Source organism: Sturnira hondurensis, unplaced genomic scaffold (assembly GCF_014824575.4).
Source record: "Sturnira hondurensis isolate 20B ecotype Veracruz unplaced genomic scaffold, ASM1482457v3 Scaffold0005220, whole genome shotgun sequence".
In the NCBI taxonomy this organism is placed as follows: Eukaryota; Metazoa; Chordata; class Mammalia; order Chiroptera; family Phyllostomidae; genus Sturnira; species Sturnira hondurensis.
This window is the reverse complement of record NW_028077851.1, coordinates 1,661,642-1,905,434: the sequence shown is the minus strand read 5'-3', so window position 1 is coordinate 1,905,434 and position 243,793 is coordinate 1,661,642. Positions and strand designations below refer to the sequence as shown.

At 41.4% G+C, this 243,793-nt stretch overlaps 4 protein-coding genes and 2 pseudogenes across 7 annotated transcripts in view; 5 read left to right on the top strand and 1 right to left on the bottom strand.

Annotated features, from left to right (window-relative positions):
- Positions 1-973: 973 nt before the first annotated feature.
- MBTPS2 (membrane bound transcription factor peptidase, site 2) lies at positions 974-47,802 on the top strand. The gene is made up of 11 exons (XM_037046234.1): positions 974-1,196; positions 12,427-12,575; positions 14,240-14,462; positions 22,769-22,872; positions 24,439-24,566; positions 31,986-32,104; positions 33,004-33,184; positions 40,802-40,896; positions 41,248-41,443; positions 43,806-43,881; positions 45,348-47,802. Exons 1-11 carry the CDS (start codon positions 1,122-1,124, stop codon positions 45,568-45,570), a joined length of 1,569 nt encoding a protein of 522 aa, XP_036902129.1. The 5' UTR covers positions 974-1,121; the 3' UTR covers positions 45,571-47,802.
- On the top strand, positions 26,250-28,335 carry YY2 (YY2 transcription factor). The gene has a single exon (XM_037046233.1). The coding sequence runs from the start codon at positions 26,566-26,568 to the stop codon at positions 28,165-28,167; it is 1,602 nt and encodes a 533-aa protein (XP_036902128.1). The 5' UTR covers positions 26,250-26,565; the 3' UTR covers positions 28,168-28,335.
- Positions 47,803-60,109: 12,307 nt separating the features above from the next.
- On the top strand, positions 60,110-146,920 carry SMS (spermine synthase). 2 transcript variants are annotated; one of them, XM_037046231.1, is made up of 12 exons: positions 60,110-60,287; positions 65,385-65,455; positions 121,602-121,722; positions 125,051-125,141; positions 125,885-125,949; positions 130,457-130,632; positions 131,495-131,649; positions 132,365-132,454; positions 139,177-139,291; positions 140,293-140,372; positions 144,596-144,711; positions 146,398-146,920. In XM_037046231.1, exons 2-12 carry the CDS (start codon positions 65,401-65,403, stop codon positions 146,435-146,437), a joined length of 1,104 nt encoding a protein of 367 aa, XP_036902126.1. In that variant the 5' UTR covers positions 60,110-60,287; positions 65,385-65,400; the 3' UTR covers positions 146,438-146,920. The 2 variants fall into 2 exon arrangements, with proteins under 2 accessions (XP_036902126.1, XP_036902127.1); XM_037046232.1 differs by lacking the exons at positions 60,110-60,287; positions 65,385-65,455 and adding an exon at positions 97,328-97,602.
- On the bottom strand, positions 83,087-83,688 carry LOC118987256 (60S ribosomal protein L31-like; annotated as a pseudogene).
- Positions 140,578-143,931, top strand: LOC118987255 (60S ribosomal protein L13-like; annotated as a pseudogene).
- Positions 146,921-176,421: 29,501 nt separating the features above from the next.
- PHEX (phosphate regulating endopeptidase X-linked) overlaps positions 176,422-243,793 on the top strand; it is a 189,429-nt gene continuing 122,057 nt past the window's right edge. The window contains exons 1-10 of one of the 3 annotated variants that reach the window (XM_037046228.1): positions 176,422-177,624; positions 187,376-187,444; positions 194,935-195,096; positions 222,342-222,428; positions 223,473-223,699; positions 228,230-228,298; positions 230,769-230,885; positions 234,485-234,568; positions 235,748-235,893; positions 242,603-242,696. In XM_037046228.1, the coding sequence (XP_036902123.1) occupies positions 177,507-177,624; positions 187,376-187,444; positions 194,935-195,096; positions 222,342-222,428; positions 223,473-223,699; positions 228,230-228,298; positions 230,769-230,885; positions 234,485-234,568; positions 235,748-235,893; positions 242,603-242,696 (1,173 nt within the window). In that variant the 5' untranslated portion in view covers positions 176,422-177,506. Of the gene's footprint in view, positions 177,625-187,375; positions 187,445-194,934; positions 195,097-221,419; positions 221,507-222,049; positions 222,139-222,341; positions 222,429-223,472; positions 223,700-228,229; positions 228,299-230,768; positions 230,886-234,484; positions 234,569-235,747; positions 235,894-242,602; positions 242,697-243,793 lie in introns of those variants that run through there. The other 2 variants (XM_037046229.1, XM_037046230.1) reach the window with 2 other exon arrangements.

Below are 243,793 nucleotides of genomic sequence, written 5' to 3'. Positions count from 1 at the left end.
CCCAAGAAAACTAAGTCCCCCAAATAGCTGGAGCCACCACCTTAAACACCACCTCCAACTGAAAACAAAAGATGTTGGACATGAAGAGGAGGCCAGTTATGGAAGGCACAGTAAAGGGTAAGGTTGTTATGCAGATTTAAGTCTTTACCTTCTCCACTGATAAGGGTTTCTAGAGATGTATTCATCCTACTCTTCCTGACACCAGAGCGAGATGCTTTTGCAAATGAAGATGCGCTTTATAAATGTAAATGTCTCTTACAAAAGGGTAATTTCTACTTGGTGTTCAGAGCTCCTCTTGTTTATTTTTTTAATAGTTTAAAATCATATGCCAAAAAAATCGTATTTTGGAGTCGCAACTTCTGTTCCCCTACAGTTCTAAAATACAGGCTTGAGCAAAAGTAGTTTACAGTTGTGAGTACGTGAAAGTTTATTCTTGCATTACTTATTAATTATTGTATTATTTTCCATACGAACAACTGTAGAATAAGCAAAATAAGGCAGACACAAAAAGAGTACCCATTGTATGATGCTATTTACATAAAGAAGGGGGGATTGACCAGGAGGAAAATTAATGAGATTGTAATTTTCTTTATTTTGATTAGCGTACACAGATAGTTATTACAGAAATGAACGGTTGAGATCTGTATTGTGATTTCGCTATATGTAAATTACACTTCAATAAAAAGAATAAAAGAAATTAACTTAAACCTGGATGCCTATTACAACGTATGGGAGGTGCAGACATTTATCTTCACTAGATTATAAAAGGAACAGAAAATCCCCAGCCAGAATCGAAGAGAAAGGAGAGCAGACAGCAGGGAGGGACAAAGCCTAAGAAATCGCTAGAGGGCTGGCAGCTGCAGCCGAACTGCTGCGGGAACCACGGCGAATCAGTGCCCCACAAAAATAAGCCCCCGCCTCCTGTTCCGGCGCGTACACATTCGTCTGTCTTGAGCCGGAAACGTCCGGTAAGAAACGGCACCATCACGAGAAAGGAGCCGAAACAAGTTTGTTCCTGCGCAGATGGTGAGATTGTAGGCACCGGGCAGTCGGCTTGTTGCTCGGCTCGCTGGAAGGAGGAAGCCGTGGCTCGTCTTTCTTCCGCTGCCTCCGCTGCTACCATGATTCCGGTGTCGTTGGTGGTAGTGGTGGTGGGCGGCTGGACTGCCATCTACCTGACCGACTTGGTGCTGAAGGTGAGAGCGTCGGGTTGACGGCCAGAGCCCCGCGGTACCCAGGGCTGGGGCTCAAGGCAGGCCCTTTCTCTTCTACCTCGCGCCTACCGGGCTGGAAGCCGTGCAGCCGGTGCCCACGTGCGGCCGTCCGCGTGGCGCGCGGGCCCTAGGAGTAATTTTGGCAGGCCGCGGGAGGGGTGTGGCGGTCTGTGCCTGAGCCGCAGTCGCTTTGCGGGGCGGTGCACGGTCCGTTGCCTTCGGGTCTGGTCCGGGAGGCCACGGTAGTGGTCTTGGGAGGGACTGGGCCCTGCCATAATCCGCGACGATGCCCCAGGGAGGGAAATAAAATGTCCGCCTGGGAAGGGCATTGTTTCCCCTCCATTGTCTTTAACGCCATGACCCTGTAGAGGCTCTGGCAGTGAATCGAAATCAAGTTGTAATTTACATCAGTGGTCTCAAACTTTAAAGTACACATGACCATATGGGGTTGCGGTTAAAAGGTACCTTCTCTGATTCATCGGATCAGGAGCGGAGCCTAAGATACTTTGTTTCTAACCGGTTCCTAAGTGCCCCCAATGCTGTTTGCTAGTAAATACTCAGTGGCAAAGATTTGGATAACTTGTTTCTGACTTCTCGAATTCTAACTTGCACCCGGAAGTTAGGATGCTCCTTTTTCACATTAGCCATCTAATGTAAAAAACATTAGATCTGCTCCCTTTTCACATTAACTCCCCTCACCCACACACACACTCTGGGTGCACGATACACTCTCCAGTTATTTGAGAAAGGTAGAAAAAACTATGAACGTTCGACCACATGCTTCACGCAACCTTTTGGAATTGAATATTGGAGGGTGAGGGTAACTGTGGAATAAAGTCATACACATTCTCAAATGCTGAATAAAAACTTCAATTATGAGTAAGTAGAACCATGTTATGAATACTGCTTTAACTACTTTAATTTGTGTGTTTTAGGCTTAATAGGAAAATGAAATGATCCTTGTTGCATTTGAACTTGTAAAGTAAGGATACACACTGGAGTCCTTAGAGCAAGGGCTGGTCTCTTCCCACTTCCTAGTGGTTGTGACCTTGGGCAAATTACTCTCTTGTGCCTTAGTTTCTTTGTCTTTAATATAGGAGTAATAATAGCAAGGATTTCCTGATATTGTAGAGAACATTACATAAGTTCATTCATATAAAGCCTTGCTATTCAACCTGAGGTTCAAGGACTAGCAGCACTTGCATCATCTGGACGCTTCTCAGAAATGTAGAATCTCAGTCCTCATTCCTGGACTACATAATCAGAATCTTGGATCTTCACAAGATTCCTCACGTGCTTCCTCTGCACTTGGCATAGTGCTTAGCATGCCATAAGCAATACAGGCCACTACTTGAAACAGTGCTGATTTTGTTTGGAAAACACAAAGCCACGTGATTTCTTCATGTTGCATGTGTGACAAAAGTCCACAATAAAAAGGGTTTTTTTTAAAACTTCTGTAGTCTCTAGTCAAGTGTGTGAGCTTACAAGGACAGCACTTTAGTTTCAGTAACAGCCCTTGGCTCCCTAAGATTGCAGTATTGCTTGAGTGAAAACCCTAATTCTGTTTCAGTCTGCCTGGGGAATGCAGAAACATCAAAGTTTTCAGAGCCTGCACCTTCACCTCCTCTGTTTCCTACATGGTCTGCGGTTCTGCTCTTGGGGTATCAAACTCATTTTCACAGGGGGCCACATTAGCCTTGTGGTTGCTTTCAAAGGGCCAAATATAATTTCAACTCCTTAACAGTTAAGGAGTAGTTACATTTATACAGTCCTAAAATTATTTCAGCCCTTTGCAGGCAACCACGAGGCTGATGTGGCCCCCAGTGAAAATGACTTTGACACCCCTGTTCTAGGATTTCCTCTGTAGACATCTGCTGAATGGGTTTGTCACTCTCATTTTCCAAGTCTTAGAAACCAAGCAGGTTTCAAAAACATCACCTGAAATTTGAGAGCAGAGAACATTACAGGTCCAAAGGCAAACGGATACCTGTATTGACTCAAGTCATTTTTTAGGACTGTGATGGGGGTGAAATATTCTTCTAGAGATGGATAAGTTTCTCAAATGGATGGACATTGATACGACAAAATACTTATTGTACTTCTGTAACTGAGGTAATTGGGGTCAATATCAGTGTATATTAAACAACCTTACGTTTACTCGAAATTTTTACTCAAAGACTTAAAACTTCCCTAAAGGTAAAACTCTTGTGAGTCTGTATATAAGTACTATTCCTTCAACCCTGAAGAATGTAAGAGAAGTTACTGAGACCAGGATGATTTTAGATAAGTATTGTACTTTTACATGATTTAAGTCGGCCTAGTTTCATAGGGTTGTTGCTCAGAAAAGAATAGGAAGCACTGATTCCAACTAACCTGTCCCCTCTGTTGGATTGGTTTGGGTCTTTTAAAATTATAACACAGCCCTGGCTGGTGTAGCTCAGTGGTTTGAGCACAGGCCTGTGAACCAAAGGGTCGCTGGTTCGATTCCCAGTCAGGGCACATGCCTGAGTTGTAGGCCAGGTCCCCAATTGGGGACATGTGAGGGGCAACCACACGCTGATATTTCTCTCTCTCTTTCTCCTCTCTAAATAAATAAATAAAATCTTTTAAAAAGGGGATATTTGTTTAAAAAAATTATAACCCAAAACCTTTTTCTATGGTAACAAGGCTTCTAGACCTCTCTGTCCAATGTGGTATCCACTAACTTCATGTGGCTGTCAAGTATTTGAAATAGGGCTAGTCTGAATTGAGATGGGCTGTAAGTATAAAGTTCATACTGGATTTCAAAGACTTAGTGCATAAATAAATCAATAGAATTGCAAATTTTGTTTTTATTTTTATTAAATTTATTGGGCTGACATTGGTTAATAAGACTATATAGGTTTCAAGTGTAAATTTCTGATACATGATCTGTATATTGCATTGTGTGCCCACCACTCAAAGTCAAATCATCTTCCATCACCATATATTTGGTCCCTTACAGTTTACTGCTCCCCCACCCCCTTCCCTCCAGTAACCACCATACTGTTTTCTGTGTCTGTGAGTTTCAGTTTTATATCCTACTTATGAGTGAAGTCATATGGTTCTTAGCTTTCTCTGCCTGACTTACTTTACTTAGCATAATATTCTCAAGATCCATCCATGTTATTGCAAAAGTTAGTATTTCATCTTTTCTTATGGCTGAGTAGCATCTCATAGTATACGAGGTCTGTCTGGGAAAAGTCCAGCCATTGTTAATGTAATGAGAACAGTGCATGATATTCATGTAAGGTGATAGCCAAGGAGAGTGGGCTAGAAGGTGCACATGTGAACAATGATGACTTCACTGTAGCAGTCAGTGGGGGCTGTAGATGCTGTTGAGTGAGCATGTGCACTGTGTAGCCATCACATTCAAAATGACTGAGCGAGCAGAGTAATGATTCTGCAGCAAATGTTGCATTAAGCTTTAACATTCCTCTGTGGAAACTATTCATATGATTCAATCATACATGGCCACATGTGTAGAAGGCCACAGCTGTGGGTAACTGGTGCTTGGCAGCTTCATCACAACAATGAGCAAATTTATTCATCACGCAGAGTCTCATTTAGAGTGTTTTGGTGAAACATCAAATCCAATCCCCCAGGTGAGTTAGTCTCCCTACAGCCCAGATTTGGTGCCCTGGTGACTTCTGGCTTTTCCCAAAACTAAAATCACCTTTGAAAGGTGATTTTAGACCTTTGGTGAGATTCAGGAAAATACGATGGGGCAGCTGATGGTGATGGGAGACCTGTGTGAGGTCCCAAGGTACCTGGTTTGAAGGGGACTGAAGCGTCGTTGTCCCATGTATGATATTTCTTGTATCTTCAATAAATGTCTATTTTTCATATCATGTGACTGGATACCTTCTGGACAGACCTCGTATGTGTTACCACATCTTTATTCATCTACTGAAGAACACTTTAGTTGCTTCAATATCTTGGCCACTGCGAATAGTGCTGCAATGAACACGGGTGAAAGTATCTTTGCAAGTAAATGTTTTCAAGTTTTTCAGGTAGATACCCAGAAGATGGATTGTTGGTCATATGGTAATGCTACCCTTAGTTTTTGGAGGAACCTCCATACTGTTTTCCGTAGTGGCTGTACCAGTTTACATTTCTACCAGCAATGAATGAGAGTTTCTTTTTCTATACAACTTCTGCAACACTTATTACTTGTCTTGTTGATAATGGCCATTCTAATAGGTGTGAGGTGGTATCTCATTGTAGCTTTGATTTGCATTTCCCTAATAGCTAGTGAAGTTCAGCATCTTTTAATATATCCGTTGGCCATTTGTACATCTTCTAGGGAGAAGGGTCTGTTCAGGTCCTCTGCTCATTTTTTAATTGGATGTTTTGTTTGGTGTTGAGTTGTATGAGTTCTTTATATATTTTGGATATGAATCGGAGCTATTGTTTGCAAATACCATCTTCCATTCATTCGGTTGCCTTTTTGTTTTGTTGGCAGTTTCTTTTGCTGTGCAGAAACTTTTTAGTTTGCTATAATCCCATTAATTTATTTTTGCCTTTACTTCCCTTGCCTTTGGTGTCAAATTCATAAAATCTACTCTAAGACCAGGTCCATGAGTTTAGTATCTTATGTTTTCTTCCATGTAATTTATTGTTTCAGATCTTACATTTAGGTCTTTGATCTATTTTGAATTAATTTTTGTACATGGGGACAAGCTGTAGTCTACTTTCACTCTTTTGCATGTGACTGTCCAATTTTCCCAGTGCCATTTTTTGAAAAGGCTTTCTTCATTGTGTTTTTGGCTCCTTTATCAAAACTTAATCTGCCCATATAACTGGTTTTGTTTCTGGGCTCTCAATTCTGTTCCATTGGTCTGTATGTCTTTTTCTGCCAATGCCATGCTGTTTTGATTATGATTGCTCTGTAGTATAATTTGAAGTCAGGTAGTATGATACCTTCGGCTTTGTTCTTTTTTCTCAGGATTGCTTCAGCTATTCAAGGTCTTTTCAGCTGTTTTTTTTTTTTCTTTAAGCAAGATCTCAATCTTTTTTTAAAGATTTTATTTATTTATCTTTAGAGAGGAGAGAGGGAGAGAAATATCAGTGTATGGTTGCCTCTCATGCGTCCCCTGCCAGGAACTGGCCGCAACCCAGGCATGCGCTCTGACTGGGAATTGAACCGTGATCCTTTGGTTCGCAGGCCTGCACTCAGTCCACTGAGCTACACCAGCCAGGGCCTGTTCAAGGTCTTTTGTCATTCCATAAACATCTGATGATTTTTTGTTTTATTTCTTTAAAAAATGACATTGGGATTTTGATGGGGATTGCATTAAATTTGTATATTGCTTTGGGTATTATAGCCATTTTAACTATGTTATTTCTTCCAATCTATGAACACAGAATATCTTTCCATTTCATTGACTCTTTTTTAATCTTTTTAGATAATGCTTTGTAGTTTTCGGTATATAGGTTCTTCAGATCCTTTGTTAAGTTTATTACTAGATATTCTTTTTGTTGTAATTACAAAGGAATTGTTTTTAATTTCTCTTTCTGAAAATTACTTGTTAGTATAGGAATTCAGTGGATTTTTGTATATTGCAACTTTAGTGTATTTTATTGTTTTTAATAGTTTTTTGGTGGAGTCTTTAGGATATTGTATAGAATATATATATAATCCCATTATCTGTAAAAAGTGACACTTTTATTACTTCTTCATTCCCGATTTGGATACCTTTTATTTCTGTTTCCTGACTGATTGCTCTGGCTAGGACTTCCAGTACTATGTTGAGTAAGAGTAGTGAGTGTGGACAGTCTTGTATTTTTCCTGATTTTAGGGGAAAAGCTTTCAGTTTTTCACCATTGAATATATTAGATGAGGGTTTGTCATATATGGACTTTATTTTATTGAAGTACTTTCCTTCTATACCCATTTTATTGAGTTTTTTCATCAAATCCATCTTGTATTTTATCTAGTGTTTTTTCTGCATTTATTGATAAGGTCATACAACTCTTATCCTTTGGTTTGTTAATGTGATGTATACAATGGTTCATTTGCATATATTGAACCACCCTTGTGCCCCCAGAATGAACCCCACTTGATTGTGGTATATTTTTTTTAAATGTATTGTATTCAATTTGCTAGTATTTTGTTAGGACTTTTGCATCCGTATTCATCAGAGATACTTGTTTGTAGTTTTCTTTTTGTGTGTTATCCTTGCCAGGTTTTGCTATGAGGGTTATGTTGACCTCATAAAATGTGTTAGGATGCATTGCCCCTTCTTCAATTTTTTTGGAAGAGTTTAAGAAGGATGGGTGTCAAATCTATGAGTGTTTGGTAGAATTCGCTACTGAAGCCTACTGCCCCTGCACTTTTATTTTGGGGGAGGTTTTTGATAGTTGTTTCAATTTCCTTACTGTTGATTGGCCTATTAGATCTTCCAATTCTTCATGATTCAGTTTAGGAAGGTTATGTATTTCTAGGAACATATCCATTTCTTCTAACTTATTGAATTTGATGGCATATAGTCTTTCGTGATATTCTAATATAATTCTTTGTATAGTTGTGCAGTCTGTAGTAATTTCTTTCATTTCCAGTTTTGTTTTTATGAGTCTTTTCTCTTTTTTCCTTAGCAAGTCTAGCCAGGGGTTTGTCAGTTTTATGTCTTTAATTTTTAAAAATTTGAGATAGAAACATTGATTTGTTGTTCCACTTATCCATGCATTCATTAGTTGCTTCTTGCATATGCCATGACCTGAGAAGGAACCTGCAACCTTGGCATATCAGGACAGTGCTCGAACCAACTGCGCTACCTGGCCAGGGCCTTTGGCAATTTTATTAATCTTTTCAAAGAACCAACTCTTTGTTGTATTAATTTCTTATAGTCTTTTTGTTCTCCATTTCATTCAGTTCTGCTTTAATTTTTATTATTTCTTCTGCTGACTCTGGGTTGTTTTTGTTCTATTTCTAGTTCTTTAAGCTGTGATATTAGATTGTTTACTTGAAATTCCTATTGTTTTGTGAGACAGGCCTCTAATGATATAAATGTCCCTCTTATTACTGCTTTTGCTGCATCCCAGAAGTTTTGATATGTCGTATCATCATTCTCACTTGTCGCTATATGTCCATCAATCTCACCTTTTATTTCTTTGACCCCAGTCAGTTTTTAGTAACACATTGTTTAAACTCCACATATTTGTAGGTCTCTTTACTTCCTTTTTGTGGTTGATCTCTAATTTGAAAGCATCATGGTCAGAGAATATGGTTGGTATGGTTTCAGTCATAAATTTGTTGAGGCTAGTTTTGTGTTGAGAATGTGCTGTGTGCACTGCATAAGAATATATAATTTGATTGGGATGAAAGGTTCTGTAAATGGCAATTTGTTCATTTGGTCTAATGTGTCATTTAAGGCTGATATTTCTTTATTGATTTTCTGTTTGGATGATCTGTCTGTAACTGTCAATGGGGTATTTACATCCTCTACTGTGATTGTGGTTTTGTCAGTTTCTCCCTTTACTTCCGTTAGTAGTTGCTTTATATATATTTCAGTGTTCCCAGAATGAGTGAATATATACATACATATACATATATATAGAGAGAGAGAGAGAAGTGTTAATGTCTTCATGATGTAGTGTCCTTTTTATCATTATAACATGTCCGCCTTTGTCTCTTTGTTATTTTGAAATCTATTTTGTCATATATGAGTATGGCTACACCTGCTTTTTGCACTTCTTTGGCTTTTCAGATCTCTGCAGGGAGGTAGGAAATGGCCTGTGTTTCCTAGGAAGGTGGGTGGCTAACCTGTGATTGGTCACCCAGGTCCCAGGGGACCAGCCCTGCAGGGGAGCTCAGTGGGCAATGCGACTCCAAATGTGTGAAATCCCAGTGTTGTCCAGCAGCCAGGTGCAGCTGGCAGTAGAGCTGTGGTGTGTGGGGGTGGGGTGAGCTGGGGGAACCAGCCTTCTCTTTTGCTGCTTTGTCTTCCTAGCAGTGGCAATCAGTGGACCTTTGTGGTGTCCCCCATGTGCCTCCATCTGAACCTGAGATTAGTCACAGAGTGAGCCTGTCACTCAGGAAAAATGTGATTCTTAGTACCAGTTCTTGTGTTTGCAGATAATGTGCTCTGCAAACCCCCACAAAGGGTGAGGGGAAGCAAGCTCTGGCAGGTTAAGGGGAAGCCAGGCTCCATGGCTTTGTTTCTCTGCGGAATGCTGATTGCTAGATAACAGTGGCCGCACCTTGGTGCTTTTGTCTCTGCCCAGGTTACTGGCCTCTGCTGCAGCTCATACTGCCCACTCCTGTAGAAATGCTCATTAAATCTCTGCTACTCCTGGCTGAAGGGAGTGCCAGGCACAGCCTGATTCCTTCTCTCTCTGGCTGAAAAATCATACTGGGCTCCCAGCTGCAGAGCTGCATCTGTGGCTCATCTTAGCTTTTCACCCTTCTTGCTTCGCTGGTTTGTTCCCACTTGCCCATCTTTACATGTTGCAATTTGCAGATCTCTCAGTGCTTTTAGTGCATTGATCAGGGAGTCTTTTGTTGAATTGTAGCTGTTCAAATTGTTAAAACTTCAAGGGGAGAAACCAAGGGGATCTCTTCATGCCCCGGTTCCTCTGATGTCACCCATTACAATATTTTTGTATTTTTTCATCTTTTTTTGAAAATATATATTATTGATTATGCCATTACAGTTGTCCTATTTCCCCCCTTCAGTCCCCTCCATCCTGCACACCCCCTCCCGCACCATTCCCCCCTTTAGTTTATGTCCATGTGTCACAAGTTCTTTAGATTCTATATTTTCCATACTACTCTTGCCCTCCCCCTGTCTATTTTCTACCTACTGTCTATGCTACTTATTCTCTGTATCTTCTCCCCCCTTCTCTTCCTCCCACTCCCCTGTTGCTAACCCTGCATGTGATCTTCGTTTCTATGGTTCCGCTCCTGATCTAGCTGTCCTCTTTAGTTTGCTGTTGTTTTTAGGTGTGGTTGTTAATAACTGTGAATTTGGTGTCCTTTCACTGTTTCTATTTTTTATCTTCTTTTTCTTAGATAAGTCCCTTTAAGGATGTGCCTTGGTGTGTTCCTTCTTGGGCCCAACTTCTTTGGGACTCTCTGAGCTTCCTGGATTTCCTGGTAGTCTATTTCCTTTGCCAGATTGGGGAATTTCTCCTTTATTATTTGTTGAAATAAGTTTTCCACTTGTTAGTCTTCCTCTTTCCCTGCTGGTACCCCTATAATTCGGATCTTGGAATGTTTAAAAATGTCCTGGAGGTTCCTAAGCCTCTTCTCATTTTTTTGAATTCTTTTTAAAAAATATTTATTTTTAGAGAGAGGGAAGGGGAAGGAGAAAGTGGGAGAAACATCAATGTGTGGTTGCCTCTCATGTGTCCCCTACTGGGGACCTGGCCTGCAACCCAGGCATGTGCCCTGACTGGGAATCGAACCAGTGACTCTTTGCTTCACAGGCTCGTGCTCAATCCACTGAGCTACACCAGCCAGGGCTGAATTCTTGTTTCTTCATTCTTTTCTGTTTGGTCATTTTTTTCCTCCTTCTGGTCCACTCCCTTGATTTGAGTCCCAGTTTCCTTTCCATCACTCTTGGTTCCCTGTGCATTTCCCTTCATTTCAATTAGTTTATCCTTCATTTGTTCCTTTAATTTGTGGCTAAAATCAACCAGTTTTGTGAGCATCCTGATCACCAGTATTTTGAACTGTGCATCTGGTAGGTTGGCTATCTCTTGGTCACTTAGAATTATTGGCTCTGGGGCTTTGAGCTGTTCTTGATGTTTTGGCCTGTTCGCACCTGTTATGTATGAGGGGCGGAGCCTTAGGTGTTCTCCAGGGTGGGGCCACGCAGTCGCTGGGTTCTGACGCTATATGTGAGGGCGGAGTCAGAGAAGGTCAGTGGCATTTGTTCCACTCTCTCTCAGATTTCAGTCCCCTCTGCTGCTTCCCGCAAGCAAACTGGGCCCCCCTAGTGCCGCTCCCAGGAGTGTGGGCCTGTGCACCCTCCAGGACCCTGTGGGTCTCTCCAACAAACTCTCTGTGAGCCTGGGAGCTTCTCCCAGCACCTCGACCCCGAAAGTTTTTCCAATTGGTGCTTTTAGGCTTAATTCCCGTCGCTAGGGTCCTAGCCTGCGTGGTATGTCTCACTGCTTGATCCTTCGAGTGGTTTATCTACGTGTGAATGTGTGACCATGGTCAGCCAGCCGCCTTGCGCCCCCACTGGGTGCGCCCGTTCCCACTTGCACCTGGGATCTGCCAACCGCTGCCTGGGCGCCTGGGTCAGGCCTGCGGCGTCTGCCTGCCCAACCCCGTTCCACCAACCGCTGACTCCGCCCCTCTTACTGGTCTGGCTGAATGGTTTGTTGTTGTTGGACTTCTGTACAGTTCAATTTTCTGTGTTTTGGTTGCGTTTTTGTTACTAAAACTTTGTTGTCTTTAAACTCAGTTGTGTGAGGAGGCACAGTGTTTCCACCTATGCCTCCATCTTGGCCGGAAGTCCCAGTATTTTTGTATTGATTTGAGTTGAAAATATATTTAAATTAATCTGTTTCTGTTTGCTTTTTAAAATTTGACTACTAAAAATTTAAACTTAAGTGGCTGGCATTTGTGGTTCATATTTCTTTTGGACAATGCCATTCTAAGCAGAGGTCAGCAAACTTCTCTGTAAAGGGTGAGATATTTTAGGCTTTGTGGGCCACACAGTGTCTGTCACATATTCTTGTTTTTCTATTGTCTTTCTGCAGTCTCTTAAAAATGAAAACCATCCTTAGTTCATAGGCAGTACAGAAATAAGCTGTAGACTGAATTTGGCCCATGGGCCATTGTTTGCCAGACCCTAACTTCAGCAGCGCAGCTAGTCTGAGGCCTTGACTTTAATATACTGAGGAATGAACATAGAGCAGGGGTGTCAAACTTATTTTCACTGGGGGCCACATCAGCCTCATGGTTGCCTTCAAAGGGCCAAAATAATTTTAGGAGTATATAAATGTACCTGCTCCTTAACTGTTAAGGAGTTGAAATTACCTTTGGCCCTTTGAAGGCAACTGCGAGGCTGTGTGGCCCCCGGTGAAAATGAGTTTGACACCCCTGACACAAAGTTTAAAATTATGAGCATTCAGGCAGTCAGTATCATGCTTTCCTACAGAAAAGGCTATTTTTTTAATTTTCTTAAACATTATAAATTGTTCAAAATTGAGTGGTATGAAACTTTCCTTTCTCTCGTAGTCATCTGTGTATTTTAAGCACTCTTATGAAGACTGGCTAGAAAACAATGGATTGAGCATCTCCCCTTTCCACATAAGATGGCAAACTGCTGTTTTCAATCGTGCCTTTTACAGTTGGGGACGGCGGAAAGCAAGGATGCTTTATCAATGGTATGCTTCATTTTCTCTTTTTGGTTTAAATTAGTCATTGTGATCATGAGAAATGCTTGTTAACTGAACCGTTTCCATCCTTTTCCAATGTACTGAGTTTTAAAATGTTGACAGTATAGAAACTTTCTGGATTTATGTAAGCTTATGGGATTGTGTCATTGTGCTTTTGCACACATTAAAAATCAAGGTTCTGTATCTTCATATGGGTGATAGACACATGGGTGCACATTTGTAGAAATTCAGTGAGCTGCACACTTCAGACATGTGTACTTTATTCTCTGTGTTATATACGAGTAGAAAACTAAAACAAATATGGAACATTTTCATCAAGAAAATAGCCTTGGAGAATTCTCTCCCCCATCATTGCACATAGGAACAATGTTCTGGGAGTCAAAGGGTGCCCCCAAATCTGCAGGATTTTACTTATATTTCTTTTGGATACTCCTCCAGGTGAAGGAGTTTTTAAATATTTAACAACCAGTAAGGCATACGTGCAAACCAAGTGGGAAAACGGCCAGCCAGATTGCAGTGCCAGGGTTCTGGAGGTTGTATAGTTGAGAGGATTTCTAATGTGGGAGTACGGGGCTCCTTTTGGTCAAAAATTGAGCTCCACATGAATTAGAGCTAAATGTAAGGAGTCAGATCATCAAAAAGCAGTAAGTACACCTGCAGATCAAAGCAAAAAAATAATAATAAAGAGCCGAAATCAGCGAAATAGAAAGTACATAGTAGAGAAAATCAGCAAAGCCAAAAGTTGGTTCTTTGACAGTATTAATAAATTGATAAACCCCTACTTTGATGGACCGAGAAGAAAGAAAATACACATAACTAAAGATCAGAATTGAAAAAGGTAACATTAATACAGATTCTACAGGCATTTTAAAAAATGAAACTATTTGAACAGTTCTGTGCCTGTAAATTCAATAATTTAGATGAAATGGACAAGTTCCTTGGAAAACACAACTTATCAAAAAGTTAGAAAATGTAATAGATAGAAGGGTTAACTTCTAATTATTAAAACAGTAAAAGAAAAAACTCATTAAATTTTACCATGTTAGCCATGACTGGCGTGGCTCAGTGGGTTGGGCATCATTCCACAAAGCAAAAGGTTGCTGGTTCAATTCCTGTTCAGGGTATATGCCTGGGTTGTGGGCCAGGTACCAGATTGGGGGCGTATGAGAGGCAACCAGTTGATGTTTCTCTCCCTGTCTCCCTCCCTTCTTCTCTCTAAAAATAAATAAATCTTTAACAAAATTTACCATGTTAGTATTTAAACTCATCATAAAATAAGATACAAATAGAATTGGTAGATGAAAAAGAGTGGATGTGGATGTCTATAATGTCAAAAGAACATTACTTTTGTAAGGATGAGAACAAGATCAAAACAATACTACATAAATGAGAAAAAAAGCAGAGGAAGCAAACTTTTTATTGGGAAGCATATTCAGCCTCCAGTTATGAGAGAATTTTAAGTTATTAGAATGGCTTAAAGAAACTAATGCCCTTTGCTTCAGTCACAGATCCAAAGTTCAGGTAGGAGAAAAAACACAGGGTTATTGAAATTTTTATACATTTTAAAGCTATGAAATGTGGCTGGTTGATGAATTGTTTTAGTGCATGAATTGTGAGGAATTGTACATTTGTGCAATTTTTTCTCTTAACAGGTTCAATTTTGGAATGGTGTTTGGCGTAATTGCCATGTTTAGCTCTTTTTTTCTCCTGGGGAAAACGCTGATGCAGACTTTAGCACAAATGATGGCTGACTCTTCTGCTTCTTATTCTTCCTCCTCTTCTTCTTCCTCCTCCTCTTCATCCTCTTCTTCCTCTTCCTCCTCCTCTTCTTCCTCCTCCTCCTCTCTTCACAATGAACAGGTGCTACAAGTTGTGGTAAGTGCCTTCTTTTTGCTTTTAAGTAACTGTTGAACCATAGATATAAGGTATTTCTTTTGGATAGCATAACTCCTATCTATAATATAAATATGAAAATACATGAAAGGTCACGTGATTTCTCAAATTACCTGCTTAAACAAAAATATTAGTTAAGAATATAGCAAGGAATTGTTGCAATATGTAGTAGTAGCAGTAGCAATAATAGTGGTAATAGAAGAAATGGATCATAATTAAGACTTGATAATTATATGGATTTTGATTTAATACGCGTTGTCTTGAGAGGTTAAATGGTTGTTACTATAAAAGAATAAGCATGATTTAAGATCTCTATAATGTATAAATAAATTTTTTTATCCTATGCATAGTGTTCCCTTCCCCTTTCCTCTTCATGGCTTTCATCCTCTAACCAATAATATTCTTTTAATTAAAGACCTAAGACCTTTTTGAACGGTCCTTGTGATTTTTTAATGTGAAGAGTAATATACTGAGTTGTACTCTTTTGACTATGAGCTATTTATAATAATTCTCACTTTAAGACACATGTGTAGACCCATACCTTATCAAATCATGTCTCCAGGGTTTGGAGGGGGCCTTTACTATTGGCTTTTATTTCTTATTTTTTACAACTTATAATTTTAATTTCTATGAATCATGGATGTTATATCTTTAATCATATTCTTATTAATGGAATAGATTATTTAAGAGTTAGTGACAAGCCTGGCCAGTGTGGCTAGGTTGGTTAGAGTGTCATCCTGTAAAGCAAAAGGTCATGGATTCGATTTCTGGTAGGGGCACACTCCTAGGTTGCAGGTTCAGTCCCCAGTCCAGGCTGCATGCAAGAGGCAACTGATTGGTGTTTCTCTCCTTCTCTCTCCCCCTCCCACCCCCTCTTTCTAAAATCAATAAGCATGCCCTTGGATGAGGGTTAAAAACTAAAAAAAAGTTAGTGACAGATCTTTCTTCTAGCTCCTCTCTTTGTGGCTTTTACTATGTGATGGGTAACTAAGGAAAAATTTAGGAGTCATTTGTGGAGAATGGTAAAGAATCTCTCCTATGGTAATAGCTCTTTCTTAGAGGTTAAAAGGATTCTCCAGGGGAGGCCTCAAGAAGAGTTGACTGTTTCTTCAGCAAACATTTAATGAATGTATTCTGTGTATTGGCCCTGTGTGAAGGCCTTATACAGTGAAATCCAATTGTGGCAATCATGGCACTTTTAGTCAAGAGGGAGAGCTGCTGTGATAGTACTACAGGTGGACAGAGCATAGATGCTGTGGGAACGGGGAGAGAGAAGGTGTGCTGAGATGAGCCTGGCATTGGGGAGAAGAAAGTAGAGGGACATTTCAAGGGGGGGTGCAGGGAATCTGCGTAGCCTGAGAAAGGAAAATGGCAACTGAGCATCCCTCTCACAGAGGGGACCATATAAAGTGGAAATGCAGGGGAAATAATAATAATTATTATTATAATATAAAACCTAGTTAATATACAGTGCTCTGAGGTTTTTGTGACTGTTTTATTTTATTCTGACAACAATCTGGAGGTAAGATTGACAAATGGGAAAACCAAGGCACAGAAATGTTAAATCATTTGCCTGTGGTCACAGCTAGTAAATGGGGTGACAGAGGAGGTCCATCACTCATCCACCACTGACTTCAGAGCCATTATGGTCTAGTCCCTTAAAAAAGACCAATAATTCTTCAACTATAAAGTGGTGTAACTTTGGCCCATGTCTAGGAGGTATATGGTACAGGAGATAAGATGGTAGATATAGGTAGGGTCTGGTAGATATATATCTACCAGGTAGATATACCTACTTCATGGGTAGATATAGCTACTTCCTAGGTGGATATATGAAGGGCCATTCTAAGAAGTTCTGGTTTTACCTGCCAGTAGCAGGTCTGTGTGTACAAAGTGAACCAGAGTAGGGTTACATGTAAGATGGGGAGACCATTTAAGAGGGCAGTTGTAATAATTTATTTTAGAAGTGATAAAAGGTCTAAACGAAATTAGTGGTAAGAAGAATAAAGGGGGTAAATTCAAGGGATCTTTTGGATTGGAGTTCTCAGGCCCTGAAAATTAATTGAATGTGAGGTTGGGGGAAGAAGGAAAAGTCTAGGATAACTCTCAGGCTATTCAGTTAGTTATTGTTTGCTAAGAAAAAGGACAGTAGAGACAGGAGCAGATTTGGAGGAAATATGATTCATGTCCTGTATGCCTGCTAGGATTGGAGTGGCAAAATGTAGTGCTACAAAGAAAGTATTTATTCTTTTTGCTTCTCACTTTCTTCATAGAGCTCACAAAAATACTGACTCTCTTAGGAGAGGGAGTCATGTTTTGGAACCATCAAGTAGTCAGCTGCCCTCTGTAGACCATCCACTGTGTATGTTTATGTATATGTTTAAAAATATTATTACCCTGGCCAGTGTGGCACAGTTGCTTGGAACATCGTCCCATAGACAGAAAGGTCATGAGTTTGATTCCCAGTCAGTGCACATACCCAGGTTACAAGTACAATCCCTGTTAAGGGTGTGTACGAGAAGGCAGCCAATCAATGTTTTTTTCTTTCTCCCGCTTTCCTGTCCCTCCCTCCCTCCCTCCCTCCCTCTATCTCTCAAAGCAATGAAAAAAATGTTCTCAGGTGAGGATGAAAAAAAAAAGAATGTTATTATCTCCTGACCTTGATATGAGCTCTCGTAGCTTGGAGAATGTACTTTTATTTATTTATTTATTATTTTATTATTTTATTTTATTTATTTATCTTAGAGTGGAAGGGAAGGAGAGAGAGAGAGAGAAGTGTCAATGTATGGTTGCCTCTTGTGTGTCCCCTGCCAGGGGCCGGGAACTGGCCTGCAACCCAGGCATGTGCCCTGACTGGGAATCGAACCACGATCGTGTGGTTTGCAGGCCCGCGCTCAATCCACTGAGCTACACCAGCCAGGGCTGAGAATGTACTTTTTATTTACTCTATAATTCCCTACAGTCTGATTCAGTATTAATTCCCCAAAACTTGGCACTCTGTTGTTGAGAGATTAGTATTTTGGTACATCTAATACCCTGTGTGATTATGTCCAAGACAGATGGGCACTCACATACTGCTGCCAGCAAATGAGGCTATCTGTTGATATAGTCACATCTTTAAATCCTTACCTTGTCTCATTATTACATCTATAAAATACTAAAGAGAAACAGTATCCCTTTGCAGCAATTTTCAACTCTTTTCATCCCATAGCACACAAACTAATTACTAAAATTCTGCAGCACACCAAAAATATATTTTTTGCCCATCTGACAAAAAAGTATACTTTTAATTGATTTACAAAGAAAATCATAATAGTAATTACCTATACTTTTTGCTCCAAAGTTGACTCTTTAAAATTCAGGTGCTGCCCTGGCTTGGGTGGCTTAGTAGATTGAGTGCCGGAATGTGAACCAAAGGGTCGCCAGTTCAATTCCCACTCAGGGCACATGCCTGGGTTGCAGGCCAGGTCCCTGGTGGGGGGTGCTCGAGAGACAACCACACATTGATGTTTCTCCCTTACTTTCTCCCTCCCTTCCCCTCTCTAAAAATAAATAAATAAAATCTTTTTTGAAAAATTAGGTGCCCGTACTTACGTATAAGAATTTCTGGTACCAAGAATTAACCAATAAAATGCAACTTCATTGTGCAACATGACTGATAAAATGCAACTTTGTTATGACCTATATATTTACGGTTCATGAAAGGACATTCATACCAGATGGCTGTTGTTGTGTTGGCTGTTGTCATGTCTCCTCTGACAGTCTGAGGGGAAAGATGTCAGTGCCCCTGACTAAATATCAGGTATTGCATGTTTTAAAATTTCTTGTGGTGCACCAGTTGAAAATCACTGTCCTGTTGTAACGAGCCTGTTGATTTATTGACATAAAAGTAAAGTAACCAGGATACCTTGTGATACAGAATGAATGTATGAGAATTAATCTTGAGTACGTAAATTCAGAGAGGGGTCAGAGAAAAGGAAACTCCTAATCTGAACAGAAAGATGCCTTGCCACTTGGTAATGGAGTATGGTGAAAAAGATATGATGTTCTTAAAAAGAGTTGCTTAGAGAGTTCCAGCCAGGATGGAGGTGTAGGTAGAAACACTTAGCTTCCTTGAACAACTAAAAAGGATAACAACTGATCTAAAAATGATGAACAACCAGAAGTGCCAGAAAATCAAACTGCATGGAATTCCGACAACCAAAGAATTAAAGAAATATTCACCCTGACCAGTGCACCAAGAAATATGGCCCAAACGAAAGAACAGATCAAAACTCCAGAAAAAGAGCTAAGCATTGAGGAGATAGCCGACCTGTCTGATGCAGAGTTCAAAATACTGGTAATCAGGATACAGAACTGATTGAGCTCAGTGCAAAATGAACGAACAAATGAAGGCTGCCTAAGTGAAATAAAGCAAAATATACAGAGAAGCAACAGTGAAGGGAAGGGAATCAGGACTCAAATCAACAATTTTGAACAAAAGGAAAAAATAAACATCCAACTGGAACAGAATGAAGAAACAAGAATTCAAAAAGATGAGAAGCTTAGGAAACCCGGGGACAACTTTAAACACTCTTAACATCAGAATCATAGGGGTGTCAGAAGGAGAAGAACAAGAGCAAGAAGTTGAAAACTTATTTGAACAACTAAAGAAGGAAAATTTCCCCCAATCTGGCAAAGGAAATAGACTTCTAGGAAGTCCAGGAAACCCAGAGAGTCCCAAAGAGGAACACACCAAGGCACATCATCATTAAGTTACCCAACCTTAAAGATAAAGAGAGAATCTTAAAAGCAGCAAGAGGAAAGGAGAGAGTTACCTACAAGGGAGTGCCCATAAGGCTGTCAGCTGATTTCTCAAAAGAAACCTTGCAGGCAAGAAAAGGCTGGAAAGAAGTATTTGAAGTCATGAAAGGCAAGGACCTACATCTAAGATGACTCTATCCAGCAAAGCCATCATTTAGAATGAAGGGGCATATAAACTGCTTCCCAGATAAGGTCAAGTTCAAGGAGTGCATCATCACCAAGCCCTTATTATATGAAATGTTAAAGGGACTTATCTAAGAAAAAGATGATCAAAAATATGAATGGTAAAATGACAACAAACTCACAATTATCAACGGCTAAACCTAAAAAATGAAAACAAAAACTAAGCAAACAACTAGAACCGGAACAGAACCAGAGAAATGAACATCACATAGAGGGTTTTCAGTGGGGAGGGGAGGGGAAGAATGGGGGAAGTACAGGGAATAAGCATAATTGGTAAGCATAAAATAGATGGAGAGCAGTTAAGAATGGTATAGGAAACAGAGGACTCAAAGAACTTACATGTACAACCCATGGACATGAATGAACTAGGGGGAATGCTGGAGGGTTGAGGGTTACAGGGTGGAGCGGGGATAAGGGAGGGGGAAATTGGGAAGACTGTAATAGCATAATCAATAAAATATACTTAAAGAGTTGCTTAGTTGAGTGTGGGTAAAAAGAATTTCACATAATGAGCATCATAAAAGTGTCTCAAATATAGTAAAGAAATGGTATTAGTCAAGCTCTTTTCCCTAACATTATTGTTATAAAGAATTAGAAACAATCACAGTGGGCAGTTTATAAGTGGCTAAATTATGGGATTGTCATTCAATGAAATATGTCTAAATTAAAAAAATGATTATGAAAACTAGGGAAAGGACACTTGGAATTACTAATGAATTTAGAAAGCTGCCCAAGCGGCACAGTTTGAATCTCTTCTCCAATTACTAAACAGGGCTTAAAAGTGAAATTCCTCTATTGTGTATAAAAATAAATTCCAGTTGAATTAAAGTTAAAACATGGAATCATAATAGACTTCGAAAGGAAAAAAAAAAAACCAGGTTTCTGTTTATATGAACACAGAATGAGGAAGACATAAGCCCTGGCTGGTGTGTTTCAGTGGATTGAGCACCATCCTGCCCAACCAAAGGGTCGCCGGTTCGATTCCCAGTCAGGGCACATGCAGAGTTGCAGGCCAGGTCCCCATAGGGGGACATGCCAGTGGCAACCACACACTGATGTTTCTTCCTCTCTTTCTCCCTGCCTTCCCCCCTCTCTAAAAATAAATAAAGTCTTTTTTTAAAAAGATTTTATTTATCTTTAGAGGGGAAGGGAAGGAGAGAGGGAGAGAAATATTAATGTATGGTTGCCTCTCGTGTGTCCCCCACTGGGAACTGGCCTGAAACCCAGGTATGTGCCCTGACTGGGAATCAAACCGCAATCCTTTGGTTCGCAGGCCTGCGCTCAATCCACTGAGCTACACCAGCCAGGGCTAAAGTCCTTTTTTTTTTTTTAAAGGAAGGCATAAGCATAAAATGGCAGAAACCATGAATAGTGATATATTTGACTACATAAAATTTTAAGTATCAAAAAAACTAACAAAAAATAAAAGGCAGTGAAACTTGGAAATACATCTGTGACATGTATTACAGAGGACTGACCATCGATATTTGAAGTGATCTCACAGATCAATAAGGAAAATATGGACACTCTAGGAGAAAAAAAAATAGACAAGTCATGAGTACACTACTCTCAAAGGACCCATCAGTGGTCAAAAGTATGGAGAAAGTTCAGCTTTAATAGTGATCAAAGAAATATAAATCAAATAATGAGTTTCTTTTTATTTCTCCTAAATTGCAGATTTGAATAAAACAAGCTTTCTTGAGGTTGTGGAAGTGTGTGCTGTGAGAGAGCAGTTTGATGTGTGTTAAAGTCCTTTAAATTTTGTGCAATAATAGCATTTGTTACTCTCTCTGTAAGGCATATTAAACATTGGACAAAGATTATCATATTATTGCACAATAATTAATCCTAAAAATTACCCTTTTATATGACTGTGGTTGTTTCCATTTTAATGATGAGGAAATTGAAGTATTGGGGGGAATAATTGAACTTCCTCCAGGGCACTTAACTCTAGTTAGTTATGGCACCAGACTGTCAAACTCAAGTGATATTTCTCTGGAGCCTGAACCAACCATGCTTGTCTAAAAATTTATCCCTCTAAAATATTTGGAGTTTATGAGTCCAAATATGTTTATTGCAGTAGTTACAAGAGCAGAAACTTTTAAAATAATTAAATGCCTATCAATCGATTCCATAGAGTATAATACAGCCATTACAAAACATACTGAATCAGAAAACATTCATGGGGAAATGTTTGTGAAAGTACTAAGTGAAAGGGTCAGATTTCAAAACCATATTCATAATAAAAGCATAAATTTTTAAATGTCTACATGAAAAGACTAGAAGGACATGCATTAAAACATTGAGAATGTTTTTTTGTTTGTTTGTTTTATAACAGAAAAAGGGATTTTCTCCAGAAGGATACCTTTAGGGTCCCAACTTTTAGACCATGAGAAATAGATGCTCAGTATTTAAATAGTACTGATGCCCGGGGTGCCCCACTTAGCCTAATGTATAGACTCTTTCCTTAACAGATGACATAACTTGAAGGGATTACAATCAGATTCTTAGGTGTCTAAAAACAGTTTATCACACAATCCTTAAATAGCAAGGTTCCCTTGTGTATGCAATGATGTATACATACACACAACATCTTAGGAGCACATGATTGCAAGACAACTCTTCATTCTTCACAGGTTCTGAATATGAATGTATGTTCCAAATGTACCTTCTGCATTAAATTTCAATTTTAATACAATATTTATGTATCACTTTGCTACTACCAGTATACTAGACAAACTGATGAAGTCAAAGAAATGGAAGACATGGTGTTCCCACACTAACAAGGTGTTTTGTTACACTACTTTTAATTAACTTATATAACTTGAGAATACTAAAGGGAAATTCATTGATGGGGTTTGGGATATTCTATATTACTCACATAAGTACTTGGAACCTTGCAATAACATGAGAGGAAGAACTAGGAATTGTAGCAAGAATTCCCAAATCAGGCCTCCAGCTGATTCCTTCAGTATCGCTTCATGTTCCCTGGTCCTTGGTGCTTGGCTAGGCCCTCTAATTCTTTCCCGTGGTGAAGATTTCAGGAAGCTAAAATTTCAACTTTTTGACCTGGTGTTTCCTGTTCTCTTTATATTGGTGTTGTCCTTAGTTCAAAAGCTGCCAAAAAAACCTGATGAGTGTTTTTACTTTTATTGTGATAGAAATGAAAAAAGTGAACCATCAATATTCACATTACTTTTAGTTTACAGAACTTTCAGCTTGGAAGTTTAAGCTTTAATACAGAGTGAACATCATGGACTCTTGGTGCCCAAATGTATATTTATCATTGTGTCTATGAACAGGTTCCTGGTATAAATTTACCTGTCAACCAACTGACATATTTCTTCGCTGCAGTCCTCATTAGTGGTGTCGTACATGAAATTGGACATGGGATAGCAGCTATTAGGTAATGATACTTACCTTTTTTTTTCCTACTACATACAAAGAAGCTTTCATTTAGGAGATTTTATTACTAAAATCTTCTACATTTGTTATTTTTCTTTCTGTGGATATTACCCAGTGCTTATCCTTTGTTATTATTTTTAGGCACCTTCTCTTTTGCTGAGGAGATTTACATATTGATAAATATGTTCAATGAACCATGTACATACTGTTTTTATAATGTGGATCTTTCTATCTTTTGCCCTCTGCCAGCAAGGTTATATTTTCATGTTGCTTCAAGATTTTCATCCAATCCTGAAGCTTAATCTTTCTATTCATCATTGAGCCAGAATGATAACCTCTGCACTGCTTCTTAGTACTTTCTTTGGCTTATTAGCTGAAATACTTTCCTGCTTCTACTTATTGCCTCTGCTAGCTAGAGTAAGAACACTGAAAGCTCTGGGTTTGTTAACAAATATAGCCTGTGACCATTTCAAAGGCTCCTAAAACCTGTAATACCATGATGGGGGAGAAGATAAGTCACAACTCCCCTTCACTCCCACTGATAATTACTGCCATAAGGAACACATACTGATGGGAATGTTCTATCTTTTCAGTATGTGGACCAGATAAAAGGTTTTTGATGAAAAGATTTAATCACTTACTACTTTCCAGTTACTTATGAACAAGAGTCTATATAGACTAGCAATAAACCTTCATCTCGACTGATGTACAGTGTAGTGGTTTAAGTGAGTGGCCACTTTTAAAAAAAATCTCTCACTTTTGCTTCCGCATTTTTAGCATTGCAGCCCTTAAAGTTTTACATATAAAAGCATTATTATTAACAGTTTAATGATTCATGGTATGCTGCGAATAACTTGTTAATAAAATCACAACTGCCAAGAAAAAGTGAATTTTACAAGTCATATACTTAGTACTAAGTGATAGCACCATATATTAAGATGTATTGCTAATTTATTTTAGAGTAACTGTTCAGTTTTACGAGGCTATTAAGTATAATTCCATGTTTAGAGACTGAATTAATAAATAGTTCTCATAAGGACAGTCTGAGCATTATGCATTTTTTATTGTACTTAGTTTAGCATTAATTCAACAGGAACATACTTTATTTAGGTGGATAAACCTCCACCTTTATTTATAATAGCTAGGAAGGACAAATATAAATATTTAGATAATTTACTTGAATTATATTTCTACTGTGCCCCTGAAAAATAATATACAGTAAACGATAAATATGCTTTTCATTTAGGTTCTCATAGAATAGTAAACTTTTCTTTGTGTGTGTGACTAATTTCAAGTTATTTGTTCAGCATACTAGTTTCTAAAAATTTTGAAGTTGTACGTCTATTTCAGAATGCCTTGTTTTATAAAATGCAATTTCACAGATGACCAAATCTGTATAGTAAAATTGTTATAGAAATATATAGATACATAAACTTTTTGCCTGTCTAGAGACTTGCTTTTTAAGCAAGAATTTGAAATGCAGTGGGAAGTTTTAAGATTACATACATTATTAATTTGATAAATGCAATACTAGTATTAAATTCCTTTTTCTTATGTGATTTCTTAGGGAACAAGTTCGATTTAATGGCTTTGGGATTTTTCTCTTCATTATTTATCCTGGAGCATTTGTTGATCTGTTCACTACTCATTTGCAACTTATATCACCAGTCCAGCAGCTAAGGATATTTTGTGCAGGTAACAGACTTAAATTTTTTTATTCATCTATGTGTTATTAGTAGTTTTATGGAAAGTTTTACTTGTATCACAAATGAAAACATCTCATATTATGGTTGATAAAGTCAGTTTATAAGAATCTCAGTCAAAAGTAGTAGAGCAAAATAATTTACATTCCAGTTTCTTCATGAAAAACAACTAAAACAAGCATAATTTTTAAAAAATTAAAATGAGCAAAACATACCATGTTAATAGAAAACATGACTAAAGCATTAAATGAGACGAAGGGGCACTTAATCATATGGAATATAATCTACAATGAAAATGTAATTACTGTGAATCTTACTGTATCAAGTAACAAACCATCAAAACAAAAATGGAAAAAGCAAAAACAGGCGTCATAAAAGAGACTCATGTCTCTCAACACATGGCATGTCGGTATGAAAAAATCAGATCACTGAAGCTCTAATAAGGTAAAAATAGATATGTCAAACTCTACACCACAATTTCAAGTGCTCATGAAACAAAAATTGCCCAGTTTCATTCAAAACCATAATTGCAGTATATTTAAAGATGATGATGAAATATTGTGTGAAGTTCGGCTAAAAGGAAAATTAACTGCCTTAGGCAGTTTTTATGAAAAGAAATGTAAGTATCAGTTAATCATTCAACTGGAGGAGTGAGGAAAAAATATAAAATACTTGAGAAATGATGTAATTAGTAAGGGTATATAGACAGAAAAGAAATTGGAAAAAAGAAATATATAGCTGTTAATTCTAAGAGTTAGTTATTTGAAGAAAAAGATTAAACAATGGGAGAAAGCTTCTATAGACAGAATAAGAAGTCAGAATGGGGAATGACAAGTGATATAGAGAAAATTAAAACAATTATAAAACTGTTTTTTGTTCACCTCTGCAAAAAATTTTAAAGCCCTTAATGATTATAAAAAAAGTAAACAGCCTAAATAAATCCTAGAGAAGATAGAAAAATATATGTATACATGGGCTAATTACAATACAAGAAATTAAGAAAGTTGATGAAGAATGCCCCTGAAAGTTTCTTGGGTGGGATTCTTTCAGATCTTGAAGGAAAAGATTTTTCTTTTTAATTCTAATTTAGTATATAGTCTCCAGATCATATAGAGAAGGAAACTAAGATTTTTTTAAGCCAATATAACAGACACATCTTTTAAAGCAGCAAGAAACTCTATAGACACATGGTGTATCTAAATAAAGCAAGGTTGGTTTAACATTAGGTAGTCTTTTTGAATGTGGTAAACATTATTAACCATTGGGGGGGAAATCCTCGTTTCAGTGGATATTGAAACAGATATTTAACAAAATCCACCATCTATTAATGGCTAAAAAATAAAAATCCTTAGTAAAAGTAGAAATAGCTGGGTATTTCCTAACGGTGTAACACTTAGAAGCATTCCTATTAAAGGACAAGGCAAGCAATCCCACTATCTCCTGTCACTGGTACTATTAAATAGTCTGTAAATGCCGGTCAGCGCAATTAAATAAGAGGGAAAATGAAAGCGTAAATATTAGAAGAAAGTCTTTTTGCCCCCAGATGCTATTATACACCTTGCGGGGCGGGGGGCGTGGTATATGAAATATAGAAAAAAATAAGAGCCCCGTTCCCAAATCAGTATTCAAAAGGCAACATTTTGGCGGGTGGGCAGAGCGAAGAAGCAGGAAGAGCCCCGTTCCCAAATCAATATTCAAAAGGCAACATTTTGGCGGGTGGGCTGAGCGAAGAAGCAGGAAGTGTAGCGCTCGAAACTTTATGGGTGCGTCCGTGGGTATGAGCTTGGATGTGCGCATGCGTTGGGTACAGGATGCCCAGAATCCCCCGCGTCCAACGCCTAAAATACTGAAGCGCGCGCGGTTCTCTGACATTCGCGCCAATCTTCAAAGCTCGAGCTGGACCGCACGGTCCTGTCCTGAGCTTTGCTTTTCCGCAACCTTGCGATACTACGCACTGCCTAGTAGCAAAATCCTCTTCCGAGCCTTCAGCTATGGCTTCAAACATCATCTACATCGCAACAGAAAACTCGGAGGTGCCTACCGAGTTTGTGGAAGTGCACGAGGTCCATCTGGAGACCGTCCCTCTGGAATCTATCCCTGTGGGGACTGTTCCTGTGGAGGATATCCCTATAGAGACTTACGCTCTGGGGACTGTTCCTTTGGAGAATATCCCCGTGGAGACTTTCGCTCTGGAGACTGTTCCCGTGGAGGATAACCCTGTGGAGACTTTCGCTCTGGGGACTGTTCCTGTAGAAACTTTCGCTCTGGGGTCTGTTCCCGTGGAGGATATCCCTGTGGAGACTTTCGCTCTGGGGACTGTTCCCGTGGAGGATATCCCCGTGGAGACTTTCGCTCTGGGGACTGTTCCCGTGGAGGATATCCCCGTGGAGACTTTCGCTCTGGGGACTGTTCCTGTGGAGGATATTCCTGTGGAGACCACCCCCGTGGAGACCACCCCCGTGGAGCCAGTAACTATGGAAACCTTTGCATATGAGGATATTGGTGACAGTTGGGTGCAGGGTGTGGACTACAGTCCGTCTCTGGATTCGCTACACCCGCTCTTTATTAGCCAAAACAAACGGGACGGTGATGAAGAAATGGTAATTGTACAAACCCAGGAAGAGGTGGTGGGTTACAGCGAGTCAGGCGGCGTGTCCGGTGACAACTCCCAGGAGCAGCAAATGGTCGCCTCCGAGGAGGAAGACATCTACTTCCAGCAGGTCCTGGCTTCCCTGGAAGCCTCCGTGTCAACGACCCAGAGCTACACTAGGAAGCGCAAACGCAGCAAAAAGCCCAGCATCAGCAAAAAGCCCGGCATCGGTAAGCAGAGCTCCACCAGCAGCACAGCCGCGGCAGGAATGGCGGTTAGGGTGGCGGCTGGGACAGTGGCGGGGTCTGTGGCAGGAGCAGGGACGGCAGCAGCGACAGCCGGAAGCTGCAGGAAGTGGGAGCAGAAGGAGGTGTTTATCAAAACCCTGGAGGGCGAGTTTCCCGTCACCATGTGGTCCCCATGCAATGAAAGAAACCAGGAACCTGAAGAACCGGTTATGGAGGAGGACTCACCACCCGATTATTCAGAGTACCTGATGGGAAAGAAAATTCCTCCTGAAGGAATACCTGGCATAGACCTGTCAGATCCCAAACAGCTGGCAGAATTTACTAAAACAAGGCCAAGAAAACTTAAAGATGATGCTCCAAGAATAGTAGCTTGCCTTTATACGGGCTGCGGGAAGATGTTCAAAGATATCGGATCTATGAGAAAGCATCTGAACACCCACGGCCCAAAAGCCCACATATGTGCAGAATGTGGCAAAGGTTTTGTTGAGAGTTCAAAACTGAAACGGCATCACCTGGTGCATTCTGGAGAGAAGCCCTTTCAGTGCACATTTGAAGGCTGTGGAAAACGCTTTTCCCTAGATTTCAATTTGCGTACGCATGTACGAATCCATACTGGTGACAAGCCTTATGTGTGCCCCTTTGAAGGTTGTGATAGGAAGTTTGCTCAGTCAACTAACCTGAAATCTCATATCTTCACACATGCTAATAAAAACAAAGATAGTAAAGAGGAGAAAAAACCCATTTGTGATTCCTAAGGGTCATGTTTTGATAAATTAGTAAAAAAAATTTTTTAAGATTCCTTAAGAGGTTAAAAATACTAAGATTACATTGTGAAAATGTCATGTTTTGATAGAGTAGTAAAAAATGAAAAAGTTTAAAATGTATATATGAATACATTGTTAAGATGCTTTATCTTGTTCTGTAATAATTATTTGAAAAATATGTTTTTTTATAAAGTTTGATCCCAATAGGAGGATAATTCATGAACCTCATATCAAAAGACTTTTTGATGCAACTGTACTAAAAATGGGACTCTTCAGATTCAATTTCACCTGTTTACACATGTTTCACTTTTTACACATGTTTAAAGTTCTGTTTTCCAAATAGTTATGTTTATACTTTTAGAAGTATGTTTAATAATTAATGATATGTGTGGGAGGTTTTGGAGGTTGATAACTTTGCTGTAGATTTTGAGAATGAATAGTTATATGCATACATATATTTCCACTTTTAAAAAGGTTAAATAAGTTTTGCTTGATATCTTAATATTGGTCATATTCTTTGATATTAACACATTTTGCATAACTGTCTTTTAGCTGCATTGAATTGTATATGTAGCATTGAATATTAGGTGGGATTTAATAGTATTAGTAAATTTAAACCTATCTTAGTCATTGTATTTCCCCCAAACACTGCCAAGTAGTGTTATTTAATGTAATTTCTTTGCCCCTTTATTTAGAGTGGTGCTAAGTTGTAGTTGTATTGTTTATTACTGACTTTTTTAAGCACTTGATGTGTATACCTTATATAGTAGAAAAGGCAAACGTAAAACACCTATTCTAAAAAAAAATAATAAATTTGCCTATATAAATACTGTAACTACAAAATAGAGAAAAAGGGGGAGATTGCCACTGGCATCTGGGGAGTAGAAGCCAAAGATGTTGCTGAACATCCTGCAATGTATGAGTCAGTCCTCCACAACAAGAAATTATCTGCCCCAAAATGCCGATGAGAGAAACCCTGCTGTGAGGAATGTAAAAGTTGTAGTGAATTTTTTTTTGTGCTTATAAACATTAATGGATAGAAGTTGTTTAAATAAAGGAAATGCATGTTTTCAACCACCCTGGTTGCTTCTTAGCCATCATGGGGAAATTGGGAATCTGCAGGGGATGGTCTGGTAGGTCTGGTACCAGCTGTATCCTGTCAAGACATAGGAGTTTGCCCAGATAGTCAAGGAGTCACTGCTGCTGTGTGCTACCCTGACTGTTGTTTGGATGGGAGAGTTAGTGAGGATGCAAGCATCTAGGCAGTTCTGGTGGACTGTTTCATCCTGGTGGGGATGGAGGGAGCTGAATTTAGGACATGGTAATGGTGACAAATCTAATCAGTGAGGATGAATTATTTTGTGGAATTGTGTTGGGGCCAGCAACTTGGTGAGGAAGGTGGGGAGTGGCAGGGTTATACCTGTATTCCAAAATTAGTGTCAGTAGCATAAATTCCAGTGTGCCAAAGAATTAGTGTGGGGTTTTTGTATGTGTTTTATTTTAATTTTGTTTTTTAAATGAAGCTATGAAAGCAGTACCAGAAAACAGGTTATCTTCTATAGTATTGAACTGGAAAAGATTTGATACAAAGGAATACTTTGAACATACCAAAATTTAAAATGTGTGAATAGACAAGACTATAAACCAAGCCAAACACCACACTGGAGGAAATGACTAAATAACTCTTACAAAAGACCAAATTCCTCAATGTATATATTGCACACAACAATATCTGCAAATTACTAAAACAAAAAACAACCCAGTCAAAAATGTAAACAGGGAAGGGATAGAACTAGTTCTCTAGGAAATAGAAATAGCCTTTTAATAGAATAAACATGAAAATTGTACAAGTTCACTCATAATTAAAGAAATAGAGCTTAAGACATTTTACTTTTCATCTAGCAGAAATCAAACTGAAATTGTGGTAGCATCCATCCAGTGTTTAGAAAAAAGGTGGGAAAATATGCCAATTATGAGAACATAAATTAATACAAACTCATTGGAGGTCCATTTTAATACAAATATTTTTGATACACCAATTCCTTTTCTATGTAATTTTCCATACCCTTACAGATGCATAACAATATGAGCAGAGCTATTTGTTGCAGCATTGTATGCTACAACAAAGTTAACACAGCCTAAATGATCATTAGCAGGGAAATGAATTTTAAGTCAATATGTTTTTTAAGAATGGGTTACTCTGTAGTGGATATAAGAAATGGGATGAATGTGCAGAGAAGGGAAAAGGCCAAAACAGATAAATGAAAAAGCAAAATACAGTTTCTGATGGTTTGATACATTTGGTGTTTTTTAAAAAATGTTATAGAACAGAGAAGATTATTTACCTATATGTCCCGGATTAGATTTGCTCTGGATATTTTTCGAATTTAACAACTTAAAACACCCAAAAAGGGGAAGGGTTACATCCTTACAATGTGAATATGGTGTGTGGAACATCTATTAGCTAAGTATCTGGCTATTGTAATAGCTAAAAATAACAGGCTTAAACTCTCATAAATGTAAGTAGCTCAGTGCTATATGATAATTCTATGATTTGAGGGACTCTGGCCTTTTCTGTCTAGTTAGCTCTGCTATTTCCAACATGCAGCTTTTATGTTATGGACTCAGATTCAGCTCCCTCATTTCAGCCAGTAGGACAGGAATATTCCCATCACTTCCACTTGCATCTTTTTGTTCAAAACAGTCATATGACCATTCCTGAGAATCTGGGAAATGTCTGTAGGTTACTTTGTTCTCACTATAGAACATTGGTTATCAGCCACTGATGCTCTCAACCCATACATTCCTGGGAATGTGTGCAATGTGTGGAGTGGGAGCCATTCTATGGTTGTCTGACAGGAGAGCACTAATGATATTTAGTGGATGGAGCCAGGAATGCTAAATATCCTGCAATGTAAGGGACAGACTTGCACAACTACGAATTGCACTGCTCATAGTATTAGTAGTGCCCTCACCCTTCCCCATGGCAAAAACTAGTATAAGGGAAGGATAGGTATGAAGGGAGGGGTTATATAGTGGTGTGCTGGTGTATGTTTTAACCCATGACTGTGAAGGGGGGGCGGGGAGCTCTGATATGTAGCATTTTCTGGTTTCTGTCTTGTAAATGTGTGGTCCACCATGGCCAATTTCAAGGTGCAAGCTTGGAGTCCCTGAAAGAAGAACTGGGAAGGGATGCACACAGTTGGCTATGGCATGCTGGTAGGAGCAGGCTCCAGCACACCACTCTATATATGATGGAGGTAGTTATAGTCTGTGACATGACGTTAGATACATATTCTATTCAGCCCACCAATAGTATTCTCCATAATAGTTCAATTCTTAAAATAATTTCTTTTTTCAAATACCATTTGGATTTCCATACTCCAGTTCAGCAAGAATGTTTATTTCATCTCAGCTTTTATTTGAATAGCTCTGACACTCCTTTCAAAGATCACAAGTGTGTTTATATTAATTATGTGTACATTTTCTGAAAAAAGGATATAGTAAATAGAAGATATTAATTCTATTTGTGATATATACATATATCAGGTATATAGAATATAATGCAGATTTTATTAGTGTTATATTACCATGTGGTATTAACATGCTTATTTTACATTTTAATATCTGAAATGAAATAGGCCTCTAATTGAACATCTGTCTGTTGTACTAATAAGTAGCTCTATGTGCTTCACAGCTTCTTCTGGTTACTTTCCTAATTTGTAAGAATGTCCAGGTGTTATGAGATCCAAATACCTATGTAATTCCTGCCCCTGGTTGAGCTTATTCCTTTTTTTCCCTCTTTTCAGGTATCTGGCATAATTTTGTCCTTGCACTCCTGGGTATTTTAGCTCTTGTCCTCCTCCCTGTGATTCTCCTCCCCTTTTACTACACTGGAGTTGGGGTGCTTATCACTGAAGTTGCTGAGGTAAGTGATGGATTACTTAGGCATTCTTTTATCGGATTTTGTGTTGTAACACTTAGCATTTTATATCAGGGACTTCTGTTCAAGTTCTCATAGACAGAATGCTCAGTTTCTCCTGAAGGAATTATTGGCAGCCCTTTCAAATCAAGTAGTTTGGTGAAACACACTGTCTTTAAAAAGACTAAAAATTGCTTCTGTTCTTAGTTACAAAAATAGTATCAAGAGATTCTACTTGTAGTTTGTTGGTAAAATGCATCATTTACTTTTACTGTTTATTTTTATAACTCTGCTTTTGAGTCAAATATCTTTACTCGCAAAAAGTAAGAAATAGGAAACCTAGGCTAGCCAGCCAGAACATTTCATGGGAGCTTATGTCTTCAACTCTGTATTTCGCCCCCTTAGTCAGTAACTACTGAGATGGCATCAAGTTTTCTATTCAGACTTGGGGAAGAGAAAAATTACCTTTGTGAGCAAGTGGCTCACATATTCACTGTGCCGACAGTATCACCTGCATATTTGGGACTGTATCTAGATAAGGACTTGCTTACATTTTATCCACTGAGGATATAGAAAAATGAAGGCCTTCTGATAACTACTTTCACAAAAAATTTAGTAGCAGTTTATTTTAAAAAGCTATCGTTTCAATCTTAACAGCTGGCAAGTGGGTTTTTGTTTTCTCAGCTGCAAAAAAAATTTTAAATCTTGGAGAAGTAGTAAAAGTAACTAATTGTTGGGTTTTGTTTTCATTTTCTAAGGTTATATATCTTGGATTCAAAGCAGGATTGTTTTCTGTATTACTCAAAATAATCTACTTAATCAACTCAGTGTCTTTAATTATTTGCTGAAATTAATAATAGCTTGTTTACACACATTATCTGATTTGTTTTTGCCTTGTTTCCAAGGACTCACCTGCAGTTGGACCCAGAGGCCTTTTTGTGGGGGACCTTGTTACTCATCTACAGGATTGTCCTGTTACTAATGTTCAAGATTGGAATGAATGTCTAGATACCATTGCCTATGAACCCCAAATTGGTTACTGCATAAGTGCATCAACTTTACAGCAGTTAAGCTTCCCAGTTAGAGGTATGTTTATTTCCCTCAGTATAATACTTCAAGCAGCAATTGCTGACATTTGCCATTCACCAATCTTAGATTATATCTATAGATTTATTTTATTCTAATTTCTTTTTTTAAAGATTTTATTTATTTATCTTTAGAGGGGAAGGGAAGGAGAGAAGGAGAGAAATATCAGTGTATGGTTGCCTCTCATGAGTCCCCTGCTGGGAACTGGCCTGCAACCTAGGCATGTGCCCTGACTGGGAATCGAACGCGATCGTGTGGTTCACAGGCCCACACTCAATCCACTGAGCTACACCAGCCAGGGCTTATTCTAATTTCTTTAAACCAGATGGGAAAAGTGACCCTGGCTGCTATGGCTCAGCAGATTGAACTGGCTTACAAATCAGGGAGTCACCAGTTCGATTCCCAGTCAGGATGCATTCAAGGGGCAGCCACACATTGATGTTTCTCTCTCTCTCTTTCTCCCCCCCGCCTTCCCCTTTCTCTAAAAATAAATAGATAAAATCTTTTTTTAAAGTAAAATAAATCAGAAAAGTAACAATAGGCCCAAACTAGTAAACATTCTTGGTAAATTGGGTACTAGTATGTATGTTACCTTTATTATACATTATTGTGGAACTCCTAATTTTATAACATCATATTTGAGTTTCAGGACTCTTATATCTAATTACTTATGCATTTAAAAAACACTTGTGTACTCTGCCGGACAGGGGGTGGGCACCATGGAGACCTGCTGCCACTGTGAGAATGCTCCAGCTTGGCCTCTGGGGAGGGGGTTGCACCAGCCATGCCTCCACGCCCCACACCCCTCCCCGCCATGCTTCCTCCCAATGCTGTCCTGGCCTGCATTTGGTCCTTGGTGCCTCAGAGACCACGGTGCTGGCTGCCAAACCCGAGGCCAACCAGGGCACTGTGTTGGCACTCACAGAAAATAACTTAGATGACATCATTGTGGAAGGAATAACCTTCACCAAGTTTTATGCCCCGTGGTATGGTCATTGTAAGAATCTGGCTCCTGTTTGTTAAGAACTCTCTAAAAAGGAATTCTGTGGTATGGCAGAGGTCCAGACCCCTGAAGTGGACTGTACTGCTGAACAGAATACAGAGGTGGGCAAAGATAGGCTGACAGTTGTAAGTACATGCAAAGCAGTTTATTCTTTTATTATTATTTATTAGGTATATTATTTTCCATATGAACAACCGTAAACCTCCTTTTGCCCTCCCCTGCATCTGCAGCAGGTAGGAAGCTATCTATCTCCCATTGATGCTTTTCTGCAGAGGAAAAAAAGTCAGTGAGCACAGTGGAAGCAGAGACCTTGAATTATTGCACCACTTTATTGTGTGCCAGGTGAATGAAAAAAAACTGTGAAAATGCAGGTGCAAGTTGCCTCTCCTGCCTGGCCTTCTGGACCCAGTGTCAAGGAGCTAAGTCATGTGGATGTTGCTGAGTTTCAGTGGTGGTTATTCAGAAAGGTGGATGTACTAAGCTTGTGGTATCTTGTGTGTGTTTTTTAAGCCAACATACTGTACAGATTTTTTATTAAATTTCTTTAAGTACACGTGTAACTCACGATCCCTTTGTAAACTGTTTTCAGTGGCGTATGTACCATGATCCCTTTCAACCTTTTATTAATGAAATCTAAATGGTTTCCTTTGAGTCAGAAATACAGTTGAGGAAAATCAAATTGCTGGATTATTTTTGGCTCCTGCATTTTATTAGTGAAAGCATCATCCAAAGCATGGTTTTTGAACTGCCCACGAATTATGGAAAGTGGCCATGTGGCAGTATTGATGTTCCTCTGATCTGAAGGTCACGATTGACTTACTGATAATGTGATTGGTCTGTAACTTGGAGCAAATTTAAAAACAAAAGCCCCACACCTCTGGAGGTTACCTTCATGGCCACTGCTGGATTTTGTTTCTGTTAATGCTTCTCTCATTGCAAGAGGTTTGCCGTGTTGAAAGCAGTAGTACTTTGAAATGTGCATGAGTAAGATAACATTTATGCCATAATCTTAGGTGTGTGTGGATATTTGTCAAATCAGTTATTATTGTTCAAGGGATACTTCTGTTTGTTTCTCATGGGTGAAAGGTTTCATTAGTTATGTTAATATTAAGTCAGAGTCCATGTGAAGATCTTTAAGATTCAAAATCTATGTTTTGAGTCCACATTTAATTAAGACTTGATGTCTCCCATGGAAAATGTGGGCATGGAAAGTTCCATAAGGCTTTTCCTGACTGTTCTATTCACTCATAGAAAGATTCTGGTTATATCTGCCACTCGGGGCAAGAGGACTAGCTGAGCTTTTCTGGGTCCAGACATCGGGGACCAAGGGAGCTTTGTAGCTTTGCTCCAGAACCCTAACTGGTAGTGGTTCCAATTCTGCTTCTAGTTAGTCCTTTTAGAGACTCATTGTACGCCCTCTGCCTTTGCAGAGGTTGCACCTCTGCTGTGTGAAGAGTGGGATTAACTTGATTTAAAAACCAAAGAATGAAGTAGGCAGGGTTGAGTCAGAGCTGATACAGATTGTGCTACCATCAGTGCCATTCTGGTTATTAAACATTTTTTTAAGATTTTATTTATTTATCTTTAGAGGGGAAGGGAAGGAGACAGGGAGAGAAACATCAATGTATGGTTGCCTCTCGTGAGTCCCCTGCTGGGAACTGGCCTGCAACCCAGGTATGTGTCCTGACTGGGAATCGAACCACGATTCTCTGGTTTGCAGGCCCGAGCTCAATCCACTGAGCCACACCAGCCAGGGCTGGTTATTAAACATTTTTACTATCACCCTTGGACATAAGCAACCATAGCACTAGGCTCCCCTAAGATAGGTACATGTATGTTCTTTGCCATCAATTTGTTTATACTTTGGTACTTTCTAAATAAACTTTGTTAAAAATTGGGTTAAGTCAGATTTTACGCTCAATCATAACCAATTAAATTCCAGTAATTAGATGTCCCTGTGCTATGTGGATGATAGCATGTCCAAAGCTATTTGGGGTTGTTATTTTATGTGGCAGACATTCAGTGGAATTAATCTTGTTTTCCCAAAGTAGCTCCTGAAGTCGGGTCTGTTGTTTCAGGGAGCAGGTGGCAGGGTGAAGCAAGTTTGTTCTCAGAAGCTGCCAAATTTGAGTTCTTTCAGCTCTGAAAAATCAGTCTCCCAACTCTTTATATAAAATTATGGGATACCAAATTGTTGGAAGTGTTGGAAAACACAAATTATGCTCATAAACTATATCTTTAAGTCAAGAAATGCCCTGGATACTTGTCCACATTTACTGGGGTTAGGAAATATGATTAATAATCAAAAATAACCTTATTGAAGTGCTGTATGCAACAATGATAAAGTAAGAACTGATTTTTTAAAGCTTTTTCAAATGTAATTTTGCATATATAACCATTTTTTAGAACTTTGTATTATAAAAATTTTTGAAATTTACATAAAAATCAGTAGAGTAGTATAAATAAACTAACTCATGCATCCTTCTTCCAACTTCAGCAGTTATCAACATCTTGCCAATGTTTTTCATCCAATCACCTCACTTTGGGGGTAGTATTTAAACTACATCCTAGGTATCCAGTCACTTCATCCATAAACTTTAGCATGTCTTTAACAGATGGTGACCTTTTAAACATGACCACAATACTGTTATCAAACCTAACATAATTAACAATAATTCCTATTATCCTGTTGGGTTTCCCTGTTTTGTTTTTCCTCTTGGCTTATTTCAGTTGGATGGTATGTCTTTTAAGTGTCTTTTAACTTGTAACAATTCTCCTTGGCTTGCTTTGCTCCCCCCACCCCCGCCCTTTTCTTCTTTGGAGATATTGTCTGTTTGTTGAAGAAAACTGAATCATATGCTTTGTTGGATTTCCCGTATTCTGGATTTGTCTAATTATATCTTATCCTGGTGATGTCATTAATATGTTCAGATGTCCTCCAAGTTTCTTATAAACAGTGATTAGGTCTACAGGCTTTATTATACTCAGGATCCATTAGAGGCGGTGGCAAAAATACTCCTGGGTAGCACTCAGTACTTCCCTTCACATCATGTCAGGAGGCAATATCCAATTGTCTCCTTTGTGGATTAAGTGGGCTAACCTGATTTTTTAAAAAATATTTTATTTATTTATCTTTAGAGAGGAAGGGAAGGAGAGGAGAGAAAGATCAATGTATGGTTGCCTCTTGTGAGTCCCCTGCTGGGAACTGGTCTGCAACCCAGGCATGTGCCCTGACTGGGAATCGAACCGAATCATGTGGTTCGCAGGCCCAAGCTCAATCCACTGAGCTACACCAGCCAGGGCTTAACCTGATTTTTTTTTAAGATTGAAATATTTGTAAATTTTTCCTCTTCTCCAGAGCCAGTTACCATCTTCCAAAACTTTTCATTTGGCAGAAGGTTGGTATATAACCCACAATGTGCTCTTCTCTAAGAGAAATATTGTATTATTTCATACTTTTTAATGTGACCCAGTACAGTTCTAAAATAAAATATTTTTAGACCTAATGTTTCTTAAATTGATAAATAGAAATATCAAGTTTACTTCTCACACAGTAACAAGGTATTTAACTTTCCTTTCTTTTTTTCCCCCTTTTTTTGGAAAATTCTGTCAATTCTTAATCTTGTCAAGACATTCACAGCCATGACTTTATGTTTGGGTTGGAAAAACTCACCATAGGAAGAAGCCATTACCCAGAGGTAGAAAATTGGTGGAAGCCTAGAGGCCAAATCCAGCCTTGGCAAATGTACTTGGTTTGGCCTGCATTGTATTTTTAAAATTTTTAAGTGGCTGCTAATATTTAAAATTCAACAGGGTTCAGATGAAGGTCCAGCTTTCTGATTTCTCTTGAAATCAGATGGATGAACTGTCGAGAATCTGGGCCCCAAGTTGAGTGGCCTGGATGCTAACTCCTTAGAATAGGGTATATGTTTTCTAATTTATTACAGTCTCTACCACTTTCTGCTTTTCTGCACTATCCACTTCATTTATTTTGTTGGTATTTGCTTGACCCTTTTAAGCATTGGTGTTACCACATGCTGTATTAACAGTAATAGCAAATTCTTGACACTCATTCTATATTGTATACAATCCTCCAAGAAAAGTTAGTCATCAAGCATCCGGTATAATTTTGTTTGTCTGTCTGTTTGTTTGTTTGTTTAGAGGAGTATGGGGAGAGAAAGAGGGAGGGGAGACATCAACGTGAGAAACATTGATTGGTTGCCTTATGTATGCACCCTGACCAGGAGTGGAACCGGTGATCTTTTGGCTTGCAGGACAGCACTCAACGAACTGAGGTGTACCAGCCAAGGCATGATGTAATTTTTTAAAAATAATTACTAATACAAAGGCAAGTAATACAGAACATCGTTTAAGTGTTCAATGCATATCGGATTATCTATTCTATATAAGATGCTGAGAAACCTTCAAGGAGCTTTTAGTCAAAGAAACAGACCATGGCTACGTTATTATATAGTACAGGGTTACATGTAAAAGTAATGACTAGAAACAGTGGGACTGGTGGGAGCAATGACGGTCAGTCTTAACTGAGGAGATGGGGGAAAAATTTTTATCAGCAGCCCTTTGAGTTGGTCCTAACAGTGAGTTTAATTTCAGGAGGCCAAGATAGAAATGAACCTTGGCACCGTGACTAGAAGATGTTCAAAGACCTACTAGTAATTTGGTTCAGCAAAAGAATAGTATGAGATAACATGATAAAAAATGAAAGTCTTTAAGTTTTTAGGCTATGAAATTTAGACTTTATTTGGGAGCAGTGCAGGGTCTTTGGAAACGTTAGATTGGAGGAGTTATGTTCTTACAGTTCTACACTGGCTGGTTAATTTTAAGTATTCAGTACGTGGGACAGGTTTGTATGTGCCAGCTTGGTGGTGAGTAAACAAGACTCATTAGGGCTTTATTCAGACGGGTCAGGTGAGAAGGAATTAGAGTCTGTACTCAAGTGGGAACAGGTAAGGAGAAAAATGATGAGGAAGTAAATATTGGTGAGGCTTGGCAACTGACCAAAGAGAACACTGAGGGTTTTAGCCGGGATTGATTTTTTTAAAAAATTCTACACAGCCCTGGCTGGTGCGGCTCATTGGATTGAGTGCCGGCCTGTGAACCAAAGGGTCGCCATTTCAATTCCCAGTCAGGGCACATGCCTGGGTTGCAAGTCAAGTCCCCAGCTGGAGGTGTGCAAGAGGCAACCAACCACACATTGATGTTTCTTTCTCCTTCCCTTCTCTAAAAATAAATCTTGGAATAAAATAAATAAAATTCTAAACAGCTTTTTACCTTAAGCTTTATCGTTCAGCTGATGAGTGACTGCGGGCCCAGGTTCGTCAGTGACATTAGGTATTCCAGTTTGCTTTCGCATTTTAAAAATGATTTGTCACCCAAAATCTAAGTATCTATTCAGTTACACTAAGAAAACAAAACTACCCATATATCCAACTACCACACAAGAGAAATTGATGCATTGGTTAGTTTGCTTTACCTCTTTTGTTCTCCATTTTGTGTTGGCCAAGGAGGGAGCAGTGGTGGTGAGGCAACATCCAGTGTAGCCAATACAAGGTATCTTCTTTAAATAACCTAGTTTAAAAAAAGAAAACTGTTTATACACAAACAAAAAGTGCTAATGAAAGTGATAGAGCATTGCATATCAACTAACATTTTCATGCTAGTTTTTCTGAAGACACTCTTATAAAAACCTTTTTTTTAAAACTGGAAAATGTACTTTTTTTGTAATACTGTGGTAACTTTGTTCTTGAGCCTGTCTTCCTCAGCACATCTGAGTATGGTAGTATGAATAGAAGATTCTGAATTGAACTGGTCCTTTTCATACATCAATTTATGCTTTACAAGTTTGATCTGCTAAATGTAGGGTGCCTTCCAAACTGAAGACATGGAAATCATTTTTTCGTGCCATCTGCATTAGCGATTTAGCTTCCTTATTCTGCCCCAGGTATCAATGAAGCAGTCTGCCAAAGAACTTTTAAAAAAATAAATTAATACTGAGAATAAATAGTTGTTTCTGTTGTCTTCCAAAAATGGTAACTGGATTATTGGTATGCAAGCAAATGCGTACACATCTGTGGGGTCGAATTGGGCTGCCCTGATTTGGGGAGGAAAGCCCCAAAGTAAGACTGGACTTGAGATAGGTGTTTGATGTGATAAGTATTTCCTTAGGAATGAGAGTCTCTCGGGTATCCTTTGGCCTACTCTGTTCGCTAACACCACAGCACAGGAGTTCAGTAGTGCTATTGGGTCAGTGGCATTAGGGCAGCTAATACTGGCTCATTAAATACTTGTGCTTGACCAGCTGGAATTATTGCAAAACCCACTGAGACCCTGGAGCTCCAGCTTTATGAGCGGGTAAGTTTATATGAAGACGGCTAGCCCAGGGTAAGTGCTGCTTCTTGATTTCAGATTGAACATATATCTTTTTTTTTGTAATGTAAAGTCAAACTACAGTGAGTAGCCATTAAGCTGAGCTCTTGAGTTATCCAGTTGTTTTTTAATTCATATGCATTTTACTTACTGTTTTTGTCTGGAAAGCAAAATTTTCTTATAGTGTACTTTTATATAACAGATTCTCATAAACTATTTCTCTTCAGCATACAAACGGCTAGATGGTTCAACTGAATGCTGTAACAATCAAAGCCTCACAGATGTGTGCTTTTCCTACAGAAATAATTTTAATAAGCGTTTGGTAAGTTGTCCTTGAGCTGTCTTGCTTGCCTGATATAAATAAGCAGATAGAGCTAAAATGGAATATATGAAGACTTCTCCCTTTCGCTTTGTATCATTTTACTAAAATCTCTACATTTCACATGTCACTTTTCATCTGAGAATCTTTAAAATTTTATTGTGGTAATATCTTCTTTGGACAAAGTAGTAGAAGACTTGAGTCTAATTTATAGTACGTGCACATAAATGGCATTTCTTTTACACGAACTTCTTTCCTAATATGCTAGGTGACATGAAAGATATTGAAGGACTGTGACTTGATGTTTTTCTTTTAATAAATCATTTTTAGTATTGACTAATATTTTATTCATAGCATACATGCCTACCTGCCCGGAAAGCAGTTGAAGCCACCCAAGTTTGTAGAACCAATAAAGATTGCAAAAAAAGCTCAAGTTCAAGTTTCTGCATAATACCTTCTTTGGAAACTCACACTCGCTTAATAAAAGTAAAACATCCACCTCAAATTGATATGTTATATGTAGGACATCCATTGCACCTGCACTACACAGGTGAGTATTTTGGTGGTCGACCCTGAGAAAATCATAAAGATGTCATATATTCTCAGAGGTAGAAGCTCAGTACAAATCCTTGCATTAGTTTTATTGATTATAAATTTGATCAGTTTTCAAAGCCCTGTTAACTTGCACTTTTTTAATTTTTTATTTTTTTTTTACTTTTCAGTTACAGTTGATGTACAATAGTATAATAGTTTTGGGTGTTCCTAATTTATTCCTAAGCATTAAATAAAATTTAGGCAGTAGAAAAGTAATCTGGATTTATAAAACAAGATAGAGTTGAATCCCCTGTCTGCCTTTGAAGAGCAATATATTTTTCATTCTCCACCATTTATGCCCAAATCACAGAGCTGATCTCTCAGATATTCTGTGAAAATTTATTAAATTCATCCAAGCTCCCAAATCACTGACAAGAGCAGCATACCCCAGACGATACTAGGAATCATAGGGATATGACAATAAAGTAATTTGTGTGTGACACATGAATTTTATGTAAATGTAATTTCAAAACTGGGCCAGCATAAGTATTTGAACAAGTAGCAACACGACTGGGCTAAATATACAGCTTTTCTTTCTTTTTTTTTTAATATAATTTTTAATTTAATTCTTGTTCAAGTACAGGTTTCTGTCTTATATTCCCAACCCTGCCCGCCCCCCGCCCCATGCTCCCCGCCTCCCTCCCCTTTCTGCCCCCCACCCTTAGTTATTGTCCATGTGTCCCTTATACTTGTTCAGGTGAATCCATTCCCTTTTCCCCTATGATTTAAATATACAGCTTTTCCATATGGCTGAAGATCATACAGTCTTAACTCATTTTGTGTAAGGTTTTTTTAAAGATTTTATTTATTTATTTTTACAGAGAGGGAAAGGAGGGAGAAAGAAGCATCAATGTGTGGTTGCCTCCCGTGCACTCCCCAGTGGGGACCTGCCCCACAACCAGCAACCCCTGGCTCGCAGTCCACTGAGCCACACCAGCCAGGGCTTATATGAGATTTTTATGTTCTTATTTATTTGTGTGTGTGTGTGTGTGTGTGTGTGTATTTATTTATTTGTTTGTTTGTTTATTTATAGAGGGGAAGGTGGGGAGAAAGAATGGAAGAGAAACATTAATGTGTGGTTGCCTCTCATGTGTCCCCTACTGGGGACCTGGCCTGCAACCCAGGCATGTGCCCTGGCTGGGGATCCAACCAGCGACTCTTTGCTTCACAGGCCCGTGCTCAATCCACTGAGCTATACCAGCCAGGGCTGTTCTTTTTTAAATAACTTACTGAAATATAATTCAGTTACCACATAATTCATGCTTTTAAAGTATACAGTTCAGTAGTTTTTAATATATCAGAGTTGCGCAGCCATTACCAAAATCTAGTTCCAGAATATTTTCACCTCAGAAAGAAACCCCATTCCTCCTATTAAGCAATCATTCCTCATTTCTCCACAACAGCCCCCAGCCTTTGGCATCCACTAGACTACTCTCTGCTTCTATAAATTTGCCTGTTTGTCACATTTCACATAAATGGGATATTTTGTGACCAGCTTCTTTCACTTAGCATAATGTTTTCAAGGTTCGTTTGTGTTGTAGCCTGTTCTAGTACATCATTTTTATGGGTGAATAATATTCCATTGTATTGGCAAAGCACATTTTCTTTATTGTCAGTCGGTTTTATGTTACTCTTTTAAAAGACTCATTGCTTCGTACTCAGATCCTGAACTACACCCTGGGTCATGCTTATTGCTTGATTTTTACACTAAGTGAGTCTAGAAGATAAATATTAAATACATCCTAAACAAATGAGAAAAGGCCCCCTTTTAGGGTAATTCAAAAGAGTGTACTGTTGGTTCTACTTAATTACAAGAATGTTTTTGAATATTTTGAACAAAACAGGATTATGGAATCCACAGAATGGAAGAGGCCTTAAAAATTCCCTAGTCTTAATCCTTATTTTAGGAATGAAGAAAAAAATGAGACCAGAAAGGTTAAGCGACATAATAGTTGTAGTGAATGTGATTTTAAGGTTTATACCTCTTCGGAAGGTTAAGGACTCTTGATGTAAACTCTATATTTATTAAGTCAGTCTCTGTATTTTATATTAGTATTGGGTATATAGTCAATTTTATCTTATTCTTACCTCAAAATATAAGTATACTCTAGGACATGAATTTCTGTATTTCACTATTTTTATTAGATGTTGTTAGAATAATTGGTTGTTTTGATATGAAGGGCATACATAACCTGCTACATATGTTTGGGAAGGACTTTCTCCACCAATTTAATTGGCTAGCCCAATTTTTGACTGGATGGTAAAATTCATAATGCTATTGTCTGTGAATAATATGCACTATTCCTTTTCTTTTTTAGTGAGCATCACCAGTTTTATCCCACGTTTTAACTTTCTAAGCATAGATCTGCCTGTGGTTGTGGAGACATTTGTCAAGTATCCTTTCTGGTGTGAAATGGTTTTAAAAGTTTTATTTCGAATTGGATCAGTCTTAACCCTGAATAGACCACGTGTGTACCTTGCAAGTATCAATTAATTACTAACAACTAAAAGACAGACTTGAAAGTTGAAAAAGATCAGGTAGTACCCAGGAAGGAGGAAGGTGGAAGATTAAGGGTATGGAAGGGAAGGAACACAGAATACAAATTGAGAATTAAATGGAAAGGATAAAAACTCCAGTTTCTAGTGAGGTGATGAATTCTGCCTCTTCTGAGCCTGTAAGCGCTGAGCAAATGGAAGAATGCATACAGGAGAGCAAACTGGTTTCCACTACTAAAATAACAATTCAGAGGACAAAATCTCTTGTGTTCTTTAGTATATTATTATGTTTGCATATATAAGATGAATTTTTTTAAAAAACTGATAATTATGTAGAATTCGAATAAACGACAGTTTGGAGAGTTTCTTTTTGCCACTTTTAAATCTTTTAAATGTCCACAGTGATTTGCAAAAAAAAGAAAAAGAAAAAAATGGAAAACAAATGAGCAGTTACCAAAAAGTATGTACAATGTTGTATCTTGTAGATTGCAGGTTTGTCTCAGACATTTGCATTATAACATCATAGATGATAGGAAAATAGAGTTATATTTACACTGTAACTTTATAAATGATTGAAAATCATTTTGGTCCTGAAAATTAGAGGTCATGGGACCAAAATGCCTTAGAAGGATCAAAAATAATTCTCTTTTATTTCTTTTTAAAGATTTTATTTATTTATTTTTAGATAGAGGGGAGAAGATGGAGAGAACCATGAATCAGTTGCTTCTCATACATGCCCCGACTGGGCACTAAACAAACCTGCAACCCAGCCATGTGCCCTGAGCAGGAATTGAACCAGCAACCCATCGCTTTGCGGGATGACACTCAACCAACTGAGCCACACTGGTTAGGGCTCTTTTATTTCTTATTCCTTCCACATTCCTTTCTTTGTTGTATCATTAAAGACTTAAAAAGACTTTCCTGGCTAGTGTGGTTCAGTGGATTGAGTGCCAGCCTATGAACCAAAGGGTCATCAGTTCAATTCCCAGTCTAGGGCACAATCCTGGGTTGCAGGCCAAGTCCCTGGTTGGGGGGTATGTGAGAGGCAACCACAGATTGGCGTTTCTCTCCCTCTCTCTCTGCCTCCCTTCCCCTCTCTAAAAATAAATAAATGAAATCTTTTTTAAAAAAAATTAAAAAGAGTCTAAAAGTCCATTATAGATTACCTTAGTTTATAAATGGTTGGCCTTTTTTTTTTTTTTTTAGTCAGGGTTTTTGAACTTTGAAATAATATGTCCTTTGTTTTAAATAGTAGATATCTAAGAAGGAATGGCCTGTACTGGTGGGCAGAAATATCTTCTGACTCCTGGAAGTGTGGTTTCCACTCAGACCTCGCTGTTGGCTCCTTAATTGATTTTAACCAGGTACCTAATTTCTCTCTCAGGAGCTCTGGCTATTGTGAATGCGGTGCCCTGCTTTGCTTTGGACGGACAATGGATTTTAAACTCTTTCCTTGATGCTACCCTTACCTCAGTGATTGGAGACAATGATGTGAAAGATCTGATAGGATTTTTCATCTTGCTGGGTGGCAGCGTGCTTTTGGCTGCCAACGTGACCCTGGGACTCTGGATGGTCACAGCACGGTAATATGTGCGCTCATCTGACAGAACCTCCGAGTTACCACATGCAATACCGAAAACCATATGGTTTACTTGGTATGAAATATAAAGTATTCCCTTAAAATTACATTCTAGCCAACAACTTGTAAGCTCCTTCTATATCCAGAGTATCCCAACTCTGATGGGAATAAACAGAAGAAATGCAAGGTATAGTTCTTGACTACATTTTAGTTTTAAAGACTGAACTTACAATGCTCATGAACTTACAACTGCAGATGCTCATGGAACAATTTCTAAACAAGTACAGATTCTTATTAAACCATATTGTGTGACTACAAATCCTGTTGCAGTAATTTAAAGGAGAATGGAATGTGGTGGAATTAATTGGGGGAAACGTCTTGGAAAAGCATCATTAATCCAGATTTGAAGGAGACCAGACTTTGGCCAAGTGGTAGGGTGAGCATTTTCTTGGCCTATATCTCTTGCCCTTTGTCTTGTTTGAAAAGTATTCTAAAACTTAATGGTGTATTGTTTTGTCCTCTTGATAATTGAGGTTCAATTACAGTTAAATTAACAAAATTCTATCAAAGAATCTCTGACAGGAGAGGGAAAATCTTTGTCAAATGATACCAAATAAGTGAACAAAGTGGAAATAGAGCCCACAATATCTTGGAGACATTTTTATGCCCCACGAGAGTTACCTCTTTGAGACTGTGTTTCCCGTTCCCTTGAAGTAGCACTTAGCCTTGACATTTAGAGTGAGCTGAGGAAGTGTCTCCTACTTGCAGCATGTGGGCTGAGGCAGTTAGGGTTTAACCTCAGAACTGAGCTAGGTCTTCCAGCGGATCGCAAGACACATCACAGGACCTCAGCAATCCTGGTTAACATTGTCTACAGAGCTTGGAAGTTTGGAACCCTTCCAGGGTAGATATTTTCTCCTGCTGCTGGGGCTATCTGGGTCCTAGCTCCTGGGTTCCTGTCTTCAAGAAGCAACTACCTTAAGCTCAGCTATGCTCTGTCCTCACCAGCAGCTCCCCATGTTTCTCTGTGTTGGGTAATAAAACATGTAGTCCTGGCTTTCCACCTTTCTCCTAAGCTACCTCAGTGGGTCCACAGAAGACTTGGTAGTACAATGAGAATGGCTATACATGAGCGTAAACGTGAATTGGCCAGAGCCTGGGAACCAACTTTTGTGCCTGAAAAACTCAATGTATAATTCCCAGGGAGATGCAGCCCTAGGAGATGTGGAAAGTCAGCAGGCCACTGCAGTCTTAGAAGCGTATGGGCATGCTTTTCTTGGTTGACAAGTGCGTGCTTCTCTCATACACTCAAGAACACCATGTAGCCAACTTCTTCACTAAGTGAAGTCTTCCATGGGGTTCACCTTTTGCAGATCACTGAGTTGCTGTTTAGGCACTAAAACTTTTTAATCATTTGTAATTAACAAACTCTTTAGATTGTACTACACATTTGCCTGCCTTCTTAAACAAATTATGTATTGAGTATGATTTTAATTAATGAATGACGAGGTGGTCAGTTATTACCACTACTAAAACCATACAGATTATTGGTTTATCCCGGGAAAAGGGCATTTGTTCTATTTAGAGGCAGACAGTCATTCAGGATCAAAGTGTATTAGCAGGATAGTGTTCAGACCTGTTCAGGTAGAACTTGGGGAATACCATGAAATACTTGCATAATAAATTCAGTTACATGAACTGAGCGGTTTACTAATGAAAATGTATATGTGCAGGTCAGTTTTATAAAAACTGAGAAAAATGTAGTAGAGAAAATCCTTCGCATTAATTTTCTTTTCTGGGTGGAAAACAACCCCAAACACATCTTTCTTTAGCTCCATAGGGTCAAGATTTGGGAACCATTCTATTAGGATACTGAGCAGATCAGCCCCATTTGTGTAGAAATGTCCTCATCGTGTGAGGAAGGAAGGAAATGTTATGCGTTATCTCTTCAGCTTGATTGTGGGCACTTCTGGAGCAAGGACCGTGGCATACTCATCTTTGCATCCCCGACACAGTGCATGAGACATCATAACTACTTAATAAATGTGGTTGAATGGATGACGATTAGTGTTATTTATGGATTAGGAAAGCATGTATCTATTTAAGCTATAAAAACAAGTATTTACTATAAATATATGTTCACATAAAAAATAATTCAGAAGGTCTGTGTGTCCCCGGAATAGTATCATCTTTATGAAAAGAACCCACTTTGCTTTCTGTTGAGCAATTAGAAAAATGGGGGGGAAAGAAGTATCTTGAGAATTTGAAGAAGGCGTTCTGTGTTGTCACTCTGTTCAACAACATTTTATTTTCATTGTTCCTGCTCTGCATTGTTTACATTTTTGAGGATTTTAAAAAATCACCTACAGTCTATAAAGAATGTATATATTCTCTTCAGCATCTCAGTTTCGAAAGATACACAGTTGAACTCGACCTTTTGATAATCACTCTTGTAGGTCATTGTCTGTTCTAACCATAAATTGTAAACATGTGCGTCATGGGTATGTGGCTCCCAGTCATCGGTTTGTCCTATGGTATTTATTGAATGTCCATGTACTAATGGTGCACAGAGATTTTTTTCTCTAAATCTTTTGACTGTTCTGTAATTCATTCTTAAGGTTTAACTTGAAAATACCAGAGTTGCTGGCATTTGATGTATAGCAATAAAAAAATAAATGAGTACCAGCATTCTATGTTTTATCATCAACTATGTGTTGTCTTTTTGAAAAATGTTTGTATTCTCTATCAAAATTATTCCTTTTACATAAAGCATGATCTTAGTTGTTTTCAAATTCTTGATTTAAAAACAGCCTTCAGTTTCCACTCAAGCAGTGCATATGTCAAAGTTGTTGCAGGCTATGGCAAGAGGTCTTTAATAGAAATCCTGTGTTCGTGCTCCTGTTTTCGAAATGGCGTGTTTGTGGATGAAGGGAAGGGGCTGTCATTTCCTTTTATTAGTGTCTGACAGAAGTCTTTAAGATTTTATTTATTCATTTTTAGAGAGGGGGAGGGAGAGAAACATCAATGTGTAGTTGCCTCTCGAGCTCCCGGCTGGGGACTTGGCCTGCAAACCAGGCATGTGCCCCGACCCGGAATCAAACTGACAACCCTTTGGTTTGAAGGCCGCCACTCAATCCACTGAGCAAACCAGCCAGGGCCAGAAATCTTTAAGTCTATGTTTATAGGAATTGGTGAAAGAAAAGTGTTTCAGTGGTAACATTTGGTTCTTCTTGACCTTTTGCCCTAGTGCTTCCTCCCTTGTTCACAGAGTATACCTGTCTCCCATAAGCACATGTGCACACATGCACACATTCTCTTTCTAGGTCACTAAGGGCCAGATAAAATAGGCTGGAAATGTAGCCCAGGTCCTGGTTGGCTACCCTCACTGCGCTCCTCCTTGCCTCTGATCCCACTGCACTACAGTTAAGAGCCATGAGACTAGGTGACTATCTAAATCACCTTTTTTTAAAAAAGATTTTATTTGTTTATCTTTAGAGGGGAAGGGAAGGAGAGAGGGAGAGAAATATCAATGGATGGTTGCCTCTTGTGAGTCCCCTGCTGGGAACTGGCCTGCAACCCAGGCATGTGCCCTGACTGGGAATCGAACCGTGATCGTGTGGTTCGCAGGCCCGCACTCAATCCACTGAGCTACACCAGCCAGGGCTCTAAATCACCTTTTTTTAATTAGCAGCTTTATTGAGATAGAACTAAATACCATAATGTTCACCTGTTTAAAGTGTACAGTTCAATGTAAACCATTTTTCCTTTAATGACTCATCAAGCAGTAGTATACATAGGCTTTCATATAATCAAAACTTTAAATGAACATGTGATAAGGGATGGGGAAGAAAAACATTTCCGTGATGTCACAGCTATTTCAACTCTAAAGTGGTTTTAAAGATTGGAATAAAGTGGAATAACAAGTTTACCTTTAAGGTAAAATAATGTGATATACTGTCTTTGAGACAACAAGCCTTTTTAATCCGTGCATTTGCAAACTACTCTTAACTGTGTTTAGGCCACACGAATTTGAATAATCCATTGTATATTTTATCAGACCGTGGCAAATGAATTCTAAAAAGAATGCCTTTATTTCAGAACTTAATGCTACAACAGATTATACTCAGTCTGGAGGCAGAAAAGAATGGCTGACGGAAGTTGCAGTTCTAATTGCCAAGCAAATTATATTGTTTGTGTAATTTAATTTCCCATTAAGTAGACAGAAAAACACTCTTATACCTTAATTTTATTTAGCTAAAGATTGATGGATAGTCAGCAATTGTCCCTGCTTATCAGGGTTTCTGCCACTGTAGAGGAGGGAAAACGCGGAAGGATCTAAGAGTAGAGCCCTGTAATTGGCTGTCCGTCCTGTACAATTGAAGTCTCACTTTATTTCCTGTGAATTTTGCATACCATTAACCAGGCTCCTTAAAGCCAGGTCTCTTAAAGATATCAAACTCTAAGTTGTAAAAGCATTAGATACTAAGAGTATTAAGATTGTCTTCATGTCTAAAACACATTGGTAGAAAGTAGTGTATAACATTTGGTTTATAAACTAGTGACAGTCCTTGATGGTGTTTTTATTATTGAAATGAGAAAATTAAGCTAAAGGAGCTTGTCTCCAGTTACAAAATAAAAAAAAGTGCTGTGTTTTGCTCTGAGGTTGCCTGCTGCCCTTTATCAAAGAGCTCTCCTGTGTTTGGAGTACGGGATGACATACCTCATTTCACTTAGCACTTCCAGATGGCTCTCCAGAATGGCTCTCTGATGAGATGGGGCTCGTTCGGGGTGGTATGGCCGTAGACTCCAGAATGGCTCTAACAGACACTCATCGGCAAGGCATGAGGGTGCCGTGTTTTCCTGCACCCTTACCTCCACTTAGTTATCTGACTTTCATGTCCTGACAGATCCATGTGGTGAAAACTGGAATTTCCTTTTAATTTGCATTTCTCAGAATATTAATCAAGTTGCACATCCATATACTTGTGTAGCCATTTGGGTCTTTTATCCTGCCAATTGCTCATTGATACCTTTGCCCTGGTTTTCCATTGAGTGTTCCAAATTGTTCTTATTGATTCATAGGAATTTCTTGTATATTCTACATTAGGGGTTGACAGACTACAGTCTGCAGGCCAAATCCTGCTCACCACCTATTTTTGCAAAGAAGGTTTTATTGGAACACAGGCACATCCATTCATCTATGTCACAGATGGCAAACACAAGGCCTGCGGGCCGAATCTGGCCCTCCACCTTGTTTTATCTGCCTGGTAATTTGTTTCTGCTTGGTGGCAGCCCTGAGCTCTGGCTTAACTGTTAAGGAGCAGTTACATTTCTATAGTCCTTAAGTTACATATGGCCCTTTGAAGGCAACCGCGAGGCTGACGTGGCCCCCCGCTGAAAATGGGTTTGACACCCCTGATCTATGTGCTGTCTGTGACTGCTTTCATTCTACAATGGCAGAGTGAGCAGTGGCGACAGAGAACATACAGTCCGCAAAACCTAAAATATTTACTAATTAATTGTTTACAGAACAACCCTTGTTCTCAATATCTACCTCTTGTCCATTTTAAATGTTGCAAGTCATTTTTCAAGTCCATCTCCCATCTACAAATTGTATTTTTTATGAGGTCCTTTGTTGAATAAGGATATTTAGTTTGATGTAGTCCAATCCGTTTCTTTCTTGATTCTTTGGGTTTTGTGAGTCTTAGTAAAAAAGTCCTACCCTGTCCCGAAATCATAATAATAGTATATGCTTTGTTTCTATTTGCTTTAGAATTGTACCTTCACAATTAAATCTTTAATTGTAGACTACGGGTGGGGCAAGAGTAGGTTTATATTTGTTTGTATGTAAAATAATACAATAATTAATAATGCAAGAATAAAGTGTCATGCATACTCACAACTATAAACCTACTTTTTGCCCACCCAGTAAATGGTGGGAGGCAGGAAATTCAGGTTTATTTTTTTGTGTATGTAGAGTAAGCAAGTTCTTCATATGATGCCTGGAATGCTCTAATTATTATGTACTGAAGTCACTGCTTTTCAGATTTGTTTTTCTGTGTAATCAAGTTCATATGGTACCTGGAATGCTCCAGTTATTATATACTTAAGTTACTTATTTTCATAATGCAGAATTATGACAAATTTGCCCTGACATGCCAGTCTACACTGGTGTTAGATCTTGCCTCCTTTTGGTATGCCGCCTTGGCTTCCCATACCTTAAAATAAGGTTTTTAACATGTTTATTTTAATTTGCATTTTTTAGTTAGAAAAGAAACTAAACTTTTTTAATGTATTCTTTTGTAGATTTTTTTTTCTATCAGCATCCTTCGCCCATACTTCACTGTAGTAATAATCATCTTCATTCTACTCTTCATTGTCCAGGACTCACAATTTTACAAAGGGTTTCCAAACATATTTGTCTATACCATAGCTTCTTTTAGAGATCCCCGACTTTCAGACTTTATTCCTAGCATTATTTTCTTCCCTTTCAACCATTTTGTTTCAATCTCTAATAGCTTCTCATTTTCTTTCTAGGCTTTGTGTATCATCAGAAATCTACAGTGGGAGGTAACACTTTGCAGTTTATGGAACGTTAACTTCTCCAGTTCAGGGCATTCCTTTTCTGTTACGGAAATACCTAGGAAAAAGAGGTTGGTAATCAGGAGTTTGCTTGGGAAGTATAGAACTGAAACAGAAGGCTGTAGATAATGTGATGTTTTGGCCTTTATAAGAAAACAATTCTTACTGGAAAACAAATACATTTTTATTATAGAAAACATGTTAAAGCAAATTGTAGGTAAACTGGTAGCTGCTTTTTAAACTTGACGATTATCACAAGCATTTTCAATGTTATTAATATTTTAGTATTATTTTAATGACTGTGGTATTGCAGTGTTAAATTTGCCAAATTTAAACAACCCCTGCCCTGGCTGGTGTAGCTCAGTGGATTGACTGCTGGCCTGCCAACCAAAGGGTTGCTGGTTCGATTCCCAGTCAGAGCACATTCCTGGATTACTGGCCAGGTCCCCAGTAAGGGGCGCATGAAAGGCAACCACACATTGATGTTTCTCTCCCTCTCTATCTCCTTCCCTTTCCCCTCTCTCTATGTGTGTGTGTGTGTGTGTGTGTGTGTGTAATCTTTATAAATAAATAATAACTCTTATCTCTCTGTTTTTATATATCATGGTCATGCTCTGTCAAACTTTGCCTTATGTTTGCCTTTGGTGATTTTTTTTTCAAAATGGTATTTTTTAAAGATTTTATTTATCTTTTTAGAGGGAAGGGAGGAAGAAAGAGAGGGAGAGATATCAATCAGTTGCCTCTCGTGCATTCCCAACTGGGGACCTGGGCTGCAACCCAGGCGTGTGCCTTGACTGGGTATCAAGCTGGTGACCTTCTGGTTTGTGGGACAACGCCCGACACACTGAGCCATACCAGTCAGCTGGTGATATGTTTTGAAAGTCTCAAGATTTTATAAATATTCACAAACAGTTTTATGATACATTTATGATTTCATTTTTTCAAACATTCAAATCTTTAATCTACATGCAATGTATTTTGATGTTGGTGCACAGTAGGGATATAACCTTGTGTTTTGTTAGCCCCAAATGATTAACCCAGTCATGATATTTCATACCAGCCAGGAAAAGGCATAGATTTACATCCTTTGGAGAGAATAGATATTAAGTGAACTTTCTCTCATTTGATAAATTATCATTTATATGAGGCAACTGTTATTTTACTTTTCCAATTCAGTAACACAATGAATTGACAGTATATCTGTGTTTAAATTGAATAGAGTGCTTAAATTATTTTTCTTCTTTTAGGTGTTTTTATTGCTATCCAAATAGTATTTTTCATTCCTAAACAATATAGACTAGCAATCTGGATATTATCCTTAATATATATCATTATCCGTAGGTACTACTTTTAGCAACTTCTTAATTAAAGTATCTTTTTGGTTCTTAGATTTTCAAGCTTTAATTTTCTCTGTGGATTGTTTAATATTAGTCTTTAAAGGTTAGAAAAAGGTGTCTTTGGAATAGATATCCTGATTTTAAAGTGAGTATCTTCATCTGTTTTAGTTATATAATGATTTAAGTATGGAACATTCCATTCCATGATTGCTTGTTTAAATATGTGCATTAATTTTTACTCATAATCTAAAATGAAAAATAAGAGGTAATGAGGAGACTATGAACTTGTATTTTATTTCTTGTAAAATTTTAACAGCTTTTTCTATTCATAATAAATGAGCAGTTTCAAAGAAGTTGGTTGAGTGTGCTTTTCTCCCACCATTTAAAATGCTTTTTTTTTTCTGAGATCATTGTGGTTGGTTTTAAAACTTGGCGAATTTTAGAGTATGACTTTTGTAAATATGCTACTGTAAGAGATGCCAATTGGATTAAAGAAGTTCTATTTTCTTGTTCATCCCCATTCTACAGTCACTGGAACTGATAAATATATTTCTTGTCTTAATATTTTATTTTTATGCCATTACAATTGCCCCAATTTCCCCCCACTTTGCTGCCCTCCACCCACCCACCCCCACTCTCACTGTCAGTCAGTTTATGTACATCAGTCATGCAGATATGTTCCTTTTTTTTAAAGATTTTATTTATTTATCTTTAGAGAAGAAAGGAAGGAGAGAAATATCAATGTACGGTTGCCTCTCGCTAGTCCCCTGCTGGGAACTGGCCTGCAACCCAGGCATGTGCCCTGACTGGGAATCGAACCTCGATCGTGTGGTTCGCAGCAGATATGTTCTGACTAATCCTTTCACCTTTACATCTAGTCTCCCCTCTCTCCTCCCCTCTTATAACTGTTCCATGTTTCTATACCTCTGATTCTATTTTGCTTGTTAGTTTATTTTGTTCAATAAATTCCACATATAAGTGAGATCAGATGGTATTTGTCTCACCACCTGACCTATTTTACTTAGTGTAATAGCCTCCATGTCGATCCATGCTGTCACAAAAGGTAAGAGTTTGGGGGGTTTTTTTTCCTGCCGTGTGAAGCTTTTTTTATCCACTCCTCTATTATATTTTTTAAGAAATATTTGTCGCACGCCTACTATATTCTGGGCTCTGAGGACACAGAAGTAAGATAGTTTTTCTCTTTTGTATTTTTTAAAAAGCATTTATTTTTTAAACAATGAATATATACTGAATACTATTAAGTGTTGCAGGCCCAGGATGGCAAAAGATGAAGGTTAGCAGAGGCCAGGTCTTAGGAATATGTTAAAGGGAGTGTGGACTTCAGCCAAATCACAAATAAGTCATTGACACTTTCCCGCAAGAGAGGGCTACAATCTGTTTTGCATTTTGGGTAGATCATCTTGATGGAGGATAAACGGTGGATTAGAGAGAAGCGAGTCCGGAGGCGATGAACTTGGTTACAATACTTTCAGTTCTCTTGGCAAGAGATGTTGGTGATATTGAATAGGACAGTGACCGTAGAGATCGAAAGAGAGTAGAGGAAAAACTCAGAAGTAGAACCCACTGTTCTTGATGGGTTACATGTCATTTAGATTCACGAAGGAGTCAAGAAGACTTCAGGTCTCTGCTTGAACAATGAAATGATGGCAGTGCCATTAATGGGATATCAGAAAAGGAGCAGTTCAATTTGGAACTCTTAAGTTTGAATGCCCGGGAGGACTTCAAGTGGGCCATTAGGTGTATAGGTCTGGAACTTAGGAGAAATTAGTTGGTAATACCGTGTATTGTGTGAGCTGATGCACCCCAACTGTGTACTTGAACCCGTGGGAGTGGATAGCTAGTCAAGGGAGAATGTAGAACAATGAAAAGGAAAGAGAAAGTATCCTAGGATAGAGTTCTGAGGAACACCAGCATTTAGGTAAAAAGAAAAAAAAGTACAAGGAAGAAGAAACAGAAGGAAGCTTCAGAGAATTAAGAAAACCTATCTCCCACCTGCCTATTTCAAGGACCCACTTTCCGAAAAGTTGTATGTTTTCCATAAGTTCCCTTTCTTTCCAGTCCTCTCAGAAATCATTTGTTCTAGAAGTACCCCATATGTCTCCCTATCCCCAATTTAGATGCTGGATAAGCCCCAAATTCTAAAGGACTTCTTGAGTCACATCTCTTTCTGAACTTCTGTGCTCAGTGTGTAATTTGCTTTTTCCCTTGCTGATCTGCCTTTTGTCAGTTTAATTTGCAGGTCCCAAATCATTAACCCAAGGAGGGCAGAGGAAAAGTTGTTTTCTCTCTGGCAGAGTAAAGAAAGGCGCATGATCTTTGAAACTTGGATGGTTTAGAGAGGGGCAGAGGGGGGGGAGGGGGGGGAGGGAGGGAGGGAGGGAGAAAATAAAGCAAATACGGCAAATTTAACAACTGTTGGATCTGGATGGAGTTCTTTGTACTCTTGAAACTTCTATTTCAAATAATTGTAAAATAAATGATTTTTTTAAAAAAACAGCTACATTTATTGATCATGTGTACTGTTTTATTTCCTATTCTACTTTCAGTTTCAACACTATTTCACAGCTTCCTGTGAGGGAAAAGAATGAGGTATTTGAAAGACAGCTGCTTTTTTAAGGGTTTAAGCAAATTATATCTGTCTCAATTTCATCTTTGCAGGGATAATACCCTGAAACCTTTGCTATATAAATTGAGAGAAGCACATAGTAGGCACTCAATAAATGTTACTCCCTAATGTATTTGCATGTTCATTTTACAATGGACACTTCTCATCACTCCCATGATAACAACTTGTTCTGTATTGCACCATACATTTAGCTAATTTGATTTTTCATATATTACCTCTTAATTCTGTCAACCTTAAAATTAATCATTTTCTCTGCCTTTTAGGTTAGGACATTTACTGTATTTTGGGGGCTATAAGGTGCACTCTCCCGTCCCTCAATTTGGAACGGAAAGAGATTTCATCTTATATTCCGAATGTAGATTACCTGGCTCATGGGGGCTGGGGGGCTATGTTATTTATGTTATTAAATATTTTACCACATTTTTTGCTTCAAATATTTTTCCTATTTTCCTCTAACACCTAGGTCAGGACAAATGCAAGGATAAGAACTTGTGGGTTTTTTTTTAAGCCCATGTCTTATGTTCTTTATCTAACACCATAATTTGATATTTTTCCTCAAGTTTGTTTTTTTAAGTGTAGCAAACTACACGAAACAAAATTTACCATTTCAGCCGATTTCAATGTATGGTCTAGTGGTGCTGAGCACATTCACATTGTGCTACCTTCACTACCATCCATTTCCAGAACTCCATCTCGCAGAACTTAAAACTTCATGCCCGTTAAACAGTAACCCCCCTTTCCCTCACACCCGCAGCTTCTGGCAGCGGTCATTTTACTTTCTGAGTTGGACTATACTCTAGCAGCCTCATATAAGTGGAAGCACACAGTTTTTGTCCTTTTGTACTGTCTTAGCACAGTGTTTTCAAGGTGTATCCGTGTAGCATGTGCCTACTCAAGTTTTAAAAAAACATTTGTGCCCATGAAATTCAACTCTGACCTCATGTGCTCTATTTCCTTTCCTGGTTTATAAGCTTTTTGAGGGCCACACCCTGTGCTTACTCTTGGTGTGGCCACCCTCAAAAATGTCTAGTTCCTAACAGTACTCAATGAGCTCTTTTGTGGATGGGTGCGGGCCACTCCAAAGTAGAAAAGGATCCCTCCTTATGTTTGTACATTCCAATTTCACTCCTGTTCTCAGCTATTAGAGACCAGGAGATGGGTGAGCATCCTTGTTCTTCATACTATTGTAACGGGAGCCAGACACAAGTTTCCGCAGGTTGCAAAATTTTAGGCAATGTAGAGTTAGCTCCCCACTCCTGTAAAAAATGAGTATGCAGTGTTTTTGTTTGAGAGAAAAAGGTCTTACCTTTTAGTGAGAGTTTAGGGATTCTTGTCTTCCCCTGAGAAAACTAGAAGTGACTCATCTCATTACAGTAAGAATGAACTTTTCAGATGATTGGTCATCAATCTTTGGTGTCGTCTGAGTGCACTGGAAGTGGATGTGCCTCGTCATGCTCTATTTGATTACTACAGAATTCGTGCAGACCTTAAAGGATAAAAATAGGACAAATGGAACAAGAAATATCTGGGGTCCAGATTTTAGCTCTGCTGCCCATTTTGACTTCAGAAGGTGAAGCCTTGAACTTATTCTCACTAGCATGTCCACGCCTTCCACCTCTATGAGGCAGGGGAGCTTCAAGTGCAAACCTGGCTTTGGAGGCCAGCAGGGAGTGTGGCCAAGTCAGGAGCAGCCCCAGGAAACTCAAAGGTGGTCCTCTCTTTGGTAAGATCTGCTGCACTACATGCCGTGGGCCCCATTTCTGAAGCAAAACACTCAATGAGTGCCCAAAAAGCAGAGGTCACTTCTCCCAAGAAGAAAGGCTATGCCTCAACTGACCTAAGTCTACTTCAGTCAAACGAGGGCATCTCTTCTAGATGCCACTCGAGGGATTCACCCAAGTGTTTGAGCCACGACCTCTAATGTAACAGTGCAGAGTGGGGGGGGGTCCCCTGAAAATAGAAAATCCCCAAACCTTCAGTTGGAGGATGGGGAAAGTGGATGACACAGCGTTTAAGATACTTTGCGTAGCAATGGCAACTTAATAGCTGTGCCCTTTTTTTTGAAGGGAGAAAGCTGCCACCCAGGGCAGAAGGTGTGTAAAACTTCAAGAGCATATAGTGACTTGTGACATAGCCACGGGAGCCGAATACCCTTGTATCGTGGGGAACTTCTGCCCTGACTGATGATGGCAGCTGAAAGAAGGTAAAAGATGGGGAAACAGGCAAAAGTAGCTCATCATAGGAGGGGCCAGATACAAGGTCACATAGGAAGTTCTGGGACAAGTATTTAAAATGAGAACAGGCTGAGCCTTGGCTGGCGTAGCTCAGTGGATTGAGCGTGGGCTGCGAACCAAAGGGTCATGGTTCAATTCCCAGTCAGGGCACATGCCTGGGTTGTGACCCTGTCCCCAGTAGGGGCCATGTGAGAAGCAACCACACATTGATGTTTCTCTCCCTCTCTTTCTCCTTCCCCTCTCTAAAAATAAAAAAAAATAAAATAAATTTTAAAAAAATGAGGACAGGCTGAAAGAGAAGAGAGAGTCCACCAGGAGAAGTATCCACTAGGGCTGAAGGGTATAGGACAGGGTGCGGTCCACCATGAGGTCTAGTGTATAAGGAGATGCCATGCGGTCTGAAAGAGTGTAAGGTGACAGCTAATGGAGCTGTGCAGGGACCTGCCTCACCAAGCACAGATTCGTGGGAGGTGCTTGGAGCTGAACTGGGACTGGGAATGCTGATCTGCGGGCTCTTGCTTTTCTGAAGGACATTCAGAGAAGTCACTCTCTTGGGACTGTGCCTCCCTGGACTGCACCATGACCCAGTGTAACACGGCACATGTTTCCCTGAACCACTGCACGGAGGCTGAGAACAGCGCACCCCAGATCCCGAAGGAAAGAGCTGCTGCGAGGGGATGGCAACTCTGAGACCCAAAGGAGCACCTTCCAGAGGGGATGGAGCCCTGTTTGCACAGCCAGGTTAAGAACAGATAAGGACACAGGGAACTTCTGGGCACAGTTTTGGTTTATAGCCTGGTGGGGAGCAAGGGAAGTGCTGGGTCTCATGGGAGAACAGGGCTCTGAGCAGGAATGCTCTCGGCCACCCCCCAACCCACCCCAAGGTCGAGACCCTGTTAATAAAAATCTGTTTCAACACAAACTGTTGGATCATGCATCAATCAAGTCACCACATGGACGATGCCCAGTGCTCCCAGCCCCCTACCCTGAGGTTGGAACCCTGTTAATAGAAACCTGTTTCCTTCAACATTAATTGTTGGGTCATGTGTCAAGGTGGCACGTTGTCGAGCCCTAGTTTGGTCAGTTACACTAACACACTTTGGAAAGTGATCGTATGAAATAACTGGATGCAACCTGAAAAGACAAGTTGTTGCACATACTAAATGATTTCTCTTACGTTGTCTGCAAAAATACTACTGGGACATCTTTTTTAACGTTGCCCTGTGGAGATAGAGCAACACGCTGAATTTCCAAAGATTGCCCTTAGTAACGGGAAATCAAGCTGGCTTCTATTTTAGCAACCTACTTATAAGCTTAACCTACTTGTGGTTGTTTTATGTAGTATAAAATATTTCTCTGACTGAATTGGGTTTCTTGAGCCCTTTTTAAATTTTCAAATCAAACCAGGAAATAGGGAAGAGGCAGCTATTTAGAATGCTCTTAGAAAGTTTGTAATATCACAGGTTTTTAGACTGAGAAGCATTCTCCTAAAATATGACTTGGCATACACTTTTGGTTGCTTACGCAAAAGCCATTCCTCTCTCTTCCTTTCTGGCAGGGTCTGCTCCCCATAAAAGGGGCTGAAAATGCCAGACACTCTCTCTCCCACTCTCCTTTGCAGGTAATGCTGGCCATGTGCCCAGGCCTGGTCAATGAGCCTTTCAGCAGCGCTCTTTCTAGAGGTTTCTTCTAGAAAGATTTTTCCACCCCGATGAAAGCAACCTATTCAAGAACTTTCTTTCCCATCTCTTCTTCCTGCCATTTCTTAAACTATGGTAGCTGTGGAGGCCTTATTGCAGCCATTCAGCAGTAGACAAAAGTGAGTGTGCTGAGGCTGGCAACACAGAAGGATGGAAAGAGCACACTGCTCACCGATAACACTGGTTAGCCTGGTGTGACTGCCTGCCTCTCAACTTCTTCGTTAGGTAAGACCATATAACTCCCTGTTTTCAGTTGGGTATTGTTTTTCACAGCTGAAAGCATCTTAACTGACCTAAGGAGATTTTAAAACACAGCCCAAAAGAAAACTATTTTATGCCAAATGCTCACTAAATTTCCCTCAGATATTGGGAGGGCATGTGACTGAGCATAAGCATATGGGAAAACCCTTATAACGTTGGAATAAGCAGAAGCTCCAAGGACAGAGCCCCCCCGGGTTACCCCAGCAGTGCCTCGGGTATTGCAGGATTTGGAAGAGTTATTTGTCATATACAAAGAAAAACATGCTACAACAGTGAAGATGGATATTGGGGGGAAATTGGCTAAATTTATTGATGCAGTTATTAGAATGCAATCCAAAAACAACTGGCTTCAATGTTAAGGGCAACGACAAGAATACCCATCTTTATTAGTCAAGGTTTTCCTTAAGGATTCTTATTCAAATGTGGCATTTATTCTGATTTTAATGAGGGTCTTAAATCGTCCTATTTGAAATGCCACATGAATCTTCCAGATTGAAAGTAGAATTCATAAGCAATGTAGCTTTGAAATTGTTTCCTGTAATTCCTTAGAAAACCCAGATATCTGGCCTTATTTTTTACTTAATAAAACAGAAAAGTCCATTTGGCAATAAAATACAGTTATTCATAGGAAACTACACAATGAACAGGTCCATTTTGCTAAAAACACTATCTTCATTAAACATTTAGATTTACTGTAATTTATGTGGAACTCACATTTATTTGGTTTAGAGATTTGGAACACTACACTTAGCCATTGTCCATTTTACTTTCCAATTTATTTGCTAAGATAAGGCACTTTTCTCAAAATGTTATAATTTTATTGGAAAATGAAATTAATATGACAGTATCTGTTAAAGGATGTTAGTGCCCAAGCGCTCCATGTTTCCCATCTGTTACTCATTTGGCCATAACCAGAGCTTATTAAATACTATTAAACATATCATGTGAACCACACCAGTGGTTCTCAACTGGGATGATTGTGTCCCCAGGGGACATCTGGCAATGTCTGGAGATACTTGTGACTGTCACAACAGGGGAGAGGGTGGGTTGCCACTGACATTTAATAACTAGAGGCCAAGAATGCTCCTAGGCATCCCACAGTGCACGGGACAGCCCCCCAGAACAAAGAATGATCCCATAAAAATGGGATCATTTTTTAATGTTAATAGTGCCAGAGTTGAAAAACTGCTCTACACCAAGCATCTCAATATTTAAAATATAACACAAACTGGTTCTTTGTTCATTAGAATTCATGAGAAGGAAATAATATATCATTATCATTTTAAAGTCATCTGAACAGTTTCTCAGGGAAAACCCTGATTCTTATAAACTGCAAAATATTAGGCTGAAGTCTAGGTTGTGTGTATTGTTTTGTAGTAGAAATTCCTTCTTTTGACAGGAAGGAATTTCTATCCTTTCTATCCTTTCTTCCTTCTTATAATATTTTCTTTCATGCAAAGATAGAACTTAAATGGAGCCTTCTTTCCCGGAACTCTCTCTTTAAAAAAATTGTTGTTTATCTGGTCTGTCTGGAGGTGAAGGGCTTCACAACATGCCTCTCCAACATGTATCACTGTGACATGTGAATTTGTTTGATCTGAAGGGAATGGAGACCATCTGGGCTCAAGAGAAACTTTTACCTCTCCCTTAAAGAATTTAAATTGGGCCTTGACCTGTGTATCTCAGTTGATTGAATGCCGTCCCACAAAGCAAAGGGTCGCCAGTTCGATTCCCAGTCGGCATATGCCTGGGTTGCAGATTTGGTCCCCTATGAGGCAACTGATTGATGTTTGTCTCCCTCTCTCTTCCCGGCCCTTCCCCTCCTTCTAAAAACAAACACAATCTTTTTAAAAAGATTTTTCATTGAGCCCTTACCCATAATAAGCATTGCCATCAGAAATAACTTTTTATGACCTATCTGTAGAGTAGGGCAAACTTTTAATTACCGAACATCTAGTCTTATCATCCTGATAATTACCCTCCTCCCCTTTGAAGCGTGCATACACTTGACTTCATCCTTAGCACAGAATGTCATATATACCTCATTTTCCCTTTCTATCTCTGAATCTGTCATGTATGTGGGGTTCCCTCTATGTGCATATGTAGTTAAATTTGGTAATTTTCTCTTGCTAATCTGTTTCATGTATATTTGATGTTTAGATCAGCCCGAAGAAACTAAAAGGGTAGAGGAAAATTTGTTCCTACCCCATGGGTGAGTCTGAACTTTACTAACATTGCAAATAGTTCTTCCCAAGAACTATTTTGGGCTGTAGATGTGAGTTCAGTATAAATTATATGGCTATAAGAAAGTCACTTCAGAAACTTTTTTGTGCCTCAATACTTTCCTGTTTGTAGAATAGCCACTTACCTTGCTTATGGAGAGAATGTCAAAACATTTCACTCGGAAAGAAAGTCACCATCCAAATCTAAGATAGAAGGTAAAGAAAACCATGTCTGTGTTAACCTTTCCGTTATTTGTAATTTCAATATCTACTTTTTAATTTAGAGTTGGCAAACCTTTCTTACGTCTTTGAAAGTCTGACTTGGAACACAGAGAAGGAAATTTAAAGATCTCTAAGGAAGATTATTCTGCAGTCCCTGAGGCTGTTACAATATAGCCTATAATTTGTCATGATAAGACATGACACATCACAATGTAGATTGATAGAACTAGTTTGGAAAGTAGTTTAGCAGTATTTATCAACTAACCTAAAAAATGTCATGGTCTTTGAAGCAATCATTTCTTTTCTGGGACTTTATCCTAAAGTAATCATCTTAAATATATACTAGGATTTCTACAAAGAGGTGTTCCTAAAAATGTATCGCCCCGTTGACTAACTGGGAGCTGCCTTACTGCGCAACAAACAAAATAATGGAATGGATAGATGAAACTGACTAACTCGACTCAGCTTTATGTCCACTTAAAGATATTAAAAGTTATATTTATGGTATGCATGATAACATGGGAAAATATTTTTTGTTAAAAAATGAAACTATAAAATTTTGTTCACTGCATGATTATAACAGCACAAGAAATCAAGCAAAATCTTATAAATTGGCATAATCAAAGGTGTTTACCCAGAAATCCCACTTCTAAAAGATAATCCATGAGAAATATTGACTAGAAGGAAATTAATCATCATGCAAAAAAGTAGAACAGCCTTAATGATTTTTAGGAAAAAAGTGGGAACAAGTCAAATGTTCAACAACTCAAATATAGGAGATTAGTAAAATTAATTATGCTGCATCTATAAAATAGAAAAATGAACAGCCAATAAAATAATGTAGAAACATGTTTATTGACTTGACCACATGTTCACAATATGTATATTAAGTGAAATGCCTGTTAAAAGGGGTGCATACATTAAAAATTCCTTAAAAGAATAGGAAGAGGAAAGAATATGCATAAATATAAGTCTGAAGGGGTAGTCTCCCCCCAAATAGCTATCTATCCTTGAATGGTAGGATTATAGGGTGGTTTTTCTTCATTTTTCTTAAGTGTATTTTTTTTCATATTCCTATAGTAAGAATGGATTACCTATGTTTAAAAAGAAACAAAGGGGCCCTGGCTGCTTGTGGCTCAGTGGATTCAGTGCTGGCCTGCAAACTGAAGGGTCGCCAGTTCAATTTTCAGTCAGGGCACCTGCCTGGGCTGCAGCCTGGGTTCCCAGTTGGGAGGGCACTAGAGGCAACCACACATTGCTGCTTAATTAAAAAAAGAAAGAAAGAAAGAAACAGCCCTGGCTGGTGTAGCTCAGTGGATTGGGCGCAGGCCTGCAAACCAAGGGATAGCGGTTCAGTTCCCAGTCAGGGCACATGCCTGGGTTGTGGGCCAGTTCCCAGCAGGGGATGCACGAGAGGCAACCATACATTGATACTTCTCTCCCTCTCTCCTTCCCTTCTCCTCTAAAGATAAATAAATAAATTTTAAAAAGAAAAAAATAAAGAGCCCTAGCTGGTGTAGCTCAGTGGATTGAGCGCGGGCCTGTGAACCAGAGGATCGCAGTTCGATTCCCAGTCAGGGCACATGCCTGGGTTGCAGGCCAGTTCCTGGCAGGGGACTCATGTGAGGCAACCATACATTGATATTTCTCTCCTTCTCTCCTTCCCTTCCTCTCTAAAATAAACAAATAAATAAAATATTTAAAAAAAACAATATTGATTATTTTAGGTTGGTTATTTTTAAAAAATGAAAGACTCAAGGTGTTCATAACTGTCAAGCACCTTGGCTCTCTAATGCCAACCAGTGCAGCCTCTAGCTCTCCAAGCTCCAGCCAAAGGAGAAGGGGGTAAGTAAGGAGGTCTCTATACCATGGCTCCTAGAAAGCCAACTGCCCCTAAATCAACCGGTGGTAAACTGCAGAGAAAGCAACTGGCTACCAAAAGCCTCTGACTAGAGTGCACCCTCTACTGGAGGGGTGAATCCTCATCTATACGGGCCTGGTACTGTGTCACCCAGTGAAATTAGCCATGATCAGGAGTCCACTGAACTTTTGATTCACAAACTTCCCTTCCAGCATCTGGTACTAGAAATCGCTCAGGACTTCAAAACAGGTCTGCGCTTCCCAAGTGCAGCTATTGGTGCTTTGCAGGGGCAAGTGAGGCCCATCTGGTTGCCCTTTTCGAAGATACCAACCAGTGCACTGTCCATGCCAATATGCAACAATTGTGCCAAAAGACATCCAGCTAGCCCGCCACATACGTGGAGAATGTGCTTTATGTTCCTGCATTTGTATTGAAAATTGTGTGCCAATTTTTAATAATATAAATATAATATAAATGGATTATTATTCCAGTCAGAAGAACTTAGATGGTAGGAAGAAGAAAAATTATTTCCTACTCATTAGTTTGTCTGCACCTATAGAAATTTCTTCGTTAACACCCACAGACATCTCTTCCTTCTATTCCCCTTCTCTTTCTCATAAATATCCCTCACCTTTTGCTTCCAGGATAGTTGTTTGTTTTTTTTATCTCAAATAAACAATTGTTGCCTCTCACCTTGATGCTTTTATTTTTAGCTTAACACCTAATTGTCTTTACTTTTTTGCTATGAAAAAAACCATCCTCCTATAAAGAGATGAGCCATTTGAAGAAAGCACCATGCGGTGTCACCTTTAGAAGAAATATCTTGGGTGAGTCATTTCCTGTCATTAAAGCACCTCTGTCGTCTAGAAGAGGCAAAGTTCTATTGTAACAAACAATCCCAAAGAACACGATGTATTTCCGACTCATGCTACATGTCCATCGCAAGTCATCTGGGGGTTCTGCTCCTCATAGTGACTCAGAAGCCACCATTTCAAGCTTTGCCAGTTGCCACATCAGAGGGAAAAAGAGCTCCGCAAAGCCACACATTGGCAGCAAAATGCTCCACAAATAGTCACATGGTCCTAATGCAACGCAAAGGGCGCCAGGAAGTAGATAGAACAGGTTATATTTGCTGAATGGTGTCTAAAATATAGTGAGAAAATATTGAAAGAACTCTGAGGAGACATCCAAATAGTTGTACTCTGGTACCTGCTACTGGAATATGTAGCCAACTTGATCTTGTGAGATACAAGCGTTGTACACAGATGTGCCAGGTGAAGACCAGAAATCACAGGAAGTAGGACAATGCTCTCTGAAATCAAAAAGTAACAAGGCATTTGTTGACTGTGTATGGCAAAAAGGGGACAGAGGAGCATCCGATACATCCATAGGTGGTACCCTTTCCAATTTACTCATGATATACTCAGCTAGGCTAAAAAATGTAGCTTGCTTATTTCTCTAAGGCTGCTCTGATCTGCCTTATAAGCTCCCACTTTTTAGGTAGAAGTTGGGGGAGGGGGCAAAATCAAGTCCAATTTATTAACCTCAGTTAAATCCCACACTTGAAAATATCTTTGTAGTTAAACAGTTTCCACTTGTATGACTCCGTTAAGGGTTCAACAGGTAAGAGTTCTGCTTCTGCCTCTGCTGCTCCCCCAGGTGGCACCTGGATGTTTGAGGGAGGGATGTGGTTTTGTGACCTCATAGTAACAAAGGGCTGATGTTAATCCTCCCAAAGAGCAGCGGGATCCAGACCTGCCCACTACTTTCCCCTACTTTCCCAGCATGTAGTCAACATATTTCCTGCCCTAGTACTTTGACCTGGAAGGAGGAGATCAGGACAATTGTGTCTTGAGACCTCCCTCCCAGACTCCATTCGCCCATTATTTCCCCTACAGCTGAGTACAGAAGTGGGGGGAGCATTTCCCCCTCTCTTCTTTACAGCCTGGGGGGCCTCCTTCGATTCCACACACAGGGCCTATGTATTAAAAAGAAAGCTTTATTATTTAGAAATCCCTCTCTCCAAAAAGCCTGGGTTTTATGTACACTGGCTTACTAAAAAGAGGTCAAGAAAATCAACTTTGACTGATGAATGGCCCTTCTGTTCTGGTTAGCACCTGCCTGTCTTTTCTTCCCTGGGACAATAAGCTTGATGGCTCTGTCAGAAGGCGACCAGGAAATAGGATTTAAAGGGTAGAATCAAAATGCATTGGTGTAATTCTTATAAAATGTGTTTCCCAGAGAAGTGAAATTGGATGAACTAAAGTAATGAGATTCATTTTCTCTGGTATCTTGTGAGATCCATGTCTTTTCTTCATAGAGACACAGTGTAAATTTCAAAGCACAGCCCTAATGCAAATACAGAATGAATACATGTCACAGGTTTTATGCATTAGTGAGGGCACCAGCAGGATGGTAAATCTGGTACAAAGGAGGATTCCAAAGTCAGAAATTTATGTTCAAAGAGGAGAAACATGCCGAAATAAGTTTGCTAAATTAGAAGCAAAACGGGTCAAAAAATACCCCATAACCTTTGGGGTTATCACGTCCCTTGCACAGAATTCTTTTGCATCTCCACTGGACAAAAATCTTCAAGTCAACATGTCTGAGCCTTAATCAAACAACACTGCGTTGCCCTAGAGAACTGAATAATCTTTCGGGTGGGCCTGTCAGATAAAGGCCTTTAAGTAAAGTTTAGTGCAACATTTAAAGGACAAGTTGTCATCCTTTTGCCTTGTTTTCAAGTGTTACCTAATTTTTCTTAACATAGTCAAACATCGCATGTATCCTACCCATCTTAACAGACATAAAACCCAGACTGGTGAGAGCCATGAATAAATTTATCAAGAGCCTAGGAAATAAAGGAGAGGGGGTTCAAGCAAGCCCAGGTTTCTGCCTTAGAGTAGGTATCTTTAAAAACCTAAAATTGTGATGTAGTTGCAAACATACAGATTTTAGAGATTCTTTGTAAATTTTATTTTAATAGTTGTTCAAGTACAGTTTTGTCTTTTACTCCCATCCCAGCCCACCCAGATTTTAGAGATACTTTGTTACTCACAAATTACCGGTTCCTTAGAATCATAATCTAGATAGATTTGATCAGGCCTAAATGATTCCATCACTAAAGCAAATGAATCTGGTTAAATGAAACCATAGAGGCATGCCATAATTATTTTTCAATCGTCATAGGTTACGTAGGTTACCATAGCCCATGAAACGTATACTAGCCTATTAGGTTACTGAAGTGGCAAACATTTTTTTACGGATAAGGCATGTTCAGAGTTGGCTTACGTTTAAGCTATTTGGCACAGTTTACGTGTAAACCACTTTCCAACTGATAGTGGTTCCCAAAAAAGATCTAATTTTTAAAAATCGCATAACAGCTCACTTGTAATACCATCCTCCCTATTCAGGTGGTCTTTGAAGTATCCTCTTGGTTAGAGAGAAATTTAAAAAAACAAATATTATAAAGGAACAAAGCCTGCTGTTATGAGTGGTTTCCCCATGGAATTTCATTTTCTGTGTAGAAAGTAAGATCATCTGATTAAAAAGCTCAAATTTTATGAACCTTTTTATTGAAGTCTACTCTGTGTAACATGAGCATGTTTCCATATTAAAGTTATTCAGCTGTGGAAAACACCAGAACTCACACAAATCTTTTCCTTTAAATGTTGAAGAAATCTAAGACACTGCACACTGGTGCAGAATGAGAAATCTAAAGGTGTTGCTCACAGACTGCTTGGCTATACATTTTTTTTTTTCTGTTTTCTTGTAAGAAAGTAAAGAAAAACATTTGGGAAAGCATTGTCACTCAAAAGCATGGGCAGGCTAAGAAATGTAAGTAACTGTGTCACAGAAACATGGGAACATAGATTCGGTTGGCTAATCCAAATAGGTAATTAATCATGTTCCTGACAGTGTGGAATGTAGATTAGCCGGCTATTTGCAAAATAACACTCGGGCTGAATTTCTTGAGTACTGGAGTCTAGAATGGCTTGAGTTTGCTTGTTTGCTTGTTTGTTTTTAAGATTTTACTCATTTTTAGAGAGGAGAAAAGGGAGGGAGAAAGAGGGGGGCAGAAAAGATTGATGTGTGAGAGAAACATTAATCAGCTGCCCTCCACACACTCCCAACTAGGGATCTGGCCTGCAGCCCAGGCGTGTGCTCTGACCGGGAATTGAACCAGTGATCTTTTGGTTGTTGGGATGATGCCCAATCCACTGAGCCACACCAGTCGGGGCTTTAGTAGTTGTTAAGTCAGTGATTCTGACTTAATTTCTTAGACCAATAAAATTTCAAAATACTGTTGAAGACTAACCTAGTGTTAATATCTGTATTTGGCCAAACAATGATATTGGGGGTGGGGAACCTTACTATTTATAATTGCCAACATTTCGTAAAGGATACAGCAGCTTCATGGATTCTTATGCTTTTTAGACTAGTTCATAGATTTACCAATGGATTTGGGGTCAAGATCCTAACTTCTTTATCAAACCTTTCCTTAGTACCTGCCGTCCATGACTGATCAAAACGAACACTGCCCCTGAGACAGGTGAACGTAACAGGACTAGACTTTGGCTTTAGATAGGGGTTTGCTTCTTGAGATTTTTTCGTTAGGAACATCTTGTCTTAAGGGGGATATTTTTTCAAATGGAGAGGAGATTTAAACAGTGACGAAATTCTGACGGAAGCATATGTTCTGATTTCTTCTGCCCTTTCAGGTGACCTTTAAAAAAGAATCAAATCAAAATTCTTTCAATACCAGCATGGATGGAACTGGAGGGCATTATGCTGAGTGAAATAAGCCAGGCGGTGAAGGACAAATACCATATGATCTCACCTTTAACAGGAAGCTGAACAACAAAACAACAAACAAGCAAAATATAACCAAAGACACTGAAATAGAGAACAGGGGGACAGTGACCAGAGGGAAGAGGGGAGGGGATTTCAGGGGAAAAGGGTGGAGGGTTTGCAGGAACAAGTATAAAGGACACATGGACAAAAACAAGGGTAGGTGGAAACGGGAGGGAGGTGGGGAGACCTGGAGGGGTGGGCTGGGATGGGGGTAAAAGTCAGAAAACTGTACTTGAACAGCAATTAAAATTAGAAAAAAAAAAGAATGACATGTTCCACAAGGTAAAAAAAAATCCTTTAATACCTATTCTTAAGAGTTCTGGGCTAGGCTTTGGAGAAATTTCCTCAAACTTCAGTCTTCATAATCATCGGATGAGAAACTATAAACAGTGCATATTTCTGGGTTTTAGCACCATGAGTTCTGAATGAAGTCTGAGATGGCAGCCCTGGAATCTCAAGTTTCAACAAGCATGACGTGATTTTTCATGCAGGTGGCCCAGGAACCTAATCTTTTGAAACATTGTTCTAGGAACTACAAAGAAGTAACACTTCCAATTTTAGTATTGGCACACTAGCTAATTCAGATCAACCTTCCTGCTGAACATAATGTATTAAACATCTTTTTAAAAGCATTAAAAACTAACAAAATACAGATAAATTACTGGGGGGAGATCCAGCAGAGAACGGAAATCCAGAGGGGATGAGTCTGGCACTCCGGACTGTTTTTGCCTTGGAGTCATTAGCTGATTCTGAAGAGACCATGGGCAGGGTGGGCTGTCTTTGTAGCAACCTCATGGAATTAGGGGGACAAGAGTGAGATCAGGACCTGACAAGGGTGGAGACCTGGTAAACCATTCCTCATTCCATGTGCACGCATACATTAGGAGTAAGGGTGAACTGGAAATGGCTCCTTTAGAAAGTTTCACATCTTGAATTTGGACTAATGTGATTCTGGAAAAAGCAAAAGAATGTTTCTAGAGGAAGATTACATCAACCTGGGCATTGAATTATTTCTACAAATAATTTTTTATATATCATGTCCAGCATACAATCAAAGATAAACAAGCCTTAATAAGAGACAGACAACTATGAGCAAGAACCACGAGAGAAACAACATAGAGACTTTACACTCAAAGAGACTCCAGATACTGGGTAACCCTCCCTTGAAGGCAGGTGTGGTCATATGACCAAGTTTGGCCCAATGAGATGTGAATGGAATTGATGTGTATTTATCTCCCTAAAGATGAAGCTACTTGCCCTGATTTTCCCCCACACCAACCGGGAAATGGCAATAATTGGAACAATTCCTTGGACCCTAATAGGGATGCTGAGGATGGCAGAGATGCCCATCAACCAAGGCTCCTATGTGTCCTCATGGAACAGAGGTGCCCTATAAGCCCTAGGCTGTTATATAAGAAAGAAAGAAACCCCTATCTTATATAAGCTAGCATACTCTGGGGTTCCTTTGCAACAACAATTTTCCCTGTACCCTAAGTAATGCATAGATGTGTTATGGAGTGACGTAAAGGTTGGATGGAAAGGTGGGAGTGAGGAAGAAGCAGTTGTCGTGAGCCTTAATAGCAAAGTCAAGTGTGAGGATCTGAGGGGCTTGGTAAGCTGAAGCAATGCAGGGAGATTGGGCGGATGGGTGGTGGTGCCATTGGTGGTGATGGGGAAGCTGATGAAATGGCTTCAGTCACCTTGTGTCATGTTTGTAGTTCTTTATCCCCAGGTATATCTTTCTCCACAGTCACATGCCCGTATTTCCAAAGGCTGGCCAGGATTTCTGTCTGGGGGTCAAACAGGCTCCTCAAACTCAACACTTCAAAACTTACTTTTCTTCACCAGAGAAACTTTTCTTTTTCTTGTATTTCCTGTTCTAATTAATAGCCGTACACCCTTCGTTATCACTCTTCACCCAATTGTCCTCACTGAAAACTGGGGTCCCCACTGATTCCTCCTTCATCACCACACCCAATTGTTCATAAACATTGTCTCCTGCCATTTTTTCATTCGTTTTTCCATTTCCATTGCCCACACCTCCATTCATGTCTCCATTCTCTGTCATCGCAAATGTCGCAGCATCTTCCTTTCTAATGAATCCCTCTGATTTCAGTGTTTCCCAGGGCTGTTTTTTCCAAAACACAAACGTGACTATCTCACTTGACCTGTTTATACACTTCCTCCCATTTCCCATAAGCCAAGGCGCCCGGGCTCAGTACATCTGGCCCCTTTTGAGCCTGTATCAAGCCCTGAGCACACTGGGCCCTGGCAGTGTCCTCTCTGCCTGGAATGTCCTTGTCCTCTCCTCACTTAATTAACTTCTACTCAGCCTTGCAAACCTTTCCAATATGATTCCTTGGAAAATTTTCTCAGAACCTTCTAGCATAGTCGCTTAGTTATTCCCACCTCAACATCTGATGAACGAATGAATGAATAAAGGAACTAAGAACTGAATCCCAAAGAACGCACCCAGCAGAAGAGCAGAAAATTTGAGAAATATAAAATTTTACAACATGAAAGGGAACTCAGAGATTTTCACAAGTGTCTAAATGTGTTTATAGATGAGGTTCAGAGAAGTTAAATGATTTTCCCAGGACTGGAAAGCAAAACTGGAGTAAGACATGGGTTTGCTGGTTCAGTTTCTGGTGCTTTTTCCTACATTTTTCTGTGACAGTACTAAAGAATAGTTTTTAGAGAAATGTTTGTTAGGAAGATTGAGCTTAACTTTTTGGCCGGTTCAGCTTGTGGACCAGGTGTCAGCACTTTGAGGCCAATGAGGAATGATCGAAATGTCAGTGTGACATTGTAACAGAGATAATTATCTAAATTGTGAGCTATTTCCCCAGAGGGATGGAAAGAACTCTTGTGTGCATACCAAGATGGGCTTTGAAAACCCAAAACTGTTCAGTCCAAGAGCTTGAAATTTTTTTATGATTACATTTTCTTTTTTAAATATATTTTGTTGATTATGCTATTATAGTTGTCCCATTTCCCACCCCTTTATTCCCCTCCACCCTGCACACCCCCTCCCATTCACATTTTCCCACTTTAGTTCATGTCCATGGGTGATACATATAAGTTCTTTAGCTTCTACATTTCCTATATTATTCTTAACCTCCCCCTGTCTATGTTCTACCTACCATCTATGCCACTTATTCTCTGTACCTTTCCCCCTCTCTCCCTCTCCCTCTCCCCCAATGATAACCCTCCATGTGATCTCCATTTCTGTGATTCTGTTTGCTTAGCTTTTGTTTTTGTTTTAGGGGTGGTTGTTAATAATTGTGAGTTTGTTGTCATTCTACTGTTCCTATTTTTTACCTTCTTTTTCTTAGATAAGTCCCTTCAACATTTTATATACTAAGGGCTGGGTGATGATGAACTCCTTTAACTTGACCTTACCTGAGAAGTACTTTATCTGCCCTTCCATTCTAAATGAAAGCTTTGCTGGGTAGAGTGATCTTGGATGTAGATCCTTGCCTTTTGTGACTTGAAATACTCCTTCCCAGCCCCTTCTTGCCTATAAGGTTTCTTTTGAAAAATCAGCTGACAGTCTGATGGGAGCTCCTTTGTAGGTAACTGTCTCCTTCTCTCTTGCTACTTTTAAGATTCTCTCCTTATCTTTAATCTTGGGTAATGTAATTATGATGTACCTTCGTGTGTTCCTCCTTGGGTCCAACTTCTTTGGGACTCTGAGCTTCCTGGACTTCCTGGAAGTCTATTTCCTTTGCCAGATCGGGGAAGTTCTCCTTCATTACTTGTTCAAGTAAGTTTGCAATGTCTTGCTCTTCCTCTTCTCCTTCTGGTACCCCTATGATTCGGATGTTGGGACGTTTAAAGATATCTTGGAGGTTCCTGAGCCTCTCCTCATTTTTTTTTGATTTTTTAAAAATTATTTTATTTATTTATCTTTAGAGGGGAAGGGAAGGAGAGAGGAAGAGAAACATCAATGTATGGTTGCTTCTCGTGCATCCCCTGCTGGGAACTGGCCCCTGCCGGGAACTGGCCTGCAACCCAGGCATGTGCCCTGACTGGGAATCGAACCGTTATCGTCTGGTTCACAGGCCTGCACTCAATCCACTTGGCTACACCAGCCAGAGCTTTTTTTGAATTCTTGTTTCTTCATTCTGTTCTGGTTGAATGTTTCTTCCTTCCTTCAGGTCCACACTGTTGATCTGAGTCCTGGTTTCCTTCCCTTCGTTGTTGGTTCTCTGTACGTTTTCCTTTATTTCACTTAGGATATCCTTCATTTTTTCATCTAATTTACAACCATATTCAACCAGTTCTGTGAGCATCCTGATCACCAGTGCTTTGAAGTGTGCATCTGATAGGTTGGATATCTCTTTGTCTCTTAGTTGTATTTTTTTTCTGGAGCTTTGATCTGTTCTTTCATTTGGGCCTTTTTTTTTTTTTTTTTTGGCCTTGGCGCACCTGTTACGTAGTGAGGAGTGGAGCCTTAGGTGTTTACTGGGGCGGGGCAACTCACAGGGCAATGGTGTGACTCTGCATGTGGGGGAGGGATTCGAGAGGGAACAATGTCGCTTGCTCTGTTCTCTGCTGGTTTTCAGTCACTTCCTCTGCTACCCACAATCAAATTGGGCCCTTCTGGTGCTGATTCCTGGGTGAGTGGGTTTGTGTATGTTTGAGGACCCTGTGGGTCTCTCCTAAGAACTCTCCTGAGGTTGGGAGTTTCTCCTGCTGCCGCCTCAACCCCCACAGGAGTTTTCAGTCAGAGGTTTACGGCTTCATTTCTCCGAGCTGGAGCCCTTTGTTGCATGGTCTGTTTCGCTTTCCAGTTGTTCCTCCCAGTTTATCTGCACACAAATGTGGGACTGCCCACTCCGCCATCCACTGCCTTGCTGGGTCCACCAGCCGCCACACTGCCACAAGTCCTCTCCGCCCAGCTGCCTATCTCTGCCCCTCCTACTGGTATGGATGATGTATCTTCTTTAGCTCCTTGGTTGTCGGACTTCCATACAGTTTGATTTTTCTGCCAGTTCTGGTTGGGTTTTTTGTTTTGTTTTGTTTTTAAATTTGTTGTTGCCCTTCTTTTGATTGTGCAAGGAGGCACAGTGTGTCTACCTATGCCTCCATCTTGGCTGGGAGTCTTATTAACTTTTTTGAAAAAAAGGCCCTGGCTGGTATAGCTCAGTGGATTGAGTGCGGGCCTGGGAACCACACGACCGCGGTTCGATTCCCAGTCAAGGGCACATGCCTGGGTTGCAGGCCAGTTCCTGGTTCCCGGCAGGGGACGCACGAGAAGCAACCATACATTGATATTTCTCTACCTCTCTCCTTCCCTTCCCCTCTAAAGATAAATAGATAAAATCTTTTAAAAAAAGTTTTTAAGGGCCCAGGAGACATTTCATTTTGGCTTTTCAAAATAATGTTTTTGAATGCATAAAACATCATATATAGGAATGCAAAGAAAACAAATCACATTAAAAATATGCTTATCAAGGTATCAAATATTATAAATGTGTGATATATGTACTTCTTTATTTAATCTATTAAGTAACAAAATCTAGCAGCAGTTTAATAACTACCATGATTTTTAAGTGGCAATGAGTGTAAATGACATTTCAAGAAATCTACAACTGTCATGTGACATGAAAATACTTATGATTTCTTAGCAGGCACAGGTGCTGCTAACATGACCGTGGTTTGATACTTATATTTGCAGTTGGAGGAAACACTTCTGCTAGAGATCAGTGGAAATGAAGAGGAAATGTTCTCAAGTTCACTGATCTCCTAAACCCCAGGTTGAGAATCCCTGGGTTAATTTAATCTCTTTATTTTATTTTATTTTTTAAAATCTTTATTTATTTATTTATTTGAGAGAGAGGGGAAGGGAAGGAGAAAGAGTGGGAGAGAAACATCAATGTGTGGTTGCCTCTCATGGGTCCCCTACTGGGGACCTGGCCTGCAACCCAGGCATGTGCCCTGACTGGGAATCGAACTGGCAGCCTGGAATCAAACTGGAATCAAACTGAAATCAAACTGGAACCAAACCTTTGGTTCTCAGGCCTGTGCTCAATCTACTGAGCTACACCAGCCAGGGCTAATCTCTTTATTGTAAACGCGAGGAATCATTAACCTGATATATGTACAATGAGTTCAAAGAAAACCATTGATGGAATTTATGGAGTTGGCGTCTATCGACACAGCCAAATTCCCCTAGGGAGCTTGGACTTAAAAACAAACAATGACTTGGAAAAGGGAGGTTGCTTTATTATTATTTATTCTATTACAGTTGTCCTGATTTTTCCCTCTTTGCCCTCCTCCACCAGCCCACACTCTATTCCTACAGTCCAACCCCACCGCATTGTCCATGTTCAAGAATCATTTACACGTGTTCTTTGTCTAGTCCCTTCCCCTCCTTTCCGCCACTCCCCTGCCCCCTCCCCTCTGGCAGCCATCAGTCTGTTCCATGTATCCACGTCTCTGGTTCTGTTTTGCTCATTAGTTTATTTTATTCATTAGATTCCTCTTATAAATAAGATTTTATGATATTTGTCTTTTACCAACTAGCTTATTTCACTTAGCATAACAGCCTCCAGTTCCATCCATGCTGTCGCAAAAGGTAGGAATTCCTTCTTTCTTTTTTTGTTAAGATTTTATTTATTTATCTTTAGAGGGGAAGGGAAGGAGAGAAGGAGAGAAATATCAGTGTATGGTTGCTTGTGAGTCCCCTGCTGGGAACTGGCCTGCAACCCAGGCATGTGCCCTGACTGGGAATTGAACCACAGTCCTGTGGTTCACAGGCCCGTGCTCAATCCACTGAGCTACACCAGCCAGGGCTCCTTCTTTCTTTATGCTGTGTAGTATTCCCTTGTAAATGTACCACAGTTTTTTAAAATCCACTCATGTACTGACTTAGGCTTTTCCCAATACTTGTCTATTGTAAACAACACTGCTATGGACATAAGGATGCATAACTTCTTTTAAATTGGTGTTTTGGAATTCTTAAGCTATATTCCCAGCAGTGGAATCCCTAGGTTGAAAGACAGTTCCATTTTTAATTTTTTTTTCAAGGGAAGCAACTGTTCCCTTGAAACATATTTGCCGAGGACACATAGGACATATGACTCAACACCAGGAAGATAAACAATCCAGTTAAAAAATGGGCAAAGGACCTGATTGGGCACCTCTCCAAGGAGGACATACAGAGGGCCCAGAACCATGAAAGATGCTCAGTATCACTATCCATCAGAGGGACAAAAATTAAAACCACAATGAGATATCATCTCACTCCTGTCAGAATGGCCATCATCAATAAATCAACAAACAACAGTGCTGGCAAGGATGTAGAGAAAAGGGAACCCTAGTGCACTGTTGGTGGGAATGCAGACTGGAAGGTTGCTTTTAAACCACTTTTTTTTTTCTAAGCAGTATCCCTGGTCCCTAAGTCCTGCTTGGTGTAAAAGCCCTTGGGGAATTGAGCTATAAGAACAAAATGCAAATTAGTTTCTGAATAAACTATCCTGCACCATACTGAGAACAAGATAAAAGGCACCATGGTTAATTTTTGAATAAACGCCAACAATAAGAAGTTTCCAAGTAATGTATACAAGCATCAAATCATTATGTTGAACTCTGCAACCAATACAATTTTATAGGTCAATTAGATCGCAATTAAAAAAAGAATAATGTTGACTCTTGGTTTGTGGTACAAATTGTATTCTGATTATTTTTAATTTGACTTTTAAAAAAATGTGCATTTCCCCCCAACTTGTGTAGCGAGGTAGATTGAGCACCGTCCAGCACACTGAAAGGCCGCTGGTTAAGTTCCCACTCAGGGCACATGCCTGGGTTGGGGGCCAGGTCCCTCTGGCTGGAAGCGTGAGAGAGGCAACCAGTAGCGCATAAGTGTTTCTATCCCCACCTTGCTCCCTCCCCTTCCCTCTCTCTGAAAATAAATAAATAAAATCTTTTAAAATACATACATTTTATAGGGCGAGGAGTCAAGCTCTAAAATATTTATTAAACTGCCCTGGCTGGCGTAGCTCAGTGGATTGAGTGCGGGCCTGCGAACCAGACGATCGCGGTTTGATTCCCAGTCAGGGCAGATGCCTGGGTTGCAGGCCGGTTCCTTGCAGGCCAACTCCCAGCAGGGGATGCACGAAAGGCAACCATACATTGATGTTTCTCTCCCTCTCTCCTTCCCCTCTAAAGATAAATAAATAAATAAAATCTTTTAAAAAAAATAAATAAAATAAAATATTTTTTCCCCAATTTTTTTATTTAATTATTTTTCAAGTACAGTTTTCTGTCTATTACTCCCATCCCGTCCCCCAAACAATTGACTAAATATGGCAAAACAATGTACTGAATTCATGTCTCCACCGTTAATTTATTATGCTTCCTTTGTCATTTATTAGATTATTAAACATACTAGTGTGTACTTCTTAAATATATAATTCTTCAGTTGTTTTTTAAGATTTTATTTATTTTTAGGGAGAAGAAGGGAGGGAGGAAGTGAGGAAGAGAAACATCAGTGTATGGTTGCCTCTCGCATGCCCCCCTACTGGGAACTGGCCTGCAACCCAGGCATGTGCCCTAACTGGGAATCAAACCAGCAACCCTTTGATTTGCAGTCCGGTGCTTAATCCACTGAGCCACACCAGCCAGGGCCTTACTTCTTTAGTTCTTGTGCCTCTCTATTCATGTACTATACTGAGATTCACTTAATGATATCTCTGAAATTTGGGTTATTTGAATAATAATAACAACAAAATTTTATATACGTATAAAATCCAAAAGTGCCCTGGTGAAGAACAGAATCCCCAGCCTTGAATTGAAATGAAATTGTTGAAGGTCCTGGGCAGTGGAATCGTTTCAACCTTTTTGAGCATGACGCATGGGAAACATTTTTTTCATTGGAACTCACACATGCATGGATACATGTCGATGTTATTTAAACAAAAGTTTCCCCAAACAGACGTCTCTTAATAAGTCATGGGGCCCACTGATATTTCTTTTGTTCTATGCCATTCCATTCCATCTGAAGAAATGCCGGCCAGCTACCTGCTATTTATGACCAAGGACTGAGTTACAGTCTATAATTTGATAAACCCCGGGCTGGATGAACTCTGAGGACTTAGATTCTAAGATTCTATGATGTATGTGGGGATGATGTAAAAACTACAGTATTTGAGGGGGGGGGAAATATTTTCAAGAAATGCTCTTTTTTTTTTATTTTGATCTCCAATTCTTTCTTTTGAAAAATTTCAAAATTACAGAAAAGCTGGAGGAATAGTACATAAAAAGCTCTATACTATTCATCAATATTGACAATCATTTACCACATTTGCTTCTTCCAAACATAAACACATACACATGTATTTAAGTTTATTCTTCTTATATTTCCTGAACCACTTGAAAATAAATTGCGGATATTATGATACTCTGTCTTAATATCTCTTAATTGTATTTCTTGAGAATATCCCTATTCTCAAGAGATACAATACTTTAGCTTGTATCTCTTGAGAATAGGGATATTCTCCTTCAAAGTCACCTTATCATGTCCAAGAAATGTAACATTAATGTAGCAATGTTATCTAGTGTACAGATAACACTCACATTTCTCCAGTTGGCCCCTAGATGTTCTTTGTAATATTTTTTTCCAACCTGGAATCCAGTTGAGGACCATGCAGCGACTCTTCCATATGAGACTGGAAACAAGAAGTACTCATCTGAGTGCAGTCAACTCACAGACCAATGACAGGTAATTTATGTGGAAAGGCTGACGTCATGTCAGACTTAGAGGAAAGTTGTACAATAATAGACTGAATTCCCAGGTACCCAGAATCCCAAAATATGAATACAGTACTTTATTGTATTTGTTTTATTCTTCTTTCAGTCTCTGTCATCTGTCTCTATCTGGACGTCCCTTGTTTTTCTCTGAACTGTTTGAGTAAATAGTAGTATGATGTTCTTTTACCCTTAAATATTTGTCTGTAGTTCCTAAAAATGAGAAATTATCTTATGTAACCATATACAAATGATAAAAACAATTAACTGATATAATACTAAAGCCTGATCTGTATACATGATTAAGATTTTACCAATGGTCCCAATGATGTCTTTTGTAGCAAAAAACAGAACAGAAAATCCAAGATGTGTGTTGCCTTCAATTATCATGTCTCTTTTTTAAAAAAAATTTTCATTTACTTATTTTTAAAATTTTTTTAAAGATTTTATTCATTTATCTTTAGAGGGGAAGGGGAGGGAGAGAAATATCAATGTATGGTTGCCTCTCATGTGTCCCCTGATGGGAACTGGCCTGCAACCCAGGCACGTGCCCTGACTGGGAATCGAACCGCGATCCTCTGCTTCGCAGGCCCATGCTCAATCCACTGAGCTACACCAGCCAGGGGTCATTTACTTATTTTTAGAGAGAGGGAAAGGGAAGGAGAAAGAGAGAGAGTGAAACATCAATATGTGGTTGCCTCTCACATGTCCCCAACTGGGGACCTGGCCTGCAATCCAGGCATGTGCCCTGACTGGGAATCGAACTGGCAACCCTTTGGTTCACAGGCCAGCACTCAATCCACTGAGCCACACCAGCCAGGGTTATCATGTCTCTTTAAGAAGTCTTCTTTAATCTGAAATACTTTCTTTGAATTTCATGACACTGATATTTTTTGAAGAGTGCAGGCCTATTATTTTGTAAAGTGTCCTTAACTTGAAGTTTAACGTTCCTCATAACTAGACTTAGACCATGAGTGTTGGGAAGGGATACTGCAGAAGTGATGCTGATCTTTTCTCAGTGCATCATGCCAGCAGGCACATCCTGTCAATTAGATCTGTTATTGATCTTAGCTTTGATCATTTGTTAAGCTGGTATTTGTCAGTAACTATAAAGTTACTGCTTTACCCTTTGCAATTAGTAGATGTTTTCTGGAGAGATACTCTGATGCTCAGTAAATATCTTACTACCCAGACTTTCACCTACTTGTTTTAGCACACACTGACATATTTGTCTGAATGATGGTGATGATGATGATGACGATGATAGTGACCAAAGGGTGATTTTTGTTATTCCTTCTGCATTTGTTATTGGGCTTTCACTGTAAGGAAGGTCTTTTCATTATTATTTGCTTGCTTGTTCATTCATTTAAGCGTGAACTCACGGATTCTTACTTTATTCAATAAATTATAAGCTTTCATGTTATTATTTACATTTATGCTCAAATTATTCCACAGTGGGCCAGTGGGAGTTCTTCAGATTGCCTTCTGTGACCTTTTAACACATCCCTTGAAGACTCCCTTACTTTCTAACACCAGGATGGTCCAGGCTTATCTTTATTTCCCTTGTTCCAGTCCTAAAATCAGTCATTTCTTCAAGGATCCTTGTAGTGAAGAATGTTATCTAGAAACCATGATCTGGGTGCTGGGTATGTTTATCATTACTGGGGTGTCATTATTTCTAGACTGGAGACAAAGCTGGGAAATAGATATCTAACTGTACACATACATATCTGTGTGTATTTACATACTTACACACAAATGTATTCACTAAATATACACACACATATCTGTATGTATTTCTGTATCTATCTATCAATCAGTATCTATTTTAAGAAATAGATTATTTATTTATTTATTCTTAGAGAGAGGGGAAGGGAGGGAGAAAGAGAGAAAGAGAAACATCAGAGTGTGGTTGCCTTTTGCATACCCCCAACCAGGGACCTAGCCTACAACCCAGGCATGTACCATGACTGGGAACGGAACTGGCAACCCTTTGGTCCGCAGTCCGGACCTCAGTCCACTGAGCCACACTAGCCAGGGCTCTATCCATGCATCTATTTATCTATATTAAAACTGATGCCTCCAGTTCCAGTTCAATATGGAAGTCTTCGATCTATTCTGCCCCCTTTTCATGATTGTGACTACTTCTCCACCAGTGGAAAACATGGATCCTATTATTCACAATATATTTACTTATTTGCTTAATCGTAGAATGCAAAGACAGTAGTTTCAGAATTGTGAACCCATGCTTATCCAAAGCAAGCTTTCTTACTAGAGGTCAATATTTCTTTATTCTTGGAGTTCTTTTTCCTTGTAGCCTAAGTGCATGTGGTCCAAATTATGCTTATTGAAATACTTGGATTAATGCTGGCTTCCCAGTGTGTGTTATTTTAAAACCACTTCAATTCATTTGTTTGTTTGTGTTCAATTTTAAGGTCCCTTCAATTGCCATTTATTTTAAGTCACTAAATTCTGTGGTGATTCATTGTGCAGCAATGGATAACTCAGCCACCATGACATAACATCACAAGGCACTTGATGTCAGTGTGCCCTATTATCAGTGACGAAAAGTTGGATCATTTTGATGAAGGTCTTGTATACCAGACCGCTCCTGTGGGGTGTCTCATCTTGTTTCTTTCGTAATTCTTGCTACATGAACTTAAGTTCCGTGAAGCAACTCTATGGAACTTAGAGTTCCATTTTCTGTGTGGAACTAACTGCCTTAATGCCACAGGAATACAGAGAGAAGGAGAGCACCTATTGACTGATTACCCAGCAGGAGGGCCCCACAGATGCCAGAGAAGGTAGAAATCCAGCTGTGATGAAAACATTTGATTGTATTTGTAGTTTAACAGCATCTGTGCTTAAATCAGAATGCTGCAAACTCTGGGTAGGTTTGCCAACTGTGATTCTGATCCCCAAATCACAAGATTTGGAGAAAGGAAAAAAGCGAAGAGCAGGTTTTTGCGTTTTTTTGTTTTGTTTTGTTTTGTTTTAATTTCAAGCCTTTCATGTGAAGTTAGCATCAGGGCCCTGAGAAAGAAGTCTATAGGAGCCCTGGCTGGTGTCGCTCAGTGGATTGAGCACGGGCCTGCGAACCAGAGGATTTCGGTTTAATTCCCAGTCAGGGCACATGCCTGGGTTGCAGGCCAGTTCCCGGCAGGGGATGCAGTTCCCGGCAGGGGGCGCACCAGAGGCAACCATACATTGATATTTCTCTCCCTCTCTCCTTCCCTTCCCCTATAAAGATAAATAAATAAAATCTAAAAAAAAAAAAAAAAAAGAAGAAGTCTATAGGACACTGCTTGTCACGTTCACAGTAATGCCTTTGTTTCATAGTTAGGATGAATGCCCCACTATATAAAACGTGTCAGGTCTATGTTGTCTTCTTGGTTCTATGCCTTTTAATTTTTGCTTTTAAATGTATTATCATATTCAAACAAATAGATCCTTCTCCTCTTATATCCCAAACCTATAGATATTCTAGGATAGATGCCACATAGTAGGGCCTGAGTGTATACATGCGTGAAAAACAATGAATACATTGGATTCCCATTCTTTCACTCCTCTCTCATGGGTTTATACATGCCGGCTCTCTTGTCATATGCCAGGACTTATCCTAGGTGTTGAGCCTCAGAGGTTAATAAAACAGCCCCTGGTTCTAGGGCTCACATTCGAAGGGGAAAAGAGAGAACGATAAACAGTGAATTATATAACTCAGGATAGCGGCAAGCATTGATATAGATATGTGCTAGGTTTATTTTTGTCCTCATTGTTGTATTTCTAAGGCATTGTCAGTTGGATTTTGGGGTGGGGTTTTTCTTTTGCATTTTTATAACTTTATTCAACAATCAGCAGTTAGTTCTCATCCGCATGAACTGTAGATTTTTGAAAGGGATGACAGGTACGTAGGTGCCCAGCGTATAGAGCTTGTTTGGTGAATCTTGATCCTCATTACATTTTCTGGACAACTGTACCGGGATACGGTGTGGGACATTCCTTATTCCTTTGGCCCAGACAGTTCTGTTGAGCCTGGTGTCGATGTGATACGTACATCTACAGTTCCCATCTCCTTCATAGCCAATTCTCGGATCTCTGTGAGTGCCCGAGAAGCAGGCTCCTTGAAACCCATGCCATGGATGCACTTGTGAATGTTGGTGGCGTATTCTCGGGTCACTACCTCACTGATGGCAGAATAACCCTTTTTCTTCTCACCGCCCTTTTTAGCAGGAGCCATTCTACCAAGACCAAGTTGGAAAGAAAAAGGTGTTGTCAGTTTATTCACAATTTAGACACATCAAAATATTATTCACAGGAAACTGCGAGAAAAAAAAGTACAACATCTCAGTGAACATCTAAAAGAACACAGCATAGATATACAAAAGACATGATTATTTTAGGTTATAGAAAAAAATGACTATTTCAGGAAGAGGACTCCAGGCTTCTATACATATTTATCAATGCTATCATCATCATCATCATTTTTTAAAGGTACCTCTTGAGTTCTGTGATGAGTACCTGGGACCACCAGTGGTGCTAAATTGTTTCAGAGTAACACACTGGATTTTATAGGAACGGAGGAAAGGGAGGCGGCAAAAGGCCTCGTGGAGTTAACCTGAGTTAAAGTTAAAACATATTTTTATGCAAATTTTCTTAGTACCAACTGTAGTTTTAAAAATAAAGACAGTCAGAAAAAGAAAATTATTTTAAAATAATGCAACCCTGGCTGGTGTGGCTCAGTGGATTGTGCACGGACCTATAAACCAAGGGCTGCCAGTTCGATTCCCAGTCAGGGCACATGCCTGGGTCTCAGACCAGGTCCCCAGCAGGGGGTATGTGAGAGGCAACCACACATTGATGTTTCTCTCCCTCTCTTTCTCCTTCCCTTCCCCTCTCTCTAAGAATAGATAAATAAAATCTTTTTAAAAAATCTTTTGAAAAAATAATGCATAAGTTTATACATAGGTGATGGTAAACATATGTACTATATTTTTTGGACTATGAGATACACATTTCCCCCCCATATTTGGGAGGAATAATGGTTATTAATGCTGCTGTTGAGTTCTGCTTACATTTACATTGGTGAAATATTATGTTAGTTATGTTATTAAATATTTACCACATTTTTTGCTTCAAAAAATTCTTCCCTATTTTTCTCCTCTAAAACCTAGGTGTGTCTTATGGTCCAAAAATATGCTGTCTTCTTCCTATTTTTCTAGAACATTTATACTTTAACTCTTGTGTCTCATAGATATTGCTGTACTCTACTGTACTGTGTTGAGTTGTCTCTAGTATTATACATAAACCCATTATCTCTCTAGTTAGTGTCACTTCAAATTTTCCTACACACTAATTTAACATTGAAATATGTTTTTAAAAAGTTTTTATTTAGTTTTAGAGAGAGGGGAAGGGAGGGAGATTAAGTCACTTCAAATTTTTCCTACACACTAATTTAACATTGAAATATGTTTTTAAAAAGTTTTTATTTAGTTTTAGAGAGAGGGGAAGGGAGGGAGAGAGGGACAGAAACATCAATATGTGGTTGCCTCTCACGCAACCCCTACTGGGGACCTGGCCTGCAACCCAGGCATGTGCCCTGTCCAGGAATTGAACTGGTGACCCTTTGTTTTGAAGGCCAGTGCTCAATCCATTGAGCCACACCAGCCAGGGCTGAAATGTCTTATTATTTGAATATTTTATACAGATAGCACCATTTACCACCATACCTATGTAAATCGTAATTGGTAACTAAAATGAAATACTTTCTATACTTTAAATTATAATGAAATTAAACCAGTGAAGCTCAGTTGGAGTGTCATCCCTTAAACTGAGGGGTCATGGGTTTGATTCCCAGTCAGGACACGTACCCAGATTGTGGGTTTGATCCTCAAACTGGGACACGTACAGGAGGCAACCAGTCGATGTTTCTCTCACATCAATGTTTCTCCCCACCCCACCTTCCTCTAAAAATCAATGGAAAAATTTCCTCAGGTGAGGATTAAAACATAAGTTAATTTAAAAAATAAAAAATAAGCCCTGGCTGGTGTAGCTCAGTGGATTGAGCGCGGGCTTATGAACCAGAGGATCGCGGTTCGATTCCCAGTCAGGGCACATGCCTGGGTTGCAGGCAGGTTCCCTGCAAGCCAACTCCCAGCGGGGGACGCACAGAAGGCAACCATACATTGATGTTTCCCTCCCTCTCTCCTTCCCCTCTAAAGATAAATAAATAAATAAAATCTTTTTAAAAAGTTAAAAAAAATAAGTATAGTCTAACTTTTTAAATTTAAATAGAGGGCATAGTACTGAGGCAGAATTGGGTGGAGACATGGATATTAGTACTAAACCAGAAGAAGAAAAAAAAAACATTACAAGAACTATGTTGTAAATTTGCTGCAGCAAACCAAAACAAAAAAGTTGTATAAAAATTGTTTAAATGTGATAAAGTGGAGAAAAATAAGGAACATTTTTCAGCAAATAGAGAGTGAATTTGATGAGAAGAGTAAAACACAATAACATTAGCCGCCTGCATTCAAAATTGAATGTCCTGTGGAAATTGTTTAAAATGTGACAGCAAGCTCTGAACTTGTAACTTTGGCCAACTTTCAAATTGCTTGAATACCTGCATGTAATAGAAAACCAGTTTTAGATGGCAATAGTAAAAGAAATTATTATTTCAGTTATGGACATTTCATTTAAAAATATACGGAAAAGACTAAAAATGTTATTTTACAAAAAAGAAAGATCTTCAATTAAACCACAAAATAACTATCTGTAGACTACCAGACCTTTCTCACAGTATCTAAGATTAATTGATTAAAGATTGAAAAATTGCAAGTACTTTTCTTTAGCTCTGTGTGATTCATGTAATATAGGACATTGTCTAATTAGTATTTTCGGTATGTTTTGTTTCAAAGGACTGCCATACTTGCAATGAAATGACCATTCATAGCCTAAAAAACTATGGCATAGATATTTTAAAATCTTTTATATCTTTGATAGAAAAACTTTAGTTAGATATAAAAAAAATATATCATGACAGCTGGTGCTCCAACTGTTAGGTCAAGCCGTTGGATTTGCTGGAATTTTAAAACAAAAGACTGATGTTTTTCTGGTGACTTCATATCACTTATGATACATGCTGAAAATATTTGTGCTCAGTTTTCCCAAACAGATTCTATGAAAAGCGTCATGGAAACGGTTGTTAAAATTGTTGAGCATATACATGCAAATTCTATGACTCATCACCAGTTTGTGGAACCGCTGAAAGGAGAAGTCGATGAACTTAATGATCTTATGTTTGTTGCCAGTGCTTGTTGGTTGAGCCACAAAGAGTTTTACAAAGTTTTACTGTGCTGTTAACTGCAATTCGGGACCTTCTCCGAACAAAAGGAATGCTTGCCAAATATTCACTAATCAAAAAAATGGTAATGTGATTTACATGTTTGCATATGAACCAGATAAATTTGAAGTTCCGCAGAAAGAAAAGGCTTATTTGTGATTTAGCTAGGCAGGTATAAGTTTATATTGAAATGGAAACTTTGCGTGATTTAAATCAATGATAATGATTTTATACATTTTGCTAACATGGAACAATATGCAGATGGTTTTAATTGAAATAGACAGCATCAGGTAAGATGGCTGTGAAATTATAAGGAAACTTTGAAGAATGCTTTGTTTATATTGATAAATCTAGAATTGCTTCTCAAATAGCACAATACCCCTTTGATTTTAACATTAAAAAGACTGAGTTGACACAAATTACCGAATTTACTTAACTTGTACAGATGTGGTTTTGAAACAGATATGTTCTGCTTCAGAGTCAGATCAATTCTTCTAAAAAATATACTAGTTTTGGCAACGTGGATGTAAATATTAAAGAAAAATGGTTTTTGGTACCCAATTCAGTTATGGGAAAAATTTCAGGTATGTTAAAACAACTTGGCTATGTAAGCTTATCTCTTTTCAACTGTAAATTGTATGGAATCTAAATACAGATTAAATATTTTCCATGAAAATAAAGCATCCAATGCTACAAGTTGCAAAAAGCACACAAGGAACTCTCGTACACCGTTTCCCAGATTCAGCCATTGTTGACATTTTGCCCCATTTGCCTTGTCAGTCTCTTTCTCTTTTTTTATTTATACATGTATATATATATATTTTTTCCCAAGCCACAGATTAGTTAGAGATATTCTGCTCCTTCACCAAACATGCTGCAGGGTATAATTTTTAAAAAAATTTAAAGATGTTATTTATTTGTTTTTTAGAGGAGAAGGGAGGGAGAAACAGAGATACATCAATGTGTGGTTGCCTCTTGCACACCCCCCACTGGGGACTTGGTGCACGACCCAGGCATGTGCAGTGACTGGGAATCGAACCCACAACCCTTTGGTTCACAGGCCAGCACTCAATCCACTGAGTCACACCAGCCAGGACGCAGGCTATAATTCTTAAGAACAAGGACATTCTCTTTGTGAAATGCACTGATCAAAGTCAGGAAATTTGTGCACTGATCAAAGTCAGGAAATTTGACATTGCTACAAAGCTATTGTTTAATACACAATCCCTGTTCCACTGTTGTCGATTGTCCCCATAATATCTCTTCCTATGGCTATTTTTCTTTCCTGCTTTAGGATCCAATCCAGAATCACACTTCTGGTTTAGTTGTAATATCTGCTTAGTTTCTTTTCACCTGAAACGGTTCCTCAACTGTTTTTGTATTTGTTAACCTTGACTTTTTTTTGAAGAATATAGGATACTTATTTTGTGGAAGGTCCCTTAGTTTGAGTTTGTCTGATGTTTCTTCATGATTAGGTACAGGTTGTGTTATTTTTGGCAGGAATACTACGGAAGGGATGTTGGGTCCCTCTCAGTACATCACAGCAGGAGGCACATGACATGAGTTTGGCCCGACTGGAAATCTTACCAGTTGTACAGAAATGGAATGTTCTTTAGCACGATTTTCCTCATTTGGCAGACATCTTGCATCGCAGTACAATTTTCTTTTTGGGGCTCAAATATATTTACTGCAAAGTTTCTAAATTTTGTTTGATTAATTGCAAATAGCCAAAGTGCGATAACATGGTGGTTTTTTTTTAAAGAAGCAAATTTAAAATAACATACATTCACTTTTCACTTACGGAGTTTTAATGTCAATAGGTATAATGAGAGTGAAACAATGTCTACTGTCTATTTCAGACAAAAATAAATAAACTATTTATTTGTAAATAATTTGGAAAAGGGGGGATTTAAGATTATCAAAGGACAAACTTCCTGACGAAATGAACATTTTTTATTACTTTATTATTTTTGAAGATCTAATTGGTTTTATTTAGTGAATCATGAATTGGGCACCTCATCTAGCAACTAGAGGGGTGCTCCCCAAGGAATATATGTTTAAACTATCAATATTCATAGATCCTTAAAGGGCAAGAAAGTCCCTTATGATTAACGTGGTAATCACATGCCAATTTACTATAAAAGCAGATGAAACATATGGCTTAGTGGGGAGGACTGAATTATCATTTGCAGTGTTGATATTTTTTTAGGAGTCACTCTCCTCTAGGATTCTTTTTTTAAAAAAGATTTTAAAAAACTTTTTTATTTATTCATCTTTAGAGGGGGAAAGGAAGGAAAGGAGAGAGGGAGAGAAACATCAGTATATGGTTGCCTCTCGTGCATTCCCTGCTGGGAACTGGCCCGCAACCCAGGCATGTGCCCTGACTGGGAATTGAACTGCAACCCCTTGGTTTGCAGGCCCGCGCTCAATCCACCAGCCAGGGCTGCAGTGTTGATATTAACAGTAACTACTGTATAACGACCTAGGGCAGATTCTCACAGACTGAAAGAAGAGAGTCATAAGACTGGTTGTGTCAAGAGGAAATAAGGTGAAAACTGAGCCAAAGAAGAGTTTAAAATAAGAGCTGTGTCAACATGCATAAATCCACATGCTTTGAATGCAACAGGGGAAATTTGTAACAGTGGGACATTGCAATCCATTCCTGCTCCCAGAGATTTGCTGATCTTCAACTGTGGAGCCCAGATGACATGAAGCCGGGATAAATGTGAAGCCAGGACAACTAAACCAGGGTGACACACACCAGACCATCACTTGCCTTATTAGAATGGGCTGTGCTCATCTGCACATAGAGAGCTTTGCAACTCCCTCCCTTGATCTCTTTGTTCTATTTCCTTCTCCCTCCTTATACGAACCTCTGCCTCCACTGAGGGGTGGAGATGGGCTTTGTGACATGATTCCCCTATCTTCTAGGAGATGCGCTTTGTGACATGAGTCCTCCATCTTCCAGATGGCCTGCACCTGCAGATAAACCACTTTCCTTTACATCAGCACCTGCCTCTCAAGTATTGGCTTTCATAGCAACAGGCAGGCAGGCCTGCGTTTCAGTTACACGAAGAAGCTGCCCTGAGATCCAGGAACAGGAAAAAAAAATTATTGTTTTGCTTTTGCATGCCCAAATGTAATCTCCCTTTCTTCTACCTTTTCCTTGAAACAACAGTTGCCTGCGTGTAGAATGAGCATGTTTTAAATGCCACATTCAGAGCTTTTTCTCTGCTCTCATTTCCAGTACTGAGTGGCAACTTGATAGATGAGAAATTATCCTACCTTTGAAATCCGACTGACCCACGCTCCAAGCCTTGCTCCTCCACAGACTGGTTTGTGGCCTTGAGCAGGTCACCTGGCCTCAGTCTCTATGTCTTTAAACAAGGAATAAACCTTGCTGGAGGAAGGAGGTATTTCAGGTGAGGACAGAGACCCAAGTGCCTGGCAAGTGTAAGGCATGGTGCCATCATTCAGTGCAAAATGGCGGCTCACATCCAATCCCACTGCAGTCAGCTTCTGGGACTCCCTCTTGGTGACTTATGTCTATCAAATACATTTTAAGATAGGTGGACCCTATGTGGGCTTCGGGAAACTTTCAGCTCTACTGTAGGTAGGCAGATGGCAGCCAGAGTGGGAGTTGCCCTCTAAACCCCTAGGTACCCACCTTTTGGACCGAGGCGAAGGAACTATCAGTCTTAACTCATTAGTAATAACTAATTCTTCCATGGGGATTTCTACAGGCCAGGCACTAAGTGCTATACTTCTGTTAGTACTGAAGCCTCAGAACAATTGTATGAAGAGGTGCTGTTATTTTATGATACCTTCTTCACTGAAAAGAAACTTAGAAAGATTAGATCATTTGTCAAAGGTTACCTGCAAACAAATGGAATAATCAAGATAAGGACCCAGACTGGCTAACAAAGGGCCCTGATCCAAATCATTCTGTGAACTGCCTCTCCAGAGACTACAAAAGAAAGGAATCAACCTTACAGAAAAATACACATTTAAAGTAGAATGTATAGTTGAGAATTTAGTCACATCTCCAAATATCAGCAACAGTAAATGCTGCATTGAAACAACAATCCGGAGAATTATCTTTTAGACCTAAGCACCCTCCGTTATTTGCCTTGGTAACACTTCGGATTGTGTCGTTACTTGGGTCCTTTGGGTAATACATTGTAACAATTAAGTCTTCCTTCCCCACAATGCACCATTCTTTGCTAGAAATGAGAGGAAAAAGGGAAGTGCAGCCTTTCACGTAGACGGGTTCCTCTTAAGGAGTTCCCCTTAAGAAAGGCCGGCCTGGTGTGCTTTCTTAGGGCTGAGTGCCTCACACTTCAAATCTTCCTGGTAGGTCAGGCTTTCTCAAACAGGCTGAACCTCTGGGGTGTGTGAACACGTCTCAGGGCACTGAGAGGTTGCAGGGTGAGGAGAGTGTCTGCAGGGTAACAGTGGGAAGCGACTTGTCATGCTTTCTGGTCTGCATGCTAGTTGTCAAAGGGCCAGCGGGGACACAACAGAGGATGACTGGCACTCAGGGTGCTGTCTTAAAATGTCTTAAGGGAAGCCTTTTTGTCATTTACTTTTCTTTTTTTTGTTATTGTTGTTTTTAAATCTTTTATTTATTTATTTTTAGAGAGAGGGGATGGGAAGGAGATAGAGTGGGAGAGAAACATCAGTGTGTGGTTGCCTCATGCGCCCCCCACTGGGGACCCGGCCTGCAACCCAGGCATGCGCCCTGACTGGGAATCGAATCGGTGACCCTTTGCTTCACAGGCCCATGCTCAATCCACTGAGCCACACCAGCCAGGGCTGTCATTTACTTTTCTTAAATATTCCTTCAGAAAGTTCTACGGGTGAACTCTATTAAAGACCTTCTGAATGGGCTGTGAACTGCCTGGCACCCTGGGGATAAGGAATAGGAGTCGAATGATGTGGAACAGAGTGGGAAGTCACATGGGCTGGCTGTCACCATCCCTTCCCTTCTCCAACACCTGGCCTCAGAGAACTTGGTCTCTGCTTGGGGTCCTTTGGGGTGTTGAGAATAATGTTCTACCCCTCACTCCATTTCCAACGGCACAGGTCTTGAAGGCCTGCCCTGCGGCACGCCAGGCACAGTGCCGAGCACTGGGAGAACAAGGGTGAAAAGTCAGGAGTCCTGAAGGAGCGTGGTGCCTGGAGTAGGGCATGCCTTGATAATACTTTCAATATTCTCATTTTCATCCTGTAGCTACCTGCCACTTACCGAATCTGTGTCACATGGCAGATAGTACCCTGTGCTTCTCATATATTTATTCATGTAATCCCCACAACAGCTCTATGGGGTGGGTAATGGTACTAGCTTCATTTTACAGAGAGGTTGATGAGCCTGTCCACCGTCACCCAGCTGGGTAAGAAGTGGGGTAGGAATTCACCCCAGGAATTGGTGAAGACAGGCAATGGCTCTAGAGAGGAAAGAGGCAGGACACTCTCTCCAAGGTCACACTCCCTGATGGGGCGGGGGTGCCTGCTGGTGGGAGGCAGGCAGACTCACACACTTTGGGTTTATGGAGTTGCAAGAAAAGTGGGACAGTGTGAGACAACAGCCAGGGCAATCAGATGCTGCACCAGGAAGGGGTGAATGGCCTGACTTAGGAGTCACCTGCCCGGGTTCAAGTCCTGACTCTACCATTTTCTCGCTACCTAACCTCTTTGTACCTCAGTTAGCTAGTTGGTAAAATGGGGACAATTGTACCTACCTGTTTTGGCTATCGTAAGGAGTAAATAAGTTAGAGTTTGAGGCTGAAGGATGCTTTTCTTTGGGAAAACTGCAATCATGAGGCTGGTTTCCCAATAGCCTTTGATTTTCCTTTTATTTTTTCAAACACCTCACTTTGACTTTCTCTCATTAGGCATGTATTTGAAATTTGCCTCAGGTGATTAACTGCACTTAAAAACAATTCTTTACAGCCCTGACTGGTGTGGCTTAGTGGGTTGGGCATCATCCCGCAAACCAAAAGATCCCCTGTTCAATTCCTGGTCAGGGCATGTATGTGCCTGGGTTGTAGCTCAATTCCCAGGCCAGGTCCCTGGTTGAGGGTGTGCAAAAGTCAACCAATTGATGTTTTTCTCACACATTGATCCTTCTCCCCCTCTCTTTCTCCCTCCCTCCCTTCTCTCTAAAAATAAATAAATAAAATCTAAACTAAATTTCTGTACAGCTTTACCTATAAGGTTTTTTTAAAAAAATTGAGGTAAAATTCACATAATATAGAATTAGCTACTTTACAGTGAAAAATTCACTGGCATTTAGTACATTTACAATGTTGGGCAACCACCTCCTGTACCTACTTCTAAGGCATTTTCATCACCCCAAAAAGAAACCACATTCTTATCAAGCAGTCACCTCCCTTCGCTACTCCCCAGCCACTGGCAACCACTGACCCAACACTTCTGTCTGCTTGGAGTTACCTGTTCTGGACATTTCAAATGGAATCACACCCTATTTGTCCTTTGGCGACTGGCTTCTTTCGCATAACATATTTTCAAGGCTCATCTGTGTTGTGGCATGGGTCAGAACTTCAACTTCATTCCTTTTTATGGCTGAATACTGTTCTGCTTATCCGCTCAATTATTGATGGACATTGGGTTGTTTCTACCTTTTGACAGTTGTATATAGTGCTGTTGTAGACACTTGTGTACAAGCTTTTCTATGAACACCTGTTTACTGTTCTCTTCTGCATATGCCCTAGTGGAACTGTTGGGTCATATGTAACTCTAGCATTTTGAGGAACCTCCATAGTGTTTGCCATAGCAGCTATATCACTTGACATTCCCACCAACAATGCACGTGTGTACGGAGGGTCCCGATTTCTCCACATGCTCGCCAAATCACCAACGATGGTTATTTTCTTGTTTTAACGATTTATTTACTTATATTAAAGCCACCCTTGTGGGAGTGGAGTCATATCTATTGTGGTTCACACTGCGTCTTGATTTGGCCGTGGCACCCTTGGCTTTACATTGGCATCTCTTGGTTTTGTTTTTTTATAATTTATTTTTTAAGATTTTATTTATTTATCTTCAGAGAGAGGGAGAGCAGAAGGGAAAGAGAAAGAGAGGGAGGGAAACATCAGTGTGTGGTTGCCTCTCACGTGGCCCCCACTGTGGGATCTGGCCCACAACCCAGGCATGTGCCCTGACTGGGAATCAAACCGGCAACCCTTTGGTTCGCAAGCCAGCACTCAATCCACTGAGCCACACCAGCCAGGGCTATTTATTTATTCTTTTTAAAGTATTTTATTTATTTATTTTTTGAGAGGGAGGAAGGGAAGGGGAAAGAGTGGGAGAGAAACATCAATGTGTGGTTGCCTCTCATGTGTCCTCTACTGGGGACCTGGCATGCAACCCAGGCATGTGCCCTGACTGGGAATCGAACCAGCGACCCTTTGCTTCACAGGCCCGTGCTCAATCCTCTGCGCCACACCAGCCGGGGCCTATTTATTTATTCTTAACACGCCCAATGCCCAGACTGGGCTTTGCGGGCTGGGACTCAGTCGGGTGTAGGTTTTAAAGCTCCCCAGGTGATCCAGTGTACAGTTAACTTGAGAAACAGTGTCAAAGATTCCAGGCCCCTCTCGGTTACATACTTTTTTTAATCAGAAATTTAATCGTGTTTCACTAGCTGGGCCAGGCCTACATTCATCTGCAAAATGACAGGGGAGTTATCCAGATTTCTGTCAGCCATTCTAACCCTAATAACTAAGGTCGGGTTTTTAAAGAAAGGAAGTGATTTCATCACAGCTGCACACAGAAGACTGGGAGGTGGAATGTCTCCAAGGGTTCCCAAGCGGATTGGTGAAAAGGCAAAAAAATAAAGCAGTAAAACAAAAGGTACTGGCTTTGGTGGCAGGTGCTGCTGATAAGGGCTGCCAGCCCCTACCTCTGGTCACAAGGAAGGTTGGGGACAGCAGCACAATGATAGCCTGCAGAGGTGTCCAGTTAGTACCTTGCTTCCCAGTCACTGCCACCATATCTTTCTTCTTCTTTCTTCTCTTTTCTGTTTTGACTTCCTTCTTCCCAGGTGGTAGTTACTGTTGCTAACTGTGCAGGAAAGTGTGGCTCTTTCTCAGAGTTTATAAAAACTCTGTCCAGATGTTTAAGTTGGCCTGGCTGTAAATAAGTAGGTGGGTCCACGTGAATGTGAGCTTTCGATAAGAGTAATGCCTGGCGGTAGATAGCACTTTTGCTAGGAGGGTAACCTAAGCATTTTCACCATGTTGATGTCACCTTATTGTCACTGTTGCCACTGACCTCCAGACACACACCTGGAGTGGAACAAGCAGGTTTTCTTCTCCTTGCAGTGAGGGAGATCGCACACCGTGGGGCATCGCAGCAAGAGGGTGTCAGGAAGGACCATGTATTGGGCTGGGCCCATATCAGGTGCTTATGGGGAGTGTTTAAGGAAGCCAGGTGTTGCTCTGGACTGGGGGCGGCGCAGTCTCATGACTGGGTGTCTTTAAATGTCTTCTGGAAGCAGGGAAGACTAGACACGGCTGTGATGGGTAAAGAAGCAGCAGTCCCTCATTAACCAGGATTGGGGGATATTTGGTGGCGTTTGTGGTTTGGATAAGGTTCACATGTTCCACATGCTCAGACATGATTATGGAGTGGTCTTTATCTTGTCCCACCCTGGTCATGGGATAGCCTTGTCTGATATTCATGTTCTGGGGTATTGCTTAGTTTCAACAGCAAACTGCCCAGCCTGCTCCAGGACATCAGGAGCTGCCTTTCTGTCCCTGTTGGCTAAGAGCAGATGAGGTCCATCCAGAGGATATCAATCCATGATACCCACATTTTTGCCATTGCCAAGATGATGTTGATTAGGAGGTTGCTTCCAGAATGCAGGTTATAGCTGAGCCTCTTGCCTTTTTGTTGCAGGATTTTATCAATTTCCAGAAACCATAATACAAGCACTTCCCACAAACAAAGGAATTATTCATCCTGTAATCTAAACCAGGGGTGTAGATTATAAACCCAGGCAATGACAGCATGTTCCAGAATCCAAATAGGTACTCATAGCTCAGTTGGGGATTTAAAGAAGCCTCAAGCCCTTGGCTCCTGTCTATGTCCTACCCTTCACAATCTTGGCAGGATTGTGTCATGGGTAGGTGACACATGCATTGAGAACATCCTTACAACAATAACTCCTAAAGTTGCCCCCAACAATGTCAATTCCATATCGAGGCCCAGCCATCTCTGATGTTCTGCACGTCATGAAGCATTTTTGTTGTGGCTGTCTGATTAGTTCATGGCAAAGCAGCTCAAGGATTTTCACATCCGTTGACTTTGCATCTTGCAGAAGCAAGGTGAGGCACCAGCACTGGCCTTTGTCTCCTGTGGGGCAGGACACAAGCTGCTGAGCAGGACGGTTACATAATTTACAGGCCCAATGTGCAAAACAAAGATACAGGGCTTCTTGTTCAAAAACTAGTAAGAATTTCAAGACAGTGACAGCAGAGCATTAAACCAAGTGCAGGCTCTTCGGAGCCCTTGACTCTGTGCCACTGCACACGTTCACATGCCCCAGAGGCCCACCCTGCGGCTGAGTGGGAGGAGGCACGCTTGAGACCTTTGCTCTGCAATGTGGCAGAGGATGGCAACTTGCTCCCCCAATGACCTGACTCCAGAGGGATGGCAAGAACCGGAGAATATCGCAGGCAGAAAGGAGCTGCGGTTTGAAGTACAGAGACTGAAAGCTGAGACAGCAGACTAGCTATGGGACACATTGAGAACCTGGGAACCACAGAAGAAAGGAAAACATGCAGAGCAGCAAACAGGTGGTTGTGGGTAAGAAAACATTAATGTAGGTGCTAAGAAAGCAGTACAGTTCTTAACGGGGTGGCGAGTTGAAGAAAACTCGTGAAAGCATTGCCCAGTTTTTGTAGAAAGGACTCAGCAAAACAGCACTAGGGGATGCCTGCGGGAGAGATGAGTTTAATACCTAGGTTCTGCTTTTGTGGAGGTATGCGGCATCACTGACCTAAAATTTGTGGAGCCAGTACAGCAATTCACGTGGAGTTTCCGAGCGCCAAGAGAGGCACAAAAGACTGATGATGGCATGATGGAGGCATTTGCCCAGTGATATAGTCGGTGTGATTAAGGAGGGCTTTAATGCACAGCCACTGATGTTCTTTCCTTTACCACATTCTTGTTGAACACCAGCCAGAATCCTCAAGTCAAAGATCAGTGCAGAGCGGAAAGGTTCACTGCCACGGAGAGGCATCAATGATGGAGGCGCATTTTTATAATCTGTAATTTCCTAGGTGAATATCGACAACATTATCCCCTCATTGGCTTCTCCCCCATTCCCATTTTGCATGAAAATGTAGGTAAATTAAATGCCCTAGAGCTTTTATATTCTGTCCTGAAATGCAAAGCCAACCCTTGCTAATAATAATGGTTATCATTACCATTAGCATTTGAAGAGTTAAGAAAAAGGCGGCAGTACAGTAGTTTTAGACTACAGGGTGGATCCTAGCATTTTATTTTCTTGGCCGGGAAATAAGGGGCCTTGGGTTGGGGGCTGGTCTGGGGGAAATACAGGGGGTGGGCCCCCCGGAAGTCGTGCTGCACTGTTTAAACCTAAGGTGACCTAACGGATGGCCGTATCGCCCGCCTGATCCTGGGCGCGGGGCGCGGCCATTGGTGACGCACACGAGGGAGCACGGCGCCCACGTTTCCACCATTGCTTTAGCGAGGCCTCAACCCCCCTGCGCTGTAAGTTCGGGGCTACAGGCGTCTGCGCTTCCTCCCTCCCGGAGGCGGGCCCGACCCCGCCCCTGCGCTCCGGGTGGCTCCCGGCGGCCCCTCCCACCTCTTACCCTCGGCCTCCCCGGCGCGGCACAGTCCCCGCTGGCCGCAGGCTGACCCGCGGTGCGGTCCCCTGTTTTCCCGCGGCTGCCTCCCCCAGGCATGGCCCAGGGCCTCGCCTCACTATGGCAGCAGCACGGCACAGCACGCTCGACTTCATGCTCGGCGCCGAAGGTGAGGACATGCGGCCGCCACCTGCCCCGTCGCCCCTGTCGCTGGGAGGGTTGGGGCCGGGCGAAGCGCACGCAGCGGGCCGAACAATGCATGCTGCGGGACCATGTGCACCGGCGGGTGGGTGGAGGCCGCGCTCGGACTCGCCCTGCGCTCGGTCCTAGCTGCAGTTCGGGGTTTGCAGGGGCCGCGCCGGGTCCCCCAGCCCAGTCGCCCCTCGTCGGGGCCCGGGTCGCCTAGAGCCCCCTGGGCGGGACACCCTGGGGTGGCTGTGCAGGGGCGGTGGCAAAATGAGGCGTGGATGGCGCGGGGCCACCCGCGTGACCTTTTCCTGTTTCTGGGGCGGGTAAATTTCCCCCCTGGGGACGGGGACTCCCCTCACGGGAGCTCAGGCTGGGGAAAGGACCACGCTGCGCTTGCAAAATTCTTGGGCGACTGCGTAGGAGATGGATCCCCCGGAAAGGGACCAGGGACGGGAAAAGGAAACGATTATTATATGTGGGGGGGGGGGGAATGAGGTCTGGGCGAGGGAGCCCAAACTCCCCAAATTGGGGACCCTAAGAAGCCTAAGAGGCGACTAGAATAGAGGGCTGGGGAAGTCGGAACTGTGTGCAGGAACTATGAGGGGGGAGGGGTATTTTGCAGGCTTTGCTCTGGGTGCTTATATCATGGGGGGAGGGGTAGGACTGCGGGTCTTGTTTTCTGGTGGCTTTTAAACCTATGAGAGCTGTAGAGTTCAATCTGCGCTTTCTGTACGTCTCACTTGGAGCATTGGGGCATCTCGTCAATATCCTGCTCTTGCAGTATTTTTCTTTAATTGGATGGATCCACCTTTTTTGTTACCATTTGCAACACTGACTTTCTCGCTTTCTCTTCCCGTTTTTTGAGCTTCTAAGGGTACTTAACTTTACATTTTCTCCCCCAAGGTTAAAGGGTCTCTGGAGGCACAAGACTTAATAAAATGACTGAGGACTGGAGCAAGATCTAGGTTTGCGCCCTGGCCTTCATGATTGGCTCCGCATGTGACTTTGGTCTTGTTTTTCATCTTCCCTGTGATAAAAAAGGGGATGAATAGTGAGCACTTAAGAGGGCTTTTAATGTTAAGGGAGTTGCTGGAAAACGCTACACTGTTGTTAGGTAATCTCATTGTATTTGGGTGGTCTGGAAGTGCCTTGGAGAAAACAAAGCGTTTTTTAGTTCCCACATTTCTTAGGTGAGGATGGAGGGAAAGGAGACTGCTGGGAAGAATCCGAATATAAAATAGTGATTAGGGCGGCTGCTAGTAGGGTGTGAGATAGCGAAGGTTTTGTTGAATAATTGCCCTGCTAGCTAAAGCTGTTAGTGGTTGGCGAAAGTTCTAGCATACTCAATTTGGAGGTCAGAAGGGTGAGAGGCTTGAGGAATACTGGCTCAAGGTCACCTAGCTGCAAGGAGGGGAGTCTAGGAGGTGATCCTGGTGGTAAGCAAGCACCTCTGAGCACTCCCATGAACTAGCAGGAGTTTCTAGGCTCTAAGAAGGGTAATCTCTAGCTGAGGCCTGAAGATTCTGGTACTTCCCTCAGTTTGTGCCACTGTCTGAATCCTAAACAGCCTTTCAGCTTAATTTAGGTGTTGCCTGTGGAAATGGTGGCTGCTTCCCTGTTCTCTTGTAAAAGTGAGGGAAAATCTTCACATAATTGTGTAAAGAAAAAGTGAGAAAACTTGGAACACTTCATTCGGGCAGACATGGCCAGGGAGGGAGAGAGAACCATGGGCACTCACTTTGGAAAGGAGTAGGAGAAACTGGCGGAATCAGAGTTGGAAAGGTGTGGAAGTGACATCAAAGTCATTTAGTCGGGCAAACAGAAAATAAAGTAAAAAAAAGATTAAGGAATATTGCCAGCCAGTTATTCTTAATTCCCAGCCTGTTAATCTTGTGTGTGTGTGTGTGTGTGTGTGTGTGTGTGTGTGTGTGTTTTAAACATCATATATTAATTAATTTATTTGGGTTTAACATTTTTATTTATTATTTTTTTTTCAATTTTTTTTATTTAATTATTTTTCAAGTACAGTTTTCAGTCTATTACTCCCATCCCATCCCCCAGCCTGTTAATCTTAAAGCTGAGAAAGTTTTGGTGGCAAGGTGAGGAGCATCCTACAAAGAAATAATATCGAGGGGGTTGTGTGCATACGTCTGTGTTAGATCTTGAGTCCCTGCAAGAGTGTTTGGGGAGTTAAGAGAAGTCTGATTCTTACTGCATTCCCCCCATCATTTGGTATGGGCAGGCGGGTAGGGAGGCATGTTAACCCTCACTTGTCAGTAGGTTATCCACATTTGTGAAATAAGGGGATCTGGCTAGACTAGGCTTTTCTAAGTTCTTTTGGTTTTCATTAAGGGGCACTTTGTGAGAGAGATCTACAACCTGTGAGGTCTCCAACAACATTTATTTTAATTGATAATAATGAGTCAAAAAACACTGCTCTTCACTTGAGTATTGGATGTAACTCAAGGGTGAGTCAAATGGCTGCGGAGCCTGCATTCATGTTCTTTTTCCCGTTTGTCAGTAATTTTTCCTAATGTTGCAGTTCAGTGATGTGATTTTAATGGAATTAAGCTTGAAACATTTCGTTGTGTGACTGTGATTCCATATAACCTGGTTATCAATGCAAGCCAGCTAGTACATAGCAGCCACTGGGCCACTAAGGGCAATTTTAAGTTGGACCTGGTGAGACCTGTTTAGTGCACAGGTTGATGAGGTAACCCAGTGAATTTTAATGTTTGCTTAAAAAAAATCTCATCTTTGGTCATCTTGTAAGTGATGCCCATATGGACTCTCGTGCCCATAAAACATTTTGTGATTTCTCAACCTGAGAGGCTAACAAGACTAATAAATAAAACATGTCTCGTGTTTGTATAGTTGAAGCATCTCTGGGCTGGTGAAGGACCCTTGGTTTGTTTCTAGTTCTATATGCTAGGCAGTGAGCCTGTGGGGTGTACAGAGGTGGGTGAGATACCCATGGCCTCTGCTTGCCCTGTTAGAGCACAGTTTCTAGCTGGCCAGTTTGCCCTGGGAAGGTCTAGCAATCCTTTTGGTGTTCGTATCTTCCCCTGGGCTGGGAGCATCTTTGAAGGCAGATCTCCACGGACTGTGCCCTAGAAACAGTTCTGGAACATTGTAGGTGTTTGATAAGTGCTGGTTAAATTGACTCGATTGATGTTACGTTGATAGTGGAAAGCTGCTATTAAGTCTACTAGGGAAAAAAGGGCACACATTTACTTTTAGAATTGAGGATGAATCCTGGGGAAACCAGGCGCCTGGCTGATGCTGTTATGTTTGTCTTTTGGACTAGACTTACCTATGCGTTATATAGTAGGGGGAGAAAGGCCATGTCACTCAAGTTCATGCATTAATTTCACAATAAAAACCTTGTTTCTATCAAATTAAGAACAACATTTAGGCTGGGGGTTCTTCACTTCTTGTGCCTTTGACCCTCATCAGGGGGATTTGTGGGGCTGTTCCGAGAATAAGAATTTCAAACGTATAAAATAAGCCAATTATTTGAAATGCAATTTTCAAATTAAACCCAAATATGTGGTGTAGTAATATGTGCTCCTTTAGTAACATACAAAATAACATGGCCTACTAATGTCCACAATTCTGAAGTAGAGAGGAGGAAATCTGCATGAAAGTTGTGATGTGATAAGAAGAGCTGTGATTTTATTGGTTAAGAATATGTATTTTTTCCCATCCAGCTTCACAGACCCTCTGAATTATATCCACTGACCCTTTGGGAGCCCATGGACCCTGACGGTCAGACCCCTTAGGAGCTAGAGAGAGAACCGGACTGCCATTTCTGTATGTTGTTTCTAGGAGGAGGTTTCCAAGGCCAGAGCTATAAGCAGATGTCCGTCCTCTTTCTTCAGAACAACTCCTTGAAAATGTAAAAGCTTCTATTTATTAAATGCCTCCTTGGCTAGTCATTACATTACACATTATTTTACGGAATCCTCACTATGACCTTTTGGTTGGTCCTTTATCCCCATTTTAAGATGAATACATGGGCCCATTGAAGTTTTCACCTTATTGGTGGGGTTGGTAAGCTGGGCTTCAAAGCCATGTCTATTGGATTCCAAAGCCTTTGCTAATTCAACAACTGGGAAGCCCCTCAGGTTTGAGGCAGTGATTTTCAACCTTCCAGTCTCTCTTCATCTCCCCCCTCCCCCCGGGACATTTGGTGGTATCTGGAGACATTTTTGGTTGTCAAAACTGGGAAAATGCTACTAGAAAGAATCTAGTAGACCAGGGATGCTGCTAAACATATAATACAGTGCACAGGACCCCTCCACCGCGTTGACAGCCCACAGTGTCAGTAGTGCTGGAGTAGAGAAACCCCAGTGCAAGTTCTCACTAGGCTGTTGTAGTGAATGGGATGAGACATCATCAGCAAACTTTCTCGGTGGTTTTTGGAAGTCTCCATTACGCACGAATCAGTAGGCACATGGGGAGGGTGTCTTCCTCCAAGGTTTGCGTTGGGGTTGGTTGGAAGTGGTTGGAGATGACCACCACTTCCTACCCAACTGAACCTGTGGCTTCAGGTGACGCTCCCTAATTTCCTAAACCTTCAGCCCGTCTACCAGGCTTCCACTCTCCCGTGCATTTGTTGAGCTCCTTTCTGATAGAAGCATACCACGTTTCCAGTGTTTTAAATAGCTGTAAGTTAAAACCTCAACAATTCACTTTTAAGTGCATCAAGTGTTGGAGAGTAGATTTCCCCTTCTCTCAGCATTATCATTACCCCTTGTCCACCATTGTGATAACACACCCATCCTTCTCACTGTGACCATGAAGCCTGGGGAGCCATGACTGGAAGTGGGAAGTGTCTGCTTGGGCCCCTCTCTAGACTGACTGAAGCACGGCTTGGGAGGGGACAGAGTTCCCGGAATTTGCATTTTTTTTTAAAGATTTTATTTATTTATTTACCTTTAGAGGGGAAGGAGAGGGAGAGAAACATCAATGTATGGTTGCCTTTCGTGCGTCCCCTGCTGGGAGTTGGCCTGCAGGGAACCTGCCTGCAACCCAGGCAATGTGCCCTGACTGGGAATCGAACCTCGATCCTCTGGTTCGCAGGCCCGTGCTCAATCCACTGAGCTACACCAGCCAGGGCCGGAATTTGCATTTTTTAACCAGTTTTCTCCCAGTAATTCTGATGTTAAGTATAGAGAATACTATAAAAAGACCCTCATTTAAACACAAACAAACAAAACTCATCAGAAGCCTTTGAGGAACACACCCACTACAGCCCCAATCAGCAAGTCATGAAGTCCGCACTATATAGTCTCCCAAATTCCTCGCTCACTTTTTTCCTGGCTCTGGTTCTGGGCCATAGTCTCCTTATTTGTCTTCAGTGTGGGCAAGGCTTGATCATCCGGAACTCAGCAGACCGTTTTCCCTTCCAGGAATATGCAACCTTTTGGCATCTCTGGGCCTCACTGGAAGAAGAGTCGTCATGGGCCACACAGTACATACACAAACACTAGCCCTGGCTGGTGTGGCTCAGTAGATGGAGCACTGCCCTGCAAATCAAAGGGTTGCAGGTTCAATTCCCAGTCAGGGAACATGCCTGGGTTGCAGGCCAGGTCCTCAGTAGGGGGTGTGCGAGAAGCAACCACCATTGATGTTTCTCTTCCTCCCTTCTCTCTAAAACATAAAAATCTTAAACACACACACACACAAACACTAACAAAAACTGATACGCAAAAAAAAAGTTTAAATAAGTTTATGATGTTGCGTTGGGCCACATTCATAGCTATCCTGGGCTGCATGCATTGGGTTGGACACCCCTGACTGTTTACCCATTTTAAAATCTTCCTAAGGGTCCTCATTGCCCTCCAGATAAGGTCGACCTCATCAGCATTTACAAGGTCCATTTCTACCCAGTTCTCTTCCTTAAACACACACTGAGTCTCAAACTCCTGCTTTCACGTAAGCCTGAACTCAGAATGGAACAACTTTGGGGGAGGCATTTTTGGATCTTTCAGTATGATTTGGTACCTTAATTATGTTTGAAAATGCCTTGTAGACTGCTTGGTGGAGGTCCACATTAGAGTCTGCCCTCGTTTGGCATGCTGTTTGGCTTGGTTGAGATTTTTTTTAAAACTCCTCTCCCCCAACTCTGCAGTAAAGTCTTTCATTTTAAAGATTTTATTTATTTTTAGGGAGAAAGAGAGAAACATTGTTGTTCGAGAAATACATTAATTGGTGGCCTCTCGCATGCCCCCAGCTGGGAACCTGGCCTGCAACCCAGGCATGTGCCCTGACTGGGAATCGAATCAGTGACCTTTTGCTTCAGAGGCCGGCGTTCAGTCCACTGAGCCACACCAGCCAGGGCTGCAATATAGTCCTAATTTCACTGATCATGCTCTATTGGACCGCAGGCTGAATAATTGCACGTTGCTGAAGAGTCATTTTGTGTACTTGCCATTAAATTCTATAGACCATGATACTTTTTTAGAGTGTAGTTCGGTAGTTATACCCATTTCTCGAAACCTACAGAGGTCGAGTGTGATAAAATTGGTTTGTGCTAGTTCTTTTTATGTGGTAGTTCTCTATTGTAAATGGAGGGGATAACAGCTGTTTAAGAATTGACTATAATCTAGGCATTAAGAATGATCCCTACCCCAGCTAACAAGAGACAGGAACATTTTCAAGTAATCTTGAAGCCCCTGCATAGGACGTTTCTGAAGGAGAACAGTTTTTCAATTCAATGGCCAAGCCCATAGACAATGTCTTGTGCTGTATTTTTGTGGGGGGGGGGTGTTTTGTTTTGCAGTGGAGGAGTTACCAATTTGGAATCTTTGCATCCTCTTTATAATGAAATTTACTGTATTTGAATGGGCACTCACAGTCCTTCGCTACCTTTTTGGGAGACAGTGAAGTGCTGCGGTCTCTCACAGCTTTGAAAAGTTAGAGCTTCTGGTGTTGGATTTGATAACTGAGTAAGACTTCATATGATTTGAATTGAGACCACCACAGTTATACTAATAACCCTTGGTAGGTAAGGATTACTTTGAAAGTTACAATTGGGCGTCTGTTTCAAAATGTGTTCAATAAAGCTATTATTGAGTTTACTTTTGGGAGTCATGGATCTTTCAGGCATTTCAATCCACCATTTCACTGCAGTTGTAACCCAAGCCTGCTGGTGTGCGCTGCGGCTCCAACCACCATTTCATGGTAGTTTAATTACAGGCTCAGTTCTTTTGAGAAGCTGGGAAACCTCCCCAATTGACTCTGCAAACCGAGTATGTAAACCATTGCACAAACGCTCTTTTAAACCCTTACAACTAGGCACTTGTCCAGACCCCAGAAAAAACAACACTGGGGCTCTGAGTTGTGGTGGGCCTGGATTTCATTAAACTGATACTGTCATCTGTGTTCCGGAAGGAGCCACTGAGCTAGTGCATGCTTGTGATCAAATGCATTTACGTGCTAAGCCACCAACTCAAAAGGAGCTGGTAAGAGCCGGCAGCAGGTAGTGTGTTCTAGATTCCTGAGCTGACTGGACCCTCCCGATAGTTCCACGGGCACCCTAATTTCTCTCTTCACATGAAGGCGCTAATAATACCAAAATCTCACACACTGTGTCCAGTAAAATGTTTGGAAGAGTGTCAAATGATACGTAGAGTATGTAACACTATTTGCAATACTTAGGGCTGAGTACTTACTGTGCCAGTGGATAAAGGTGCTTAGTTATAAAGAGGTGTGAATTTAATGTACTGAAGTATAAGGAAAGTTCTGCAGGCAAACTACAAGGCAGAAAAAAATGGGTGGGCCTGTGATTTGAAGGGTATTCTACTTAATATATATAAAGGACCTCTTTGAATTAGTAAAGGAGAATTTTTGGAAGAAACTTTGATTTTTAAAATAACTACTTCCATGGATTTGTGTTGCATGTTACCGTTTTTCTAGAATGGGAATTTCTGCAGTGAGAATCCTGACCAACTTCAAGGATACTGTTATATTTCACCAAATTGTCTCTTTTTTAAAAAAAAATAGTTTATTTATTTATTTTTAGAGAGAGGGGAAGGGAAGGAGAAAGAGCGGGAGAGAAACATCAATATGTGGTTGCCTCTCATATTCTCATGTGTCCCCCCACTGGGGACCTGGCCTGCAACCCAGGCATGTGCCCTGAGTGGGAACGAACCAGTGATTCCTTGTTTCACAGGCCCGTGCTCAAGCCACTGAGCTACACCAGCCAGGGCAAATTGTCTCTTCTGAAGGACTGCAGATCATAGTGATGAAGACAGACCGATAGGCTAAAGGGCATTTTGAATTTCTAGAAGTGTATCTAGAAGGTATCTCATACTTGATTCAACATGGAACCCTTTTTCTTGGAGTATTTTTCAGGACCAGTGCCTTGGACCACACCTTGAGAAACAGTAATGGTGTAGGTTTTAGAAGTAGTTGACACTGAGTTTTCGAACTACACAATGCTGCCGTTGGTTAATGAGGCCCCACTGATTTGTTTTTTTTAATACTATTCTAATAAATTATTTCTTTTTTTAAAATTTAATTGTTGTTCAAGGACAGTTTTCTGTCCTTTACTCCCATCCCAGCCCCCCCCTCCCCCCGTGCTCCTCATCTCCTTCCCATTTCCACCCCCCCCCCTTAGTTTTTGTCCATGTGTTCTTTATACTTGTTCTTAGATTTGGGGGTTTTGAGGAAGAGGGTGGTGGACGTATTTATCCAAGTGTTTCATGTTCCTAAGTGCAGTTAGTCTGGGTTGGAGAGAGAAAAGAGCTTATTATCAACTGAGTCCCTTTGGTATGAAGTGCAAGAATATGATACGACTTTTTTTTTTTTAAAAGCATTTTGTGATTGTTAAACTGTTAGTGGATTTCATGTGTGTTTTTTCTTTGAATAAAGATGTGATAATTTACTTGAAGAAACTGCAGAAGCTGTTAAAGTAATAGTTTATACATTTGTTTCTTTACATAACCTTTTTTTTTTTGTTTTAAAAGCTATTTGCTCATTTTAGACGATGTATAGGCTGTAGGGAAATACAGAGGAAGGGGGGAACCCAGATCCAAAATCCTATCACCAGTAGATAGCCACTGTCGATGTTTTGGTTTATGGGACCAATGGTGTATTCTTTTCACATATGTAAAACTGAGGAAGGCAACACAATGTCTTCATTTTAAAAGCACTAGATTTTGGAGCATGACTGCTTGAGTTTGAATCCTGGTGGTACCACCACTAGCTATGTGACCGTGGCCACTGTCCTTCACCTCTCTTCCTTATTGGGCTGGCTACACTTTAGTTACTTTGTTGAATAACAGCAGGGAGAGTGGATATCTTTGCCTCATTACCATTCAGTCTATTACCATTAAATGTATTGCTAGCTGGAGGGTTTTTGTTGCTGTTTTTTTAAAATGTTTTATTTATTTATCTTTAGAGGGGAAGGGAAGGAGAGAAATATCAATGTATGGCTGCCTCTCTTGAGTCCCCCGCTGGGGACTGGCCTGCAACCCAGGCATGTGTCCTGACTGGGAACCGAACTGCGATCGCGTGGTTCGCAGGCCCGCGCTTAATCCACTGAGCTACACCAGCCAGGGCTTGTTGCTGTTGTTTGATCAAGTTGTGGAAGATCTCTTTTTTTCTTCTTTTTTAAAAAATATATTTTATTGATTATACCATTACAGTTGTTCTATTCCCCTCCTTCATTCCCCTCCACCCTGCACACCCCTCCCCCACCATTCCCCCACTTTAGTTTATGTCCATGTGTCTCAAGTTCTTTAGATTCTATATTTCCCCTACTATTCTTGCCCTCCCCCCTATCTATTTTCTACCTACCATCTATGCTATTTTCTGTGCCTTCTCCCCCCTTCTCCTCCTCCCACTCCCCTGTTGCTAACCCTCCATGTGTTCTTCATTTCTATGGTTCCACTCCTGATCTAGCTGTCCTCTTGGTTTGCTTTTGTTTTAGGTGTAGCTATTATTAACTGTGAGTTTGCTGTCCTTTCACTGTTCATATTTTTATCTTCTTTTTCTTAGATAAGTCCCTTTAACATTTCATATCATAAGGGTTTGGTGATGATGAACTCCTTGAATTTGATCTTATCTGAGAAGCACTTTATCTGCCCTTCCATTCTAAATGAAAGCTTTGCTGGATAGAGCAGTCTTGGATGTAGTCTTTGGATTTCATGAATTGGAATACTTCCTTCCAGCCCCTTCTTGCCTGTAAGGTCTCTTTTGAGAAATCTGCTGACACTCTGATGGGAACTCCTTTGTAGGTGACTGTCCCCTTATCTCTTGCTGCTTCTAGGATTCTCTCCTTCATTTTGGTCTTGGCTAATGTAATTATGATGTGCCTTGGTGTGTTACTTCTTGGATCCAACTTCTTTGGGACTCTCTGAGCTTCCTGGACTTCCTGGAAGTCTATTTCCTTTGCCAGACTGGGGAAGTTCTCCTTTATTATTTGTTCAAATAAGTTTTCCACTCGTGGTTGTTTCTTTTCCCCTTCCGGTACCCCTATAATTCGGATGTTGTAATGTTTAAAGATGTCCTGGAGGTTCCTAAGCCTCTCATTTTTTTGAATTCTTGTTTTCTTCATTCTTTTCTGGTTGGATGTTTCATTCTTCCTTCTGGTCCACTCCCTTGATTTGAGTCCCAGTTTCCTTTCCATCACTATTGGTTTCCTGTGCATTTATTTCCCTTCATTTCAATTAGTTTAGCCTTCATATGTTCCTCTATTTTGTGGCTAAAATCAACCAGTTCTGTGAGAATCCTAATCACCAGTGTCTTGAATTGTGCATCTGAGAGGTTCGCTATTTCCTGGTGGCTTAGAGTTATTGGCTCTGGGGCTTTGAGTTCTTCTTGAGCCATATTTTGGACTGTTTGTGCCTGTTACGTATGAGGAGCAGAGCCCTAGGTGTTCACCAGGGCAGGGCCACTCAGTCGCTGGGTTGTGATGCTGTATGTGGGGGCGGGGCCCCTCTGCTCTCTCCCGCCGCCACCACGGGCCGCACGGTCTGTCCCACTGCATGCGAATGGGTGACCGTAGTCATCCCGCCACTGGGTTCACCCACTAGGGCCTGCACGGTCTGTCTCACTGCTCACTCCTTTGCTGGTTTATCTGCGTGCAAATGTGTGATCGTGGCCAGCCTGCCGCCCCGAGCCCTCACTGGGTCAGCCCGACAGGAAGCTGCCTGGGCGCCTGGGGTTGTGGGATCTTTCTTGCCTGTCCCAGCTCCGCTGCTTGCTCTGCCCCTCTTACCAGACCAGTTGAAGGGTTCATTGTTGTTGGACTTCCATATAGTTCAATTTTCTATTCTTTGGCTGCGTCTTTGTTCTCCAAACCTTTGTTGTATTCAAACTTGGTTGTGGGAGAAGGCACAGTGTTTCCACCTACGCCTCTATCTTGGTGGAAGTCCCGTGGTAGATCTCTTCTAACTCAGTTTTTGTGTTTTTATTTTGAATGAGTGTTGAATGTCATACTTTTTTTGCATCAGTTAATATCATGTGATTTTCTTCTGTAGCCTATTACTATGGCACGTTACATTGATTTTTTAAAAATATTTTTTAATGTAATGCCCAGAGCTTTGTTGTTACATTAGGCTAATGGGCACTTTTTAAGCCTTCTTTCTTTTTATTTTATTTTATTTATTTATCTTTAGAGGGGAAGGGAAAGAGAGAGGAAGAGAAACATCAACGTATGGTTGCTTCTTGTGCATCCCCTGCTGGGAACTGGCCCCTGCTGGGAACTGGCCCGCAACCCAGGAATGTGCCCTGACTGGGAATCGAACTGCGATCGTCTGGTTTGCAGGCCCGTGTTCAATCCACTGAGCTACACCACCCAGGGCTACATTGATGTTTTAAAAGATTCCATTTATTTATTTTTAGAGAGGGGAAGAGAGGGAGTAAGAAAGAAAAAGAAACATCACTGTGTGGTTGCCTCTCACGCGCCCCGTACTGGGGACCTGGCCCGAAACCCAGGCATGTGCCCTGACTGAGAATCGAACTGGCAACCCTTTGGTTTGCAGACCAGTGCTCAATGTACTGAGCCACAACAGCCAGGGCACATTACATTGATTTTTTTTAAAAAATATTTTATACCTGGAATAAATCTTGCAGGGTCCTGATATATAATTATTTTTTTCATATTGTGGAATTTTTACTTGTTAAGAATTTCAAGGACTTTCCAAGGATCTGTTAAGGAGTTTTATGTTTATATTCATGGCAGATATTGGTGTGGTCTGTAGGTTTCTTTTTGGACTATTTTTGGTTTTGTGTTAGGATAATGGCTTAGTTAGTAAAACGAATTGGGAGGCGTTCTCTCCTTTTCTGTTTTCTGGAAGAGATTATATAGAACTGCTGTTAATTTTTAAAAATATTTTATTTATTTATTTTCAGAGAGAGGGGAAGGGAAGGAGAGAGGGAGAGAAGCACCAATGCGTGGCTGCCTCTCACGTGTCCTCTACCGGGAACCGGCCTGCAACCCAGGCATGTGCCCCGACCAGAATCGAACCGCGATCATGTGGCCTGTAGGCCCACGCTCAATCCACTGAGCCACACCAGCCAGGGCTGCTGTTAATTCTTTAAATGCTTGGTTGTGAATTCTCCAGTGAAACCATCTGGCTTCAAGATTTTTTTTTTAAGATTTTATTTATTTATTTTAGAGGTGAAGGGAAGGAGGGAGGGGGAGAGAGAGAGAGAGAGAGAGAGAGAAAGAAAGAAAGAGAGAAAGAAAGAAAGAAAGAAAGAAATTCTTTCTTTCTTTCTTTTCTTTCTCTCTTTCTTTTCTTTCTTTCTTTCTTTCTTTTCTTTCTTTCTTTCTTTCTTTTTTTTTTCTTTCTTTCTTTCTTTTCTTTCTTTTCTTTCTTTTCTTTCTTTTCTTTCTTTTCTTTCTTTTCTTTCTTTTCTTATCAATGTATGGTTGCTTCTCATTTGTCCCCTGCCAGGAACCGGGAACCTGGAACTGGCCTGCAACCCAGGCATGTGCCCTGACTGGGAATCGAACCGTGATCATGTGGTTTGCAGGCCCGCGCTCAATCCACTGAGCTACACCAGCCAGGGCCAAGATTTTTTTTTTAGTTTAAAAAAATGACACATTCGATTTCTTTCTTTTTGATAATTAACAGTACTGTGTTATGTACTTAAAATTTGCTAAGAGGATAGATCTTTTTTTGTTTTACTTTTCTTCATTTAAAACATTTTATTGTATTTTTCCCATTACCATTTAGTTCCCTTATACCCTGCCCCACAATCCACCCCACTGCTGTCCATGTCCTTTTTATTCAATCCCTCCACCCTCAATTTCCTTAATATTGTAGTAAAGAGCCATTCAGATTATATATTTCATATTGGTGAATTGTGGTAGTTTGTGTTTTTTTTTTGAGGAACTGGCCTTTTTCCTTCTTAACTTGTCAAATTTTGGGGATAGAGTTGTTTGTAGGATTTCCTTATTCTTTTGGTCTTTATAGTGATATCTCGTTTATTTCAGTTGATCTTAGCCAAAAGGCTGAGAAGCGATCTCTTGTTTATTTCTAATATTGGTAATTGTATCTCCTCTTTTTTCTTTGTCAGTCTTGCTAAAGCTTGTCAGTTTTGATTTTTTTCTTGAGGAAATAGCTCTTGCTTCATTTTTTTCAATGCCATTGATTTCTGCTGTTATCTTTATTATTTCCTTTCAATGCTTGCATTGGGCTCACTTTTATTTTCCTAGGTTCTTGAAGTGGGAGGACAGATGAGTGATTTGAAACTTTAAAAATTCTCATTCTGTACTATGGTGTTTCTTTTAACTGCTAATTCATTTTCGTGTATTTTTTTTAAAGCAGGGGTCCTAGTTATATAGGTTATTAGCTTGGTTCCCCCCCTACATTTAATAAGTTGCTAACTTGAATGTAGGAATTATTCCTCAGATTATTATAGTCTCAAATATTAACACCACTTCTGGAAATTCAGGTTATAGATTACAGCCCAGAGTCCTACCCCTGTTGCTTAGCAATTGACCGCTGAAAACACATTTTAGACCAGGAGTCAGCAAACTGAGGCCCTTAGGCCAAAAATCCTGCTTCCTGGCTTGTTTTAGTATGGCCCTCCAGCTAAGAATCATTTTTGCATTTTAAAGGGTGGTAAAACACACATTTGTGAGAGACCTGCAAAACCTGAAATCTTTCCTTTGTGGCCCTTTACAGGACCCACCCCCTGCCTTTACACTAAGTGCCGCGGCTTGCCTCAGAGCCATCTGGAAAAATTTGCAAGTACAGATTCTCAGGCCCTGCACATGGCCTGTTTCTCATCTGGAATCCATCATCACGCACGCCCCTCTCTGTGTCTGGGTGTTTTGACTTGTGTCCTTTGTCTTTCATCTCTGTGCTGTTCTGCCATCATGCTTACTTTTCCAGTGCCTTCCAGGTGCTGAGTAATCTCCTTGGAGGTCCCCTGAAGGGGGGGGGGGCTACCTGAATGGCTTGGTGGAGTCTGCCCTGCCCAAAGTCAGAAGAAGGAAGGCGCTGGGGCTGCCTCGGAAACAGCTCTGATAGAAAGGTGATTTCTGACGTTACAGGAACCACACTCCTTTATCTCTGGAAAAGCTATTTTTGATTCACAGCCTGACACAGAAGCTTGGGCAGAAAACCCTAGAATTGTGTATAGAAACATAAATGGTACTAGGTCTGACCTGTAAAAGGATTCTGCCCACCTAAAGTTACTGGGAAGAGAGCTAGGTATTTCTGATACTAAGTGCTCCTGGATGAGAAAGTGGTGATCACACAGTTAGTTTGGGAAAGAAATCTTGTTCTCCTGGGTTGAACTGAAGGAACCATTGCTGTCCAACCTCGGGCCAGCCAGGAACTTGTTTTCATCCTGCTGCTCTGTGACATGAGGGAAAGGAGGAGATGACAGATGGCAGCTGGGACCCCTTTTACACCTCTTGGTGGACTGCGGATGGCAGTTTTTGTTTTTTTTAAGATCTTTTTTAAAAGATTTTATTTATTTATCTTTAGAGGGGAAGGGAAGGAGAGAGGGAGAGAAATATCAATGTATGGTTGCCTCTCGTGCGTCCCCTGCTGGGAATTGGCCTGCAACCCAGGCATGTGCCCTGACTGGGAATCGAACCATGATTGTGTGGTTCACAGGCCCACGCTCAATTCACTGAGCTACACCAGCCAGGGCGCGGATGGCAGTTTTGAACTAAAAATAAGGGCTGGTTGTTTTTATGGGTTCAGGTTCCTTACGTCTTTACCTGTCCTCTACACTCAAACCCTACAAGTCCTGTCTTGCCACCTGGCATGCCCCTTTTCTGATGCTGCTGGGCCAGGTTTTGTGTCACTCCCTTAACTTCTTGTGGAGATGAGTGCAGCCCGCAGAGAAGGCCCTTAATGGTCCTGACCTCTTCTCCGTGTCCACTGCCTTGGTGGTCTTCCCCTTTTCTTTTCCACAGCTCTGGCCCAAGTTTACTCCTTCCTAGTTTCTAAAAGCATGTTCCTTGATTGAGCCCATGGAGTTGTAGGGCGCCTTACATTGCTTAAAATGTTTCCTTCTGGAAAAGGGCAGGTGGCCCGGTGTTTAGCATCTCATGACCACAAACTAAGTGTTAACCTTCCCTCCAAATGAGAGCCAGGCCTTTATGTAAGCTCCCCTTCCTGTGCTTTGTTTCATAATTCTTGGTTAGCCTCCCATGTGGGCTAAGGGAGGATCGGAGAGTTGGAGCCACTGGATAACTGACTCCGTGCAGGTACGCCCTCTTTGCCGTCTGAGGCGTGTGGGGGAAACAGGTTTAGCAGGAAGAAGAAGATACAATATCGTATTAGTGTTTGGGTTCCTAACTAAAGACGGATTAGGATTGTGTCACACAAATTATATTTTAATAAACCCTCCTTTAATTTTGTAAGGAGATTAGCTCCTGGAGGACCTGGGCTGGTATTATTTTAAAGTAGAATGAGGCTCCCGCGTCATTTCCAGTAGGTGTTGGCGGGTGATAGGAAATGCGCCTTTAACTGCTCTCCTGCAGCGTAGAAGCGAAGGCCAGGCAGTGAAATAATGAGCAGCACATTTGCAATATGCCAGGGATAATGGCACGTGAGTTTTAAGAAGTAGTCATTGTGGCTGGTACTGGTCTGGTAAACAGTCCCATATGGTTTTCCTTAATGCGCGTTTGTCTGAAAAGACCTGGGTTACTTCTGTGTTGTGTTGTATGGCTCCCAATCGGATTTCAGTAGGTCTTTTTCTTCCTTTCTTAGAGTTAGTTTTTCCTGGTTAGGTTACTTTTCTCTGTGAACATCAGAAACTGCTCTGAAAACAGGAACTGCTCTGAAAACAGGCAAATTGTTTCTCATTGTCCTTCAACCCCACCTCACCATTGTAATACTATTTTTTGAGATGTAATTTTTTAAACTTTTTATTTATTTATTTTTTAAAAAGATTTTATTTATTTATCTTTAGAGAGGAAAGGAAGGAGAGAAGGAGAGAAATATCAGTGTATGGTTGCCTCTCGTGAGTCCCCTGCTGGGAACTGGCCTGCAACCCAGGCATGTGCCCTGACTGGGAATCGAACCATGATCATGTGGTTGGCAGGCCCTCGCTCAATCCACTGAGCTACACCAGCCAGGGCATTTTTGAGATGTAATTGACATTTAATAGTATATTAGCTTCAGGCATACAACATGATTTGATATTTGTATATACTGCACAATGATCACAGCAATAAGTCTAGTCAACATCCGTCATCACACGGTTACAATATTTTTCCTGTAATGAGAACTTTTCACATTCACTCTCCCAGCAACTCTCAAATATTTGATGCGGTACTATCAACTCTAGTCACCATGTTGTACATCACTGCTGTGATTGGACCCAGGCACTGAGATTGGCTGCAGGTGCCCTTCAGTGGCCGGAAAGCCATCTCCAGCACCCGGGACAGTGCCTGCACTCAGCAGCCACTCAGACACTTGCTGTTTGGACATGGATGGTGGTTGGCGGGGATGGGTAGGAAGACTGCCCCTTGAAACCACCTTACCCTGGTGCCTATGGCCTAGCTTATGGTTGATGGCAGGAGAGAAACCCCCTTCTGGAACTTTCCGTTGCTTTGGTTACCTCACAGTAACTGAGAATCCAAGAGTGCGGCTTTTTATGGGACAGCTTTATTGAGATGTGACTCAAGTGTCATACGATGCTTTCATTTGAAGTAAATAGTTCAGTGATTTCCAGTACAGTTGGCCCCATGCATCTGCAGATTCAAGCAACTGCAGAGAGGAAATGTTGGTGGGGGAGTTACATTGTTGCCGACTGAGCATGGATAGACTTTTTTTTTCTTGGCTTTATTCCCTGAACCAGTGATTTTCAACCTTTTTCATCTCGTGGCACAACTAAACTAATTACTAAAGTTCTGTGGCACACCCAAAAAATGAATTATATTTCTGGCTGATCTGATGAAAAAATGAGGTATAATTTTGATTCATCTCACATCGGATGGCTTACTGTTGTGTTGGTTGTTGTCGTTTTTTAATTTGATGATCTAAGGGAAAAGAGGCCAGTGTCCCTGATTAAAATAGTCAGGTATCGAAAGTTAAAAATTCCTGCAGCACGCCATTTGAAAATCGCTGCCCTAAGCAATAAAATATAACAACTATTTACATAGCATTTACATTATGTTAGGTGTTGTAAGTAACCTAGAGATGAGTTAAAGTATGTGGGAGGGTATGATAGGTGACATGCGAATACTGTGTCATTTTATATACGGGATTGAACGTTCCTGGATTTTGGTATCCGTAGGGAGGGCAGTCCTGGAACCAGTCCCCTTTGGATACCAGGGGACAATTAATTATACATTCAGAGTTGTGTGGCCATCAAGACAGTTATAAAATATTTTCATCACCCAGAAACCTGTACCCCTTAGGCATCACCCCCATTCCTCCCAGCCTGGCGCCCACTGGTTTGCTTTTTGTGTTTAGGGATCTGCCTTTTCTGGCTGTGTCATAAAATGGAATTGTATAGGCCCTGGCTGGCGTACGTAGCTCAGTGGATTGAGCACGAGCCTGCGAACCAGAGGATTGCAGTTCGATTCCCAGTCAGGGCACATGCCAGGGTTGCAGGCTGGTTCCCTGCAGGCCACTCCCAGCAGGGGATGCATGAAAGGCAACCATACATTGATGTTTCTCTCCCTCTCTCCTTCCCCTCTAAAGATAAATAAATTAAAAATCTAAAAAAAAATTTTAAAAAAGGAATTGTACAGTATTGGTCCTTTGTGACTGGCTTCTTTCACTTAGCATCATATCTTCAAGGGCTGTCTGTGCTGTAGCGGGTGTCAGTGTTGCGTTTCTCCTCTGGCTGGATAATAGGTCACGGTATGGACAGACCATGTTTTGTTTATCCATTTTGAATTTTGGGCTATTAGGGCTTTGCACATTTTGATAATTATGAATCATGCCGCTCTGAACATTCCTGTTGGCTTGGGTTTTGTGTGAGGACACTAGTCATCCTGCTGCCGTTACATAAACAACTGGATGAGGGAATATAAGACCAGGCTGTTGAAGGAAGACAGGCTTGAGGAAACTGCCTACTTGACCTTCACTTTAATCCATGGAAATTCATTAAGCCTTTTTTTAAACCATTTTATTTATTTATTTTTAGACTGAGGGGATGGGAGAAACAGAGGGAGACAAACATCAATGTGTGGTTGCCTCTCACACACCCCCTACTGGGGACCTGGCCCACAACCCAGGCACGTGCCCTGACTGGGAATCGAACCAGCGACCTTTTGATTCGCAGGCCCATTTGAATCAAATCCACTGAGCCACACCAGCCAGGGCTAAAGCAATCTTAATGTCATTTTAAGGGTTAAGCTCTGTGAGAAATATGTAGACTCTTTCTGTATATCACCTGATTTCAGTAATCTGGACTTGCTGCCTGGCAACATTCATGTGTTTGGTTACACGAAGCATATGTTGAGTGACTGCAAATGATGTTCTCTAAGCCTTAGACAGTTCTGGGCAAGCTGCTGGGGTGAGAGGGAGTTGTGAGCCATGCTGCGCTCTTTTGTTAGTCTCAGAGTGGCTAAGCCAGTGGTGGTGGGAACCCTGGAAAAGACTTGTGTTAACTTAATATAATTTACACCGAGCACATTTTAGTGTACAGTTCTGAGTTTTGACCAGTGCAGTGGTCATGTAACTACCCTACTGTGAATGTTAGGACTTCTGAGCGGATTTTTAAAGTAGATACTGGAATGACTTCAAACTGTATTGGAGTCCAGTTTCTCTTTCTTCCTCTTTTATATTGAGAGGTCATTCAAGAAAACCAGAAAGCTGGTTTACGTGGGAAGGGAAACTGCACAGCCCAATTCTAGCTCTTAGGTGTTCTGACATCAGTCTCAGGCTTTGAGGAAAGGATACGTGTCTCTGTGCTTCCTCTTGCAGTGAGCTGCTCACAGAGCTACGAGGGAGTGGGGGTGGGCCCTGCACAGGGAGGGGCCCTCTGACCAGGACTTAAAGGGGAAGTGTGGGTGGGGGAGGTAGACCTGAGGGAGTGGAGAATCAGGTAGGAGGAGGGCACAGGGCTGTGGAAACACTAGGGTCTGGGGGAGTAGGAGATGAACTGGCCACAAATTGCCTATTCTGACCCCCTCATTTTATAGATGAGACTACTGCAGCTCTGACCCATAGCCCGGCACGGCAGGCTGGTGCCGACTGATGGCCCTGCAAGAAGGGATGGCGTCCAGCATGGCTTGGGATTGGGTAGCTTAAAGAACGCCCGCACATCATTTGTCCTAAGTTGTCTTGGTGGGAGTTTTTCAAGTCAAAAAAAACTTCAAGGCACAAGTCAAGGTCACTGGCGGAGAGAGTCAAGAGTTTTTCTGGAATGCGTATTTCCTGAGGGCAGCCTTTAATGGAATCCACTTTGTTAAGGGGGGTTACAGTATTTTAGCCTCTTAAAGCTGAGTGAGTGAGAATATAGCCGAAGCACATTTTCCCACAGTTTTTGCCAGGGCACTTGGTGTCTTAGGTTTTTGTTCAACAACAGTCCCTCAACTTGTTGGGCTACTGAAGTTGGGTTGGTACAATTAATCTTCTTAATTTATGCCCATGACCAGGTGGATCAGTGATGGAATGGCAGTACCGGACCACAAGGGATGGAGGGAATGAATGAACACTAGTGCCGGGTTCCTTAGAGGACAGTGGGTGAGCAGCTGGGCGGGAGGCAGGGTCCAGCAGATGTACAGGTTGGGGATTTGACCATCTGGAGCTGGTGCTCAGGGTCAGAGCACTGGGGTTTGTTCTCTAAGACAGGCCTGTAAATGGATCCCTGGGAGAACACGAGGAAGGGAGATGAAACTTGGGCTTTCATCCTTCCCTTCCCTGCCCCTAAGTTGATTCCTTTTTTTTAAAGATTTTATTTTTTTATCTTTAGAGGGGAAGGGAAGGAGAGAAGGAGAGAGATATCAATGTATGGTTGCCTCTCATGGGTCCCCCGCTGGGAACTGGCCTGCAATCCAGGCATGTGCCCTGACTGGGAATCAAACCACAATTGTGTGGTTGGCAGGCCCGCGCTCAATCCACTGAGCTACACCAGCCAGGGCTGATTCCTTTTAAGTCATTCCTGAATAAGCACATACAAAGTCGGCAGTGATCTGGAAATGGGGGCATTAGTTCTCCAGTGGAAAAAGGACACGTTTACCCTGGGACAGGTCGTTGTCGTTCTGAGCACTTCGGAAGGCTCTGAGTAGTATGCTAGTTATTACACACCCTGGCTAGCCAGAGCCTTTTTAAGAACTTTTGCCAAAAATAATCATTTTATTAGCCTGGTTTGGATTACCATGTCTGCCTAAAAGCGGTGTGGTTATATCTCTTGTAGAATTTTCCGGTTTGGAAGCATTTATGCCACTGCTATCTTATGTTCCCAGAGTTGGGTGTGCTGTGACCCCAGGCTCATTTTCACTTGTCTGTAGAGTATCCCATACTTTTCAAGGGTTTCTGTCCCTGGGCAATTTTCCCCCCCATAAGAGTGGGGTGGGGACTACTCACGTTTGGTGGGCGTGACTCGGTTTACCAAACTCCTGTGAGGCACAGGATTGTCACTTAGCCCATATTGTCAGCCTCGGTTTAGGTGAGAGAGCCACGTACATTTTGCTCGGTCGTGTTACATGCTCCCCGCTAGAGAGGCGTAAAGGTTGAAATAACCTTTTGGTTGCTTGAGCGTAATTGGTTTGGAGATCATGGGGATTTCCTTTTCTTTGTTGTGTCTACTGGTTTAGATTAGTGGTTCTCAACTATAGCTGCATATTGGAATTTCCCAGGGATCTTTAAAAAAATTACTGATGCCTGGGTCCTACCCCCAGATTTTCATTTAATTGGTCTAGGATGTGGCATCAGTTTTTGAAACTCCCTCGGTGATTATAATGCACAGCTGGGATCGAAAACCACTGGTCTACATGTTCTAGAAACTGCAAAGTGGAGCTTATGTCTTTGGCTTTCTCTCTTCACTTTGAAACCATGATTGTGGGAAAGATGTGCTAGGCAGTTATTTCAGCCCTCGCTCCCCTTTCTGGAGTGTTCTCCAAGGGCTGGGAGCAGGGTGGGTGACAGGGGAGTCCCCAGGTCAGTGGCAGGGCTGGCACAGTGCCCATGGGGACCAGGAAGTGGAGACAGCCAGAAATAACATTCAGACCTGGCCTGTTTCTATTGAACTACTGGGTAACCTATAGTATAAAAATAAGCAACACACCCTGGCTGGTGTGGCTCAGTGGATCGAGTGCCAGCCTGTGAGCCAAAGGGTCACCAGTTCGATTCCCGGTGGAAGTGCATGCCTTGGTTGTGTGCTAGGTGCCCAGCAGGGGGCACGTGAGAGGCAACCACACAGTGATGTTTTTCTCCTTCCCGTCCCCTCTCTCTAAAAATAAATAAATAAAATCTTTTTTAAAATCTTGAAAAAAAAAAGAAATAAGTAACACATCAAATTGGATTTCTTTATATTGTTTTTCCCCCATTTTGAACCTGGCTGGACGATGCTTATTAGCCCACTTGGTGCCTTTGCTAATTGTGCCCGTTAGAGAAAAGCAGACGATCTCCATGCTTTGCTGGCAGTCAAGGGCTTTGCGAGTGTCACACAAAGTAAACCTCTTTCTCTGGTCCAAGGGACAGTTTGCCCCAGCTCAGCCTGTGGGCTGAGATCTTCACTCACTGCCCAGCCTGGCCAGTGGCACACAGGGTGGTCCTGCCTGGATTGTCCCCTTCACCAGCCCGGGGGATTTGTGTTCTGCTTTGTAATGTGCCAACAGAACCCAATCCTTGAGGCCCTTTACCAGGAGTGATGAGTTGTTTTATATACTTTCAAAACAGAAAACATCTGTTCTAGCCAAGGAGGATTGAATAATTACATAGTGGCTTTCCTCGTCTTCAGGGTAAGTAACCGCCGGGGGATGTGGACTCCGACGTGCTGGGCACACTTGTCTTCACCACTCTGCCCTTCAGTCACTTCCCCGGTGGCCTGACCTCACCAGGCTCCTTGGCAAACACACACTGAACAAGGTTAGATCTTTTCATCAGAACTTTTTTTTTTAGGAGGTGGAATTCAGTCTTAAAACCGCCGTTCTGGGGACATAATTTAGGCCTCCTCTTTTAATTTCCTGAGCCAATTTCAGAATAGTGACGGCAGCTAGATCATTTTCTGCCAGATGAGTTTCCCAGGGGCACAGTTTCACTGGGAATGAGAGACTGTAATGATACCCAAGGTCGCTGCTCGTGTTGCTCGATGCTTGTGTCCCCCTGGGTGTGTTCTGTGGTCTCCAGTAGTCTCTCCCTGACATGAGGCTTTTTCATGGAAGTGGCCTCAGTTCAGTTTGTTTGTCCAAAGGGCACCTCGACACTCTTGGGCCCTTCCCAGGGGTCCTGCTATCCCTCCAGTGCTCTGCTTGGGTGCTGTCTTCTCAAAGAGAGGAGACCCCTTTCTTTGTGGGTAAACTGCTATTGGTTTTGTTTTTTTAAGATTTTATGTTTTAGAGAGAGGAGAAGGGAGGGAGAAAGAGAGGCAGAGAGACATCAATGTGGGAGGGAGACATCTGTAGGCTACCTCTTACAGGACCCCAGCCACGCCTCCAACCACAGGCCTGGCCCACAACCCAGGCATGTGCCCTGACTGGGAATTGAACTGGTGACCTTTCTGGTTCACAGATGGGCGCTCAACCCACTGAGCTCAACCCAGCACCCAGGGCCTATTGGAATTTAATGCAGGGTTTGAAGTCCGATTGCCTTCCCAACCTCTTCCTTCCTCTCCACACCACATAGGTGTTTGGGCTGGGGCTCACTTCTCTCTGCCTACCGTGTCTTAGGATTTGGGCATACACTCTGTCATCTAGTTTTGTTCTAAATGGTGTCTGAGTTTGGGTTGTGGTACCCTAACTGCTCTGTGTTTGGGGATTCAGAGGATTCTAGTCACTCCTTCACTGCCAGCTTTGCTACTCTATTCTCGTTTAAGCAAAGTTGAAAATATGATTTCAGTGGGCATATTAGTCTGTTGGGGCTACCGTAATAAAATATTACAAATGGGTAACTTAAAACAGAAACTTATTCTCTTCTAGGTCTGGAGGACGGAAGCTTGAAACAAAGTATGGGCAGGGCCACGCCCCTCTGAAGGCTGTAGTTGGGAGGGTCCTTGCTTGTGTGTGTTCTTGGCCTGTGGTGTATCATTCCAATCTCTACCTTTGCCTTCATATCACCTCTGCTTTCTCCCTGTGTCATCTCTTCTCTCTCTCCCAAGGACACCTGCCATTGGATTTAGGATCCACCTGGATAATCCAAGATGTTGTCAGCTCTGTATCCTTAAATTAACTGTGTTCTGTTGTGTTACCTGCTAATCTGTGTAGCCTGTGCTTGGCAGGATGGAGAATGTTTTGCAGCTCATGACAAAGGGGATAAGTGACTCTGGCCACTCTTTGTTCAGATTTTCTTAAAAAGTTCAATCATCAAACTGTGCCTCACTGGCTTTCCTTCTGAACACGATTCATCTGAACATCTTGCTTTCTCCCCCCTCTAGCTGATGGCGAGACCATTCTTAAAGGCCTCCAGTCCATTTTCCAGGAGCAGGGAATGACCGAGTCGGTGCATACCTGGCAGGATCATGGCTATTTAGCGACCTACATAAACAAAAATGGCAGGTAAGCTGTCCTTGAGTGCTCTCTTTGCACCCGAGCACTTCAGGCGTGGGAGAGGGGGTGCTGCAAAGGGCAGGAGGCGGGGGTGTCTAGGTATTTTTTTCCTTCTTTGACAAATTCTGGGAGGGGCCTAGAATTCAGTGCTTCTCAGCCTTAGCTTCACAGTAGCATCTCGCCGGAGCACGTCCACAAAATCCCATGCCCAGGCGCTTCCCCGCCAGAGGCTGAAGCCACTGGACATCAACATTTCTCTAAAGCCCCCAAGTGATTCTACTGTGTGGCCGGGACCCAGAAGCCCTGGGCAGCATAAGCAGTGTGAACTGGTAGGCCATGATCTGGACGTAGTTAAAACAGGTTCCTAGGCCCTGTGCAAGAGTTTCTGATGTGGTAAGTAGGGGCAGTGCCCCAAATCGCATTTCCAGCAGATTCCCAGGGGATGCTGACGCCGCTTGTGGGTTGACCCCACTGTGAGTAGCACTCTTAATAAGTGATTACTCATTACCCATCCTCAGATGCAGGATGAAAACATATACTGGAAACCTGCCAGGAAGTGGAGGAGATCCAAAAGTTCAAGTTTCTTTCCTTAACACTTACAGACTATCTGGACTTCATGTAGTCAAAAGGGATAAAAGTCAGTGTGTTCTGAGAATAGGAATGTCTCCACTACATCTAGACTGGTTAAGTATGCTAACAAGATTCTTAGTAATTTACACTGTTAATTTAAAGGTGTGAGCTCCTGGGTATTTTTGATGGCTTTCATTCCATTCCCTCAAAGAGTACAAAGTCCTAGAATTCCACATGCCTTCATTAATGTCCCATATTCTCTCCTTTGTTTTTCTATTAACCGCCCCCCCCCCCCCCACAACACCATCTTACAGAGAGGCCCAAAAGACATTGGTATGAGATGAGGGCAACTTACTTTTTGAGATCACCTCCTCATCCATCATTCTCTTTGTAAGTCTAGTTGGTCCACTTCTATGGCAGTAGTATTTGGCATTCCCTCTCCTGATGCCTCTCAAAGACATCCTCACCCCTTCTCCCCAAGCTCAGATTTATATCTCTAATTATATGGCAAACCTCCATATATGTGTTCAGCAGATACCTCATATGTATCTAGAGTTATTTCTTCCTCAAGGGTGATCCAAAACAGTGTTGCCACCCAACCCTGTTTGGCTCTCCATCCTCTCTCTCCATGGTTGGGCCCAGTTACCAGCAGGTCTTTTGGAAGCAGAAGCCTGAGCTGTCCCCAAGCCCCGTGGCTCCTGCAGGAGCACATTCAGCCCCTGCCTGCCCTAACTTCTCTTCTCTACCCTCACTGCCACCATCTCGCACTGTCCTTGCTGTGTGGCCCATCCCTTGGGGACCACAGAAAATCAGACCTTGGCATTCTGCCACCTCGGTAAGCTCCTCCTGCACTCCCGGTGAAGCCTGGCATCTCTGACCGCCTGTCTCCTCAGGGCCTTTGCAGCCTGGCCCTACCTGTCTCTCTACTGCAGTTCTTGAATATTCTACCTGATACACCAATTCCAGCCATCCAGAGGACTTAGAATTCTTCCTGGAAGGTAGTTTTTTAGTGACAAGAGCTGATTGAAAATTGATTTTATAAGCAGCAAAAAAAAAAAACAAAAACAAAAACAAAACACAAAAAAACACCAAAAACAAACAAACGAAAACCCAGCATGCTTAATTTAAAAAAACCTTAATTTTCTCCATTAGTTTTCCAGTTTCACTTGATCAGCTGGGACCCCATCTCCGTGGGTCCTGTTCTGAAATCTTCCCACCCAGGCATCTAACTGCTTGTGGGAAGGAAGCACTGAGACTCCACACTCAGCTTCTGGCCTAAGTTTCTGGTTAATGGTCCCCTGAGGTCCTGGTCCTCAGCCACCTATTTTCATGTTCTCCATAATCCCCCTGGTAAATTTTCCTTTTTATTTCTTACTTTAATCCCTTGAGGTTGGTTGGTACTTGAGACCCTCCCTTCCAGCATTCTCTGCGTTCCCCTGGTTCTCTGGCAAAGGACTCTTTGCCAGAACCACCCAGGTGGTTAAGGGGTCCCATTCTTTTGTGCTGCTGGTGGTGGTGGCTGGGGAGGGCAAGCTGATCGGCTCATTCAAATGAGGCTGAGTGTGGTGTCCCAGACCTGAACTTGATTTTGAGGCCATCTAAAGGCTGGAGGTGAAAATTAACTAGTTGCATTTATTTTTCAATTCAAGCACACTGCCTGTATTTTCTGAACAGAGTGCATCTTCTAATTTAGTATATTTCAAGTATTTCTTTAACTACGGCTTGTAGTAAGAAGTAACATTAATATTGTCAGATCCACATCTGTGAATGTACAATTCACAAACACAATATAATTGGGCAAAAAGCTTTCTCAGATAATTAACTATTATTGCATGTGTTACTCTCATTTTTATTTCATGAAAACAGCTGCTCAGATTGACTAAATTAGGGGTCAGAAAGCTTTTTCTGTAAGGAGCTCCATGGGGTCTGTGTCACATATTCTCCTTTCATTAAAAAAAGCTCTGTAAAAACATAAAAACCATTTTTAGAGTGCAGGCTTTGCGAAACAGACTGCAGGCTGGGTCTGGCTCCAGGGCTGCACTGAGTGTGCTGACCCTGAACTCAGTGAATTTAATCACCACTTTAATCACCACCTGCCTGCAGTAGGGAAAGCCTGGCTCTGGTTTTCTTTTTTCTTTTTTTAATTCAATTTATTGGAGTAACATTGGCTCACAAAACCATACAGGTTTCAAGTGTGTAACTCAATAAAACCTCACCTGCACACTGCATTGTGCGCCCACATCGCCCCAAGCTAAGTCTGTTTCCGTCCCCATTTTCCCCTCCCTTTTTCCACCTCCACCCAGCCCTCACCCCCGCTTTCTCTCAATCACCATGCTATTGTCACTGTGTATGTGTTATGTATGTTTGTTTTTTGGCTATGTTTTGCATTCTGAAGGTTAATCCGGAGAACGCAGTTGGCCCCTCCCTACCCTTCTTTCCATTAGTTACTAAATGTGGCTGAATCACCTGCTAGGCAAGCTTCTTAAAAATCAGAATCACAATATTTGCTGCTGAATGATATTCTGGGCCCAAGAACCTGTTTTGAAAACCTCAGCATTTGGTGATTCTCTCTAAATCTTCCCTAAATGATTGGTGGCTTCCCTGTCCCCAACAAGTGGCACTAGTAAAAAGGCAACAGGGTCAGGTATGTAATTTAGGGGGAGAAAAGAGAAATGGTCTTTCCTTTGAATTGGGTTGCTGTCTTTGTCTTTTTCTTTTGAGTGTCAAGATATAATTCCTAACCTTAAAATTATGCTTTCCTTTGTAGCTTTGCCAATTTGAGAATTTACCCGCATGGGTTGGTGTTGCTGGACCTTCAGAGTTACGACGGTGATGCGGAAGGCAAAGAAGTTGAAAGTGTCAGTTTTTCGCTTTTTTCAAAAAGATTTTATTATTTTTAGAGAGAGAGGAAGGAAGGGAGAAAGTGAGGGAGAGAAACATCCATGTGTGGGAGAGAAACATGGATCGGTCGCCTCTTCGCCTCAGCTGGGGACCTGGCCCGTGACTCAGCCATGTGCCCTGAGCAGGAACTAGCAACCTTTTTGCTTGCCAGACGATGCCCTACCCCCTGGGTCACACTGGTCAGGGTCGGTTTTTTAACTTTTATTGACTCAAGTATTTGAGGGTCACAAAACCAGCTCCGCTTAATAATGTTAAAATTATGTCACACAATTGCCGACTTCCCGGCTAACTGTAGACTTGCCTCCCTCCACAATAAGTGATTTTAGAACACAAGTAGTTGTTCCTCAGTTGTTTTGAGGAGCCTGGCTGCCATCTTTCCCTTGACTGCTCGAGTACCAATTTTACTTTCCACTGATGGGAATGGAATATAAATGTTTATCCAGGATGTTGTATCTGCACTACCCTGGGGCCTGCCCTTTTCCCATTATTTTGTTGGTAACTTAAACTGAGAGGTCAGGTCAGCCTGTGAGTCCTAGTTGGGCCTGGAGGCTGCTTGGGGATGGGGGAGGCTGGGGATGCATTGGGTCCTTGCATGCATCACACAGGTCTGTCACCACAGCCTCACTGTCCTGGTCTGTAATTTCGCTGTTCCACTCAGCACATTCCAGAAACCCATTGATTTCTTTTCTTTGAATTGTAGCTTTTGAACAAAGTAGAAGAAAGAATGAAAGAATTGAGTCAGGACAGTACTGGGCGGGTGAAGCGGTAAGTTCCCTCTGGAGTGCCCTTTTATGTTTGGTTAATCGGTATAATAGTCGCAGTGGTGGTGCTGCCCCTGTCTTGTGTCTGCTGAAGATGCAGTGGCAAAGATCAAAGTCAACTCTCTGCTTCTGGCAACACGGTATGCTAAGCTAGTGGGCCCCTCACACCAAAACAAGACACGAGGCTAGTGGCTAGTGACTGCCGCGAGTGACTGCCGCGTTGTACAGCACAGAGGTATTAGCCAGCTGTATCAGATGTGTACGGCTTTGACAGAAGTAACAGTGTTAACATTTGTTGAAAGGGGTGGAGTCGGGAAGATCCTGGGAATTAACAATGGAATTAATGGGTTCCCAGCAAGTCATTCTCAACAGTTTTTGCTCTTGCCTGTCTGGGTGGCTCCTTATCAGGCCCCACAAGTTAGAAGGCTTATCCCTTGCTGACAAAGGCAAACATATAGATGGAGAGGCTCAGAGGGACTCGACCAAGGTCACGCCATCAAGATTGGAAGCATTTGGAATACAGATTTTTCTAGTTCATGGCCCCTTCCAGAAGAGGGAATCCTTGTTGTTAAGAGCTAGGATTGTTAAGTATTTAATGGCTCACTCCACAGGAAGGCTGCAGGGCCAGGTAACAGATCTAGGAAGTTGTTGAATCTCTCTGGTGCAACAGGAAACTGCAAGTGAGAAGAACATGGCATGGTGCGGAACTGTCCACGTGTTTCATTTCTGTCAGAGGACCTGGATTTGTTTGCCCGGTCCAGTTATCAGCCCCTTCATCATCATTAAAAACCACAGCCATGCCCATGTTCCTTTGTGGACTTTTCATCTTCCTCTTCCTGCTTGCAAGAGTTTTCCTCATCTACACACATTTGCATTGAACAGGTTCCCAGTGAGTTGTAAAGTGTCTAAATTTGGTGATGAATTGGCCAACATCACAATGCCTCTGAGTTTTATTGGTGTGGTTGTTATCAGAGCTGCTTCTGGGCATCTGGAAACAGATGGAATGCCTTTAGGGGCTTCAGCATTTACGAGAAGTCTGATTCCTTTGTTTTTCTGGGATTGGAGTTCCTAAAGTGACAGTGAAGTTAGGTTTTAGATGTTCAGTCCAAAATGCAGACCTGCTTTTTGATCGACGCTATCTTTGCATCTTTTCATAAAATCTGGGTGGAGGGAGCGAGAAGTGGTTGGAACTACTTTGCTGTAGGCCCTTCATTATTGTCTTCAAAAGGCCAAGGATGGTGCCCCTTTTGTCTCTGGGGAGTGACATTGTTAGAGATTCTAGTCATTAACAAAGAACTCAGTGACATCTGAAATTATTACTCCCCTGTAGTAGATAAAGTAAATGTGAATTTTCATCTAAGAACTCATGGGATTTCTTTGAAAATTTATTTTTGTATTCTACTTTCCAAAAGAAAAGGAACAGGAAAACAAGTTCCTATCAGTTTTGTTGAAAACAATTCTTGTAATTTACACACTGTACATATTCTGCCTGACTCTCTACCATCCAGTTTTGATTTGCAGTAGTGAAGGTTGAAACCAGAGTTGTGTAGGGTTCCAGAATAGTCCCCATAGCCCGTTGCAGGGAGACAGGTGCATGTCATGCTAGGGTGACTGCTTTGTGAAGATGGTGGCGTCTCTGTCCTGTTGGAGATCTTTGTTTCTTTGCCAGTCTGCAAACCACTGTGTTACAATGGAGGGGAGACCTTGACCTTAGCCAAGGCACTGTTGACACAACTGAGAATGGGCATTGTTTCTTTTCAGTGGGTGTGTGCATAGTTCAGTAAAAGCCTGTAGCTTGGCTGGCAGGCTGGCTGTCAACCAGGAGGTAGGTTTCTCTTCCTGAAAGCTGGGACGTGACATTTGTCACCTTCCCACTTCACTCCAATTTACCCCCCACCATCTGCTGGCAGTGGAAGAGGCTTCCCCCAAGTCCTGTTTGCCTGCTCTTGGGATGGGGGAGGTGTTTTGATTGGGACTCCACAGTTGACAAGATAAACCCCTGATCTGCCTAACATTCTAACAGCTGAATTTTTGTTCACCTGAAAGATGAAGTGGTTAAATCAAGCGCTGTTAGCATTAAACGAGAGTCTCTGGGAACTTGCTTTGTAAATCTCTGTTCTTTACAGACGTTAGTACTATTTTCTCACAGGAAGCCTCATTAACTTCTAACAGGTCCAAACTGGACTCTGGGAAGCAGGTGAGCAGGGAGGGGAAAGAAATTCTTCAGAACAAATCAGGGGTGGCGTCTCCTCGCATTTTAGGTGGCAATGGCTGTTTGCTATCAAACACCAGTGTGTCTGAGAACACATGACTTGGAGACGGTTGTGCTGTGTCTGCCACGAGTTCTTATTTTGTTTGAGTTCCAGTTAGGTTTGCTGAGCCCCTTTTCTAGGTCTGTTTTTCCTTGTCCTTTAGTGTCCTCTGCTGGTAGTTTCTAGTACAGTCACCCTATCTAAATACTGAGTACTTCCTGAAGAATGGAGTCAGAAAATCATTAGTTTGCAGCTACTCTAGTAATATTTGGTTTCAGCAGGAATGTTCTAAATGCCAGAGCAATTGGTGAAGGCGTGTTGGGAGATCAGGACCTCCATCCAGTTTTGGAGGACTACTGTACAGTTTGCTTAGTAAATTCAAATGGGGAAAAAAAGGTACCTTTGCACATGGAAGAGATCTGGTGCCATCTACTTCAACCATGATTACATTTTACATCACCAATAATACAAGGGGGCCCCCCAAAACCCTTGAATTATCTTCTCGAGGGTGGGTCCCTTGCAGTGCAGGCTTCCCCTCTAGGTGAGTGTTCTATGAACCCATCTGTATCAGTGTACCAACTGGCGTTGTTGTGAGAGGATGGGTTTGGCTTTAGCAAAAAAATTTTTTGAAGAGTCTTTCCATGTGTTTGTCTATTTCTTGATGGGTGATTATGCGTGCACCTGCCCACACTGCAGTGAGTGTTCAGCAGTTTTTGACCCAAACCAGCATGACCCCTGTGCTCCCACCCCTGTTCACCTGATCTCACCTCAGGTGACTTTTTTTGTTTCCCTGGATGAAAAAAGTCCTCAAAGGGAAACGTTTTTGCCAACATGGAAAATGAGAAACAAAAATGGCAGAAGCACTAAAAGGCAACAAAATCAATGTGTTCAAAAACTGTTTTGAGCAGTGGGAAAAAAAACATCTCTATAGGTGTATTGCATCAAATGGAGAGTACTTTGAAGGTGACTGAAGATTAAACATGTAAGAATAAATACACAGTTTTTTACAAACAAATTCTGAGGTGTGTTTTGAGGGTACCCCCTTGTAGAACGAGCATACATCTCTTGTCCCTGACATAATGCCCATATAACAGGATCTAGCAGAAGCAACACCTGCTAGAGTGTGGTTGGTAGGGCAATAATATGCATATAATAATTTGTAGTTGTAATTTGACTGCTTCACCTTAAATATCATATGGTGTGCTTGAGTGTGATATGGTTATGCTACAGAATTACATGCTTATGATTTTGTAATAAAAGATTTTATGGTAAATTTTTTTTTGCCGGGCCCTGTGTATGTCAGCCTGACTCTAAGGAAGAGATACAATCAGGCAAACCCACTGGAGGGGTTTTCTTCAGAACACCTGGTCTGCACTTTTACAAGATGTAAATGTCATGAAACATACAGGAGAAAAAAACTATTCTAGATTAAATGAGGATAGAAAAGCAAGAACAAAATAATACAGTGTATGATCCTTCATTCAAAAGGAGGACAGCTATGAAGGACCGTGTTAGTACAATTGGAAACACCTGAATACGGAATCTGACCTACGTAATGGTATTACGATCTGTGTGCACTTGTAGGAGAGTGGTAGCGGTCCTGTGCTTCTGTAGGTGCGTTAAGAGATCCCTGCTGACGTGTGGTGTCTGCAGTGGCCATCTTCTCCTTCAGCTTTTTATGAGGAAATTTTGTGTCTTTTATTGTTTATTTTTCTTTATTTAATTATTGTGTTTTCCATTACCATTTATCCCACCTATACCCTGTTCCATCTCCACCCACCCTACTTCCCCCTGTTATTAGGAAATTTCAAACTGGGTCGGGAAGTTTTTACAAAAGTTAAGTCCTTTTTGTACAGCAGTTGTTGAGATTTGGTGGTTGCCATGTTTCTTAACCCTGAAAGACAAACATTACATCTGTGGGGTAATATTCAGGAGATGCTTCTTCTGTACACTTTTGCTCCCAGGTCCAATTTTTTAAAAATTTATTTATTTTTAGACAGAAGGGGAAGGGAAGGAGAGAGGGAGAGAAATATTGATATGTGGTTGCCTCTCGTGCGTCCCCCGCCGGGAACCGGGAACTGGCCTGCAACCCAGGCATGTGCCCTGACTGGGAATCGAACCGTGATCGTGTGGTTCACAGGCCCGCGCTCAATCCACTGAGCCACACCAGCCAGGGCTCCCAGGTTCAATTTTAAGGTAGCCTTCACCATAAGCAGCGAGCATTCTTACAAGGCTCATTTCCATTTCACTTTTTTCCAGGTTGCCTCCCATAGTCCGAGGAGGGGCCATTGATAGATACTGGCCCACTGCTGATGGCCGCCTGGTTGAATACGACATAGATGAAGTGGTGTATGATGAAGATTCACCTTATCAGAACATTAAAATTCTGCACTCCAAGCAGTTTGGAAATATTCTCATCCTTAGTGGGGATGTCAGTAAGTATTCCGTCCCTACCCTGATGGCAATAACAGAGTGACAACGGGTTGGATTATGTTGTTTTCCTGACAAATAACAATGCTGTGGATTTACCCAAGTCTGTCCTTGGCTGTTTTTTGAACTGAACATTTCTGTTGTGTTAACCTGTGGATTGTCTGGGCCTTCGTGTTTTATAGCAGAGCTATAAAAACCTTGCCATGATATTCCTTTTTCTTAATTCTTTGTGATGAGTATTTGGACTAGATTTCAGTAAGTATAATTGCTTATTTACAAAAATCTTTTTATTATGGAAAACCTCACATCTAAATAGACACAATACTGTATTTTGGTGTGTATAATGCGTTCTTTTTTGCCCAAATTTTGAGGGAAAAATAAGGGTGCACATTAGACATGGGTATAATGATTACCTATCATGGGTGTAATAATCCCGTATATAATGCTCACTGATATTTACAGTAGTGTGATGAACCCATATATACTCACTATTGGATGTCAGCAATTATCAGCTCCTGGCCAGTCTTGTTTCCCCTAAACCCCAGACCACTTTCTCCCTCATTTTAAAGCAACTCCCAGATGTATTATTTCACCTGGAAAGACATCATTGTTTTTAATTATTCACATCAGTACATCCTTTTGACTGAGTTTTCTTCCAAATGACTAATGTGTATATATACGTAATCTGTGTGTGTAACCTATTCTATTGGGGTTGATCAAAACTCCGCCATCCCAAAAAATAAATTTGTAAATTTCTGACTGTTTAAAGATCGAAAGGGAAACGTCTTAGGCTAGAATCCAGTACTTCGTAGTGGTGTCAGCCAGGTGTTTGGGATCGTCACCATTTTGGACCTGTTTCCTCCCTAGATCTGGCGGAGAGCGATTTGGCGTATACCCGGGCCATCATGGGCAGTGGCAAAGAAGACTACACTGGCAAGGACGTGCTGATTCTGGGAGGTGGAGATGGGGGCATTTTATGTGAAATAGTCAAACTGAAACCAAAGATGGTTACTATGGTAGAGATATCCTTTGTTATAGGAGATCAGGTTCAATGGGCTGCTTTTGTTTTCTTCCCTTTTTGTCCTAAGACTCCACTTAAAGTTCTGAGGCAAATGTGGGTCAAGAGTGCCTGAAACAAACACTTCAATTTAGTTTTTAAACTTTTAAAAAAGATTTTATTTACTTATTTTTAGAGAGGGGGAGGGAGTGAGGAAGAGGGAGAGAAATATCAATGTGTGGTTGCCTCTCGCACGACCCCAACTGGGGACCCCGCCCGCAACCCAGGCTTATGCCCTGATGGGAAATTGAATGGGCGACACATCCCCCCCCTCTGCCGGTTCCCATGGGTTCCCACGAAGGTGGGCACTCGATCCACTGAACCACACCAGCCAGTGCAAACAAACACTTCAACTTAGTACCAATAGCCTTTTTATGTGACCCCCCACCAAAGAAGCAGAGATAACTTAGTTACAAATTAAAGAGCAAATGATTTTGGTACCAGTCTGCTGCTCAGCAGTTGCTGAAATAGCTTTTTTGTGAGAAGAAAAAATCAGTTCCTTTTGAGTGTTCTTGGTGCAAAAATAAAATCATTGTCTTAGTCATCATTTTTGAACTTGGGATACCCAAAGTTAGTGTTACAAAACTTTTTTCTTAACCTTTTTCTTTGAAGTGTTACTATTTCAGAATTCTTTGATACATCCAAATTCAGGGAATATTTGTCCTTAACCTGGTTCGAACATAGACCAAATGGTGATTGATGGGTGTAAGAAATACATGCGGAAAACGTGTGGTGACGTCTTAGACAATCTTAAAGGAGACTGCTATCAGGTATGTTTTCCAGGTAATGTTAAGTGAACTGATAATACCATAATACATGTTATTGATCTGAATAAAAAAATTTTTAAGTATATTTGGTTAAGATAAATAGATCCTTTTGTAGGGTGGAAGAAAATTTCCCTCTACCGTTCTAGTTCTTGGCTAAGACTCCTGTAATCACAGAGGAACAAGAGAAGAACAGACCTTTATTAGCACGTATATTTCATGTATACTGGGGAGATAACCAGAGAAAAATGAGTAACACAGAGTTAGGTCTAGAATTTAGGCTTAGATATCATGTTAATAGGAAAAGGGGGTGTAGTTGTTTTAGGGGAGAATAGATGACTTTTAGGAAAGATGAATTGGACCCTTAGAAGAATAAGTGAGGAGGTATGGTAGTTTGTGACAAAGTTTGCCTGAGTCCACACAGTGTCAGTCTGTTCTCCGGAGATGAGGGGTGATCTTCCCTGGTTGAATCCTCCGTAGAGGGAAATCTATGACAATTGAGGTTACTTTCGGAGGATCTGTGTTTAGGCAGATAAAGCAGAGTTCAGAGAAAGCCTCTCTCTGCATGTGCTGTTTTTCAAGTGCCTACAACTCAAAATAGTCAATATGCTAAAGTGGCATATTTTGAGGTGGCATGTTCTCCCCTTCATTCCCTCTGTGAGTTATATGTATGTGTACTTACAATAAGAAAGAACTCTGGAATTTCTGGATTTGATACCATTCATTCATTCTCATCTGAAAGATGTCATGTACCTTTTTCTGACCTGGCAACCACCGCCTTTTGTCTCTCTTCCCTGGACAATCTCTCTCTGTATGGATCTTTCTTTCAGAGGGAATGTACTAATAAGCAAATTAGTCTCATCTTAAATTCTATTGTGCTTGCAAGTTCACCTATCATTACATTTTGTATTATATTTTGAGGATGCATGTTTGATGTCCATACTTTACAGTACTTGTTAGTACAAGGTAACCAAGCAAAATACTTATTTTATTTGAACAGAATCTTGAATATCTCCAGATGTATAGACAATTTAGATGAGAGCTTCAGTTTGTTGCTATGTAAATTACTCGCCCCTACCCCATCATCTACCCTGAAGTGTGTGCACCCAGATTTGATTTCATAGAACATGGACATTAATTTTTTAAGCTGAGAAAGGAATCATCTCTGCATTAAAATGCAGTTGTAACTTTTGTGGGACAAAAGGAAAAGATCTGTATATTTCACTTTGTACTATTTGAAGGTTTAGAAAGGGAGGGAGCAATAGGGTTCTTTAGAGCATGAGGGATTTTTTTCACAATGAGCTAAAAATTACTGTTGTTTACCAATAATGTTTGCATTGTTAACCATAATCCCTGCCTGGGGTGTTTTAACATTTAATGCGCACACCTGTACCAAGTGGGTGTTATTTCTATTTTGTGGATGAAGAAGATTAAGCTTAGAATGGAAAGGACGTTTTTATTACAGGTTTCAGGGTAACTTGAGACAAGTGCTTCAGATTCCTAGTTCCTTACATGCATGAAGAAAATATAAACAGATCTCCAGCTCAAATTTGTGAGTTGTGCATTGTTATAATTAAAGACCATATTTCGGTAGGAAGATTTGCTAACGACTTTGGGGGGAAAGCCTTTCCACTGGAGTGTCCATCATGGGTAGAGCACCAAAGGTAGGTGGTGGCCTAGACAGTCCGGCATTGTAGGGAAAGGAAAAGGAGTGTTTCCTTTGAAATGGCTGAGCTCTGGAGGAAGTTGGCTGCCTGAATGCATCCTTTTCTCCCGGCCTTCTTCTGGAACAGAACAACCACCAGGGGGAGCCTGGAAAATTCTTCTGAGCTTGTAGAGCTTTCAGTCTCCTGCGCAGCGGCAGACAAGGCCTTTAGGCATTAAAATGCGCCAACTATTAACAGAACACCAGGTCTTTGCAGCTGTTTATCATTTGAAAGATAGATAATTACTGAGTTATCCTTTTTTAGAAAATAGAAAGTGTTCCAAAGCACTCTTCCGTTGCTTTTATAATGATGGAATAATTTTAGTACTAAAATCTATGAACGAGTACAAAAAGAATATGTATGTATGTACAAGGTAAAGTAGTAGCGAATTAAATCTAGCAGCTTATTTAAAGAATTATGTATTATGCGCAGGACAATTTTAGTTCATAAATGTAAAAATATGAATATTAAGAAATCAACATCATTCATTACATGACTCATTTAAAGGAGAAAGTGATATTAATAGATAAAGCATTTGGGAATATTTAGTCATTCTTAACAAAAACTCTTTAGCTAGAATAAAAGTGCAAAAGGAGGGAAACTAAACATAGTAGAAACTATCAGAAACCTAAAGATAATATTGTATTAAATAGTGTTGATGCAAGAAACATCCAAACCTGTAAGAATTTTTATGAATTTACTTGAGTCAAACTGAAGAAAATTGCTGGGAAGCAAAATCTTAATGGATTAAGAAAATGCTCCAGAGTTTAGCGGTTTTGTGGTTTATTTTATATACTGCAGTCAAAGGAGGAGGTGTTAGGAGGGTTATATAAAACCTGTTGGTGGTAGGTTAGGGAGGCAGGACAAAGCGAAGTGGGGAAATTTCTGAGACTGGATAAAGACTAGAAGGGATAGACACAAACTTTGTTTACATTGGTGGATATAGGATAGTTAACAGTTAACAATTAACAATTAACTCAATAACGACAACTTTGAGGGGTTCCCTGGTCTGTGCTCTAGTGAGAGATTGTGCCCAGAGGGGTCTGGAAAAAGGAAATGACCCTGGCATTCCAAAGATACGTTATATCATACTAGGTGCAAAAACACAACCAACAGGTTGAGTTAAGGTAAAGATTGACCTTGTTAAGGATGATACCAGTTTAGGACATGACTACTACCTTCCATGACTTGCTTTTATTAGGAAGGTGTAATTTCAGACCATCCTGTGTGGTTACTTTCAGTCTCTGAGTTTGTAAGGCTGCCAATGCAGGCCCGCCCCTCAGCTTGTCGGGTTTAGTGTGTGGCCTCTTTTTTGCCCACATTGGCAAACCACATAAGGCACTTCCACTAAAACTAGGAACAAGATAAGGATGCTTACAACCTTTATTCAGCATTGTTTTTGAGGCATTAGCTAATTCAGTAAGGTGGGACAATGAAAAGAGTATACATAGAGAAAGAAATCATTTGCAGATAACATGTATGCTTAAAAGATCTGGGAAAGTCATCTAGAAGTCTAGTTGAATTCATGAGAAATTTGGTAGGGTGATTGGATAAAGGCAGACTAAAAATTTCTTCTGCTATGCTAAATGCAAAACAGGTTGAATTGGAAATTGGGGGTGAAGGGTAGGCTGGAAACTCTTCAAAGTCATGACCAATTCTTAAATACCTAGGAATAAGTTTAACAAGAATTATGAGTATTGTGAGACTGAAAGAGTAATGTTAATGTCTTATTGAAACACAGCAACTGAAGTTTGAATCTGTGGGGAGAGATTGCATTTCTTGGATGAAGGTATCAACACAGTATCTTTCTCCCTAATGATAATGAATTCTAATCAGAATCCCAAGGGAGTTGAAAAAATTAGACCAAATGATTCTGAAGTTCATTTGCAACAATAAACTTCTAGGAATAGCCAAGAAAAAAGTTTTAAATAAATAATCGTAGTGAATGAAGGGAGATTTGCCCTCTTGTAATCAAATAAGAACTATGATGTTGACACAGGAACAAGACAAATAGAGAAGAGAAATGCCACAGAGGCATGAACACAAACAGCTAGAGTGGCCTAACGTGTGTTGACTCAGCTCGAAAGAGAAGGAGGCTTTATCTAGAAATAAATGAAAAGGCTAGAAATAAATGACAAAGATTTATTCAAGGGTATAGATTAGGGTTTGCAAACTGAAGTACAACCAGGCCAAGGCCATACCCAAAGTGTTCCAAAGTGCAAAGAAAAGCTGTGAGTATTTATAGTAAGAAGTTCAGTTTTTACAGTAAAGAAGTACATTCTTGAGAAGAATCAATCCTGCATCTTAGCCCATTGATTGGTCCAGGCTAGTAAGCCTCAGATGGCCGGCAATCTGGACAGTACAGTGGTTTCTTAAGGTCATTCAGATGGTCATCTGGGGGTCTGACGGATGTCCAAGCATTGACGTGCAACTAGATGTGCATCCAGGCATTGATGGAGGCCTGGAAAGTTCAGAAGTTTAAGTTCTCAGGCTTGTTAAGGCAAGAAAGAAGAGAATCGTTTCTTCATGCCTCGGCCTACATTTTAAAAATAATTTAGCAGCTTGACCATCATACTGACTCCATTTCTTTGCTCTGATCCTTCACCCGATTAATTATTTCACGTAGGAAAAGAAGATTTAGTTGATTTAACGAATGATATTGGCATAATGGGCTGTCCATCTGTATGAGAGCAAAGTTAACTAACCCTAAAAGCCACAGAGAAAGGAATTTCAGATGGTTTAGGTTCTAGATATAAAAACAAACACATTCAGGAAAATGTAGGAGTTGGGAAACTTTTAAATTTAAAGGAAGGACAAGAACCTCAGACTGTAAGGATGACACACTCAAAGCCAAAGGCAGACTGAAAACAATGCTGCCGACAAACATGGCAGGGAGTTGAATCCCTTTAATAATACAAAGAGCCCCTGCACCTTAAATTTTAAAATTAACTACACAGGAGAAGGTAGTAAGGGTATGAACTGGCACTTCTCAGAATGTGGAAGTCAAATAACCTGTAAACTTACAAGACGTGTGCCCCTGTTGGTGGCTTAGGAAGTTCGTGTGAAAATGTTAGCAAGGGATTTGACAAAAATAGAAGAAGAGAAGCAACATCTAGTGCTGGGTTGGATGAAGGTTGCTTGCATGCATTGTTGGTTGGAGTGTGAAGTGCCATAAAAACTCAAATACTTGTGCCTTCGTCTTGCAATCCGATGTTCGCGGATCCAGCCCACACACAGAAACACATCTAAGAAGGTTTGTTATGACTGTGTTTGTAGACGCAAAGGCCTGAAGATGATAAGTATAGAACCTTTTCAGTGGAACTGTACAGTTTTTACAAACATCATTACTTGGTGTTAGGTAAATATTCCCAAGTTCAGAACAAGGTGTGTGACCCTAGTTTTGCAACAGAACAAGCACTTGTGTTTATTTGTAGGTGAGTGTTTCTAAGAATCTGTTATGAGCATAAGGGAAAAAAATCTGAGCGTATATGATGGGATTGATAAGTCGATTTAATCGACTTATCAGTCCCATCATATACGCTCAGATTTTTTACGCTCACAACTCGGATGTGAGTGGCTTCTGTGTCTTTGCATGGTTGTGTCTGAATGGTGTAAGTGAAGGTCATTATAAAATATTAGGACAGTAGGATTCAGTTATTTTAAAAATATGTGACTTTGAAGATATGTGTAGAAACATTGATAGAAAAAATGTGGAATAGATTATTTTTTAAAAGATTTTATTTATTGCCCTGGCTGGTGTAGCTCAGTGGCTTGAGCACGGGCCTGCAAACCACACGATTGCAGTTCGATTCCCAGTCAGGGCACATGCCTGGGTTGCAGGCCTGTTCCCGGTTCCCGGCAGGGGACGCACGAGAGGCAACCATACATTGATATTTCTCTCCCTCTCTCCTTCCCTTCCCCTCTAAAGATAAATAAAAATAAATAAAATATTTTTTAAAAAGGTTTCATTTATTTATTAGAGGGGAAGGGAGGGAGAAAGAGAGGGAGAGAAATATCAGTGTGTGGTTGCCTCTCACATGGCCAGCACTGGGGACCCGGCCTGCAACCCAGGCATGTGCCCTGACTGGGAATCGAATCTGCGACCCTTTGGTTCACAGCCCAAGCTCAATCCACTGAGCTACACCAGCCAGGGCTGGAATAGATTATTTTAGGGAATTGTGGTAAAGTTTGGTTTCTATTTTATTACGTGTGATTTTTGTACATAAACATGCATTTCGTGGGTAGAAAAATAAAAGACAAAGGGAATGACTCCTGCCCAGAACCAGATGGTTCCTCAGCATATAGGCTTTAGTACTCCAAAGACAAAGCAAACCCCAAGCTTAGTTCCTGAATTTACTGTAAAAGGTGTGTGTGAGAGTTCCACCTCTTAACTGCTGTGCTTCCCTCACCAATAACTCTGCTTTGGGAGCTGGTACTTATGATATGGCTTTATTCATTCCCAGCAGTACTTGAAAGCATTAGAGGCAATTGGAAAACCATACGTTAAGAGTTTGGAGGTTTTGGTTGGGGGGGAAATGGAGACATCTGTACTTGAACAACAATAAGAAAAAGAGTTCGGAGTGTGATGCAAAAATACGTCAATAGACAACAAAGTTATTCAGTTCTTCGTGTAGAAGAAAATACAGATGGGAGGAGAGGCAATATTATTAGATTAGGGTTAAGATCGTGAACCTGGTTGATAGCTCTAGGTGTACTTCTCGGCTCTTTTATTGGGTGCCCTTGGGCAAGCTTTGTAAGCCCACAGGTTGGTTTTCTCTATTTGTAAAGTATGGATAATAATAGTCCTGGAGAGTTGTTTAGATTAAATGAGAAGGCACACAAAAGCATGTACTAAGTACTGAATTTTAGCTCTTACAGGCATGGGTGGAAGTCCTTTTTGTTCGTGTGGTTAGGTGCCCTGGATTGTCAGCCCCAGCTTGCATTTCCCCCTTTCCTCTTCAAGTGTTTAACTACTTCCACATGTATTGGCTCACCCACATCTATTCCTGTTCTTTCTGGAAGGTTCTAGTAGAGGACTGTATTCCAGTACTGAAGAGGTACGCCAAAGAAGGGAGAGAGTTTGATTATGTGATTAATGATTTGACAGCTGTTCCAATCTCCACATCTCCGGAAGAAGGTAGATTTTGTTTTGTTTTTACCGAAAATAATGTTCATGGAAATGTTTTTCTGGGCACCATGTGAGAATGAAAGAATCTTAGAGATTATCTCATTAAGTTCCTTCATTTTCTAAAGGCAAACTGAGGTCTGTCTGTAGTGGAAAGATGGGTTGTATTTGGCTTTGGTCAAATCCTGTCCTGCCCCTAAATGATCAGATTAACCGAGTCGCTTGAAACAAACAGGAAATAAAATGAGTCATAATCATATTTTTAAGACATTAGGTTGTTTGAGAATTTATTTGCATTATGTGAGCTTTAACGTGTAGTGGGACAAACTGGAGACCTGCGTAAGCAACACGAGAGGCAATTCCCTGCTGTAAGCAGACACTCGAAATGACTGCTGGGTTGGGGTGTCAGTGTTAATGATTTTTATGTAACCGTGTCTTCCTGCTGAGTTTGCACACTGGGTCCCTACCCGATGACCCTTGCAGTTTCATTCTTGGGGTGTTGCTGCTTTCCCCCTTACTTAAAGAGATGCATGTTTGCTTTTCTAAAGAGTTTTTTAAAAGATCTTATTTATTTTTAGAGAGAGGGGAAAGGAGAGGAGGGACCATGGATGTGAGAGAGAATCATCAGTTGGTTGCTTCTTGCACGCCCCTAACCAGGGACCTGCCCACAACCCAGGCATGTGCCCTGACTGGGAATCAAACTGGCAACTTTTCAGTTTGTGGGACAATGCCCAGGCTACTGACCCATCCCAGTCAGGGCCATGCACATTTGCTTTTGACCTACTTGTATATGTGCACATATGTGTGTAAGCCAATACACATATGTGCACATACATATAAATATGAATTTACATATTCACAAATGACAGTACATTATTAATAAGCTCCCAAATATTGTCTTGAACTCATGGCTCATTTTATTTATTGTTGAGTATTAATTTGTGTGATTTTTAGCTATTGTTTCTGATGCATGCAGATCTGTATTTCTAAAACTTAATTTTTCTAAAATTCAGATTCCACATGGGAGTTCCTCAGACTGATTCTTGACCTCTCCATGAAAGTACTGAAACAGGACGGGAAATATTTTACACAGGTTAGTCTACTTAACCGTTCTTCCCCCCAAACTCTCAATAACCATTTTCTGTTTTAAAATGAGAAAGCATAGAGCAGCCTAATTATGCTCTTTGTAGCACTAAGTTTGAAAATAGCCAACTGGTCATCTATTGGAATGAATCAGTTCTGTTGTGTCTTGTTACCTTAATCTTCCTGATTTGTCAGCCTTGAGCTTTGGCTGTAGTATGAGCTGCTACCAGGAGATGGAGACACAGACTGTGATTTTTCCATTGGTAGGCAATCTACATGAAACCTGCTCAGACAGAGTCAGCTTATTCTTGTAAAAGCAACCCAAATCCGTGAGTTGGGGAATATTCACAAGTGAAATTAGCAAGAAAGTGTGACCGTTTTCTCTTGTTGAGAATATTAACCTGGTAGACAGCCCTCTTGGGGACCTGCTATCTCAGTATGGTGGAGTGATAAAAACACTTCCTTAACAGATCACCACAGCCCGTTCCTTAAATATTAATGGCTCAGGCTTTGATAAAACTTGTCTTGGCCACCTGACTTTTATCATAAAGCACATTCTATGCTCAGGGCTGTGTTAGTTTCCAAGAATTGTCCAAAAGATGTATTGGACATGTTTCTTGTCCTTGCATTCATTACAGCTGGAGACCTCAGGCAGCCTCCCTTGATCATACCCAGACCCACACGGTTCATTCCTACAGACTGGGGAGGCGTAGGCCTTTGAAGAAGGAGTGGTCCAGTCAACAGCACAGAGTGCATTGATGCTGGATGTACTGCTGTGGTTGCCATGGCGCTGTGTTTTTTTAAACTGTCAGGTGATGTGCTCAGAAGACACCCTTGATTTACACCCACTTCCCTTTCCCAAGTGTGTCTCTTAGAACTGGAGTAAGGTTAAAGATGTTCTGAAAGTGCTGTATGGCCCGTGGCTTGGTGATTGACAGAAGCTAGACATTCTGCTTAAAATTGCTTGCATCACAGGAGCGAGTGTATAATGTCCTTGTGGCTGCTTGAAGATGACCTTGTCGTTGTGCCACAAAGCTGGCGAAGGCATCGCGGAGTGTTGAAACTGAGTTCTGCTGCGTGGGGGAGTTTGAATTTGAATCTGGGAAAGAATTGCTTTCATGAGACTATGAGCCAGATCCCAGGTCTTGACCTCCTTTCTCTTCCCTTTAAAACTGGGCTATTTGATAATGTATGTGACATTCATGTAAATTATGATGCAGACTATTAGCAAACCCCTGACTCCCCTTAGCTTGAGAATTGGGCATTACCAGTACCATTGACACATCTACCTTCCTCCCTGATCTGCCCACCTCCTGAAAGCCACCCACCTTTAGTGTTTTTTTAAAAATTTCTGTGCCGTTCTTTATAGATGTTTCATATATGTGTGATATGCCAAATCATAATATTGTTTAGCTTTCCTTAATTTTGAACTTGATAAAAATGGTGTCCTTAAGGATTTATTCTTCTGGAGCTTATTTTTACATTACAGAAGTAATACATGGTAACTTAAATTTAAAAGATACAAGCAATACAGAGATTTAAAGTAAAAAACCAAATGTCACGTATTCACACCTAACATGGGGCGAGGAGAGCTTTGTAGAACCAAAGCTACTGAATTGGGATTTACCTTCTCAAAGTGCTCTCCTCCTTGCCCCATTATTCCTTTTCTCTCATCCTTAATAAGTGCTTAATTTTTTGCTATTTGATTTTTGTTCTGTGTTTCCCCTGTACCTTTCTTAAGAAAAGAAGAAAGAAACATGGTTATTTAGGTACACAAGAAAGTGGAATGCATTACTTTTTTGGGTAGGTCTCTATTTGTGGTGGGGTTTTTCCCTTCCCCCTTTTTTTAAACTGCTTTTTGACAGGGTTGGGGAAGAACAAATTGAAAGTATCCTGTTTCCTTACCACATTGTCTGTAAGGAGGTCCTCCCATGTGCCCTCTCTCAAGAGAGAGTGTGGTGTCAATTTTAGGATGGCAAGGGAAATCATGGAGCCATGCACCTTGGTGGCATTTCCGTTCTGCAGCTTCCCCAGTGGTGATGTGCTCTAAAAATAGCCAGGCGATGTTTTCTATTTGTGAGGCTTAAATTACATGTGTGGTGTTTATATGCTCTCATGGTGAACTTGATGTTGAAACCAAATTATATGCTGGCCAAGGGTACTTTGGCCAAACCCCCACTGTAGGACCCTAGAATGATGGGTTACTAAATTGGCTGGCACTGAAGGACGACGTCATGTTGAGCAAATGTGCAAAGATAAAACCGCCAAGACCCGCTCTCAGAATAGTTCTGTGTACCCACCTGCCCGTGGCTGGCTGGCTGGTTGGTTGGTTTTGAAATACCAGCCTCGAAAATGCTTACATCACGAACTGTCTTTATTCGTGAATAATTTTCATCTTACATTGTGCTTGGCTATTTTGAGGCAAATTGATAGTGGAGTTCTTCGAAAGAAATAGCATCAGCCCGTATATGCATTAGCCCTTTGAATGTTAAGATCTTCAGTGGTTAAAAGAAAATAGGTGGCATCGAATGCACATCTGGTTTTTTAAATCCATTATGAAGGCTCAATTTTGCTAAAATGATAGACTCTACCCCCAGTCTACTGAATGACAGTTGGTATTTTAGCACGATCACCTATGGTTCACATGTACATTAAAGATTGAGAACCACTGCTTTCTGGTGGCAGTTCTCCTTCAGAGAAGGCCTGTAGGCAGCAGCCATAGCGCGCTGCTGAAATGGCATGATCCTGAGGCCCCAGTTCCACAGGACTGGCAGCTGCATGTTGCCACATGGTTTGACCAGTAGCACGCTTGGGAGATATGTGGCCAATCAGAGCACACCTTGTGTCAGGACCCCTTTGACCCATAGTGAGATGCCCCACAGTGAGGGGAGGTACCACACCAAACTGGGAGCTGACGGGCTTCAGTGTGGAGGAGTTAAAGATGGCTGGCATCCAGAAAAAATGTACTCCTTCAGCTTGGAGGGAGATGGAACACATTCCTCCAGGCTATCCTGCAGTAGCTGAAGGAGTACTGCTCCAAGCTCATCCTCTTCCCCAGGCAGCCCTAGGACCCCAAGAAGGGAGAGAGTTCTGTTGAAGAACTCAAGTTGGCCACCCAGCTGACAGGACCAGTCACGCCCACGTGGAATGTCTGCAAGAAGACAGCTGGGGTCATTGTAGAGGAGGAGAACTTCAAGACATTTGCCAGTCTTTGCAAGGCCCGTGCCAAAGTCCAACTCTTTGGCATCCGGGCAGAAAGAGTCAAGGAAGCTGCAGAACAGGATGTTAAAAAGAAAAACTGCCGTTGGCAACTTGTGATTTAAAAAAAGGGGATTGAGAAGCAGAGCTGTAGAACCAGGCAGAAGTGGTGTACATTCAGCCAGTTTACTATGACTTTTGGTCAGCATCTCTGATTCTGTTTACTATTTTTACCTCATTGACACAGAGTGGCTGCTGCAGCTCCAAATGTTACATCTAGGTTATAGGCTAGAAGAAAGTTGAACGGGTGGGTTGTTGATTTTCCTTGATTGTCCAGAATAAAAAATACCTTTCCCAGTATTCCCAAGGCAGATATCCTCTATATCTCACTGACCACCCTGATGTGCTGGGGAAGCAGGTCAGTGGAGGCAAAAAAGGGACAAAAGAACAATGAGGTCAGGAGAGAATGCTTGATGGGGAGCAGAACTGGGCAATATCCTTAGTCCCTGTGTCCCAAATAGACTTTAGTTCTCTTTTGCCTGAAATGAGATTTGGGGGAAAGTGTGAGGGGTGTGACTATAGTTCTGTGCTGGTTATCTTAGACTTTATATGAGGGTCATAGTTTAAGCTATTCTGGAAATCAAGACTATTACCTCTCTTTGATACATTATTTTCAGTGCAGTGGTGACTACTGGGAAACTTATTTCGAATGGCTTATGTGTATGAATCTTTGCTAATTGCATAGTGTTGATACAATGGCTGTGTCACTAATGAGAAATTGGTCTCACTGTTTTCCATTGCTTCATACTCTAATCATTTGAAATGGCTTGGTAAATGAGGTAGAAGGATAATGAGCCAATGGATCTATAAATAGAACTCAGGGCCGTTTATGAAAGGATAGAAACCTTATCCCATTTTCAAAGGTGAACTTTTATCTGAAGCTAGAATTGTTCTCATTTATTAGTGACCTTCAAATGAGTGGGACCCTCCGTGGACTCAAGTACCCTATTGTTTGCTTTCCTCTCTTTGATTTAGGGGAACTGTGTCAATTTGACTGAAGCCCTGTCACTCTATGAAGAACAGCTCGGGCACCTGTATTGTCCTGTGGAGTTCTCAAAGGAGATCGTCTGTGTCCCTTCATACTTGGAATTGTATCCTTTGACCGTATCATTGTGTTGCCAGATCAGAACACCAAGTGAATCCCATGCCAGTGTAACATTAAAAAAAAATCACTCTTTAGTATATTATATAAGGCCCCAGTTTTCAAACTTGGCTGTACATTGGAATCCTCTGGGAGTTTAAAGCAGTACTGACTGATTCCTGGATCCCGCCCTCAGATTCTGGGGTGTGGCCTGCCACAGCTTCCCAGGTGATTTTAACTGGTTGTTGCAGGCAGTCTCCAGGCCTGCTGCCTCCTCTGGGAACTAATTAGACATGCAAATTCTTAGGCCACACCCATACTGCTGCCCAATGGCAAAAGCTGGAGGTGGCCTGCCTTTAGCAGCCCTACAGGGGATTGGTAGGCACTTTAAGCTTCAGAAGCCCTAGAGTAAGACACCACCCCAGCTGTAACAGGCAAAAAGACTGAAGGCATGCGTTCAACTTTTATATCAAGATGATCTTACTTTAATATTAGTTTCCACACTTCTCGATTCTGATTTGCAGTAGAAATTGAGAGCTAAAAATAATGCTGGTGGTCTCAAAGATAATGTTGATCTCTGTTACTGTTACTTAGTGAAGTTAATCTAGAGACATAAGAAAATAAGAAAAGAACCAGGGGAAAACCAGAATGAGCACTGTCATTAGAAATTTATAGGGCGTTTCCTCCTTCCAAAAGACTATATTCTGCGAACCAAAGCTTCCTTTTTTGAGGTGGCAGGTTCCTGTGACTGCTGTTGGCCTGCAGAGCCCTGGCAGTAACCCCACCACTGACCCCAGGGTCCTCCCTGGGGTGAGTTGAGTGCTGTGTGCTTTCCCCCTGGCCATGTTCTTCCTTGGCATGTAGCAAACTTAGACACCTCTCTCTCCCCTTACCAACTGTTCCCCTTCATCGGAGTTCCTCTCCAGAGCAATTTTTAGAGTCAGGTCTGTGCTTATCTGTGGACAGACTTTAGAAATCAGTTGATAACATTTGGCAAAGGGGTCTTTGGTCCTGCGACTTGCCTTCAGCTCTTGTCCCTCCTTCCACCCTTTTTTGCCTTCCCCTCCCACCTCCTGCATTCCCGCCACCCCATTTCTCGCCACCCTCTTGTTTTTTGGCCTCTCCCGCTTACCCTTCTTGTATGAATTCGCTAAAACATCTTAGGAGATCGTGAAAGCAGCACTGTTACTGAGAGGATGTGTGCATGCCTTTAGCCTTTTTTTTATGTTTGCTTCCTGCACTCCAGTTTCACAGGCAGTGAGTGTCCAGGCTGCAAAGTGGGTATTTCAGAGGCCTTCGTTCTCATTGTCACAATAAGCCAGTGATTTTTAACCGCTGTGCTATGAGAATTTTTTAAATGGGCAAGACCTGACTATTTAGTCACGGGCAACAACCTCTTTTCTTTTCCCTTAGGTTGTCAAGTAAAAAAAAAAAATGACAGCGGCCAACACAAGAGCCGTTTGGTGTGAATGAATCAAAGTTACACGAATTTTGGGGCAGATCAGCCGGAAATACATATTTTTTTGGTGCACCGCACAATTTCGGTAATTTATGTGTGCCGTGAGATAAAAAAGGTTGAACATCACTGCTGTTACGCTATGAAACTCTCAATTCTTCAGTCTGTAGGCCAGCAAACACATTTTAAGATGCTTGTTCTTTGAATGATCTGCTCTTAACTCCTTGACCCCGTGTCCAGGTGGGTGTTTTACACCGTGTGGAAGAAAGCGACACCGTGAAGATCAGCTGCCCCTAATCATGTGTGCTTACGAATAGCCTTCCTGAGCACCATGCGCTGTACACGACATCCAAACAAGGCAGGCAATTGATTGTGAATCCCTCCCAAGTTTTCTTGTTTAATTATTATTTTTAATTTAAAAAGGCAAATGGAAAATGTATATTTTGATGAACTAGGGTGTTATTTTTTGAAAGTCAACTGAAGGATGATTAGATAGCATAGCAAAAGGCCGCTCAATGCACTGAACCCCTAGAATGTGATTTTCACTGCTTGTTTTCCTCCCCTGTGTGGGCTGGTTTTGTTTTTATTTTCGTAGACTTTGAACTTGGTTGTTTGGAAGAATGAACATCATTGCTTTGTTCTGGAGGGGAGTTCTTGCTGGTGTTTCTTTCCCCCAAAATTGACTTAGATGATTAAAATTTGGTGCTTACACGAAAGTTACAAAATAATTAGAAATGCTTTGATTAAAATTACAAATGAGAAATTTCATGTGTCAGTTCTTTTATTTCAGTTAGGTCCCCTCTTTCTATCTTCTGACCACACCACACAGTACAGAGGTGTCTCCTGGTCTTTTTTCAGTTCTCTTTCTGTCACTTGGTACCATTTATCTTCTTTACAACAGGATGGCCTTAGGCCCTTTCTTGAACAGTAGTAATGACTTCCACCTACCATTCTGGTAAATGATACACACAACCTATTCCATTCACCAATGGTTCATTATAAAAGTGACCCGAGGAGAAGGAAAGATTTGGCCTCACTGTAAAGTTGAAAGTCACACATTTATTTCTGTTCCCCCTCTTACTGGTGTGTTAGATGTGGAAATAATGATCATTTTGGATCACTCCTGTGAAGCTTAGAAGATTTTGGGATGCACAAATAGATGATAGTATGTAGAGAGGCCTGCAACAAGAGCAACTGAAACTCACCCAAGGAAATGTTTCTAACTATCAGCTTGGTGTAGTGTATTTGTGCAAAACAACCCACATCAAAGGTAAGGCCGTACTGATGTGCATTGTTAGATAGCACTGGGTTATTCTGTTACTTTTTCACACAAGGTTTCTGCCTTATCAATGGAAAGAGTTCATTTATGGTGAACTTTCAGTAAGCAAAGCATTAAAAATGAAACATTCACTGTCTCTTTTGAGATAGAGTTAGGGGCAACCTAGAACAGTCCTCTTCCCAAGATAGGTTCATCTAGCAGATTGTCTTTAACTATGAGTATATGCCTACTTTTTTCTTCTTTTATTGGATTGGCATGGAAGAAGAAACAACATAGGAGTTGAAATCATGTTGGAGCTAGATTGTCTTTCGACGAATATTTTTTCTTAGGCATAGAAGTTAAAAATGGCATTGGTGGACATTGAGAATCCTAACCACACTCCAAATGCTTCTATAATGCTTTACAAAGGCTCTATAAACTGTAAGATTAAAAAATAATGGTAGTACTACTGTTAGAACACTGTTTGGGGTGTCTAGAACTGGATGTTTTACATTTTAGAGAAACCAAGTACCTCTGTCAGGAGATAGTATTTACTAATATGTGGGCATGGCTTTATGCTTAAAGACTAGCTTGAGGCCAGGGCTAAATCCACTGGTGAATATGGTGGCACACAGGTCCTGCCAAGAGCTGAGAGTTAGAAATGAGGTGGATCAGGTTGTGCCAGACCATGGAAGGATGCATTCAGGGGAGAGGGGGGAATGTAGTGGTGGGAGGGAGAATGGCATGGAAAGCAATGTTTTTAATTTGGGTGATAATGGTAAATGCTGACCTTACTACCCACTTTGTATTGGAGAAAGGACGGTGCCTGATTGTTTTTGAACATTTTTGTAATTGTTTTAAAAGTTATGCAGATTCTGAATTCTGATGATTAAAAACAACCTCTCCTTTTACTGCATTTTAAAGGAAATGGGATAAGGTGTAAGCACTGTTTCACTTTAATGGTTATAGTGTTATTGTCTCCCTTATAATCTAAAATGAGGATAGCCCTGGCTGGTGTAGCTCAGTGGATTGAGCGCAGGCCTGCAAGCCACATGATCGCGGTTCGATTCCCAGTCAGGGCACATGCCTGGGTTGCAGGCCAGTTCCCAGCAGGGGATGCACAAAAGGCAACCATACATTGATATTTCTTTCCCTCTCTCCTTCCCTTCCCCTCTAAACATAAATAAATAAAATCTTAAAAAAAAGATTTTATTCATTTATCTTTAGAGGGGAGGGAGAGAGGGAGAGAAACATCAATGTATGGTTGCCTTTTGTGCATCCCCTGCTGGTAGTTGGCCTGCAAGGAACTGGCCTGCAACCCAGGCATGTGCCCTGACTGGGAATCGAACCGCGATCCTCTGGTTCTCAGGCCCGTGGTCAGTCCACTGAGCTACACCAGCCAGGGCTCTAAATGAATAAAATCTTTTAAAAAATTAATAATAAAATAAAATAAGGACAAGCTGCAGTATCGTGTAGCCCCCCCTTTAAAACACAAGACAAATATGGCTGTAGTTTAAGTTCTGTTCAACTCATCAGCAGATAAAAACCCGGAAACTGATTGAATATTTTCAGAAAGTGGTTGATGGTGATGTGACTGGGCTGGAGCAGTGCTGATATTAAAAATGCGCTATTGCTTCCTGTACAGTGCGCTAGTCCCCTCCTTTGCATTAGAGTTATTGTTTGCATTTGTCTCGATAAATGTATAAATTTCATTCTGTTCCCATGATTCGTGGGACCAGGTGAAGGAGGTGCATGAGCGGTGTTACATAGCATTGGCTTGTCTGTGATGCGCTATAGCAGTGCTGCTGGAAGTGGTGAAGTCCTTCAATTGCTTTCTAAACACTTTTTTTACTTTTGAATTTTTTTAAAAAAGATATTGTTTATTTTTAGAGAGGGGGAGGGAGGGAGAAAGAGAGGGAGAGAAGAATCAGTGTGTGGTTACCTCTTATGCACCCCCTACCGGGGACCTGGCCTGCAATCCAGGCACGTGCTTTGACTGGGAATTGAACCAGCGAGCCTTTGGTTCGCAGGCCGGCACTCAATCCACTGAGCCACACCAGCCAGGGCTCCTTCTGAACATTTTTTGCTCCTGACAAGGCTTTCTCCGTGAAGGAAGCAGTTCATTCATTGATGTGGTGGCTCAAGCTGCTTATCCAGTCTTAGAATAGCACTTTGCCATTGGGCCGCATTATTTGATAGGAGCTGCTGTGTGGCTTTGAAGAAACAGCTCCTTCTGTTGCCCTGTTGCTGAGTATCTTCTTTGGTAGGAAATAATCTTTTTTATTGCTGTGCTTTCGGTTAATAAAGCACTTTACATTTTCTTCCTCAGCCTTAAAATAGCTTTGCGATTTCAGTGTTAATATTAACACCGAAATACAGGGTAATAATACTCTGTTAATACAGAGTAGGCCAGCAGTCAGACTTTACAGTATGCCTGGGGCCCCTTGCCTAGTAACCATTCAAGTCTAGGTTCTAGCATTTGGAATTTGCTATCTGAAAGCGGACATCAGGGATTCTTACCTGTTTTTGCACCCTGAACTTGTTTGGCAGCCTGGTGAAACCTGTGAGCCCCTCTTCAGAAACATGGTTTTCAATACATGAAGTGGAAGTAATTATAAGGAAACAAGTTACATGGTTCTTCAAAAACTTATGATTTAATATTTGGTTTAATAACTTGTTACACAGCTGGATCTAGTGGTGGATAGAATACTGTGGTTTTGAAGTAGTAATTAGCACAGATATTTATTAATATCTGATTAATATTAATCTGCACCAACTGAAATGTAATAACACATCTGATTTCTATTGATAAAGTCATAGATACTGACAGTACTAACATGTATTACCACCTACGTTCATGTTTAAAGGATATGCAACTTTTCAGTTTTAGGAGTTAGTGAAAATGAAGATAGAAATGGTTTCCCATCCAAGTTTAGGGACACAATAGAATTCTGTCTATGGGCCTCCGGTTAGGAACACGTGACCTACAGTTTTTGCTTTTATTGTATTTAGGTGGTGGGGAAGGGTAGCTGGGTCCTTTTCACCCTGATGTCAGAGCCTCAAATCGGTACTGGCAGATCCGTTTTCCTCAGCCAGAACCATTTAAAATCTCAATTAGCTAGTGTGGCCATTCGACTGATTCCTGCTTTACTCATTATTTTAAAAAAGTGAGAAAGAGATCACGGGCAAGAAAATAGTCCAGAGCTTTTGGAAAGCTATTGTGAGTACTCTTGGGTGTGATTTCCCTGGGAAATCATGATAAATGTGACTGGACAGGTAGGCTCATCTCCTGCAGTGGGATCCCGGAGACGCCCTGGCCAGCTCATTGATGCCCATGGTGTGCTCGGACGGCATCCACTGGTGTGGTGGTGGTTTTGGTGTGTGATTCCTTTGTAATGAAGCATTAGGGAACGGACGCCTCTGCAACTTTGCACAACAGTATAACGAAATAAATGTCCGGGGCTCTTGCAGGTAAGGCAGACGGAACAAGCCTGGTCTATTTTGACAGAAGCACTCCAATTTCCGGAGAGGAACAGCCTAGAGAGAAAAGCCCGGGATCGTTTTGTTTAACACTCTGTGCGTGTAGCAGATACTTTGGAGTTTAAGTGCACTGTAAAAAGCAGTTCTCAGAATTATATTTTCCAAGTGGGACATGGAGAAAGCAGACTGATGTGAAAAAAATAACAAGGATGGGCATGTTCAACCAGGAAACCAGTCTATGATGATAAAGGGAGATGTCTCCACGTCTTCACGCATCAAGGAGGGAGAATGTCCATCCCGCACCCTACCAGGTCTGTGCTCCCGCTGTGAGTGAAAGTACAGTGCTGCTGAAAGGGGTCCTCTTCACTTTGATCTGTCTTTTGGGTTCCTTCTTGGTGCCCCTAAAGCCTGAAGAGGAGGAGAAACTCGGGTGTGGAACACTCACACTGGGAAACCAGAAGTATAGGATCTGCAGCCATTTTGGTGTCAGCCATTTCTGTGAGTCTTCTAAGATTTTATTTGTTTTATTTTTAGAGAGGGAAAGGAAGGGAGAAAGAGAGAGAAACATCCTTGTGTGGTTGCCTCTTGTACGCCCCCACTACGGACCTGGCTGGCAACCCAGGCATGTGCCCTGACTGGGAATCGAACCAGCGACTGGTTTGTAGGCCAGTGCTCAGTCCACTGAGCCACACCAGCCAGGGCTGCATAGAATTCTTATACATGGTCTGCATTTTGGTCCCTGCCAGCCTATAGGGGACTGTGGCCTGGGTTTGCATACCACCCCATGCAGTTCAGGCAATAAGGCCACTGATCCTGTCTGCTTGAGGGACATAAGATAGCAAGAGACTCTGATCCTGGCTGCTTGTACTTAGTTTGATGAGCCTGGCCTTTGGCTCCAGCTGAGTAAATCCAGAAAGGTCTATGCACTGAACTAATTTGGCATACTAATGATTTGTAAACCCTTGAAAGAATGGGAAGTCATGAGGGTGTATGGGAAACATATACAAATAAATGGGGGACACATAAAGCAATAAAGTGCTTAATTACCATAGAATGCTTGATTAATAAGTAGTTAAGGGGGAGTTGAAAAATTCACATCTTGCAATTATAGGGAAGACTAAATCAGGCAAGAATCATCCACCGATGAAAAATCTTGGAAATTTTGAGGAGCATTTTTAATGTGGCTTTAAATCTTCCACAGATTACTTTTATGAGTTGTGTATCAGTTCCTTATTGCTGCTCAAACAAACTTAACCACAGTTCCATAAACAACATGAATTCTCTTACTGTTCTGGAGGTCAGAAGTCTGAAAACACCCTTGCACAGCTCAAACCAAGGTGTATGGGGCTGGTTCTAAGGAAGAATCCGTTTCCTGCCTTTTGTAGCTTCTAGAGATTGCCTACATTTGGGGGCTCTCTTCCTCTTCACTCTCACAGCCAGCAGTATAGCATCTTCCAGTCTCTGCCTCCACTGCCTCCATTGCCTTCTCTCTTTGACCCCTCTGCATCCCTGTTGTAAGGCCTCCTGAGGATGCCGTTGGGCCCACCTGGATGGTCCACGATAATCTTCCCCAATTCAACATTCTCAACGACAGCTGCAAAGTTCCTTTGGCAATATAAGGTACATACAAAGTTCTGGAATTATGGTATGGTGTGGACATTCTTAGGGGGCCATTATTCATACACTCAAGGTTGCATGAATAATGCATCCTTATTCAAGATGCACCCATTGCAAGAGAAAAATTTATAGTGGAGAGATTGTGCAGTACTTTGACCACGTGATCAAGGTCAACAAACAGCAGGTGGACATCATGCCTCCTGCACTCTGAGAAGGGCCCATCACCACCATCTAGGCAGTATCTGGTAAGTTTATCATGTAAAGTGACAAACACGAACAGTAGGGTTTTTTTTTTAAAGATTTTATTTATTTTTAGAGTGAGAAGGGAAGAAAAGAAGGGAAACATCAGTGTGAGAGACAAACATCAATTGGTTGCCTGTCGCATGTGCCCCAACTGGACCTGGCCTGTATCCCAGGCATGTGCTGTGACTGGGAATCGAACTTACTGACACTTTGCTCCATAGGACAATGCCCAACAAAGTGAGCCACACCAGTCGGGACCAGGAATGGAAGTTTTGATACCAGTATTGTATCAATATTCAATTCACTGAGATACTTATTGCAACTTGGTGAGTTTGAAATTATTGTTAAACATTGAGAAATACAAGGCAGCCCTGGCTGGTGTGGTTCAGTGAATTGAGTGCCAACCTGTGAACCAAAAAGGGTTGCTGGTTCGATTCCCAGTCAGGGCATATGCCTGGGTTGTGGGCCAGGTCCCCAGTAGGGGGTGTGTGAGAGACAACCACACATGGATGTTTCTCTCTTTCTCCCTTCTCTCTCTAAAAATAAATAAAGTCTTAGAAAAAAATATGAGGGAGGAATGCTTTGAACACAATTGGTTTCCTGTTTGTCTGACGGACATAAGGGCAAATTTTTGGACACAGAATCAAAAACCTAACAGGAATAAAGTTCAAAGGACCTGCATGGCACCTAAAGAAGCATGTGCTGCTTTCAGGATCTAGCGCAGGAGACCGTAAAATGTGATGTTCGTGAGGCAGAAGTTCTAGCAGCTAAATCATGTCTTTGAGGCTTTCTGAGAGAGTCTGCTCCACAAAGGAAAAACTGTTAGTGCCGAGGCAGGGGCCGCAGGACATCATGGATGTTCTGGGGGTGGGGCTTAACCCAGGATATCTGCTGGTACAGATAAAGGGAGATGCCACCAAGAGTAGGAGGGTGGTGTGGCAGTTGGCTCTGTCCACACTTGGGTTCTTGGGGGTCCTGCTGGCTTAGAAACAAAAGGCCTGTGGCAAAAGCTGTTGCTTTGAAGACCCCACTGTTCCTTTGCTGCTGTTAGATGTTTGCTAAGACACTGCAGAGCATGAGGGGTTTGTTATTTCGTTTTCCTTTCCCCGTGTACTCCGTGGCAGAAGAGGAATGGAAGGCGAGACTGGGCTAGAAGCCCCCTCCCTTTTTTAATTTTAATTTCAGGCAAAGAGCCCTGTATTGTAATCTTTTAAATTTGAAAATGGGATCACATTAAAAAGCTGGGTTTTTTTAAAGTTTTGTGTTTATTTATCTTTTAGAGGGGAAGGGAAGGAGAGAAGGAGAGAAATATCAGTGTATGGTTGCCTCTTGTGAGTCCCCTGCTGAGAACTGGCCTGCAACCCAGGCATGTGCCCTGACTGGGAATTGAACCACGATCATCTGGTTCACAGGCCTGCGCTCAATCCACTGAGCTACACCAGCCAGGGCTAAAAAGCTGTTTGATTAGGTTTTTTTTTTAGAAGATTGGCTGACAACTTTAGAAGTTTCAGTTGGAACAGTAGTTGCCCTGCTCTTTAGAAATAAGAATAGGAACCAGGACAGTGCTTCTCAAACTTGAGTGCGTAGAGGGAGTACCTGAGGACCTTAGAATAATCTGATGCGGTAGGTCTGGGCCAGGGCTCGGTAGGTCTGGGGCAGGGCTCAGGGCTCAGCATTTCTGACTGATCAGCTGACATTGTTGCTGACGGTCTCTGGACCACACCTTGACTAGTACTGAGCTAGAGTGCTAAGTGAGAAATCAGATGGGTGCATTGCAGGAAAATGCAGAGAGCTGTTGCAGGAACCGCTGCTTGAATTGAAAAGTTTTAAATATCAACTTAGTGTTACGAGCGGCCTCAAAATCAATAGATGTCGCCCTAGTAATTGTTAAAATGACTTCCTGTTTAATTCCCAAAGGTTTGAAATGTTGGCATAGGTTTTGTTTAAAAGGCAATTGGATTTTTAACCTCCCAGTACTCACCCAGAGGTGTTTATACCCCCAGCATTTGAAAAATGACAAAGCTGGTGGTGGGTGGAACCAGTTAGTGGAGACTTTGAAGCAATGAACAGTGTGGAAATTTTGGGAGAATTCCTGCAATTCTGAAAGGATACCGAGACCTTGTTCAGTGTGCAGACGTTGCCTTGATAGTTAAAAGGTTCTAAACACAAGGAGGTTATACTTTTTTGAAAAAGATTTGATTCATTTTTAGAGAGAGGGGAAGGCAGGGAGAAAGGGAGAGAAACATCAATGTGGTTGCCTCTCGAGCTCCCCCTACTGGGGACCTGGCCTGAAACCTGTGCCTGTGCTCAGAATGGGAATCAGGCTGGCCACCCTTTGTTTGGTTCACAGGCTGGCATTCAATCCACTGAGAGACACCAGCCAAGGTGGATTATGCTTTTGATTCACCTAAACATGCAATTTACTGAAGCCTGAATTGTGCTTTGACTTCACAGGTTTAGGTAAGTTTGTTTATTTCCGTGGAGAGTAAAACTGGAACAAATTTCATTTTGTGCCTGGGTCTTTTTCAAATTTATTCCAAGTACAAAGAATAATAAGGAGGAGGATTAGAGGTTTCATGATTCAGTTTTGAGAATGTACTAAAACAGCTTTTAGTAGCAGTTCTAGGCCAGTTTTGCTGCAGCCTCTGAAGGGGTCAAAGAAGACAATGAGATACATTCAAGTCAATGTATGAGGAAAAAACATGTGGGCGGCGTCTTTAACTGCAAAAAAGTAAGCAGCATAAAACACCAACCCAAAGTAGCAGGGTACCATCAGGGCTGCTGGAAATAGAAGTATGAAGGAGTAAATGTAAACTTGCCAAGGCGAAGGCTATAAAGAAGGCACACATGTTTTAGTTAGGGGATGGGGAGGGGTGGAGCTGATTTACTACAAGTGCTTTGTAAAACAGCAAACATTTAGAAGAAGACAGCAAGACCTAATATTTATCTGTACTGCAGCTATGTGGAAAGATAAACCCAGGTTTTCCCATTAACCAAAAGGCCATTAGGTCCTTCCAGTCTTGTTTCTCCCCTACTGGGAAAACATCTGGGATAGTGTTAGGGTTGAATTGCCACACCCCTCCCCCGCCCCCCCCCCCGAAAGTTGAAGCCCCAACCCCCAGTACCTGTGACTGTGACCCTATTTAGAAATAGGGTCGTTGCAGATCAAGTGAAGGAGTTCTCCTTAGGGAGGGGCCTTATCCAGTATGACTGGTACAAAAGGAAATTTGAACTCAGAAACCCATATAATGTGAATATACAGGGGGAACGCCATCCTACAAGCCAAGAAATGCCTGAGGACAAAGGCCTGGAACAAATCTTCACAGCCCTCAAAGGAGCCAACCCTGCTGACACCTTGATCTCAGGCCTCTGGCCTCCACAACTGAGAAAACACATTTCTGTTGTTTAAGCGGCCTAGTTGGTGGTGCTTTCTTACAGCAGCCCCGGGAAACGAATACAGATGGTCTTCAAAATAGCAGATGGAGGAGGGTTTATCTGTTAGCTGTTATTGTGATCATACTATATATAACAAGCAAACCTGAGAGCTCTTATTATCTTATTCAGATAGCTTAGATCAATTTCTCAGTTAAGTAGCTTAGATCGGCAACTGTTCATTTCTCTTTCACCTGTCTGTGGGTTGGCTCTGCTGGGCTTTCCTGCAAGCTGTGTGTTGGGTCTGAGTCTGCTTCACATGTCTCTCAACCTCCTCGGAGCAGTGGCTACCTGAGACATGTTACGCAGAAAGTCGGGAGTGCAGGAGGGCAAGCACGATGATGCAGGTACATCTCCAGCCCCTTTCTCTGCCATGTCTGTCACTGTCCCATCAGCCGAAGCACGTTGCACTGCCAAGCCTGAGGCAGAGAGGCAAGGAAGTCCACTCTGTCAGTGAGGCCATAGTCAGGATATGAATGACAGGGGAATGAAGAATTGGGAACAGTCATTCAATCTAACACATTTCGCTTCAGAACTTGATGTAAAATTCAAGAAGTACTTATGGCCCCCTCTTCAGAATTCATGGTGTTTAAGGAAAGAGGAAATGGTCTTATTCAGAGAGAGCAACAGAAATTGTCTACCCTGACTGTGACAAATGGGAGAAGACAGAGTCTTAGAGCCCTTTGTCACACTTTTCAGTGGAGCAGTCAATAAATGGCCTCTTGCCCTGGCTGGTGTAGCTCAGTGGATTGAGTGCGGGCCTGTGAACCAAAGGATCGCAGTTCGATTCCGTCAGGGCACATGCCTGGGTTGCAGGCCAGTTTCCAGCAGGGAACGCAAGAGAGGCAACCATACATTGACTGATATTTCTCTCCCTCTCTCCTTCCCTTCCCCTCTAAAGACAAATAAAATCTTTTTTAAAAAATGGCTGCTTATTAGCAAAGAGATGGTGCAAATCTGAAGGAAGTAACCCAAAGCACTGACAGATACCTCATAAGTAAAACGGAGCTTCGAATTGCGTATGCAGCCTACACTGGTATGAGATGCCAAAGGTCGTGGCTTCCTGGAAGGAGCACCGTTTTGGAAACTTAGGAAAGGTGTCATTTGGTGAACACACTCTTGGTAATTAGGGACCCTGAAACACAAGACTGAATTACAAGTCAAGAGTTACAAGGCAGCATTGTTCCTCCTTTCCTTGCTTTTAGTAGCGTGATCGAGAATGGCTTGAGAAACCATCCTAAACTTCCAGGCATAAAAGTCCATAGTGCTTCACAAGTACTTAGTGATGCTACAGTATAACAGGGCAAACAATGCCAACTCCTGCAAATGCTACTTCACTGGACGCAGGATATAAAAGTTTTTTTGAGCGTAGGCTCTGGGCTCAAACCACTGGCTGCGAAGCCTGGTTCCGCCACTTCCTGGCTCTGGGATCTTGGCCCTCTGTTTCTGCTTCTGTAAAGAGGGCTAATAATGACCCCTCTGTCTTAGTCTTTTCGGGCTGATCTAACAGAACAGCATAAATGGGTGGCTTATGCACAGTAGATGTTTATTGCTCACAGCTCACAGGAGGCTGGAAGTCTGAGATCTAGGTGCTGTATCTGGTGAGAGCCTTTTTCCTGCTTGATAAATGGTGTCTTCTCCCTGCACCTATGTGGTGGAAGGGTTGAAGGAGCTCTCTGTGGTCTCTCTTATAAGGGCACTAATCCTGTTCTTGAGGGCTACGATGCACCCTTTTGACTCAGTCACCTCCCAAGGGCCCCGCCTCCTAATGCCATCACATTGGCGGTTAGCATTTCAACATACGAACACAGAGGAACAGAAGAACTCAATGTACAGCAATCTCCCCGTGGATTATGAGGAACAAATGATATAGTCTATGCTTAGATTGATGTCTGGCACAGAGTAAGTGCTCCAACGTGAGCTCTTATTATTTACCAGCAAGTATCACATTCCGAAATGGAGTTAGGTGAAATTAGAATTTATACTAGTGCAGCCAGACTCTAGTATTCTGAGTCACTGCTACCTGTGAAAGAAATCAGCTGGTAGGTTCTTAAAGATTGTTGTTAAATGCCATGCCCTTTTCAGTCTTTACATTCACAAGGAACAATGATACGGAATTGGCTTTATGTAATTTTTAAAAACCTACTAGTTTAATTCTCCCAAATGCTCATTTCCCCCCCCCCAATTTCTCCATATGTCTTCAAGGTAACTGGTATATTAAGTGATAATTAGATGGGACCAGTAAAGAGGTTAGATGTTCTTTAATTCTTTAAAATATTTTATTTGTGTATTTATTTTTAGAAAGAGGGGAAAGGAGGGAGAAAGTGAAGGAGAGAAACATCAATGTGTGGGTTGCCTCTCATGTAGCCCCCACTGGGGACCTGGCCCGCAACCCAGGCATGTGCCCTGACTGGGAATCGAACTGGCGACCCTTTGGTTCACAGGCTGGCACTCAGTCCACTGAGCCACACCAGCCAAGGTAAGGTTAGACGTTCTTGATATGTTCTGGAAGGATTCCTGTAAGTGGGGTTTCGGTGATTTTTCATTTGTGTGTTAAAATTGGTTAAGGTTGGATATTTATGTTACATAAGCTCTTGGAGAGCAGGGACTGTGCCCTCTTGAGCTTTGCATCCTCAGACTTTACCAGGCACACAGTTAGTACCTAATAAAGAGAATGAACTATAAAGGATCAAAGTCATACTGCGAAGTATGCATCATGAAAAAGGTAACATCGGGCAGTTTGGGTTTTGAAAACCTAGTAATGTACAAAGGACTTAGGCCATTCAACATACCAGTAAGAATAGTAAGTGATTTATGTTTTAACTCAGCCCTGTGAAAAATATTAATAACCATAAAATGATAGCCAGCTTCTCTTTCATGGAATGAATGCATTTAACCAAGCTGAAACCCGCAGGCCTTCAAAATTTAGAAGACTAATGTCAACATCTTCTTGGAAGAATAAGAATGCTCCAATAAATGCTACCAGGAAAAAAAAAAAAACAATGCAGAAGTTGGAAAATGTTCTCATAACTGTAGGTTTTTGTTATGCTCCAAAGAGCTCCTTTAAAAAATCACCCCTTTAAAACATCACTGCATGTGAAGGGCTAATAAACAAAAGCTGTCAGAAGTTAGAAGGGCACTTGGCAAAGTGTGTTAGAGGCGACCTACAACTGTATCCTTTTTCTTATCTGCTACCCACACTACTTGACTCCAGGCCTTAATTTGCATTTCCTTTAGAAATAGCCACCTCCTGGTAGACTCATTAAAAACAAACCCCCCAGCTCTTCCAGTACCTTCCCACATGTTTGCTTCTCTAGGCTTCAGCTTTATTAGATGTTGCCAAATTGCTTCCCAAAGTGGTGTACCAGTTTATACACTTCTAATCAGGGCATGAGAGCTGAAGTCGCTCCATTGCCAATACTTGGCATTGTTAGACTTGAAACTGTTTGCCTGTCTGGGGGTGTGAAACGGCCAGTTCTTGTGGTTTAAATTTTCATTCACCTGATTACCAATGAGGTTGGGCACATTTTTATAAGTTACTTGGCCAGCCACTCTTCCTATTTGGAAAAATGCCTGTCTTCTGTCCATTGCCTGTTGAGCTTTTGTTTTCTAATTGATCTATTGTGTGTGTATCTTCAGGATAGTAATCCCCTGTGGCTGACTTGTTACAAGTATCTACTCCCAGACTGTGTGTTTGAGATCTTTTTCAGAAGCATTTTGTTTTAATTATATTTTATAACCATCAGGAGACTAGCTTTGGCTGCGCTTTGTCTTTTCATTTATTAATGGTATTTTTGGATGCACATGAGTTTTTAATTTAAATATAGTCAGATCTGTCAGTCTGTTTCCTGTATGGTTTGGGTTTATTGTGTCCATTTTAGAAACCTTTTCCTAGCCTAATTTTCCCTTAAATTAGTATTTTTTCAGTATTTTACACTTTTACTTGTCATAATTAGGTCTTTCACTTATCTGGCATTCCCTCCTACCCCTTTTTATTTGGTAGGATGTGAGGAAGGGTTTGGTTTTGTTTTTCATTTTTGTTTTTGGCTGTAAGGGAAGTTTTTCCCAATGTGATCACCACTTGTCCCAATACCCTTGATTCAATTGTCCATTCGTTCCCCAATGATTGGAAACGCATTTGTTGTTCGACATTAAATTATTCATTTATTCATGGGCCTGTTTCTGGGACAACAGATTTTTTGCACTTGGAGAAGGTGATGGTGAATGGGAGCTGTGTGCCAAAAATGTACTTTAAAAAAGATATACAGATGGCCACGGAATTTCAGTGGATTACACAGGGTCTAGCAGAAGTGATGCCTGATTGAATGTGGTAGGTAGGGTAGTAATATGGGTGTAATAATGTATAGTTTTAATTTGAACATTTTACCTAAAAATGTCATATGATGTGCTTGAGTGTGATATTGTTATGTTACAGAATGACATGCTTGTGATTTTGTAATAAAAGAGTTTGTAATAAAAAAGGATGTTATTTGTGCTGGATCCCTGTATTTTTATCTTACAACATTATTACAAAAAGGAAAAAGATGATCGCAATTTAGATGAAATTTTTTCTGGTGTCCCACTATATAATTTATCTTTAAACATTAAATGTAAACATTTGAATTAATGGTTATGTGGGATCAGTTATAAAAGACTAGATAACTGCATTGTAACAAATTGCTGAAGATGCTGTCAATCAACTATTTTATTAGATGTGGTAGACATTACTTGTTTTTTAAAAATTTTTAATTGCGGTAACAATGGTTAATAACATTATATAGTTTTCAGTTATACAACATTGAAATTTGATATCTGTATACACTACAGCATGCTCACCACCAAAAATCTAGTTTCCATCCATCCCCATATGTCTCACCCCTTTTACCCAGTTTACCTTCTCGTCCCCACACCCCTTTCCCTCTGATAACCATCAATCTACTGTATGTATCTATGAGTTTGTTTCTGTTTTGTTTGTTCATTTGTATCTTTTTTTGTATTCTATATATGAGTGGAATCATTCAGTATTTGTCCTTTTCTGTCTGACTCATTTCACTTAGCATAATAACTGCAAGGCTCATCCATGTTCACACAAGTGGCAGTGTATCATCTTTTCTTATGGCCGAGTAGAATCCCATTGGAGATACGCACCACATCTTCCTTATCCATTCATCCGGCAGGGGGCACTCAAGTTGTTTCTCTTTCTTGACTCTTGTAAATAATGCTGCAATGAGAATAGGGGCACGCCTATCTTTTTGGATTCATGTTTTCATATTTAGGGGTAAATACCCAGAAGAGAGATTGCTGGATCGTATGGTAGTTGTATTATTAATTTTTGGAAGAACTTCCACACTGTTTTCCAAAGTGGCTGCACCAGTTTACACTCCCACCAACAGTGTACAAGGGATCCCTTTCCCCCACAATGTCTGTGGCACTTGTTGTTTTTTGACTTATTGATGATAGCCATTCTGACGGGTGTGAGGTGATAACTCATTGTGATTTTGATTTGCATTTCCCTGATGATAGTGATGGTCAACATCTTTACATGTGGCCTGTTGGCTGTCTCTACGTCTTCCTTGGAAAAATCTCTATTCAGCTCCTCTACCTGTTTAAATTTTTTTTTTCTTTGTATTGATCCAGAGTGAGGGGAAGGGAGGGAAATAGAGAGGAAGAGAAACATTGATGTGAGAGAGAAGCATCAATCCGTAGCCTCCTGCTTGCACCCCGACTGGGGACTGACTCAGGCATGTGCCCTGACTGGGGATTGAACTGGCAGCCTTTCCGTTTACAGGACGGCACCCAACCAGCTGAGTCACTCTGGCCAGAGCCCACAATGTAATGCGGTTGTTTTTTGTTGTTGTTGAGCTTTACCAGTTCTTTCTATATTTTGAATACTAACCCCTTAGCAGGGGTTAATATCATTTGCAAATATCTCCTCCTGGCAGATATTTGTGGCGCAAAACCTTTTCAATTTGATGTAGTCCCATTTGTTTATTTCATTCTGATATTCTTTGTGCCAGAGTAACTCAATACTGTGTACTTCATGAAGGCAACAGGGTGATCGTTTACTTATTCAATAACATTAAGAATATTGTCTATGCGTTAGGCCCTGGCAAAGGGATTGAGTGAACCAAGATGTGAACTGAAGGCCCTCAAAAAGACACCCCAATCTCCTTGGGGAGACTCACCCACAGACATAAAATAGTGGGCTGGGTTCCCATGATCCTGCATATGGGCCCCATGGACAATTGCAACGATGCAAGTAACAGTCTAAAATGGCCAAAAAGAGACCGAAAAAAGAGGGAGTGAGTGTTGTGAGGCACTCAGATGGAAACTTTGATGGTTAGGTGGAAGATACAGTGAAGGGGTGGCTGTATATTTCCCAGGTCTCTTCCTTTTCTTTTTTTCCTCATCATTCCAGATAGAAATGTTTAAGGGAAACAGCAGGGAAGGGCTGCCAGGAACATAGCAATTTGGTTTACCAAGATCATTATATTTAGTACTTTAATGTCTAGCTTTTGAGGTGGGGGTGAGAGGGGTTGAATTTAAGAAAAAGTAAACAGCCGTTTTTAATTATACCATACCATGGGACTTGGTGTGCTAGCTTCAAACAAAAATAATCCAGCATTTTCACCATTACAGGAACATCAGTGATTAAACAGAATCGATCATTTGAGTGGATATGATTCAGAGTTATAACAGTTCAAGTGCTCAGTCTTTGAGATGAGCAGTCAACTCCCCATGGAATGCATGGCTAATAGTATCAGTGAGGCAGCCTACTGTGTAATGTAGTATTTATCACCTCCTTTTCTCTTTATATAATGTATTACATTTTTGAAATTCATACATGACCTGATGAATTTTATATAATACTAACACAATACAATACAATATTCCTGGAATTCTACATGTTGAAAAACATTGCCTCCTTAAACAAATGAACTTGCATAAGTTACTTTAACAATACCTTACTGAGGTCTTTCCCCTTTTGCTTTAGCTGTGAAGGCCCTCAATTGCAGTGGGTAGCTCATCCCCAACACCTGAAATCTATATTTCTCTGCTTAAACGAAATTTCTGCAGCCCTGGTGAGTGTGGCTCAGTGGGTTGAGCATCATCCCACAAATCAAAAGGTTGCCAGTTCGATTCCTGGTCAGAGCACATGCCTGGGTTGCGGATTCAGTACCCAGTTAGGACGTGGACGAAAGGCAACACGTTGGTGTTTCGGTCTCACATTGATTCTCTTCCTCCCTCCCTTCCCCTCTTAAAAAATAAATAAATAAAGTCTTAAAAATTAGTGTAATTTAAATCCATCTGAGTAGGTTTGATGCCAAAGCATTACCATTGTAATTCTGTGTGATGAGGACTCCTGTTTGGCCCTTAGCCCTGGGTCCTGGTTGCAGAGGGCTTCCCTCAGGCTCTTCTCTGGCTCTGCCCTTCGCCACAGGGCGAGTGGTCTGCAGTGCCAAGTGATGTGCCTGCTTCCCCTTGTAGAACAGTTTGTGCATTCCTGGGACTTGAAGTTTTCTGCCCAAACTGCTCACAGCCCATTTCCAGGGTGCATGGGGGTCTCTTCCTCAGTCTGTTATCCTGTCAACCTGATGCGAGACTTTGCTCAAGCTCCAGGGGCTGGGAAACAGTAAAGGTGCTGCTAGTAGTGGGGGCGTGAGCAGAGGAAAGGGAGTGGGCTGGGTGTCCTGAGCCAGGATGTTTCTGCATGGGACTTCACAGAGTCTGAGAATTCTGATTGGAACCTGGTCTTCCAGGTTAATATGAGGTAGATTTTCAAGTTAGGAGGCTAGAATGCATTTCATTTAACATTGGTAGCCTGATTTACAGCTTTAAATGCTATGTGGATGGACCTTCATTTGTACTCTGGTCTTAGGTTCCATTCTGTAGGGGTGGGCCTGAGGAATTATAGTTAAAAAAATATGGACCGTGAGTACTCATTAAGCTATATTTGGAGGGAGGAATAATAGCAAATGTTATAGTGCCTCAAACAAGCTCTTTAAAAAAAATCTTATTTATTTTTAGAGAGAGGGGAAGGAAGGGAGAAAGTGAGGGAAAGAAACATCAATGTGTGGTTGCCTCTTGTGCCCTCCCCACTGGGAACTTGGCCCACAACCCAGGCACGTGCCCTGTCTGGGAATTGAACCAGTGACCCCTTGCTTCACAGGCTGGCACTTCACTGAGCCTCACCAGCCAGGGTTCAAACAAGCTCTTTTTAGAGTCTAAAACTTTCAAATGCATTATACAACTGAAAATGGTCAGTTGAAATATGAAAATCTGACAGTAAAAAGAAACACTGCCTATTCCTTCTTTCAATGTATGAAAGAAGCTGGCCACTTCCTTGGTGTTCAGAGCTGAGGCCACCTGAGCTCCCTGAGCCATCTTCTCCATCAGTAAGCTGGCCTGAGGATACACAGATGGGTCAACAGTGTCTGCTGGACCCTCCCCTTCATCCTGAAATCAAGACTGGCCTGTCATTCAGATCTTGCCATTTCATGGGCAGCTCAGGCCACAGCATCCAGTTCTGATTTGACTCTCTCATTTGAGAATGGCTGCGAAGAAGCCAAATAAACTCCCTTAGTTCTCTTCCTTCATTTGTATAAGATGCCCTACTTAATGCCTACTCATCCCTTTTTTTTTTCTTTTCCACTAAATATTGCCTTGGCAGAAAGTTCTAGAGACTAGGGATATGTCTTCATTGGATAAAAGCCAGGCTCAATGTATACAGAGGGCACTTGACATTAAGGAATCCAGTGGTGAGTTATTATGGCAGAGAAGGTACAAACAAGACTCCTCAGCGACGACCTTGAAAGAAATTACTTCCTTCTTGTCCTTGATCATGTCTAGTAACTTCAGAGAAAGGGCCCATTATCAGCCCTGTACCTCTATCCTTTTCTCTTTATTCTGGCTGCAAAATCATATTCTGAACCTAGTCTTTTCAGGCTCACTTCTGTCATCTCTGGGCTCACTACTGGGATTCCAGCTGCGTCCATCATAAGATGTTAAGTGCCTTCTCCATCATGTCCTGGGGGCATAAAGGTATCCAAATCATGATCCCAGCCCTCAAGTGGCTCAGAGACAGGAGGAGACAAGCAAGTGTATGTTCATAGCTAACTGTTCCTTACTAGCCATAGGAACCAACCAGTTGGAATTGGAGGATGACCTGGGTACGTTGAGGAGCAAGAGAAGGAACCAGAGAGGAGGGGACACTGTTGTAGTTTTAATTTGCACTTTCTTTTTTAAAATTTTTGTTTCTTATTTTTAAAAAAAGATTATTTATTTATTTATGTTTAGGCAGGGGTGGGGGAAGAGAGAGAGGGAGAGAAACAGCCATGTGTGGTTGCCTCTCACATGTCCCCACACTGGGGACCAGGCCTGCAACCAAGGCATGTGCCCTAGACTGGGAATCGAACCGGCGACCCTTTGATTTGCAGGCTGGCACTCAATCCACTGAGCCACACCAGCCAGGGCTGTTTCTTATTTCTCAAAAGCATACCAGAAGGATATATCCATTGATTTGAGAGAGAGAGAGAGAGAGATGAGAGAGAGAGAGAGAGAGAGAGAGAGAGAGAGAGATGTGAGAGAGAGAGATGTGTGTGAGAGAAATGGACCAGTTTCTTCCCATATATGCCCCAACCCGGGATCAAACCCCCAAGCTAGGTATGTGCCTTGTTTGGAGATTGAACCCCAAACCTTCTGGTGTATGGGACGAGGCTCCAACAAACTAAGCAACCTGGCTAAGGCTGCATTTTCTTAATAAGTAATGAAGTCAAGCCCCTTTATTGGATAGCCTTTTTGAAGTGTCTCTTTTAGTCTTTGATCCACTTTTTCTATCTGTCTTGCTGTTTTGGACATGTTCTGTGTGTGTATTCTGGATATGCAAGGCAGGTACCACTGTAATATACCTTCCAGGCAGAGAGAAAACCACCAGCAATGCCTTTGGCAGAGTTAATCTGTGCATCTTCTGTTGGGGAAGAGTGGGAGTTGGTGTGACTTTAAGATAATAGATGACTGAGACATTGGGGGCACCACTCTATAAAGTGATGCTTTTCTAACCACGTTGCTGTACATGTGAAATGAATACAGAATAGTACTGAATGGAAACTGTAGTTGAAAAATAAAAAAAATCCACTTGGATACCAGAAGATCTAAAAGACAGCAAAAAATAATGGATGAGGAAGGGAGCTAGGCTGATGTTCTGCAAGTAAGTGAATGTATGGCTATGCAGATTCTTAAACTATTAGAATAATTCTATGCCTCTTGGAAAGTATCTGCTGCCTTGAACCCTCAATGCTTCCCACTGTATTGGCCTGCTCCCATTTCTTCCCCTTTTCTAGTCTCCCCTTCTCTTCCCTCCAATCTCCTTCTCATCCCTTACCTTGCCCTTTCTTTCTTTTCCATTCCATTCTTTCTCCCTCCCTTTCTCCTTCCATCCTCCAACAAACTTGCACTGAATACTTCCCAGAGGCCTAGACAGCTCCAAATAAGAATAAAAAAAACACAATAGAAGGCATCTATGGGTATGTTTGTTTGTGATAAAATATATGCAATATTAAGAAGCACAGCAATAATTATGCCTAACATTTCTTCAGGCACCATTTTAAACATTTCATCTTATAACTATAAGGTAGACACTATTGTTATCTTTATTTGTCAGCTGACAAAATTGAGACTGTGAGAGATTAAGCACATTTCTCAAGGTCGCAGAGAAGTAAGTGGCAGTGAGTGCTAGGAATGCAACCCAGGGAGTTCAGTCGTGGATGCCATGCAATTAACCACTGTCACCGCTGTGCCGTGGTGCCTGGCAGCATGGCAATGTACATCGACCTGAATGTCGCCAGCACGAGTTACAGAAGGAGATGGAGCTGTCAGGGTTCAGGCAGAAACCGCTGTAGGTATTTCAGAGTGTGTTTACTGCAGCGAATTGGCTGCGAAGGTATTGGAAGGACAGAAGGAGCGAAGAGGGGATGGTGTTACCTAAGGTCAGTAACGGTGGAAAGCTGCTACGGCTCTTCAGGCTGGAGCCACAGAGAGGAGGGGTGGGGTGGGGGGAACTGTTGATTCTGTGTCCTCAGCACACTTCCCCTGCAGCGCCCGCTGCTGAGCATGCTGAGCAGGACCCCAGGAGCCACAGTCCCGTTGCTGCTACTGGAGTTTGCGGTCACTGGCAGCCTTATGCCTCTGCTGCTGTCATCTCTGGCTCTACTCTTCTGGGAGCCAGCACTTGCCCGCCAGAGCTACAGATAAAAGCAGGAGCAGTGAAGGAAAACCGAAGCAGGCTAATACCTCCCACTGACAGAATCGAGCAGGAGGTCAGCTGGCAAGGTTTGCCCGTGTGACATTCAACATGCAGGAATGTCAGAGTTAGGGCCGAGAGCAAAAACATATCCTGCGTGCTCAGTATTGTACCAGGAGACATGGATACAGAGGAGAAAAACTTATTTCATTGACTCTAAGCTATAGCTGATTATAAGATGTACCACAATACTATGTACCATTAAGAGAAATATCCTGTCAAATTATGCTACGTTGCCAGCCAGTAATTTGTAGAGCTGTTAAAGCTTCACAAAAAGTCCCTCTTAAAGTTGATATGATATAGTAAATGCCTTCCCTCAACATATCTGTAATGTAATGGAACAAATTTCTAGAGAGATTATCAGTAGAATCTACGTGGCCACTGAAACTAGTCCTACTAGTCCCCTGGTCAATGCCATGCCATGCTGGATGTTAACTATTTAGAATGTCATCCCCGATTTCATGATATAAGTTTACTGTTTAGTTTTTGTCAGTTCTTCACTTCACATTGCTACATCACCAAAAGATTCGATGGTTTCTCGAAGCCACTGGTTCTCAAAATGTGGTCCTTAGACCAACAGCATTAGCGTCATGTGTGCGCTCGTTAGAAATGCAAACGTCAAACCACGCTAGACCTGCTGAATCAGACTCCAGAGGAGTAGAGCCCAGAAATCTGTGTTTTAACCAGCCCCCAGAGGATTCTGCTGCCTGACCATTCAAATTTGAGAATCACTTTTCTCTTTGCCTCTTGCTTTCATAAATGTCTGAGTAAGCCATCCTTGAACAAATAGCTATAATTAATCAAAGGCATAAAGTTCTATAGGTTTGTAGCCTAACTGAGGGGTCAGGGTGGGTCTGATCCATTTGAGGATGTAGCATGTAAGCACTAGTTGGATAAATAGTTAAAACATTTTAAAAAATGCAGTGGAATGCTTTGGAAAAGGTCTTACAGGTTTTGGAGCTGTATTAATCATGTTTTTAATTTTTTATATTTTGTGATTTTTTTTGACATCTTGGGGGCCTGTGGATCCAGGTAGGGTCCGCCCCCACCCCGCCGCCCCCAGTTAGCTAATCCCTAGAGATAGTAAATGACTTGAAATGACTTTGAAATGCAAACCAAGCAATCCCAAGTCCACACTGTCACCCACCTCCTTTCATCGGGCTCCTGCAGGCCAGGTCACTAACCCCCTGCTCTAAATCACCCCAGGGCCAGGTACTGGACAACTAGAGACCACTGTATAGACCAGAGCCTATTGAAATTACTGACTATTCAACCCTGAACCTGCTCAGCTGTTACCCTGCCTTACCCATTTCTTCCCCTGAAAACCTCAGTACAGGCTTCTTTCTGCGCATGCTTCCCCTCACTCCTGCCATCTGATTGGCTCTGGTGCTTCTGTACGTGACCCTGCATGACCTGCCCCTTCCTCTTGAAAACCGCGAATAATAAACTCTTCTTTCGAAGGCTGTCTCTCTGTCTGTCCTCTTACTATACCTGATGAAAACAAAGTCCAGAGACATTTTGAAACAGGAGTCAGATAGATTTGAGTTCCAACTGGACTCTGTCATTTACCCATCATGTGACCTTGGGACTATTTCTTATCCTCTGCCAGCTTCAGGGTCCTTAGCTGTGCAACATGGTAAAAGATTCCTGTGTCATAGGACTGCTTGCTGTAAGGACTGATGATAATACATAAAGCTGAGTGCACCCTGAAGAGACAGTAGCAGTGTGACCAAGGCCATGAGACTATCAGGGAATAATGTCCCCCTTTAGGCTTGGAAATGAACAAGTACAATACACAGATCAATATAATACCCTCTCAAATGTATATATTCTTTGTAATGTTCACATCAAGAGATATTTTGTGTATTGCTATTTTTGTTTTGGAACTGAAAATCTTTTCCCTCATATTAAATGATGGCTGTTGTTCCTGCTCAGGAAATGAAACTTGATAATTAGTCTTTTCCACAAGAAAATTAGAGGAAGCATAGTTTATCGCTTTTCCTTGGCTCGAGTGTCCCTTTGACAAGCTATACCTACCTTCACTAATTACCTGAGGTAGATAAGCAAATTTATCAAGCAACGTGGCAGAGAGAAAAGAGGTTGGAACTGGAAACCCCTCAGGCCTTAAGACAAATACCTGCTGTGTGACCTTGGGCAAATCATTTAACAGCTCCAAATTTTAGTTTCCTCGTCTGTAAAGGGAGATAGAACCCTTCGCTAAGAAAGATATTTGAAAAGATCAGATATGAGTAATGAGTCTCATTAGTGAAAGGCCTGGGACTTCAAGCCTCCCTGGTCTGTAGGACCCGCCAACAAATCAGACTCCCGCCACACCCGCAGCTCTGCGTTTTCAGCTTTCCTCTCCCTCTCCTCTCTTCTCTCCCTCCTCCTTCCAGGGGGTGGATAAAGACATTTTTCAGGATTTGAATCATTTCCTTCTTTCTCACTGAAATTGTGACCCACATGGGATTTTACTGCCTGAAACAGAAGACCCTGCACATCCAAATAATGGCCAGATGCACTCTTGTCTGGATCAAGACTCGGCTTCAGTTGTCATCTCAGCCACTGAAGTTGCGCTGAGGTTGCAGGATTTAGTTATCTCCAAATAAATAATCTTACCCGTGAGTCCTGCAGGGAGAGATACAAATGGCCAGGCAACTCCCATCTCAGGGTGGGTCTTGACCTAGAAGCAAACTGCCTGTTCTTGTAGGTTCTCCTTCTGGAAGTCTTCCCAGCAAGTCTACTGCTCAGGGCTTTCTATTTTTCTGGATACTTACTGGCTTTTAGTGTTCTGTAATTACGTTGCTAAGGGTTTTGCGCATTCTCATGATTGAGCCCAGTTTACCAGTCCAGAATCTCTGGCACGACTTCCTCATTTTCCCTCACAGGACCTTGCACGGGGTGAGGAAACAGAAATATTAAGAAACCTCTATTGATTCATTGATTGATTCCAGTTAAGGCTCAAGACAGTCCTGGCAGTTCTTCATTGAAACAGTTGGGTGGGTGCAGGTGAGATTATTAACAGATTTATATGCATAGTGATTTCAGTTAACTCATTTTCATAGCTCTTGAGAAATGATAAAATTTTGGACAACTCCCCTTATTTATCCCAGGATAATCACCTTTTATCCCCCAGACACACAAAATAATATGTTGTAGTTTCAGGCAAAAACATATTAACCAATTTCCCTGACACAATGGCTTGTTTTTGGAGAACACTGAATGGAATGCTATTGAGAAGCAAGCGGGTCAAACATGAATGAATTACTTTGTTTTGATTATGTGCACCATGTAGGTGGGGTGAACAGTCAGCGTTATCTACTATTCTTTAGTCCAGGGGTCAGTAAACCTTTTTTTTAAAAAAATTGTTGAGACTATTATACATGTCTACCATTTTCCCCACCTTTGTCCCCCTCCACCCAGTTCCTGCTACCTGCCCTGCCTTCCCCACATTGTTGTCTGTGTCCATGGGCTATGCATACATCATATATGTTCTCTGGCTACTCTCTTCCAGTCCCCCTCACCCCCCCTCCTCTGATATCTGTTCGTCTGTTCCATGTGTCCATGACTCTGGTTTTATTTTGTTCATCAGTTCATTCTGTTCATTTGATTCCACGTATAAGTTACATCATATGGTATTTCTCTTCCTCTGACTGGCTTAGTTTGCTTAATGTAGTGATCTCCAGGTCCAACCATGCTGTTGCAAAGGGTAAGAGTTCCTTATTTTTTACAGCTGCATGGTATTCCATTGTGTAAGTATACCACAGCTTTTTTATCCACTCATCTGCTGATGGGCACTTGGGCTGTTTCCAGATCTTGGCTATTATAATAACAGTGCAATGAACATAAGGGTGCACGTATTGTTTCTCATTCATGTTTCAGGGATCTTAGGGTATAACCTCAGTAGTGGGATTGCTGGGTCAAAAGGCAGTTCCATCTGTAGTTTTTTGAGGAAATTCCATACTGTTTTCCACAGTGTCTGCACCACCAGTCAGCATTCCCACCAACAGTGCACTGGGGTTCCCTTTTCCCCACATCCTCGCCAGCACTTGTTTGTTGATTTATTGATGACACAGCCATTCTGACAGGTGTGAGGTGATATAGCTGTGGTTTCAATTTGTACCTCTCTGATGATTCATGACATTGAACATCTTTTCATATGTCTATTGGCCATTTGTATGCCCTCTTAGGAGAAGTGTGCATTCAGGTCCAATTTCTTAGTTGGGTTGTTTGCCTTCATGGTGTTGAGTTGTATACATTCTTTATGTATTTTGGAAATTAACCCTTTATCAGATGCATCGCTGGCAAATATGTTCTCCCATTCAGTGAGTTCCCTTTTCATTTCGTTGATGGTTTCTTTTGTGGTGCAGAGTGGTAAACCTTTTTGTAAAGGGCCAGAGAGTTTTGTAAAGGGGCATTCTAAGCTTCACAGGCTACATTATATGTGCTGCAAAACAACTGAACTCTGACCTTGTAGCATAAAAGCAGTGGTAAACAATATGTAAACAAATGGGCATGACTTTGTTCCGATATAACTTTATTTACAAAAACAGGCAGTGGGCTCAGTTTGGCCCATGTGCCATCGTATGTAGACCCTTGTTTTCATCTTTTATGAGCACACATTATTTCTGTGTTTTGGACTTCTCTATTTTTTCCCTAGGAGGATTTTTTTTTTTCTGTGCTAAAACTTTATTTATTTTTTAAAGATTTTATTTCTTTATTTTTGGACAGAGGGGAAGGGAGGGTGAAAGAGAGGGAGAGAAATAGCCCTGTGTGGTTGCCTCTCGCACACCCCCTACTGTGGACCTGGAGCCAACCCAGGCATGTGTCCTGACTGGGAATCGAACCGACGGCCCTTTGGTTTGCAGGCGTTTGCTCAATCTACTGAGCCATACCAGCCAGGGCTTACAACTTTATTTTTAAAAGCACTTTGAATACAGGATAATCATCATCTCCCAAAAGGTTGGAAATTAATGTGGACAATGGCACAGAATGAAGAATGCACCTTACAATGAATGATTCACCCATACCCTTTCTTCTACCATTTCCCACCCCTTCTCAAGTCTTCCTTTATTCGAGTTGTGAGTAAAACAAGTCTTTTTTTCTTTTTTTAAATATATTTTATTGATTATACCATTACAGTTGTTCTATTCCCCCCCTTCAATCCCCTCCACCCACACCCTCCCTCCCCCACCATTCTCCCCCCCTTAGTTTATAACCACGTGTCTCAAGTTCTTTGGATTCTATATTTCCCCCATTATTCTCGCCCTCCCCCCTATCTATTTTCTGCCTACCATCTATGCTATTTTCTGTGCCTTCTCCCCTCTTCTCCCTCTCCCACCCCCCGGTTTCTATCCCTCCATGTGTTCTTCATTTCTATGGTTCCACTCCTGATCTAGCTGTCTTCTTGGTTTGCTTTTGTTTTAGGTGTGGTTGTTAATAACTGTGTGTTTGCTGTCCTTTCACTGTTCATCTTTTTCATCTTCTTTTTCTTATATAAGTCCCTTTAGCATTTCATATAATAAGGGCTTGGTGATGATGAACTCCTTGAACTTGACCTTATCTGAGAAGCACTTTATCTGTCCTTCCATTCTAAATGAAAGTTTTGCTGGATAAAGCAATCTTGGCTGTAGGTCTTTGGATTTCATGACTTGGAATACTTCTTTCCAGCCCCTTCTTGCCTGTAAGGTCTCTTTTGAGAAATCCGCTGACAGTCTGATGGGTACTCCTTTGTAGGTGACTGTCCCCTTATCCCTTGATGCTTCTAGGATTCTCTCCTTCATTTTGGTCTTGGCTAATGTAATTATGATGTGCCTTGGTGTGTTCCTTCTTGGGTCCAACTTCTTTGGCACTCTCTGAGCTTCCTGGATTTCCTGGAAGTCTATTTCCTTTGCCAGACTGGGGAAGTTCTCCTTTATTATTTGTTCAAATACGTTTTCCACTCGTGGCTGTTTCTTTCCCCCTTCTGGTACCCCTATAATTCGGATGTTGGAACGTTTAAAGATGTCCTGGAGGTTCCTAAGCCTCTCCTCATTTTTTTGAATTCTCATTTCTTCATTCCTTTCTGGTGGGATGTTTTGTTCTTCCTTCTGGTCCATTCCATTGATTTGAGTCCCCGTTTCCTTTCCATCACTATTGGTTTCCTGTGCATCTCCCTTCATTTCAATCAGTCCAGCCCTCACACGTTCCTCTAATTTGTAACTTTGTTCCTCTAATTTGTGACTATAATCAACCAGTTCTGTGAGCATCCTGATAAATAGTGTCCTGAATTGTGCTTCTGAGAGGCTGGCAATTTCTCGGTCGCTTAGAGTTATTGGCTCTGGGACTTTGAGTTCTTCTTGTGCCATCTTTCGGGTTGTTCGTGCCTGTTCCATAGCAGGATCAGAGCCCTAAAGTGTTCACTAGAACAGGGCAACTCAGTCGCTGGGTTGTGACGTTGTAGGTGGGGGCGGGGTCAAAGAGGGACAATGGCTCTCACTGGTCTTGCAGGGCAACTAAGTCGCTGGGTTGTGACGCTGTATGTGGGGGCGGGGTCAAAGAGGGACTATGGCGTCCTGTCCGCCGCCTGCCGCCACGGCCCTCACTGGTGCCCACGGCCCTCACTGGTGCCGCAGTTGCTGCCGTCACCGGGCCCACGCGTTTCATCCCACTGCACAAGAGTGTGCCACCGCCGTCAGCCCTCGCCCCCTGGGGCCTGCGTGGTCTGTCTCACTGTGCGCGAATATGCGCCCGCGGTCTGCCCCGCACCCCAACTGGTTCCCGTCTGCCTGCGCGCCTGGGTCGGGGGCCCTGTCCTGCCCGACCCTGCTCGCTGCTGGCTCCGCCCCTCTTACCGTCCCCGTTGAACGGTTAGATGTAGTCGGACTTCCGTATAATTCAATTTTCTGTCCTTTGGTTGTGTCTTTGTTTCTCCAAACCTTTGTTGTATTCAAACTTGGTTGTGGGAGAAGGTACAGTGTTTCCACCTATGCCTCCATCTTGGCGGAAGTGTCAAAACACGTCTTTTTAATTTAAAAAAATTTTTAGATTTTATTTATTTATTTTTAGAGGGGAAGGGAAGGAGAGAGGGAGGGAAACATCAATGTATGGTTGCCTCTTGTGAGTCCCCTGCTGGGAACTGGACTGCAACCCAGGCATGTGCCCTGACTGGGAATCGAACCACGATTCTTTGGTTTGCAGGCCCGCGCTCAATCCACTGAGCTACACCAGCCAAAACTAAAATAAGTCTTCATTATATTATATTATATCAATACAAATTATTTTCAGTATGTTGAAAGCTGTGAATAATTTTTATACAGTTGTTTTCATCGTTCAATTAGTACATTGTTCTATCTGCATTTGTGTATCTTGGCTTGGGATGGAATGAATTATGCTTTTTCTGTTATAATTATGGAAACTATTTTTTTTGGTTTATGGTTTTTTACTTAGTAATTGAATGTTTGGGAATGAATTCATGTTGCCCCTGGCTGGTGTGGATTGAGTTGCTCAGTGGATTGAGTGCCGGCCTGTGAACTGAGGGGTCACCGGTTTGGTTCCCAGTCAGAGCACATGCCCTGGTTTTGGGTCAGGTCCCCAGTTGGGGACACGCAAGAGGCAACCACATATGCTGTTTTCTTCTCTTTCTCCTTCACTTCCCCTATCTTTAAAAATAAATAAGCAAAATCTTTTAAAAAATTCATGTTGATAAGGAATGGGATAGGTGTACATCAGGGTAAGCCCAAGGTGCCCTCACCTGTGGGGAAATTGCCAGTCTAAGGAGGGTAAAGCCTACGCCAGCTAGCAGCCCATGGCCACCATTGCATGTGAGTCTGCACTCAGGATGTGTGAGGAGGTTTGGAGCATATGTGTGGCAGTGATCCTCCTCATCAGTTTTCCATTTTCTGGGGCCTTGGGCCTCAGTGTTTTCATTTGTAGACCAGAGATGAAAATACCCTTGTTATCAAGTATATGGGTTTGCCCTGAGGTTAACAGGGGATATGAAAATGCTACGCCCATGTGACCTATCATTATCATTTGAGCATATAGAAGGAACTAGGAGGCCGAAACCCCCTCCCCACCCCCCAGCCACTAGCATCTGAGGTTCCTGAAGCTGCTTTTTAAGAACAAATAGCTAGGACTAACTTGGATGATTTTCATTGCTCTTATTTCTTCCTTTGCTATTATGGGCAAGGAATTGTAGATAGCTGCAGCACCGAACTTGATGGACATGATCCTCGACCTCATGGAACTCACAGTCTAAGAAGTATTATGGAGTCAAATCCAAAAACTCTTGGGAGAACAACCTAGGAGACTAAAGCCTGCTAGGATACATTCTAGAATAACAATAAAAAGATATCAACATCCAACGAGCATATAATATCTGTATATGCTGTGATATCATAATTTGGACAAGGGTTATGCTCTTCTGACTTTGAGGCAACATGAACCGAGCAGAAAGTAAGAAGGTAGGATGTTATAAAATAAGTTTAAAATCTTGGGAGAATCCTACGCTAAGGGTCTAAAGCCTGACTGGGTTCAGCCAGATAAGATCACAAACACGGGACCACATTATTCCAGGCTCATCAGTCTCTACTGAGCTCTGATGTGACCTCCAGGCCCATAGGCACAAGTTTTGTATGAGAAAAATGCTCCACTGGTTGGTTTTTAAATGTAGCTGAATTCTCCACTGCCCAGTCCCACTTTGTTATGACATCCAGTAAAACAAGAACAGGTAAGTAATAAATGTGTTGTGAATTAATGATATCTATATACAGGGGTGGGAAAAGTAGCTTAATAATAGATAGTACAATAATTAATAAATAAGTAATACAAGAATAAATTCTGTTTCTTGTGTACTCACAACTGTAAACCTACTTGTGCCCATCTCTGTAATCAGATTATAAAATGTATATCATTTCTAAAGCATTGGAATATTAGTTGCCCTTTCCCAGGAAGAAAGCAGATTTTTATAACTTAAAACTTTTGCTTAATAAAAGAAATCAAAGATCTAGCCATTAATCAGTCTTTCCAGTGAAACCAACTGCCTTTGCATTCATCCTGAGGAATCTGCCGAAACGGGTACTTTATGTAAACACAACAATGTAGTAACCAATCGGTGTCTCCGTGGGACTAGAGGACAAAATACATGGGGGACACTTCTCATCAATTCATGCAGGGCACAAAAATCTCTTACCGTATTTTTTCTTGGTTGCTAATATGCTTAATTTGAAAACGTACCTGTCTTTTGTACAATTTTAGCACTGCAGACAGGTCTTGCTTTTTTCCTTCCTCCTTAAAATAAAAAGTTCCAGTCCAAACCGTCAGCCTCTGTAGGTTGTCTTAATTGCTACTTTGCACTGCACTGGACGATGACTCTGATTTTTGGCACATGCTGTCATACACAAAGTTCCTAAAATAAAATGCTCCAGGATATCCCAGGAACTCTTAGAAGGCTTTAAAAAGGAACTTGCTCACTGAAAGAATATCTTTGATGAAGACAGTTCAGGCAAGCAGAATGATTATTGCAAAAAGAATTAGGTGATTCCTTGTGATCTGAAGTGGGTCCGGAGAATCCTTGCCACCTAACTTATCATGGTCAGGGGGCATTTGATGAGAATCCAGTTTTGATAAAGACAATTGTTTTTTCCTCCCCAAGTGACTATACATTTAAATAGCTAAAACATCTGTTCAGCAACACAGTAAAACATGTACACCCGGAACGCCTGAGAGAAGAGCCTGCCAAACAATCGTTTGAAAGGGACTTTGCTGGGGGGAGCACACCAAGATAAAGCAACCAGTGTTTGTTTTGTCTGGTTAGGGGGAAAGCCAAGGCAACCAATATTTTGAGTTTCTTTTACTTCATTTGTGAAGAACTATTTGAGAAGGGGTAGCGAGGGGATATTTCCTGATGGGACTTTTTAAAGCTGCCCATTAGTAGAAGAGCAAGAGTACTTTGGATGTCAACACCTAACAGATTCTTGAGACCAGCCAACAAACCACAAACGGTGACTCTTTTCTGGCGTGGCCTCCACATCCTTCCCGATGGAAGCAGAAACGGGGAGCAGCATGGAGACTGGGAAAGTGGCCAACAGAGGCACTCGAATCGCCCTGGTGGTGTTCATCGGTAGCACCCTGGTGCTGGGCACCGTCCTCTTTCTAGGTAAGTGGGACGCTGGAAGCCAGGGAACTGGGCAAGTGCAGTGAAATCTCTTTGTGCTTCATTCTGTCAGACCTTGTCAGGATGCAGGTGGAGGGCTGTTTGCTTGTGTTGGAGGGGGTGCATCCTTAGTTTCTATTAAATATGCAAATAGAGGAAGCCTTTTCTTTAGAAGGCTAAATAAATAAATACATGCAAGTACGCCGTGCGTAGTGTAGAATGCGAAGTGGGTATAAACTGGCTTCGAGTGGTGGGAAGATTCAGTTGCACCGGGCAAACATTGTTTTTATGCATTACATTTCGCAGAATGAGTGTTTATGAATTCATAGTCAGATACTTTCATTTATTTTGTGAGGAAAGACTTGCACTGTGATCAAAACCGTGGTGGAATTTCTTTCCATTTGATTTTTGTCAATTTTGCCTGGATGAATCATGAAATTTAACTCACAAAATAGAAACTCATTTCTTAAATGCACCGTTAATGATATTCTTCAATTCCTTTCTAATCCAAACTCTGGTGGGATAACATTTTAACTTGACCTTTCCATTAGATTTAGAAATTGATATGAAGGAAAACAAGTTTCCTTCCAAGATTTGAAAAGGATAGTGATTCAATTATTTTAATAACTCTTGGTGAGAATAAGGTACCCAGGGAGAATATACGATGATGAAAACATATTCTATGAAAAAGAATGAGGTACCTTGGAAAGACTGTAGACATTTTGAACCCTTGACAATCAGCCTTTGTACTTTTCTCATATGGCCTGTACAATTTCATTAGTTTGAAAGTTGTGTGGGACCAAGCACTATACTTAGGAGATTCTAGGTGCCGTTTGAAATGGAGCATGCCTGGAAACATTCCTTGGCATATACAGGATGCAGGAGACCGTGTTTATCTTGGCAGGGGAAAACCAGTAATTAAAGTTTAAAAGAGTTAGGGTTGTGTGGTTGAAAACTCTGCTAAAATGAACAAACCATCTTTCCATGTTATCTGTGGCTGAAAATGTAAGGGAATTAGATGGGTTGATGGCTTTCTGGTACAGTTAAACCTCCTACTCCTGCAACCAAATTCGTGGCTCTTGTAAACTGTTATATGAGATTTCCTGGCACCTGGGTTTTAGGCAAGTGTCCTATCCAAAAACTCAAACCTGGAGGAAAAATGATAAGGGCGTGCCAAGGCACTGTATACCAGGTGGGACGTGACCGCAAAGTTACACTATTTGTATTTTTGAAAACACTCCCAACCTAAAAATCCAAATGATGATTGTTTATGTTACAGTATGTACTCTTTTTTAATGATGTTACTGCGGCTTGAACTTTTTTGGAATTCCATTGCTATGATTACATTCTGAGGCTGTAGTATATTAGCTGGAATATTCTTTTTTTAAAAAAAGATTTATTTATTTGTAGAGAAAGGGGAAGGGAAGGAGAAAGAGTGGGAGAGAAACATCAATGTATGGTTGCCTCCCATGTGTTCCCCACTGGGGACCTGGCCTGCAACCCAGGCACGTGCCCTGACTGGGAATCGAACTGACGGCCCTTCGGTTTGCAGGCCCGAGCTCAATCCACTGAGCTACACCAACCAGGGCTGGAATATTCTTGATGGCAGCAAATCTTTGTTCTTTGAGAGAATGTGATTCTTTGGGATGATCTCTAAAGTTTCTAGAGCACAGGAGAATTCACCAAGCCAGTCAGTGCTGTTATGGGTAAGGAAGTCTGCATATAACAGAAAAAAAAAATGACTTTCCAGTGTGCCCAATAACCTGGCTCTCACCGTGAATCTTTAAGAGGGGCTCTAATGAACTTAGGTGTGCCCATTTTATACCTTTGCTACTCAAAGTGTGGTCCGTGGACCAGCAGCATCAGCATCACTTGCAAGCCTGCTTGTCACCACCTCAGCCCTACTGATTCAGAATCTGCATTTTCACCAAATTCAAGTTGGATAAGCATTGCTTCAGGTGACCGCATCCATTTGGATGCATACCTTCAGACACTTGCTTTGCTTTCAAATATATTTATACTCTCAAATTAAAAATAAATGATAATTTTGTGAAACATCTCTGCACTATTTCAGACTCCTTCTGTTCCCCCACCCTTTTCATTACCTAATTCCACAGGCTCTGCCCTCCCCTTCCACCCTCCACCCAGCAAAGTTCTTGTCTGAAAATCTCCTGGGACCTGTCAGGCAATGCTCTTGGCGACAATATTCTAGTTAAGGTTCTCTTCTCTTCAAGGTGCCTCCGGGTTGACTTTGTCGTATATTCTTCTGCCTGTTCAAGTTTGGTCACATGTCTGCAATTTGTAGCATTTCTCTTTACCTGTTTGTGTTTTAGGCTCTGGGGTAATCTCTTTTCTGAACTTGAGTCCTTCTACAGTAAGAGGGATTGCCATGGGCCTTGGGGCTGTCTCAGAGAACTTAGAGCACTAGGAGTTAAGATGTCAGGTATAACAACATGCCTATAACCAGATTAGCTTGAAGTCTCCTTTCTCCTCCTCCCTCTTCCCCCACCCATCCTCCCCAGGATCTGTTTTTCAAATGTAATGATTAGCAAAGTTTTCTCTGTAAAGGACTAGATAGTAAATGTTTTTGGCTTTCCGGGCCATACTGTCTCTCTTGCAACTACTCAACTCTGTTGTAGCACAAAAACAGCCACTGACAATACATATGCAAACGGCACCGCGGTGTTCTGGTACAATTTGATTTCTTTTTCTTTCTTTTTTTTTGAGAGGTGGGATTACGAGTAATCAGTTTCATTTCTGGACATTGAAATTTGAAGTTCAGATCACTTTTACATGTCCCAAAATGTTATTCTATTTTAATTGATTTTGGAACAATCACTAAAAATGTTAAGAACCATTTTTAGTTTGTGGGCCATACAGAAACAGGCAGTGGACTGGTTGGGCCCACAGGCCATGTTTGCTGACCCCACTTATGGTCACACTCATGCTCTCCATCTGTGGATGACTCCACTGTGCTCCAAGGTCATTTCTGCTGGCTATAGAGAACTCTAACATGAGAAACCAAACTGCTGTTAAAGTTTTCTAAAAGCTCCTAATCATTAAAAACTAACATTTTCATTTCCTGTATGAAAAAGATTTTCTTTGTTGTCTCTTATTTCATTCACATACACCTTCACATTACCTGGGCTTGTTGACCCTTATTTATTTGCAGGATCTTAAAAATAATCCCACCCCCCCCCTGCCCCCGCTCCAGCCATGGATATAATGCTCTTCCTTAGGGGTTGCGTCTGTTTCCATCTTATTTAATTTAAATCTTTAACTAAAAGATTTTATTTATTTTTAGAGAGAGTAGAAAGGAGGGAGAAAAACATCAACGTGCAACATCGATCAGTTGCCTCTTGCACTCTCACATCTGGGGACCTGGCCCACAACCCAGGCATGTGCCCTGACTGGGAATCAAACCAGCAAGCCTTTGGTCCTCAGGCTGGCACTCAATCCACTGAGCCACAACAGCCAGGCTAAACCTTTCTTTTACTCATCATCAGATAAAGATATTTGAGTTTAGTTCTGCTTCCTTAGAGGTTTTGGGTCAAGAATTATTTTCCATTAAAGGACTAAATCTTTAAATATTTTATTGAGATATAATTGACAGATAATATTAGTTTCAGGTGCACAGTATAATGATTTGTTTTTTTTTTTTTTTTTTTTAAAGATTTTATTTATTTATCTTTATTTATTTTTTTTTTAATATATTTTATTGATTATACCATTACAGTTGTTCTATTCCCCCCTTCAATCCCTTCCACCCGCACCCTCCCTCCCCCACCATTCTGCCCCCCTTAGTTTATAACCGCGTGTCTCAAGTTCTTTGGATTCTATATTTCCCCCACTATTCTCACCCTCCCCACTACCTATTTTCTACCTACCATCTATGCTATTTTCTGTGCCTTCTCCCCCCTTCTCCCCCTCCCACTCCCCTGTTTCTAACCCTCCATGTGTTCTTCATTTCTATGGTTCCACTCCTGATCTAGCTGTCCTCTTCGTTTGCTTTTGTTTTAGGTGTGGTTGTTAATAGCTGTGAGTTTGCTGTCCTTTCACTGTTCATATTTTTCATCTTCTTTTTCTTAAATAAGTCCCTTTAGCATTTCATATAATAAGGGCTTGGTAATAATGAACTCCTTGAACTTGACCTTATCTGAGAAGCACTTTATCTGTCCTTCCATTCTAAATGAAAGTTTTGCTGGATAAAGCATTCTTGGCTGTAGGTCTTTGGATTTCATGACTTGGAATACTTCTTTCCAGCCCCTTCTTGCCTGGAAGGTCTCTTTTGAGAAATCCGCTGACAGTCTGATGGGTACTCCTTTGTAGGTGACTGTCCCCTTATCCCTTGATGCTTCTAGGATTCTCTCCTTCATTTTGGTCTTGGCTAATGTAATTATGATGTGCCTTGGTGTGTTCCTTCTTGGGTCCAACTTCTTTGGCACTCTCTGAGCTTCCTGGATTTCCTGGAAGTCTATTTCCTTTGCCAGACTGGGGAAGTTCTCCTTTATTATTTGTTCAAATATGTTTTCCACTCGTGGCTGTTTCTTTCCCCCTTCTGGTACCCCTATAATTCGGATGTTGGAACGTTTCAAGATGTCCTGGAGGTTCCTAAGCCTCTCCTCATTTTTTTGAATTCTCATTTCTTCATTCCTTTCTGGTGGGATGTTTTGTTCTTCCTTCTGGCCCACCCCCTTGATTTGCGTCCCAGTTTCCTTTCCATCACTATTGGTTTCCTGTGCATCTCCCTTCTTTTCATTTAGTTTAGCCATATATTCCACTAATTTGTGACTTTGTTTCACTAATTTGTGACTTTGTTCCTCTAATTTGTGACTATAATCTACCAGTTCTGTGAGCATCCTGATAAATAGTGTCCTGAATTGTGCTTCTGAGAGGCTGGCAATTTCTTGGTCGCTGAGAGTTATTGGCTCTTGGACTTTGAGTTCTTGTGCCATCTTTCGGGTTGTTCTTGCCTGTTCCATAGCAGGATCAGAGCCCTAAAATGTTCACTAGAACGGGGCAACTAAATCGCTGGTTTGTGTCGTTGTATGTGGGGGCGGAGTCAAAGAGCAACAATGGCTCTCACCGGTATTGCAGGGAAACTAAGTCGCTGGGTTGTGACGCTGTATGTGGGGGCGGGGCCAAAGAGGGACTCTGGCGTCCCGTCTGCCGCCTGCCGCCCCGGCCCTCACGGGTGCCGAAGGGCAACTAAGTCGCTGGGTTGTGACGCTGTATGTGGGGGCGGGGTCAAAGAGGGACTATGGCGTCCTGTCCGCCGCCTGCTGCCACGGCCCTCACCGGTGCCGCAGTTGCTGCCGTCACCTGGCCCACGCGTTTCGTCCCACTGCTCGCGAGTGCGCCACCGCCGTCAGCCCTCGCCCCCTGGGGCCTGCGTGGTCTGTCTCACTGTGCGCGAATATGCGCCCGCGGTCTGCCCCGCACCCCAGCTGGTTCTCGTCCGCCTGCGCGCCTGGGTCGGGGGCCCTGTCCTGCCCGACCCCGCTCACTGCTGGCTCCGCCCCTCTTACCGTCCCCGTTGAATGGTTAGATGTAGTCGGACTTCCGTATAATTCAATTTTCTGTCCTTTGGTTGTGTCTTTGTTTCTCCAATCCTTTGTTTTATTCAAACTTGGTTGTGGGAGAAGGCACAGTGTTTCCACCTATGCCTCCATCTTGGCGGAAGTCCTAGTATAATGATTTGTTATTGGGATATATTGCAAAAATGATTACAATGTCTACTGGATCCATCACTGTACATAGTTATATACTTTTTTCTTTTTCTTTTTTTAAAATACATTTTATTGATTATGTCATTACATTTGTCCTATCCCCCCTTTCACTTCCTTCCACTCTGCATACCCCTCCCCGACCATTCCCCCCCTTTCGTTCATGTCCATGTGTCACAAGTTCGTTAGATTCTGTATTTCCCATAGTATTCCTGCCCTCCCCCTGTCTGTTTTCTACCTACCATCGTCTATGCTACTTATTCTCTGTACGTTCTCTCCCCTTCTCCTCCTCCCACTCCCCTGTGGCTAACCCTCCATGTGATCTCCATTTCTATGTTTCCACTCCTGATCTAGCTGTCCTCTTGGTTTGCTTTTGTTTTAGGTGTGGTTGTTAACAACTGTGAGTTTGGTGTCCTTTCAGTGTCCATATTTTTTATCTTCTGTTTCTTAGATAAGTCCCCTGAACATTTCCTATAATAAGGGCTTGGTGATGATGAACTCCTTGAACTTGACTTTATCTGCCCTTCCATTATAAATGAAAGCTTTGCTGAATAGAGCAATCTTGGCTGTAGGTCTTTGGATTTCATGACTTGGAATACTTCTTTCCAGCCCCTTCTTGCCTGTAAAGTCTCTTTTGAGAAATCTGCTGACAGTCTGATGAGAGCTCCTTTGTAGGTGACTGTCCCCTTATCTCTTGCTGCTTCTAGGATTCTCTCCTTCATTTTAATCTTGGCTAATGTAATTATGATGTGCCTTGGTGTGTTCCTTCTTGGATGCAACTTCTTTGGGACTCTCTGCGCTTCCTGGATTTCCTGGAAGTCTATTTCCTTTGCCAGACTGAGGAAGTTCTCCTTCATTATTTGTTCAAATAAGTTTTCCACTCGTGGCTGTTCCTCTTCCCCTTCTGATACCCCTATAATTTGGATGTTGGAATGTTTAAAGATGTCCTGGAGGTTCCTAAGCTTCTCCTCATTTTTTTGAATTCTTGTTTCTTCTTTCTTTTCTATTTGGTTGTTTCTTTCTTCCTTCTGGTCCACTCCCTTGATTTGAGTCCCGGTTTCCTTTCCATTACTATTGGTTTCCTGTGCATTTCCCTTCATTTCAATCAGTTTAGCCTTCATATGTTCCTCTAATTTTTGGCTAAAATCAACCAATTCTGTGAGCATCCTGATTACCAGTATTTTGAACTGTGCATCTGAAAAGCTGGCTGTTTCTTGGTCACTTAGAATTAGAGGCTCTGGGGCTTTGAGCTGTTCTTGAGTCATAATGTTTGGTTTGGTTTCACGTGTTATGTTTGAGGGGCGGAGCCTTAGGTGTTTGTCAGAGCAGGGCGACCCAGTCACTGGGTTGTGACGCTATATGTGGGGGTGGGGTCAGAGAGGGAAAAAATGGCGCTTTGCTCTGCTCCGCTCCCTCTCAGATTTCTGTCCCCTTTGCAGCTTCCCACAAGCAAATTGGGCCCCTTTGGTGCCGGTTCCCGGGTGTGTGGGCCCGTGTACTCTCCAGGACCCTATGGGTCTCTCCAACGAACTCTGTGGGCCTGGGAGCCTCTCCCGGCCCCCGAGAAAGTCTTTCCAGTTGGTGCTTTCAGGCTCTAATTCCGGTCACTGGGGCCCTAGCCTGAGCGGTCTGTCTCACTGTTCGCTCCTTTGCTTGGTTTATCTGCGCGTGAATGTGTGGCCCCAGTCAGCCAGCTGCCCTGCGCCCTCACTGGGTCTGCCCGTCGCCGCCCCACGCCTGGGATCCACCAACCGCCTCCGCCTCTGCTCCTGGGTCGGTGGGACCGAACGATCTTTCCAGTCCGACCCTGCTCGCCGCTGACACCACCCCTCTGACTGGTCTGGTTGAATGGTTTGTTGTTGTCGGACTTCCGTACAGTTCAATTTTCACTGTTTTGGCTGCGTTTTTGTTTCTAAAACTTCGCTGTCTTTAAATTTAGTTGTGGGAGGGGGCACAGTGTTTCCAACTATGCCTCCATCTTGGCCGGAAGTCTATACTTTTTTCTTGTGATGAGAACTTTTAAGATGTACTCTATTATCAACTTTCACATATGCAATACAGTGTTATTAACAAGAGTCACCATGCTGTACATTACATTCTTATGACCAATTTATTTTCTAACTCTAAGTTTATACCTTGAAAGTAGTAAGCCTTCAAATTAAGTATTTCAGTATCTTTTTTCTAAAATTAAACAAGGCTGGTATCCAGAAATTATTGTCCAGAATCATAAAATTATTATTTAAAATAGTTCATTTCTCCATTATAAAAAAAATAACACATCCTCATTAAAGAACATTTGGTAAACAGATGGAAGTAGACTGAAGGGAAAATTTCCTCCATGGTTTCACCACCCAGGCACACTGAAATATTCAGTACTAATCTTTACACACTGCACAGATATATTTTTACCTAACTTTTTTCTTTGCCTTTTAAAGAAATCAAAACACACCTTTGTGCAAGGATACTATTTCTTAAAATAGGCCTGAGATTTTCCATAGGCAGTTTTTTTGAATCTATAATGTAATGCAAGTAAAAGGCTCTCTGGAGGATGGCAGCAGAGGTAAGAATAAAGAAAAAGCCGGTTCCTCTTAGAATGCAGGTTAATAAGTAACACAAACCGCCTCCCTGGCAAGTGATGTGCAGGTGTTCCATCTCTAGCAGAAATGAAGGTACCGCCCCGCTTTCTGGTCCTGCTTCTCAGTTGGGGATGCCAGGAAAGGCCTTTGCTGCCCCTTCTTCCCGCCCCCACCATCCATCTCCCCACCGCCACATCTCCGAATGATTCCTTATTTCTGCCCATAGAGTACAGTGATGATGGTTTCTCCACAACTTCCTTGACTACCAAAAATATTTTGAAACCTAAACTCACATTTGCTAAGGCCCAGGTGCTACCTGGAGGTTACAAATGGGGCACCGTTCTGTACTCCTGCAGAAATCCATTTAGGTAATGTTGCACCAGATGGGGGAAATTAAGCTATTGGTGAAAAGCTGCTTCCATCTTGCTGGGTTTTGTTCTGTTTTGTCTTGGTGGAATTCATTGGAAGCTTGGTCCATGGAGCTGCATCTGTCTGGTAGCCAGGCTGCATTTGGAGGGAGGATGGTATATGGGATACGGGGCAAGCAGATAATGACTCTCTTGCTAGATGATTGAGTTAAATACAATATACGGGTTCTGGCACAAATAACGCCCTTTTTAATTACAAAATCTTTTATTGCAAAATTATAAGCATGTAATTCCATAACATAACAATGTCACACTCAAGCACACCATATGACATTTTAGGTGACATGTTCAAATTAAAACTATAAATCATGACACCCGTATTATTCCCCTACCAATCACACTCAAGCAGGTGTTACTTCTGCCAGACCCTGTATATTACCTACTGCTCCATCTGGGCCTTATCAATGAGGATGGTTTAGAGAAGATCCAGAACTTTAAATACCACGTGTCAGCTTCCTCCTTTCCCTCAGGATTTGCTCCACATGACATAAGTTTCAATTTCCCCATCACTAAAACAAGAATGGAGTTGTAAACAAGGAGAGTAAAATTATGAGGCTTACATCACATATAATAGGAAATGGAAGAGACTAGAGATTTCCTAGCCCACTGGTTCTCAAATGTGAGCCTGGAGGGCTTGTTAAAATGCAGATGGTGGACCCCATCCCAGCGTTTCTGATTCAGGTCTGCAGGGCTCAGTAATTTGCATTTGTAACAAGCTCCCAGGTGATGCTGTTGCCATTGCTCACGGAAGCACTGGTCCAATTGTCCCCACTCATCTTGTGTTCTAGAGAACTGAGTTTCAGAGCAACCAAGAGTCTCACCAAGGTTACACAGCTAGTGACCAGAGTCTGATTCTATAATATTGAGCCCAATGGGTTTTTGAATTCTGTGTCAGTACCGAGAAGCATGAACTGATGTCAAATGCCTTGTATATGTGCCTGACGGTGCGTTTACCTGATGGTGGGTTACCTGATGGTGGTCTGCTTCAAGCCAGTCATTTCTTTATTTTGGTCTGTTTTTTCAGTGAGTCAAGGTTTCTTAAGTCTCCAAGCTAAACAGGAGTACTGCCTGAAGCCAGAATGCATCGAAGCTGGTAAGTCAGTTTTCCCTCCTGTGTCAAGTTATAATTATGGTACCTTGGGGAGTGGAAGAGAAAACAGGTGGTATTTTTAGTATTCTGTTTGCTTGAGGTTTACCAAGTACGAAATGCAATTTTGATGAAATTTTAAGTTTACTTTCAAGTCTTGGTGTGAAGTCGTGGAGCGCAGGGTTCCTGTTTTCTTTTTCCTCGCAAAAAACAGCTGTGCGGTATTCCGAGTCATTACAGGCAGCCCTCAGAGATACTGCGGTTTCAGTTCCAGACCACCGCAATAAAGCGAGTATTGCGAGACGTGAGTAGTAATCTTTTTGCTGGTGGAGGGTCTTGCCTTCAATTGGTAAAAACAAACAAACAAACCAACCAACCAAAAACGCAACATCTGTGAAGAGCAATAAAACAAAGTGCTATTAAAAACACTTCAAACCTATATAATGTTATTAACCAATGTCACCCCAATTAAGTTTAATAAAAAGAAAGAAACCTCCCTCTGAAGACCCCAACGTATTCCTGTATAAGGAAATCAGGAAGGGACTTGGAAGGCTGAATGGCCTCCCTTAAGGCCCAAAGACAGAGACCATTGACCTGCCAGTAGCCCCAACTGCATACAGATTCTTATTTATTTTAAGCAGTCTTTCTGAATCTTCTGGTTAGTAGGTCTGAATTGTTTGCAGCTAAGCAGGGACCCTCTGTAAATTCATGATTCCACTATAATGTGGAATCCCTTTGGGTCTTCCTAATTCATGTTACAAGTTAAATTTGCCTTGAGGTGATCAGGCCGTATAGCAGTGGGTTCGCTCAAGTGAAGCCGAGTGCTTAAAGTTGTCTATAGCTATTAGATTTCCTCCATAAACCAGTGTTAGGGCCTAGATTTGCAGGACCCAGATTACAGCCCCTACCCCCATTCTTCAGGTGGACAGTGACACTACTGTGTTTTCCAAAGAGAAAGCCAAAAAATAGGTTGAGCACATGACCCTTTAATTTTTCTGTTGGCCTTAAAGAAATTAATGAGTTAATTCACTAAATATTTATTGCACTCCAGGCACTGAGTTAGGTTTTGGGAATGCAGGCATGCCTCACTTTATTGAGCTTCAATTTATTGTGTCTCACAGATGTTGCTTTTTTTTTTACAAATTGAAGGTAAGACCCTCCACCAGCAAAAAGATTATGACTCACTTTATTGTGCCACTCACTTTATAACGGCGGTCCCCAGATCCCAACCTGCAGTATCTCTGAGGTCTGCCTGTACGGCAGTAAAGCAGAATGACCAGGTAAGGGAAGCGAGACTAACAAACTAACTAACAAACACACAATGCAATCAGTACACAGGTAAAATATCACCTGGTGATACATGTTATGCAGAAAATAAAAATATTAAAATAGAATAATGTGATAGCAAGTGACAGGATGGCCAGATTGGAAAGTCTCATGTATCAGTATCTAAAAAGATCTCTCTTCGGAGAGCTAGACTCTTTGAGAGTCTTTCTGCATGGGGAAGAGACTATAGGGAGTAAAAATGGACAAGGTTGCTGGGTCAGGAGGCTATTTTGGTGAGCCAGGTGAGAGGTGGCGCTGTCTTAAATTCAAGAGATGGAAAGGGAGTCTAGAGGGCTTAGGAGATGGGGGACTTGCTGAAAGACTGTATGCGGGCTGTGAGAAGATGCAGAGCACGGTGATGTTTAGATTTTTGCTGGTGGGTGGGTTGTGGCATTTATTGAGATGGGAGCTACCTAGGTGGAAGAGCTTTTAAACTGAGGACTTATGCAAAGGTAATGGGGTAGATAACTATGCTATTAGTGTTTTTTGTTCCATTCTTATCAATATATTGATATATATTTTTAATCAGGCAATGTGTTAAGTGACTTACATGTGCCATGTTATAAAATCTACGTAAGAACCCCATGAAGTCAGTGCTATCACCAGGCTCACTTACAAATGAGAATATGTAGGCTTGTGGAAGCTAACTAACTCGCCCAGGGTCACATCCTGAGTTAGCAGCGCTGTTGGACTTCACGCTCAAGTCTGGCTCCTCTGCATTTGTCCCTTAGTGCCACAAGACCATGCCAGATACCTCTCTTTGATCCTTGTCCCTGTCTTGCTCTTTTTATCATAATAGTAGATCTATTAGAATCTAGTGATTAGGCAATGATTTCAGCTTCTTGATCTTGTCCCTGAAGGGCAAGAAAGATATAATTCCCAGGCCCTTTCCTGTTCCCAGCTTTTGCTGACCTAGGGATTTCTCCAGAGGAGAGAGAATGACCTAGAATAGGGTGGGGCACCAGGTGGGACTATCAGAGGCCGGGATTTAGACTTTATGTCACCTCATGCTTTTGCTGTGGTAGGGTTCTTGCAGATGTGTGAAAATGAATTTTTTAAAAGATTTTATTTATCCTTAGAGGGAAGGGAAGGAGAGAGGGAGAGAAATATCAATGTATGGTTGCCTGTCGTGAGTCCCCTGCTGGGAACTGGCCTGCAACCCAGGCATGTGCCCTGACTGGGAATCGAACTGCAATCGTGTGGTTTGCAGGCCCACGTTCAATCCACTGAGCTACACCAGCCAGGGCTGAAAATGAAATTTTTGAATGCACACATTTTCAATTTGAGTTTAGTCAACCTTTCGTACAGAGGGCTACTCAGTTCATGAATTTTGTCTTTTTATAATGAATCATAATGAGGCAAGAGGAAAACTTACATAATACTTCACCTATTGCCAGATAGTGTGTTTTGCCTTGCTGTCTTATTTTTAATTTTCATGTTGGAGATTGGCTTTCTACTACTGAAAAAATTTTTTTTGCTGTTTCTGTAAAGACTTGCCAGATATAGTCCATTAGTGTAATGCAAGCCCCACTATGCACAGGGCTCTGAGAAACAGCTGCAGACTACACATTACACAATTCGTGGCAAAAAGATGGTCTGGAACAATGCTGTGTATGTGCACGAGCACCTTGGGCATGCATGCCTTGTGCCTGCCTGAGTGTGTGCGTATGTGGGCTCCTGGTGCAGGCCAGCGTCCCTGCATGCTCACCTTGTGCATGCATGCGTGCATGCATGGGGGCTTTGTAAGTGCCTGTGTGCCTGCCTATGTGCCATGCGCATGTGTGGGTGTCTTGTGCGTGTGTGTGTGCATGTGTGCATGGGGGCCTTGTAAGTGCTTGTATGCCTGCCCATGTGCCTTGCGCATGCGTCAGTGTCTTGTGCATGCATGCCTGCGTGGCACTTTTTGCTGACTGTGTTCCTGCCTTCACTGTGCCTGAATGTGTTGTATATGTTGGAGTGCATGCATGCATGGTCCCACGTGCGTGCATCTGTGCCTTGTGCATGTGTGCATGCATGGGTGCCTTGTGTGTGCTAGCATGCCTGTACATGCTCTGTGTGCATGCATGCATGTATGGTTGCCACATGTGTGTGGGCACTGCGTGCTAGAAAGTGATTGGCTTGTGGACCCTTTCTAAGATGTCTCCTATATATGTCTCTTTTCCTCCCCTTTTCCACTTCCTCCTATTTTAACCCCTCTTTTAAAATAAGTGGAGCCCTGGCTGGGGAAGCTCAGTAGACTGCAGGCTGGGAACCAAAGGATCACTGGTTCGATTCCCAGTCAGGGCAAATACCTGGGTTGGGGGCCAGGTGCCCAGTAGGGGGCACTACAAAGGCAACCACACATTGATGTTTCTCTCTTCTCTTTCTTATTCCCTTCCCTGTCTCTAAAAATAAATAAATAAAATCCTTAAAAAAGGAAGTGGAGAACGAAGAGAAGAATGAAAGGAACAGGTATGCTAATGCTGGATAAGGGCAAAGAGTCTGGCTTAGGTTTTAGCACGATTTGGCCACTTACATGCCACATGATCACAGCCATGTAAAGTCTCAGTTTCACAATCATAGAGTGAGAATAACAGTTTTTACCTCTCATGCTAGTTGTGAAGCCAGAAGAAAATGATGGGGGTGTAGTATCCCAGGTCTACAATTCCAGATCCTTAACCCCAAACCCAGAAAGCATGGTAACTCTTGGTAAGACTGGACCTGACCACAACTCCTGTGGCGGCAAAACTGATGTTGACTTATGTGAGGCTGTTTTAGACTTCGTTTTTTTTTTTTTTTATGAGAATATATATATAGTCCCCATAGAATTATTAATGTGCTTGCTTTAGGAATGCCACCCCAGATGTTGCCGGAGGCCTTATATAATCTGTGCTATATGCACTGTATTACTTTTCTCAAATCTCAATATCTATGAGCTCTGAAATATCTGGCCTCAAGTTTCAGTTAAGTGTTTGTGAAACTGTAATACTGAAAATTTATATGCATGGTTCCCAGATTTAGCTACACACATGCATTCAGGATGCTCAGTTAAATTTGAATTGCAGATATACAATGACTACTTTTTTTTGCATAAGTGTCCCATGCAATATTTGGTGTGAATTTATACTATAAAAGTAGTCGTTTGTCTGAAATTCAAATTTCATTAGTTATCTTGTATTGTACCTGGCAACTGTGTTATTTGGCAGTGTTCCTGGCACTGTTCTAAGCACTCTACATGTATTTACTCATTTAATTTTTATGAAAATCCTATGGGGTGTTATTATGATCCCCGTTTTACAAATGAGAAAACTAAGACATAGAGAGATTAAGTAACCTGCCTGGGGTTACATAGCTATTGCATGGTATTGCTGGCATTCAAACCGGGGTGGTCTGGCTCCAGAGTCTGTGATGATGTCATACTGCCTGAAAAGGGCTAACATAGTTCTGGCATAGAGGAAATGTCCAATATTTATTATTATTAACACCTTCCTCCTTTCTCTTCAGCCCTGATTAAACTTATAAACAGCCTGGGATATGGGGTGTAGCACCCCCTCTACTACATAAACACTAGTTGGAAACCATGTAACAATTTACCTTATATACAGTGACTTGAGAGAATACATAAAACAGGTTTCCTTCATCATCATATTTCTTTTATTAAAACAAGACTCTCTGAATTTTCTCCATGAAGCTGAGTAAGGGGAAAGGAGTTTTGGTGTCTTGATAGCTATGGTCCCTTGCAATTTAAAGTCACAGTTCCCCTTCTGAAAGTGCAGCTCTGTGCCCAGCTGTGAATTGTGAATGATGAATTGGGAGGCAGAAGCTAGAGTTTTCCTGTTCAGCGGGCTCACTTCCAAATTCAGTGTGAGTGATGTATTCCTCTACTTTATATCAGGGCTGAGGTCAGAGCTGATCTTGCAGTTTTTCTAGGTACCTGCAAGAATACTGAGGAGATGGGGAGGGATACATTTGAGGGTTGAGAGGCATCCAGAAAACAATGTGCTTATGTGAATAAAAATGTGTGCGAGGGTTCCTTTGTGTGAGTGTAAATACTGTGTGGGACTGAAACGTGCATGATCAATGACCCTGAGGTGTCACATAGAATATTCATTCTGTGGCTGCACAGCCAGTATAACTATAAGTACAAACTGTAATGGAGATTTTATGTGACCTAGCATACTGTATTTGCATATTGAATTATTACGAAACAGTAGCAGTAAGTAAAAATGTAATTGGAGACAACCACATTCTGAAAGATGAAAATATTAAGCCAATTTTAAATTTATCTGACTTCTAAACCATTTCTTTTCTTTGTTCCTTTTTTGGGGGGGAGATTGAAAGTGGTAGGGATTTTGAAGTCCTATAGAAGTTAGGAGGTTTGTATATTGTTTACTTCAGTGAAGACAAAAAACGCTTTGAACTTTTCATAGAAAGTCAAGGCAAGAGAAATATCTAACCTTACTTTTAAACTTGGAGGAACCACATATGTGACCAAACTAATATGTGTATCTAAATTTATGAAGATTATACTTTTGGGGACAATTTATTCAAATTTAGTTGAAAACTCATTGGGTTTTCATTACTTTGAATAGAAATGTATTCTGACATTAATTAGAGTAAGAAAACTACCCAGAATGTCATCTTTCCAATATCATTAAAATATTGGCTCTCATTGAAAACAAATCAGTTGGCGTATATCTCAGCGCTACAGTGGTAGCCAGCAATTGTATGACAGTTAGAAGAGAGAGTTGGAGTTCAATGTTAGGAATTTGAGAACCTTCTCATTTTGTAATGAAAGATCATTTTTTAGCTCATGGGAACATTTAAATTTGTACAAACTTCCTGCCTATTGACGATCTTTCACATGTAATTGTGTGTGGCCTTATGAAAGAGGAAAAACATGCTACATCAGTCTGTTGTAGCTTTCTGTTCACTTTACACAAATACTCAGTTCCGCCCTTAGACCTGGGGAGGAAGGCCTCTGCCTTCGGTCCATCATTTAGAAGGCCCCACTTTGCCCTCCTCCCCAGTCAAGGAGTCTATTGGGCCAAGTCATCAGCCTTCTACAGCCCAGAGTTCCCTGCTAGCTACTCCCACGCCTCCTTTCCTGGACTGTGTGGGTCTCATAGGTGAGTTCACTGCTCTGAGAGCTGCTCTGAATGTCAAGTGGCTTGAGGATTCACACCTGGCCTTCTAGGTCTTTATGAATGTGTATTGTAAATATATCTCTTAAATATTTAGATATGACATGTGGGCTTCTGTTTCAGTTAGCCTTTGTTGTGGAATAAACCAACTTTAGAGGCCTGAAACAAGAGTGATTTAATATTTCTCATGATTTGTGGTTTCAGTGGGGGTTCCTCTGCTGGGCTGCATTCACCTGGAGGGTTGCCTGGCCTAGAAGGTCTATGACGGCCTCAGTCTGGCATTTGGTGCTGGCTTGGTTCCTCTTCACGTGGCCTCACCTCCTCCAGGGCAGTCTCAGGGCTCCATTCAAAGGGAGTTCGATTGATTGATCGATTGATTTTATTTTAATTGTTGTTCAAGTACAGTTTTCTGCCTTTTACTCCCACCTCAGCACACCTCCCTTAACCCTCCCCACCTCCCTCCCATTTCCACCTCCCTGCCCTCGTTTTTGCCCATGTGTCCTTTATCCTTATTCCTGCAAACGCTTCCCCCTTTCCCCTGAAATTCCCTCCCTTCTCCTCTCTGGGCACTGTCAAAGGGAGTTAACATGGAGGGTGTCAGGCCTGTTAAGATTTAGTCTGTCACATTCCGTTGGTCAAAGGAAGTCACAAGGCCAGTCCAGAGTCAAGGCAGGGGGAATAGCTCCTACTGTTTGATGGGAAGAGTGGCAAAGTCACCTTGCAGAAGGATGAGAGGGCTGGAAGGAAATGTTACATGCATCTTTGCAAATAATTCAGCATATACTCCATTTGTATGCCTGTCCTATGTCCCAAAGATTATTAGGAGTGGTCCTGCAAAACCTAATAGCAATAATAGCAAACTTTTAACCAACCCACTCTGAATATGGTAATTGGGTATGGTGAAATTGATTCAGGGAGTCATTTAAGGGGAAATGTAAAAGACAAGGCTTGGGAACTGGTTGATAGGAAAGCATTGTTTAATTTGGAAGAGGCCAGTACACAACATTCAGTGATTGTCATTAATCCCATGATTTTCTTTTTAAATAGCTGCTGCCATCTTGAGTAAAGTAAATCCGTCTGTGGACCCTTGTGATAATTTTTTCCGGTTCGCTTGTGATGGCTGGATAAACAGTAATCCAATTCCTGAAGATATGCCAAGCTATGGGGTTTATCCTTGGCTGAGACATAATGTCGACCTCAAGTTGAAGGGTAAGTTTCTACTGGGGTTTGGAGATGCAATTTACGGAGAGCGGTATTTGACAAGAAAAACATAATTTTGGATTTGAAGCATGACTGTTCACTTTTTAGCTATACTGAATTTATGTTCAAGATTTAAAAAATGGAAGATTGAAAGGAAAGTTGTGGCCCTGGCTGGTGTAGCTCAGTGGATTGAGCAGGGGACTGTGAAGCAAAGGGTCGCCAGTTCGATTCCCCGGCAGGGCACATGCCTGGGTTGCAGGCCAGGTCCCCACTAGGGGACACATGAGAGGCAACCGCACAGTGATGTTTCTCTCCCTCTCTTTCTCCCTCCCTTCCCCTCTGTCTAAATAAATAATTAAAATATTTTTTAAAAAAGAAAGGAAAGTTGTGGAATTCCAATCTCCTTATTCTCAACACAAGCTTAGTGTGGGTCATTATGCTCACGTTTGACAATAGTAATTTCTGCTACTAAAGGATAAATAGCGTGTGATTGAGATTGGGAGCAAAGGAATAGTTAATGAAAACATGTTATATCAGCGTACTTATTTGTCTCCTGTTTTCAGAGCGCACATTCCCACTTGCTCATTGTGTCCTATGTTTTGATGGTTTCCAGAGTATACTTAACACCTCATCGTTGTTTGACATCACTTTTGAGAACTCTGGATGACCTTGTGTTTGTCATACTGTTCCTGTTAACTTCTAATTTGGCTCTGGGGAGACTGTCTTTTCTCCCACAGCGTCTCTTAGCAATGACACTCCCATGTGTGTGCGTGCCCATACTCGCATATGTATGTGCACACATACTACAGACGTTGAAAACGTATTTTACTAGAAGATCTTCTGTTTGCAGTGGATCAAGTTTTTATGCTGAACTATTGGACAAAGCCACTCCCTGAGGGAAATTAGTAAATTTACAAGCTGGATAAGGTGGTTGTTTTGAGAAGGAAAAAGTTTTTCTCTGTTTGGTAACTGTGGATTACACCATATAACTTCTGTCCAGACACACCTCCAAAGAATTTCTGAGAAGTTACAAGGACCATCATTTTTCTTGCCCATCTCCTCTTCTTTCCCAAGATTTTAAGGACATGAAAATTAATTGTGTATCAATTTACACTTGAATGATAACAACTGAAACTGGGCAAAATAGATACCTGCTGTCAATTGTAAGGAAATATGTACTTAAATTTCATAACTAGATAAAAATCCTATGGACCTGCATTTTCTGCCGAGAGGCCCAACTTAGTCTTTGTAAATTATAAATGACAATTTTCAAAAATGCCAGAGTCTTACCCCAGCCCAACAGGTGATATTCCCATACAATGGAATCATAAATAGGACTCCGAGGAATGAATTAACCTGTACTTAATTTCCCTGTAAGATATTATTAGCTCACGTGGTCCTTCACCTGCCATTCCTGCCTATTCCCCGTTGCCCTTCTCTGGTTGTTTTTTCTGGGTGAGGGATCCACACACAGTCATGCCTGCAGAGATATCACTGAAGGATAGGAAAATGCAAGATTTCTATCTTCAGGGCATGAAGCAGTTACAGTAATATAAAGAACTTTTTGAAGATGTCTTAATGTAAAAATTAAAATTGTTATCGATATGCTTTGTTTGAGGAGGATATTGTATATGGGCTTCTTTAAAATTCATAGAACTAAGAGTAAATTGTTCAGAGCATCACTGGTTCTCTTTTTTGTTTGCTGACTTCTTTTAAAAATGAAAAATGTCATTTCCAAGCTCAGTAGAGAAATAGAAAAGAGCAAAAATAACATGCATAAAGTAAGAAGCACGTCACCCGTACGTCCACCTGTGGAAAGCAAACGGGTACATATCTTTCTGTGCTTTTTCCCCATTTGTGAGCATATATGTATAACCTCATTGCATACCCATATACTTAAAAATTATCTGATATGCATACTCTCCTGCCACCTGCTTCAAAAATGATGTATTTTAAAAAAATGCTGTATTTCAGCCCAGGCTGGTGTGGCTCAGTGCATTGAGCCCCGGCCTGCAAACTAAAGGGTCGCTGGTTTGATTCCCAGTCAGGGCATGTGCCTGGGTTGTGGGCCAGGTTCCCAGTGGGGGGCAGTCCAGAGGCAACCTCACATTGGTGTTTCTCTTTCTTCTCTCCCTCCCTTCCCCTCTCTAAAAATAAAGAAATAAAATATTTTTTAAAGTGATGTATTTCAGCCTATTTCAGCCCTAGCTGGGTAGCTCAGTTGGTTAGAGAGTTGTCCTGATCTCCCAATGCTGCAGCTTTAATTCTCAGTCAGGGCATATAGAAGAAGTAATGGTTGAATGCATGAATAAGTGGAAGAACAAATTGATGTGTTTTCTCTCTCTCTCCCTCCACCCTTTCCGTCTCCCTCCCCTCCCATTCTCTCTCTGTTTTCTTCCTGTATCTGAAATCAATAAATATTTTTTAAATTGCTCTATTTGTTGTAGACATGGATTATGTCATTAGATATTTTCTTTTTGCAAACAACACGATAATAAATATCCATGTGTACACATTTTTATGTCCTTTCCTAAATATATCCTTAGTATAAATTCTCAGAAGCGGACTTGTTATGTTGAAAGAGTATTCACAGTTTAATTTTTTTTTGGATGCAATTTATTTATTTATTTATTTATTTAACTTTTGTTCAAGTACAGTTTTCTTTCTTGTATTCCCAGCCCTGCACCCCCCCAGTGTAATTTTTAAAAAGATTTAATGTATTTTTAAAGAGAAGGGAAGGGAGGGAGAAAGAGAGGGAGAGAAACATTGATTGCCTACCTCTCATGCGCCCCCAATCGGGGACCTGGCCCACAACCCAGGCATGCACCCGGACTGGGAATCGAACTGGTAATCTTTTGCTTTGTGGGATGATGCCCAACTCACTGAGCCACAGCAGTCAGGGCCACAGTTTAATTTTTGATGCATATAGCTGAACTGGCCCTTTGAAAGTTATTTATATTATTTTCTTGCTGTTTGACATGGTAACTTTTCTCCACCAGCTGGTTTTTTTTTTTTTTTTGTGGTATAAAGTAGAGGTCAGCAAACTATGGCCTTTGGGCTAGATCCAGCCCATTGACTGTTTTTGTAAATAAAGTTGTATTGTTAGTTCAATGAGTTCATTCTACATATGAGTGAGATCATGTGGTATTTGTCTTTCTCCGACTGACTTGTTTCAATAGCATAATGTTCTTCAGGTCCATCCATGCTGTCACAAAGGGTAAATTGTTTTCTTCCTTTTTATAACCAAATAATATTCCATTGCATAATGTTCCATAGCTGTTTTATCCAAAATATGGACAGACTCATAGATAGCAGGCTGACAGCTTTGGGGGGGTGTGGCCAGTGGAGGGATCGAACAAGAAGGGAAAAGGACTCATGGACATGGACAACAGTGATTGCTGGGGGCAGGGGGTGGGTGGAGATGGAAGAGGGTATAGGGGAGGTAAACGGTAATGGAGAAGTACAATAAAATGAACCATTAAAAATTGTATTGGAAGACAGGTGTATCTATTCATTTATGTATTTTTAGTGGCTGCTGTTGCATGGCAGAGTTGAATAGTTGCTTCAGAGTTCTTGTGGCCTACAAACCCTAAAATATTTACTCTCTGACCCTTATGGAAAAAGTTTGCCAATTCCTCGTGTTTGGCACAAAGCTCCGATATAGCTGTATGGGATCTGACTAAAACTGTCTTCTTGATCAATAGGTTTTGGTGGCTTCTTTGGCATTTTTTAGATAGGTTATCATGAAATTAGGAAATAATTATAATTCCCCTTTACTATATTGGCTGAAGCCTCCAGAACAGTGTTGAATCATCATTGCAATGATAATGGGTATGTTTTCCTTATTCCTTGCATGGGTGTTAATGTCTCTAGTGTTCCCCCCAAATGGATTTCTTTTTCGTTTGTAATAGGCAGTCTTCTCTACTATGTTCTGTTAGTTTTAGTTTGCAGGAAGGAGTTGCTAAAGAAAAAGCTCTCTTCACTATTTATCAAGAGGCTCAAATGGAGTATCTCTTTTAACTTCTCTAGATTTTCTTTTGCCGAACTTACCTTATAATCTTGAACTAAACCCTACCTATTCTTTTCTTTTAAGGCACTGCTGGACTTGCATAAGCTAGTATTTGTTTTATATATTGTGTCCGTATGTAAGATTCATATTGGCTGATGGATTTTTGTGTGCTAGGCTTGTCATATTCTGTTCTCAAGATCGTGCTGGCCTCGTGAAACAAAATGGGAGGCTTCCATATATTTCTGCGCTCTGAGAAAGGCACAGCCAACTAAACTGCAAGTTATTCTGTGACAAGGACTGCAAAGGGTGAATTAAAAAAGTGGATCACAGGCTCTTGCTTCAGGTGTGGATAAGGAGACCAAATGGTGGAGTAGCGTCACTTTTTAAATTGGTGTCGTCTTGTACCAGGTTACCTATGTGTTGGAAATGTAAAATGTATACTGATTCTTTAAACTTTTAAATTTTGAGTAATTCACATTTACAGAAAAGTTGAAAGAATAGCACAAGGAACTCCAATATACACTTTACCCAAATTCTCTGATCATTACCATTTTCCTGTATTTGCTTTATCATAATATTCTTTTGTTCTCTCTATAGGTATGTGATATTGTATCATTCTCTGTCTATATATGTACATTTATATGCAGATAGTGAGAGAATAATATAACTATAAGCACATAGATATTTATATACAGATACACTCATAGATGTGTTTTTCTGAACTCTGCAAGAATGTTGCAGATGAGTATTCTTGAAGTGTATAAATGAGCTTTTCAAATATTAGACGTGCTAACAAATCTTATTTTTTAAACACTAGATTTTTTAATTCTATCTTTATCTGTATATTCTATATCCAAGTATGTATCTACACATCCATCTATCCATTCATTCAACCATCCAAGTAGTACAAGCTAATTGTACACCAACTATAAATAAATAACAAGAAGAAACATACTTCAAATCCTATCACCCCCATGATAATTTTTAAATGCAAATATACATATAAAATTAAATGTGTAATTCAAAAGGGATTACATAATATGTTCTGTTCTTATAATCTGCTCTTTTTACTTGATGTTTACATGTTAACATTTTTTCATGTCAATAAGAACAGATCCGTAGCATCATTTGCCATGACTGCTTTGTGTGGACTCACTACACTTTATTTAAGCAGTTCCTATGTTGCCATTTGGGTTGTTTATACATTTCTTTCCTCATTGTAAGCTACTCAGAGCATGAGTTTTAAAGCCACAGAACTGGGTTCGAATCCTAGTTCCTTCCATTTCTCCTCTGTGTCTTTTGGCTAATTACTTATCTCAGCTAGCTGAAGTCTTGTTATCTTTCAAATAGACATAAGAATATCCAATTTATGGGGTTTGTGAGGCCTAAAGGAGATGACCCATGCAAGTTTCCCAGTCCAGTTCCTTTTATACAGTAGGCCCTCAATAAATATTTGTCCTTTGCTCCTCCATTTTATCTCAAAGATAGTTCTAAGACTAACAAAGCAATGTCTATCAGATCCTTAAGTTTTAGTCTGCTCTTATCCTTTGTAAATATCACATGCTTTCAAAAATATTGACTATTGTCTAGCTATTTCCTCTCACCCTTGATAAAGAAAACATCCAAAACTACCCCCCCAAACAGAAAAAAAGACAAAAAACCCCAAAATAAAACCCAATACTACCAATCAAAAGAAAACCATTTTCTTATGGCTGATAGAGAACACACAGATATGGCTATCCAATTTGTGGAATAAAGTGGTTTTGACAGACCTGGGTGATGAAAAATTGCCCTCTATTGAAGTCAGCAACCTGGCTTTGTGAATTTTTTTCTTTCCATGGCATATAAGACTCAGATTTCTACTTGGAAAACAAAATCATTTCTTGTTTTCTTCAAGAAGCAGGATTTTATTTTAAAAAGGCTGCATGTAGTCATGTGTTTGAATGTCTTCAAATCTCCTTCCTACGAAGCCTCTCAAATTTGTCTTCATGTGACCACGGAGATGACATAGCATGCGTTGCTTATGAACGAGCAGATGAAAATTTCGCAAATGAGCACTTATGAAACATGAGGCAATGAGTGAGATAGAACACTTGTGTCAAACAAAAGACAGATGACTGAAGGTAGGGCCAGCTCATCTCTATTATGGAATGGCAATCTTTGCCAATATTTTATAAAGAATGCAGCATATTATTCTGTTCAAACAGACAGCACCAGCAGAACAATGAGATGAAGTAGGGTTTATGCATTAATGAGCAGAGAAAGATGATGGTGATTCATAGATCAGTTCTTTATTTGTAAATAACCGGCTGGCTTAGCTTCAAATGGTTCTTGTAATTAAATAACACTCTATATTCTTGGGTTGTTTTTTTTTTTTTTTGGTCCTGCAAATAATTCTAGCCAAATCAACTTTTACAGATAAGAGACAACTGAAAACTTCAGTTCAGCTCCTGTAAAGTCATTTGATAATTAGGAAGATCAGATTATTGAATAAAGAGTTAACTGTTGTTTTCCTCATATCATGAACATAACGTAATGTAATACCAAGCTGAGCCTTGATATCATTAAGTTTTTTGAAACAAATGATGTCAGACTAGTAAAAACCAAAATGGGGGTGTGGTGGGGAAGTGCTAGGGAGTACCCAGCCATCGCAGTGGACTTTTTACTCCTGATGAAAACTCAGGCCCTGTAAATCTCAATAATCTGCTATATAAACCGGGTGTGCCCAGTCGGAGAAGAGTTCTATTTTTCTGACTATGCTGGCTCCTATTCATGTGGCCACCCAGGAAGCAACAGATTGCTAGCGTATACACATGTCACCATCAGTCCCGTATGCACTGAGGGGTGCTGCATGAAGACTTGCGCCTGTGTAGAGAGGACTTGCAGAATGTGAAATGGAATGATTTTACTTGAAAAGTTTGTTGGTTTTGTTGCTTCCTTTTCTCCTAATCTCGACCCACCATTTGAGCTTGGATGGGGGTGGCAATGCATGGAGTGTGAGGAGGGGGAAGAAGCTGTCAAATTAAAAAGGTTTAGAGATACTCAGGAGACATTCACTTCAAATACAGAAATGAAATTTGGGAAAGCAGTGAAAAATGTTCATGTAGCTCTAAGATATGTTCTCTTTCTGAATGGGTGAAGGAAATAAAGAGGCCATGAGAATGGCCACCTCGTGTAAAAGCTTGTGTTCTGGTAGTTTTCACAGTTTCCTTGTGTTTTTTTTTCCACCCCCAGTATGTCTCTTTGTCTTACTTTGTGACTCTTATGTGTTCTAAGCATTTGAGTTTAAGTTCTGATCTTATCCCCTATGGCTTTTATGTAGCTATTCTGTCAGAGTGGTTAATATTACACATAAGTATGCTTGATAAGAACCAGACCTTTTCATTCTGAGTTGTGTACTCTTTAATTTTGAGGAAGTGCATTCACTTTAAATAGATTGAAGTGCACAGCATTGTGACTGTATTAATTAATCTGTGAACTGAAGATTGTTTACTAAGCATTTACTTTTTCCTGGCACCCACTGCTTTCAGTCACAAGTGACAGAACCCCCAACTCAAACTGGCTTAAACAATAAAGAAACTTTGCTGGCTCATGGAACCAACATGTCTAATAATATGTGGGCTTTAGGTAAGGGTTGATCCAGCAGCTGATCTATGTCATGAAGGCTCACATTTCTTTCTCTTTACTCTGACCTCTGCTGTCTTGTACTTCTTTGTAAGGCTGTTTGGTCATAAGATTGGTGCCTATAGTAACCAGAATTTATACTTTCTCATTCACATCTAGCAGAGGCATCACGCTAGATACAAGAAGGTGCAGAAGTGCAGAGATTAACAACGTTCCCAAGATCATCCTTGTGCACATTAAAAATCTGCACATCACGAAATGTTTCAGTACATACTGTAATCAAGACTATAGAGCTGCACAGTTTAGGTATGGTAGTTGCTAGCCACATGTGTCTTTGAGCACTTGGAATACAGCTGGCTGGAATTGAGATGTGCTGTAAGTCTTAATAAAATATACATCAAATTTCAAAGAGTTTAAATATACATGGAATACCTAATTCATTTATTTCATCAATTACCTATTGAGATGAGAATATTTTGAGGTATATTGCATTAAATACAATATATTATTCAATATGATCTCACCTTTTTAACTTACTGAAATGCAGCTACAAGAAAATGAAACATTCCATCTGTGGCTCTGATAATATTTCTCTGAGACAGTGCTGGTCTAGGGCCCTGAAGAGGCCATTAGAAAGGTGAGTTATCTGGCAATGAACTCAAATATATTTCAGTGATAGAGAAGGGGCAGAGGTCACCTTTGTTAAAAAAATCCCCCATTGCTATCTCTAGTCCCTCTGTATTTTATTGCCCTTTTAATGTCCTTTGTGGAAGTTCTGGCTACCTGAAAATCTTTGTTTTGCGCTGACTTCCTTGTTCCTTGTTCTTCTCCCTTTTGCATATTGTCCTCCCCCCTGTCTGTCTTCTCTCTAGTTCTACTCATCTCTGACAGAACTTTAACTTTTTTTTATTTGAACCTAGGCAACAAACTTGTATTATTAGCTGTGACTTTGTTATCAATGCAAGTCATCATTATTTTCTCTCTCAATATGCACGTTACAGGTATCTTGACATATTATTTGCATACATCACCCCTTCAAAATCATAGTCGTGGCTAGGCCCAAACTGGATCTTATTGAATGAGTTAATGAAGTATCACAAATATTATGATGTCAAACAGTAAAACCACTGTTTTGTTAACTGCCTTTCTGAATAACAGGTTTCCTTGTAGATTTTTGTTCCTTATCTTATGTGCTTGTAAACATTATTCTGAGAATGGTCTGTAGCTTTTAAGAGCCTGCCCAGGGGAAGTGTGGCACAGATAAGATTAAGAACCCTTGCCTATGTAAAGATTGCTGGGGCAGGCCTCAAGAAGGTGTAGTTTTATTTAATTCCAGCCTTTTGATGCATCCTAATTTAGGTGTTTTGAGCTCAGTTGGCTATTATGTGACCCTGTGTGTCCACTCGTACCCAAATCTGTGAACAGCCCACTGTCTAGAATCCCTGGATGATGGGCACGTGACTGACAGTTAATACATTACTGATAGTTCATTTGTGTTTATAAGGATAGTAGATGGAACCAAAGACTTGTGTTTGGAGATTTGTGCCCATGCCAAGGCTTGAACTGATTAAGTGTCAGCTTTAGGGGATTACTTAAACCATGGAATAAATATATTTATAGATTAAATGACTGAATGTTGCCACATACCTATCATGAAAACAGTTAAAAGGTCAGTGCCCAACTAGAGATGATAGAGCTTTTGCTGTGGTGTAATGAACAGATATGTGCAAACAGTGCAAACGATTGAAAATAGTAATATACCAAGTAGATTCTTTATTCATAAGCACGTTATATGGTAGATGAAAGACCTTGTTCCTTATCTGATCTTGAAGACAGGGACTCTTGGTTGAACTTGGAAGGGTAGGGGTAAGAAAGGGAATATGCAACTGCAGGTTCCGTGAGTGAAGTTCCAGGGAGAAGACCGAATCAATATAACTTGGCTTTGTTGGGAGGAATGACCAGGGCTATTGGTGAGAGATGGTAGTGAGATGGGCAGATGAAGAATGTTGACATCCGTGTCTGAGATTTTGACGTGCAACGGGGAATGCTGAGGTTTCTGAGAAGTGGACTGACAGCCTGGAAATGCTATGTATTGAAATATTGACTGAAAAAAAGGAGTGGAAAAGTAGATGAGGGGGGCACTTTTGTAGTGTAAGTATTGCAACATGTAGCCCTGGCTGGTGTAGCTCAGTGGATTGAGTGTGGGCTGCGAACCAAAGGATTGCCAGTTCGGTTCCCAGTCAGAGCACATGCCTGGGTTGTGGGCCAGGTCCCCAGTGGGGGACACATGAGAGGCAACCACACATTGATGTTTCTCTCTCTTTTTCTCCCTTCCTTGCCCTCTCTCAAAAAATAAATAAATAGAATCTTTAAAAAATACTGCAACACATGAAAACTTTTTTGCTAGTTAGCTTGAATGTTGTGGGGAGAAACACATTTTACTTTAGAAGATTGTCAACTAAATTTAGATTCTTTTGACTAAATATAAGTTCTCTGGCATGGTTAATGACACAGGATATGTGCATCCTGAGAAGCACACATGCACTCCTACAGTGACACTTCTTAGCCTGCCTGCACCCTGGCCCCATTTTGCATGGTCGGTGTGTGTAAGTATATTTGACTTTGCAGTTGTTTAGAGGGGTGGCGTAGTTTTTAAATTTATTTTTCAATTACAGTTGACATACAACATTATATTAGTTTCAGGCACACAGCATAACAATTAGCCATTTATATACAGTATGAAGTGATCCCCCTGATAAGTCTAGTACAAGGACTGCTTGTTTTTGAAAAGCCACTTCCTGAAAGAGGAGGACTGTTTGCGAAGGGAAGAAAAATCCTAGCAGAGGATTTTTCAGAGCTAAACCCATGTGAGCTTCAGTGGGAATGACTCCTGAAGTTCCCCTAAGGCCCCATGTATTCCTGCTGTTGGTTGCCAGAAGCTAGAAAAATAATGGAGGTGAGAATATGGGATATTTCCAAGGGTCATCCAGATTTCCTCCCAGAAACAGATGACTCACATTTCCTGGGACTTGAATTGGAACCTGCATGTTAGAGAAATGGGTCAGTTCTTTACCTTTACTATACTCCGGATTGGTCAATGGCAAACCTTGGGCACTAGAAAAATTTAAAAGTTGGTTGCATACAAAAATGTGTGGCCAGACAGAATGGACACTTTTATCCTTGTACTTCCGAATTCCACGATGGGATGAGCTGTGGTCGCACCTTGAATTCTGAGAAATTTTTACATGCAACTTAAAGTTGTGGATGGGTTGAGCATCTTTGCAATGTGACACAATCCCCATTTCTCCCCCAATTTACTTCTAATGGGGTGTTTCTACTCATTGCTGTGAAGTGAGTCTTTAAAAGATTTCAAAGAACATTCATAAATCAGTGTATTGCACAGAGTAGAGCCTAACAGGCCAGGTGCTTTATAGAGAGGTGACCTTATTTAATGACACTTTTAGTTACTATCTGTCGAACTCGCTAAACTGAACTGCTCCCAATAAACCTATAAGATGTAAGATTTATCCACACGTTGCAAAAGAGGAAATAAAGGCACTGAGCCATACAATAGCCAGCCCAAGATCACACAACTAGTAGGTAATGGAGCTAGGATAGAATTCACACGGGTTGACCCTTAATGCCTGGTAAAATCCCTGAAAACTGGGAAGATGATTTATTCCATTTTACACTTATGGAAGCTGAGGCATAAAGCATTTGCGCCATTCACTAAATATTCTTGCAGCTAGTGATCTAGAAAAGCACTTCCAGAGCAGCGTTGTCCAATAGATGTGTAATGTGAGTCACAAATGTAAGTTACATGTAATTTTCCACATTTTCTAACAGCCACATTAAAAAAGTCAAAAGGGAACAGGTAAACTTATTTCTTTCATCTAACCCAGCACATCCAAGATATTGCTGTTTCACGTCATCAATATAAAAACTTTTCCACAAGGCATTTTACATTCTTTCTTTTTTTTTACTAAGTCTTTGAAATCCGGTACTCATACTTGCAACACATCTCCATGTGGAGCAATCACATTTCAAGCACTTGATAGCCCCAGTGCGACCACTGGCTTCTGTACTGGACAGGGCAGTTCTAGAGCAGTGCTCCTAACCTTGGCTGCATAGTGCACTCACTGGGGAGTGTTAAAAATATAGACACCTGGGTCTCGTCCTCAGAGGTTCTGACTTAATGGGTCTGGGGTGTGGCCTGGGCTTCCGGATTTTTAGCAACCACCTCCCCCAGGCAATTCTAATGGTCGGCCAAGGTCGAAAACCTATTCAAGGCCAATGTCAAAACTAATCTAGTGACCTGTAGCCACCATCCATTGGAGAAGATTCTGTGAGTTCTCTGAAATGAGAATCATTCAGAATAACCACTCTGGCAATATGCTTTTCTAGTTGACATCAAAGAATGCTAGGTAATGCCCTAGCTAATTTATTACTTTCTCTCAATTTACATTTCCCCAACATTTTGGCCAAGTCCCCAGATAATGTGCGAAAAGAAAAGATTTCTTTCCCCTGCTTGATCTACACACTCCAGTGCAGATAAATTAAGACATAAAATTCTATTATTTTAATGAAGGGCAAAGGTATTGGTGTCCGTCCGGAACCTCGGAACTGTGGAGAAGAGGAACTTGGGGTTTGAAAGCTGCAGGTTGTTGCCAGAATGAAACATGTCTAGTGGGGAGTGCGTGGGAAGTGCTGGGTGAGGAAAGGAGGCAATTGTGGCTTCGGCTGAGGTCTGAAGGCTGCACAGCCCACGGTGTGGCAGGACGCCCACGAAGCTGCTCTTGCCAGAGGCCTCACACCACCTTTCCACTTGGCCAAACTTGTGTTTCTGCCCCTGAGACCTGGAGGTGAAACCTGATACTCAGGAATTTAGATGTCTCATCTCGCCCGGAGGTTCCGGTGTCCTTAAAATGCTTTGGGAGTACTTTGGAATAATTTTTACAATGTCTTCTTTTATTTAAATCCAAACACAGCTTTAACTATTCCAGGCACATTATTTCCCAGAGTGAAAAAAAAAAACAAACCTTGGTCTTCTCTAGTGGTAAAACTATAGTTACATGCAGTTTTCTTGGTTAATTGTATTTGACTTAAAATTAAGCCAGAGAACACATGAACACTGCTGAGTGGTCCAGAGCCTTAACTAAGTCAATACCACCTTTCATCAAATCAAAAATACTGCTGACTCTAAGATGTACCATTAGTTCACGTGTGCTAATAAAGACGAAGCTATGGCATAATGCTTCCCTATCACTTGAGATGTTTTTTTTTAGATTTTCATTCAAAGGGTCCTTTAGACTTAGACATTAATGTTTATCATATATAATAATGTGATTAAAATGGAAAGTGCAAGTGAAAGAGATTGGTGAAGGTATTCCTAAAAGTTGTTCGGTCTTTTTTTATTTTAAATCATCAGTGCTTTTTTCCTCACCAAATACTATCCTCCTTCCATCAACAACAGCAGTGATTCGCCCAATATTTTCAGGGATTTTCCTCTAAGGCTGCCTCTTTGGATGTGCAGTAAGATCTCATTTCATTGCCAAACCATGGTGAAGTCTTTCTGCAAATATTTTAAGTGACAACTTACTAGTCATGCAACCAGTTCATCTGAGGTGCTATAACTGTAAGAACTGCTAGATAAAGTTCACGCATGGGCAGGCAACGGCCACTACATCGTGCCTGTCGCTGGCTGACAGTTTTAAGATGGATTCCAATGTCATAGGTGTTCAGATGTGGAAAATGTGCTTCTTAGAATTGATGAAATATGGTATGTAAATTGTATTTTCGATGAGGCAGTCCCCCGAGTTGTCACATCCACCTTATTTACATGCTCTAAAGAATTTCGATGAGATTTGTGTGATGGTCCCTGCTCAGCATACTTAGGCTTTAATGTCCAATGGTGTATAAGCAACATGCCTCCACTTCCTTCTTCCGTTCAAATTTTCGGCTATAAAGCTGTGCTTTAAAAAAAAGAGTTTATTTATTTATTTTTAGAGAGGGGAACACCGGGAGAAAGAGAGGGAGGGAAACATCAGTGTGTGGTTGCCTCTTGTGCACACCCAGCTGGGGGCCTGGCCCACAACCCAGGCATGTGCCCTGACTGGGAATCGAACCAGGGACCCTTTGATTTGCAGGCTGGTGTTCAATCCAGTGAGCTACACTAGCCAGGGCTAAAGATGTGCTTTAATTCTGTTTTTCCCAACCTTTAAAGTGTGTATGAATAACCTGAGAATATTGTTAAAATGTAGATTCTGATTTAGTAGGTCTGAGAAGGGACCTGAGAGTCTGCATTTCTAGCAGGTCCTCAGGTCATGCCCACCCTACTGTTCTGAGGACCACACATTGAGTAGCCAGGCCTTACTACATCTAAGGACACGGTATATCACTGAAGAAATTCAACACCTTCCTAGAGTACATGTGCTTTAGTTTTTCCTCCATTCCTATTATTATTTCAATGAAGACCTGATTATTATAAATGTCACTGTATTGGGTCACTACAAAGATTCTTAGGCTAAAAAGGAATTTTGTATGTCCTATGTTATGATACAGGGAGAAATATTTCTCCCCTTAATTTGTTTTCTGAAAGGCTCGTTCATTTCATTTTCCCTTGCCTTCCTCCTCAAAACATGTGGGCAACTTGAATTTATTAGAAAATCTTTTATAATTGCAGATTAATAACCTACCCATTAAAACCACATTAATTTATTGTGATTAATAGCATCTGTGTGAATGGCTAATGAATTAGTAATGAAGGACTATTTGCTTTAAAGTGTCAAGAGAACATTCCATGTAAAAAAGGTACTACCCATAACAGGAAAATTAATTATATGCTGGTTAGATAATAGCTTGTCACAAACAAGACATGTATGTTTGGAGAGCCTCATTGGTGTTGATATTTGCACAGTGAGAGATACATTTGAAAACATGCATGGACTTTTCATAAAATGAGAAGGCAATTTTATTTTCACCAACAATTAGGATAAATGTGGGAGCTTATAATGATGAGCTAGAGAGAGAGGTGCATGTGTGTGCACACACACACACACACAAATATGTGCTAGTGTTCTCACAAGTTTGCCCACGTCACTAACCGGAGACTTCCTGTGGTGCTCATTTAAATTCAGGTACAAATCAAACTGCTTCTACTACCTGCTTTCTATTCTGAATTCATAAATCCACTTCCCCAAGGCCCAAATGTTTTCTGTTACTAATTTCGTTCCTTTAGCAAATCATTTGTTTTCTCTATGGTCCCTCACTTTAATTCTGTGATGTCGGCCATCATTGTTTATTTCTGTCTTTGCCCTACATCCGAGGAAGCGAAGGTCAAGGAAATTATGTGAGTTGCCCAAACTGGTCCAGCCATATAATTTGTCCCCCACAGATTATGGGTCTAACATTTCAAATGTCTCCCATTTTAACCCAGGCGGAAAGAGCTACATGAGCAGAGGCTCTGGTGCCTTTGAGGAAACCCAAGAAGCCAGTGTGATTGGAGCTTAGAATTGTAAGGGAAAAGGTACAAGAGACAAAACTGAAAAGAAAGGGAGGGGAGCAGAGCATGCAGACCTGGTAGGTCATGTAAAAATTTTAGCCTCTGTGCTTGGACAATGGGAAGCCATTTGTAAATGTCACGGCTAGGGGCTCGATGAGTGATGTGTTTTTCCATAGTACACTGGCTGCATGTGGAGAATGGCTTGGAGGAAGGAGTTGATATATGGAGACCGGTTCAGAAGGCCCCATCATGCTGTTCTGTTTTCTAGCTTGGTCCAGACAAAGGTTTGTCTTCCTTGTTACAGAAACCCCCAAGCATTATTTGGCATCTTTTTCTTTCTTTTCTCCTCAGTGCAGCAGTGAGGGGTCGTTGTGTCTTCTCTGTAGCTCCTGGTTTCGTTGAAGTCAGAAAGGTGCTGTGCCAAGTCACCCAGCAGAAGCCATTACGGCAGCCACAGCAGCAGCCAGTGGGTGTGGAAGTGAGTTCGCAACTCAGCAGCCCTTTTCCTCCTTTGGGTCTTTCACTTGTGTCAAAGGCGCTTTTGCTTTCCCTCTTTTTTTTTTAGATATTTTATTTATTTATCTTTAGAGAGGAAGGGAAGGAGAGAAGGAGAGAAATATCACTGTATGGTTGACTCTCGTGAGCCCCCTGCCGGGAACTGGCCTGCAACCCAGGCATGTGCCCTGACTAGGAATCGAACCACGATTGTGTGGTTTGCAGGCCTGCGCTCAATCCACTGAGCTACACCAGCCAGGGCCTTGCTTTCCCTCTTTTGGAGGAGAAGATTCTGGATAGAGAAGGAAAGCGAGTCCAGCTCCTAGTCCCTCACTGTCAGAAACTCAGTTTTAGAGGGACAGCCTCCCTTGACCACACATTGTGGTTTGAACAGCTAAGAATAGAACCTTTGCTGCTCTCACCTCCTCGTGGAAGGTGGGCGTGAAAACGGGTTAGTTGGGAAGTGGCTTTTTAAACGTATGTTTACAGTATTTTGATGCTGCTGTCATAGATGAGGGGAGGAATTGTAAAGTCTGAAGCTCAGATTTTTTAGGATTTTAGGGATTTATTTATCCCACTCTTCTTCCTCATAGGGTGTGGTGTGAGTTGGAGTAGAAAATAGCTGCCTTGTGTTGTTGTTGTTGTTTTTTTCACTTTGGGAAAGACTTTGGGAGTCTTCCTGGCACAGTGCTGAGTTTTTCTCCTCTTGAACTAGTGGATTGACTGTCTTCTCAAATCTCTATTGCATTTTGTCTCTGAGGAAGGTAAAGAACTTTTTTATATCCCACGCATGAGTGAAATCATATGGTTCTTGTCTTTTATTTTAAAAAAAATATTTTTTGATCGTGCTATTACAGTTGTCCTGTTTTTTTCTCCTCTCTCTCCCCCTTTGCCCTGCACCCCCCCTCCCACCAGCATCCCCTGCACCACCTTAGTTCATGTGCATGGGTTGTGCATGTACGTTCTTTGGCTTCTGCATTTCCTGTACTATTCTTGACCTCTCCCTGCCTACTTTGTACCTACCATTTATGCTACTTATTCCCTGTACCTTTTCCGCCATTCTCCCCCCTCCCCTTCCCTGCTGATAACCCTCTATGTGATGTCCATTTCTGTGATTCTGTTCCTGTTCTAGTTGTTTCCTTTGTTTTTTTTTTTTAGGTTAAGTTTTTGTGAGTTTGTTGTCACTTTAGAGTTCATAGTTTTTTTTTTACTGTTCCACTTATTTATTTATTGTTTCACTTATTCACATACAAGAATCATTGGTTGATTCTTTTTTTAAAATTGTTGTTCAAGTACAGTTTTCTGCCTTTTCCCCCCATTCTTCCCCACTACCCCAGCCTTCTCGGCCTCACTTCCCCATACAGTTTATAGTTTTGGTCTTCTTCTTTTTCTTAGATGAGTCCCTTTAACATTTCATATAATAAGGGCTTGGTGATGATGAACTTCTTTAATTTGACCTTATCTGAGAAGCACTTTATCTGCCCTTCCATTCTAAATGATAGCTTTGCTGGATAGAGTCATCTTAGATGGAGGTCCTTGCCTTTCATGACTTGGAATACTTTTTTCCATTTGACTTATTTCACTCAGCATGAAACTCTTGAGATCCATCCATGTCATTGCACACAGCAATATTTCATCATTTTTGAAAGCACAATCTAACCAAACCAACCAACCAAAATCATAGACAGAGACAACAGTATGGTGGTTACCAGAAGGGCAGGCGAGCGGGGGAGAGGGAGGGTTAAGAGGGTAAAGTGGGCCAAATACATGGTGATGGAAGGAGACTAGAGTTTGTGTGGTGAGTACATGATGCAGTAATCAGATGATGTATCATAGAAGTGGACACCTGAAACCTACATTATTAACTCATGTTATCCCTAATAAATTCAACCAAAAGTAGGGAACGTTGTAACACTGGTTTTGCAGAACTCAGACACTCACTAACTTATACCTAAATGGGCCAATGTAAAGAGAGTGTTCCAGAGTAAAACAGAGTAGTGATATCCTTGAAGAAGTGGAGCTGAAGAGTGAAAGCAGAAAAGATAAGACAAAGGCTCCTCATTTGACTTGGGGTTTGGGTGGACGATGGGGGAGGAGGGAATGTGGGCTCATGACCTGTCCTGGGATCACAGGCCTGAAGGAGTGCTGGTAATTGTCAACTACACTTCAATGAAGATGGGGACAGAAGAAGGGCTGGTGAGTACTGTTGGCTTGAAGTAGGGGTTCTCAAAATGTGTTCCCTGGGCCTACAGCATTGCCATGACCTAGGAATTTGTTGGCAAATACAAATTTCTGGGCCCCACCCAGATCTGTGGAGTCAGATACTCGGGTGGAAAAGACCCAACACTGTTTAACAAGCCCTTTCAATGATACTGATGCTGCACGCTTGAGCTGGGGAACCACTGGTCTGGACTAGGTCCTAATGTGAAGTCCAGCATTAGGGACCAGCTAACTGTTCTCTTCTAGAGGCCTTACCAGGCCTCCCATCTCTAGCTAGGTGTCTCAGGAGTGTGTGTCTGTGGTCACAAGTAGGGTGACAGGGCACAGGAGTGAGATGGCTCAGCACAGTCATTCCACCACTTTAGAAAACAAGTCTTTTTTAAAAAAATATATATATATTTTATTGATTATACCATTACAGTTGTTCTATTCCCCCCTTCATTCCCCTCCACCCACACCCTCCCTCCCCCACCATTCTCCCCCCCTTAGTTTATAACCACGTGTCTCAAGTTCTTTAGATTCTATATTTCCCCCACTATTCTTGCCCTCCCCCTATCTATTTTCTACCTACTGTCTATGCTACTTATTCTCTGTACCTTCTCCCCCCTTCTCCTCCTCCCACTCCCCTCTTGCTAACCCTCCATGTGTTCTTCATTTCTATGGTTCCACTCCTGATCTAGCTGTCCTCTTGGTTTGCTTTTGGAAAACAAGTCTTCTATGTAAGCAGGGAAGACTTTTCTCTCCTTTAGGATTGAGAGATGTGTCAGGAACGTCCACACGGGCAGTGCTGCCTCCGGTGCCGCTGCTTGGGGCCTAGTTCTCACACAGGAAGGCAACGTGTGGAATTTTACTGGCTGCCTGCTGGTGGAATGAACAGGAGTTAGAGACCTGTGTCCAAATCCAAGCTCTAACCTTTCCTAGCTGAGTTTCCTTGGATAAGTTCTTCCAGGTTTCTCACCTATAGAATGGGGTTAATCATACGTGCCTGTTAGGGTTGGTCAGGGATTAATTGAGGCCATACACTTGGCTCAGAGCAGGTACTTAATAAATGAATGCTGTCACCCTGGGGTCCTTGGATGTCCAAGGACAGCTCAGGAAGGACTGCCGCAGGGAGCATATAACCATATATGGTCTTTTCCTTAATGTTAAGATGGTAGTAATAGGAGGAAGGAAAATGTAATTAGGGTTTTTATTATAGGAAAAGAACTGAAGGTGGATTTTAATGACTTTGAGTTCAGCACAGGCCTTACATTGAATTATCTCAGATACAAATTATCCAAGTAGGAAGGCTAATTTTATGAGTTAAAATATCATATTGGCAGATTCATCGTAATACTATGCTATCAAAGAGTAATGTTAAAATTTAATTTAAATTATTTGGACGTGTAACCCTGATAAGTTTAATCCTTATAACTTCTCTTATAAGTGAAGATAATAAAAGAGTTATCTTCTATTAGAATTTCGTGGTGTCTGGAAGTTTTACAAAATTGGTTTCATTATGGACAAAGAGGTCTTTTGTGCTAAAAGTGGGACATTTTTATGTTATTTGGTAACCTATGATTTAGATTGATGCATTAGAGGTTTCTGATTCCCCTGAAATAATCTCTGCCCCTTTTTCTTAGGCTGATGCCAACCAGCAATTATCATTTATAAGGTGATCATAAAAAATGAACAGAGAAAAGCATTCTGACAGTTTCTCTCCTTATACTTAGGTGGGAGTTTTTCAGAAGCATGAGCAATATCAGCTTTTATTGTCTTTTCAGTATGTCAGACAGCCTCGGTTAATCCCATGCTTGACCGGCTGTGGGGCCTAGGAACGGCAGAGTCGAGTGTCACACAATTCATGTGAAAACATGAGGGTTATGGAATCCACAGACCATGACTTAGTTAACTTGAATTTTATTTAATGAGAATAACAATGGGCTTTGCAAGCTGATTTAGAGTCTCTAGGTTTAACTGCATATGAGTTTAATACCCATGCAGTGTGAGCTAGAAAAATGAAAATTTTCAGTATGGTAAACAAACAAAGGAGCTTGGAAACAAAATTGAAGTCTGTGGCCTGGAAAATCAACAAGGACTAAAAATAGTAAGATTAGAGGTGACATTCAAGCATGGACCATCCGAAGGTGGTTTTTAAGTACCACCAAAGGAGAAGCCAGGCTCATGCTATGATAGGTTTAAAAAATATATATGTCTAGAGAGCTTTCTGTTCATTATGTAGGTGTGGAAGGGTGCACCTTCCCTTAAAGTGTAGATTTGGTTTTCCAGAGTTGTTATTTTTTGTGTTCTTTCTCTCACTAGAGTTAACAGGACACTGTCCCTGATTTCTAAGGGAGAAATCTTGGTATAGTTTACGTGAAGTATGGAATTCACCTTGATGGCAATGGACATAAAGGTTTTAGATTGCAGTTATTGTTTCTGTTAGGCAAATGAGGCAAGCAGCCGCAGCTCAGAGGATTCCCTTCAGAACAGGTACATAGAAAGGGTGCAGGGTCAGGGAATGAACACAAAGGAATGAGTGCTGAAACAATTCTGTGTTCTTGAGCCATCTCGTTAAAGTGGCATCAGCTCAACATTGAGGTTCTTGGTAGGTGTTTGCTCAAATGCCTAAAACTTTGTGCATGTGGAGTTTTTTTTTAAGTCTCATGTAGGGACATTTTTTTCCCATTGATTTTAGGGAGAGAGGAAGGGAGAGAAACATTGATGTGAGAGAGAAACATCAGTTGGTTGCCTCTTATACACACCTGGACCAGGGACCAAACTCACAATCTATGTATGTGCTCTGACTGGGAATCAAACCCGCCGTCTTTCCATAATGGGAGGATGCTCTAACGAACTGAGCCACATGGCCAGGGCAAAGTGTGTGTGGGGTTTTTGAAAACAGTAGTAGTGGGAAGGCCCTAAATATTGCACAAACTTCAATTGTCTGTCTGAGCTCTTGAGTTACCAGGGGAGTGCCAAGTCCTTAGGAGTCTCATTCTTCTTCCTTGAGAATTCTCTTTTCCTATTCCAGAGCTCTAAATAAAGGGCTCCTCTGAGCAGGAGAAGTGAATTGAGTGAGTAGAATTGACAGTCCTGTCTGGCTTCTGCGCTTAAGGAAGTCGCATACTAAGAATCCCCTGCTCCCAGCCTAGGAATAAAGTAGAAGTGGATGATTAGCTGAGACCATCGGTAAAATGAAACTTAGGTATCTTAAAAACTGTTGTTCATGAAAACACATGGTGTCTTGTATTTCATTGTATGATACAGGGACTAAAATGTGAGAAAAGGAGATTATGGATGTTAGCATAATCAGAACATTGCTCATTATAAAAAGAAATAACAAAAGAAGTCAGTGTAACTTCTCACAGTTCCTTTTCAGTCTGATTCAAAACTGTCTTGTAAAAAATTCAACTCGGCAAGTGTGCATCGAGCATCAGCCATGCTAAGCATTAGGCCCTGGGTGTTCAAAGATGAACGTGACCCAGTCTCTGCCTCAAAGGCTACTCAATCTAATAGAAAATAGCCATTCTTAATGCCAATTTTATGCACCAAAAGTATTTTTGGTGATAATAATTGAGGCCCAGTGACTGAAAGTACTCTCTTCATTAAAATTCTCACATGATTCACCCATGAGGCCAGGCTTATGTTACAAAGGCATGGCTGTGCACACTGTAGGAAAAAAGCAAATTTTACATGGGCTGAAAAAATAAGGATTCTAGGGGGAAGCATGAAAGAATGTCTTTATGACCTTAGGGCAGGCAAAGATTTCTTAAAGAGGACACAAAATATGCTAATCATAGAAGGAAAATAAATGGGCAAATTGGGCTACACTAAGATAAAGACTTTTGGTTTATCACATGATACATTAGGAAAATGAAGTCAATGGAATGGGATAAGATTTTGCAATACAAATATTCAACAAAGGGCTTGTGTGTAGAATATGGGGTCTGTCTGGAAAAAGTGCAGCCATTGTTAACATAATGAGGACGGTTTGCGCAACATCAGTGTAACCCTGCAGCCAAGGAGAGTGGACTGGGATGCGCATGTGCAAACAATGACAGCTTCACTGTACTAGTCAATGGGGATGACTAGTACCATTGAGTGAGCATGTGTACTGTGTGGCCATTGCATTCAGAATGACTGAGTGAGCAGAGCAGTGAATCTGCATCAAACTTTGTGTTAAGTTTGAACAGTCTCCAGTGGAAACTATTCAGATGATTCAGAAGGCTGCAGCTTTGGGCCACTGGTGATTGGCTGCTTTATCAGAACAATGTGCCCACTCATGCATCATGTCTCATGCAGAGTTTTTTGGTGAAACATCAAATCAACCAGGTGATGCAGTCCCCCTACAGCTCAGATTTGGCACCCTGTGACTTTTGGCTTTTCCCAAAAGTAAAATCACATTTCGAAGGGAAGAGATTTCAGACCATCAATGAGATGACAGGGCAGCTGGTGATGATTGGGAGGACTGTGTGAAGTCCCAAGGTGCCTAGTTTGAAAGCATCATAGGACTGAGGCATCACTGTCCTATGTACAGTGTTTCTTGTATCTTGTATCTTCTTCAAGAAGTGTCTCTATTTTTCATAGCGCATGGCTGTATTCTTTCTGGACAGACCTTGTATATAAATAACTTCTACAAATCAATCAAAGGTAGATTACCCAATAGAAATGTGGGAAATAGACTTGAGTAAGCACTTCACAAAAGCAGATGTTGGTTGTCTTCATTGCAGTTAGTGATTAGAAGGGAGCCCAAGGGGCTTCTGGGATTCTGGTCATAATGTTGATAATGTGGGTGTGTTTATTGTGTGAAAGTCCTGCAAATTATGATCAGTGTACTTTTCTGAAATTTCATGGAGAAAGTTTACATGAAAAAGGAAAATGCCTCCTTTCCAGGAGGAACAAAATATTCTCAGAGGTTAACCTTGACTGCAAAATCTCTCTCTTCATGGAGCATTTCCTCTATTGTGAAAGCAGAGGAGGTGTTGAGAGCATGGGACTTCGTAACATGGCTAGGGCAGGTCCAGTTTGTGGAGTCGTCCTACACACAGAGTGTCAGTGTCTTGGGTTAGCACAAGGCCTTTGGCTGCAATATCCTAAGAAAGGCAGAGGAAAAACCAGTTATGGAGGAAGCGGTAGAAATAAGCTTAAGTTACAATTTTGGCTAGGGCTGACTCAGCATGTAATCCTGTTTAAGCCACCATTGATGGATCACTTATCATGTGTCCAGGCACTGAAATGGGGACTTTCTGTGCATTAAAATGTTTGATCCTCACCACCACTCTGGGAGGTAGGCACTGTTATTATCCAGATTTACAGATGGAGAAACTGAGGATTAGATGGAATAACTTGCTCAGGTTTCGGCTTGAAAGTATCATCAGCAAGCTGCAACTGAAATCCATATCTGTGCAATTTGAAAGCTCATCCCCTTGACATGGGGATACGTTGTCTTTAAAAAATTGTTTTTGATTGGGCATAATGAGGAAAAATACTTACATAATATACGTGAAGTTCAGATTTGATAGCCAGAAGCACTTTGAAGTCAATTTTTTTAAAGATTTTATTTTATTTATTCATTTATCTTTAGAGGGGAAAGAGAGAGGTGGAGAAACATCAATGTATGGTTGCCTTTTGTGCGTGCCCTGCTGGTAGTTAGCCTGCAAGGAACCAGCCTGCAACCCAGGCATGTGCCCTGACTGGGAATCGAACCGCGATCGTCTGGTTCGCAGGCCCGCGCTCAACCCACTGAGCTACGCCAGCCAGGGTGAAGTCAATTTTAAAGTCGGAGGTTTGTGCACTACAGGTTTTTATACACTGGAGTTCTTCCTTTTCTCTTGTAACATGGTTTGGAATACCCAGATGTGGGATGGGGAGAGAAATGAGACATCTCCCATGAAACAACACTGATTATAACAGGAATGCCCTTGTATGGGTGACCTGTGAGCCCGCCTCTGTGCTTTAGGGACATTTTAATAACCGGAGTAATTGCCTTTGACAGGCAGGCTTTGTTTTCTGTTCATTAATGACTCCCTACACTAGATTTTGCTCCTCTTTCCACTAATTCAAATACAGAGGTACATAAAATGGATGCTGCCAACTGACTGACACATCACTGTCTGCATAGCAATGCTCTCCTGCCTGCTTGGGTATGAAGAGCAAAAGAGGACAAGGGAAAGGGTAAGACAGATAACCTGTGGTAGCTGAATTTTTTTTCTTAAAGCCCAATTCTGGTACAGAAGCTAGAATTTTGACATATATAAATTGTTGATATTTAGCATGGTTAGCATTTTAGGATTACCCTACTTAGCACATACCAGTCCTCTTTTTTCCTCCTTGTGAGACAGAGTACCTCAGGGTACATGCAGGTAGATATTTCACACTTTGACTTGTTTTGCTGCTGTGGCTTGTTTTAGGTCCTCGGGGCCTTCATGTTTGCAGCCTGTGGAGTGTTTATAACACTGGAATAATATCACATCTCTAAATGAAATTTGGATTGTTTACTTCCAAATGTGGCTCCCCGACAATCCAATCAGTGACTGTGGAAGCAACATGGTGGAAAGGCACCTGATCTGATTTGAGTAGAAATATATGTGGACCTTGAGAGCTTGTTTGGAGGTGCTAGCAGGGGAGCACAGCTACTTGTATAACCTTGACCAAAGACCGGTCCTCTCCTCTAGTTGAGAAGGTCATCCTCTTCGACCGAGTGCGCAGCTTCGGGAGGAATGCACATGGATCAGTGAGGGAGGAAGGGGACACCCGCCTAGCCAGCAGATCAGTCCAATGAACCCTGGCAATCAATGGGGTGACAGATGTCGCAGCCAGATCTCCCTCACATCCAATATATGTGGATATGGTTATAGAGCTTTCTGTTTCTTAAAAAAAAACAACTCTGTTCTTTATCCTTGAAGCTAGTTGTCCTCCTTTTATTTGTGTGTAATATACAAGAAATAAGCACTATACGCAATTTTAAATAGAAAATGTCCACATTCAATTCAATTTACTTTATTTGAATCTAGTTACATAGACTTGTTGGACATACAGGTGCTTTAAAAAGCTGGACAGGAGCTCTGGGTGGCTTTTTTTTTTTTAAACACAGAACTTCTGGTTTAGAAGTCAGTTCCTCTTCAGAACTATGTCATTGTTTCCTAATCTGATTAGCACTGCACATTGTGTTTTGAAGCCATTCGGAGTACTGTAGGAGCATCTGTTGTACCGTCATTTGGAGGCTGCTGGGTTGTTTCAGAAATAACACCATCATTTTAATCTTGGCTAGTGTAATTATGATGTGCCTTGGTGTGATCCTTCTTGGGCCCAACTTCTTGGGAACTCACTGAGCTTCCTGGATTTCCTGGAAGTCTATTTCCTTTGCCAGACTGGGGAAGTTCTCCTTTATTATTTGTTCAAATAAGTGTTCCACTTATGGCTGTTTCTTTTCTCCTTCTGGTACCCCTATAATTCAGATGTTGGAATGTTTAAAGATGTCCTGGAGGTTCCTAAGCCTCTCCTCATTTTTTTGAATTCTTGTAACTTCACTTTTTTCTGTTTCATCATTTCTTCCTTCCTTCTGGTCCACTCCCTTGATTTGAGTCCCAGTTTCCTTTCCATTGCTATTGGTTTCCTGTGCATCTCCCTTCATTTCAATTAGTTTAGCCTTCATATGTTCCTCTAATTTGTGACTAAAATCAACCAGTTCTGTGAGTATCCTGATCACCAGTGTTTTGAACTGTGTGTCTGAGAGGTTCGCTATTTCTTTTTCGCTTAGAGTTATTGGCTCTGGGGCTTTGAGTTCTTCTTGAGCCATGCTTTGGACTGTTCATGCCTGTTACATATGAGGAGTGGAGCCCTAGGTGTTCACCAGGGTGGGGCAACTCAGTCATCATCAGACTGTCAGCACATTTCTCAAAAGAGATCTTACAAGCAAGAAGGGGCTGGAAAGAAGTATTCCAAGTCATGAAATCCAAAGACCTACAACCAAGACTGCTCTATCCAGCAAAGCTTTCATTTAGAATGGAAGGGCAGATAAAGTGCTTCTCAGATAAGATCAAATTCAAGGAGTTCATCATCACCAAGCCCTTATTATATGAAATGTTAAAGGGACTTACCTAAGAAAAAGAAGATAAAAAATAGGAACAGTGAAAGGACAGCAAACTCACAGTTATTAACAACCACACCTAAAACAAAAACAAACCAAGAGGACAGCTAGATCGGGAGTGGAACCATAGAAATGAAGAACACATGGAGGGTTAGCAACAGGGGAGTGGGAGGAGGAGAAGCGGGGAGAAGATACAGAAAATAAGTAGCATAGACGGTAGGCAAAAAATAGATAGGGGGAGGGCAAGAATAGTAGGGGAAATATAGAATCTAAAGAACTTGAGACAGGTGGACTTAAACTAAAGGAGGGAAATGGTGGGGGAGGGAGTGTGCAGGGTGAAGGGGAATGAAGGGGGGGAATAGAACAACTGTAATGGTATAGTCAATAAAATATATTAAAAAAAAGAAATAACCCCAAATGCCTTGACACCAAGAGATATAGCTCAACGGAGGCAGCGCCACGGTGCCGCGCAGGGATACTTTGTCTTGGCTTCCTGCTGGTAATTTGGTCCCCTCCAGTGTAACCAAGGTGGTCTTTTGTGGGGAGAGTGGTTTTAACTGAAGTTTGCCTTTCCTCTTTCCTTATTTAATGAAGTGGTGATAGCTGGCATTTTCCACCTTCAAACAATAGCATCAGTGACTTTTATAAATAGAAATCATTTCCCAGGCAGGCTTAGTTAGGTCTATGCTGGCGACTGTTTTATACACACGGCCTCATTTAAATGGTCGGGGCTTCAAATGTGTAAATGGCAAGTTTTCAGGCAATTTGGATAGGCTTCCCAGTCTCGCCTCTACATTTCCTGTCTAAACAACTTCTTCCATGTCCACAGCATGTTTATACAACATTGAATGAAACTTCTAATGGGAAATTTCTTCCAGGTGACCTTCCTGAGAGGCTCGGCTGTGAAGAAATCTTAAGAAACCCGACCCTGATGAAATTGCCTCCGTTGAGACTATTACTCGGTGCAGAAAACAAGGAACAGAATTCAGTTATTTTTGGTTCTTGAATAAATGAATTCTGTTTCCTTTTGTGTAGGTGGCAGGAAACATTAACCCCTGCAGAAGGTCCAGTCTCAGTTGGAAATTGAACTTTTGGTTTCTTTGAGTTAGGAGAACCTTTGAGAAAAGAATGGTAAATTGCTGTTATTTGAGCTTCAAGCAACTTGGCATCGGTTCAGTTGTCTGCATATCTTTTATAGATGTGTCTTTTCTAGGGTTGCCTGTCTTTACCTTTAATTTGCTGAAGGCTGGAGGCTTAGGCTGTGATTATCAATGTCCTCCAACTCAGCTCCACATGCGGATGGATGCTAATGAATCCTTTCTTAACCTTCCTAGCACTTCTGGAGAAATCAATCAGTAGAAGGCGGGACATCGAAGCCATCCAGAAAGCCAAAATCCTTTATTCATCTTGCATGAATGAGAGTGAGTAATAAAGACAAATAAATGACATATTCACCACCCTTATTCTTGGGAGTTCTTGTAATGTTTAAAGATATCGTTGAAGGAAAATGAGAACTAAGAATTCTGTTAATGTTTAAAGGTTTTGTTTAAGGAAAAGGAACGACTCTCAAAAACTGGATTTTGACTAGCCCTTTCTTAATGTTCTCTTGCTTGCTTGGTGGAGAAAATAGTCCTATTTCTATGGCATGGCTTCTTTTGGGTATCAGTTACTCCATGAGAAACTTGGGTAGGGTCAGAAGGACAAATCCCACTTTTGTGGTGCAGAGATCAGAATCCAGAGGCCAGGTGTGGCCTGAGGAGGAGCCTGGGAGGGAGGGCCCGTGAAGTGTTATTATGTCCCCTAATGACCTACTGGGGCCTAGGGAATTCCAGATTCATAGGAAGGTCAGTCTCCTTCTGGTTCTCTACCAGCTTAATAGACATTTTTGTTGGGTGTCAGGTATGTCTCAGTATCTTGGGTCTGATTAAAGTTAAGAGACACTTGTCCTTTTACCTGGCCCACTTTCTCAAGGCCCTTGCAGGAAGAAGCCAGTACCTCTGTGTTGACTTGTTTGGGCCTTGGGACATTATTTTGTTAGCTAGAAGAGGGCAGTAAAAGATGATGAAAGAATCCGAGGCATTAATTCACTTATTGGGGAGTGATTGGTTTTATTGAGCAGTTTCCTTTAGTTAGGGTTGTTCCTTAGTCTTGCAGAGTATTACCAGCTGAACATTGCTCATTGCCCAAGGTGAGCGTAGTGAGACTATCTTTTATTGTAGGGAACATCCAGCAGGTTCCCTAGTTTGCTCTCCTGGCGAGAACACCAGCTTTAGATAGTTACGTTGCAGTGTGACTCATATGTGGCTCTGTGCCCACTTATGCTCAGTCCACTGCACCGCTCTGTACCAGCTGAAATGTTAAGTTGGGGCCTTACAGGAATTTTCTCTTGAGAAGATACCCTCACATTCTAGTTTGGTGATCCAGTTTGCAATTCTAACTCTCCCTTCATATTTGCTCCCTTTCAGAAGCGATTGAAAAAGCAGATGCCAAGCCATTACTACACATCCTGCGGCATTCACCTTTTCGCTGGCCTGTGCTCGAGTCTAATATTGGTCCAGAAGGGGTTTGGTCAGAGAGAAAGTTCAGCCTTCTGCACACACTTGCAACGTTTCGTGGTCAATACAGCAATTCTGTGTTCATCCGTTTGTATGTGTCCCCTGATGACAAGGCATCCAATGAACACATCTTGAAGGTATAGTGGGGACTTGGCCATCTTGTTTGTTCAGTCATTGCTGACTCTGCACTCTTACCCACCTATTAGTGGGAAATCGAACCAGTCTTGGCATGTCCCTACCTCCTGGTTGCCCCATTTCTCAGCCTTCCTCTCAGGGACTGGGACACCCTCCAATCATCAGGTATCTGTTTCCGAAAAGAGACACACTATCCTAGTCTTTGTTTCCCCTTCAAGTGTGCATTTCTGCTGCGGGGGCCCTGGGCCTCTCACTCCCTTTCGGATCCTGCCACTTTCTAGGGACATTGACTGGTCTCTCTGCTCAGGAGAAACTTTAACTTCTTTGGCTGCCTAGGAGACCTTCTTTGTGCTCCATGAGAAGTCTCTCTTACCCCAAACTCCCCTCCCTCAGTGCACTTAGACTTCATTTTCCCCTGTGGCGAGATGGCACAGGATTTGTCACAGGCTTCAATAGAAACATGCAGGAAATGACAGAAGTCGATGCCGGAAACCACACCTTGTTATATGTGTTTACATTTATTTTATTTTATTTTTAATTTTTTGATTTATTTATCCTTACAAGGAAAGGGAAGGAGAGAGGGGGAGAAACATCAATGTGTGGTTGCTTCTCGTGCATCCCCTGCTGGGAACTGGCCCCTGCTGGGAACTGGCCTGCAACCCAGGCATGTGCCCTGACTGGGAATCGAACCATGATCTTTTGGTTCACAGGCCCGTGCTCAATCCACTGAGCTACACCAGCCAGGGCTTGTTTGCATCTATTTTATGTAAAGAGGTAACAAGACTGAGGATTTAAGGGACAGTAAAAGACTTAAATATATGTGTTACTGAAACAGCAACTCCAAGTCATCATCACTCAGTGGCCTATATTTGCGTGACTCATCGCAAAATCCATGAGGATGACAACGACAGACTCTTTTGGAAATGGAGTTTTTCTAATTTCTTTGTCTTTCCTTTTGCTGTATCATAATTCGTCAGAGGTTTCTTTGTGTATTACTATTTTGTTTCCTGAGGTTTATTGCAGTTGGAGAAAAAAATTCGTATTTCAGTTCAATGTGTTGGGTTTCCTAAACACATTTTATTTTCACCCCGCAATATTCAGATGCAAGGATTTAAAAAAAACCCTCAAATAACAGAGTGTCCTAATGTTGGCCTCTTGAGAAAGTCTTTTGCCTCAAGACTTTGTATGTTTCTAATGAGATTCAGTTGACAGACCTTATTCAATCTGTTTGGTGTATTTAAAATGTTCCCTAGAAACCATAACAATCTGAAGGTTTAAAAAAGTCTGGTAACTTCATTTGAATCATTGAGACTTTTATAATAAGTAGATTAAACTTCATTTCAACAGAGGGAAGCTTTGGCTTTCCTAATATTGTCTACACAGTTTCCTTTCCTGTGAGACTGAAGATCAAAAGGTTCTCCAAGTGGTCCAAATCTAATTGAAAGCCAAAGCATCTTAATCATAATATTGTGTTTTGTGGTCCTGCCTTACTTAATTTTTGGAAGAAATGGTGGCACATTGGGAATTGTGTTATGATGAAGCCAGGCTGGTTTGTGACTTGGGGCTTGGGGCCAATTAGAGAAGAAGATTGAGCACAATAATTTGAGGATTTTAGGAACACATGGACCAAATGGATGTTATGAAAACATCTTTTTTGCTCTTGAAACAAAAACAATATTTTTCCTTGAATTTTTCATAACCTTGCTAACTTTTTTTCAAAGATTTTATTTATTTATTTTTAAAGAGAGGGGAAGGGAGGGAGAAAGAGAGGGTGAGAAACATCAATGTGTGGTTGCCTCCTGCACGCCCCATGCTGGGGACCTGGCCCACAACCCAGGCATGTGTCCCAACTAAGAATTGAACCAGTGACCCTTTGGTTCACAGTCCAGTGCCCAGTCCACTGAGCCAGGGCACATTGCTAACTCTTAACTTAACCTTTGTATAATTTGTTGTGTATGAAGGGGATTTTCATGGAAAACTATGATCCTATACAGATTTTACATATTAAGAAAGAAAATATTTGAGATTATATTAAGACAAATAAGAAAGTAGAGATAGATCCAAGCAGTATAACATTGTATAAACTAATGATATGGGAATGTAATTAAATTTTTTATTAACGTGCTACTAAATTTTGATTTGTTATTTAGATTTTATATACTGCTAATTTGACTTAATTTTTATTTTATTTATTTATTTTTTAAAGATAACATTTTTTTAAAGATTTTATTTATTTATTTATCTTTAGAGGGGAAGGAGAGAAGGAGAGAAACATCAATGTATGGTTGCCTTTTGTGAGTCCCCCGCTGGTAGTTAGCCTGCAAGGAACCGGCCTGCAACCCAGGCATGTGCCCTGACTGGGAATCGAACCGCGATCGTCTGGTTCGCAGGCCCGCGCTCAATCCACTGAGCTACGCCAGCCAGGGCTGACTTAATTTTTAATGTGTGAATCAGATTTAAATGAGAAAATCTGCTGTTGTGATCCACTCTTTTGAGCCTTTAAACAGTTGTTGATATCCAAGAAAAAAAAGATAGATTTAGAGAAAGATCTTTTTAAAATTTCATTTTTAAATATACATGCGGTTAAATTCAGTTTTTGTGGTGCATGTGTCTGTAAGTTGTGACAAATGCACAGCCATCACCATAATCAAGAAACAGAAGCGTCCCATCATCCCCCGAAATTGCCTGTGTTGCCCCTTCGTAGTCAGCCAATTTCCCATCCCCAATCCCTATGTGCTGTCCCTGTGGTTTTGTCTCTTCTGGAATGTCATTGAAATTCTCCTGTTATGGCATGTATGAGAGGTCTACTCTCTTTTATGGCCAAGTAGTATTCCATTGTGTATCCCAGTTTGTTTATCTATTCACCAGTTGGAGAACTATTGGGTTGTATCCAGTTTTTGGTGATTATGAATAAAGTTACATGCAGGCTTTTGTGTGGGCGTAAGTTTTCCTTTCTCTTGGGTAAATACCTTGGAGAAAGATTGCTGAGTCATCTGTAGGTGTTTGTTTAACTTGATAAGAAACTGTCGATTGGTTTCCAAGGGGGCTTTGCTATTTTGCATTTCCACCAACAATGTGTGATTGATCCAGTTTTCCTGAATCCTCACTAACACTTGGTGTTATCTTTTTTTTTTTGCCAGTGTAATAGATGGGTAGTTGTATTTATTGTTGATTTGATTTATGACTTCCTAATGACCAGTGATGTTGACCATCTGTTCATGTGCTTATTTTCTGTATATCTTCATAGGTGAAGTGTCTGTTCAGATCTTTTGCCCACTTTTAAATTGGGTTGTTTTCTTGTTGAGTTTTGAGAGGGGTCTTTATATATTCTGGATATAAATCCTTTGCCATATATAGGATGGGGCAAAAGTACAATAGGTTTACAGTTGTAAGTATGCAAAGCAGAGTTTATTCTTGTAGTATTATTTATTGATTATTTTATTATTTTCCATATAAACAACTGTAAACCTACTTTTGCCTCATCCTGAATGTCAGTTTTCAAATACTCTCTCCCTGTCTGTAGCTTGTTTTTTCATTTTCTTTCTCAGAGCAAAAGTTTTTAATGATGATATCTCATTTATTTTTTTCTTTTATGGATTATGATTTTGGTGTCATGTCTAAGAATTCTTTGTATGACCTCAGGTCACAAGATTTCCCTTATGTTTTATTCTAGAAATTTTGTAGTTTTTAGGTTTTACATTTAGGTCTGTGATTCATTTTAAATAAACTTTTGTAGAAGGTGTGAGCTATGGGTAGAGGTTCACTTTTTTCGTAGATGGATGTCCTGTTTGGTTCTAGCACATTCCTTGAAAACAACTATCTTCTTCCTTTTGATTGCCTTTAAAGTGCTGAAAGTTTTAATTCACAAAACGATGCAATACTTTCCCATAAAAGTCCTAGTTATTTTTGTTGTCTGTTATTTGTCTTTTCATCATCTCTCCTATACTTTCCGGAGAGGGTTCTAAAATTCACTACCATTTCTCAATATTATACTTTGATTTCTTTCAAATAAAATCAATGGATGCAACACAGTATTTTGGGGGTGGGGCAGTGGACAACGTCATTACTCAGTTCCATCCAGATTGGCATTTTGCAAAATACTGCAGTGAGAGGAGTACTGGATCTGGCGGCAGGAGACAGCGATTCTCCTCTGAGCTCTGCCCAGCCGTGTTCCCTCGGAAGAGTCACATCACTCCTCTGGCTTTTGTTTCTCCACCCATCAAATAAGGGGGAAAACCAGATAATCTCTAAGGCCTATTCCAACTCCCAAAGCTTTGATGCTATTCAGCACTGACAGAACCTTGGAAGGGTTAGAAACTGTGAATTGGGGAAGCAGACACAGATCTCTGATACTTGATAATATCTGTCATTGCTGAAGTGCCTATTTACATGTAGCTGTGAGTGTGTTGAATTGTTTTTATAATGGTAACACAAACTCAAAATATGACTGGAATGCAGATCTCATGGCTCTCCTTAACATAGTACATAAGAATGGACAGCGTAAGCAAAATACTTTGTTTTTATTTCCACAGCTGGACCAAGCGACGCTCTCCCTAGCTGTGAGGGAGGACTACCTTGATAATAGCACAGAAGCCAAGTCTGTAAGTTCTACACATATTCAACTCTGCACCTTGTCAGGCTGTTGTTGGGTTCATAAGTTGTTCACGAAGTCCTGCCTCTTTACTGAAAATGAGCAGTGTGGCTCTTTGATGACCCTATTCCCAGTACAGGGAGCAAAGGTCTGTCACTTAGGTAAATGGTGCTCCCTGTTTTCTGGAAGTCTGGGCATCAGGGCTGTACAAGTGCCCGTGCTCAGTGCCCTCATGATCGAGCTGTGGAGAGAGCATTCCCGAATGATGAAGTAACCAAGAAATGAGCTTGCGGCCATCCCTCAGAAGTGCAGGGAGCTCACTGCACATCACAGAAGTAATGTTTGGGGACAGATACCCAGTCACCCAATGATTCTCAAATCGTACTGCTTAAGAATCACCTGGGAAGCTTCTGTTAAATGTCTGATTCTTGGCCCACAGCCCCGGAGAGTCTGCTTCAGTAAGCCTCAAGTGGGACCCGGGAATCTGTTTTCTTAACAGGTCATCCAGACGAATGAGAACCAGATGGGGTCAGTCACGTTCGATTTCTCGGGTTGACTTGGAAACCTAGATTTTTATTAGATTTCCCCCGGTTCATTCCTGACACCTTGAATTCATTTTGGAAACTTTGTTGAACTCCAAAAGGAGCCTCAGACCCAGGGTCCCCTTGACCCGGGAGCTCTCTGGTTTCTTGCTCAGGCTGAGAATGGAAAGTGCTGGCTCCCAATGTAAGTCTCTGTTCCTTTGCTGATACTAAAGCCCAGAAGGTTCTGGAGGGCAGGAAGGCAACCTCGGCCAAGGGCAGTCATCAGAGAAGGTTGGCAGGTGTTTCTTCTTAAAAGTGGATGGAATGAACTTTTGTCAATCTGGGGGCACCTCTGTTACTGCTGGGGTCATCACCCTAGCAGCAACCAGGCTGGAAATTGTCTCCCTTTATAACCAACCAGTCAAGTCCTGTGGATTCTACCTTTAAAATCTCTCTTCCACCTGGTCTCCCATCTCTATTCGTACAGCTCTTGGTCAGGTCCATGGTTATTCTTGGCTTGATTACCGCAGATAGCCTCTAGTTGTTACCTCCTTTCCTACAGCCCCTTCATCGCCTCCATAGTACCACTTGATAAAATCTCTTCTCAAAGTGCAGCTCCCATCATGCTTTTGCTCACAAGCTAGGATCTAAACACCTTAGAGGGAGTTCAGGGCCTCTTTGTGACCTGCTCCCAAACCCCCTTTGCTGTGGCGTGTATTTCTTCTTCCCCTAACAAAGGCAGCTCATACCCCTCATAGGAGGTCTCCTCACTGCTCCCAAATATGTCTTCTTCAAATGCTGTGTTTCTGATTTCTTCAGGCTGTAATTCTTCTTCAGCTCTTGAGTTTTTGAGCACTTAGCAGCTTTATTAAGGAAATTATTTTGGTATCTCTAATGTTACAGTTAGTAATTACTTGTTTATCTCCCTCACTCACTGAGAACCAGATCACACACTGGGAAATCAGACTTAAGCATTATTTAATTTTCCATCTGTACCCCCTCTCCCAAATGCACATAATGCCTAGCAAGACATCTTGCACATGTATTGATTTATTAAATATTCCTTAAATCTAACTGGGAATTGCGAAGCATTGTTTCTAATTAAGTGTGTTTGCAAAGTTTGCTCACTGATTCAACAAGTATTTTTTAGGGGCCAGCTATATGCCAAACATAGTATATGTCCCAAGGTCATTAACACAGTCAGAAGAGCCTACAGAATCAAGGTATGTGTCAGGAAATCCTATTCCTATAGCTGAGGTTATTTAATACCTGGTATATTGAGTTCTTATAAATATATCTGAAAGGAGAGGTGACTGCCAATGAGATTCCTCACTTCCCACAAAATAAGGCTCTCCCCTCCAATGACATATGAATATCATGAAAATGGGTTTATGAACATGTAAGGAGGAAATTCTATATTTGCTATTTGCTCAGTTTCACTTCATCATTCTCTCATCTCTCCCTTCTTTTTTCCCTGAGGTGGTAAGAAGAACTTTGTTAAAACTACACAAAACTGAAAAGACATAAGGCCTCAGTTGCTGGTCTTTTATTTTTTAGTCATGCTGCCTGCTTTTAGCAACAGCTCTTTCCAATTATTTTACTAAAGCCTCTCTTGCCTGGGAAGAGGAGCCTGACTTTTAACTTTCTATTCTGAGCTCGTGTGGAGATGTTTCACGTATCCATAATATTGTTGGTTGCCATAAAACTAGTTCTCTTGATTCTTGGTGGCCGGACATCTCTGTCTGTCATGGAAACGGGATCCACATAGCTATCACTCCTCTGTCTCCCAAAGTGGTATGTGGGTGGTTGGTATTGCATTTTGCCTGTACCATACGTTGAGTACAGGTGAGAATAAAGGGCATGTATTTCCACCTGCTGCTTCTGCTCCCCTCTGTCCCTGAAACCTACTTCCTAATAGATTGTTGTCATGGTCACTTGCTTCTTTATCTCTTACAGTATCGGGATGCCCTTTACAAGTTCATGGTGGATACTGCCGTACTTTTGGGAGCTAATAGCTCCCGAGCAGAGCATGACATGAAGTCGGTGCTTAGATTAGAAATTAAGATAGCTGAGGTAAGATAATATAAACCTATTTTTTCTTTTTCTTATTTTAAAAGCAGTATATCCTGAATGAAAAAATATATATAAAATGGCATTCTGTGGTATTGTCCTTTGGGTCCAATGTAGAACTCAGGGAAGTAACAGGAAGAAGAACCATGACAGAAAGAAGAGCTCTTTATTCCTTTGGCCACCTTGCTTGATGCCCATTCGGTGTCCTTATACTGCTCAGCTACAGCCAAAGACCCTCTGACTATGTCTTCCAAGAGAAACTTGTATGTGGCTCCAATAGAAGAATAAATACGAGTTGGGGTCCCTCCATAAAAACCCAAAATTGTCTCCTGGAGGGTGGGCCCCTTGTAGTACAGGGGCCCATCTGAATGTTCTAGGTGAATGTTCTAAGAACCCATCTGAATCAGTATGCCAGTTGGTGTTGTTGTGAGAGGCTGTGTTTGGCATCAGTGAAAATTTTTTGAAGACTCTTTCAACACATTTGCCCATTTTATGGGTGATTTACAAATACACCTGCCCACACTGCACTGAGTGTTCAGCAGTTTTTGACTAAAAATGGTATGACCCCTTTGCCCTACCCTCTCTATTAACCCATTCTCTCCTAAAGAGGCTTCTTTTTGTTTCCCTGGATGAAAAAAGTCCTCAAAAGGAAACATTTTGCCAGCATGGAAGAGGTGAAGCAAAAAATGGCAGAAACACTAAAAGGCATCAAAATGGACTAGTTCAAAACTGTTTTTGAGCAGTGGAAAACATGTCTTGATAGGTGTATTGCATCAGATGGAGGGTACTTTGAAGGTGATGGAAGTTTAAACATGTAAGAAGAAATATACAATTTTGAATGAATAAATTCCAGTTTTCTTGGGTCCCCCCTTGTATTTAATGAATCCTTATTGATTTGGTTTGAGTGGAAGGTAATTTTTAATCTAATCTACTCTTTCCAGGGGTGTCCAACCTTTTGGCATCTCTGGGCCACACTGGAAGAAGAGTTGTTTTGGGCCACACAAACACTAATGCAAACTGATGAGCAAAAAAAAAAAAAAAGGTTTTAAGTAAATCTATGCTTTTATGTTGAGCTGCATTTATAGCCATCCTGGGCCGCATGTGGTCCGAGGGCCACAGGTTGGACACCCCTGCTCCCCATTCCCACTCAGGGTCAGTCTGACCTAAGGTGCAGACTTCGGGAAGTCTGTCCACCCATACTGTATACACAGTTAGATGTAGAAGGTGTATAGGGAGCACGCTGGTGAGCATTTTTACCTGCCTTTCCGGGGCTACTTTGTACCCAGCCCTGTTATTTATCTATTTATTTATCTATCTATCTATCTATCTATTTATTTATTTATTTTGCCCCACTTCAATGCATGTCATTTTGTCCTGTACTCTGTTCTGGGTTAAGTCACCTTAAGTTCTTTCAGGCTAAGTGGTGGAGACAAAAAGAAACAAGAACAAAGTTGAGGGAGAATGACAGATCCTAAATGGTTTGCTTTGTTTATAGAGTAACTTTTTTTTTCCCCCTAGAAGAACCAAAGTATAAAATCCCTACTCATTCCCAGGTCCAGAGAGAACAAACATAGTGAGATCTGCTTGTTGAGATACCTTGTGGTGAAAAGAAAAAGAACTTCTGTGAAGAAACACTTGTATACGAGTTGGTAGTCTTCTGTAAGAAGTTGGCAAAAATCCTAAGGTGCCCGCAAGTCCTAGTGTTGCCCGGTTTCGTGTTTGCTGCAGTGGTGGTGGGGTGTTGCAGTGTGGAGTTGGAGTGATGGGTAAGGATGAGGAGAAATTAGTCTCTCTCAGTGGCAGTGATGCATGCGTGTACCTCTTTCCAAAGTGTTACTTGCAGCATAAAGAGTGCGTTCCTGCATGTCACCTTTGAAGACTGTAAAGACCACTGCAGATGTTCTGGAGTCAAAGTCTGTGCCTCTTAAGCCATGTCTGGAGGCTGTCGGGATACCCTTCACAGGCACAGAGGAGACCCAGAGCTCTAATCCGGACCGAAGCTCTGATGCATCAGGGAAGGCCTTGCCCTGAGCCCGGGATTTAGACCAAAATGGGAACTAAAAACAGCTGGGCTGAGGCAAGACTGGGAACTGCCAAGAGGCTAAATGAAGTGACAAATCCACGGGGTGGGGGGAAGCAGCTGGCAGAGAGCTGAAAACAGCTTCGAGGCCAAAGGGCTCCAACCTGGGGCTGCGAGCCTGATTAGAGGGAGGAGTGGACAGTCTCTGAGGCAATGATTCAAACAAAGCCAGGAAGATGTTTGAGAGATGCAGGAATTCTCTCCTGTGGAGGGTGAGGAGGGAGAAGCTAAGGGCACTGAAGCATTTAGAAAAAGAGCGGACAGATGTCTGCCACTCAGCCTTCTGTGCATTTGTCTTGAAAATCCACAGTACGTGAATTTTTGGCCTGTTAGTAAACACTCACCTCTGTTACACCCCAGGTCACTGGAGCCATTCAAAATTGCACATAGTCCTACAGAAACTTCTAAAGCTTCCCTGGGGAGGCAGGACAGCCTAGCTGAGCACAAATTAAGTCACTGTAAATCCAGCCATGGAAGCGTTTAAACCAATCCCAGCTAGAAAGATGTGTGCACCAGGGGAGGATTTATTGATGGAGGGGCCCTTGTGATCGGACCCAAGTGGAGTTTAATAAAAAGGCTTGACAGAGGAAATGAACCTTGTCTTTAATGATAGTTCAAACCCTGGGTGTGTTGATGGTGGGTGAGGATGCAAGGGTAGGAGAGTCCTGTGGGAAGTGGTAGGTGGCAAGTTTAATGCAAGAGAATCAGATGATGTGATTCAGGGCTGGGCATGGGGAGCTAATAAAGCCTATCCATGGACGTGATTAAGATGGCCCATGAGAAAGATGATCACTGCCACCCTTCCTACATTAGGTTCAGTGTGACAGAGGCTAGAAGCTTCCATTTGTTTCGGTGTTGGCAAGATGGTCAAGGGCAGGCATATCGGGAATGGAAAGAGTGTGGGGAGTCAGGGCTGGACATGCAGACTTGGAACTGTGCATCTGGATGGTGGCTGAACCCATACCCCCAGCAGTGGGGCCAGGGGACTCTCAAGGCCAGAGAAAGCAGAGGGAAGATGGGTAGTGAAGGAATGAGCTGTTGACAGAATGATCACAGGTGGCAGTGGTGCCCAGATAGGCTAGTGTTCTCCAGTGAAAACGTGGCCCCTGGGATGAAGGATCGGCCGTGGTTCATGAAAGACTGAGGTCATTATCTGGACACCATAGGTGAAGGTGGGAGGTTTGTCTCAATTGACTAACCTCAGTTTGGCTGCCAAAACTAGGCCAAACAGTAGATGTTATCCATCCACAGTGTAAATGAGGAAGGGATTCTGGGTAGTTATTTTGGGGCTCAGGACAATGTTTCACACTGAACAGGACAGAGGAGTCGCTTTTTATTTTCTTAATCTTAATTTTGCCTAAACTTGATGTCTTTTTTTTTTCCTCTCCCAAGTTCAGCACCACACCAAACTCTTGACAAATTGTATGATACTATGCAGATGTCTGGGCACCCGTGGTATAGAAAGTGTCATGCAGTAAGAAATGGTTCCTTTGAAAAAGTAATCAAAATCTCCTTCCCACAGATAATGATTCCACATGAAAACCGAACCAGTGAAGCGATGTACAACAAAATGAACATTTCCCAACTGAGTGCTATGATTCCCCAGGTTGGTGAAAACAATCCAGGGATTGTTTTTTTTTTTTAACAAGTGATTGTATTTCATCTGTGTGTAAATTTCTGCCTCCTAAAACCTACTGCCCATCTTCTCAGTTATCATTTTTGTCCATTATCACATAAAATATCTGTTGTCTATGTGTCATGATGCTTTTTGCTATAAGGGACAGAAAACCTTCCAAGATAGCTTAAAAACGTACAGCCCATTGTGTTATATGACCACAGTCCACACGTAGGTGGAGATTGGTGTTGCTTTAACTGTTTAACAATGTTGTCAGCAACCCAAGTTGTTTATTTCCGCTCTATTCTCTTTAGTGTGTTGGCTATTTGACTTCATGTTCGAAGACTCAGGCTTGCAGTGTACCGACCACAGGTTCATATATTTCACCTGCCAGTAGGGCAGGGAGAATGGGGAAGGGACAGTGATGGCCTTTCTAGAATATCCCCAGATGTCTTCCTTTTATTTCTTATTGAATAGAATAGGGGCACATGGCCATCCCTGCCTACAGGGAAGACTGGGCCAGTGAGTAACCTGTTTTCCATTCCAATAGTAGAGGTAGGCAAGGGAGAAAAAAAGGAGGTTGGAAATGACTTTTGGGAGAGCCAATGAAAACAAGAAGATAATGATGCTCTGAAGAGGGGACACATTATTATTATTATTATTATTATTTGTGGCTTATTTCCCCTGTGTAAGAAAGGCTGTGCCAGAGGGAAGACCAGTAATGTTCTCGGACATCTGTGTCTGTGTGAACTAGGCAGTGACTGAACATGGGAGCCAGGGAGAGTGCAGAGGGGAGAGGAGGGAGAATGCAGGGGAGAAGGAGGGAAGAAAGGGAGAGCATGGAATGGAGGGAAGAGAGAATGAAGGAGGGGAGAGTTGAGAAAGGAGGGTGAGAGAGTGCTGGAGGGGCCAGCAGAGTGAGTGTGCATATTGCCAGGTGAGTGTCCATGTGCAGATGGTACAGAACACATGTTCCATTTATGAGGTCAGCAGTAGGTCTGGGTGGCAGTGATCAGGCATTTACTGTATAGATTTGAGCAGTTGCATCTTTAATGCTTTGGTTTGAAATCATAAGCAATGGATTGTATTTCACTGACTATACACTTATCTGCCTTGCTTGCCATGTTAGCAAGAGGATCTTTCACTCTGCTTTTTTCTCGTTCTCCACAGTTTGACTGGCTCGGCTACATCAAGAAGGTCATCGATGTCAGACTCTACCCTGACCTCAAAGACATCGGCCCCTCAGAGAATGTGGTTGTCCGTGTCCCTCAGTACTTCAAGGACCTGTTTAGGATACTAGGCTCTGAGAGGAAGAAGTAAGAGCTTCCCTATGTATTTTCCTGTGACTTTTGTTTTTCCTTTGTAATTATAAGGCCTCCCCTTGCATGTCTTTTGGAAACTACTTTTAATACAAGTTACATCAAAAGAGCAGTGGGGAAAATCATGGTGCCCTTTGTGACAAATCGGCCAAAACCATTGTCTGGTATCATTTGCTTACCGCAATAACAGCACATGTGCAATGTTTTTGCCCTTATTTCTGGTCTTTCTCTATATTTTCCCTCTGAAAACCTAAGTCGCTAGTTTTTGGGGAATAGTTATATAACAATGTTGTTTTTCTGAGACTATATAAACATCTTTTTCTGCCTAGTTTTGTCTAGGTCTTTTGCTGCTCTTTTTCCTGGTTTCTTTTTAGCCAATAAGTCACTTTGTGGCAATAAAGCAAAGAACCTATATTGGAAAGACGTAAGATCGCTCTGAGAGCTGTAGAGAAATTGCACTGGTGAAACAACTTCAGGAACGGATAGGGTTTTTTTTTTTTTTTAAATTTGAAAGAATGTTTTAGGATTTTTTGCTGTGCTACTTTGGCACTGCAAAACAAGGAAATCTTAAAAATGACCAGGAAAGAGGATTTTACATCTTCATGAAGCCCTTTAGGTTAGACCACAGGGAATGAAGCACAGAAAGGTCAGCCAGTTTACAAAGACAAAGGCTACTTACCAGGCCATAAATACCACATTTTCTTATTTGGGCTTGGCCAAGGCTATGTTGCTAGGAGTGGTGTTTTAAACAAAGGCGCCTACGAAAGTCTTGGGAATAAAATTTATCATCCGTCCCCACCTACAGACACTCAGACACCTGTGAAGAGCTGCTTTCTTTTTAAGATAATCTCTTCTTATGGAAAAAGCAGTATGTGTGCATCGAGGAAAGCTTACAGCACAGTATACATACAGAGAAGGGAGAGAAGAAACAATAAATTCGCTTAAAATTTTACCAAACATAAGCAGTGATTCTTTTAAAATTCTGTAAGTGAAAATTGAATCTAGAGATAGTGTTTGTGTGGAGTAGAGCCTTGCTAATCAAACTGCGCTTCATGGACCAGCTGCCTGTGGTAAAATACAGATTCCAAGACCCTTCCTCCATAGAAGCTGATGAAGTATTGAGTTGGCCAAAAAGTCTGTTTAGTTTTTCCCATCTAAGAAAAGACATGTACTTTTATTTTCACCGGTAACTTCATTGACTTGGATATTTTGAGTATGTCGGCTATCTCTCACGTGGTATAATGTTGATTGTTCTCAATTAATGTCTCAATTTGATCACTGTCAGTTTCAATGGGTCCACCCAACCGTGGAGCATCGTCCAGGGGGAAATCTCCAGCACTAAACTTCTCAAACCACTCTTGACATGTTCAATCAGTCACAGCACCTTCTCCATATACTGTACAAATCTGTTTTGCATTTCAGTTGCACTTTTACCTTTCTTGAAATAATAAAGCATGATATGCCAAAAGTGTTACTTATTTTCCATTTTCACCATTAAAATGGCTTCACAAAAGTTCACCAATTTTGATATTTTTCTAAATGCACACTGATATGACAGCTGTCACAATACAATGAAATCGTAACAAAATCGTTTCCAATGAAGTTAAAGACAACTAAACACTACTATAACCATCTTATGGGAAAAAACCGAACGAACTTTTTGGCCAACAGAATACCGCCTAATTTAGTCTGAGGAGCAAGAATGGGAGGTGAGACATTGAGGAAAGATGGAGTCAAAGAGATTTTCTTCCTGGCAAGGCCTGGCCTAGCCTATTGGAGGTCATCTGCCTCAGAATTGTATGTGTGTGTGTTTAGCAGGCTGGCCTAAAACAAAACCTTGGAGATGTTGCCAAGCCTCTGTGATCCCTTTTGTCTTCACTTTCATTTCCATATAAAGGAATCACGGTGTACATTAACGTGAGATGACTCTGTTGGACAGATGTTTCTAGAGGCTTACTTGGAAAGTGTGCTGTTGTGTGGACCTCTTACAGGGTTCAGCGATGCTGAGGGTGACGGAGGGCCTGGCTAGTCAATGCATGGCCCATGGAGAGCAGTGTAGGCTTTGCCTGAGAGCCTGTTAGGAGAAGAACTTCAGGCTCTGCCCCACACTCACTGAGTCAGAATCTACAACTTAAAGAGCTTCCCCCATGGGATTTATACACATTCAAGTATAAGAAGCTCTGATTTGGGATTTAGAAAGCCCTAGCTTATGTGTGTACAGAAGGATGAGGAGATGGAGTTTTCCTAGAACAGAGGTTTTCAAACCTGACAAGCATCAGAATCCCATGGAGGGCTTGTTAAAAAAGACTGATGGGCCCCACCTCCACAGTTTCTGATTCAGCAGGTCTGGGGCAATCCCCAGGAATTTTCTAACAAGTTCTCAGGTGATGTTGAAGTTGCTGGTCTGGGGACACAATTTGGGAACCAGTCCTAGGTATGCCTAGGTATGCTCTGGACAGCCTTTAGGATTTAGGAAGATTTCTTTGGCTTTGATGGGTTTTGAGAAGAAGTTGTTTGGCTTACCTGAGGTAGTATGACCTAGAGGAGCAAATGCAAGCTCTGGGATCTGAAGACTCAAACGTTAGTTCTGGATTTGACACATCCTTGGACGTCCCTTGATCTCTAACCTTTGTTTTTTCATCTGAAAATGGAATGATAATAACTGCCCATAGCATTGCCATGAGGATCATAAAAGATTCTGTACGATCCTCAAAATGCAATGCAAGTGTAAGCTGCCACTAACTGAGAACAAAAGGCAGCGAAAGCTTCTTTAAAAACAAGCTTCTTAGTCACAGACTTAAGGAAATGATTTCATGTTGCTCTCATAGTAGTGAGTTCTCTTCTGATGCTTTGCTTTCCTCTGCTTTATTTATTGTTCTGTGGGAAAATTACCATACTGCTGAAAATGCTTTTTGAAAAAAAAAAAGATAGAATTTGTTATTTTCAAGGACTGCTGCTGAATGTGAGTTGGTTTTTTGGTGTGTCTGATCGTTAGGCAGCAGCGATTCAGTCATTATGGTCAGATCTGCTCCTGGTGTGGTAATATTAGTGCACTCTCTGGCTGTGTGTTCCCCACGTTCCATCTGGGTATGTGTCACACAGCGGAGCAGCTCTATAGCGCTATTGTCTGACTGCGCGCATTTCCCCACAGTCCATCTCCCAGCTCTTCGAGGTCTTGTAATGCTGACATCTTAGTAATGCCTTGCCCATGAAGTCCTCACATGCTGTTCTTGCTTTGTACCTAAAGATTTCTGCTAAGTGCCTTTGAAGCAGTATTTTGGGGTCTCTGTGATTGGTCCGGGAATTTGTGCTGAATTACAGGGATTCAAGCATCACTGTGTAGAATTGGGAACAGCACACAGGCTTAGAGTTAGACACGCTTGGGTCTGGTTGAGCTTCCATTGCTTATTACACTGGTTCTCCAGCTTGGCTGATCACTGGGTTTAGCTGGAGGGATTGGAAAAACACTATTTATGATGGGTTTATACCCTAGAGATGTTCATGTAATTGGTGTGGAAGGACCTGAACATGGGGACTTTTAAAACTCCCTAGGTGATTTTACTAAGTTGGAGACCCTGACTATATATATAATCATGAGGAGTTACTTAATGGTTCTAGGCCTCAAGTTTCTTTGTTTTGTTTTGTTTTTAAGATTTTATTTATTTATCTTTAGAGGGGAAGGGAAGGAGAGCAGGAGAGGAATATCAATGTATGGTTGCCTCTCATGAGTCCCCTGCCAGGAACTGGCCTGCAACCCAGGCATGTGCCCTGACTGGGAATCGAACCGCGATTGTGTGAAGTTTCTTTGGTTTTAAAATGGGTACAGTAACATCTCTCCTATGGCAGTGCTGTGGGGGCTTCTAGCTAATGCCAACATGATATGATTTCAATGGAGTTGGAAAGGCTTACACTTTTAAAACCCCAGTAAGCTTTTACCACCATGCTTCTTCTACCACCATCAGGCCCCATCCTAAGAATATTCCCAGTTAATCTGGCTCATCACTGCCCCCTTGAGGGAATATCTTTTGAATGCACGTAGTACATCTGCTAGCCATGGACCTTCTAATCCACACCTATGGATCCAGCATAGCTCTCACACCCAGCAAGCTGGATTTTAAGTTTGAAGAACACACACATCTTGTGTTAGGACCAGCCTCTGCCCCATTGACATTCTTTACACTACTGGCCTTTTGGCTCTGAGAGTGATGACCCTGCTCACAATCCCCACCAACACATAAACTGTCCTTCATTACTTAGCTTGTCCACAGTTCACATTCTTGCTTCACACCCCCAAGCCTCTCACCCTTTGGCCATAGCTCATGTCCCTCTCATGACATTATCTCATCCTTCAGTTTGAGCTGTGTGCTCCTTCTGCTGAAGTACCTGGCATGCAGTTTTGGGTTCTAGGGTCTGGCAAATCATTATTGATGCACTTGCCTCATTTTCCCTGCTCAGCCACCAGCTTCAGGAAATCAGGAACTATATCTTTCTCACCATTCCATCTCCCCAGTACCCAGAACTATTAGTATATACCTAGGTGCTCTGAATGTGCTGATCAAGTGAGAGGAGGGTCTCATATGTACTTACTGTGTGTGCCTTCAATTCAGAAACCTGGTTCTCTGAATAGGCTGAAATCTGACGTCCTGTGTCCCCTAACCAGACTCTCAGCTCTATGAATGTAAGGCCCCGCTACCTTTTTCTTTACATTCCTCGTGGCACCTGGAACAATATGTGGACAATAGTAAATGCTCAGTGAGCAGTTCTTATCTTGCTCACGAGTGGCGACGTGAACTCAAAGGATCCAAGGGAATGACGTAAAACTGCATGTTTATCACAGTAGCCTCAACACAGCAAGGATCAGGGCTAGATTTTACTGATGAGAGCAGTGGTCTCTGTGGGCGAGTGAACATATCTCAGCAATACCCACCGAATTCAAGAAGAAAATCTTAATATTTCTGTGTCTTCATTTTTATTGAGAACATATTAGGTTTTATAGAGCTCTATATGGATGGCTATAGGCCCTGCATTGGTTGGCACACATGAGTGTGGGGGTGGGAGGGACAGTGTCACCCTCAGCAGTTTGTTTTCATTCACTGTGTTGAAAATAATCTTGAACTGTTCACGTATACTTACAGAGATATGAATTTTACTGTCTGCTTTAATCTTTAAAAAATGGACAAATGGCTTTAAAATGTATTGCACAGAAACATGAATTGAAACTTACTGCTAGTAAAGTAAGCACAAGTGGGTGGTGAGAAATTGGCAGAAGTGGCCCTTTTCCTAGCTAGTGTGCCATCTTGGTTGGACTGATGATGAGGTACAGACAGTAGTGGTCCAGCCAGATGTGATGCAAATATGGTTCAAAATGGCAAAGGAAAGTCTATGAAATGTTGATTTGCGCCCACTGTCATTGCTCTGATACCCTGTGTGTATAACGCCTCTGCAAGAATTAACTGGTGATACTTAAGCAATGAAGTAATGATTTTTGAAAATATCTTTATGTCATTTTATCTTTTGAAATTTCTATTTCTGCAGTTGTCAAAACATGTCTAATATTAGTTTACATACATGGAAATGAATACACACATGTTGTGTGTATATGTTGAAAAATATGTTATTGCTAGGAGTGCACCCACTGGGTTCAACTCAAATGGATGAGTTTACTAAGGGCCAAGCAAATGAGTATTCTTTTTTCAAAAATATTTTAAATAGTTCAATCGCAGTTGCCACACACTCTTATGTCAGTTGCATAACTTAGGAAGTGATCACCCACTAGGTCTCCTACACGTGCGAGTTGTTCTTCCTGGGGCACTCACCAGCATCACGTCATGCCGCTCTCACACGGCCGGCTGACTCACAAGCCGTTGCAGGAATGTGTGTCATTAGTCACCGAGATAATGGCACAGCTTGGAGGAGATGGCTCATTAAAAATTCATCATCACTGTTGAGTTAGAAATTAATGCAGATTACACATCCTTCTGAGGTCAAGGCATCTTTTTCTTATAGAAAAAGCCAACACTTAACAAAGTGTAATGGATTTTTACAATATGTATTATGGGTATTACATGAGCGTATGGTGTTTATGTTTGGAAGTGAACAAAAACAATAGAAATCTGGAGTTCACTCTTTGTCAAGCATTTTCTTATTTATATGAACCTGACAATAACCCTAGAAGGTAGGGGTCATTCGCACTGTATGACAAGTAATGGTACAATCAGGGAGCTTAAGTGACTTGCCCAAGTTTAAGTTCACATCTTGTAAGTACAGAACTGGGGAAACCAATCTAGGTAATTGGTATTCCCCAGTATATTGCTGTTTGTTTCCAAAGATAAGAATTCATCTGCATTTTTAAAATAATTTGAAAAATAATTTGAAAGTGTGGGTGTGGCCAATTTCTAGAGTGAAAGGCTGAGCAATCGTGGACTCCATGCCCTGAGAGGGAAAGCACAACGTTCACAGTGAGGCCTGGAGATGGAATATTCATTTCATCTTTCTCTAGTAGGTGGTGAAAAGCAGGCCACTTTTGGTTGAGCTTATTGACATTGTATCATCCTATGCCATTTTTCAAGTGAAAGTCATGCAGTTTTTTTATAAGCAAGAGGTCCCTCCATGGAGCTTTGCCAGCAGCTTTTCCCATGGTGTTTGTTCTGCAGAGCATCAGATAGCAATCTAAGTATAATAAATGTGCATCTCTCTCTGTTAACAGGACTATTGCCAACTATTTGGTGTGGAGGATGGTTTATTCCAGAATTCCAAACCTCAGCAGGCGCTTTCAGTATAGGTGGCTGGAATTCTCAAGGGTAAGCTTAAAAATATTGCAATGTCATCTCACTGGATAACTTTACATGTAGGAATAGTCCATATGTTAATTATTTATATGAACCTCACAATACCCCTGGGAGGTAGGGGTCATCGGCATTGAATGACAAGTAATGGTGCAATCAGTGAGCTTAAGTGACTTGCCCAAGTTCAAGTTAACTAATGTTAACTAATCCAGTCAAACTCATCTTTAGGATTGGACAGAGGGAGTTTTGCTGGCCAATTTCTACTTTTTTTGGCTTTATTTCTTTTTATTGAGGTAAACCCTACACATAGTAAGGTACACTCACACCCTGCTTCGATGGGGCTGTATGAAGACATGTAGGGTGGTACTTGGGACCATCACACTGTTTTCACTCCCCAACTTTCATCAACTTCTTCCCATTTTCTGCCACCGTTTTTAACTGGGTCACTGTAATCACAGTTCTAATATTTCTTAGTGATGTATTTTTAACTATCTTTCATTTTAGTGTTCTGCATATTCAATACATGCATGCTATACATATTAGATGGTAAAGTTTCATCCTTAATTTAGGGATAGATTTTTTATTTAACTTGACCTTGATCTTTTCAATCTCCGAATCTATCCTAACTCTGCCGGTGGAAGAGGCCTAACTCTAGACTCCTTGGGGACCTCCTTCAACGGTCTTCAAACACTCTTCTTCCCCCTACCTCAGTTGGCACTTTGCTCTTTGCTTCTCTCCCACTCTTATCCTAATCGTACAGAGGCTTTAACCCTTGTCCTTGTTTCAGAAGGTCTTGTCTGAATAATTCTCCCACCACTACAGGACTTCAAGATTTTGTGGCTTTAAAGATTTTTATTTATTTTTATTTATCTTTAGAGGGGAAGGAGAGAGGGAGAGAAGCATCAATGTATGGTTGCCTTTCATGCATCCCCTGCTGGGAGTTGGCCTGCAGGGAACTGGCCTGCAACCCAGGCATGTGCCCTGACTGGGAATCGAACCGCGATCCTCTGATTCGCAGGCCCGCGCTCAATCCACTGAGCTACACCAGCCAGGGCAAGATTTTGTGGCTTTAAAAAAAAATTAACATTTTAAGAATTTAGTGACTTTAAACA

What these genes read in the sequence shown, in the direction of transcription:
- MBTPS2 (XM_037046234.1), top strand. Translation starts at nt 1,122, where the DNA reads ATGATTCCGGTGTCGTTGGTGGTAGTGGTGGTGGGCGGCTGGACTGCC. An exon ending in ATAATTTTAATAAGCGTTTG is followed by an intron (nt 40,897 to 41,247) that starts GTAAGTTGTCCT and finishes TTTTATTCATAG; the next exon opens with CATACATGCCTACCTGCCCG. An exon ending in GTTGTGGAGACATTTGTCAA is followed by an intron (nt 43,882 to 45,347) that starts GTATCCTTTCTG and finishes GATTTTAACCAG; the next exon opens with GTACCTAATTTCTCTCTCAG.
- YY2 (XM_037046233.1), top strand. Translation starts at nt 26,566, where the DNA reads ATGGCTTCAAACATCATCTACATCGCAACAGAAAACTCGGAGGTGCCT.
- SMS (XM_037046231.1), top strand. Translation starts at nt 65,401, where the DNA reads ATGAGCCATTTGAAGAAAGCACCATGCGGTGTCACCTTTAGAAGAAAT. An exon ending in ACGGGAAATATTTTACACAG is followed by an intron (nt 140,373 to 144,595) that starts GTTAGTCTACTT and finishes TCTTTGATTTAG; the next exon opens with GGGAACTGTGTCAATTTGAC. An exon ending in GTCCCTTCATACTTGGAATT is followed by an intron (nt 144,712 to 146,397) that starts GTATCCTTTGAC and finishes CCCCGTGTCCAG; the next exon opens with GTGGGTGTTTTACACCGTGT.